Source organism: Erythranthe guttata, chromosome 9, assembly GCF_056151865.1.
Source record: "Erythranthe guttata isolate IM_541 chromosome 9, IM_541, whole genome shotgun sequence".
NCBI classification, from domain to species: domain Eukaryota; kingdom Viridiplantae; phylum Streptophyta; class Magnoliopsida; order Lamiales; family Phrymaceae; genus Erythranthe; species Erythranthe guttata.
The window spans coordinates 14,323,626-14,577,500 of NC_142541.1; the positions used below are offsets into that span (position 1 = coordinate 14,323,626).

Below are 253,875 nucleotides of genomic sequence, written 5' to 3' on the forward strand. Positions count from 1 at the left end.
AAACTCGACCTCCGCTCCAGTGGGATCAATAACTATTATCCCTGCCCCCGCTCCCGAGGTTGTAGAGGAGCCATCCACGTAAATTTTCCACTCTTTTTCGATGGGTATCCTGGTGGTTTCTCGGATGAAATCCGCTAGCGCTTGTCCTTTGACCGAGGTACGGGGTTGGTATTGGATCTCGTATTGTCCCAGCTCGATGGCCCATTTAACAATTCGCCCTGACGCGGTAGGCTGACCTAGTGTCTGCCGAAGGGGTAAGCTTGTGCGAATCACCATGGTATGCGACAGGAAATAAGGCCGGAGTCGTCGCGTAGTGAGGACCAGTGCGTACGCTATTTTCTCGACTTCGGAATATCGGCTTTCCGACGTAGTGAGGATCTTACTAGTATAGTAGATCGGCCTTTGTTGATTATTAACTTCCTTAAACAACACCGAACTGATGGACTCATCGCCCACTGACAAGTATACAAACAGGGTTTCGCCCTTTTCGGGGGTGCTAAGAATCGGTAGGCAAGTAAGGGATCGTTTTAATGCTTCGAATGCGAGCTGGCATTCGGTGGTCCATTCGAACTGAGCTGTTTTCCTTAGCACTTTGAAGAAAGGCAGGCTTTTATCAGCCATTCGAGATATAAACCGAGCCAGAGCTACAACTTTCCCCGCCAAGGATTGGACTTCCTTGATGGAACGAGGAGGTGTCATCTGAAGTACGGCCTCTACTTTATCTTGGTTTACCTTGATGCCTTCCCGATTAACGATGTATCCCAGGAACTTCCCAGCTTGTACTGCGAATGCACACTTAGCAGGGTTCAACTTCATTCCGTATAAACGAAGAGTTGCAAAGGTCTCAGCTAGGTCTGCGAGATGCGTAGAGCGTCTCTTGCTTTTGACTAACATGTCATCAACATAAACTTCAATGTTGCGTCCGAGTTGAGCCCGAAACATCCTATCCATTAATCGCTGATACGTGGCTCCGGCATTTTTCAGGCCGAAAGGCATTACCACGTAACAATAAGTCCCTGAGGCGGTGACAAAACTGACTGCGGGCTGGTCCTTTTTGTCTAGCGGAATTTGGTGGTATCCTTGCGAGGCATCCATCATACTAAGTAACTCGCATCCAGCAGTGGCATCTACGAGCTGATCTATGCGAGGCAAAGGATAATCGTCTTTCGGGCAGGCCTTATTTAAATCTCTGAAATCGATACACATTCGCCATTGGCCATTGGCTTTTTGTACTAACACCGCATTAGACAGCCATGTAGGGAACTGAATTTCCCGGATGTGTCCGATTTCCAGAAGCCGTTGAACTTCCTTCTGTATGATTTCGTCTTTCTCGGTACCGAAGTGTCGCCGTTTTTGTTTGACGGGCCTGCACTCGGGTCGTAAATTAAGCCTGTGTACAGCAGTTCGTGGCGATATACCGGTCAAATCGCTTGGTTGCCAAGCAAAAACATCCTCATTAGACCGCAATAAAGCTATCAACTCATCTCGGAGAGGTGGTTCTAAATCCTTACTTATCCGGGTTTGTTTCATCATCCCGGGGACGAGGTCAATTGTCATCAATTCGTCCATGGGTTGTACATGATTAACCTTATCCTCTGGATCAACTCGGGGACGCTTCTCGTCTCCCAAATCTTCTTTGGTAAGGGTCTCGCGTCGGCCTTTCTCTGCTACCTTAACCATTTCGACGTAACACGATCTCGATTGGGCTTGGTCGCCCCTGACCTCTCCCACCATTCCATCAATTGGAAACTTAAGCTTTTGATGAATGGTTGAAGGGACCGCCCGAAAGGTATGTAACATCGGTCGCCCTATCACGATATTATACGAGGTTGGCGACCCTTCGACAATGACGAAATTGACAGTTTGAGTGCGTGCCCGAGGTGGCGTTCCTATAGTGACAGGGATTTTAACTTGTCCAACCGGCGTCAAGGATCCCCCCGTGAACCCGAATATCGGAGTAGTGACAGGGAAGATTGGGAGGTCAAGCTCCATTTGCAGGAAACATTCGTAGGATATAACATCCACCGAACTTCCTGGATCAACGAAGGCGCGAGCGACATCATACCCCCCAACGTTAATCGTGATGAGGAGAGGGTCACAATGGAAATCCTCTAGGTCCGCTTCATCTTCCGGACCAAACGAGATAGTGGGATATTGACGATACTTCGGTGTCGAGATTTGGCAAACCTCATGATTATTTTTGAGGCTACCGAGGTGGCGTCTCCTAGCCCGGTGAGTATCTCCTCCCGTAGGACCCCCCGAAATCATCTGAATGTACCCTCTTTTCGGTGCTGGTGGTGGTGGCGGTGCTCGTGGCGGGTTCCCAAACTGGGCTTCACGCTTTTGTCCCCGAGGTGAATCTATCTTCACAAAATCCCCGATTTTGTTATCTCTAATGAGACGTTCCACTTCGTCCTTCAGATGTGCGCAATCGTCGGTCGTATGTCCATATTCATTATGAAAACGGCAAAAAGTACCCAACGTTGGATCTCGACGGGGGGCTCCGCGAGCAGTTCGAGGCCATCGTAGATCAGCCCTCTTCTCAATCGCGCACAACACCTGGGACAGAGGAGCCGTAAGGGGTTGATATGATTGAAAACGAGATCCCTTAGCATCCGGGACAATACTCCGACTAGGGGCATTGGCATCCCTGCGAGGTAACATGAGCTCCCTGCCTTTCTTTACTTCGCTGACTCGTGCGTTTGCGACTTGGTGAGATTCTTCCACTTTCTGTTGGCGGGCCTCTTCTAAATTGATGAACCTAGATGCCCTTTCTAATAGGTTATCGAAATCAGGGGACGGCTCCAGCGCCAAAGCTCGGAAAAACTCATCATCTCTCAGTCCTTGAGAAAGAGCTGCCATGAGTACCTCATCACTGGTGGTCGGGACTTCCAGGGTGGCCGAGGTGAACCGTTTGATGTAACTCCTGAGGCTTTCTTTCTCCTTTTGGCGAATGCTAAATAGTGACAGGGAGGTTTTTTTGCACTTCTTTGAGCTGGCGAACTGGTTCATGAAAGCCTTGGCAAATTGCTCGAAAGATTGTACGCTCCCGGAAGGCAGCAAACCGAACCAGGCCTGAGCAGATCCGGCTAGAGTGGTAGCGAAGGCACGACATCTCACCCCTTCTGTGAGCTGATGAAGCGATGCTGTATTGTTGAAACGGCTTAGGTGCTCGGCGGGATCCGATGTGCCATTGTACTCGAACGAAATGGGTCGGTAGCTAGCTGGTATGGGGTCATCATCAAGGTGTTTTGCGAAAGGGCTAGATCCCACGAGATCTCGCGCTGGCCTGTTCCGTAAGGCCTTTAATTCATTCATATCGCGTCTCAGGCTGTCTACCTCGGTCCTGACTCTATGACTATCACCTCTTCGATTTTCCGAATAACTGTCGCCTTCGTCATCAGCTCGTCCCTCGTTCGGGGAATGTCTGGGATCCCTCCTGAGTCGGTTATCGTGAGGTAAACTTTGGGTGTAGTTTCTGATGGCCGCGGTGATCATGGTTTCCACCTCGTCTCGGGTATACGTGCGCTCATTGGGAGCCTGAGCGGGGGTTGTGGCTGGCCTTCTCGAAGCAGCTTCGCCATCCTGGAACTCGAAAGAGGGGCTGCTTGGAGCGAAGGGGATCCGGCCCTCCTTTTCAGGTGTAAGGAAGCTACACCCCGATTTATCTTTCTGAACGGACGATGGGTCAACCGGTGCACCACGGGCTACCGCATCCAAATCCTTCTGCAAATTCCGGGTGACTGCGTCTTCTCCGTCCATTCTTTCTCCACGTTCTCAGCTCAGATCTGGACTTCCGGGGGTAGATCTGATTTTTCCCGGAAGCTGTTTTCTCCTGATTTTTAGGCCTTTCCCACAGACGGCGCCACTTGATTTAGTCCGTAGGTCTTCGTCTTCCTCAAGCCAGCTCCGTTCGTACTCCGGGTGAATAAACCTGCAACGCCGGGAGGGGTTCCCGGCGGGAAAGCTCCGACGATCAAGTCAGTGATCGGAAATAGAAAAATGTATATGCAATGTAATAGTGGTTAGTGTAAAAATCTCATCCCTTTGTGTGTGTGTTGATTCTCTTATTTATAGATGAGGAAAGCTTGGCCTCCAAGGCTTTCCTTTTTTAGGGTTTCTCTTTTCCCCCAAGTCATGTATCTTGGGCCTGTATTGTCCTGGGCTCGCCTTACCTCGTTTGGTATTGGGCTAGCGAGTTAAGGTACTCCCAAGTAGTTCCGGGGTTCGCGCCATACGACGACTTCGCTCACGGTACCGAGCTAAGACATCATGGGTTCTTCATTATGGGCCTATCGTATTGGGCTTACTCTAATGGGCTTATGTTTATTTATTAATTGTCAATCAAGCCCGTATCATGGGGCGAGGAATTTCGTCTTTTGCTGCAAGTTAATAATCTCTACTCTCAACTAATTAATTAGTAAATTGGACTAATAGTGACAATTGAAAAGTAACTAGCTAAATAATATACTAGAATTTAAAATAATATATATATACATATATATATATATATATATATATATATATATATATATATATATATATATAAAAGGGTAAATTACAAACACCCTCATGAGGTATGGTTAAATTACGAAAATTCCCCTCTTGTTTGGATAATTACAACAACCCCCTCAACTCCTCAAATTTAGTGGAATCTTCGAGATCATATGGAATACTATCACTTTTGTACCCGTATTATCCCACTCGAACTATACATTTTGAAGCAAGATGATCATAATAAGTGTTTTTTGACTTGTGTATATCAGATTGTGATGCATCAGAAACTATATTTCTACACAAAAAGAGAACAAACTAGAGTACATTCCACGAAATCTAGATTATTATGTTGAACTTAACACCATAAGATTGGAGGTGTAAGAAAAAAATCATAGTTGAGGGGTAGATGTAATTATCCAAACAAGAGGAGTTTTTCCGTAAATTGACCATACCTCAGGAGTGTTTGTAATTTACCCTATATATAATAATAAAAGTATTATGTTCTAACTTCTAATCAAAGTATCAAACTATATAGATCGATGCATGCATAGCACGTTAAAATCCAATATCCAATACTTGTATAAAATAAAAATTGGATGAGGGGAAAAATAAAACATGAATGGAGGACGAATGATGTAAATAACATAAGAATAGGCCCCACTAAGTAATTGAGTGAAATGTGAATAAAGTGAACACATTGCAATTTATCCATCCTCTATATTTGTGATTATTATCAAAAGCACGCGCAATCTTTCCTTTGTTCTATTTTTGTTTCACATATAAAATAATCAAATTAATAATTTATATATAAAAGACAAATTAGTAAATTATTTCGTGTTACTACGTAAATTTCAATTTTACTACGATTTTGGAACTTTTATTAGCCGTTTACATCTTTTGAAAAATGAATATAGAATTGAGTACACATTTCATACCGAATGAATAGACGACATATGTCGTATTGCTAACTTAAATTGTCTGTTGTATCGATTGACCAAAGTCTGAATTATCTTGTTAACGGTCGTTAAGCGAACATGTCACACGTGGTTAATTTATCGTAGTTTATGCCTCTTATATTATTTATAAACTATTATACGAGGGTGTACATATTTATCCAGTGCACCTATATAATTAGTTGTGGATTGAGTATAAAAATAAGTAGCTGCTTCAAAAATCCATGTGAGAAATGACCTAATCATAGGAGTGAATGAAGGGTAGTAATAAAATCTATGTCAACATGATAATTAATAAATTTTGTAGCAACATTGGATTTTGTGTAATCTATTATTGGAAATAACGGTCAAAGATTGCAGCCATAACCAAACAAAAATCCCATGACCAGGGGAGCTCATTATTCCTCACTCACACAAATATTTATTATTATTATTTTTTAAATCAGCTCGATAAATTTATAACATCGCTCAATTAATAATAGTTTCAGTGTCGATTTAAAAAATATACTAAATTATTAGTTCGATAATATACATTTCGCTAAATTAATAGAATTTTGCTAGTTCTGATTGTATTAATTTATAGAAGTTTTTAACTGCAGTCCCGACTTAGGTCCGTTACTGATTATTAATTCGATATATATATATATATATATATATATATATATATATATATATATATATATATATATATATATATATATATATATATATATATATATATATATATATATATATTATAATAAAGTGTAAGAGTCAAATTGGGGGCACATGGGCAGGTTTTTCCTTGTTTAGTAAAATTGTGAAATATCATATTTTGTTGTGAATTGTGATCACCACCCCCACATATGTATTGTCTTCAATTATCTTTATTCAATAATATAAATTATATAATTGTACACCCAAAAATCTCCATGTCTTCTACTGTTTTTATATATGTATATATATTTTATATACATATAAAAATTGTGAATCCATCCCCCCTTGTTAAGAATCCTTATTTTCCATAAATATACATTTCATCATCCACCTTACAACAAAGATTCATTTTTTTTAATTTTTATTTAAGTGTACATAAATCGAGTTGTTCGAGCTTATTTCGATTTCGATTGAACTTTCAAACTTATGTTTAAGTTATTATTGAAGATGAACCGAGTTTGAATCGAGTTTGAACTCCCTAGAGCTTCGTAACTCATTAAATAATAACATATGTTCAAATTAAACCTAGAAAATTAACACACGGTGCTCAAACGAGCTTCTAATGATCGATTTTACACTGCAAAATATGTAGCATTCGCATGACTATTGCGACAATATAAACAAATTATCATTAGATGATCAAATCATGTGGCAATTATATTTTATTTTATGCCATTATTTTTTTAATTTGTCATTATTATCTACTAATTTCTAACTATAATTTTCAGCAATTATCAAAATTGAAACTAAACCGTGAAGAATCCTACCCTAACTGTACATTTGTAATTATTTATTTTTAATATTTTTGTTTTCTACTAACTTTCTATATAGTGTATGTTTAAAGAGGATACTTATTTATATAGTGTACTTATAGTAAGTGATAATTTCCATAAAATGGAAATTGTTAACAAAAGATAAGTTATTTTAATGTTTATAAATATAGATTTGATTTTCGGAGTTTTTAAATAGGGGAAATTGGCTAGACACCCCTTATTCTGGACTTATTTAGGTAGAGATCCTAGTTGCTAGATGAATATAGGCATAGGTCCTTTATCACATAAAAATAATATAAATAAAATAAAACAATTAGTATATGGACATAAACACCCTCAATTAATAAGAAAACAAATCTCATACAATCTCTCTCTTCAATCTTACGTATATTTCTTCCTATATAATCTCTCATATTTCTCTTCCTCTCCATCTCGTGTCTCTGGCTTTTTTCTTCTGATTTTTTTTTTCTTTTCGATCAACACTTTTCGATTTTTTTTTCCGATCAACTTCTTTCTTTCTCTATACCCTTTCTCGATTACATCTGTTCGATTTTTTTTTTCCTTTGGAATTCAAATTCTTTTGGATTATGTTGTAGGGAAGGAAAAAAAAAATTGAAGCTTTACATTATTAGATGATTTTTCGGTGAAAGAGTTAAAAGCGGACAACAAACATAAATCGCCCATTGCTTGCACAAGGTGAGTTTTTTTTTTCTCGTTTTGTATTTATCTGTAGTGAGTTTATAATGTTTGTTTGTATTTCTAATTGATTTTGGTTCAATAAATAGCAAACAACAAAATAATGAAACAACAAAATCAAATTGTTGTTGCAAACTGCAAATTGCAATCGATAACAGTAGATTTTGTTGTAAACTGCAAATTGCTATTTTTGCATTGATAGAATATTTTTTTATAATTTTATTGTTATTTTTTGCATTTTTATGATATGTATGATATTTTTGTTCTGTATTTTTATTTTTATTATTTGCATTTAGATATTGCATATCATATTTTCATTTTATTGTTTGTAATTAGATGATGCTGATTTTTTTACTTGTTCGATTTATTGTTTGTATTTGGTGAATTCATAGGTAGTTTGTTGTTTTAAATTCAATAATGCAAGTTTTAATTATTAGTTTGCTATTTGCATTTTACAGAGACAAAGCGGGCGGTTGCGGCAGTGGCGCGGCGTTCGTAGCGGTGGTGCGTTTTTTACAACCTGAGTTGTTACCGAACAACAAACAATTTCTAAACAGCAAACGACACAAATGCAAATTGGGAAACAATAAATCGAACGAAGGAAAAGGGAATGAAGACAAACTGCAAACGACCTTGTAAATTGCAAACGCTCAGACACCCAAACCTATGGAAGGCTTCAAAATTTGTGGAGATTTTGGTTCTGAAAAAACAGGGAAGAATCGGTATCAAGAGATTTGCAGTCCTAATTTTCGAATTTGATGTATAATATATGGAGAAAATTAGGGGATTTGATTTTGAGGATTTATTTTACCATATATTGATAGGGGTATTTTTGACAAATTACAAATAATAAAATCTGCTGGAAATTAGAGTTTATTAGATGGATTTTAACACATATAATCTCTTAGAGGAGGACCTATAGCAAATTGCCCCTTTTAAATAATAAATATCATTTACGTTGGAAAGGAAAAGGAAAAATAAAATAATTAAATAAATAATGTGGGGCCCACTCTCATATACACTTTAAATTGGCAGATGAAGGCCGCAAAGTATGCTTACATAACATAACCACTCTCCTCACGCGCTCTGCTCTGCTTCTAACAATCCCTCCACCGCCACAATACATTGTCACATTTCTCTCTCAGACATTTTCACAAACACTTAAAAAGCATCCACCACCACCGCCGCCGCCGCCATGGCCAGACCGCAGCAACGCTACCGCGGCGTACGCCAGCGCCACTGGGGTTCATGGGTCTCCGAAATCCGCCACCCTTTGCTGTAAGCAAGCTCCTCCTCCATCTCCCTCATAATTCCGCCACCTTATGCCTGCAAAATTCGTATATATATATATGTATATGTAATAACTTGTATATATGTTTTCTTGCTTACAGAAAGACGAGAATATGGCTGGGCACATTCGAGACGGCGGAGGACGCGGCGACGGCGTACGACGAGGCCGCGAGGATCATGTGCGGGCCACGCGCCAGGACGAACTTCACCTACAACCCGCACGAGCCCCAGTCGCCGTCGGCGAGGCTTCTGTCGGCCACGCTCATGGCCAAGCTGCAGAAATGCCACGTGGCATCCCTGAAAATGGCGGCCGCCAAGAAACAACCCCCCGCCGCCTTCTCCTCCTCCAAGCCGCCGACGACGAACGGACAACAAGAACACGCCCCCCCGAGTTTCGATCAAACCGGCGCGAGCAACAATATTAACTACGAAGTCGTCATGATGAACACCGGCGATCATCGGAATAATATTAATTATTCCGCCGGAGAGAAGTACAACGGATCGGTCGAAGAAGACGACGAACACATTGAGCAGATGATCCAAGAGTTGCTCGATTATGGTTCCGTTGAGCTCTGTTCTTCTTTCATGGATAATAATTGATCATTTTTACCACTATCTACTGTTTTTTTTTTAAATTTAATTTTAATTCCACAAATTCTTCATGTTTCTGACGAATATTTGTTACGAACAACGTTGGTGCGCCGATGATTCTGTAAGTAGCTGGCCCGGCCCGAACAGAGTTGTGGGAGTTTAATTTGTCATCAATTAATTATTCCATGGTTTAATTCTGTTTTTTTAGTTCATTTAATTTGAAAGAATTATTGCACTTTAATTCATCTCTGTGTTCATTCTTCTTGACTCGAATTTTTATTTTTATTGTTTTATGTTAACAATTAAGGTAGTTAATTTTAAGAGGATCGGATGAGGAAAACGAACCCGATAAGAATTTTGCACAATTTTTTTTTTTTCTCGTGCATGTTTTCGTTCGGTACCAAGAAGAGACTAAAGCTTTGGTACATGCAGCAGTCGATAAAATAGAGGAGAATTTTACGTAAAATAAAATTATCGAAACACAAAGAATTTGGTTCAAAATGCAAATATATATACTCGTGCATTTTCTTCGTAAACCATAGAAACTTAATTTACTATATAAAAGAGACATTTAGTATAGTTATTAATGTTTTGCAACGAAACCCTTCTGTAGGTAAGTGAAATGCAGTGGGTACGTAAACCCCAAAACTCTCGTATAACAGTTCGCAAATCAAAAGATTAAACCACATTACGTCAACCGTGTGTGATATGCTCGACTTTGCAATTTGGACCAATTGTCATAATCTCACTTGCTCCAACCGTTTCTCGAAAATGGTAAAATGTGAATATGTTTAAGAAAAAAAAGGGGGCCATAATGAAAAAGGGGGTGAATTCATGGTCTAATATAGAGGAACAAGTCTTTTGTAAATTAGTAGCTTTATGTCAAAATTTTCACCAGAAAATTAAACAGCTGCTTCTCACTACTTACTTTTTTTTTTTTAAATTTAATTTTTAATTTTTAATTTTTAATTTTTATATTTGACCTTTTGACCAAATAGGGAGAGCAAATTTATGAATGAGAAAGGTTTGTGTTTTTCCTAAACGAGACAAAATATAATCTCTAGGTATGATACTGTCGATAAAGCCATTAAAAGTGGGCTAACGTTACCACGCGCATTCATTTGACTAATTGTCTAACTATACAATTTCAATCCAAAATTTAAAATAAATATATATTAAAGAAAATGTAACTATAGAAATCCAAAATAAAAAAAAAAAGGGAAGAAGAAGGAAAAATAGCGCGATTTCAGCTTTACAAGTTTTCGTCTGAACTTGCTAAATCTTTGCACGGTGACTTAAATTTGCCAATATTGTTCAAAAGCTCACCGTAATTTGAAGCACCAGTAAATTCACGTGAGTTTTGTTTGGTATGAATTTAAATTCAATTGAAATCTGACTCACTCCCATGTTCGATAAGTGGAAGTTATGAGTCAAATTTTGAATTGACGGTTTTACCTTAAACAAAACTCATGTGCGTCAGATTCCGACGATATATGGACATATGTATTTGGTGGCAAAATTAAGACACCGTGCAAACAAAAAACTGTGCTAGGGGGTAATGTGCAGAATGCACGATAGTTTTGGGGGGCAAAATACCATTATCCCTAAAAGATTTGAGCCCTCCTAAGTCATAAATATATTACTATATACAAATAAATATTTTATTTTTTGGACTTACTAATATGTGTAGTGGCCCATTGCTTAATCAACCTAGTATATCGGTTGACCCTATGCCTACACTTATTCCATCACGTTAATTGTCTTGCTTTTGCATGGTAATTTATAATTAATTGAAATATTATATATATGAAGACATTTTTATCTTTCAAAATGTAATTTACTTTAATCAAATAAGAGGTTTTATGGACAAACTTAATATAATATCATAATTTAACTGATTCAGTGCGAGAACTAATCTAACAAACCGAACATGTTATTAACTAATTCAAACTAACCCAACATAAGTAATCGAAAGCTACTAAGGAAAACATACCGCAGCACGAAAAAAATTGCATGCAAGTATATTACACAAAACATTCTAAATCGTTACCACTCAATTCCAAATTCCTAAATTAAAAAAAAATTACATTAAATTTATTAACAAATTAATGAATAAATGTGTGTAATAGTCACTTTCATTGGATCATGGTTGTGTTTATTTGAAGAAGTATGTGCCCATTTTGGCATGTTCATTTACTCCATAGGCATGTGGTAGTGTATATTTGAAGGGTACAAAACCATGTTACTCATAGACTTAGCCATTTTATTATGCACGTGCTATTTTCTTGTATTTATCCAAATGGGCCTCCATTTTGTGCACGATTGCAATCACATGGATCAAAAAAAGAAATTTAATTTATCTTACTTTTTTAATTTCAAATGTAATTATTAAAAAAAATACCTAGAGAGATAGGCACGAGGTGCAATCTCTAATTTTGTGTTTCTACTCAATTGGACATTCGGAATGTTTGTTCAACCAAATTATAATAGTAAATAAATATGGGCCATGCTCAAATATGTTTTTATTTTGATATGATAACAATGTAAGTTACTCAATGTTTAGTGAAGGGTAAAAATGGAATTTCAATTTTTTTTTTCTGGTGTTGTGTTCTAAATTTTTAATAATATTGGTGTTAAAAGGTTTTTAAAGTACCGTTGTCAAGACAAGGTAGCCCGTTGGTAAGCACCTTGCACCTATAACTATTTGGTCATGTGTTCGAGACATTAGAAGAGGAATCGAGGAACCTAGTGACTACTTTCCTTGATAAAAAAAAAAAAAAAACTTCGAGAACATAAGTGTGCGATCGACCAAAAAATAGGGTAAATTACAGCCAACCCCCGAGGTAAACTCAAATTATGAAAAAAAAACCCTCATGTTTGGATAATTACAACCACCCTCTCATCTATGTATTGTCTAAGGTTTTTGCATAATTTGAGCATAGCTCAGGGGTGACCGTAATTTGCCAAAAATTAAGGATTTAAAATTTAAAAATTATAAAAAAAAAAAAAAAAGAGAGAGAGAGATATATTTTTGCCATTCTCTTTAATACATTGACCAAAAGTCCAAAATATAAATGACAAATAATTATTGGGCCTTAAGAACCGATAAGAGTGGGTCAACATGACAGCATTATCTGCTTTAAAGCCCAAAAGCTCATACTTTGGCACCAAAAGCACTTATTTCTTAATTGCATATATGCAGAGCTGAATTTCTCCTTCAATCAACACATTAATTCCATGATTTGATTTAGGGTAAACTACGAAAACCCCCTGAACTTAGGATAAATAACGAAAAATACCTCAACTTATTCCTAATTACCAAAAAAACTCTTGAAGTTGGTTTCCATCTTACACCAACCCCTTACTGTGTGACTTTTCATGGATTTTTTTTGATTCCCGGGAATAGACTTGACACAATTTCAGATATGTTCTTTTATTTCTCACCTATTTAACAAAAGATATAATAGACTGTACACAATTTCTGTTAAAAAAAACTCGATCAAAAGTTAACTAGATGAGGATTTCGGTTATTATAGATAAGTTGGGATTTTTTCGTTATTTAGCCTAAGTTCAGGGGTTTTTTCATAATTTACCCTTTGATTTATCTAAAATAACTAAAATGATAAATTAGCTAAACAAAAATAGCAAAAAAATTACATATCAACCCCTTAGAAAAATTTATTCTTCTCTAATACTTTCCAAACCCGGTCGCCACTGATCACAAGAAGTAAGCGAAACTCTCGTCCCACCATTCTTCGTATCGTTATCATTTCGAACCAACCAACAATTTAAAGACTCCATTTTCTTGCGGTTCGAGTCGCCGTCATCTTTATTCCTAATCGTCTTTCGTCCGCGATCATAATTCGACTTGAGCTGGAGTTTCTTGATTGTACTAACGGGCACAACATAGTATTTCTGACCGAACGCAAGGGTTGTGGTGGGCGGAACGATGTCGTGGGGCCGGTCAAAAACAGTGGGGTGGGCCACACAACACTTGGGGTTCCGTTGGAGCACGTCGGCCGCTGTAATGGGCCGGTCGAATAGTTCGACACGACCGCCTTGATGAACTATCTTTACGAACAAGTTTTTGGCGTTGTTTGTGCAAATCCAGCTTGAAATGCTCTTCATTTTTATTTTTTTAAATAAATGAAATATGATGGACTAATTTTGGTGAATTTAAATAGCACCACATTTAAAAAAAAATAAAAAATATTATTATATATTTTTTGGGTAAATTACAAACACCCCCCTGAGGTATGGTTAAATTACAAAAAACCCCCTCTTGTTTGGATAATTACATCTACCCCCCTCAACTATAATTTTTTCTTACCTTTATGGTGCCAAATTCAACATAGTCATCTAGATTCCGTGAAATGTGCTCTAGTTTGTACTCTTTGTGTAAAAAATACAGTTTCCGATGCACCACAAACTGATATATACAAGCTAAAAATCACATATTATGGTCATCTTGCTTCATAATGTATAGTTTGAATTGGATAAAACGGGTACAAAAGTGATAATATTCCATATAATCTCGAAGATTCCACTAAATTTGATGAGTTGAGGGGGTGGTTGTAATTATCCAAACAAGAGGGGTGTTTTTGTAATTTGGTCATACCTCAGGGGGGTGTTTGTAATTTACCCTATATTTTTTTTATTGAAAACCTAAATGGCCTGCTGTGGATTTGGTGGTTATAATTTAGTACCGTTTAAAGATTCTCGTTTTGTTTTATGGGACTTTGGTAATTCCGAGACAACAACATTTGTTTCTTATATTTGGAGTGGGGGTTAAACATTTGAAGAGAGATACGACGTCGTTTTGGCTTTTGCCCCCTTATTCGGTGACCATAATCTTAATTAAGATTTAAGAGTCCACTTGGCTTGCAAGATTGAATATTTTTAGATGCTATACCTGGTAAAAAGTATTTCGTTTTTCAATATTCATTCAGACATTTATACGGGCATGCGTGTAAAATATATATGAATCGACAAGATATGATTTGGGCGAAATTCAGCAGGTGTTACGTGTATACTTAATTATCTCTCGGTGTAACATGAATAAAGGCATTGTTTTCGGACCAGAATCAGTGAAAAAATTCGGGCAAATTACGGTCATCCCATGAGGTATGAGCAAATTACGAAAACCCCCTCTTATTTGGGTAATTACAGCCACCCCCTTCTTTTAAATATTTTTACATAAAATTTATGTAATTCGGTTATTTACCGAACCAAATCGTAGATTCAGTTCAGTAAACGGTATAAAATGTTGGCGTACCGAATTTTCGTTTTGGTTTTACAGATTTAACATCCCTAAGTTTACCTCTGAAGGGATATTTTCATAAGATAATACATAATTGAGGGGTGGCTATAATTACCCAAACAAGAGGGGAAATTTCGTAATTTGACCATAACTCAAGGGGATGGCTGTAATTTGCCCAATAAATTATTTCGTACCAATTTTCAACCATAGTTTCTTAAATGTTGTCATTCTTGCATGTTTGTGTTAACATTTTAGACTACCTTAACATATTCCACATGATCTCACATGGTACACACACACACACACACACACATAGATATATAATCCCACATGGCAACTGAGATTTTACTTACTCTAATTCAGACAAAACAAATCTTGACAGAACCTTCAAATTTTTGCCAACATTCATATGATTGCATCTCCAAAAAACTTCAAATATTTTACTACAAAACAAACTCTTATACATATATATATACACACACACATATCAAAACGCCACCGACTACCGATTTCTTATACGGACAAGTTATCCTTTCGGAGAAAAAAAAAACGAACTTTCCTCCCGACACAAATCCTTAATCCGTGTTTCCTACCAAAAGGGATTTGATTAAGCAAATCGATTAAAAAAACGAGCCCCACCTCAAAAACCAGTTAATTAACGAACTTTCCGAAAAATCGAAGCCTATGCACAACGTTCAAAGAGCATAATCGGTTATACTCTTAACGATCCTCCAAGATCCACGGGCACGAGTGGGATAAAGGAGTGCAAAACATCTGTTATAAGTGGTCGATAACTCGGCTCCGGTTGTACACACAGCACAGCTATAGCCGCCACCTGTCAAACAAAAAAAAAAATCGTAAAATGTCCTAAAAGATTATTTTAAAAAAGAAGGGGCAAATTACGGCCACCCACTAGGTACCGTATGGCCAAATTACGAAAAAACCCCTCTTGTTTGGGTAATTACAACCACCCCCTCCTTTTAAATATTTTTACATAAAATTTATGTACATTCAGTTCGGTAAACGGTATGAAATGTTGGCGTACCAAAATTTCGGTTCGGTTTTACTGATTTAACATCCCTAAATTTACCTCTGTAAGATAATACATAGTTGAGGGTGGCTGTAATTACCCAAACAGGAGGGGGGTTTTCGTAATTTGACCATAACTCAGGGGGTGGCCGTAATTTGCCCTAAAACAAATAAAATTGATTGGTGTTTTGTAAGAAACTTACTTGATACAAATGCTTCAAGTCCATAGTATTTCTGATGGCGGGGTCCACAATATTCGGTAGCTTCGATCTGTCTGTAAGCTGAGGCATTGCCTGCTCGTTTCGAAGCAAGGTAAGAGGGCGTTTTCGGAATTACAAAGTTACGAGCTTTAAGAAATATTTAAATTTAATTTAATTACCCATGTAACTATAGATTGGCATTGAGTTTCGGCTACTCTCTCGACGGGCCTTCTTCCCATCAAAAGCTCCAAAAGAACCACACCGAACGCATACACGTCGCTTTTATCCGTAAGCTTGCCTGATATTATATATTCGTTTTTTTTTTTCAAAAAATCAAAATGCAATCTTGATTAAATTACTCAATAGTCCTTACCATCTAATAGATACTCTGGAGCTACATAGCCTAAAGTTCCCGAAAGTTTGATGCTCGTTTTGTTCGAGTTTCCTCCAGTAATCGCAAGGCCGAAATCCGAAAGCTGAAATTAAAAAAAAAAAAAAAAAAACGTAAAATTTGTCGGTGCATTCGTTCAAGCAAATTGACTGCAAGAATTTAAAGATTGTTTTTTTCGTCTTACCTTGGCATTGAAATTGGAATCGAGAAGAATATTAGAGCATTTGAGATCTCTATGGATTACGGCAGGGTTGCAGCGCTCGTGGAGATACTCCAATCCTCTGTTTCACAATCGAATTTATTTTTAGCAAAATAAATAATCGAAATACCGAATTTATTTTGCAAACATTAATCATGAATATTTGTTATACTACCTTGCAACATCCAGAGCAATTTTCATTCTCAAATGCCAAGTCAGCGTCGAGCGATGAGAATTTCCTGAGATAAATCAAGATTCCTTTTTTAATTTAAAAGATAGATATTTTAAAGTCGAAATACTCGGCAAAATAAATAAATAAATAAACATTTACCGTGCAAGTGAAATTCGAGGGATCCATTCTCCATCATTTCGTAAATCAAGAACCGCGATTCACCGTGTATACAGTACCCTAATAGAGACACTACATTTTGATGCTGAATTTTACTCAACGAGTCGACCTCATTCTGCAATTTTTTTTTCAAGACTACGAATAAGCAACAACGAACGATCCAATCATAATGAAATAAAAATAAATAAATAAATAACCTCGAATTGCCTTTGAGCTTCTTGCCCACCAGCGTATATTTTCTTAACAGCCGCATGAAAGTGATCGTTGAAATGAGCCTTATACACGCGCCCTAATCCACCTTCCCCGATAATTTTGGCTTCGTCGAAATTATTTGTCGCGGCCACCAACAATTGGTATTCAATCGAAGCAATTGATCCCTTTTTGCCACTGGTTTTCAAAGATGGGAATTTATCCAAAATCGGACCGAACGAGATAACAGCCTTTGCAGCATCTGTTCACGCGTAATCGAACAAATTCAAGAATGTATAAGAAGGGTAGATTCAAATCGTAAAATTCAAATAGTACTTGATCAAACTGAAATGGAAAATAAAATACCCGGATTTCCTTCGTTTTCGGCCTTGCATTTCTTCAATCGTTTAAGTCTGTAGATCGAAAAACACGATAGCAGCAGCAAAATCCCTCCGAGAAGAGATGAAGAGACAACAAGTGCAACTAGGATCTTCTTGTTTAAATCCTGGTGGTGAACTACCTTAACCTCTGCTACTTCTGATCCCATTAAATAAAAAAATTTAAAAAAAAAAAGAGATGAAAATAAAATTGATTAAATAGATAAGAATAAATAAAATTCAAAGTAAACCCATCATTGTAAACACCTTTCTTGAAAATCTGAGCAATGCAGGTGAAAAAGCAAAAAATAATAAAGTATCGATTTTTATTTCTAATCATTTATTAATTTATCAACAATGATAATTACAGATGCGCATATGATTTTTTTTCTCTGAAGCAAGGAAAAAACAACAAAACCTTAAAAAATATGAGAACCCATGATTTAAATTTACCTGGAGAGTGAGCTATAAGATCGGTTGAGTTCTTAAAAAACGGATCTTCTTCAGTGGGAAGAACCGGGTCGGCGGCGGGCGGGTCGGGTTTAACATCAAGTGGGGCGGAAGACGAAAACGAAGGGAGACTGAATAATACCCAAATGGGTATTAGAATCAGAAACCAAATGGGTTTCATTCTTTTCTTTCTTTCTTTCAAGAAAACAGGAAAATAGGGTTCTCTCTCTCTCTCTCTCTCTCTCTCTCTCTAACTCTCTGTGATATTTAAGGGAATTCAAATTTGAAAATGGGTTTTAAGGTGGGACTGACTGAATGTGTATTGTGTATCTGAGTTATTTGATTTTGTTGTGGGTGAAATTGTTTTTTTTTTTTTTTTTTAATGAGAGAGAATAGAGACAAAGGACTGAAACAGGCAAAAAAGCAAAGAGGTTGCCTTTTTTTGCTATCCAGAAAAAGTAAAAGGACTGGCAATTGCACCACAATCATGTGGCAGTTATTAATCCTCAATCTCTCTCCTCTCTCTCTCTCTCTCTCTCTCTCTCTCTCTCCTGAGTTAAAGAAGGTCACGTTCTGGGTAATGGAGTAGAAAGAGAGGAGAGAGAAAGAGAGAGGGGTTTAATGGTAATTTACTGAAATTTTGAAGTATTTTTTCCCCCTCACTCTGTGCAAATTAATTTTTAATCTTTTTTTCAGATCAAGAAAATCAATTTTAAAAGTATTTTTCTATAATTTTAAAATAATTCAAATACATAGTTTTTTTATAGGGACTCCCTCTAACATTATTTTAATAAGGATGGATCTAGCTCATTTTCCTTTATTAGTGAGAGACCCATCATTTTTTTATTCTCAAATTTACCCTCCAACTATTCTCTACCCATTATCCGCTAGTCTGATGTATTTTTTTTATAATTTTATTTTAATTTTAATTTTCGATTTTTTTATTTATTTCTTCTTTAAAAAATAATAATAAAAATTAAATTTTCTTTTTTATTTTTTTAATATTTTTATTTAAATATTCTTTTACTATATATTTTTTTTTGTTTTTCAGTTAACCAACTATATTTCAATAAAACAACTATTATTAAAAACAACTGTTATTAAAACAATTGGTATTAAAACAACTATACATTCCAACAACTATTTGTTAAAGTAACTATTTATTCAAAACAACTAAAAGGTAATGAAAAACAACAATATTGTTTTGCGAAAACAACTATATTACTATACGAAAACAACTATATTGAATCAACTAGAAATAATTAAAACAACTATACATTCCAACAACTATTTGTTAAAGTAACTATTTATTCAAAACAACTAAAAAGTAATGAAAACAACAATATTGTTTTGCGAAAACAACTATATTACTATACGAAAACAACTATATTGAATCAACTAGAAATTATTAAAATCAACTAAAACAAAAGCAAAAAAAACACACTAGAACTCCAACAAAAACGACTATTATCGATACCAACTACAACCGTAACGAAAACAACTATATCTTCTTGACTAACATGAAAACAGTTTCAACAAAGTAACATACATTCTACAATTAATTGAACGATAATCAGCCTCCCAAACAATACCAAACATAACGGACGAAGCAGATCCGCTTATGTTAACGGCATTCGAGGTTACGGTTGAGCGTCGGCGGTTGCGATTCTCACATGAAAATGCAGCCCAAGTTTTCGTCGTCCTCCTCGAGTTTGATCGATTCCATTACAACGGTGGTGGAATGGTCTTCCGACGAGGATTGCAAGAATGCTTCCAAAAATTGAAGAAAAAAATAAATACCAGATATGTTCATCCTTCGGAAGGGAAAGGGGAGGGACCGAAAAAGGCATCTGACCCGTCCTCGTTTTAACGGCGGCGCCTTGTCGTTGTCGAGATATGGTGCCGCCTTTGTCCTCTCCTTCGCCCTCGCTTCCGCCGTGCCATCGGAATCCAATTCGAGAAAGAAGAGAAGGGGCTGGGATCTTCCTCGTCGTTGTTGCGATGTGATGTCGCCTTCGTCACCTTCACCGCCGCCGCTGATACTACCGATCGATTCCAGAAAAGAAGAGAAAAGATGAGGGGAGAGAAAAGATGAGGGGATTAGAGAACGGCGGTTTGTGATAAACGATGTGGCTAGGGTTTGTAAATATAAGATTTGGTAATTAGGGATAATATAGGTATAATATTTAATAATTGTAATAATATTAATTTAATTAAATAATTAAGGGGGTTCTCACTAATATTGTAAAAGGGTATAGATCCACCTTAATATAACCTAATTAGTTGGGGGGTTTTCACTAATAATCCCTTTTTTATAAATTAAATTAAATTAGGGAATCTGGAATATGCTTGCTTGTGATGAGTTTATAGGAGAATCAAACTACAATGGACGAAATTCATTAGCATTTTAAATAAATATTCTTCTTACTACTAATCCACAATATTTAATTGAAACTATTTTCTAAAATGATAGATTAAAATTAAATAAAAGTATAATAATATTTCAAATTCAATTAAGCAAACGCCCGTGCATCGCACGGGCAAAAATGCTAGTATCGTTAAGTTTAGGGTTATTTTGAGTGTTTAATATATAATATCAGTTTATTATATTATTAATTATAGATAATAAGTATAGCAATATTTGCTTATTTATATGGGACAAAATTTCATCTTATATATAAAAGAAAGAAACGCTAGGGCAACCCTAAGAAACCCTAATGTCATATTTGTAATTTTTTGTTTCAATTTTTATCAAACTTTTATCTCCTTAATATTATTTTAAATATTATTTTCGAATCTTATCATATTTGTATCCCCTAAATATTATTTTAAATATTATTTTTTAGTTTTATCAGATTTTTGTTTCCTAAATATTATTTTTTTATTTTTATCAAATTTTTATCTCCTACTTATTATTATAAGTAATATTTTTTAATTCTATCAAATTTATATCTCCTAAATATAATTTTAAATATAATTTTCAACTTTTAGCAGATTTTTATCTCCTACATATTATTTTCGAATTTTATCAAATTTATATCTCCTAAATAATATTATAAATATTTTTTCGAGTTTTATCATGTTTTTATTAGTTTTTTATCTCCTCAATATTATTTTCAATTTTTATCTGATTTTTGTCTCCTAAATATTAATTTCGATTTTTATCTCCTAAATATTATTTTAAATAATAATTTTGATTTTAATCATGAATTATCTCCTAAATATTATTCTAATTATTATTTTCGTATTTTATCAACTTTAATCTCATTAACACTATTTTAAATATATTTTTGATTTTTATCAAATTTTTATCTCCTAACTATCATTTTAAATTTTATTTTCGATTTTTATCAAATTTTTATCTACAAAATATTATTTTTCGATTTTTATCAAATTTTTATCTCCTAAATATTTATTTAAATAATATTTTTGATTTTAATCATATTTTATCTCCTAAATATTATTCTAATTATTATTTTCGTATTTTATCAACTTTTATCTCATTAACATTATTTGAAATATTATTTTCGATTTTTATCAAATTTTTATCTCCTAACTATCATTTTAAATTTTATTTTCGATTTTTATCATATTTTTATCACCAAAATATTATTTTTTGATTGTTTATCAAATTTTTATCTCCTAAATATTATTTTAAATACTATTATCGATTTTCATCAAATTTTTATCTCCTAGATATTATTTATAATAATCTGATTTTCGATTTTTACAGAAAAGGGTAAATAAATCTGATTTTCATACCTAGCGGATTTTGTGACATCGTTTTACAGAATGTCTGCAACATTTGAATTTTATTTCTTCCCTATATAAGGCTTCTTTTTTTGGTAACCCAACTTAAGATTTTGTTTCTTATCTTCTTCTTCATCCTATTGACTGTGTGATAATTAGTTTACATCTTTTTCCATCATGGCTTATAGGTAATTTCATTTTGTTAAATTATGTGTTTCATTAATTTATACCAAAGATTTCAAATTTTATGTATAACAATTATTTCATTTTATATGTTATTGGACATGTTATTGAAAGAGATGATTTGAGAGAATTAACCAAAATGGGCGGAGCCACAAGCTATTGGAAGTCGACATTCAAGACTTATTGTTTGTATGCGATATTTAATTTACAGTTTATATTTATTTTTGTTTCTTAAATTTCCAATTGTTAATTCCAGTGGCAAAACAGCCTTAAAATGAGGCAGTGGAGAAGGGCTTAGTTCCGATGCAAGATGTATAGATGGACTTTTACGATGGTATGTTGTCGATAGTTTAGTTTTGATTATGTTAACTAAGTTATTGAATCTAATTACTTTTAAGTTCAACATGAAAGACATAGTTGATGATTTTTTTCCTGGTTCAAATTTTCAATCTACTGGCATTAGTTGATTCAATTCATTTGGAAAATTATTCAACAGCAAAGTTATTATTTTTTTTTGTGTGTGTAGTATACTTAATAATGTTCCGCTGATGAATTATTAATGAATGATTATAAAAGAATTTTGATCATACGATACATCAAACGTTTGTTTATATTCTTACAACATCAAAACAATGCAATTTGTTGTCCCGTGCATCGCACGGGTACAATTACTAGTTGATTCTAAAAGTATATAGTTATGCATTATCCTAATTCCTCAATTATTTTAATTGGCCAAAAAAAAAATTCCTATTACTTTCTCAATAAGTGGCAATAATTAGTAGCATAAAGTGGCTTTTATTTATTTATTTATTTATTATTTTTCAGTAAAGTGCAATCATTTGCTTTCTATATAATTATGATTTCCATCCCTATTGCCAAATTTGAAATCTTTGGTCACTAATTAATCAATCGAAATTATTTTATTACAAAGATAAGATCATTGATTTGTGACAGTCAGGTGTACAATTTGTGTAGCAGTGTCACAAAATTGTCAATTAACTGCACCGACAGCATTTATTTAATTCTGCAGAATTATTATTTTTTGAACATACTAGAATAATTATATTTAACCAGTTTCACCCATGAATTTTTTGCTGTTTTTAATAATGTCATAACTTTGGCTTGGCAATAAGCATGCTCCCATTAAAGAAGTCTGCTTATTTCTGCAATTTTTTTAAATTCAATGCTTCAATAAGAAAAAATAAAAAATAAATAAAAATCACACAATTCAAGCACCATCTTTTAAGATAGCTAAAACACATTAATGTAATCCACTTATATATATATACATACATATATATACACACACACACACACACACACACACACTAGGTTCTACTATTAGAGTAGAGATATGATGTTCTTATCTTGCCCTTCCTCAATTTATAACATGATTTGAATTTTTTTTAACACTAAAATAATGTAGGAAATTGACAAAATGTCAAAAACACTATTATACCTTAATAGAATTTAATTGCTTCTTTTACATCTAACACGTTTTACATAAAACATATCAAATATTTTAGGCATTAAATAATATTTATTTATTAATATATGATGAAATAATAATCATGACGATTTTCAGAAATTTTGATACCAAATGAATATAGGGGAAGAGATTAAGGGCCCGTTTGGCTAAATTTATTTTAAATAGTTGATGAATTCTTATGTGCTCTTTGAAACATTTGATAAACTTTTTTAACAGCTTATAAGCTTAGCCAAACACCCTCTAAATGCAATAATAATAATAGATAAAAACACGAACGTAAATAAACGCGACCCCAATAATTATTACAAACAAATCTTACAAATCTTTGATGTGTCATTTTATTACAGATACTTCCAATCTACAAGAAAAGCAATAAGGTACGATGAATTTGTTCATTATATTTATATGTATGTATACAAGGTAGGTTTCTTAATCAATAAAGTCAAGTAGTTGAAACTATTGACTCATATTATAAGAATTAAGACAGTTCAACAATTTTAATTTTCTAGATTGGCATTGCACATGATCAATCATTATCAGTCGGTTGTTTAATTTTCTGATGAATTCATTCATACATTATTTATTTTATTTTTCCAATTAAGATTTCATATTTTCATTGTCCAATTTCCTTCAAAATTTGTATTAAATGTATGTCAGTTTTTAGAAACAACTTCTGACCTTTTTTTTTTTTTTTCACAATCTGTTTGTAAGTTTTTTTTAAGTGTTTTTAAAATTAACCGCGGTTTCAACGTTTGGTGTGTTTTTTATACTCGTTGCGTTACTAAATAATTGTCGTTTTTCAGCTATGCACAAGTATTAAGAATGTGAATAAACATGTCTTGATGTTAGAGAAAATACATTAAAAGAACTAAAATAACTTTGATTATTTAATAATGTAATAAGAGAGTGTTAATGGTTAGAGATAAATTAATAAGATTAAAACAGGAAAAAAAATACATTAATATAATATTAAAAATTTTAAAGGGTAAATTACAAACAACCCCCTGAGGTATGGTCAAATTACAAAAACACCCCTCTTGTTTGGATAATTACAACCACCCCCTCAGCTCCTCAAATTTAGTGGAATCTTCGAGATTATATGAAATATTATCACTTATGTACCCGTTTTATACCATTCAAACTCTACATTATGAAGCAAGATGATCATAATATGTGATTTTTAGCTTGTGTATATCAGTTTGTGGTGCAACGGAAACTGTATTTTTACACAAAACGAGTACAAACTAGAGCACATTCCACGGAATCTAGATGATTATGTTGAATTTGGCACAATAAGGGTGGAGGTGTAAGAAAAAATGATAGTTGAGGGAGGTAGATGTAATTATCCAAACAAGAGGGGGGTTTTTGTAATTTGACCATACCTCAGGGGGGTGTTTGTAATTTACCCAAATTTTAAATGAAGTGGAACAAAAATATTTTGGATCATTAACCAAAATAAGTAAGAAGCTAGTGTCTTCTATTAATTAAATAGAATTTAATAAGTCAAACTCTATATAGATTTGACTAAAATGTTGGACTTGCACACTATATATAAATATATATATTAATAAAAATTAATAAAATATTAACAACCACCACGTTGAAGGTGTTCAATGAAACCCCACGTTGAAGACCAAACCTAAGTGCATGTGTGAAAGTTAAGAAAATTGTCACAAACCAACAAAATAATTAAATAAAGGGGAAATTGGCTAGACACCCCTAATTTTGGACTTATATAGGTGGAAATCCAAATTGTTAGATGAATATAGGTGTAGGTCCTTTGGCCAATATAATTAATATTAATTAAATTAAAATATTATTATATAGACACAAATACCCTTAATTAATATTTATATGAAATACTATTTTTGAAAATTATGGAGCAAATCCCACATATCACTCTCCTCATTCTCTCCTCTCCCCCTCTTTCACTCTCCTCTCTCTCATCTCTCACGTCTATTTCTTTCTCTCTCTTTCCCAACTTTTTCATTTATCTTATTTTTTATTCTACTTTTTTATTTTCCTGCATTTTTCTAATTGACTTGGATCAATAAACATTTACATTTCTTATTTTTTATTCTACTTTTTAATATTTTTATGCATTTTTCTAATTGACTTGGATCAATAAACATAAATGTAAAATAACAAAAATAATTTCAAACACATATTTAATGTTACAAAATTATTGTAATATCGTATTCACTCGTTATATTTTTTAGTATGATTTTATTACATACAATTTGTAAACTGCAAACAAAACGAAGTCAAAGTGGGCAACAACAATTTGTAAACTGCAAACAAAACGAAGTAAAACTGCAAACGACAAACACCCAAAACGACCTGGTACCCAAAACGACCTGGTACCCAAAACGACCTGGTAAAACGACCAAGAACCCAAAAATTGAACAGCAAATTGAACAGCAAATCGAAAACTGCAAACGACCAAATCGAAAACTGCAAACGACCAAATCGAAAACTGCAAACGATCAAGAACCCAAAAATCGAAAACTGCAAACTGCAGCAAATCGAAAACTGCAAACGACCAAATTGAAAAATTGAACAGCAAATTGAACAGCAAATCGAAAACTGCAAACGACCAAATCGAAAACTGCAAACGATCAAGAACCCAAAAATCGAAAACTGCAAACTGCAGCAAATCGAAAACTGCAAACGACCAAATTGAAAAATTGAACAGCAAATTGAACAGCAAATCGAAAACTGCAAACGACCAAATCGAAAACTGCAAACGATCAAGAACCCAAACGACCAAATCGAAAACTGCAAACGATCAAGAACCCAAAAATCGAAAACTGCAAAATGCAGCAAATCGAAAACTGCAAACGATCAAGAACCCAAAAATCGAAAACTGCAAACTACAGCAAATCGAAAACTGCAAACAACCAAAACACCCAAAACTGCAAACGACCAAGAACCCAAAAATTGAACAGCAAATCGAAAACGAAGACAAAATGCAAACGACCTGATAAAACTGCAAACGACCAAACACCCAAAACCTCTTGAAGGATTCAAAATTCGTGGTGAGATTTTCGATTTGAAGAATAAGGGGAGAAATCGAATTCAAGATTTTTGCAATTGGAATTTCGGATTTGCAGTATAATAGGGAGAGAAATGGGGGATTTGATTTTGAAGATATATTTTACCGTATATTACTAGAGATATTGATAGGGGTACTTTTGACAAATTATAAATACAAAAAATTGCTGGAAATTAGAGTTTATTAGATGGATTTTAACACATATAATCTCTTATAGGAGGACCTATAGCAAATTGCCCCTTAAATAAAATCTAATGTTATTGAAAGACCAAAAAATAATTATTTATACGATCCACATAATTAGGTCAATAATTTGAGAGACAAAATTGTCACATTATTTAATGGTCCATTTAATTTTATTTCTTTAATATATGCATGCATTATTGTCCAACTGGGTTTTTGCACTAGACCACAAAAATGTTTTCCAAATTAAAGCATTAAAAAAATTTTGTTTAATCATTTTGATTATTCTATTTTTTTTTTCAAGCAAGTCCAGAATATTCAATTTTAAAATTGAAGTATATATGTGACAGTATGTAACAGTAGCTAATTAAAATAAAAATACCCAAAGGTGAAAAGTTCGATGAAAAGAAGAATGCAAACAAATTAATTATAATTACTTTACTGCAAAAGTTTTATTAAAAGAATATATGCATTTATGTCTAATTAAATATGTTTAGTAGTACTCCATAAAATACATAATTTTACTCCATAACTGCATAAATATTTGTCTTTTTGGGCTAATAATGCATACGAACACAAAAGTTAATAAATACTATAGGAAAATTGTATAATTGAGTAAATACACCCCCAATTAATTTTTCCACCATTAATCATCTTTTTTAAAAATTATTCGTATAATTTGATTTCATCATTTCAATTTTCCTATAATATTTATTAACTTTTGTGGAACATTGATATCAAATTATAAGATTATAAGGGTAAAAATGAAAAAAAAAAATCAAATTAGTGGAACATTGAAATCTAGAGTTTCGAATAATTTGAGACAAATTATTTGCTAATAATTTCAGATAAAAGATTGCAAGAGAAAAAAGAGAGGAATTATATATTGTCAATATTTTTATCACAATTAGTCAAAGGCACCAAAATTCATGAAAAATAAAATTAATAATTAGTTAATATGAAAAAAAAAAAAAAAAAAAAAGCCAAAACAGAGATCTTCTTCTTGTAAAGATGTGTGCGAAAAAGATTTGTGTTCCCCCAAGTTGTCAATAAGACAAGTCCTCCAAACATGGCTTTACCAATTTATATAATTTATAAATGATTAAAACAAAGACAAACAAGTGACTTTTTATTTTTATTTTTTTATAAATAAATTATTTTACAAATGAAATGAACACAGGTGTACTTATCTGAAGACGGCCCATTTCATAATTAATCTATTGGGCCTAATTTTCATGGCCCAAGATGAATATTCGCAATATTTAGATACAAAATATATAAATGTGTGTAAATAAAGGAAATGGATGCAAATTTTATTTAATTAAAATTAAAGGGTATTGATATGCCTATTGGCCCAGCCCAATAGACCCATATTTACTGGGCCACAGGCCCAACTTAATAGCTATTTATACGAAGGCCAAATCACACCCAAAGAAAGTTGGGCCTGACAAATTGATCTCGGCCCAATCAATAAAGTATAAATACAACTTAAATTCATTTAATAAAGGTACGTTATTATTATTCAATCAATTCTTCTTGAGGAATTCTCTCTACAATTACCAACTATCTTCACGTCTGACTTGAGCGTCGGAGGGGTTTCCGCCGGATCAACCCCCGGCTTAGATTACGTGTTTTCTGTTCGCAGGATCCTAGAGTAAATTAAAGTTCTCAGGACTATCTAGCTCGTGAGCACGTGACCTACTTTGCTCTCCCAGCTTCAACACACTAGGTGATTTATTTTTTACGTCATCATTTTGGCGCCGTCTGTGAGAATGCAGACCAGATCACGTAGCCAGCAAGATCCTCCTGAGTCCACTCGGAGAGAGAATGACACAGCTAACAACCTCCCAGTTCGAGGAGGCTCTGGCTTGCCACCTCCTCCACGTGCTCCGGATCCACCACGTGAGGTTCAGGTGATTCCCCCTCGGGATCCACCACTCGCCGATCCTCCACTACAGGCTCCACCTCTACCTGCTTCTCGAACGGTTCAAATAACCGAGGAGGCACTCCAACGAATGATAACAGAAGTTTCTACTCGCGCCGCCACTGATGCGGTGGCGCAATATATCGCCACGATGGCAGCAAATGCTCCCCCCGTGATCCCAGCTAATGCTCCACCCGCAATGCCACCCAGGGTACAGCAACCGGCCCAGAACAATGACGATCGGATAAGTGTATCCTCATCCACCTCAGATCCAAGATCCCGGATGCAGTTATCTACCAATCACAGGGAGCCACAACCTAGACAACAACGCCACCATTCGCTCCAACGGGGTGATGCGTCTCTACGAAGAGCTCATCTCTTTAATGAAGGGGAAGACGAGATAAATAGTAGAGTATCTCGCCAAAACCAGTTCCCCAGATTGAACAATCCAATTGACGGAAGAGCGCCAGTCCCAACAAGGCGCAGTCCTTTCACCCTAAACATCCTCAACGAGGTATTGCCTCAAGGAGTGAAAGTCTCGGGCTTACCTCAGTTCGAAGGAACTACCGACCCGCAGGAACACATAGAGAAGTTCCACGCTATGGCAGACCTATATGGCCCGACAGATGCAGCAATGTGCAAGATGTTTCGCACCACTCTATCCAAGAGAGCCATGAATTGGTTCAACGCTCTGCCCACAGGATCAATTGACACTTTCGCTCAGTTGTCATTGCGTTTCACCAACCAATTCGCCATCAATAAGCAATATGCTAAAACTCCAGCACATCTCTTCTCTATCGTACAGAGAGACAATGAAACACTCCGCAACTACATCAGGCGTTTTGTGGAGGCTGTTCATGAAGTTCCCAGTGTAGGACAAGATATGCTCTCAGGGATTATGCAGCAAAACCTGAAGTCGGGTAGGTTCAAAGAATCTATCGCAGGAAGACCTCCTGGCAACTTAGATGAGCTGTTGAATCGAGCTGAAAAATACATACGCATAGAGGAAGCTTCTGCCAATGCTCCTCCCAAGAGGAAGAGAGAAGATGAACGCCCGGATATTAGGAGACGAGATGATCGACGTCCTCCACCCCCGCCTCAAGGCCAATCATCTTCAACTTATAATCGATTCACTCCACTCAATACTCGTCTCACTGAAATACTTCATGTGATTGAACAAAAAGGTCTGGCAGAGCCTCCACGCCCAATGCAACCTAATGCAAAACGAGAAAAATCAGATCGCTATTGTCGATTCCACAAAGATAAAGGGCATACTACCGAGGAATGTGCGCAACCCAAATTGGCGATTGAGAGGTTGATCAAGCAAGGCCACTTAAGCGAATACATTGATAAGCCTCGAAATAAGCGTCGCGATGATCTTCCACGCCGAGATAACAATAGAGATCAACAGCAACGACGAGAGGAGGGGGGTCATCGGCGCGACCCAGATAACAATGATAACCAACCCACCCGAGGAATCATCTCTTTTATCTCCGGAGGACCGGCAGGTGGCGACTCACAAAATGCGAGACGCACCCTCGCTCGATCAGCACGTATGAATCAAGAACATGCTTCTCCATCCGCATCCGTCTATCAAATACGAAGACCTGATCATGGCATAGTCTTCAACTCCTCGGACCTTGAACGTCCAGATGAAGATCACGTCGATGCGTTAGTGATAACAGCAACGGTGGCCAACTTCATAGTTAAAAAGATATTAGTGGACGGTGGGAGCTCAGCCGACATTATGTATCTCCACACATTCAAGCAGCTAGGCATAGACAACGCACGGTTCAGTCCCATCACTACACCACTGAAAGGATTCACGGGAGAAGGTGTTTTATCCATGGGGGAAGTAGAGTTACCCATCTCCTTAGGAGAAGATCCTTGTCGAGTGACGAAAATGATAAAATTCCTTATCGTCGACAAACCATCCCCTTATAACATCATCGTGGGAAGGCCCGCGATCCATACATTCAAGTCTGTGCCTTCATCTTACCACCAAAAGTGGAAATTCCCCACTCCTTACGGGATGGGAGAGGTACTTGGAGATAGGCGTCTCGCTCGAGAATGTTATGCAAGAGCTCTACGTGAACCATCTAAGAGACCTATTCCTCTAGGGAAAGGAGACGACACCCCGAGACAAGATAAGCGAAAATGGGTAAACGCAGTCATCGAAGCTGATAAAGAAATCCTAATCAGCGTACCCGACGACACCGCCAAGCTAGCCGCGGTTGAAGAGCTCAAATCAGTAGAACTCATACCCGGAGATAATTCTAAGCTTCTCCGCATTGGCTCTGATCTAGATCAAGAAGTGGAGAATCAGCTAGTTAACTTCCTTAGGCAAAATGGAGACGTATTTGCTTGGAAAGCTCAAGATCTAACTGGAATTCCTCCGAAAGTAGCATTGCATCGACTAAACGTTGACAAAAGATTGAAACCGGTCAAGCAACGTAAAAGGACTTTCGGTCCTGAGCGCAACAAACATATCAAAGAGGAAGTGGCAAAACTCTTAGATGCAGGCCACATTAGATCGGTTCAGTATCCCGAGTGGTTATCCAATGTGGTATTAGTACCTAAACCCGGAGGCAAGTGGAGGCTATGTGTAGACTTCACCGACCTCAACAAGGCATGCCCGAAGGATCCATTTCCCTTACCAAGGATCGACCAGCTCATAGACTCAACCTCTGGGTGCGAACTTCTCAGCTTCCTTGATGCATATCAAGGATACAACCAAATATTGCTCGCCCCAGAAGATCAAGAGAGAGCTAGTGTCATTACTGACCAAGGCATCTATTGCTATCGAGTTATGCCGTTCGGTCTCAAGAATGCAGGAGCTACTTACCAACGCCTGGTGAACACGATGTTCGCGGACTTGATTGGTAAGAACATGGAAGTGTACATTGATGACATGCTTGTCAAGAGTATTAAAGTCGCGGATCACCTAACCGATTTAAGTCAATGCTTCTCCATCTTACGTAAATACAAGATGAAGCTTAATCCCCTAAAATGTTCTTTTGGAGTTCGAGGCGGAAAATTCTTAGGGTATATGATATCACAACGGGGAATTGAAGCCAACCCAGCAAAGATTGAAGCTATCACCTCCATGGCCCCTCCCACATCGATTAAGAAGGTCCAACAACTTAATGGTTGTTTGGTAGCCTTAAACCGATTTATATCCCGATCGGCTGATAAGGGTCTTCATTTCTTCAAGATACTAAGAGGTGGGAAAAAGTTTGAGTGGAATGAAGACTGTCAAAGAGCTTTCACAGAATTGAAAGCATATCTCACTTCCCCACCTCTACTAACGAAGCCCCAACCGGGAGATACTCTTTTCCTATACTTGGCCATTTCGGCTGATGCCATTAGCGCAGTGCTCATTCGGGATGGTGAAAAAGGTCACCAACCGATATATTACATAAGCCGAGCTCTCCAAGGCCCAGAGCACCGTTACACCAATATGGAGAAACTTGCTCTCGCGCTCATCAATGCAGCCAGAAAGTTACGTCCGTACTTTCAGTCGCACCAGGTGATAGTTCTCACCAACTATCCCCTTAAACAAATATTGAGAAGTCCCGAGACTTCCGGACGATTAGCTAAATGGGCTATAGAGCTAAGTGAATATGGGGTTGAGTTCAAACCACGCCCAGCCATCAAAGCTCAAATCCTAGCAGACTTTGTAGTAGAGATGACTACATCGGAAGAGAGCACATCCATACCCACTTGGGCCATCAATGTTGATGGATCATCTACCACTACAGGAGGAGGCGCGGGTATTGTACTAACAAGCCCAGATGGCGATGAATTCGAGTATGCTAAACGGTTTGATTTCAAAGCCTCCAATAACGAAGCCGAATATGAAGCTTTGATCGCTGGTATCCGCCTCGCTTTAGCAGCTGGAGCTCGCAAACTCATAGTACACAGCGACTCCCAGTTGGTGGTCAACCAAGTCCTTGGGAACTATGAAGCCAAAGAAGAATCCATGGCAAAGTACATTGCTCTTGCACTTACCCTCCTCTCAAAATTGGATAGCTACGAGATAAAGCAAGTACCACGAGCCAACAATATTGATGCAGACAAGTTGGCTAGACTTGGTAGTTCCATGGCAAGCATTGGAAGCCGGAAAATCACCCTTCTCACGGCTTCCCAACCAGAAATAGTCTCCACCGACGGAGTGAATTGCGCTGAAGAGAGCGAACCCTGTTGGATCACCCCCATTACAAACTATCTCAAAAGCGGGGAACTTCCGACTGATATCGCCCAAGCGAAGAAAATAAAGGTAAGGGCGGCCCGTTTCCTAATGATAGGTGAAGATCTCTACAAGCGAGGGTTCTCCTCCCCCTATCTTAAATGCCTTAACCCATCAGCAGCAGACTATGTGCTTCGGGAAGTACATGAAGGCATTTGTGGTAATCATTTAAGTGGAAGAAACTTAGCTCTCAAAATATTGAGACAAGGTTACTATTGGCCCACCATGCATGAAGATGCGAAAAAACTAGTGCAGAGATGCAAGCCTTGCCAAGAACACGCTAACATCCTTCATCTCCCCGCAGCATTGATGCAACCGATTGACAGTCCCATACCTTTCGCTCAATGGGGAGTCGACTTGGTCGGTCCTTTTCCACCAGCAACAGGAGGACGCAAGTTCCTCATTGTAGCTGTAGATTACTTCACCAAGTGGGTAGAAGCAGAACCTTTAGCTCGCATTCGAGAAGAAGACGTCATCCAATTCCTTTGGAAAAACATTGTGTGCCGCTTCGGCATTCCCCGTTCCATTATTTCGGACAATGGAACACAATTTTGTGGAGACAAAGTCAAGAGTTGGTGCCTTGGCTTATCTATTAAGCAATTCTTCACTTCGGTGGCAAACCCCCAAGCAAATGGTCAAACTGAAGTAACCAATCGCACGATACTTCAACATCTCAAGACAAGGCTTGGAAGTGCCAAGGGAAAGTGGGTTGAAGAATTACCCAATGCTCTGTGGGCATATCGAACAACCCCACGAACAGCAACAGGAGAATCTCCATTTAACCTAGCTTTTGGAACAGAGGCTGTAGCACCCGTAGAGATTGGCGAACCCTCTTGGAGAGTCATCAATTATTCACCAGAGGAGAATGAAGAAGCAATGAGGGCTAACCTCGATCTCGTCGACGAGCTAAGAGAGATTGCATCCATCAGACAGCAAATGTACAAGAGTCGCATGGCGAAAGTTTATAACTCCAAAGTCCGCCCTCGCTCTTTCCAAGTAGGAGATTTAGTTCTCCGCAAAGCCGAAGCCTCACGCCCAATCGGTAAACTCGACCTGAAGTGGGAAGGACCATATAAAATCACACAAGTGATTAACAATGGAGCATATCGTCTCGAGAACCTCGACGGACACCCTATACCCAGAACCTGGAATATAGGGAATCTCAAAAGGTTCTACGCTTGAGGTATACATCCATCTTAAATCAAATTTGTTTAAGTTTACGTCTACATCTTCCTCATACGAAAGTCGCCTTGCAGGCTTCACAACCTTCCACGTCTCTCTTCATGCAAAAATGTCTCTAAAGGCTCGAGAAGGGACTCCATAACGAGGTGTGTAAACATCCCTCCCAAACTGGGGGGCTAGTGATATTATCTACATCAACCTTCCATAACACGTCTCATCATCTTCTTACAGATTAAGAGCCAATTACGAGAGGATGCTTACCGACCACCATTCACCCAAAGAGAGAAGATACTCTGTACTATCTCACTAAGGGTAACACCACTTTTACTAAGTCATATCACAAGCACATTAGTGGGTCTCTATACTAAACAATAACGCCATCTCCTTTGACAGGCAGGGTCGCGCAGCAATCCACCGCAACTCATGAGTTGTTCTCATATCTCGGAATGCGAGGAACAGAAAAAGTCCCAATATTGAGTACGTGATCCCAAATACGCACCACTCCAACTTATGAAACTATTAAGTCTTCAATACAAGTACTTGAATTTTTTTTACCCCGATACTTTTCAGGCAAAGAGACACCCAAAGACAGTAGACATACTACCCTACACCAAGCACGGATGAGCACAAGGAAGACGTGGAAGAAGAATAAAATCTCTTATAGTCACATAGATTACTTTTCAATAGTTCAATTTATTTGTTTTTTTTACAAGTTATTTCCCTTCGCCTCACGGAAGCTTATGACAATTCGCATTTCTTATTAATGATTAAATCAAGTTTTTACTTTACTCTCAAAGTTATTGTTCATATACTACTTAACCGTTACGACGGGTTCATCTCACTTCAACCCTAAAAACACTTAGAGAAATTAAGATAGTCCATATAGCCTGGCCAGCTGGATTATCTGCGTCTCTCTATTTTGATTTTCAGGGTCCTCATGCTTAAAACGTGGCCATGGACTAAATAATACTCCGACCTACGAGGTCCAAAATAAAGGGCATGATCCCAAAAAATTATAAAAAAATCTTGAGAGACTGATCCCCTCATCAAGAATATCTCGAACAATGCTATATGCAAAACATTAGTGCGAAATCAATGAATAAAAAGAAGCAATAACTTTGATAGCAAAATCAACGTCTCAAGGTGCAAACAAATACCAAGTCATGAAGCATGCAAAAATACTAGTGGACATACCCACTTAATAAAAATAAAAATAAAAAACCAAGTCTTTTTCTAAGGAAAATAAAAACAACATCACACCAAACTACACTTTACGAGCAGAAGTAGCTTCGGTAGTTCGATCATCTGCTTCCGCATCCGAGGCAATTTCAGTACACTCGACATCAATATCCTCCCCATCATCAGGAATGTCCTCCTCCATACATCGAATAATCTTCTCGTCAATTCCTCCAACCTTGCGTAAGTACTGACGACACGTCCTAACCAAAGGAGCATAAACCCCAGCTATTGCTCGATCTTCGATCATAGCTCGACAGATATCACTCTTCTGAAAGCGACGTTCCCCTTCTAACATAACCGATTCCTTATAAGCTGCTCCAGCCGAAGAAGCCAAAAACCTCTTCCCCGTAAACTTCTCGGCATCATACTTCTCCTTCAGCTCGTCATAGCACCGATCTAATTTCATCAGTTCAATTTTACTCGCCTCGGTCTCGCTCCTACTAATCTCCAATTCATCGGTCCTCTGAATGAGCAGAGTCTCGGCCACCTCTAGTTTGGTTTCCGCAGCCTCCAATTGAGCCTTTAGCTCTTTCTCCCTTGCCTCCCAACCAGCACGCTCCTCATCATGGGTCTTCTCGACTTGCTCCTCCTGCTCCACTAGATACCTCCACGTAGCTATAAGCTATATCAAAATTCAAACAGAAAATATTAGATTATGGAGACTTATAATCTAAAACGAAAACATATTAAATTAAACAAATATTTACCCGACACATGTCTCCGCCAGCCAACGAAAGCATATGAGCACGACATTTACCCGACATCCGACTTCGGTCATACTCCCCAACGAAACCCTCAGTCTTCTTCAGCGCGATAGTATGATCGGTCGTATCCCAAAAAGAATCCTTCCCCTCTCGGTTCACCCCATACGTGAACAAGCATTTGCCTGCACCCCCTGGAGGCACATGAGAAACCTCAGGATCCACTCGAGGCCGTTTCGGTGCAGGCACATACTCGATCTCAACCATCTCATCCTTCCCATTATTAACCGTTCGATCCAGCTCATCCCCCTCAACCATATGATTACGATCATCTCCGCTCACATGCGAAGCCTCCACGCGGGTCACTTCGCGCGATTTGCTACTACTCGATTTCGCTTGCTTCAAAGGATCCCTCTTCGCTTGCTTTTTTGCACCTCCAGTAGCCTTCTTCCGAAGAGCCGCGAAATCAATACACCCATCTAAAAAAAAAAAAAAAAAAAACATTTACTCACGGATAAAATAGAATAGCAGAGACAACACAAAATAAGGCACATATGCATAAAACATGTAGACTACACGCAACGGTGTAGGCACCTGACCCTTTGGAATAAGACAACTCGGATCGAACTCCAAAGCACACAACCCCGACTCCTTAATACGTTTCTTCATATTCTTCATTATCTTAAAAGATTCGCATACCGGATTCCAAACAAGGGGAACATCGGACGTCGGAGCCCTTACATAAAAAAATAAAGTACTCCATTTATCCCACTTCAAGTTAATGCTCTTCAAAATTTTTAAAGGAACCCGAGGATGTGTGCAGAAGAAGGGTAAATCACTTGAACGGTGTAGAGTAAACAAGGCCTTGAACATCTCCACACTAATCGGTAATCCTACTTCGATCATTCTTTGTCGAAAAGCTTCAAAAGTGAGAATCACGTTCGGAGTTAATTGACTATATCCTGCCCGAAATTCCTCACATACCTTCAAAAGAGTGGAGTGAGGCACAATCTGCGAGGAACATGTCAAATATGCGACGTATTGGGTGTGGAACCCTACGGGGGGTGCATACAATCGTTCACCTTTTTTAGGTAAGAGCATCTCAATATTCCTCGGAGCCCCAACTAGCTGACGAAGAATACCGAATTGAGATTCGGTTAACGAAGTATCATAATCCACCAAACTCAAATTAAGTGGTTTTATTTTCTTCCCTCTATTTTTATCTATGATGACATCTTCTCGGGGAATATCATCACCATCTCCCACATCTCCATCCGGATTTACATCACTCTCGGATCCCTCGGATCCCTCGGACTCGTTCGCAGAATTCGACTTAAGAGATTCTTCACTATCACTCCCAAAGTCCACAAATTGAGACCGAATACGTCTCCTGCTAGTACCAACATCATCACCAACATTAGGAATACCAACATTTGATGCCAAAAAATCACCCGGAGAAGAAACAAGTTGACGCGCCTCAAAAACGGCCGAAAACGGGCCCTCCACGCGCCCGCACGCGCCCCCACGCGCGCCCCCACGCGCGGCGGACGCGCCGGACGCGCGTCCACGCGCGCCAGACCCCCCCCCATCCCGCGCGTCGCGCGGGTACCCCCCCCCCCGCGCGACGCGCCCCACCCTACCCCCTACCCCTTCCCTCCTCTCTCTCTCTCTCCTGCCTACCTACCCCCCTACCACTTCCTTCTCTCTCCTGCCTATCACCACCCCCCACGTGCACCACCCCTCCAGCCCCACCTACCCCTCCTTCACCCTCCTTCTCTCTCTCTTCTCTCTCCATCCCACTCCGGGCTCCGTGCCCGGCTTCACCCACAAACACCGATCGCGCGGCTCCACTTCGCGCGGAACCGAGCCGCGCGGCTCCTCTCACAACCTCGAGCCGCGCGGCTTCTTCTACTGGTTCCACAGCAATTTCTCCGGATAACCCTAATCGCGTGCAATCGGAACGCGCGATCTCTTTCTCCGGTGCAAGTTTTTTACCGGAACTCGACCCAATCACCTTCCCTATGGTTCCAAATGTCATCTCGGTCTCTACAATCGACTTTCGCAGGATTATTTTCAACTGTTTCGCCTTCCCCACTTGGGACATATAATTATTTTATCGGTTGATCTCCTCAGCCAGAGAATATATTCTTTTCTACAACGAAGTATATGGAGCAACATAAAAGAGATAGATATATAAAAGAATAAATTTGATTACTCACCCATATTTATTCGGCGTGGTTCTTGATACTCTCCTCTACTGATTTCACAAGGACTTACCTACTACTAAGCAAATTTTTATATTTATGCACTTTAAATATAAATCCGCCCACCACTCCGGCACACACAATAATAATAATAAATTATTATTATTCTCCCCCCGTCGACGACACAAACACGAAGAACGAAATACAATTCTACTCTCGACACGATCCGGCACTTCACACCATTTCTCTCCGACATCGACTCGAGAGTGGGGGGCTTAATGATATGCCTATTGGCCCAGCCCAATAGACCCATATTTACTGGGCCACAGGCCCAACTTAATAGCTATTTATACGAAGGCCAAATCACACCCAAAGAAAGTTGGGCCTGACAAATTGATCTCGGCCCAATCAATAAAGTATAAATACAACTTAAATTCATTTAATAAAGGTACGTTATTATTATTCAATCAATTCTTCTTGAGGAATTCTCTCTACAATTACCAACTATCTTCACGTCTGACTTGAGCGTCGGAGGGGTTTCCGCCGGATCAACCCCCGGCTTAGATTACGTGTTTTCTGTTCGCAGGATCCTAGAGTAAATTAAAGTTCTCAGGACTATCTAGCTCGTGAGCACGTGACCTACTTTGCTCTCCCAGCTTCAACACACTAGGTGATTTATTTTTTACGTCATCAGGTATTTTAGGTATTTATACTTCGGTCAACTTGAAATGTGGGTGTGTGAGGTACACGCACACAGTTGACTTTAACGGAGAAATTGAGAGTAGCATACCCACATAAAAACCATTTAGGGGTTAATGTGGTGAAATTCTAACTATAAAGGTGTCATGGGCAAAACAGTCAAAACTTAGGGGGGTTAAATTGTAATATTTACAAATTACAATTAATCATTTTAATTAGTCCCCCTCGCAATTGCTCTGGCTGGGAGCCGAACCATAACATTTGCTTTGATATCACTTATAGAACCTCAGGCGCTATCAGTTGTTCTAAAATCAATTAGTATCAGCAAAAGCGCAAACACTAGCCTTATAGTGCATTCGTCACACACACGCACCCACGACATTCGATTATAGGTCACCCATACCTGGGTCTCCCCACATGGACAATTGCTGTCAAACTCAGGCTAACAATAATAGTGAATACTGAATAAGATAACTAATATAATTTATTCTAACACGATTTATAACTTGCTATGGCCCAATGTATGGACTCTTGCACCCGTCGACTTTGGATATCGTAAACTGGAACCGGTCCAAATTTTCGTGTCCAATTCCGGGCTGAGTATAGTCAACGAGCCGAACCGGGCCGACCTGTGGCCGTGTCTAGTAACTACTCGAAATTTAAAGTGGAGTTAAGGAGTTGTTTGGATAGATGTGAAGAAATGAATGGCACATTGTACAAGGCAATTCAATTGCTTGATCAGATCATCTCCCAACTGCACCTTCAATTCACAACTCTTTACTATTGAAATTCGCACCCTTGCATTTATGTTTTTTAATTTATTTTCTTTTTAATTTACTGATTTATTGCATTCCAATGTTTATCAATTCAACTTCTTTTATATATAAACTAGGGGCTGTGAATTCATCCAAATTATTTCAACTCAAAATTAATTAAATATTACAAATAAATTAGAAAAAAATAAAATAAAATAAAAAAGAAAAATGAAAGCAAGTGGAGTTTTAGTGGTGCTTCTCTTTGCAATCTTACTTGTAATTACTTCTGAATCAAGAAGTACTACTCTTTCAAGCCACCGGCATAAAAGATCAAGGGCGGAGGAGGAGAAAAGAAGTGGCAGAAGTGGCGGCGGAAGAGCAGGTCGAAGAGGCGGCGGCGGCGGCGGAAGGAGATCATCCGGAGGTTCATCGCCGTCGAGTTGTGACCCTTTGTACTCATTCATATTTGGAAGTTGTGGTCAGTGGCCGTTTCAACGCACTTCTCCTACAAACCCTTTTCTGCCAAGATCGCCGCCGTCGCCCCGCCGTAGGCCGCCGCCGAGGGTTCCTTTGCCTCCACCGCTCGTCGCGACGCCTCCTCCACAGATTGTCTTCCCACCACCTTTAATACCTTCTTCACCTCCTCCAATAGTAACCCTCCCGCCGCCGCCAGTTGCTCCGTCGTCTCCGCCGCCTCTAGTATCTTCACCACCGCCGGCCTCCCCTCCTCCTCAAATCCCATCACCTTCGCCGCCATCTCCATCGCCTCCACCGCCGTTAGTCCCGTCTCCACCACCTCCCACGCCGCCGTCATCTCCGCCACCTGAAGTGATTCCCATAGTATACCCGCCACCGCTGGTTGCCTCACCGCCGCCGTCAGATGCAGCACCAGTCTTTCCATGGCTAACCCCACCCGACATGAACACAGAAACTCCACCACTAGTGATTTTCCCACCGCCGTATTCGCCGGACTTTATGCTCCCACCACCTTTCCCGCCGGCCATCTTTTCCCCGCCACCAGATTTTTTCCTCACACCACCGGCAGACGACGATGCTCAACCAGCAACCCCGATTTTTCCGGTGTTCACTCCGCCGGAAAACCCGCCTTTCACACCTGAAATTCCATTTACATTTTTACCCCCGCCCATATCAAACCCTCCGGAGATTGACTTCTTCGCACCGCCGTCGTTCACTAATACACCGGAGAATCCGGTGGTGCAGCCGATACCGTTCATTACTGCACCGCCGACAGATGAAGAGCAACTACCACTACCGCCGCCGCTTCCTTTCATGCCTCCGGTTAACAATTAAAATTAAATTGTAATAATATTTAATTTGTCTTTTTTTTTTTTTTTTTTCCTTTATGATTTTATCGTTGCTCCATGCATGCACATGTACGTGTTGAATCTTCTCTGTGGATATTAATCCTACAGTAATTTCTAGTTATTTTTATATAATTTCTAATTATTATGAATAATATTAAAATTATAATTATATTTTATCATTACACAGCCCGAATCTCACAAACAAAAAATGTATGCCATTTTATTAAACTCATATTTTTATCTTGGAATTAATTAGTTGCCTTGACTGTACATTGATAAAATTTAGGAGTAAAAGTCGGACCGAATGGATCGGAAATGATTTTTCGAAAGTAGAAAATGGGGTTCAATTTCCCTCCCAAAAAAATGATGAATTTCGGAAACTTCGAAAATTACATTAGTTTTTAATCTCATGTTCCGAATTAATTTTTATATTATTTTTTTTCAAAATTTTGCAGGAAAATGTAAGAAAATCTACAAGAGAGTTCGACAAAATATAATAAATAAAAACACATGTTGGAACAACAAATTAAAATATGAATTTTATTATAAGAAAAAATGCAACATAAAATTTATGATCCCAATTAATATTTTCCAAGATTTTAATTTACTAACCCTCTTATATTTATATTTTTCATATAAAATATAACATTTGTTATATTATGAAATTACAAAGTTTATCATGAATTTATCTTATATATTTCGTAAAATCATAAAAATATTTGGAACCAAAATCAGATTTGAAATTGGAATTTTCGATGATTTTATAAATCATTTCCAATTTCTTCCAAATAAATTCTGGAAAATTGGAATGAAAAATACGGTTCCATCTTTGGATATCTTTTTATTGGAATTGGCAGAATTCGAAAATTTCATTCCAATTCCTAGCCCTAATAAAATCTTAAAAAAATAAATTGTCACTGAAAGATTAGCAGACCATGTATAGTGATGAAAAATGTATATGAATACAATGGTCAGTCGATAAAACCGTATTGAATCGTACAGAAATAATTTATTAAAACGAAAACCAACATCACCTCATTATTTCATGAAGCAATCGTAAATCGAAATAATCAATTTATTAGATTAATAGCAAGTGCCGAAGCTCAAAACTAATATACATAACAATTTGGATCACAGAAAAAAATACAAATAGTTTTGGAGCTAAACATACTCCCATATGCTACGAGAAAAACGCACGAAACAAAACTGCCCCCTTTTTCCCTAAGCGTAGAATGCCCGTTAAACAAGTCGATAGAAACCACAGCAAAAATTAAACTTACTACAAGGATTAAACACCAACAAATATTCTATTACGAAAATAAAAATTACGGTAATTAACTAAGCCTTGATATCTGGATTGTCACGCAGACCAAGCTTAGAAAGAACAAGGCTGTAAGAATCCCAATCGGTTCTTCGTAGATATTTTAACAGCTTCTTCCTTCTCTGAACCATTAGCTGAAGGCCCCTCCGAGAATGTTTATCCTACAATTATAATTGCATTGAGAAAATTGTGTGAATACTAGGGCAAGAAGTAAACATCTAATCAGAAATTCGAAGTAAATACTTCGTTTCAGATTTCACGTGAAAACGATTTGCTAACCTTTTTCTGTAGAACAGTTGACAAATGCTTGATCTTTGTCGTCAGCTGTGCTACTGAAAAAACGAACCAAGATTGATTTAATTATTCGTCTATAATATATTAGAGCAAATATTGTTAGTTTGTAGACACACACACACACACACACACACACACACACTGACTCATTAACTAGCAGGGATCTTTATTTGAAACCGTAAAATCAGCTTAATATGACAAGGGTACAGAACTTAGTATAATATACCAAAACGCAAGTTCCCCATAATCAACGAAACTAAAAGCAAGAATATATTTTCACCAAATAAACAAGAACACGGTTAATATTTTCAAGAACTGTGCCAATTTAGCAGGTCAGTTTTTCAGTTACGCTAAATAGATATAAACCGAATCTTCTATTTTTACAGTATCTTAAAGGGGATTCAGTCAGGCAATCGTGCACAACAATTCAATTCAGGCAATCTTTAAGTCTTATTGATGCATGTGAAGTTAAAACTAGCGGTTCAAGAATAGAACTAGGAAGACCACATCGAACACCAATAGGAACCGGAGAAGCTCAATTACTAAATATGTACTTCAGTTGTGGTTATCGGTTCATGAAATTAAAATGCTTTGCAGCATCAAGTCAACATTAGCAAGGGCTGAAGACGCTTTACCTTGAACGCGAGCAGAGCCACAATCTGATTCCGACATTTTAAATTCATCCCTCACTTTTTTAAGCTCCAACTTTAGTTTATCAGCAGACGAAAGGTTGTCAGGATGAAAATACTGCAGAAAATAGAGAATGTCATTTTACAAAAACAGCATCAGATTAAAAAGTGTCCTAAATCGACATACTAAGTAGAACTGGAATATTAAGACATGTTGAATGACCACCTCATCTAAAAGCTCAAGCTATTAGTGAAATGAATCATTTGAATTGCATGCATTTCGTTTTTCCTGCTCATCAATCATTATTGAATGCGTGCATAGTGGATCACTCAAACAACGAATACATACAGCTGGAATGGTGAAAAAAAGTCAACACTTGCCTTCTCAACTAAGTGATCCTTTGGAGGTGACATCATGAAGGTTGGGGTTCCGCCGAGCTGGCTCAAAATATTATATTTCTGCTCTGTAACATATTATCGGTCAGCAATATATTAAATATATACGCAGGTTACATATAAATTTCCACTATCGCTTGCCAGAAATCCAGATAGGAAAAAATGAATCAGATGTATATATTTGAGAAAACTGGGAGTCTTCATCGGTATTGAGATGGAATAAGACAAGACAAAAATCGAGACAAAGTAGTGACTCAATAAACCACAAAAAGAGATTAATAAATCTAAGCAGGCCTTCTTACAGTTGGCTCCATTTACGCTTCTAGAGTTAAGTTCCTCACATTAATAAATCTTTCACAATTTTTCATGTTCTCATTGGACGAACTGCTATGTTTCATTACCGAAATTCAATGTTCATTCTTGCTTCATTGCAGCATGTTTTTATTCATTCTTTTGTAAGTCCAGAAATGGCAATGCAAGTGAATTTAACTGCACGAGCATCTCAAAATTGATAATTGACACTGCCACTATAAAAATATATCAATGTAAAAGAACATATATTTTGCTAGTTTAAGATGCTAAACAAAACTGTATAGTGCCAAAACTTACTATGCTTGATGCAAATTTAAAAACACAGAGGCATCACCTAACGAAATTGTAACTTATCATTGATTATTAGATGTCTCTATCCAATGCTTATTTTACGATTTCCCTAGTCTCTTGTGGTTAACTTTTTTTTTTCGTTGCGAAATAATACGTTTCTACAAGGACACACTAAAATTACGGTTATTTGTTGAAATCAACGAGTAAGTTCGACTACAACGTTAGAGAACCACAATTGTGAACCGGAAACAATAAACTTACTCAATCGCTTCTTCTCTTTCTCATCTGTGGATACACTGAGATTATATATACTGTCCCTCAAATCATCCAACAGCTGGCCACCCATACCCAACTGACTCTGCTGCTTCTTCTCCTCCTCAATCTGCCTCAGCTTTGCGAGCCTCTCATTCAGTTCAAGCAGCGAAAACCATTTCCCCTTCTTCCCTTCCGGCCTCAATTCCTTCAGCTTCGAACCCAATTCCGAATAATCGTACATCTTCAGAGACCCAGTCCTGAGTATTCCTCCTCCACCCCCAATCGTATTCTTCCCGTTGTTTATATAAGACGGTAAACCCAGACCCGTTCGCATCCGATTGCCACCGTCAACGGAGGCGTTGTTTGGTTGCTTCAGATTTAAGGTCTCCTTCCACCGCGAGAGCGACAGTGGATCGCTGGCCTTGCCGGAAGGGGAATCGGTGCGCAGCTGGTTTATACTGTTCCGTATGGCGTCTAGGGAAGGGCTCATGTTTGGCTTTCCGGTGGAATTGGACGGGGCGGCGGAGTCGTCGTTTTTGGGGGGAAGGTTTCTCTGGTAGAGGTCTTGGAGTGAGACGGAAGGGCCGGATGCGGCGGAGGAGGGATGAGGAGAAGAGGCGTATTGGCTGCGGAATCCGGTGAGCTTGCGGCGGATTTCATCCAGTTTGGGCGCCGCTCCGGACGGAGGAGGGGTTTGGGGAGGGGGTGTGAAGAGGGGTTTGCGGGGGGGCTGGAGGCGGTTGTGCGGCAGCGGTTCTCTCTGGAGAGAGGCTCTGACGGACTGCAGGTAAGAGGAGACCGAGGGTTTTGGCTGCGATTCGGATTCGGATTCCGGTCCGGATTTTGGCGGCGGAGCGTCGGAGGACGTGGAGAAGCGGTGGAGGGAGAATGTGTGTGTCCGCGGCGTAGGGCGGTGATGGAGGAGGCGTTGAGTGATCGCCGTCATGAGTAGCGGCGGTGGTGGTGGTGGACGGTGGTGGATGGTGGCGGTGGTGAAGGTTTTAGGGAATCGTGGTTGGGATTTAGGGATTTAGGGACCCAATTCGATTTTATCCATTTTACAAAAATAGCCGATATAAAGTATAATTTGCCATTTCCTAAGGCCCATTTTACAATTAATCATTCAAGGCCCGATCCATGTTTTAGAAAGGGAAAATTGCATTTAACTCCTGTGGTTTTAACTTTGTGCAAATGACCCCTTTGTAATTTAATATAAGCACATAACTCCATTGTACTTTAATATTAGCAACTCCCTTGTATTTTTTAAAATTCCTCTTTCAAATGGGTGTTATTATTTACCAAGTGGTATACTTGGGGGGTTTATGTACTATAGGAAAAATAAAAGAGGGTAGTGTGCTTATATTAAAAATACAAGGGGGTCATGTGCAAAAAGTTCAAACCATAAGGGAATAAAGTGTTGTTAACCCTTTTAGAAATCCATCTCTTCATTGTCACTATTAATTTTTTATTGGTTTTTCAGTAATGAATGAACCTGCAATCAACTATATTGGTACACTGGGTAAACCTACACTTTCGTTATAATAGTTTGTAAACTATACGAGAGACATAAACCACACTCTCAAATTGAGTTATAAAGTGTTTGGCTAAGCTTATTAATTGTTAAAAAGAGCTTATGATATACTTAAGAGCTTATAAGCTCTTCCAAAAGTGTTTTGGTAGTTTTGTTTAAAAAGGATCTTTACAATTCAAAAAATAAGCTGGTAGAGAGAATATAAGATTTTTTTAAAGACTACCTCTATGCTGTTGTTTTAAAAAATCTGATAATGAGTAAAACTAGCTTATATGATCATTATTCAAACACTTTAGAAATTATTTATAAAAATAAGACGTAACATATCATTAACTCTTAAAATAATATAAAATGTAAGAAATTATCAACTATTTAGAATAAATTTAGCCAAACGAGCCCTTAATTCAAACAACTTTAACGGGTTTATTTCCATGGAGTATAAATATATTCCTCAATATATAACATGATTTGAATTTGAAATAAATAAATTAAAAAAAACACACACACACACACAAACTTAGGAGCGGAGAAGTCACGCTTATTATTTACAAATTTTTACTTTAAACAAAGGTAGTAATAAAAAGGAATCTTCTTCATCATCAATCACATGCTACTTTTGAAATTGTACATAATGATTCTTGTAAAAATTGTTGCATTAATTACAATCATGCCAAAGGTAAAGATCGAGCTTTTACATTCAAGAAACATTATTCAATTACATGTTTCTAACATATTACAAAAAATAAAACATACTTAAAATAAACAATATCATTCAAAAAATAAACTTTAATAGATTTATATTAATGGTCCCATTTTTACTAATATAGTAATTTATAAATGCAATAAAAAAAAAATTCTCCTTTGAAAAAGTCAAAAAGCGTTCATCCTAATTCAATTGCTAGAATCTGCCAATATCTTTTTTTTATTTGTAAAATAACTAAAATTAAATTAAATTAAATTAAATCCTCGTTCTATTTAGACAAACTTATTGAATAATTAATGTTTTCTATTTTATGATTGTGAATTAATCAATATCGGGATTAACCTAAGATCTAATTTAAATTTCTCACGATAAGCTCAAATGTAAAATACCAAGGTACAAGTGTAGTTTAGTGGCATAGACCATAGTAGTAATAAAAACAGGCGGTCATGCGCCATCTTCATGTGGGCCCCATCTCCCATTTATTTTTTTCTTTGGTTAAATTACACCCACACCCCTAATGTATACTAAATTAATTTTAACGTCCATATAGTATCGATAATTACAATCACCCCCTGAAACATTATTAGAAACCCTAACAGAATAATGCACTGGACTAGTTATTCGATTAGGGTTATAACTGACTATCAAGTTCTAAGCACTGGTAGTGACGACATAGAACTAAGAGCATCTCCGACCGGTCTCACCATTTTTTCACCAAATCCCATTTATGGTGGTGAAAAAATGGGTTCATCTCCCACCGGTAACACGCCATTTTACTCTTCCACCATTTTTAGTGGAAAAATGGTAATTTTGGTCTCCAATGGGTTTCATCAAAATTTAGACCAAATATTAAAATAATAATATTTCACCATTTCACCACTTATAGGAAATGAGATTTGGTTTGGTCTCCCATGGCATTTCACAATATATGCCCCAAAAATGTAAATCTAATGTTAATCGTAATTTTATAATATTTTATTTTCTACATATTAATTATAGATTCAATGCTAAGTAATAAATTTTCTTAACCATGTAATTTAAAAATTATGTTATCATTCTATTAAATGTCTATAAATGTCCCGTCCTGTATTTCATCAATTAAAGTGTGTTTTGTTAATCATTTTATTGTTGCTTATTATATTTTATTAATAGCAATTAGCGTATTAGTTAAGTAAAGAAATGAACTAATAAACATTGATACCAACAAAGTATACAAATTAATTAAAAATAAGCATATTTATATTATTAGAATTAATGTTTTGTTAATAATAACAAATGTATTTATATTTTAAAAAATAATTAATACCAATGTATTTACGATAAATATCATAATAAGTTGGTATTCGGGTGCAATTAGTTAAAATCGTCATTTTATATGGTACTTAATAAAATGGTGTTAATTACGGCAAATCCTATTTTCACCTCTATATTTGGTAGGAAAAATAGGACTTGGTGGAAAAAATAGGAAAATGGTGGATCGGTGGAGATGAAAATTCATTCACCAAAAAATTTGGTGGAAAAATAGGATTTGAGTATTTGGTGATATGGGGGTTGACCTAGGAGGCTAAAACCAAATCTTCATAATTTTAGGTGTAATGGTGATATAGGAATTTCGGGTGGGAGGCTAAAAACACCTAAATTAGATGAAAAAATGCCGTTATGGCGTCCGGTCGGAGATGCCCTAAAGGGTGACAGTGGTTCTCCTAACATTTCTTACATCCATATTATTTTATATAAGATTCATAAATTTTCGCCTATGAAATTAAGCCCATTAATCTCACACTCGCCCTTTTTCCACTCGTGAATTTCCTTCAAAGTTTTAATGAAACTAATCGAGAAAATATTAAGTGAAATTTTCGTTTTTTATTATTCAGATTTAAATAGTATTTGATCAATTCAGACCCCAGGACATGAAATTTTGATTACGGTAGTTTTTTCATTAATCTCACACTCGCCTTTTTCCACTCGTAAATTTCCTTCAAAGTTTTAAAGAAACTAATTGAGAAAATATTAAGTGAAACTTTCGTTTTTTATTATTCAGAGTTAAATAGTATTTGATCAATTCAGACCCCAGGACATGAAATTTTGACTTCGGTAGTTTTTTCAAAGGTGTTGCTAGAATTATCTATACCACATAGATCTTAAATTTATTTTAGGATACTTCAGGGGTGAAAGTATAATATACAAATTTTCTTTTTATAGGAAACAAATTAAATTATTATTTAATATTTTAAAAAATCAAATTTCAATGTAATTTAAGAAAAGGGAAAGAGTGGGCCCATTTTCACCCCCCAACCCCCACCCCCTACCCCGCACAACACAAAGAGTTGTCAACAAGCATCTTCACCACAAAAGCACGCATATACACACACACATGTATATGTATCTCTCTCTCTCTCTATATATGTATTTACAAAAAAAAAAAAAAAAAAAAATAGACAGCCATGTCAAACCTCTCCTATTAATTAATTAAAAAATAAAATAAAAAACCTCTATTTATTATTATTATTACTATAAATAATACATAAAACTCATAACTCTCCCCTCAAAATTTCCTTTGCCACCACCATTACATTTACCCTTTTCCTATCTCCGCCACAAAACCCTCCTTTCTCTCTCTTCCTCTTTCTCTCTCTCTCTCTCTGGAAGCGAACAGCCAGCCATGAGTGGCGCCGACGATAAGTGGATTGAGGCCGCCATGAATGATGACGCGGTGGTCGCGGAGTTCCTGGTGCGGCTCCGTCACGCACCGCCTCCGCCGCCACCGCCACGGCCGAAGCCGGCCGCGTTGTTGCCGCTGCACTGGAGCGTCCGTCAACGCAGGTCAAAATCGATTTCGGTCAACCACAACGCGAAGAAACTCGCCCACAGGGGTAGCCCCACCACGCCGCTCTCGTGGAGCGGCGCCACCTCATTCAGCGGCGGCTCCGCCGGCGCCGTGGGAGGCGGCTCTGAAGAGTCCAGTCGGCTATTACCCCTCCAAATCTCCGACGCGTCGAGATCTAAGGTTTGTTCCCTGAGCACGTGAAATTTCTCACCTCATACGTACGTATATTTTATTTCTGAATTTTCCCGGAGGCCGGCGGTGGTTGGGCGGCGGCGTTATGTTAAATTTATACCATGTGTCCAGCGTTTCCTTTTATCCTTTCTAGAGTCCCGTGTCAGCTGTCATTCGATGAACTGAAATCTCCGAATTTACGAGAATATCCCTCGTGAATTTTGATATTTACTGCCACGCTTCCGCCAGGAATCAGATTCAGCCATTGGAGGCCCCTTTGTCCGCATCTTCTGCTCACCACTTTTTTTATTTATTATTTTAATCAATTTCCAAACTGACGATAATACCCTCCCTCCTCCGCATACCTGAAAATCCAATCCGAGGGCATTCCCGTCTTTTCACGGATCTGAATCCGGCACCGTTGGTTGACTTGACCGATATACCCTTCTCCCCTTCCATCTTTTAGACTTTTTAAATTATTATGATTTTTCCCTTTTTTTTTTTTCTTAAATTGAAAATAAATCTGACTTTGTTTCAACGCATATAGTCAAATTTGCCCTATTCTTGAAGGGCAATATCGTCATTTTTCTCCCCACTAATTTCTTCCAACTTTCTGTTGAGTTAAAATTAATTTTTCGGTTTTAATTTTATTGTTACTAATTTTGACCTAGTTATTATTAATTTATTATTACGAGTCAATTTTTTTTAGTGGAGGGGTAATTTGGTAAATTAAGGCACAGCCCCCCCCTGCTTAAGCGGTGGCGTGTTTTCGTGGCAAATAAATAGGTCTGCGTTTGGGTTTGGTGGAGCGTTGTTAGTGGTTTGTTGAAAAGAATAATTAATTGACAGTGGGGCGCAATCTAGTGTGGTGGGGGAGCAGGTTAAGCTTAACATGCAACCTCATTTATCCGCATCTTCTTGTCTCTATCTTCCAACCATCGCATGCCACCTGTCAATAATCAAAGCCTGCAAATTCCAAGGCGCACTTAACTTTACTATGTAGTTGGGCTGTCTTTTCTTATTATTAATTTTCTTTTTTCATCTTTTCTTGTATTTATTTACATATATATATATATATATATATATATATATATATATATATATATATATATATATATATATATATATATATATATATATATATATAGTAGGACAAAAAAATAGTTAAGGGCTAAAGAATGTGACAGCTTTGTTAGATAATGTACAAAAGTATGCATAGATATATATAACCGAATCAACTGTATTTTATTTTGATTTTCGAATTACATTTTTTTTAATTGAATATGCTGACTGATCGATCGTCTGTTGATTCTGATTTTCCGTTTGCAGGTTTTCGACGATAGTGAAAAGACAGCCTCGAAGAAGTCGAGAAAGAAGAAGGTAAGTAGAAATAAGTATTTCGTAATTATGATTTTTTTTGTTTTTGCATATTATGGAGAAATGAGTAAAATGATAATTTGCTCTGTTTTTGGTTATTTGCAGACGTTAACAGAACTCAAAGACGAAGAGAACTCGCTGTTGAAGGAGAGAAGAGAGCTGAAAAGGGTAATTTCGATATTTCCATTTTACGTCACCTATACGAGAATGTGATGGTTACGTAATAGTTATATTTGCTTATATTATTAAATTGCTAAATTAGATTCTTTAATTTCTTAGGAAATGGCCGCGTTGCGCGTGTGTTTGGACAGGGAAAAAGTTACGAACAACAACTTGAAGAAGATGAAGGTAACGATTAATTAATTCGACCAATTAGTATTGTGTTTAAAAGATAGACTTTCTTGAATTACGACAATCAATTGTGATTCTGCGCACAGATCGAATTGCAACCCCATTTCGATAGAGAGTCGACACATACAGCCGAGGCATCAACTTCCGGTCAAATTCAGCACGAGTCAACAGCCGGTCAACCGATTCAAATCGTCTCGGAAAACAATCTTACTCTACAATCTTGTACATCAGATGCGTCCGGTTCCAAATTTGTGTTACCTGATTTAAATATTCCGTTCGACGAGCCGAGCGGTGACGTCATCGTTTGCGGGATCAGGTAGGGCCTAATCGAACGATTGAATCTTTTTTATATTTACTCGGCTAAAAAAGACGGAAACAAGCATAACGAACGACGATTATACTAAATAAGGGGCTAACCCTTTTTTGTAGGACAAATTATTTTTTTAACTATATTACATAGCCAAATTACCTCCAAGATTTGTTTTAAGGATGTAATATTTTTTTTTTGTTTAGTACTTATTAATATTCTAGTTTCAGAGAGTTAGTTTAGATGCAGCCACATTTTTTTTGTTCAGTACTTTTGATAGGTAAGATGTAAACTCTCTTATTTAAGAGATGGATATATAGTCATCATATTCATATGTTGGTAGATTTTATATTTAATGTTTTATTTATTTATTTTATTTTGGGATCGATTCGACAAAACTAAAGCGCATGTGAAACACGATTTATTTGATGCAACACCCGGTGGAATATACTGGTGATTATTGATCGTTGATCTGCAGATAATCTCACACACACACCGTGTGTCTGTGTGGTTAATGGGAACTTACTTCACCAGATCAATAGTTGAAAATCACACGGTGCATTTCACGGGGAGTATTATCTCAATGACCAGTGAAATACACGGTTGTTGGGAAATGCGAAAAATACAATAGACAATGTAACTTAATTTGGGGGAAATACAGTTTTTGCCACTCAAGTTTGCGTTAATTTCACATTTGGTCCCCCACGTTCACAAAAAACACATTTGGTCCCCATATTTTAAAATTTCAACACTCTTAGTCATTTAATTCAAATTTTAACGGAATAAAACGTGTGTTCATCACTACCATAGCTGACAGACTGACAGTAAATTGATGAAAATGACAAAAAAAAAATGTCAAATTATTAAAACATGAGGAACAAAAATGTATTTTTTGTGAACATAGGGGACCAAATGTGTAATCATTTCAAACTTAAGGGGTGGAAACTGTAAATTTCCCAATTTAATTTCAACAGTAGTAATTTAATTGATTGGGCTCACTCGGTGTTGGGCCTAGTAATAATGCTTCACAATCTGTAGAAATTTGGGTTTAATTCCCATTTGTGAATGAGCATAACGAGTCTGATTTTTTCTGCAAATCCAAACTTTAATTTAGATTTACCTAAGGTAATTATTTATTTATTTGTTTTTTTGAAAAAAATGTTATACTTGATAGAAATCGTGTTTGGATTGATTGATATGAAATCTATGGATTTAAATTGATTTGGAATGAAGAAGAGCTAAAATCTTCACCCATTTGGAATTATTTCAAATATCATATGTTGCAACTGAACATGTGTCAATTGATTCAAGTTCGAATTCTCTTGTCAACGGGTATCAGGTGGAAACATCTCTTGTATGGTATCAAGCTATCATACGAGAGTGTAGTTAATTATGAGCGCACCTATACGGTTGGCTGCATAATTCTTTTGTTACCCAAAAAATGAAATAGGTGTATAAGTGTTTATATATATATATATATATATATATATATATATATATATATATATATATATATATATATACACACACGCATATTTAAGGTGATGTATTACTTTTTTAAATAAAATTTAATATGCATTAAATTAATTAAAAAATTTGGAGAAAATAAAATTAATTAATTAATTAAGAAGCTGTGATTGTGAGGTCAAAGAGCTAAGATGAGCAATGCAGGAGTATTAACTAAAAGACTGACACAATGAAAATTATCTTAGATTCAGCTTAGCTGCTGCATTTATTGCACACAAAGCTGTAAGTGAAAATATAAGTGATTACGTGAAAATAAGTTAAAGAGTAGTTGTAATTAATCAGCTTTTTTATTTATTATTTATTTTATTTATTTATGAATTAGTTTCCAGTTACTTATTATGACTGTAATGATCAGTAAATATAGTACTGTACTGTTTACATATTTAGTCAGAAAAAATATCAGTACCAATAAATCCGGGGGATTCTTTTTTTCCCATACTCAAAAGCTGCCACGTCAGTTTTGTTTTTCCTTTTCTATTTTTGAATATTTTTAAATTCGAAGAAAAAATTAATTTTTTAATCTAAATAACATTTTAAAAATAACAAAAAAAATCTTGAAATCTTTAATTTATATTCTGGATGAAGATTTAATTAATTAATTAATTAATTAATTCGATTTGAATCTAATAAAACTGTGACTGACGATTGCCTACGCACGTGGGATTTGATTAATCTTGACGCGCCGTCACCTCTCGCCTGAAAATGCTGTAAGAAGATGTACGGTGGCCGGGGGCCCCTACTCACCGGTGGCACAATTTTTTTTATCCATAAAAAAAGGAATTATTAAAAATTAAAATATTATATAATAAACAATTAATTTAGTTCACATTAATTCTATATTATGGCTAGAAAAAAAAAACATTCAGATTATATTAAACATACAAGCCAAGTCAAAAGTTTTTTACATGCATCAAAAATTCATTACAGCATTAAGAAACCCTAATTAAAGAAACATAAAACATACTTAATATTAATAATTAATTAAGTATTACAGTGATGAAATTAGGGTTTTGCAATTCTGTCGGTAAAACTCCGACCAAGATTCAGACGAAGCTCCAAACTAACACCCGGCGGCGGCGGCCTTTCACTTTCGCTGTCGGGAATTGGGCCAAATAGATGCGCTGCTGAAGTTACTACCGAACACTTCTTGCTAACGTTCACCATTTTTCCTTTTCCATTATTACCCCTTCTCTTCTTTGATGAATTATTATTATTATTATTATTAGACGAGTTTGAAGACGAGGGGACCACCGCCGGCAAAACAGACGGAATATGAAAGTTGGTCCTCGCCTTGGACCCCCTCAGCCGCCTCGCCGCCGCGTCATAGGCACGCGCCGCCTCCTCAGCCGTGTCGAACGTGCCTAGCCAGTGGCGGCACCGACCTATGCGGTCGCGTATCTCCGCCGACCACCTCCCCCACGGCCTCTTCCGCACCCCCCGGTAGCTTTTCTTCACCCCGACGACAGCATCACCACCACCACCACCACCAACAACAACGTTGTTATTTTTGGCCGCGGCGGCGGCGGCGCCTCCGAAGAGGACGTGCTCTCCGACAACGGCGGCGATCCCTTCAAGAACTACACGAGGGTTTTGTTGGTGGTGATGATGATGATCATGGGCGGCGGCGGAGGCGGCTGCGCTTTCGTCGCCGCCGCCTGAAAAAGCGGTGGATGGAAGAACACGACGAGTTTGGGCCAGAAAATCACTTTGGAAAAAGAAGAAGTGATTGTTATCATGAGGCCATTGATTAAGCATCTGATCAGCTTGTTCGTGAAGTTCCAGTTTGGGAAATAAATTTGCTAACATTTTGGAAAATCTTTTTAAGCTGATTTTTGCAGAACACTTGGTAGTGATTTTTTTAATGATGTAAGAGAAAGACAAAATCTTTTATGAAAGAAAAAAAAAACAAATTAAACTACACTCCAAGTTCCCACTATTTATAGTCAGTGGGGGAAATGATTTGTTTATTATATTGTTAATTAATTTAACGTTGGAATAGTTTATTTTACAAAAATATATAATTTTAGACGAAAATGCCCCTTGTCCTCTAATTCATTCACATAATTGAAATAATTCCAATATAACTCATGATTAACTAAATAGTTGGACTTAATTTGATGTTTGATATCCTCAATAAATTGTTGGGTCGACCCACCAAAATCTTATAATCATGATTTATCTTGTCTTATATTGCCTTTTAATGAGTTTTTTAGTTCGACGTTGCAAGATCCGATAAATTAATTGGGTTTTATTAAATTATTTAATGTAATGATCTTGACAACCAAACGACCAGTAAAATAATTTTTTTCTTCCTTGAGATAACTATTGTTTTTCAAGTCAATAAATGATTTGATTAGTGTTAATTGAGTGATGCTTAGTCAACTAATTTATTTACATTTAATTTGATCGAATTATTTGTCTTAAGCTACCTACCTTCTTTAAGTTAATTATGTTGAGAATCAAGCTCAATTCAGCACTAATTATAAATTTGGCCTCAATCGAAGAATGTACTCACATAGAATAAGATAAACAAAAAACTCTTTAACTATACATGGACTATAGCATGAGAAAACTGAATCTGAAAATAGAATGATTCAGCTGTAATTAATCAAACACAATTAATGGAGGGAACAAAATCTTTATTTCACTACTAATCAGGAAAAGTTTACAACTTTCAATCGAAACAATTAGAAGATCAAAACTTCAGAGTTTTTTCTATTGTAAGACTCGATTTGTTCATTCTCTGATAACTTCTCTCTCTCCGTCTCAATTACAGCGTGTTGTTTCTGTCTCTTAGTCTAAGAATACAAATCCTCCCCCTCTTTATACCCTTCCCACAAGCTAGCTTCTCTTCCAAGCCTTCAGCTCGATCGCGCGCATCGATGTCTTTCAGCCAATCCACGAGCTTCACCTCATCAACGTAATTAATTTATTATTCTCGCGTGATCAATCTAATTACTCTCGCGTGATCAATCTTCCATTGCTCAGCAATTAGTTGCTTACGTGGCACTCCTAAAAAATTCATATTACATGACAACCATTCATCTTGACTAGTTGATCACTATCAATTCCAACAGATTTCCATATAATGATTTAATTTATTCATTTGGGTGGATTCAATTGGACCAATTAATTATTATTTGGGATCTATATAATAATTTTAAAAAATAAAAAAGATAGTTTTAAAACAAAAAATCCAATATGCAGATTCCTGTCAATTGTTGACAAGACCATAACCCCTTTTTGGCATTTTACCTTACACATAATTCTTCCATTTGCTTGACAGATGGCAGATACGCATTTATTACAGCATCACCCATTTGCAAATTGCAACCAATACATTATTATTCTCTATCATATTTTCGGTGAAGGAATTTAAAAATAAAAATTGCAAAAATTTAATTAAAAAAATCATAATTAAAAGAACTTACAGTAACTGTTTTTTTTTTTTTTTTTTTTTTTTTTTTTTTTTTTTTTTTTTGGTTTTTAACAACTGGTGTTCAAAAATACATTTTCTCATATAGAGTAGAACTTCGATAAATTGGATAATCGATAAATTTTTTAACACCGTTTAATTAATATTTTTTCGATTATAACTTGAGGACAGCATGTTAAAACCTATATCATCAAATTAATGTTCGGTAAAGTAATATAAATTAACCTGTCCCGACTGTATTTATTTTTAGAAGTTCAACTTTACTTAATTTTTAGGCTTCGATTATTTTCTGTACCTTGATATTATATTTTATTTAGTAAAATCAATTTCTAAATAACTAATAAAAGTATTTTCAAAAAGAAATTTACTGTATAATAAAATATAGGGTTAAATACAGTTTGCACCCCTAAAGTATACCTTCTGTAACACTTACCTCCTTAAAGTATCATTTGTAACACTTACCCCCTTCAATCACACTTTAATTTGTATTTTAAATTTTAATACCTTAAAAAAATATTTTATTGAAAGGAATAATTAAAAAGATAATTAAATTATACAACTAAAAATATCTGTTGAAAAATACAATATTTTAAAATTTAAAAATATTATCTTGCGTTGGATATTTATTCAATAAATAACATCTAATTGTTGTTGGACCAATTAATCAAAGATACTCTATCGATAAATTTTAAGAAATCAATAAATAACTAATAGAAATCTTAAGTATTTAAATTTATTTTAGTTCATTAATTTTTTTAGATATATTTTCATTCATTGTTACCCAATATAGAATACTTTTTAAAAAAAATTCAATAATTAATTTTAGTTACTTTTCAATTTTCTATGAACCGTTAATTATTAGATTGTTATGTTTATTATTTTTAAAATTTTAAAATATAAAATAATTGATGTTGAGGGGGGTAAGTGTTACAAATGATAGTTTAAGGGGGTAAGTGTTACATGAGCTATACTTCAGGGGTGCAAAGTGTATTTAGCCCTAAAATATATAATAGTATATCTGTTAGATACTTAGATCTTAGCCGTTGGATTACGTGAACTGTAATATTGCAATCGTCACCGTTACATCACTAATGCACGTATGAGACCATAATTACCAAGAGAGAGAGATTTCAATAGGGTAGTGTCAGGTGCACCGTTGTAACCGTGTGCCGCCACTCGAAATCCGCAATGTAAAAGGCGGATATGTATCCTGTGATTAAAAATGAACGGCTCTGATTAATACATTTTCTACGTTAATGGTTTAATAGCAGATTAGTGTTATTCTACTGTGGGAAAGGGGGGTAAAAAAAAAAAAAAATCAGGGGTTTAACAGTGTTGATCAAGACTGTAAATCTTTTGGGGTGTAGTGAAAGGGACCTTTTGATTGTCACCTTTGCTTGTAGTTGTAGTTATTGGGAACACAAATTTTAATTTTTTTTTACTCATATATATATTATTTTGATTGATTTATATTATTCAATCAAATCACTCCATTGTTTTAGTACATATATAATTAAATTGTTTAGTGCCTCTTTAATTTATATATTATTACTAATTAAGTGGGTCATTTAATATATATATATATATATATATATATATATATATATATATATATATATATATATATATATATATATATATATATATATATATATATATATATATATATATATATGCTGCTCAAATTCAACTAATAACTTATTTATTCACCAAATATTCAAATCACTTGCTCAACATATATTTTTTCTAATAATTAGTCAAAATTTTTAAAAAGTAATTAATACGAGGCCAACCTAAAAACCCTAATGGCATGTTCGTAATTTTTTTAATTTTGTTTATCACTTATTTTTTATTATCGAATCAAATTTGCAAATCCACAAGCAAAATCTTAATCAACTTGAATAGTTTTTTGTTTTTTCTTAAATCTCCAATTTTCCAGTTGCCAAGTGAACTTTTTTTTTTAAAACCAGAATTACAAGTTAGCTCAATTGTTATTAAATGTTGGGTTGTTTTTGGAGCATATTATATTCCAAATATGGTAATAAAAAATGAATGTTCCTAAGTTTGAATAAATTGAGAATAATTAGCAAGGAACAAAATGGAATGTCTGTCTACTTTCACTATCCATACTAGTCTTTGAGAATTGTAGTAAAGGGCCTCTCCTAAAAAACAGACAGAAAAATAAAAATAAAAATAAAATAAACTAAAGTAATAATAATTCCAAAAAATAATAATAATAATAATAAAAAATCAGTTTACCAAGAAAACATGCTTTCTACTGAGGGACCATATGGTGAAAATGGGGGGTTTATGTGAATCTTGGATTTTGGATAAATACACAGAGAAAGTGTGTTACTATTAGATTGAAATTTAGTGGGGGGAAAAATACAATTTTCACCCCTCAAGTTTTGCACTGATTTCATATTTGGTTCCTTATTTTTACAGAAAACACTTTTGGGTCCACCGTGTTTCAAATATTCAACAGTTGTAGTCATTTTCGTCGATTTTTCGTTAGTACTAACGGAATCAAATTTTTGCCCATCACTGGCTTAGCCGACGGACTTTAGGTAAATTGACAAAAATGACAAAAAATGTTAAATTATTGAAACATTAGAGATCGACTAAATGCAATTTTCATGAATATTTGGGGACCAAATGTGAAATCGATGCAAACTTAAATGATGAAAACTGTAATTTTTCCAATTTAGTGTTATCGTTTCTTGCAAGTTTTTGCAAGAACTTCCAGGAATAGCTTATTTATATTACACACGCATATACAAATTTCTGCAGATACACATTAACACATAATACAGATAAACACTACACCAAATTCACTACCAAATTATAAAAAAAAAAAAAAAAAAAAAAAAAAAAACACTAAATATCCTAATGAAACACAATCACAAATCCTTACAATAAAACACTAATACATCCAAGATAAGTCCTGTCTGAAAGTGACAGAATCAGCAGCTCCTTGAACCCCCCTCTCGGATATCTGTGGACAATCATCGACCGTTAAAACCTTCAACTTGTGTGACCCGACAAACGGCCTCAATCCGTCGTTGCTCACTCCCAAACACTTACTAAGCTTCAACACACGAATCCTAGGATACAGTCCTAAAATCCCCAACCCTCCATCACTAATCTCTTGGCATCTACTCAGCTCCAGCACTTCAAGAAACTCCGCCGAACAAAGCGCTTCCATTCCCAAATCATTAAACGAATAAACATGATCGAGTGCGAGTTCCTTAATCGGACACTTTAGTACTAAATTAACAATCCCGTTTACCGTGAATGAAGAAAACGACGGAAACTCACCATCGGAAAAGGACAATCGAACCGATTCGAGTTTCGAGCAGTTTCGAGCCAATGCCTCTAAACATTCATCGGTTAGACGAATCGGGTTGTTCGTCAGAAGAGGGAGCGAGAAATCCGACGGCACTCGTAATGAAATCGATTTAAGATTGCTCGATTTTCGAGCCAATCCTACAATGTCCGAATCTTTCAACCCCACACACATGTCTAGGTGAATCTTCTCCAAGTTCTTGCACTGCACTAACACACAAGCAAGCCCTCTAGCAGGGCTAATGATGCTGTTGACCAACTTAAGTTCGATCATGCTATCGCACGGGACCCACTGCTTTTGCCATTGGTCTACTGATAAACGGTCGTACATTTTCATATATCGGTAATTAGCATCCACCTCGAATTGGAGTTTGTTTAATTTATTCCAAGTGGGCCCGAGTTTGATTAAATCGCCTTCTCCGATCGCGCGGCAGTTCTTGATGCAGAGATCTTCAAGGGTTTCGAGCTTGCCTAGATATTCGAGCCACTCTGTGGTGGCAATATTCAGACATCGAATAAGGTGGAGCGTGCTAAGATTCTTGCACCCCACTACAACTGATAATACCCCAAAACCGCTGATTCTTGGAGTGAAGATCAGCTTTAAAGAAGAGAGGCGGGAGCACGAGGCTAAGTGAGTTAAACCGGAATCGGTTATAAATGTGCAGTAGCTTAGGGTGAGATGTGTTAGAAGGGGACAGGTGGCGGAGAGATTGTGGAGGCCTTTGTCGTTTAATTGCTGACCCAATTTGGACATCCAACCGGAGTAGGAGATCTCGATTTTCTCGAGGTTCCGGAATCTGGTGCAGAGGGAAATTAGGGCTTCGTTTGCGGGGTTTAAGCCGCATCCTATTCGGATGGATTTTCTCTGCTCGTTGTCTAATTTGTGGAGACGCTTACAGGACAGAGAAACTCCAGTTTTTATCGGATGTTGTCTTGACTCTGTTCAATATTTCCCAAGCTACTTGCTCCGGCAAATCGTCCATCGGGTGTCGAACTGGCTAGGTTATCGTAAAAAAGGAGAATAATTAAATACTTCAGAATCGAGCTGATTTCAAGAGAATATACATACATGTAATTAGATAAAATAAGCAAATAATCACTTCACTGCGACCTTTTCACAAACACCTTTGTGACACCAGTAGAAGATAATCAAACTAGCACAGAACGAAACCAAAAGTACTCAATTTGTTCTCATCAAAACCCATATTTGCGTATTTAAGCGGGAAAATCCGAATTTGTTTTTCAATAATATAAGAAAAAAACATATCGTAATTCAACCGATTAATTCTTGAAAACCCACCAAACATCATCATTATCAACAATAACAAATCAAGGAAAAAAATTACGCTCGCAAAAAAATCATGTAATTCGGAAGTAGAATTTCAATCTACTAAAAATGTATTGACAATGAGAAATTTAAAGCGAGAAAAATTACCTGAAATGGATTATATTTTATAGGAGAGAATTTTGAGGGATGATCGCTAAATGAAGGAGAGAGAACCCAGGCAGAAACAATTGAGGAAATTTCAGATATTTATATAGGTCCTTTTTGTAATATAGATAATCATGTGGTCTGTTTTTCGGAAATAAATGTTTTTGATTTTTTGCTGACTAGAAAACAAAAAGAAAATGTTTGATTTCGATCCCCCATTCTTTCTTAATTAATCTTGACCGTTTATCCAGTTATTTAAAATGTTATCTCAATCATAATCTTTGTCGCACTTTCAGTAGTACCTTTGACACCCATTGGTCTTTTTCCCGGTGACACTTTACGGTCTTTGATGTACAACGAGAGTCGTTGACTCTGGAGCACATTCAATACTACATACCTTTGCTTTAAAGAGAGATAAGTGCATGTATTGGCGAGTCAATTCAGTGATCAGTGAAGGTAGATCTAGAATTTTTTGAGTTTGAGTGAGTACTTCGTGCTTGAAACTTGTTGATGTTGTTTCCATTTGGATATTCTCAACAAACGGACTCGACTGTGTGAACGGACCAAACCATTAAAAGATATTAACAACTCCACGTGTTGCAGTTAACTCTCTTGTATCTTCTTCCTCTGAACTCGTCCCGTCTTTTTGTATTTCTACTATTAAAGTGAGTACCCGACAAATCTCACCCCCGAACTTGTGAAAAACTAATGACGAGTCAAGAATCAATAAGCAAAAACATGTCCGGTTTCGATATAATATAAATAGAAGTCGACATTGTAAACGAGGGTGTTCTAGTCATGATGATCCGCCTAAAAAAAAAAGATGAAAAAAAAAAGAGGAACAAGTGATTTCCCTTTGTACTATCACTCATTCTCTTACAGTACTCGAGTTCTTGAGATTGGCGATTTTTGTGGTCACGCAGAGGCGAAGACTTTGCAATTAATCGACTTCAACACCTCTTCGCCCATCTCCTTGCACCCCACTAGTTTCTGCACAAGAAAAAAAAACAACGATTTGAATTACAAAATGATTAAAAAAAAAAAATTCAATCAACGAGGCGTTGTATAGGAAATAGTCTTACAAGTCCAGACGAATAAATATCACCGGTTCGATAACCTCTGTCGAGAGTATCCAACACTGCAGCCTCAATTCTTCGGGCTGCCTTCTCCTCTCCCAGCCCATACTTCAAAAGCATTGCTGCACTAAGCACCGTCGCCAATGGATTTGCTTTGTCCTGATTTTTTTTTTTGCATTTCAACCACATTTTATTATAAATTGTCGAAACACTCCTCGTGTTATAAATAATAGCAAAATACCCCCCTACGATTCAATTTTATTAGCAAACAACCCCTAAAAACGCCTATTTAGGGGGCTATGTGCTAAATAAAAGGCATCGTAGGGGGCTTTTTGCTATTATTTATAATGCGAGGAATTTAGGGTACTAAATGCAATAAACTCTAAACTCTCTTATCTTTCAAAAAATAAGAATTTTTTTTTTTAAATTTATTTATTTATTATTTTTTATAAATATATATACCAACCTGTCCAGCAATATCAGGAGCAGAACCATGTATTGGTTCGAATAATCCAGGTCCCTACATAACCGGTTTCCGAAACATCAGAAGTATATTATCTAGAATTTTTATTTATTTTTTTAATAAAAAAAAATTCATTACTATGAACAAGATGCTCGTACCGATTCACCAAGACTTGCAGATGGAAGCATCCCTATACTTCCGGTAATCATCGACGCTTCATCGGATAGAATATCACCGAATATATTATTCGTAACAATCGTATCAAACTGCATTCACAATTAACGCATATTTTTTTAAGATTCATTCACGTTTCTTGAAAAAAAAAATAATAATAAATAATAAATAAATTAAACCTGCTTTGGGTTTCGAACAAGTTGCATGGCGGCATTATCGACGTACATGTGTGAAAGTTCAACGTCAGGGTATTCCGAGGCTATACTTGTAACTATTTTCCTCCATAGCATCGAAGCCTGCCGATTGTCAAATCATAGCCAAAAAAAAAAGTAAATATATTGTATTAATTACTAAAGCAAAAACCAAAGAACAATGTCGAAAATAAACTGTTTCTTCTTAAAGAGCATGAATATTTTATAAGTGTCTATAAATTACCTCCAAGACATTAGCTTTGTCGACTGAGCAAAGCTTTCCACGGCGTTTTCGAGCCGTTTCAAATGCAACCCTAGCAATGCGATCGATCTAAGGACGAACAAATTTAATCAGTAACAAATAATTTCAGAACTAATTATTACCAAGAAGACCAACGCGAAAGAAAATTTCACAAAAATAAAAATAAAATTAAAAGTGAGTCTTTACCTCATGAGCTGCATAAACTTCAGTGTTGAATCCGATTTCTTCACCATTTTCATTTGTGCCAAAACCCCTTGGCTTGCCAAAATAAATGCCTAACGTAATCGAGTTTGCACGAAAAAAAAAAAACCATACGATTTTTAATGTATCGAAGAAAATATTACTAAATTGAGGGTAAAGATGTCATTTTTTTTAAATGGAGTGCAATGCTAACCTCCGGTGAGTTCCCTAACCACCATCAAGTCGACACCCTCGGCTACTTCTTTCTTCAAAGTCGAAGCGTCCACTAACTGATAACACAATAGCAGAACCGTCAAATTTAAGGATACATGTTCTATCATAAACAATTCTTTCGATTAAGTAATAGAGTCGATTAAAAATAGGGGTGGCAATTTCGCAACTTGGACCGGATCCGATCCGGATCCATGTGGATCGGATACAAATGGAACCGGATCCAAAACCAACCTATATGAATGGATTAATGTGGATCGAACTTAGACCGATCCGGATTGGATCCACATGGACTCATTCCATTTTTAATTCAACTTATGAGGTTGAATATCTCAACTTTTAGGATTTAATATCTCAATTTATGTGGTTTAATATCTCAAGTTTCAAACTTACACATATTCACAGACACACACACACGCACACACTCACATACACACACAGTTTTTACACACACACACACACACTGTTTTAACACACGCACACACACTCACATCCACATACACACTTTTTACACACACTTTTCATACACTCTCACACACACACACACGCACACACTCACATACACAAATATATCTAATGTATGTCAGTACCACACACACACACACACACATCCACACACAGTTTTACACACATGCACGCACACGCACTAACATCCACACACACTTTTCATACACTCTCACACACACACTCACATACACAAACAGTTTCTACACACACACTCACATACACACACAGTTTCTACACACACACACACACTGTTTTACACACACACACACTCACATCCACATACACACTTTTTACACACACTCAACTCTAAGAACGTCTTGAGAATTTTTGAGCGGTTAAAATTACAATTAAAATAATATTTGACTTTATTTTTTTGAGAAAATTGTTTTAGTATTTAATTGGGTTATGATTGGGTCCAACATGGCCCACTTCATTTTTAGTTGAACTTTCAATGGATCTAAAGTGGATCCACATGGATTCAGTTTAAAAAAAAATTCAACTTGATCCGATCCGGTTTGTTCCAACCAGATTTAATCTAAACTGGATCCATGTGGACCGATCCGGATCTAATCAAATCCATGGAACCGGATCCAAATTGCCATCCCTAATTAAAAATACTCGTATAGCCGCTTGTAACTGCACTAGTAAATAGACTCGATTGATACACGCCTATTGACAGACGAACTACCCCGTTTTTTTTTTTCATAATCCATTACTTAGGGTACGCAAAGTAAAACCGAAACAAGGATAAACTATACTAATTACATTTCACGTAACATCGCCAATCTAGTACAACTAACAGACAATACATCAAGAAATAAAATATAAACGTAATCGAATTTGTAAGCACAATAAATAAAACCAATCAGCATCAGATAAAAATCTTTTCTTTTTTTACCTGGGGTAAAACGGTAGCAGGTCTCAAGTTTGCGAACACCTTAAGACCGGCCCGAAGTTGAAGGAGCCCCGTTTCGGGCTTCAAATGTTTCTCATTGTTATCCCATTTATACCTTCATATCAATTTTTTATTTTTTTAAATTAGATTAATAAAAAAAAAAAGTTTTTTAAAACAAGAAAAATCGAAACTTGAAAATGTTGTTCAAACACTAACCCTCCAATAGCTCCAAGGAGAACAGCATGAGAATCCTTGGCGGCGGAAAGGGTTTCTTCCGGCAAGGGCACTCCGGTCAAATCCAAGGCGGCGCCGCCCATCGGCATTTCCTTGAACTCAAATTCAATCCCTGTAATTACACACCCACTTACTTAAATTCAAATCCCTGTAATTATTTCTTAATAAATTCGATTTTCGTTGATTAATTACCTTCGATGGAACCGACTTGCTGTAGGGCGTTCTTAGCGACGGAGATGACTTCGGGGCCGATTCCATCGCCGGGGAGGAGAGTGAGGGTGTAGCTTTTCGACGGCGTTGCGGCGGCGCAGCGGATGGTGGAGAATTTGGGGGAGGGTTTCGATGGAGAATTAGGGTTGAGTAATTGGGGTTTAAAGGGTTTGAAGTTTAGTTGCAGAGAAGCCGCCATGGTTAGTGACTGGATTGAGAGTGAGAGTGAGACTGCTCTACGAAAACAATTAACACTCCCCAAGCAGCAAAATGGTATTTTCTAATTAATTAATGTGCTAAAATGTAATTTGCATATATATTGTGGGGCAAAATGTAATTTATCATTTATTTGGGGTGGAAAGTGTAAATAACAAAAACCTCACTTTTGAAGACGAGTTGCAGACATTTTTTCGAAAGAATTACATTTATGGTCCCTCATATTTGGTCAGATGCTATTTTTGGTCTCCATTGTTCTGAGGTTCAGTTTTAAACATTCTCGGTACCCGTAACCAAAAACACTATTTTTGGGGCTAAAATTGAAATTTAAAATTTAATTATAAGTAGTATAATTCTAATAATATTAAGGGGTGTTTGCAAATGCTTTTATAAAATCATAAGTTGTAATTTTGAGTTATAAGCTCTAAAACATCACTTATTTGTAAAAATTGTGGGTGTTTGCAAAAGATCTATAAAATCAACTTTAAACAGTCAATTTAAAAGTCGCAGCGTTTACAAACATATTTAGAATTTCAACTTATTATATTTATAAAATGTCCTAATTGCCTATAAATACATAAATTATTTAATTTATAAATACACAAAGAAATATATAAATTATTTATTTAATTTATAATCAATGTTTTGTTACTTTTTCAACGGAAGAATATATAGTATACATCATGCATTCAACAAGTTCTTATTTTAGACTTTCTATACGGCCATGGATTACTTACAAATAGTTTATAATTATTGGAGAATACTTTAATTTTTATATTCAAATATAATAGTCTTTTTGAAAGAGTGTGGAAGTGTTTGATGTGACATAGTTTTGATGTGAATATTGGGTAATGCTAAAGTTCATGATGAATTAAATTAAGTGTTAGATAAAAAAACAACCATGTACTATTAGATTTTGTATCATATATTATTTGTAGTATGCATAAATACAAAAACTCCCTACTATTATATTTTTTTTATAATTTGACGAAAATATCCATGCTAAGTCTATAAATATAAGAGTTTGTTTAAGTCTTTTTCACTATATTTTTTAATATTTTTGGTCAATTTTACTTAGGAAATTTTGATATTTTTATTTTTTTGTCCAAAATATTTAATTACTTAGATTTTTTTGCTAATTTTATGAATAAAACTTTTTATTTTTTTTCATTTTGAATTTCTTCATTTTTTTCTTGAATGTCTTAGGATTATAAAAATGTTTGTAATCTTAGGATGTTTGAACTACCGGAAGACATTTAAGAAAAAAAAATGAAGAAACTCAAAATGACAAAAATAAAAGGTTTTATTCTGAAAATTAAAAAAAATCTAAGCAATTAGATATTTTGGAGAAAAAAAATATAAATACCAAAATTTCCCACGCAAAATTGACTGAAAATGATAAAATATATAACGGAAAATGACTCAAACAAACCCTTTTATATATAGGGGTATTTTCATCATATTATGAAAAAAAAAATGTAATATGAGGGGGTTTTTATATTTATGTGTAATACATGGGTGTATATGATACAAAATTCATAATAAAAGGGGTGTTTGTATTTAACCATTAAATTAATTATAAGGGTAAAAATGAATTAAAATATTTAATACAACTTATTTTTATCTACAGAAATGCCATCATCGAAAAAGTTGGGTCAAACATACTTTTGAGATTATAGCTTAAAATAATTTATTTTTAGAGTAGCAAAAATATAAGTTGTAGTAACAACCATTAAAAAAATGGGCGAATGGCAAAAAGGCCCATCACATGGGACTTAAATGCATTTTGGTCTACAAAAAAAACAGTCTCTCAATTAAACCCATCCCCATGTTTTTAGTCTAAAATAGCCTCAATAATATAATTCTTATCAATTCCACCCATTATGCTCTAATTTCCTTAATATTACACATTGACCCCGGATTTAAACAAATATATCACATTAACCCCCAAAACTTTTTTTTTCAGAAAATAAATTTTTTTCTGAAATATTTTTTTCCGGCCAGTTTCCGGCGTTGACCTTTTTTTTTTTTTTTTTTTTTTTAGAAAAAAAATATTTTAATTAATATTACTGTTTTTGCTACTAAATTACTGTCTCAGACAGTAATATTACTGTTTGTGACAGTAATATTATGAATACTATTTTCCCGAACAGTAATATTATTAATATTATTGTCTAAGACAGTTAAATTACTGTTGGAGACAGTAATTTAGCATTCAAGGCAGTAATATTATTTAAAATATTTTTTTTAACAAAAAAAAAAAGAAGTCAGTTAACAGTTAAATTACTGTCTCCGACAGTTAAATAACTGCTGGAGACAGTAATTTAGCAACGAATACAGTAATATTAATTAAAAATATTTTTTTTAAGAATAAAAAAGTCAATTAACAGGTAAATAACCGTTGGAGACAGTAATTTAGCAACGAATACAGTAATATTAATTAAAATATTTTTGAAGAAAAAAAAAAGTCAATTAACAGTTAAACTACTGTCTCCGACAGTTAAATAACTGCCGGAGACAGTAATTTAGCAGCCAAGACAGTAATATTAATTAAAATATTTTTTTAAGAAAAAACAAAATTATAATAAAAAAAAAAGTCAACGCCGGAGACCCGGCGGTCAACGGCAGTTGACCGGCCGGAAAAAAATTTCAGGAAAAAAAAAGTAAAAAAAAAAAAAAAGTCAACGCCGGCGACCGGCGGTCTCCAGTGGTGGCGGGTCAAAATTGGGGTTAAAATTGAAATTAAGGTTAAAATTGGTTAATTGATGAAATTGAGCTAAATTGGGGTGTAAATCATGAAATTGGAGTTGAATTGGGTTTCAATGAATTGGGGGTAATTTTGGTATATATAAAAAGATTTTCCTTATTTGCAAATAAATTTGAATGTGTTGGATTTATTTGAAAGATAAAAAAGTTGGATGTCCCTCTTTTAATTAAGTGCCCTTGTCGTGGGCCTGCCATTGCCCCTAAAAAAAATAGATTATGTGGCAAGAAAAGTTCATATGCTGTTTGCAAAAGCGTTTCCAAACACCCCAAATATAATTAAACATAATATTTAGTTAATTTATTTTTTTATTATTAAAAAATTAATTATGAGTAATATATTTTAAAATTCTGATTATTTTACTATCCCAAAAGAATTTGAAATTTCAATTTTGTTCCCAAAATAGTGTACTTGCTAACGGTCATGTAACGACAAGGACCGAAAATATTTACAATTGAACCCTAGAGGTGAACTTTGTTCACTTTGGAACAACGGGGACCAAAAGTGTAATTGGGCCAACCATGAGGGGGAAAATATTAATTTCTCATTTATTAAGGTGAAAAGTGTAAATAACAAAAACCTCGCTTTTGAAGACGAGTTGCAGACATTTTTTCGAAAGTGAAATCCCTAAATCATGCTTTCTTCAATCAACTCCAAAATCCACCATTTCCGCTTACGTCACTCTCTTCTTCTCTCGCACCTCCAATTTCTCCTTTATTACCACACTGCCCCTCGCAGAAACCCTCCAAAATCCACGTCACCTCCCATTCAAACCCAGTCAAAACCCGACCTTTTCACCGCTCCGGCTCCGGCTCCGGCTCCGACCCATTTCAGCTGTTCGGATTTTCAGCCCGACACAGTTCTCGAAACCCTAAATTGTTACGCCAACGACTGGAAGCTTGCGCTGGAGTTTTTCAATTGGGCAGAAACCCAGACCGGTTATCAACACACAACTCAAACACTGAACCGGATAATCGACATTCTCGGTAAATTTTTCGAATTCGATGCTGCCTGGAAATTAATTGAGAGGATGAGTAGGAACCCTTGTTCTTCACCCGATCACACAACATTTCGGATTTTATTCAAGCGTTATGTATCAGCTCATCTTGTTGAAGAAGCAATCGAAATTTTCGATAGATTAGACGAGTACAATTTGCGTGACGAAACGTCTTTATCGAACCTAATCGACGCTCTGTGCGAGTACAAACACGTCGTCGAAGCCGAAGAGCTCTGCTTCAAGAGCAAGAATGGGGATGGTGTAGATTGTGGCAATGTGTTCGGTTTTAGTGTCGAGAGTACGAAGATTCACAACATGATTCTGCGCGGTTGGTTCAAGATGAAGTGGTGGAGCAAGTGCAGGGAGTTTTGGGAGGCGATGGACAAACGGGGCGTGACCAAGGACCTGTTCTCGTACTCGATATACATGGACATCCAATGCAAGAGCGGGAAGCCGTGGAAGGCGGTGAAGCTCTACAAGGAGATGAAGACGAAAGGCGTTCGGTTGGATGTCGTGGCGTACAACACGGTTATCCGCGCGATCGGGATCTCCGAGGGCGCTGACGTGGCGGTCAGCCTCTACAAAGAGATGATCGAGCTGGGGTGCGAGCCGAACGTGGTCACGTTCAACACGATCTTGAAGCTGCTGTGCCAGAACGGGAGGTATCGAGAGGCACACCAACTGCTCGATCTAATGCCTAAGAAAGGCTGCGAGCCCGATGTAATAACTTACCACAGCTTCTTCACTTGCTTAGAGAAGCCGAAAGAGATTCTGAAGATGTTCGATAGGATGGTGGAAAGTGGGGTCCAACCGAGAATGGACACGTATGTAATGCTTATGAGGAAGTTCGGGAGATGGGGTTTTCTTCGGCCGGTTATTGATGTGTGGAAAAAGATGGAAGAACACGGATTGAGCCCCGACGAGTCTGCGTATAATGCTTTGATTGATGCTTTGTTGCAAAAGGGTTTGGTCGATATTGCGAGAAGATACGATGAAGAGATGTTATCGAAAGGACTTTCTGCTAAGCCGAGAGCTGAGTTGCAGAAAAAAACGGATGATGAAGTATCGCAAAATGTGTAAGTTTTTCGTATCTCGGGTTTTTGTATAGCTAAGCATGCCAATTTTCGATTGATCAATCAAGATATATCTAATAGTATTATTATCGGGGAAATTACAGTTTTCATCCCTCAAGTTTGCATCAATTTCACATTTGGTCCTCCATGTTCACAAAAAACACATTTGGTCCCTCATCTTCCAATAATTTAACACTTTTGGTCATTTCCGTCAATTTACCGTTAGTCCGTTGGTTAAGGTAGTCATGGAACATGCTTGATTCCGTTAGTTTTAACGGAAAATTGACAATTGACGGAAAGGATTAAAAGTGTTGAATTTTTGAAACATAAGGGACCAAATGTGTTTTTTTTTTTAACATGGGGGACCAAATGTGAAATCGGTGCAATCATGAGGGACGAAAACTGTATTTTTCCCTATTATTATCATTAGCCACACTGATGACGACAATGACAAATTTAGATTATCGTATCATTCTATAAATTAAAAAAAAAAAATCAAGGTAAATTTTATTACACGAATTACCGTGCAAATGCCATCCTCGAAAAGTAACTACTATGCATTAAGTTTTCTAAATCTTGTTCTACGACTAACATCTTATTGTCATTCATTCAAATCTTGGCTGTTTTTCGTTTGTTTATTAACACCTTTTTTTTTATATAATTTTTTAATTTACAGTTTGTTGTTGTTTGAATTACCAGGCACAGTTATACAGGCGCACGCAGTCGATGACGATGAGACGAAATTTAATGACTCATTACTTTGAGCATTATTTTATCCACAACCATACGCAGATTGGTAATGTCGGTGTGACAAAGTAAGTTGCTATATTTGTGGGATTTTTTTTATTTGTTATTATTTTGTTTATCGGGATTCGTCTACACTAATGACTCAAATCTTCGACTTGTCAAGTGTTTGCAAATTATTTCTATATATGTATATGTGTATATGTATATATCTTGATCCTCTGTAAATTTTATTTCAGCAGAACAGAATGGGAAAAATGGCTCGCCGATTCAGCTGTGTGCCGTTACTCGTTAAACGAAAAGGGCAAAATGGTCATCTCCTGCTAATGTTATATCATCATCACCATAACAAAGGTCTTGACTGGCTATCCCATCTTATTGTAATGGATTATTTTGTCTTACTGAAAGATTGTGACTGTACAAATAGCTGTAGAATTTATAATTTTAAATTTTGAATTTTTTGTTAGTTTATGTATTTTAAATTTTTAATATGTGTGTGTCATTAATGATTATGTTAGCCAATTTTAAAAGTTTGATCCTATCCTTCTGTCGATAAATTAGTGTTATAAAATATGTTAGGGTAAATTACACTTACACCCCTAAAGTATGTTAAAATAACTTTGAGGTTTCTCTAGTATCGGTAATTACAATCACTCCCTGAAACATTGTTAGAAACGCTAGTAATGGAATAATGCATTGGATAAGTTATTCCGTTAGGGTTCTAACGGATTATTAGTTTCAGTCAGTGTTGGAGACAACATAGAGAACTAGGGTGTGACACGACTCTTCTAACATTTTTTTAATCCTTATTATTTTATATAAAATTTAAAATTTTATGTCTATGATAGCATTAACAGCCCCGCGGGGAAACAATATATAGTGCATATCGGTCCCCTGACACGAAATCTTGGCTCCGGTAATTTTTTTAGGGGTGTGGCTGTAATTACCAATACTACATGGACCTTCAAGTTATTTTAGCGTGCCGCAGGGGTGTAGGTGTAATTTACCCAATATGTTATTGCAATCATGTTTCTGTTACAAGTGAGCAAGCTAAATGATGCTGGACTGTATTAATTTATACTTACCCATGTGAGCTCAGCTGTTTGAAGAATTATAATAAAAATGGAATTTTGTGAACTATTCGTATATATATTTATATTAAAAAAAAAAATTCAGGATATTTGGACCCAATGACAACGAAGAACCACCGAATAAATTAAAGCAGGGGAAAAAAACCCATCATTGATTACACTTTGCTGCCATTGTTAACTCTTCAATAATAACATTATGCCAAACACATGGTATTTTCTATTCAATAAGTTGGCTCTTTCATTTGTATATTAATTACACTTCTTCTAGCATTCTTACATAGTTTTATTTTTTTACACCCAAAAAGAAAAGAAAAAATAAAAATGTCCTTCTTCGAACTCAACATGCTAACGAGATTAAGCTCGAACTTCGACGAAAAAGAATGGATCAACCACATTCGCAAAACGCTAGACGAAGAGCTCGAAGAAGAGACCGAAACCCCCGTCACAATCTTCGGGGTTCCGAAAGCTCTAATGGCGTACGATCCAAATTCCTACATCCCGCAACAAGTGGCCATCGGCCCGTACCACCATCTAAAGCCCGAAGTCTACGACATGGAGAGGTACAAAGTTGCGGCTGCGAAAAGGAACCAAAGAGATCTCCAAAAATCCAGGTTCCAAGATTTCATCGACCATCTCATGAAATTCGAGCTCCGAATTCGGGCCAGCTATCACAGGCCATTGGGCTTCGGTTGCGAGGCCCTGGCCTGGATGATGGCCGTCGACGTATCTTTCTTGTTCGAGTTTTTTCAGGTTTGTGGTGTTAAGGAGGGAGTTTACAATAAGGTGTTGACGAAAACGCCCTCGAGACTGGCGCGCCTGGTGGACCTGTCGGGGAACAAAACCGCCCATGGTGCTATTCTGCGGGATATTGTTATGATGGAGAATCAAATCCCGTTGTTCGTGATGAGGATGTTGTTGGAGTTTCAGTTTTCGTCTCTGGATTTAGCAGACGAGACCCTCCTCGCCATGTTGAACGGGGTCGGCAGAGAGTTGTCCCCATTCAAAATGGCGGGTGAGGGCCCGCAAAAAGTCGCAGTAAATGAGTATGCTCATTTACTGGACTTTATGTACCATTTCATTGTGCCCTTTAAAGAAAATTTGTCGTCCGAAATAATTGAAATCCACGGCGAAGAAGAAGAGGTAGAAGAAGACGAGAAGGGGGATACAATCAAAGGCGGTTCGTTTTCGAAGCCGAGTCACATGAGGCAACTTCTCAATGAGCTATGGAGGATTCTTTCGACCTTAAAACAAGGGCCGGTTCAATGGATCAAACGCATCATCTTCTCGAAACCTCTCAAATTCGTTGTGAAATTGCCATGGACAATTCTCACCAAAATCCCTATCATAAAGATGATGAAAGAGCCTATTGAGCACATGTTTGCGATTTTCAACAAGGACGACGATAAGAAAAACGAGGACAAACTTGAATCGAGCTTGACCAGCAGCATACTGCACAAACCCCCGTTGTTGGAGGAGATCACTATCCCATCGGTGACGCAACTATCCAAAGTCGGAGTCCAATTCTTGCCCACGAACGAAGGCATCGCAAGCATCAGCTTCGACGAGAAGACGCTTACTTTCTACTTCCCCGTCATCAAACTAGACGTGAACTCCGAGGTTGTCCTGAGGAACCTGGTCGCGTACGAGGCTTCCAGTGTGCGGGGCCCGTTGATACTGACGCGGTACACGGAGCTAATGAACGGGATCATCGACACGGACCTGGACGCGAGATTTCTCTGCGAGAGAGGGATCATTGTGAACCACTTGAAGAGCGAAAAGGAGGTGGCGGATCTGTGGAACGGGATGAGCAAGTCGGTTAGATTGACGAAAGTGCCCTCGTTGGATAAGGTAATTAGGGATGTGAACAAGTATTACAACGGGAGGTGGAAGGTGAAGTTCGGGAAGTTCATGAAGGATTACGTGTTTGCTTCTTGGAGGATTCTAACGTTTCTTGCCGCGATTATGTTGTTGGCTCTCATGAGTTTGCAAGCGTTTTGCCAAGTTTATAGCTGTCGGAGAATTCTGGCGATCAAAGCTCTCGAACCCCAACAATGAAACGAGTATAAGCGATATATAAGTTGTATTCGTGTTACCATCTGGCTCCGACTGCTAGGCCACTCTTTGCGGGACATTTGATTTTTTATGTTTTTCCCCCTTTTTTTTTGTGTCCTGTTTTTTGGGTGTTCATGTGTGCTAGCTAGCCTTAATTTGTAATAAAGTTATGATTTTTGTGTGTTTGTATCCGATTTCAGTTATTTAAATAAGATCGATATGTCAAAATTTGTTGAAATATGTTTTCCCCCGTCTAGATCGAGATTTGTAGTGTTTTTGTGCGACTCTCTTGAATTTGAAAGAGCTATTTGTATCTTGGAATTATTGTCAAAACTCGTGACCATTCATACATCATATATTTGAAGGGAAAAAAAATATAATTATTAGCTTCATTAATTTTTATATCTCGAACGCAATGATTATATACAATCATACACATGTGTGTATATAGGGAGTTAAATACTATACCTGGTTATTTACACTTAGTGAATTTGAATCGTATATAACTAAGTGTAACATTTAATTTCAATGTGTATACACCAACATATAATTTCCTTTTGCAAGTAAGTAAGATATTTAGGAGTTTATCATAATTATTGCCACAAAACATTTTCACAAAGAAAAGGAGGATTTTTAATTGAGGGTCTTGAAATAGGTAAGAATATTTTAAAGACTCAATCGATTAATTCTGGTTTCCAAACCATGTAAGTAGCCATGGCTCGCCTAGGGGTGGAAATTGGATCCCAAATTTCGAATTCTATCGATCCCGATTGCATAATTTTCAATTTCGAAATAACATTTTTCATTTGAAATGATTTAAATTACAACCACCTCTTGAGGTATGGTCAAATTACGGAAAACCCTCTCATGTTTGGGTAATTACAACATTTTCTTACATGTGCACTCTTATGGTGTCGTATTCAACATAATCTTCTAGTTTCTGGCGAATGTTATCTAGTTTGTACTCATTTTGTGCAAAAATACAGTTTTGATGCACTACAATCTAATATTTACAAGCCAAAAATTACATCTTATGATCATCTTGCTTCAAAATGTGGAACTCGAATGAGGTAAAACGGGTACAAAATTGATAACATTACCATACAATCTAGAAAATTCCACTAAATTTGACATCGCAATGATGAACGTGTACGAAAATCCATAGTTGAGAGGTGGTTATAATTATTCAAATAAGATGGGTTTTTTCGTAATTTGTTCGTACATAAAAAGAGCGGGCGTCTAAAGAGGAAATATCTTATAGACATAAGATTCACATTTGGACCCAAAGACAACAATGGACCAACGCCATTAACAAAGAAAAGAGGCAAACACTATCATACTTTGACATCATTGTCAATCACTCAATAATAACATATGTCAATTATCAAAAAATAATAACATATGTTGAAACACATGTTTTTCATTACTAATTCAGATATTTTATTGTGTGAACAAGAATAACATTTCACACTTTACTTCCATATTATTTAAATCTCCCCAAAAAACCAGGAAACAATTACTTACACACTTTCATACACACACTAACACACACACACACACAAAAAACATGTCCTTGTTCGAACAGAACATGCTGACAAGCTTAAGCTCAAACTTCGACGAAAAAGAATGGATCAACCAGATCCGCAAAACCCTAGACGAAGAGCTCGAACAAGAAACCGAAACCCCCGTCACAATCTTCGGTGTTCCCAAAGCTCTAATGGCGACCGACCCTAATTCTTACATCCCACAGCAAGTCGCCGTCGGCCCCTACCACCACCTCCGCCCCGAGGTTTACGATATGGAGCGGTACAAAATCGCCGCCGCCAAAAGAAACCAACTCGATCTCCAGAAGGCCAAGTTCCAAGATTTCGTCGACCATCTCATGAAAATCGAGCTCAGAATTCGCGCCGCCTACCACCGGCCGTTGGCCTTCGGCTGCGAAGCTCTGGCTTGGATCATGGCCGTCGACGTGTCTTTCCTGTTCGAGTTTTTCCAGGTCTGCGGTGTCCGGCAAGGTGTTTGTAAAAATGTCTTAATGAAAACTCCGTCGCGGCTCGCCCGCCTCACCGCCCTGTCGGCGAATAAAACCGCCCACAGCGCGATCCTCCGGGACGTAATCATGCTCGAGAATCAGATCCCGCTGTTCGTGCTGAGGGCGTTGCTGGAGATGCAGTACTCGTCTCTCGATTCGGCTGACGAAGCTCTGCTCGCCATGCTGAACGGGCTCAGCATAGAGATGTCCCCATTCAGAACGGCTGCGCGGGCCGCCGCCGCCCCCGCCGGCCCGCGGAAAGTTCCAGTGAAGGACTATGCTCACTTACTGGACTTCCTGTACCATTTCATCGTACCATTTGAGGAAGATTCGCCGTCTGAAGAAATAATTGTAATCGAAGATGGCGAAGAAGAAGATGGTGATCAAATCGATGGTGTGGAGAAGAGTAGCTCGTTTTCGAAGCCGAGCCATTTGAGACAGCTACTTGACGAGCTATGGCGGATTCTTTCGACCTTAGCGGATGGTCCCGTAAGATGGGTGAAGGGCGTCATCTTCTCGAAACCGCTCAAATTTGTAGTGAAATTGCCATGGACAATTCTCACCAAAATCCCAATCATCAAGATGATGAAAGAGCCGATCGAACACATGTTTGCCGTTTTCCACAAGGACGACGACGAAAACGACAAGAAAAAAGACGACGAACGCGAATCGAGCTCCAGCACCAGAGCACTCCAGCAGCCACCGTTGCTGGAGGAGATCACGATCCCGTCCGTCACTCAACTATCGGGAGTCGGCGTCCAATTCCAACCGACCGACGAGGGCATCACAAGCATCAGCTTCGACGAGAAGACGCTAACTTTCTACTTCCCCGTCGTCGAACTAGACGTGAACTCCGAGGTTGTCCTGAGGAACCTAGTCGCGTACGAGGCCTGCAGTGCGCGGGGCCCGTTGATACTAACGCGGTACACGGAGCTAATGAATGGGATCATCGACACGGACGCGGACGCGAGGTTTCTGTGCGAGAAGGGGATCATAGTGAACCACTTGAAGAGCGAGAAGGAGGTGGCGGAGATGTGGAACGGGATGAGCAAGTCAGTGAAATTGACGAAAGTGCCCTCGTTGGATAAGGTGATTGGAGATGTGAACAAGTATTACAATGGGAGGTGGAAGGTTAAGTTTGGGAAGTTTATGAAAGATTATGTGTTTGATTCTTGGAGAATACTAACTTTTCTTGCAGCGATTATGTTGTTGGCTCTCATGAGTTTGCAGGCATTTTGCCAGGTTTATAGCTGCCGGAGAATTCTGCCCATCAAAGCTCTTGAGCCCCAACAATAATATATATATATATATATATATATATATATATATATATATATATATATATATATATATATATATATGTATGTATGTGTGTGTGTGTGTTTCCCCTGTTTTTATCTTATTTTGGGCATATCCGTAATAACCAAAATTTCCATCGGATTAACTGTTGATCGAGTTTGTTAACGGAAGATGTGTACAGTCTACTATACATTCCGGTAAATAGGTGAGAAATAAAAGAAAATATCTGAAATTGTGTAAAATCTAGTCCCTTAAATAAATAAAAAAGTCCGTAAAAAGTCACACCGGAAGGGTTGGCTTGAGACGGAAATAAACCTTAGGGGTTTTTTGGTTATTACGATTAGGTGGGGGTATTTGTTGTTATTTAACCCAAGTTAAGGGGGGTTTTGTAATTTACCCTTTATTTTATTATATAGTTCGTGATTTATAGCGTTTTCATGTTATTATGTGGATTTGTGGGAAATATTTTCTTATTTTCTTTTGTGAGTGAGGAGATGTGTAATTTATGATTGTAATTGGGGATGTAAATTTATATTCATATATCTCTCTCTCTTTATTGTTGTACGTATTTAAATATTAAAATAAAATTCAATAATACTATGATGATATTGTCTGTAGTATATTAGATCATGTTGTGTTGAAAGAAGAAAAAACCGGACCCAAATCAATACCGGGCCATACTTTTTGGATTCAATGACTTTTTATGGGCCGCAGCTATTTGCAATTTACAATTGTGGCCTTTATTTTATTCCGAGCCTTATTTGTGGCCTCGAAATTGGTATCACATTAGGCCGAATTTTAAGGTTAAATTATGTCCATTCTTGAAGTAAGGTTCAATTATGAAGAAAAAAAATTATGTTTGGTTAATTACAATTATGTACTCAACAATAAATTTTCTTACACGTCTATAGTTTGTGGTGTCAAATTTTGTGGAATCTTTTAAATTGTGTGGAATACTCTCCATTTTGTACACGTTTTACCCATTCGAGCTCCACATTTTGAAACAAGATGATCGTAAGATAAGATGTGTCTATTGGCTTGTGAATATCATACTGTGATGCATCAGAAACTGTATTTTTGCCAAAACAAGTACAAATTAGAGAACATTCCACATAATCTAAAAGATTTTGTTGAATTTGTCATTATAAAGGTGGACGTGTAAAAAGATTCATAGTTGAGGGGTGATTGTAACTACCAAAACAAGAAGAATTTTTTCGATATTTGACCTTGCCTCGTGGGGTGGCCATAATTTTCATTTTATTTTGGCAAAGATATATTTTGCAATTTTTTTGTCCAGTAAGAATGTAATGTTAATTTTTATTTTGAAAATATAAATATTTTATTGTCGAAGTCAAATCATGTTTAAAGTGTTTTTTTATGCATAATTCGAAAAGCAACTTTAATTGGGGATGTTTTCTTTTATACTATAACGGTCAAACTATATTTGAAAAAAACTTATAAGTTTCATTAGTGTTTTGGAAATCCTTTTGAAAAGTTCAACAAATATAGTTTCATTTTAAGGAATAATTGGAAGAATATAAAAAACATTAGCAAACATTATTAGAAATTGAACATTATTTTGTCTACATGAATACTTCACCATTGCATTAATGACAATAACTCGAACAACTCAATAGTCAAAATTTGTTCAAATAGTAACAACTAACAACTTATTAGCCCTAAAAAAAACTTAAATCTTAATTAAGGGACTCCTAGTCACCTTTTGCCATGTTTTATTGAATTCGGGCCCCCCCTAATCATGATTTGCTATAGGTTTCTTTCCTTTGCTATATATACATAATTGACATGGTCAAACTCAAATCAATGCATATGGTTACATATTTAGTTATTTTCAAGTACTAAATTATATGTTGTAGATTGAGGTTGGACGATTATGTATTGTCTATTTGACTAAGCTTATTCTAAATAGTTGATACACTCTTATGTTTTTTATAAGTTGTTTTAAGAGCTGATGAACTGTTACGTTTTATTTTTTTAATTAATTTTTAAAGTGTTTGGATAATAAACCCATAAACTATTGTTAACGTGGTCTTAAATACTTTCAATCAGCTTTTTTTTTTTTTTGAAATTTTAAGATCTTTATACAAAAATCACGAAACACTTTCAAAGAGCTTATGAGCTCTAAAATATGCATAATCTCTTTTTAGCATCTTATAAGCTTAATCAATCACAAACTTATAGTCGACTTTGGAGCTCGAGTGCAGTGATCCATCGCATTTCAGATAAATTTCTCGATTTTGAGCGTTGCGAATTTTGAGTCCCATGTTATATATATAAATGTAATTAATCTATGGATTGATTATGATAGAGTGATGCCAATTTATTTTCATAAAACATACTTAACACTAATTTTAGTCAAATGGCAATTTGGAGTTTGATAATGTGAAGGAAAACGTCCGAAGGCAAATTTAACGCCGTTCTGCCATTAGTACATATTCTATTGTATAGACAGCTAGCTAGCCGTTACTTGTAACACCAATTCAAAGCTCATGACGTGAAATATTCAATTTAATTCATTTAAATAATGCTATAAGTAATAATTAAATGAAATACAACTCTAATAATTTAATCAAAAATAATTCATAGCAAACATTTCAAAAAAAATATATATAAAAATTAAAAAACTATTTTTTCTATTATTAACTTCAAATCCCGCAAATTGGAATAATAAAATTTGATTTAAATAATAAAAATAGATTTCCTTTTTTAATTGTTTCCTTATTTAATTTAGGGTGAAATACAAAAACACCCCTGTACTATGGAGTTTGTATCAAATACCCCCATGTACTACACATAAATACAAAACCCCCCTCACATTACATTTTTTTCAAAATATGATGAAAATACCCCTGCTTAGCCTATAAATTAAATGGTTTGTTTGAGTCATTTTCCACTATATTTTTAATATTTTCGGTCAATTTTACTTGGGAAATTTTGATATTTGTATTTTTTTTTCTACAAAACATTAAATTACTTAGTTTTTTTTTCTCAATAAAACCTTTTATTTTCTTCCGGCAGTTCAAATTCTCAACAATCATAGGATTGTAAAGATGTTTGTAATCTTATGATGTTTGAACCACCGGAAGACATTTAAGAAAAAAAATGAAGAAACTCAAAATGACAAAAATAAAAGGTTTTTATCATAAAATTAAAAAAATATAAGCAATTAGATGTTTTGGAGAAAAAAATATAAATACCAAAATTTTCCACGTAAAATTGACTGAAAATGGCTCAAACATACCCTTATATATATATAAATGCTTGAGTAGGGGTATTTTCGTCATATTTTGAAAAAAATGTAATGTGGGGGGGTTTTTTGTATTTATGTGTAGTACAGGGGGGGTATTTGATACAAACTCCATAGTACAGGGGTGTTTTTGTATTTAACCCTTTAATTTATTGGGTAAATTACAACCACCCCCAAGGTATTGTCAATTTACAAAAAAACCCTATTGTTTGGATAATTACATCTACTTCCCCTCAGCTATGATTTTTTTCCTTACACCCCACCGTTATGGTGTCAAATCCAACATAATCATCTAGATTTCGTGAAATGTGCTCTTGTTTGTACTCGTTTTGTGTGAAAATACAGAGTTTCTGATGCACCACAATCTGATATATACAAGCTTAAAAACACTTATAATGATCATCTTGCTTCAAAATGTGTAGTTCGAATCGGATAAAACGGGTACAAAAGTGATAATAATCCATATAATCTCGAATTAAAATTCGACGAAATTTGAAACCGCAAAGGTGGACGTGTAAAAAGATTTATAGTTGAAGGGTGATTGGGGTGGTTTTTGTAATTTACCCTAATTTGTTTGACGCTTAACACAAAAGTTAAGTGGGGCCATAGAATCCAAAACGCGGCATCGACACCGAGGTTTTCACCCCCACCACCCCCACGTCTTTTTCACTCTTTTGCACTACACACACATTTTACACATATATATATATAATTAAAAAATATCTCTCTATATGTGTATATATATATATACATACAGAAATGTTTGTATCTATATCATCCTCCATTGACGCTTAAAAGTTAAAACCACCCTCCGTCGTCTACCCAACCCGAAAGAGAGCTTCCAACAGGTCGAATATACACACACACCTATAGATACATATATTTATATCTATCTATATATATTTATATATGTATTTCAGCCTCTGTAAATTGAATTAGTACGCATTTCAGGGGCGACGAGTTTGAGAAGAGAAGAAGATGATGTTTCGCGTGAAGACCAAACCCTCATTTTCTTCTTCGTTGATTCTGGCAATCTTAATTGTCGTGCTTCTCTCATATTTTCCGGCGCCCGGTAAAAATCAATTTCGCCGATAATTTCAATAGGGTTTACTTTTTTTCGAATTTTAATTTGATTTTGTTTTAATTCGCAGGAGCGGCGGATGGGGTTGAACAAAACGGCGTCGTATCGTGGCCAGCTCGGAGGTCTGTTTTGGACGGCGGAAATACGACGTCGTTAGTATTGGCTAAGGAGAGAACGCGTCGAAAAGACCCACTTAACGATAACCGTTACTACACCGGCGGGTGGAATATTAGCAGTGAGAATTATTTTGCTGTAAGTTTTTCTTTTTTAATTTGTTCCGATTTTGCCCCTTTAATGGTTTCCTGCATAATTTGGGGATGTTTCTTAAATGTTGCCTTAAATTTTGATTTAATTTCTTGGCTTTCCTCTTAGCTTTGACTTGAATTAATATTTACAGAACAAGAATTTTTAAGAGCTGTGATAAAATATATTAAATTGGTAATTTTTTTTTTAAATTCTTTTTTGAATCAAATGAAATTATCTATAATTGATGGTTGTGTGGTCCTTTCAAAAAATGAGGTATGTTGGTAGAATTAGTCGGAGTTGACTTCGTGCCACTCTGTCATCTCCTTCAACTGTTTTTCTTTTTTTCGATTTCTTGAGACTTTCGAGAATATGCTCTTCTGTTTTCTGCTGTTTGATGCCTTCGACAAACGTGTTAAATGATTTTACGGATCGAATTTTATTATTAAAATACAATGGAATTTTTCGAATTGTTGCGACTTTCGAGAATATACTTGTGCAGAAAATGCTCGATTAATTGAAGTTTTTTTCACAGTTGTTTCATGGGAACTTTGTGTAATAATTTAAAACCAATTGAAAATCAAATAATAAGAATTTTCATTTTGTATATTTAAAAAATTGCAGTCTGTGGTTTATACTGGATCCACTCTCTTCTTTATCGCTGCAATCTGGTTCGTTGGATTCGGGATTTTCTTGCTGGTCGTTAGTATGTACGTTTGCTGCTGCAGAAGTCGCCCTTACGGATATTCTCGATTCGCCTATGCACTGTCTCTAATATTGCTCATGTTATTTACGATTTCTGCCATGTAAGCCTTGCCTTTTTTTTCGTTTTTATTTTCCGGTTATTTCAAATCCCATCTCTGATTTTTTCCTTTTTCGTGCATTAGGATTGGTTCTGCTGTTCTATTTACCGGACAAGCCAAGTTCCACGACAGTGTAAAAACTACATTGGACTACGTTCTTGGACAAGCCGATTCCACTGTGGGTGGTCTGAAAAACGTGTCGAATTATCTTAGTGCTGCTAAGAAAGTTGGAGTTGACCAAGTTTTTCTCCCTCAAGACGTGCAGAACAATATCGACAAAGTCAACACCTTGATTACCTCCTCTGCAAACACGCTCGATAGTGCGACGAAGAATAATAAAGATGATATATTCCGCTATTTGGATGCTGTGTAAGTATTTTTAAAAACTCAAGCAATTATCATTGCATATGAATATGCAAAAATGAATTTAACGAGCGTTCTTTAAAATACTTACGCAGGGGGTTAATTCTCATTATAGTAGCGGCTGTAATGCTTGGGCTGGCTTTACTCGGTTTCTGTAAGTCTATGCCGATTCTTTCACCCGTGATACTTAAAAATCAAAATTACATTTTGATAAATTTATCAATTGTTTTTTTCTTCTTAATTTATTGCAGTGTTATCTATTACGGGCCTGCAGTGTCTCGTGTACATGTGAGTAGGACATTATCTTTTGTGGGTATTTTATTTATTTATTTATTATTGTAAATTCTTACGTGAATTGTTTGCAGATTGGTCGTCCTTGGTTGGATTCTCGTTGCAATCACTTTCATCTTATGCGGCGTTTTTCTTGTTCTGCACAAGTAAGTTTCTACTATGTGAAGAAACACTTCTTGCGTAATTTTTTTTATATTTTTTTTTCTCTATTTCTCTTGAAAATAATTCTCTTCAGCCATATTTATATTTATTTTTATTTTTAATTTTGAAGTGTGATGGGAGATACGTGCGTGGCGATGGGCGACTGGGTAAATAATCCGACAGCTCATACAGCACTGGACGATATTATCCCCTGCGTTGACCCAAACACTGCTCAAGAAGTACTGTCGTCGAGCAAAGAGGTCACCTCTCAAATGGTTCTGCTTGTGAACGGGATAATTGCGAATGTATCTAACCGTGATAATATCCCACCTGGCGCTGGTGCGTTGTACTACAATCAATCTGGTCCGTTGGTTCCTCTCCTATGCAATCCCTACAATTCGGACAGGTCAAATCGGGGAATATGCGCAACTGGTGAAGTTGGCTTAAACAACGCAACACAGGTAAGTAAAATGGCTTTTAAATTACGAGTTTATTGCATTCAGTGCATCTCTGTTATATCGAACTGTTAAAAAACATCTACGTGTTATAAATATTTGCAAAAAGAACCCTAAGTTGCGTTGTTTTAGCCGACGACTCCCTAAATGATGCGTTTTTAGGTGTAGTTTGCTAATAAAATTGAATAGTTGGGGTTCTTTTTTCTAATTAGAGTAAAAACCGGGGTGCTTAATGCAATTAAATCCTTTAAACTGCTCTATTTATAAAACACTATATAGTATTCAGACAACGACTAAGGCCTTGTTTGGTTCCTAAGATAAGATTAAATAATCTTATGAAAACACTACTGTGTTAAATATAATATTACTATTAGCTAAGATTAGAGCCATTTTTTCAACAATTGCGGATCAGCCCGAAATATTTATTGAGCTAACCGAACATCCTATACTATCCAATTATTTAATTAATCATAGCTAACCTTACCAACCAAACGAGGCCTAAGGGTTAAATTGCCTAATCAAAATCCGGGATCCTCTTTTTTTCTTTTTTTTTTAATCATGGGCTCAAAACATAAACCACAAATGTTTGACAGACATTGATTATATTGTCTATAAAGTCCGATCCTAGTTCCCAAACAAAGCCTAATGATACGTGCAATTATGTTGTGGTGATTGTAGGTCTGGAGGAATTACGAGTGCCGAGTTTCAGACCAGAACATCTGCACGACAGTGGGGCGTTTGACACCTGGCCTGTACGATCAAATGAGTGGGGCCGTCAATGTGAGTTACGGGCTTGATCAATACGGCCCGTTTCTGACAAACCTAGTTGACTGCTCGTTTCTTCGAGAGGCTTTCAGTACAATACACAAAGACAATTGCCCCAATCTAAGGCTTTATAGCCGTTGGGTTTACATCGGTCTTGCTATGGTTTCGTCTGCCGTTATGCTCTCTCTCATTCTTTGGGTGCTTTATGCGAGGGAGAGAAGGCACCGGAAATATACGAAGCTCGTCGATGCCACGTCAGCACCATGAGCAATTCTTGATTTTTTTTTTTAATGAAGTGATGTTTGTCTAGTCTTGGAGACAGTTGGTTGGTGGTTTTTGGAATATGATTGTGTATATAATTTGTTTACACGGTTGTTTAGGTTTCTTTTGAGATTCTTTTTAGCTTGATGCTTATTTTATTTTATTTTGTTTTTTTAAGTAGTTTGATTGTAATTAGAGATTTACAATCACCGATTTATATTTAAAAATTACTATTATATTTATAATTATAAAAGTAAATAGGATTCAAACATTTATTGCAATTTGCCAATTGCAATAATTGGTAAAAGTGGATGGATTCAAAATCAAGAACAAAGATCAAGCCCTCATATACTTCAAACTATTTTCGTGAAATTAATTTGGTTACAATTTTATCATTTGTTCAAATTGGATGGTTTGAATTGATTGTAATTTACTTCATCTTTTTTTTTTAGGTGACCTTTATCAAGAAAAAATCATTTTATATTTAGTGTTATTTCTATAAATTTAATGTAGGAGAAATTTGTAAAGACATATTACTCAAGTAAGAATTCCCTTAAATGATAGAAGATATTACACTCCAATCAATTTCATTAAATTACGCGCCATCTACGTTAAAACCATGTTTGGTTTATGGATTTCGAAATTAGTAAAAATGAAATCGAAGAATTAATAAATTTCTGGTATATTCAGTTCCTAAGTTTATTTCTTTTCCAAATATGATTTGACTGGTACAATACAAAAAATAAAAAGTTAACTATTACAGTAAAAATGTATTTTTCTTGTTTTAATCACATTTTTTTTCTTCCCAGATCATTCTACTTAATATTAATTTTACCTAATTTTCTCATCTTTTCATATAACAATATTCAAATAAAGTCCAAACGTCACTTATACCTAAAAAAATAAAAATAAAAACTAATAGAGTTAAAAAAAAAAAAATAGAAATAGCCAAAAGAAAGCATTGCTGGATTAGCAACGAATGCATGCTTGACAACACCCAAATCTGCCAAAAGTAAAAAAACCTCACTATGTGTTGCTTTCTCACACGTTACTCCACCCCCACCCACATACCCCCCACCCCGCACCACCCCCCCGCCCCCCCCCCCCCCCCCACTCCTTATCCCCTCGATTTTGTGACCCATATTTTGTCTCTTTTCTTTGACTCCCAACCGCTTCAAATATTATTATTATTATTATTTAATAAGGAGCAATTTACTAATTATCTCTTAATTCAATTGTATCCTTATTAAATTTTAATTAGCTCAATTTAATTCTAGATATACAATTACAATCCAATTCATTAAACTCAATATCGGGTGCACTAATTAATTACCCAAAATTCAAATTATATAAAAAAATAATAATAAAAATTTGTGACACTAAATTTGTTATGTTCATAAATATTTAATTACATTTAAAGAAAAAAAAAATCAGATTGAAAAAGAATCCGAATCGGTACTACTATATAATCCCCACCGTTAAGTCTTCCCACTTTATTCACCAAACAAAACACACACATATTATATATATACACACACACAATCACACACACACACACACACACACACACACTAATTAATGGGTTCAAGAAATTGTGAATCTCCGACTACTCCGCGTGCATGTCTATGCTCGCCGACGTCCCACCCGGGTTCGTTCCGGTGCAGCCTCCACCGGAGCTCCGGCAGCCCGGCCCGTGTACCCGACCCGAAAACCCAGAAGAAGCGGGTCTTGGATCCGTTAAGGAAAGTGGGGATTGTGAAAGCGTTTCTCATGCAGTTGATAAAGCCTTCGAAGCATCATCTTCAGAGGAGGAGGAATTTTCAGCCAAAACCCACCAGATTTTGTAATAATTCCGTTGTTGTTTCTTGATTTTCAATTTTAATTCCATTTTTTTTCAAGGTTTATTCTGTAAATATTTTTTTTTTTCTATTTGGAAATTTCGAACAATAAAATATTGGGAACGAAATAAAATCATTGTGATTTGTGATGCTCTGATAGTCTGATATTGGATTTTTTTTTCTTTTGATTTGTTACTGCGAAATGAATGCCGAAAAAGATTGAAGAAAAAATGACCTAATTATTTTCTCTCTCTCTCTATATATATATATATTACAACCTCCATAAATTAATAATCTTGCTTAAATAATAATTTTTTCTGGATCCGATTCGGTGTAAACATACTGAATTATTAGTTCGATAATTTAATATTTTGTTAAATTAATAGGACGTTGTTAGTCCCGAATTTATTAATTTATAGGAATTTAACTGCATTTGGTATTCGGTAAAAACCGAATTACCGGTTCGAGATCCAGTACATGTCAAATAGAATTATACGAAGAAGTTTATAATAAAATCTTGAATCTTGTGATAAAATAAATCCAATCTAAATATGTTCAAGACTATATATAGTTATTAAACTAGCAACATCGATATTGGGAACTTATGAATAAGAAGAAAAAAAATGAAAAAAAGGAATTATATAAATATAGAATTAAAGAAGTGAAATGATTTAAAGCATAACTTTAATCCTAAACAAGTAAGATTAATTCTTGCATTGTAGATGACGAAGATGTGGTGTAAGAACACGGTTTTCGACCCAAGCGGTCACCGATGTGTAACCGGCGACACAAGGCGGCAACAACGAAGTTGTGCCCTTATCTTCCAAGTCAAACATATAGAGAGATCTCTTATATAAGTCCGTATAATATATCGAATTAGCCTTTACTTTGTCCGAAGAGAGACAACAAAACCCACCACCGTCGTGACTTAGAAAAATTGCTCGTTCGTCTATAGAATCCAGTTCCACGCACTTCATCTGACGCAAATCTATTTGGAAAACTCTAAAGTCCAACCTATCGTCGGTATATTTGCACGAGTATAATTTTTGAACTAGAAGGAGTTCGACATTACTGCCACTGTCGCCTCCGCATAATTTTGGTGACTCAATCATCCATATGATGTTATAATATGGTGTTGAAAAGTCAACCGCTAACTCTGGAATGCGCCAAGGCTCATCCACCGTCATTATTGGCCTGAACTCGAGAGTTTTGCCCACAAAATGTATAGTTACAAACAGATTACAAGGGATCAACAAATCCGTAAATCTTACCTTGAAATGACCCTACCACCCTCAGTTTGCTCACTTTGCCATTGTCTTCTACTTTATATTCGTGGGAATACTCTTCGTCTCCAACTCGACAAAAGGATTGCTCCAACGTAGAAGCGGAATTGAACAAGACGTGGCAATCAAGTTCGGTGGGTGGCAGGGTTATAACTTGAGCCACTCCCAATCCCCGAGCGACCATAGGAGTCGATCTCAATGGACTTCATTAGTGCCTTGCCGACATCCGAGGGATCCGGATCTATCATGGTGGTGATAGATCGCTTTTCAAAATACGGGACGTTCATAGCTTACCCGAGGGATTGCACTGCGGAGGAGGCAGCCCGGTTCTTTTTCAAGAACGTCGTCAAGTATTGGGGATTACCGAGGAGCATTATAAGTGATCGAGACCCCCGCTTCACGGGACGACTATGGACGGAGCTTTTCAAACTTTTGGGGTCCGAACTTTGCTTCTCGACGAGTTTCCATCCCCAAACCGACGGGCAAATGGAGAGGTGAACGCCCTACTTGAGTGCTACTTACGACACTTCATTGGAGCCAATCAAAAGGATTGGGCGAAGCTCCTCGACGTGGCTCAATTTTCTTACAACTTGCAACGGAGTGAAGCCACGGGGAGGAGTCCATTCGAGCTTGCAACGGGACAACAACCGCATACGCCGCACACTTTGGCTACGACAACCGATGGAAGAAGTCCCGGAGCATTGAAGATGGCTAAGTCGTGGGAGGAACAAGCCGACTTAGCCCGGGCGTGCCTTGAGAAGGCTAGGCGACGAATGAAGAAATGGGCGGACGACAAACGGCGACCACGGGAATTCGACATTGGGGCCCAAGTGATGGTGAAACTATTGCCCCAACAATTCAAGGCATTGCGGAGCATGCACAAGGAACTTGTGTGGAGGTACGAATGACCATTCCCGGTGATCGCCAAAGTCGGCAAAGTTTCGTATCGCCTAGAACTTCCAAGTTCTTTGAAAATCCACCCAGTCTTCCATGTGAGTATGTTGAAGCCATATTACGAGGACAAGGAAGATCCGAGCCGAGGAGAGTCACACCGAGCATCACCAATCATGACTAAGTCATATGATAAGGAGATCGAGGAAGTGCTCGGCCGACAACTAAAGCGACGTAGGGGTGTTCTACCGAGTATCCAATATCTCATCAAATGGAAGGGACTACCCGAGTCCGAGGCAACGTGGGAGACTAAGGAAGACTTGTGGCAATTTCAAGATCGTCTCCACTTGTTCGAGGCAACGAGGACGTCGCCGGATTAGGCGGGGGAAGATGTCACGACCCGCTAGTTTTGGCCCAACCTCTTGCCAGTTTCCCTTGGGTTGGGAGGTTAGGAAGCCCAAGATTTAGCCCAAATAGGGTTAGGCCCAAGAGTGGCCCAAATGTATAGAGAAGTAGAGATTCTTGGAGGATTCTAGAACCCTCTCTTGTAGATATTTTTGTATGAATTCTTTGGAGCGTTCTAGTGAACCACTCCCAACCGTTAGATCAAATAGATCTCGACCGTCCATTAAGGAGGTGGTCTAGTATAAATAGAGGTAGGGTCCTCATTTGTAACCATCAACAAGAATCCAAGAAATCCAACAAGCACTTAAGCAATAAAAGTACTTTCCTACAAACTCTTTTATCTTCTTAAGTTCTTCTTTCGTTTTCCATCACTTAACATTCGCAACACTTTCGGGAGAGGCTGACTTAGCTATCGCGAGGGGCGAGAAGGAGCTAAGGCCGCACGGTTCATTGTTAAGGGAGAGACTGACTTTCGCAACACTTTCGGGAGAGGCTGACTTAGCTATCGCGAGGGGCGAGAAGGAGCTAAGGCCGCACGGTTCATTGTTAAGCGAGAGGCTGACTTAGCTATCGCGAGGGGCGAGAAGGAGCTAAGGCCGCACGGTTCATTGTTAAGGAAACAAGTCCGTGACAGGCAGCTGCTTTCTTGGCACCTGCGTCTCTCCGTGATTTGGTTAGCCACTGGATACGGTTCGAGTCCACTTCCTCAATGTTCTCGTTTACCACTCGAACCGCCGCTGCATTGTTGTCGATTCCACCGCACTTTTTAGAATGACAATCGATGAAGCTTTCGTCTCCGTAAATACTCCTCTCGCAGAAGACGCACTGCGAAGGCACCATCTTGCCTAGGTGGTACAGGCTTTGGTAAATAGGTTGTTTCTCCCTCTTCACCATCCTGAAATTCATATTAATTTGAGTTATCAGATTTTTTTTCTTTTTCTTTTTTTTTTTATACAGATTTATACCTGTAAATCTAAAATCCATATAATCTAATATCTAAAATAAATATTAAAAAATCTGGAATTTGGTCCTCTCTTAGTTGAAAAGACCAAATTACCCCAGGAAACAAAGCAAAAGACCAGAATCCCAATTTTGATTATACCAATTTAAATATTATTCATCTTTTTGGGTTTTAAAGTATATTCTTTAATTCAGTTCAGCATATCATTTTTATCTTAACATATTCTGTACGCATACCTGGAAATCTAAAATTTACAGATTTATCTTCTTCTTCTTTTTCCCTAATTTATTTGATGAATGTACTTATTTACGAATTTGTATCTGTAAATCTGAAATTCATATAATCCAAGATCTAAAATAAATAAATGAATAATCTGGAATTTTAAAATCAACAATGCAAGGGGAAGAATATGTTCTCACTTTGCAGTTTCTGGAGTTGCGTGATCTTGAAGAAACCTGCAACACAGAATTTTTTGAATTAGGTTAAATTTATAATTAGAAATCGAAATGAAAATTGGAATTAGGGAATCTGAAACAGATAATTGATTGTATTAATGAAATCTGAAACAGAGAATTGTGTGTATTAATTAGATTAAACAAGTAATTAAAATATCTTGAAGAGAAATTGAATTTGAAATGAAGAAAGGGTTCTGCTTACTTGATAATTCTTTGATCGCAGAGTGCGCAGTGGGATTTTGTGTCAGGGTTTAACGAAAGTGGGTGTGGGAGATGAATATACTGTTATGAGTTAAAATAATTGCTCAGACCCCCCTTTGAATTGTGTAATTGTTGGAAAAGACTCTATGTTAAACAAATTGGCATTTGCACCCCAATGTTGTGTTTTATAGGGCTCATTGGCCCTTAATGGGATGAACATTTGAACCATTCTCAACCAAACGTAGAAATTCCATGCCCGTGGTTGACCCGTTTATCGTTCCCTTATGTGATACGGGGAAACGAGCACAGGAAAACGGTATATCTCAAACATATGGATACAAGAGCTTGGGGAAATGTGTAAATACGAAAATTATAGGGGTATATTTATAAATATGCTATATAAATATATACATATAAGTTTTTCATACGAATTATTTTTATATATTTTCTTAAAAAAAATATTCGAATTTTTTTTTTTTTATTATCAACTATCAATTTACAATTAATCAGTATATCGTGTAAATAATTAGTGAAGCAATAAAAATATTTAAAAATTTGCTATTCAAACATGTTTCTAAATCGTTAGAAATTGCAAAATGACCTATCCGACTGGTCGTGTCCTCAAGTGTCCGAAACGCGGAAATGTTAAGAAGTTGAAGTTTTCGTGCTACATAGGTGGCTAGCCATCGAACATGTTTTATTTGTATAAATGAATTCGAGTTTATCATACATTTATTTATATATATCAACTCTTAGACTAAAATCGTATTATATATATATATATATATATATATATATATATATATATATATATATATATATATATATATATATATATATATATATATATATATATATATATATGTGTGTGTGTGTGTGTGTGTAATTTTATTATTTGAAAATCAATAGTACTTTTGAATTTATAGAGCAGATGTAAATTGTATTGATACAAATTAATTTATTGATTAATGCAAATTCCCAATTATTTATTGTGCTCGATAAATCAATATTTTTTTTTAAAAAGAGTCCAAAATATATTTAACAAAATAATAATTAAAAAAAAAAGTGTTATTATATCTTATTGAGTGATGACTCATCCTACGTAGTACATGTGAATTTCTTTCAAAAGAACATGTCATGTGGGCTCACGGCCCAATTTAGCATCAATGTTTTTGGTGCCACGTACGTATGTTGCCATATTTTGTGGATTAACAAATTTTATTACTTTTATTTTCTTTTGGGTTATTAATTAAAAAAATAAATTAAAAAAAATTAAACAAATTGTAAAAAGAGGAGATAAAGGTCGAAAATTCATAGCTAGATGTGCTAGGAGGATATAATTCATTTGTTGGTTTAGTAGTGGATCAAATTATATGCTAGATTTACTATGAATAATAGGCAACCGAAAAATGGAAGATAAAAAAAGAATATTAAAAAATTACAAAAACGCCATTAGAATTTCTTAAATCGGGTTTTCCTAGTGTTTATTACTTTTAGATGTAAGATACTCTCATATTGTTAAATCAGTTTATTTTACCGCTACACGAACATTGTTTTCATTCTACAAATATTTCGTTATAATTCTTCATTTTCAAATAATTAAAAAAATAATAAAAATAAATACATAGAAATCGTTCTTATATAATTTCTTGAAATTTGAAAATCGCAATTATGTAAAATAATTAGATCTACCTTATTTTTTTTGGTACTTAAATGTCATTTTCGTAATAATGTATAGGAAATCATAGTGGATGTCATGTCATGATGATGATGACTTGCCAAATACTCACCAATTATCGTGATGCAACAATACACTAAAATAGATTGAAATTCAAGAATCAAAAGATAGGTCCCAAAAGGTGAATATAAATTTAGCTAATATAATTTATTGGATATATATTTATTATAGTTCTATGATTTTATATTTTAAAAATATTTAACTAAATATATATACATAGCTAATATTTAGATTTTCGAGTTGGAGTGGAAATCTCGCGAAAAAATGGTACCACATGCACCGAACATAATGTTAGAGTAAATTACAACCACCCTCCCCAGGTAAAGTGTAATTAACGAAACCCCTTATTTTGTAAAAAATATACCAGCCCCCTGTAGTTTGAAAATTTCTTACAACCACCCTCTACAAAAGGGTGTTAATATAAGATATCAACAAATTGCAGGAAGTAGATTTAAATATATAAAAATGAAGGGTTTTTTGTATATAAAATCTCGTGAAAATGATACCACGTGCATTGTGAATAATGTTAGGGTAAATTACAATCACCTCCCTGGGGTAAAATATAATTAAAGAAACCTCTTATTTAAAAAAAAAAATTACATCCAGCCTCCTGCAATTTGAATTTTTTTTACCTCCAACCCCCTTTAAAAGGGTGTTAATATAAAAAATCTACAGATTAAAGGGGTGAGTTTAAATATATAAAAATGAGGGTTTTTTTAGTAGATAGACCCTAACTAAGGGGGTGATTTTAATTTACCCAATGATGTATGATAGTGTTACATGGTGGTCCATTACAAGTTGCAACCCCCACACAACCCTACAAGAAACAATGACACATTAAAACATTGAATAAATCACAAAATTAATGAGGAAGTCAATTTGATATAAATATATAATACATTAATTCTTGTCGGTTTGAAAATGTTCAATATTGTTAATGTAATATTTGAACCATGTTTGACCTTCTTTAGGGAATATTTTTATAATATTATTTAATTTTAAATAATTAAAAGGAAAAAAATTAAATTATTTGCAACAGATGTGAGCGTGACTGTGCAGTAAATTACTTTCTTAAAATAAAAATAAATTAATTATTTTCTTTTCTTGTTTTTTTTTTTTTCTTTTTTTGCAGATAATTAGGGCAACCGAACATCATAGTACGTGTCAGATTATTAAAGTTGGACGCCAAAAACCCAAAATCTAGTATAGTGACATATGGCGCCAAATTCGGCGCCCAAGGAATTTCACCTCACACATAAACCCACCCTCTGTCCTGTACGTGAACCTCACGCGGAATATCTGAAAAAAAAATATTTGGGTAAATTACATCCACCTCCCTGAGGTAAAGTGTAATTACGAATAAACTCCTTATATTTTGATAAATTACATTCAACCTCCTATAGTTTGTAAATTTCTTACTTCCACCCCTTACAAAAGGGTGTTAGTGTAATAAATCTACAAATTACAAGGAGGTGGATGTAATTATGGAAAAGTAAGGGGTTTTTTCATTAATAGACCTTACCTCAAGGGTGCTATTGTAACTTACCCTAAATATTAACTTCATCTTACTTTTGATAAGCCACCAAACTTTTTAACTGACACATCACTATTGGAACGAACTTTTTGAATTTCATCGATTTAATTGTATTTTTTTTTTTTTGTTTGATTGAACAATAATTTTCATTTTGAATTCTAAAAATCCCTTTCCATATTGAAATGCATACAAGATTTGATTTTTAATCCAATTTTAGTTTTCAAAAAAATCAATTTTGTTTCAAAAAATTTCGCTTACAATATCAATTTGATTTATATTTACATTACATGTAAATACGAAATTGGATTTTGATTTCTAATGATTTCAATCATGAAAATTCCTTTTCTGCAGTGATTTTTTCTCACAAAATACTTCAATGTATTGTATTGATTTTTTTAGATTTTCAAATTTAGAATAAGTTTTAACTTTCGAAAATAATATTCTTTTGTCACCTACTCGGACGTAGTAATTAGGTATCACTAAATTGGTAAAATAAATCATAAATTGATTAAATAGGTAAACTTTATACGATATTTAGGTTGTTAAACAATACTCCCCAATTCCTTTATAATTATCGTTTTTAGCTTGTGTACAAGGATTAAGAATCTCAATAAATGTTGCTTAATTTTAGAAAAATGTATGTTCTTATACTAAAATGCCCTTACCAATAATTAATGTGAGAGAGTGTTGGAGATAGTTAATAAGGGTAAAATTGATAATTACACAATTAATGCAGTGTTGGAAATGTAAAGTGACAGATAATATGAAATAAAAATAATTTTAAAAATAGATAGTTATTGTGGAACAAATGGAGTATTTATTTATTTTTTAGAAAATTTATATTTTTTTATTAGACATTCGTTAATTCAATCATACAATTAACTTATTAAAAAAATATATAATCTTATACGGAATAATCTTAATATAAAAACCAAATAAGGCCTTGTATATTGATAATAAATTAGGAGCGTAACAGCGACGCGGCACAAAAATCGCGTGATAAGTACGCTCTCTAGAGCCCATTGCTTTCACGAGTTTTACCCATAGAATAATAAAAACCCTAACCCACCTCCTCCTTATCTCAACCAACGGCCGGTTCACCACTTTTCCGGGTTACACCCTAAACAGTCCCTGTTATTTACGTAACTGCCACCGCCACCTCCACCTATATAAGCGTTTCTTCAGTTGTGAATAGGTTTGCCGAAATCAATAGCCAAACGCAACTCCTGAAAATCCACTTTTTTCCTTTTTCAAATTTTTTTTTTTATTTTAATTTAAAAAAAATGAAGGTACAACCAATGGAAGCGTCTTCGAGAAACAGATCGTCACAAGGTACAACATTCCACAGCCACTTGCAACGCTCCCTCTCTCCGTCGGGTAGATTCTGCTCCTCCTCCATCTCCACCTCATCTACCACCACCACCGCCTTCGCCGCCCGATCCGATTCCAGACCCGACCCGATTCTCACCCGCTCCACCAGCCCTACCCGCGTCACCCTCGGCAGATCCGTTTCCCCTTCATCGTCGATTCGATTCTCCGCCTACAGGAGCCACCCGATCGCCGCCGCCGCCGCGCACCACCACCACCACCAGAAGCAGAGCCACCGCTCGTTGAAGTCAGGACCGAAGAGGACGTGCATGTGTTCCCCTACGACGCACCCAGGGTCCTTCCGGTGCAGCCTCCACAAGAGCAGCGCCGCCGCCGCCGCCGGGAGCGGCAATCATCCGTCGTCGTATCGGTCGAGTCATCAATTGAATATGAGGCGATCGGCGATGACGAATTCCTTGGTCCGAATCGGAACGGTGGAGGGGGATTTGGTGAGGAGAGCTCTGGCGGCGTTGATTCGGCCGTCGTCACACAACTTGCGCCGCCGATTCGATTTCCAGCCGCGGCCGAGCCGGCTCTCAGTGATGTCGAAAGCCGACGGTTTATAGCGTAAAAAACACTTTTTGACCCTTTGTGTTCGTGTACAGAGTCGACTCGCTGAGTTGATACACTGAGTTGGACTCGGGTGGTTTAGCCGATTTTTGTGGCTGTGGAAATCCCCTCATTTATGAGTTCTATCGTAGTACAAGAACTCGAATGATTCTTCTTTTTCCTTTTTTATTTTTTATTTTTTATTTTTTATTTTTTATTTTTTATTTTTTATTTACTATATGATGATAATACACTGTTGTGTTAAATTTGGAAATTATTTGAATTAAATATAAATTTAATTACATATCATTTCTGGTTAATTTCTCCTCTTTTACCACATGCTTTAAAAGCATGGTTTAAAATTTTAAAAAATATTAGGCATTAAAGTATTCATAGAAAAATTGCAAAAATTTAATACAATAACCACATCAACTCGAAATGTAATGAATAAACTGTACAATAACTCGTAAACGCTATGTAAACCGTATTAAGTATTAAAAAAAATAATTCGAATCAAATAGCAATGTTTCCTGCATCGACTCGGTAAAAATAATTTTAATATTTCGCAAAATTTGTTAAATTTCGTTAATTTTTATAATACTAAGTCATAGAAATTTAACTGTAATAATCAGCAGAATATAAGACCGTGTTTGGGCAAAATATGTTCCGAAAACTGGAAACAAATGGGATAAAAATATAGAAAGCTAAAATGAGAGTGGTCTAACGTTATTTACAATTTTACATACAGAACAAATGTAACTAAATTAGTAAATAATAATACTGTGTGACTCATCAGTTATGCTTTTATTTTATTTTATTTTATAGCAATTTGAAAAAAAATGCAATTAAAATAGTAACCATAATATGAAAATAATTGAATCGAGTTGAGGTGGCAACAGCTGCAGGTAATGAATGAGAGAATTTGAATCAAGAATTGGGTGGGAGCATGTGAGGTGGAGGCCCATGTTTGATGGGAAGGGTACAATATTTTTAAATAAATAAATAAATAGATAAACATATATATATATATATATATATATATATATATATATATATATATATATATATACTTATTAATTTATCATCATGGGAGGGTAAAATAATTGATGTGGCGCAGTCATCAGACGACCCATTATCAAACAAATTTTTACGGGTGTTCACTTGGTCGACAAACCGATTGATTCGAATCAAAATCGCAAATTTGGTATGTGTGAAATATCGAATCAAAAATCCAGTTCGATAATTGGTACGGTATACGGTATTGAGGTCCGCTATACCGAACCATATCGAATACCGAAATATTTAATCAATATTTATATTTTGTTCTTTCTATTTTAAATTCTTGAAGGTTATAACAAATTGTAAAATACTTTTAGATCGATAAATTTTTTTAATTATTTACAAAGTAACCTCTATTGATGATCACTTTTCGTTATCAGGGCCGATAGAATTAATTTATTTAAAGATAAATCTTTACATTTTTAAACTATTAAAATTAATTTCAGCTTGCCCGGTACTAACAAGGAAACTTACGAACTGAATAGTTCGGTACGGTAAATGATACAAATTTTTGAAGTATCTAAATTTCGATTTACCGAAATCCCGCTAAGGTTCGATGCGATATCACTGAATGAGCACTCCTACACATTGCTCGATTATGTTGCGGTGCGACAATAAACCATAGATCTGTAATATACTAGCGAATTAAAATTTGGGCAATAATTTATTGGTGGCCTAATCAAAGATGGGTTAAATGATTGAATAGCAAATCAAAATGAAATTGATGAGTGAAAATAGGGTATTGTTTAGTCGAAGTTTATACAAAATAGTATTTTAATTGTGAGCAGAATCTAACAACAACTTGGAACATCGTGTCACGCGAATATTGAAATCAATTATTGCCATAAATGGCTTTTTGTTACAAATCAAATATTTTAACGTATGTATTCACCATTATGTGTACAAACTGATAGATTCCAAAAAAAAAAAAAAATCAAAATTAAAATAATAAGTCTTAAAATAGACGTAAACAATAATAAGTGGCATTTACAATGCATGTGTTTTTTTTTTTTTTTTTTTTGTAATTGATACTAATGGACCTATGTTTAGACAACCCAATGGGTTAAATTGGATGGGCTAAATGTGACAGAAGCCCAATTGATATCTATATCGAATTAATTTGCATTAGATGAGATTGGATTAATTTTTAATTGACTAATAATTGTTTAATTAATAAATAAATATTGGATTATTTAGATTATAATTATTTAAATCTGTTAACTATAATATTTTATACGATTCGCATATAAAACATTTTATTTAACAAAATTAATATTAAATCTCAATGATAAAATAATATATTCTTAATGTAGTCACCTATTTAAAACCAATGATGATACAACTTATTTAATAAAATAATAGAATTTAATTGCAAACTATACTATCGAAAATTGGTAAAGGGTTATGTGGACTGTGACTTTGGCTCCACACTCAGTCGATGCAGTGCAACATAAAATTGGCCGACATTTTATTACGATTTTGTAGATGCTACATCTGATAAAATAATACATCGAGTAATCTTGATTCTTGAACATTGATCTATATGTAATAACGCACATACATGTATGTGTGCTTAGGTGGTGTTTGCAAAAACTTAAGCAAAAGTTAGTAAGGTTGGAATTAAATGCTTATAACTAAAAGTTGGGGGTGTTTGCAAATTAGCTGGAAAATCAACTACAAAAGAAAAAACAGATACATATGTGCTTTTAAAATTATAGTTTAAAACAATTTATTTTAAGAGAAGTAAAAGCAAAGGTTTGTTTTGCAAAAGCCTAAAAATAGATTATGTTTAGAAAAAAATCATAATCTATTTCTAAGGTGGTGTTTGCAAATGCTTTTTGAAAGTGATTATGCGATTTTTTTTGCTCATAATCTGTTTTTAGGTGTTTGCAAAATCAACTTTTGCTTTTGCTTCTCTTAAAATAATCTGCTTTAAGCTATATTTTTAAAAGGAGTTAAATGCAAAAACCCCCCCTGTGTTAATCCTAAAGACCGAAAACCCCCCTGGGATAAAAAAAGTGACAAAAACCCCCCCGATAAGTGTTCAAACAAGCATACTCGACCCATTTTTATTTTATTTGTTGACCGATCGTGAAAAGACGAGTAAACCCTCGGATAAATCTGTCCAACCTCTAAAATTTTATGACCCAAATGAAGTTTTTAAAATTTTCAATTCAGTCCCTAATACTTTCAATTAAGCCCTCTTCCCAAAACAAAAAAACACACAGACACACATTACACACACTGTGATTTTAATTCTCTGGGCACATCACCTCACCCCACCCCTCCCCACCAGTGCCGTCGCCGGCTCCGTTCGTGGACTGAAACCCCTCTCTGGCAATTGCTTCTCAACCCCTATCAACAACGAATTTCCTCTCAAATCAAAATTTCTTACAAAATTATTCCAAGAAAAAAAAAATCCAAAGTCATGATCCACAATTTCGACACCATTACATGTCGACCGGCAACAATAAACCTTCTTCTCTCCTCAACAAAACAATTACTACATTCCAGATTTTTCAACCCATTTTCTCGGGGCCACCCATTTCTTCGATTTTCCCAAAAATGAAGTATATATGCATTCCAATTTTGCCATTTTCGTTGTTGTGGTACTAAATTTTTTGAGGTTTCCAGCGAACCGGCGGCCTTGGCAGGAGGTGGTGGGGGTGGGGCATATTGGAGGAAGAAGATGATGAGGATCCGTGGGAGTGGGGCATTTTGGAGGAAGAAGATGATGAGGTGGTTTTTTATGCCATTTCTTTTTTCTTTTCTTTTTTAATTTGTTTAAATATAATTTATATTTTTTCATTTTATTTTTTTAAATTTAAATATTATTAAAAAAATCATGAGTAGTTTAATTGTTTAATGAGTGTTGATTCAGAAGGGCAATTTTGTCCTTTCACGCACAAAATATACAAAAATCACACAAGTAATCGCACACACAGCGAGTGAATGACACGCACAAAGGATAGGGGGGTGTATGGCTTTGACTATTGATTACAGGGGGGTTTGTGCCACTTTTTTTATCCCAGGGGGTTTTTTGGTCTTTAGGATTAACACAGGGGGTGTTTTTGCATTTAACTCTTTTTAAAAGCACCCATAACCCTGCTTTTTCAATTTTAGTTCATTTTCCGAAATATTTGCAAACACCCCCAACTTTTAGAAATAAGCACTTAAAACTAACTTAAATCACAATCACTAACTTCTGCTTTTAAATAATCATTTGCAAACACCGCCTAAAAGCAATTTGCAAAACATCACCTTAGTGTGTAATTATTTATATAAATCTATACTTGAAAACTACGCTATATATTACACGAGGGTGCAACATCTAATATGGGTCACACATTACCTAACTTTAGTGGTGACATCAGCAAATTACGATTATAAACTAAATTAAGCTGATGATGACGCAGATACAAATATTATTTGAAAAAAATATCCTTTTTTTTTTTTTTCTTTTTTTTTTTGTTATTATTGTTAATAAAGTAAGCATAAACGAATTAAGAAATACAAACACGAGCCAAAAGGAAACATCCGTGCAATAAAAATGCGCATATTTAGGATCCTCCAATGTCAAGAAGAATTTCATGTCCTAAAACCCAATTTCAACACGTCTCTCTCTCTCCTTTCTCTCTCTAGAAAATCTCCACTCCATACACAGTCCAATTGATTCTCCAGACAAAAAAAATCCGGAGAAAGAGAATCTAATCTAATGGTAGTCCTGAAAGCAGGGAGCAGGCCGCCGTGGGTGGGGTTAGGTGCCGCCGTTTGGGTGCAAATCGCCGCCGGAAACGCCTACACTTTCCCTCTATACTCTCCGTCGCTGAAATCAGTTCTCGGCTTCAATCAGCAGCAGCTCACCATCCTCGGAGTGGCCAATGATATCGGAGAGAATGTCGGAATTCTTCCCGGAATCGCCTGTAATAAGTTCCCTCCTTGGGCTGTTCTCCTCGTCGGCGTTTGTGCTTCTTTCTTCGGTTACGGCGTTCTTTGGCTCGCCGTTAGCCAGTCCGTTCAATCAATTCCATATTGGCTCGTAAGTAATTTACTGTTCAATTTTTTTATTTTTTCTTCTTAATTAAATCTAAGTTCTAATTTAGCCCTTTTTTGTATTTGGATCTTAATTTTGGGTTTTTGTACTTTATTGGAATTAACATCAATTCCGTTTCTAGCATGGATCTGTTAACATCGTACAGTAAAAAAAAACATAGTAATTGAGAAACCTCGTACTTGTCTTTTGACTTCATTTTCATGAAGCTGTTGTTTGATTTGTGTGTGTGTGGTGAAGTTTGAATTTTGCCCAAATTTGGAAACCCTAAGATTAATCTGTCTCTAATTCTTCATTGTTATTAAAGAATTATGTTACTAAAACCCGATTTTATCTCCGTTTAACTTTTAGAATTTCGACGATGCATTAATTACTATTTTTTCCAATTCCGCCCCGTATCACTCTTAATTAAGTTGACGTAGAATTAATGAAAATAAAATTAGCGATAGGGGTATTTTGGTCTTTTCGTCACACCATATATTTCTCCCTAAACCACGTATATTTATTAGTTTTCTTAATATGTGCACCGCAGTTATGGTTAGCACTATGCATCGGCACAAACAGCAGCGCATGGCTCGGTACAGCTGTCCTCGTCACAAACATGAAGAACTTTCCGGTCAGCCGAGGGACAGTCGCCGGAATACTCAAAGGCTACGTCGGCTTGAGCGCCGCCGTTTTCACGGAGGTCTACACGATGGTCCTTAGCGGCTCAGCCTCGAAGCACCTCCTCCTCCTAACCCTAGGAATCCCGATTATAGGCCTTGTAATGATGTACTTTGTCCGCCCGTGTACGCCAGCTTCCGGTGAAGACTCGACGGAAAACGGCCACTTTCTCTTCATCCAAATCGCCAGCCTCACGCTCGCGGTCTATCTCCTCGTGACGACTATATTAAAAGACTATTTTGCCCTCGGAGACAATATCTCGTACGTGTTTATTGCGGTTATGGTTGTTCTCTTGATGGCTCCGTTAGTTATCCCGTTGAAGATGACTTTGTTCCCCGCGAATATCAAGAAGCTTCCGGAAGGTTCGGATGAAATGGAGCCACTTATGACACCGTCTTCGTCGTTGACTAATCTCGGGAGCTACTACGAATCCGAGGATGTTTCGGAGGTGGATTTGCTGCTTGCTGTCGGAGAAGGGGCGGTAGGGGAGGTGAAGAAGAAGAGGAAACCGAGGAGAGGGGAGGATTTTAAGTTTCGTGAGGCGGTTGTGAAAGCCGATTTTTGGCTTTTGTGGTTCGTTTATTTTCTTGGAGTTGGTTCGGGTGTGACGGTGCTTAATAATTTGGCTCAGATTGGTGTTTCGCTCGGTGTGGACGACACCACGATTTTGTTGAGCTTGTTCAGCTTTTGCAATTTCTTGGGCAGGCTCGGCGCCGGAGCTGTTTCCGAACACTTAGTGAGGTCAAAAAGATTCATTTTTTTTTTTAAATTTCCATCGATGAAGCCTCGTATAAATAAAACTTGTACGAGAAAATGTCTTTTACGTCTTTCGGTTCTTACCACCGGCTAACGTGTCTCTAATTTATTTTCATTTGCAGGTCGACAAAAACCATCCCTCGAACATTTTTAATGTCCGTAACACAGCTAATAATGATCCTAATATTTCTCCTATACGCCTCCGCCCTAAGCAGCGTCACGCTCTACGCCGCAACGGGGTTGCTCGGAGTTTGCTACGGCGTACAGTTCGCCGTAATGATTCCAACGGCCTCCGAGCTCTTCGGGTTAAGACACTTTGGCATAATCTTCAACTTCATGCAATTAGGAAACCCCGTCGGCGCCCTTCTCTTCTCCGCCCTGCTGGCAGGCCAGGTGTACGACTCCGAGGCTGCCAAGCAGACGGGCCCCAACTGCATGGGCCCGAATTGCTTCCGGGCCACGTTTCTTGTCTTGGCGGGTGTTTGTGGGCTGGGAAGTTTGTTGAGCGTGGTTCTTACGATAAGGATAAGGCCAGTTTATCAGATGCTTTATGCAGGTGGATCTTTTCGTTTGCCTCAAAGCTCTTCCGGTCATTGATTATTCCGGAAGTTTCTTTTGTGGGTCGCGGTTTTTTATAATTATTATTGAGGTAAAAGGCTTAATTTTTTCTAATATGCCTAATGCCGATTGTTGTATGAGAAATAAATGTGTTTTAGATAATCTAATAATTGATTTTACTGTTTAAATCGTTGTGTAATGGTATGCAACTTAAAAGATCGTTCGACTGTATGATCCGATCGAGCGAGAATTCGAATAAATTATCAAATATAATTCGGCAGAGACCTTTGTTTTCTATTGCAAGTGTTGTTTTTTTTCTTCTCTGTAACAATTAATTAATTGATTTTTTAGCTTGTTGTCTTGGAGCCGAGACCTGAAAATAGATATTTAATCGAGATTATTAATTTATCGAGAAGTACACGAAATTCTATAAAAGAAATAAGGCCCAAATTAATCAAACAACTTTAATTATGACACAAAAGAAGTCATCACTCTTGCAAGAAAGCAAGGGAGACAAATTCATTACTCCTACATAGTAAAGATCCTCAACTGGATTTTCACTATTCACCACAAACCCTTTTGTGGGGCCCACTAATTAGTGGAGAAATTAAAAAGAAAACAAAAAATATTAAATAAAATTTTAAAAATATTAAAGAAAAAAAAAATAAAATCTCCAAGCCATGGTGGAAGAGCCTAAAAAACAATCTCCCACGCCATTCAAATTCACTAATTAATCAATTAATTAAAAAAAAAAGAAAAAAAAAACATTAATTAAAATTAGAAATGTATTTTTTTTTTCAAGTGGGTTTCAAGTTCTGAAACATGGTATCCCATCTGATCTCCTCCACGGCGGAGGACCAGTACTCATCGGCATCTCCGCCGTCGTCCATTTTCCGATCACCGTCGCCGCCGTCTCTATCTTCGAGCTGATCACGGCTCAGAGGGCTCGAGAAACTGTTGATTCTCGAGCCGCCGTGGAACAGCATCCGCGGGCTCCCATTCGTGAGCAGAAGAGGCGGCTGCCGCCGCCGCTGCTTCTCGTTCGCCACCGCGAACCTCTTGCTCCTCTTCACAATAGAATTCCGGTGGGGGACGACGACGGCGAGAGCAGACGACGGTTCCTCGCGGCGGCGGCGGCGGAGCAAGGGCTGGACGTACTTGGAGAAGCACCTCTTGGTTCGGGCGACGGCGGCGATCAAGATTCTGGACATGTGGTGGTGGGGCGGGATGGCGGCGGCGCCCTTCTTTTCTTTTGCGGCGAGTTTGAGGATTTCTAGGCGGTGCTTGGCTATGAAGATGCCCATGCTCTGGAGGAACTCGTGGTTGAAGTAAACGACGTCGTCTCGTTCGAGCTCGTTCTGTGCGAATGTGAGGCCGTACTCGTAGACTAGGGTTGGGTCTAGCTCTGTTTTTGATAGCCATGAGAACCAGTCCATGTGTGTAATTTTGTGCGTGTAATTGTGTGTGTGTGTGTGTGTGTGAGAGAGAGAGTGTGAAATGAGTGTGTTGGAAACAATGGTGTGTGGAAGTGCTTGTAGACGACACATATATGAAGGTGTGTATATATATATATATATATATGTATGTATCACTAAAGTGAAAATTGACTTGCTTTTTATTCTTTATTTTGATTTTGATTATTTTTAATTTATTTTGATGATCTTATTTAGATTTTCTCTTTAATGGGGTGGGGGTGGGGGTGGGGGTGGGGGTGGTTGAAACTTGAGAATGACTAAAATAGAAAGAATTTGGGAATGGAGGGGCTACTTTTATTTATTTACTTTATTATTATTTATAATTTCAGGATGGACTAATTAGGGGAAATTGGATGCTCTAAGTAATCTCTCACTCATGTTTATGTATGTTTAGTGGATGGTTATTTGATTTAATGTACGGATCAAATTCATTCACTATAAATAACTAGGTGTATCACCTAACTTCCCCCGACTATTTGGTGGAATAAGAGAAGCGCATTATTTAACTATTCGAGTTTTATTCTTTTTGCCAACATTTTTAGGTTAAGATCGTTGCAAAGGATTTGCATAGAGCAGTTTAAAGTTTAAACTTCCTGTATAATTTGTGGACTATTGAACGAGAGCAGGATTATATATGAATATATATTTTTTTTCGGGCAAATGTCACTTTTTCCCATTATACTTTGGTTCGGTATCACTTTACCTCATTTTATTCTCGATTGCATCGATTTGTCCCCCATATATTTGAAAATTTGTCTCAATGTGGCCCTTGCTGTTTAGTTGTCAGACATTTTACTGCAATACAGTTTTGTCTAATCTCTGAAATTACAAAAACGCCACACTTCCCAATTTAAATAATTATTAAAAAATAAAAAATAAAATAAAAAATAAAATAAAAAATTTCAATACAACGAGAAAGTAGAATCCACAACGACAACCACAATTTTATTTTTTTTATAATCATTTAAATTGGGAGTGGTTTTTCGTAATTTTCAGACCTTAGACCAAACGGTGTTAAGGTCAAAGGTCTGAAAACTAACGTCGATGGCCGAGACAATTTTCAAGTGCAGGGATAAATCGATGCAATCGAGAGAAGAATGGGGTAAAGTGATATTAAACCAAAGTACAAGAGGGGAAGTAAAATTTACCCATTTTTTTCTTTTTGATGAGGGTAGTTCTGTAAAATTGATGTGTGGGATTTTATGCATTTTGCATCACAATTCATAAATGTTTTGTTAAATAAATATTCTAAAACATAAATTATTGTTAATTATAATGGCCTTATTTAATAGTTTATATATAATATTTAATTTCATAGTATGTTGCATCATTAAATACATTTATTTTATTAAATATATATTCTTCTGGGCCTCTGGCGTTCATGTAAATCTATATAATTTGAAATTCAAACCGCGTCGATTGGAAAAAAAGAAATAAATAAAGTATAGGAGTGCTAAAAAATCAGGTATAATGTGAATCACAATTCACAACTTTAATGCAAGAGTGAGAATTAAGAAATCTTGGAGGTGTATTGCCATCAATCACGCCCTCAATAAAGGCCACTCCCATGGGGGTCAAAACCCCCACCCCCAAGAGGGGCCTAGGTGCCACCTTTACACTTCTTTTCTTTTTCCTTTTCATCTTTTTATATATATATATATATATATATATATATATATATATATATATATATATATATATATATATATATATATATATATATATCTCGTTAAATTATCAACATTTTCTTCTAATCGCAGCAAAGTTATGCTTCGGCAATTAGGTAATGCACCTCTGCCGGTTCAAAATAACCGTCGTTTGAGGTTTCGCCACAAGTATTAAGAAAATTAAAATATTAAACTATAGTATCATAGATTACAACTTGTTGCTTCTACATTGGGTGTCGGTAATTAGGTCGAGTCTAACCGAAACCCGATGGTTCAGTCCGATTATATTTGAGCCAACGTTATAAAGTATGTAATTTACAAATGACTCACAGGCCCAGCAAAAGCCCGATATGAACCAAAATCCTGAATAAATACATGAGCCGAGTTTAAACTATAACTATGAAGACCATGGTGTATCAGCTTGAACATATACTAACGAAGTCCGTTGTTATTGACTTTGAGCCAACCCAAGCTCGACTAACATGACCCGACAGACATCGTTACATTCACGCCAATATTTGTGACTTAATCGGAAAAGTTGCTCGAAATATTGACTAGGAAATCTACTTTTTCATAAGCAATGAAAGTGGGGAGTCCATAATAAAATACATAATTAATTAATATAAGTAGTAGCTAACAATCGTGTTTTAAATTTGAATTAGGTAATTCTCGTCTAACTAATATTAGATTATGAAATTGTATGAGATAATCAGATTATTAGGAAATTGGTCTAACATAAGTTGAATTATACTTTGACCAACACTAGGTGCATTAGTCTATCATTGTTGTCTCCCATGTGAAAAGGATATTGTTATGAGTAGTCTATCATTTGGAGTTTTTGGTACAAACAAAATATTTTTGTTCTTTTTTGCAATTCTACATGTATACTTATCTTTTGCATGTTTCTATGGAGATTCATACAAGCCCATGCGGCCATATGCCCAATTGTGTAGAAATTTATTTCTTTTCATAATTATATATACTAATGTATTGCAATTTAATATTATATTTATATTAAAAAGATTGATTAATTTTGATGCATTTAAAAGTCATACAGTCATACTTTATACTTGGGCCTCTTTGGTTGGAGGGCTTCGAAATATAGAGAGGGATGGGATGGTTAATATTGAGATAGAAGTGTTGACAAGTTATACTTACTACGACATTTGGTTCGTGATATTGTCTCGGTACTAATATTCCCAGACTAACAATACGCCGTTTTGTGTACTTGATTCTTGTAGACATAATTGGTAATTTCCGTAAAAGCCCTTCACATATAATAATATATCATGTTTTCATAAAGCCCCAATCAACTGCAATTTTTAACCACAATTTCGAACCCTAAATTGGAAATCGGTGAAAAATAAAATCTGCCATTCAATCGAGTTAAATCGTTGAATTCGTTACATCACCATGAGTTCTGGTAGTAGTAGCTCCCATCGGAGAACGGGCAGCAACAATTTTAGCGGAGTGAAGATAAATCGGGAAATGCCAAGATATTGCGATTGCGGGTACATGGTCGCCGTACAAACTTCATGGACGGCTACAAACCCAGGACGACGGTTCGTAGCTTGCCCTGAACGGGGGGTAAGTTGTTTCCCCACTAAATCAAAATTGATGGATTTATTTTAACTAATTAGGTTTATGTATTACTGAACCTTAATGGCCGCGATTTTGATGTTGGGCAACTGTTCGGTTATAAGTTAAAACCAGAGAACGGCTATTGCAATTGTTTGTTAGTGTTATTCAGTGGTTCTTCAATATTGGAACACTTATTTTAAGATTTTGGTTTATGCAATGAATTATCTTGTGTCGTATTAAATGCCTTGTTCTTAATTATGACAACTGAAAATTTCAACGCTGCTAATCTGGTGTCGTAATGTAATGAATAATTTTAACATTAGTTCGTAATGTACTGACTTATTTTAATTTCTAGTTCATATTCGTACAATATGTTTGATGCTACCGAATTGAACATACAATTTCAGGTTAGTGGTTGTCGTTTTTTCAATTGGTGTGATCCTGAAATGTGTGATAGATCGAAGCAAATTATACCAGGCTTGCTCAAAAGAATCAACTATTTGGAGGCGCAAGTTCCATTGGAAGTCTCCGCGTTGGTTAAGAAGATATCGGATTTGGAATCCCAATTGCAGCAGCAGAGTGATGGGAATGGGGGGAAACGGGGATCTTGGTTTTTGTCGGCCCGTTTAGTTTTGTGGGCGGCTTCGGTATCAGTTGCTTGTGTACTCTTTTATTATGTGGTTGTGTTGTAATATGTTCTGCTGTACATATCGGATTTGAATGTACTCATGCATAAAATTGAATAGAGTACTTTTTGTATTGGCAAAACCAATGACAGTATCAACATTTGTATTACGTAATATATATGATACTCACATTTCAGCTTTCAAATATTAGGACTACGTCGTTATATTTATTTCATTGTGTTTTAAATGACTTTTGCAAAAGGGAGAATAATACGAACACACAACCATATGGATAATAAATATAACCATCCGACTTAATATACGCAAAATAGTTCTTCCAACAAGGTGACGTACTACCCCAAAATTCGGAATCTTACTTCCGCGCTTTTAACACATACTTAAAACAATAAAATAAACAAACATACTTCGATCAGACTACCAGATAAAAAAAAAACAACAAATTAAAATAAGTGTTCTTAACAACGAAACAGAAATATCCAAATTCAGATTATACATAGCCTTAAATATAAAACGTTATCGTTACGGGGAGCGAAATTCGGGTACTTCAACCTGATCCACGTCACCTCCGAATGGAACGAGTGCATGATTTTCCGGAGGAACCTGTTGAGGATCAACAATCTCGCCATCATCCCCTCCGTGAATGATGATTGGATTATCGCGATGGTATCCGGTGAAACCTCGAAAGTTGGCTACGGGAGCTTCTTTGTCTTCGAACACGTATTTGCATTGTTCGTAGAACTGAAATCCATTCACCCTAAACGCCCTCTCCTCTTCCGTCTCCTACAAATGGAATGCATATTGTTTCGTTATTATCACTGATTAACAATATATTAAACGAAGCACAAAAAAAGAAAAAAAATACAAATCTTACACGACGGTCCAAATGCCAAAAACTTCTATCCAATGTCACCTTCCTCTTCGAGCGGATGAACGTCACACCATCCTGCGCGATGTATCCCTTGAATGCTAAGTAACGTTTTCGAAACCATTCCAATCTCCATTTGATGTCAACCTCCGCAAAGTTTCTTGAGAAATGATAGTTCATTGTCATGATAACTTCGAATAGGAGGTCTTCGTACGCCTCTTCGTTTTGCAACGTATCCACGGAGCGTGAAAATCTGGCAGCGGCATTCATTAGGGACTCATCGTACGCAACGGGCCACGATTCATTGTTCATCCTTGCCAAGTGAACCTGATTGCGGGTTCTTGGTCTCGACATTACGCCTAAACAATGGAAGATGAATTAATCTGATGAACATACCACACCGAAACAAGATTAACAAATATATGATTAAACGGACGTCAAAATAAAACTGCCAAAATTATGCAAACCTTACAAAGTTGATGAACGCAACAAGTGCAATTTCGGATTTAGCAAATGTGAACGCAAACTCCACAAGTTGTACCCGAAATAAATGGAGCCCTAAAGGAATTTAATGTAAAAAAGTAGAGGCATTGATTGGTTGCACCAATCGGTCATATTCGCCGGTTGATGTACACGTCAATACAATGTATTTGTATTGTGTGTTTAATGCATGATAATAAATTTAGGCTGCAAAGAAATGATTAATCACTGTTCACGAGAGCTCTTAATGCACACCTAACCATTGTCTATTCGAATTCTTCTCCATTTTCTTCAAGAACAATTAAAGTTCTTCCGACTTGTCATCTGCAATAAGTAGTTGTAATCCTGCAAATTCCATTAAACCACCCCTTTTTTTCAATTAAAAACGTCAAAAAATGACAATTGAAAGACAATGATGGGATAGAATGACATGGTAAATAATACCAAATCTGCACTTGACCTCTACAAAATTTTGTGTTAATACTTTAAATTCATATTACTGCTACCGAAATAAATTGTATACATTAAGATGCTTATCTAACTCCTTAAAGACCTATTTGATTTACTTATATATGCGGAGTGTTTGTATAACAAGTTCAAACAAATGTAAGTACTTAATCCCATATGCATGGTTAGCATGGCTCCAAAAAAGAAACCAATTTGTAGGCAAGAAGATTTTCTATACGAGTTAGAGTGGACTTAAGCAATCGATGACTATTTTGTGGAGTTACTGACGTGGGAATCTAGTCTGCGCAATTTCGACCGTAATGGGGCAAATACTCTTGCCCTATTGAGTTGTCAAGAGTTGATTCAGCACAAATTCGACAAGTGGTTCTCATACAAGCATTTGAATAAGAAGATGATGTTATTAAAAAAGAGGTTTGTTACGTTTCATTGGATATTGTCACAGGAAGGGGTAGCATATAATGCAACCACTAACATCATCTCTGTATCCAAAGATGTGTGGAATCATATATTAAAGGTTTGTACGTAAGCAAAGTTTAATTAGTATTATTTTCCTAACAAACGTTAAGTACTTAAATATAAATTATTTTTATTTTTCAGACAAGTCATTATGCCGGAGCTTATAACCCCGTTGGCGAAATACGGTATGACGAGTTGAAGTGTATCTTTGGAAGTGACCCCGTGGATAACCCAAATGACGGTGAGGAGATTATCATTCTGTCTTCCGATGAGGATGAGCCAAAAAAGAATGAGGAACTGAATGTAGGTGGTGTAGCAAATCCAATTGGAGCGGACCGATTTGGAGTCAATGCCCATGCATTTGACCTAATGGCCCAACAAGAGTTTGCCAATGTTGTCCCTAATGATGCCAAGAGGGTCATCAACATTTCTTCGGGTGTATGGGGCGATGGTGATTTAGATATGATGCCTCACCAAAACTACGTATCCGATTCCGAGGGTTCAAGGGACACCGAAGTAAGCACGGCTAACTCACGTTTTGTGGATCAACCTTCCGCCAAGGGTAGTTCTATGTTGAGATCGAGGGCTGATTGTGCAAACAAATTCATGCCTATCGGAACTCCAAAGAGCTCGACCGCTTCAAACAAACCACCGTTGGGTGCATTTTATACCCCCGAAAACAATGGAATGTGAATGTTTGCGTGATTGGGCTTTAAATGATATGTTTGTTTTGTGCATGTGCCATAGGTTACGTGTTTGTGTTCTAGAATAGTACGTAACATATTTGCATGAAGTATTTGTTTGCCTTTTGATAGTAGGTAGGCAAACTGATATCCTAATTGGTATTAGTGCTATGTTTTTCAATTCGATCTTTATAAGCTTTGTTTTGTCAATTAAAAACACATTACCGTATACAATGATACCAAAATATAGCAAGGTATTGGGGTAATTATAATACCATATAATCAAGAGTCGGGTCAAACATAAAGTCGTACATAGATAAAGTTCACAAGAAGCAGCAAAATGCAAATGTATCATTACATTAATGTTCATATTAAAATCCAAATAACCATTTAATACCGCCCTTCTAAGATCAAATCCACCATATTTGCTTTGTGGTCCTCACTCAAACAGAAAAAGATGTCTAGGTCTTTGCTATTGTCACAGATTCTGGAAGTGACTTTGAGCCTTTCCTCGAAAGTGAGATGTTGCAAGTTTTCGAGGGCATCAAACACTTGTTTCCGTGCAGTAGACACATCTTTCTCGAAGCCCATACGGCTTACAAGTTCGTTCATTTGGGACTCCATTTTCTCAAAAAACTTAGACGTCATCTCAATATACCCACTTTCAATCGCGTCAACGCGTGGCCGCTTCTTCGATTTGGATTTAGATTTTGCAGAAGTTGCTTCATCAGCTCGGCTGAATGTTTGGTATTGTGAGTAGTTATCGGATCGTGAAGGATCCACTTGTGGGACGTATTCGTCGTCGTTGGAACAAGGTTCTTTACCTTTCGAGTTGGTGACCAAATCGTTGATGGCTTCGACAAACGTTTCAGCATGTTCACCTGTGGCACGGTCCTTTCCAAAGACCGTAGTCCAGTCTTTGTAAAATGGCCATGACTTGTACCTCATGGAACGGGCATTAGCATCCGTCTAGGTAAACATGGCAAACAAATTAATACTTAAAAATGCGTATTATAAAATCAGTGCATTGAACCCCATGAATTATGAAAAAGGATTTAGTAGTTTGATCTACCTTTACGTACTCTTGCCAAACTTGTTCGTCAATGACTTCAATGGTATTGTTTGTTTCATTCCAGCCGAATCCCGACCTCGATAACATTGTGCTTAGCGATGCATAATGTTTTTTTCACACGTGTATCTTAGAATGGATATGTGGGGTTGCTTTGAGGTCGGTACCGGGGAATTTTTGTACCATATATTGTTCAAGAGTTCCTAGAAACCCAGTTTTAAATCCATTTTCACATTTCCATCCCCTCGAGACAATATCTTTCAACCCTAATACTAAAGTCTGCTCTTCAACAACTGTCCAACTACGTCTGTTATTGATGACACCATTCTTATTGTTTGTACCTTTTTTCGAACCAGCATTAGATTCCATGATGCCTGAATTTTTTGACGTCAATGTATTAACAAAAACGAAGTCTTACAAACAAACATGCAATTAAACAATCTGATTTTCCAAATGTAACGTCTCTTACAACACAAATACATTTTGTAATCAATGAAATGAAATAAAGTAAAGTAAACAAGAAAACTAAGCAACAACCAACACATCCGAAATATTGTTTAACGCGAAGCAAGCCACTCATTGTACATGTTCATTGCAATTGTATCCCGCCAATTGGTCCATTCTTCTGAACTTTCTACTGTATTAATATAGTCTTCTCCACTAATTATTCCTGGATTTTTACGGAAAAAATCATCTAATGTTTCTTCTTCGGGGTCAAAGTCATTGGTTGTTCGTATGAAATTATGTAACAGGCAACAAGCCATTATGATCCTATTTTGAACTTTAATGGGATAATAAGAGGAACTTCGTAGAATGGCCCAACGTGACTTCAAAAGACCAAATGCCCTCTCGATGATGTTTCTTGCCTTTGCATGTTTCATGTTAAAAAATTCTCTAAAATTTCTCGGGGCATTTGGACCTTGGCCGTAAGCATCAAGATGGTACCTAGTACCTCTGTAAGGTGCTAAAAACCCTTCACCATTCGTGTAACCGTTATCAACCAAATAGTAATTACCTGTGGAATAGTGCACAAGTTTACTACAACTAAAAGTGGCTAATTGGGTGAAGAATGAAGCGAATTGTAATTAAATATTGTCGTTGAGTACCCTATACATATACAAACATACCCGTGGGGACCCGTAGACCATTGTCTCTAGTGACTGCATCCCGCAGAATTCTACTATCGGCTGCCGATCCTTCCCACCCGGTTAGTAAGTAAATAAAATTCATATTGTCATCGCAAACGGCTAACACATTAACAGACACATTGCCCTTGCGATTCCTATATCTTGGTTTATCAAGACAAGGTACACGACAATCTATATACGTTCCATCTAGGGCACCAAGACAACCCTAAATAGTTTATTCATGACGAGGATAGTGATTTAGAACAATTTTTACAAGTAGTTGTAATATGAAAGTAATTGCAGTCAATATACATTTAGTACCTTAAAGTATGAAAACCGCTCGTTTTCTGAATTTTCGCCAACCGGCTTAGGGGTTATTAAAAGCATTTCGTGTAACTTCAACAAGGCTACAAGTACCTGATTAAAATGCTTGCTAACAGTGTACCCTGATCTATTGAAATGGCTTTTAACAACAACATTTTTGGTGTGATGAGCCAAAATTTGAAGAAACATTGCAACTTGCTCGGGTACGGTGACATTTCTATTCGGTTTAAGACCACCAACATTTTCTAAAACATAACATAAACGATAGAATGTTTGAATATTCATTCTAAGATTATCACGACAGGCAACATCGTTCAACCCAACTATAGAACGCAAATATTCGAGTTGTGAAGGTGTTCTTCCTATCATACTATAAGTTTGATTATAGCTATCCGTAGACCTCAAACAACGACGCTTAAATGTGGGAATAATATGCATCGACACTAAGAAGAAAATCCTCAAGCTAAAAATTAGTTGATGCAAGACAACTATTATTTCTTCTTCTCGGTTTGACAAAGCCATCCTAAGCCAAGAAGTTCCTACAAAATATATTCACAAATCTGTTTAACCAAAAAAGCCCAATCGTGATTCCTGCCACACGTTTACAGAATTGGGACGTGCGCAGTACAGAGAACATCGAACTCTCAAATACAATGTGAAAATAACAGATAAATGAACGCAAACAAATTGAAACAAATTTCGCAATCGTACGATACACATTTGTAAATGTAAATTAACACAGAGCACTAGCAGATAATTAATATACGGATGGCCCAAATGATACATATATAGCAGTCGATTTAGTACCTGTATCCTCCTCTCGAAATCCGTTTACGAGAATGGCGGGATGTACAATAAAGCGAAACCTTGATGGACTTTCTTGAAGAACAAAACCCTAAATCAGTATAATGGCAACGGAAAATTACCTAAATGAAAACAATCTGCAATTTCATATATACTGAATGATTTCAACGAGAATTTTAAAAAATGCAACGACCCTGCAATTTGATATTACCTTTCCACAAATGTTGGGTGTGGCTGAACAGGAAGCTTCAATTTCAGTCTGCTCTTCAGGTGTGGCTGGGTAAAATTAGGGCAGCAAAGTCACGGGGAATTTGACAAAAAAGTTCGTTTATATATGTAGTATATTTGTAATTTTTTCATTTCTTGAGGGCAACTTAGACATTACACACGCCACCCAGATGTATGGATTATCACGTGTTAATTAGTCAAGGCAAATTCGGCTTGACAAATAATAAATCATATGCGTGATAAATCAAGTGGGACTACATATCCCGAGCCATTGTGACAGCCGAACCAAACACCGTATACGGAGGGACTTTTCGTCCCATCAAGCGTAATAACGCGTACCAAAGGAGCCCTTGGAGTATGTTATAACATGATTTTAATTTCTTAAAACACTCAACGTTTAGTCCCCGCAAGCTCAATGGAAATGTTACCGTGTATTAAGGTGTAGCGTATAATTTCCTGTCGTCCACATGACATGAAATAAATTGAATCCGATTACATTAAAAAATCTGACCATTCGTTTTGAATGTAAACTCTTCCTATATAGACATCTAGGGTTTTTTTTTTCTTTTTTTTAAATCTTATTCTTTGTGTAGGACTCTAATTCCATATTTACAAAATGTATTTTAGGGATTTTCAAGATTTGGCATTCGATGAATAAATAAACCATATCTAGGGTTATCAAATTGAATTGGGTCTAGGCCCATGGTAAAAAGCAGCTCGGCCCATGATGCTCAGCCCGAGATGCCAAACCAAACCCCATCTAGGGATGGCAATGGGTACGGGTTTGGCGGGTCTTGGACCCGAAATCGACCCGTTTGGGGCGGGTTTGGGTCAGCTAAATGGTTCTGGGGCGGGTAATGAGTTTAAGTTTCTAGAACCGGATGGTTCTGGTTCGGGTTACGGGTCTTATTGGAACCGACCTGGAACCGACCCGTATATATATATATATATATAATTTCGAGTTTCATTTATCAAACTATCAATTTCCATCTTGTCTATTCTCATTTACCTATTTTCACTGTTTTATTTTTCGATTCTCATTTCTCGTGAGTAATATTTATGACTTGTCGACCACCGCTAATTGTCTTCCATTTTGAATTTTACTTATTATCGAAGTTAAATATAATTAATTGTAATTTTATTGTTCATGTTATGACACTTGAAGAGATTTTTTAAAATATTGTATTTTAGTATTGAGATTATTTCGTAAAAATATACAAGCAAAATATTATGAAAGTTAAAAAATATTAAACTTTTTGTATGTTAATGGGTCTAACGGGTCTGGCGGGTCGGAACCGTTTAGTTTGGGTTTGGTTTGGGGCGAGTCTGGGTCTAAGCTTAAGCGGGTAGGGGCGAGTCTTGGATTTATATATTTTTCGTGGGTCGGGTATTGGGTTTAGACAAACCCGGCCCAGAACCGACCCGTTGCCATCCCTGTCCCTGTCGTCAGGCTAGAACATAAAAAGTGTTGTCTAGAGGAATCGAACTCGGAACTTTAGATGTCTCGCTCTTCTTACTCCGCCAATTATTGTTAGTCATTTGGGTTATACTATTCTACCCACTAGTTTCGTTATATTTTGATCGTTGACTAGTGAATTTTAATCTCGATCGTTGATCTCCACCGGTTAAACAATCACAACTGTAGATTTCTTTTTACGGAAAAAATATAGCAAATCGGCAATTACCTTCGGTTACCCGCAGTTGATTACAGGTGTGTAATATATAAGGACCCTTAATTGGTCCTTTAAATAAGTTTCGGGTTTTGGATTGGGGACGCATTGACATCGACCTCGAAATTGTGTACGTGTTTACTTTGGATTTATTTGTATAGCAAATTGTGAAAATAAACTAAAATAATATCTAAAGTGACAGCAAGCGAGTGGAGTTCACGTTTATGAGCTCGAGTAGAGGCTCTGGTCCATAAAGCGCGTGGAAGTAGACTCCTGCAAATCGCGTGTGGCCAATAAACAAACTGTCCCGCAACTAAATATAAGCTCGTATCGTTACCTACTGAACAGTGTGATATTTCGCTTCACACACAGAAACGTCTCTTCTCTTTGCTAAGCAACGATTAATTGCAATTGCCGATATCTCATGTTGGGGAATAAGAGAAATTGTAGCTGTTTGTGGGGCCCAGAGCCGACTGACGTGACTGTCACCCACCTCTATTTGTCTTTTTTACCCCAACTTGGTCCTCATTTTGAGTTAATATCAAATCTACCCCTGAATTATCACTATTTGCCTCACCTAGTCCTTACTGTGTGTGTGGTAGGGGTGTAAACGAGCCGAGCCGACTCGTGAGCTCGAAGAGCCGGCTCGTAAAAAGCTCGAACTCGGACTCGAGATTTTCGAGCTCGAGCTCGAGCTCGCGAGCTCGAGCTTTCTGACGAGCCGAGCTCGAGCCGGTTTTCAGTTGTTCATGAGCTCGCGAGCCGGATTTATTATTATTTTTTTATTTTTATTTTTATTTTTTATATGTTATTTTTATTTAAATAATGTATAATAATGTAAAATATTATACAAATAAATACAAATATTAAAAATATATATAATTACAATTTTGTTTTTATTTTTTTAAATAATTTTTAATAATAAAATAATAATTAAAAAAATATTTAAAAAAAAAAAAAAAAAAAAAAAAGGGCTCGAGCTCGAGCTCGAGCTCGACAAAATTGACACGAGCTCGAGCTCGAGCCAAAAACAGAGGAGCTCGCGAGCTCGAGCTCGAGCTCGAGCTCGACAAAATAAACTCGAGCTCGAGCTCGAGCCAGCCAAAAGAGGCGAGCTCGGCTCGAGCTCGGCTCGTTTACACCCCTAGTGTGTGGCTACCTTTGCCTTTTCAAGCATGGCTTTTGCTTTTAACTTTGTTTTTTTCATCAAACCACCACTACTAAAATCTTTTTTTTCTTTTTATAAATATAATTAATTAATAAATTGTTTTATATTAATAAAATAAAATAGTTGAAATTTAGTGCAAAATGACAAGCCCTCGTCAAAGTCCCATGATTAGCAATAAATAAATGTTATGGAATTTGTTAATCCCATGATTAACAAATCAAATCCATGCCTCTTTAAAAGAACCAATAATTATTGATACATTATTATTATCATAGTGTAGGTTTTTTTTTATTGATTAATTATGAGATTTAATTAATTGTCTGATGTATTTGCTTACAAATCAACTTACTGACACGTAATCTTATTAAAGGTTAACTAATATAAAATATTTCAATTTAACGACAACTAAAGTGTAAAGCAATGAATTACATGATAAGAGCACAAGAAGGGCGACCTGAAACTAGAAGCCCAGTTAAAAAATATATGAAACTTTAATAAAGAGAAGTTTGCATCACTGATCCACCAACCGGGTGAAGAAATGATAATTTGGAGTGCTCCATGCCCTTTTTCGCAATGGGACATCGACCTATAGGTCATTTTTCTCTCCTATGACGGGACGAAAAAAAATCTAATAGTTGTTGTAGACTATTTCACAATATGGATGGAAGTTGAGGCCCTATCTCATATCACGGAAGACAAAGTAATGCACTTTAATTTATCTAGTAGAATATGAGTTGCCACTGCGGCATACGTACCCCGAAACATTGTGTCTGACAACGGTGCAAGAAAATGAAGATCACTCAACGATTTGCAATTGTCGCGCTGGCCAACGATCAGGTCGAAGTGACGAACCGAATTATCACGTTGGGTCTAGAAAGGATGCTGAATGAAATAGGTGGAAGGTGGGTGGACGAACTACCTTTAGTCATGTGGCCCTTCCGGACCTCGCCCACAAAATTCACGGAAAAAACACCTATGTACCTGACATATGGAACCGAAACAGTCATACCTACCGAAATAGGAATGGAGATACTTCGCATCCAAAACTTTAATGAGGGAACAATCGAAGCATCCTTAAGGCAAGCTCTAGACGAGCTCTACGACCGTCGAGAACGAGCTTACGTAAGGATGAAAATAAGCAAACACCACACTAAAACAAAGTATGACAGAGGAGTGAGGACAAGACATTTCCAAGTCGGGATCTTACTAAGACAAGCGGATGCTCTCAAAGGTATTGGCAAACGAGATGTCAATTGGGAAGAACCATACAAGATGTTCGAATATTTCGAGGACATGGCAGGTAAAACATTACCTCGGACCTGAAACATCTGCCACTCAAGAACGTACAATAATTAATAACTCTAAAATTAAAAAAAAAATACATTTAGCGTATTATTAAAATTTTAAAATGACAGGTAATATAAAAAAAAATATCAAAATTCTTTAAAACAATATACCATTTACGTGTAACACATGACCTTTAGTCATGTGGGATGAATTGTTCATTGTTGGACCCTTTGAGGAAAAAGTTAGCCCGAGTATCGCTTTCACATTAAATCAAAGGGCACTCCCAATTTTTCCTCTATATTATCATGATATTGATGGGAAGAAACGATATATGGGTATTTCAAATTATCTCATTTATTTACAATATCTCGTGATATTTTACATTGTCGTATTATTCAATATTTTATGATGGAGATTGGAATATTGTTTTAGGTATTTAATTTGTGAGATTATTATGATTCCTTATTTGAAAGTTATTTCAATAATTTGAGTGGATGTGGATGGACTCATGCATTTATTTGTCGATCAATTTTGGTTGGTGGACAAGAGGAATTGAAGCAATTTTAAGATACGATATATAGTTTTTCGTCCCAATAATTCAAATTTGTATATCGTTTTTTTATTGTTGCGTACAAATTAAAAAAATTAATAAATGTTCATAGATATAGGAAATTATTAAAATATCCTGATAATTGATTAATTTTCAATTAATTAATTAAGAGGGATAAATGAGAAAATTGAAAATAGCTCAATTAATGTTTTATTGATATTGTAAATTGACAGATAATTTGGGGGAAAAACTCTTTAAAGAGACAAATATGGGACACGAGCAGTATAAAATACCGTATAAACAATTATTTTATATTCTTTTTTTCTGGTTGCTTGATTTGTTTTCGTAACGAATGAATCCACAGTCAACCTATATGTGCACTGAGTAAATCTATATTCTCCTATTATAGTTTACAAACATACAAAAGACTAAATCACAATAGGCTAACAATATATGACAAAACTCGACTTAGCTAGCGAGCGGATTCGAATATGGATCAATTGATTACTTGATTTGTGCTACTTCTACGGATTATTATGTATTAAAAAATAAAAAATCTGGATTATTGAAAAAAAAATTGACCACGCAAAGTCCAATAAACTCCTGATATTTTATTATTTTATATATTTGTAATATTCTGAATAATCTACGATAAGTACGAAAAATAACAAGCCTCGGCGCAAGAAAGGGACAAAGCCCGAGCCGAGCCGAGCCGAGCCAAGGTAGGTTGTGAGTCGGCAGCCGCTCCCAGTCTTTTACTTAATACTCTTTCTTGAAGGTGTGGGGGCCACTGTCACATTCACTGATGAAATTATATCTACTTTTCTTGTTCAGTGTCTTTTCGTATTAAATGAATTATTATCATTATTTTATCTATTTTTTTCCTTTTTGTTCAATTACTCGGGAAATGTCTCGAGCATCTCGTACTTATTTATCGCCAATATTATCGTATCTCGTACGATAAAAGTAATTATTCGAGTTTCGAAATAGTGACGATATCATGAGACAGAAAAAGTAGACGTGGGAGCAAGTGGTTGGTTGCATACATGTGATTTTGAACAGAACAAAGCCAGGGCCCCACTTATAGAGAGAAGATTTCTTCTTTCTTTTCTCTTTTATTTATTTATTTAAATTCTTTATTTATTTATTTTATTTTTTTACTTTATTTTATTTATATTTATGCAGAAAATAAATTAAGTATTTCTATTCTGGAAGATAGGGATCAATTGATGTGGAAGGGAGCAAATTTAGCTACTTGTTCAATTCTCAATGCTGTCCACTTCTAATTATTATACAATGATATTTCGTTTCTATTTTTTTATATACATATATAATTTTTATTAATATATTTTAATGAATAACACAAGCGTCGACACTCGTCACACAAATTACAATAAAGTTTCTTAACTCAGATTTAAAATATCTTTATAATTTTTGTCCATATTAACTAGACAAGACTCAAACAAATATAGGTAAAGTCGTCGAGTTATGGGTAGACCCGACTCAATTGGTAGTCTTAATAGTTAGATATATTTCTTTCTTTTCTGAAGTGAAATATATATGATTTTTTTTTTTTTAAATCCAAAATATTTATGAAATGATATTTTCAAATATTGGAACGTACATCAAACTATAATTGGGGAGTTATGCGCTATATTGGGTGATTATTAATTGTAGATGAGTTAAATAACTAATCACTAAGAACATATAGACATGGGTATATATGTGACTATGTGTATGATTATGTGTTGATCTACGGTTAACAATCACCCGATATAAATACAAATTTCGGGTATTTTATGTATATTTTTAAAATATTTTAAAAGCTCTCCAGTAATATAATTTTGGAGTTTTAAGATCTTTCTTGGAAAAATAACCAAACATTCTAAATGAGCTTAGAAGTTTTAATTTTGGAGTTTTAAGATCTTTCTTAGAAAAATAACCAAACATTCTAAAGGAGCGTAGAAGTTTTTAAATACTCCATCCGTTCCCTATTAAGTGACGTTTTTGGCTTTGCAGAAGGATTAAGAAGCTCAATAAATATTTTTTGATTTTAGGTAAAATATATTAGAAAGACTAAAATAACCTTGATTATTTAATGATGTGTGATAAGAGAGAGTTAATACTTATAGTTGAATTAATAAGGTTAAAACAAGAAAAAATGCATTTAATGCAGTATTGGAAATCTAAAGTGACAGATAATATGGAACAAAAATATTTTTAAAAAGAGACAGTTATTGTGGAACAGAGGGAGTATCTTATAAGCTGCATTTAAGAGCTTATAAGCTGAGCCAAACACCCTATAAATTACATCCAATAAATTTTACTGGTAGAATAAACTATTCCATGGAAGAGAAAAAACCGACAAAAAAAATGGTTTAATTTAGTACAATAGTTTTTCTTTTTTTTGCTACACTATGGAATAAGACAAACTAGACAAGGTTAATAAGAAAAATACAACACTCTTAAAACGTAGGTTTCAATGCCAACGATTCATCTACCTATTAAACGTGCATTATTGTAATAACTATTGTACAATTTCAAATTTGACAGATTGTAAATAGTAGCAATTATTTGGTGAAGGATTGAGACTCGATCAATGAGAGTCTAAACGATTTCATATCTGATTAAGAGTGTAAACGAGTTGAGCTCTGGATATGAGTTTCAAAGTTTAGATCAATAAATCCGAGTTTGAGCTCGATTATTTTGATGAATTGAATTTGAGCTCAATTTTCACTATTTGAAATCTCATGAGTCGAATTTTGTTAATTTTTATTATAGAATAGAGTGATGAAATACAATAAAAAAAAGGACAGAGACCGCTTTGGAGTGATGTGAATTATTTAAGAGGACACATGCATGTGAGATAAATATATAAATGCATATTTATTTATCTCATGCATTTATTTATTTATTCTAGTTGAATTTATTATTTTAGCCTATTATATGTACCTAATTTCTAATTATGTCCTACATTATACAAAAAGGAAAAAAAAAGATAAAAGGTGTTAATATTTTTTTGGGGTGTCATCTCCAAACAGCTACGTTTATCGTGTAACAAATTACTGGACTCGTCACTGCTCGTATATGTTATGTACCCAATACGAGCATAAGATTTAATATATACCCGTTTGATAACGAATGGCCTAGTATTATTCGACACATTTATCTTGCATGTTGGATTGAAATTACCATCCCATATTTATTAGATATAGTGGTATTGTCCACCACATCTTAATTTCATATATACACATTTAGATTGAAAAAGTAGGACCCCATTATTTCTGGTCTTCAAAGTAAGGCTTGAATAATTTGATCTTTTATGTCTAGGGTGGAAATTGAACGGTACAGAACTAAAATAAAAAATGAATTCTTATTCCAATTCATAAAAAATCCGAATCTAAAAATATGTTCCAAATTCAGAAGGCTTCGGAATTTTAGGGTTTCTCGTCTTTTTGAAAATCCTATCACATCAATAAATTTGGAGTGCTGCAATAATTTTAAGGAAAAGTGGAAACTCAAAGTAATTTATGTCCAATACAATATTTTTTTAGTATTTTTTATGAGTCGAGTCGAGTCTTGAGTTTCCGTTAAAAGAATTCAACCAATTGAGACACGAGCCTTTGCTATTGACAATTCAAAAGTGAGGAAAATAATAATTTAAAAATATGCCATTAAAAATGGGCATATGTGAAGAGAAAAAGTTATCTATAATAATTAAAAAGATTTCCTTAGAATTGCTTAACGTTTTCGTAGAGAAAAACAAATAACTACAGAAAATGTCATTAACGAAAAATTAAAAGAAATAACAAAGAAAGTCAAAAAGAGTTCCATTGAAGTAAGAGGTGAAACTTCCATAAAAAAAAAAAAAAGAAGTAAGAGGTGAAAGAAAAAATAATAATTACATGTATATCATTAGGGATGTTTTAGGGTTACTAATTATGCTAGAATTAGATCACCTTAAATAATTGAAGTATGGTGAGATGGAAGAGCAAAGTGGATCACTGGCTCACGAGCTTGATGACCTTCGAGATACATGCGATCAGAGGAACGCGTAAACTAAGTTGGGGGTGATCCGGCGGAAACTCATTTGACGCTCAAGTCAGGTGTGTGGATAATAAAAGTCGTAGATAGAATACGAGTCGTTGTATTATTTGAATATTGAACGTACCTTAAGAAATGAGTTAAAAACTTTATTTATACCTCATTGATTGGGCTAAAGTTCAATTAGTTGAGATTGTCGGGCCCAAACCTTATTTGAAGGTGATTGGGCCTCGGTGGTAATTATCTTCAATATTGGGCTCGCGGCCCAGTAGTTAAAGAAATCATAAGCTCATTGAGTTGGCCCAAATAGGTATATTTGTTACCTATCGTTAATTCCTTTCATATATACGACTCCATTATATTAGGGAAAAAAATGTATGGGTGGACTAATTGATGAAACTAGATAGCAAATAGTTATTTGGCCCGAGTTCAAAATTCGTTTTCCAGGTCAATTTTATCACCAAGTACCTACGTTTTACGTATAGTATGGTTTGTACACTATCGAATATTTACGCAATACACCTATACTGGTCGTGAGTTCATTTTGTTAATAAAATATTAATAATAAAATAGTTTAAATTTGGCGCGTGACCTGCAGTTTGCTTCTTTGATAGAGTCAAGGGGTAACATGGGATTAGGGCGGGGACCACACAATAGTCACATATTAATGGCGTAATTGCACTTTCCCCTAAATACTCCATTTCCATTTTCTCTTTCTCTTCTTTCCTAATTGAAAACGCTAAACCTGACACTGACAACTTATTGCTTGTCTCCTGAGAAAATGAAGCCCAAAAACTCGTCTCCCGATATATCTCGCGGTTTTTTGCTGTCCTTTTCCTTTTTCTATACTTGTGCCAGAATCAACGCACTTGGTTGAAACTTTCAAAAAGATAATTTTCATCTAAATAAAGTTTAATTATATATACTTTCCGATGATTAGTCTTCAACCATTCATTGATCCTATAATTAATATTTATTTATTTATTTATTATTACATTTGTTCAAAATATATAATAAAAAAAAAAAAACATAAATGGATCCATGTTATATTCTCGTGCTAGTGTAAACCCATAGTCATTTATTTGGTACACTCAATTCGTATCGTTTAGCCTCCCACTCGATGTTGAAGTCGAGTTATTATGCGATAATTGTTCCGATTCTTTTCATTTTAAATTGAATAAATTTAAAAAGTAAAATAGAAGTTGTGAAATATTGACTCTGCAACAGTATATATAGTTTTGTTTGGCATATACTGCATTTTCTTCTTCACAACTATTTCTACCAAATAAATTGATGTATAACTATTATTTGAATTTGCACAATATTTTTTTAAAAATCTCACCATTTTTTTTTTATATTTTACGGGGTAATTAATATGATAGAAAAACACACATATATATATATATATATATATATATATATATATATATATATATATATATATATATATATATATATATATATATATATATATATATATATATATATATATATATATATATATATATATATATATATATATATATATATATATATTAGGGGTGTGCACGGGTCGGTACGGCTCGGTTTTTCCAATAAACCAAATACGTACCGATAATATCGGTTTCTCATATTTTAAAAACCGAATATGTCGGTTTTTTTCGGTTCGGTGTGAATCGGTTTTTCGATTTTCGGTAAACGGTTTCGGTATCAATTCGGTTTATTTTCGGTTTCGATTTCGTCTATTTGTTCGAACCGGTTCGGCATAAAACTCATATATTTGGACTTTCATTATATTTATTTGAGAAAATTAACAAATAACAACCGAAAATTAACTAATAAAAAACACGTCACAACCAAAATTAATTAATAGAAAAAGACGTCACATGGAGGCGCTCGAAAGATAGAGGCACGCTAGGATAAGTATTTATAATATATATCAAAAATACATCATTTTGTATAAATCGGTTCGGTTCGGGAAATCGGTTCGGTAATTTTTAAATTCTCCGTACACAAACCGATATTTTCGGTTTTTCAAAAAAAAATTACCGTATATGCGGTTTTAAGTCGGGACGGTACATATCGGCTCGGTTTTTTCGGTTTTCGGTTCGGTTTTTCGGTTTTTCGGTTTTTTTGCTCACCCCTAATATATATATATATATATATATATATATATATATATATATTTGTTATGCCAAATTTATATAACATAAAAAAAATTATAAATAATTATTATTAAAAAATAAAAAGAATGTCACCATCAATAATGGAGCAACAATTTCTACAAAAAAGAGCTCTCAATAAAGGAAAAATAGGAATTTGACTTAGAAAAAGAAATGTCTATCACGAATAACTTTTCATAGAATGAAAGTGATGATATAATTCTATAAATTTTCAATTTTATTTTATTTTCTCAAAGTTTCCATATTCAACTATCTTTGCAAAAATACGGGGGAAAAAAGTGTTATGCCGTTTTTATATCGCATCAAGCTGGTTTGTATCATAAACCATTCATACACATATACACACACATTGGTGTATGTAGATCTAAGAGTAAAAATCTACACACAATCTTCACTGGGTGTAAATTGTAATATAGAAGAAATAAGCAGATATTAATTTATAATGGTAACATATTTAATTATGATTTGGTCCACTCCTCGAATCTTCACTATATGCAATTAAGACAAACCTAAACAAACATGAAAACGACACTAAGATAACGTGTTACTTAAATCATACAATTTTCTATAAAAATGCCTTATCATTATGTATTCTAAATAGCACTTTATTTCATATTTTAGGTTTATTACAAGTTTAATTTATGTTAGAGATCTCTATTTAGTTAGTCAATATTAGGCTAACTGTATGTGACAAACTCGATCTGACGATCGTGGGCAAGGGGATTCGAATCTAGTGTGGGGTGGTGGTTTTTTCTTGATTAGTTTCAAATTACTTATTTATTTATTATTGAGAGTGTTAATTAAATTAATATTTACATCATCGATCAAGTTATGATGAAGGGGTATAATTGGAAAATCAATAGCAGTATGGACGGTAATAAATATGCATAGACAAATTTGAGTGTGTGATGTAATGAATCTCATATATAGACATGTCAATTTGAGCCACAAAATACTTGCCATGTGTGGGTCACCAAATAAATAACTTTCCAACTGTCTATAATATATATATATATATATATATATATATATATATATATATCTAATTTCAGAAAAAAGGAAAAAGACATTTATACAATATTTAATTTTAGAAAATGAAAAAGAAATTTCGAAGTTGCTGACTATTGGTTCATTTTTTTGTTGAAATTGAATTAACTTGTGAATTTCAATTGATACGGGCTTAATTGTCTTAGAAGCCCAAATAATAAGGATCCTAAAATAAAGTTCAAAGGCATTTAAGGCCTAGTTTAAATTTGCTCACTAACACTCCATAAAACCGGTCACTAGTCCCACGTGGGTAAATAAACGATTGATGTGACTACATCCGGCTGTGTCAGAGAAAGTCGAAAAGCCGACAAAATGACATTGACCGGGAAGCTGCCCACTACCAAAAGCGACCACGTCAACAAACTCGTCCCATTGAACTGTTCTAGACCGTAAGAAACAAGATTACTTCGCCCTCAATAGACGAGTACATCACGAACTGATCACATCACCTCCACGTGTGATCTAATCAAAGACATAACGTGGTACCCACCATCCTATCCCTGCGTCAATCCTCTCTATGGTATTCCACATGCACACTCGATCTCCACGATTCCGATTCATTTGAACGTCGTAGTGCTAAGTCCGAGAAAGTCCTTCCCCTACACTTTTTTTTGCAGGTTTCTTGTAAAGCGTGGGCCTCCTCTCATTTGAGCTTTTGCTAATTCTAGGCCTATACCATTCTTATTTCATTATATTATTTCGTGATTGAGCCATTTAAATTTCATCACCTTATAACAGTGAGTATAAAGTACAATAAAAGATAATCATGCTAATCAAATAGTTATTGTTGGCACCAAATTTCCGTTAGTGAAATTCGCCATATGTGGAAATTAAAGATTGGCAAAGATTTGTTTTCCATGTTTATTTTGGAATTAATTAGAGTCCTATTCTTGTAATATTTTTATTAGGACTTAGATTTATTTCCATGTATTGTATTCTAGTTAGGTATCTTTTGTATTTATCTAGAATAGAAGTAGAAATCGACTAGGATTCTATTACCTAGTTAATCGATTTCTTAGGGCTCAAGTTAGGTTTAGGGTGGTGGATTTCGTGCCTATATAAGGCCCTCAACCTTATATGAGTCCGATGGAGCTTTACAAAGAAAAATCCCAGCATAAAGGCTTTGAAGGGTGCAGCCCGTGCTGCAGCCCTGTCTGCACGACAGGTGTGGCAACAGAACAGGTTTCTTCTACCAGGCCATAAAGAAGATCGGCGTTTCGGGAGAAGTGCTTAAAAGATCTCGGGAGAGGTCGATCCGCCGTTTGAAGGAAGTTCAACATTGGAGGAAGTCCAAGAGTGCGGAGGAGGAATTGCTTTGATTATCAACAAGTTCGAGTCGTGTGCAAGAACGGCGTATCACATAAAGAGGGAGTCTTTAGTGTTTTATTAAGTCCTATTAATGTACGCATAAATCTGAACTAGTTTTGCATGTCCTCGTGGATGTAGGGTACATTTGTATCCGAACCATATTAAATTGTTGTGTTCTTTATTCTGCTTTTCGTAGATTTATTACTGTGACAACACAACAATTCTGTTACGTCACCTAATGTCGTAACATGTAGTCTGTCTCAACGGATGAGTGGACTTTGATAGGCATTCAAATTCAACAGTTATGGAAAAATGAGAAGACTAACTCTCTAAAAGAGTATAAAAAAATTGAGTTGAGTTGAACAGAATATTTTGTTAGCATATTTAAGAATATAATTGTACGTTCATCTAAAAAGATTAAAAAGTCAAAATAGACATAATTTGTAAAGTCAACCGCTCCTTAAACTTCGAGTGGGTTAATATCTTTTTTTTTTTTAAATACTTATAATCAAGTTGATTAAAAGCGAGTTTGAAACGTGTTAAACAAAGTCTTAAGAGTATATTAGATTGTTCTAACAATTGTTCTAACACTTGAGCTTGAAAAATTCATTTTTAATTAATTATATTATTTAAAATATTCCCTTAACTTTTGCAATCTCTATTTCTAGTAGTAGGGTTGTTGATTCGGTAAAACTCACTCAAATCGTTTTGATGTACCGTTCTATTTATGCCAAAATTATATACTTAATATGGTCTTCTCTTACTTTTTGGTTTATACAATGGGTATCGATAAGTATAACAACCCTATTAGAACGACATCTTTTCGAGGAGACAAAAATCATATTTTCTCGAAAATTAAAATTGGATTGTAAATTGTATTACAATATGCATGTATTCTAATTCTGTTTAGAAAAAATGAAAAATCAAACTTTAGAATTCTGAATTTTTTGGAATAAAAAATGAAAAATATTGTTCAAAAATCAATAAATATTTCGTTCCGATTTTCACCCTTACGGATAGAGTTGTCAATAAGTATTTTTTTTATCGATAAGTACTTATTACTTGTATATTTATATATAAACATTTATAGTAATAAAATATTAAATTTGAATAGTTTGTGAACCTTTTTTTAATTACAATTTAAATTAAGCTTGAACTCAGTTTTGAAAAATATATATATATATATATATATCTATTTTAGAAACCCTAAGCTGACTGGACCAAATATGTAGTACCCTAATCAAGAGAATTTTATTGAAGCTTTAACAACCGTTAGATCGTCCACCTCGAGATCCACTCCAAACAATAATAACTCGGCCACCAAGTACGTACTACATTTGACAACGACTATTTTCCCTTCTGACCCACCCCCACCCCACACCCCCCCAACCCCCCACCCACCCAAAAAAAATTAAAAATAATAATAATAAAATAAAATACATAAATAATAGCCTTTCAATCAGGTTTCACAAAAGTGTGTGCAACGCGCAACTCCAATAATTCCTCCGATCCACCTCATTTTCTCGCAAACATACCACGAAAAGAAACTTTTTTTTATCATATCGCGATAAATTGAAAACGCCAGTGGCAGTCACTCGTAATTTCTGTCTAAAAACAGTCCCGAAAGTTTGAGAGGCAACTCCGAGAAAAAAGCTTGTCGTTTTAAATATGGGGGCTCTACTCGAGTACATCTGATGTAAAAGTCTCTTATGTACAACCGATTTAAAAACCCCACAATCCAGCCGTGCGATCACCTCCATCCATCCACAGCCGTCAGATCACACTTGGTCTAGTGCGGGACCCACCTCGCCAAACCCTAATTACACCCTCGGCTGACGAAGCAAGGAAACCGAGCCGAAGACCAGCTGTCGGCTGAAGATTCCGAGCCGATCATCCCAGGACAAGAACGTAGCCGGCTTTTCGGGGCCCACGTTGACTGTACATAAACGATAACCTATCACTAACCTCTGATCACCTCAGCTACCTATCATAACTTTCGAAATGATAAGCAGTTCCGCTTATCTCCATCTCTGAGTTGCCCCTTCCTAAAAAAATCACTTAAATTTCCTGCAAGTAATGTCGTAGTTTATATATTTTATATATATTTCCTTTTTTATTTTTATTTTTTTTCCCTTTCTCCAACGATAGAGTAGAGAGAGAAAGTCTAGAGAGAGAAACCACCCCCCACATGTCGCTAGTATATATACATGTACTCACAATCTCCCACCTTCATAGATAGATAGGTATCAAAGTGAAGAGAGAGAAACCAAAACCTCATTTTCTCTCTCTACTCCGACCTCCCTCGTCTCTCTCTCTCTCCAGCGATCGATCTCTCTCTCTCTCAAGTAAACCCTTCTCTCTCTCTCTCTGTCGATATATATATATATATATATATATAGAAATAGCGGATGTGTTTACATATATTCTGGAATATTTACTTTCGAAGAACTGTTTTTTAATTTAATTTAATTTTTTTTATTTTATTTTTCTGCTTTCTTTTTAGCTCTACTTTTCTTCACTGAGTATTCAACACACACATAATAATCTCCACTTTGCTTTTTCTATTTTTCTTTTCTGCTTCCCCTTTTATTTGCATCTAGGATTCCATTTAAAGCTGCTTTGATTTATTTGATCTCTCTAATTAGCCCTTATTTTGTCGGTGCATGCTCAAACCCTTGTGTTAATTTCCTCCCATTTCTGTTGATTCAAGATCAGTATAATCGTTCAGGTTTTTTTTTTTTTTTGCTTTAATTTTAGGTAATAATAATTCATTGTTCAATTTCAGTATTATGTTTTTTATTTATTTATTTATATATATAAAATGAGTTTTGAAGCTTGTGTCAAGCAATAATTAAATTGAGGCTTTAGTTCGACAATTAAATAAGGCTAGTGGTAGCTGACCCTTTTTCATTTATTGTTTTTTTTTTTTTTTTTGCTCTTGGGATTTTTATTTAATTATTTTCTTTGTGGGTTTCTTCACAGATCTGCTGCTATATTTGCTTTTGAATTATTCCCTTTGTGGGTTTGAAAGGAGAGGAGTTCTTCGGAATGTCTTCTCTCAGTAGAGAACTCGTGTTCTTGATCTTACAGTTCCTCGATGAAGAGAAGTTCAAAGAGACCGTTCACAAGTAGGTTTTAATTCATGTCTCTGTATTATGTCCGAACTTAATTTTTTTTTTTGTCTTGTTGTGGTGGTGACTATGCAGTAATGATGGGCGCTTTGCTTTGAATTTAATGTAATTAATGTATCGTTGCTAATGATAGGCTCGAGCAAGAATCTGGATTCTTCTTCAATATGAAGTATTTCGAAGATGAAGTGCACAATGGGAACTGGGAGGAGGTAGAAAAGTACCTCTCGGGTTTCACTAAAGTGGACGACAATCGCTACTCGATGAAGATCTTTTTTGAAATTCGGAAGCAAAAGTACCTCGAAGCATTGGACAAGTGAGATTAGATTATAAATTGGTTCTTGAAAACAAAAATTTAATTTTCAATTTTCGTTTCTTACATTAGAAGTATCTTGTTATGTATAGGCACGACCGGTCGAAAGCGGTCGACATCCTAGTAAAGGATCTTAAAGTGTTTGCGTCTTTTAACGAAGACCTTTTTAAGGAGATAACTCAGCTCTTGACATTAGAGAATTTCAGGTATTTTAATGGCAAATTGCTATTAATTGGTGGGGGAGTAGTATACTGTTTTTCTAAGCTGAGTTATTTTCTTGATTAGGGAAAACGAGCAGCTATCGAAATACGGAGATACGAAATCCGCACGAGCCATTATGCTTGTGGAACTAAAGAAGCTAATTGAGGCAAACCCTTTATTTCGGGACAAGTTACAGTTCCCAAATCTCAAGAATTCGAGGCTGCGTACACTCATCAATCAAAGGTAGACACTCTTCAATGTTGATGTAAAAAGGGAAACTATTTTCTTGAATTGGCTTTTAATAAGACTTTATATTGGGTCTATTTTATGCATATGCAGCTTAAACTGGCAGCACCAACTATGTAAAAATCCGAGGCCAAATCCAGATATTAAAACCCTTTTCGTGGATCATTCGTGCGGCCAACAAAACGGTGCACGTGCACCCTCTCCGGCGAATAATCCCTTGCTTGGAGGTCCAGTGCAAAAGCCAGGTGGCTTCCCTCCATTGGGTGCACATGTATGTGTCTTTTTCTAGTTATTTAGCTTCTCTTGTGAGTTGTCTTTTAGCACTAACTTAATGTGACGTTTTTGTTACACCGACAGCCATTTCAGCCTGCTCCAGCACCTGTACCAGCACCGCTAGCTGGTTGGATGTCCAATCCACCGACCGCCACTCATCCGGCGGTTTCCGGTGCACCGTTAGGTCTTGGTGGACCTGCAATGCCTGGTCGAGAATTCAATATATGTATGTGGAGATCTACCGCATTTTATTTTTGGAAATAAAATTAGTGCTGTCAATTGAAATACTTATTTCTTTTTCTTGTTGGGATTTTTGTAGCTGCTCTTAAGCATCCGAGGACTCCACCGACCAATGCTTCTGTTGATTTTCCGTCCGGTGATTCTGAACATGCGAGTAAAAGAACTAGGCCTTTGGGGCTTACCGACGAGGTATAAATATACATATATATATATGGAAGATAATAATGTTTAAAAGATTGCTTTTTTTATTCTGATCTTTAATCTATTATATGAAGGTGAATCTACCTGTGAATATTATGCCGGTATCTTTTCCCGCGCATGCACATAGCCAGAGTTTTAATGCACCGGATGATTTGCCTAAGACAGTTGGAAGGGTTTTGAACCAAGGGTCTTCGCCCATGAGCATGGATTTTCATCCTATTCAACAGACTCTTCTTCTCGGTTGGTTATTGTTTTACGAATAAATGATATAACTTCTATAAAAAAAAATTGTTCATTGACGTTTTCTTGAATGATATAAATTTTGTTAAAAATAACTCAGTTGGCACGAATGTTGGAGATATTGGACTGTGGGAAGTCGGTTCGAGAGAAAGACTTGTTCAGAGGAACTTCAAAGTCTGGGATTTGAGCGCGTGTACTATGCCTTTACAGGTGCGCCCACATTTATTTTTTGTTACTCGATTCTGTTTAAAATGAAATACATTTTCAATCTGATATTCAGACTATATCTTGAAAAGTTTTTTATCTACTGAATACAGGCTGGTCTGGTGAAAGATCCTGGTGTTTCTGTTAATCGCGTCATTTGGAGCCCCGATGGATCTTTGTTTGGTAATTAGGCCTTAATTAAATATCTCGACAATTAATTAAATGCAAAAATTACTAAAGAACTTTTCTAATACCACTCGTTTTTTTCCTTCTGAACAGGTGTTGCATATTCAAGACACCTCATACAGATTTATTCATATCATGGTAACGACGATGTTCGTCAGCACTTGGAGGTATATTTCAATTATTATATATCTTAGCTTCACCGGTTTTTGGTCGGAATATATTTCATAATTTGCTAATGATTAATATTTATTTTAGATTGATGCTCATGTTGGAGGAGTAAACGATCTTGCATTCTCCCACCCCAATAAGCAGCTCTCTGTGATTACCTGTGGAGATGACAAGCTTATCAAGGTAAATTTTTTAAATACATAATTCTTTTCTTTTCTTTTTTTTTTTTTAATTATTATTATTATTATTTTATTTTTGCACCGAGCTTTTATATGTAGGTGAAAAGTACAAATTTTACTTACGCTTATCTGTGCAATTTTCTAGGTTTGGGATGCCACAACCGGTACCAAACAATACACTTTCGAAGGTCACGAGGCCCCTGTTTACTCAGTCTGCCCTCATCACAAAGAGAATATTCAGGTGAGGATTAATTGCATTTCCGGAAATTATAATTATAAGATGGACCAAAATATTGACATTGGTTTTTTTTTTTTTTTTTTTTTTTTTTTTTTTCAGTTTATATTTTCAACAGCATTAGACGGAAAGATTAAGGCATGGCTGTACGACAATTTAGGGTCTCGAGTTGACTATGATGCCCCTGGTCGATGGTGCACTACCATGGCCTACAGTGCCGATGGAACACGGTAATAAAAATATCCAAATTTTTATTTGATTTTTTTTTTCTTGACCATGTAATAATATTTTTTTCTTGGTGCAGGCTTTTCTCTTGTGGGACAAGTAAAGACGGAGAGTCGCACATTGTTGAGTGGAACGAAAGTGAAGGAGCGGTGAAGAGAACTTATCAAGGGTTTAGAAAAAGATCTTTAGGTGTTGTCCAATTCGATACGACTAAGAATAGGTTTTTGGCAGCTGGCGATGATTTTTCGATTAAATTCTGGGATATGGACAACACTCAGCTTTTGACCAGTAGTGAGGCTGATGGTGGTCTTCCTGTGAGTATTATTATATTTTATTTTTAGATTTTAAAAACTACACGTGTTTTAAACATGCGTTGGAAAAATTGTATGTCTAAAGTGTTCGTTTTTTTTTTTTTTTTTTTTTTTTTTTATTTGTGTGAATTGAAGGCGAGCCCACGTATTCGGTTCAATAAAGATGGAAGCCTATTGGCTATTTCCGCTAATGAGAATGGAATCAAAGTTTTGGCGAACAACGATGGTCTTAGGTTACTTCGCACGTTTGAGAATATTGCTTTCGATGCTTCGAGAACATCTGAGGCTGCAAAGGTAGCATCTTTACAGCGAAAAAATAAAAATTCCTTTTTTTTTTTTTTTTTTTTTTTTTTTTTTTTTTTCGGGTTTTAATTTTTGTGACCAATCACCTTGCAGCCTACTGTAAACCCAATATCTGCCAGTGTAGCAAGTAGTGCAGGACTTACAGACAGGGTGCCGTCTTCTGTTGGAATCTCTGCTATGGTTTGTGTTACTTGTTATTATTATTATTATTATTTTTTTTTTTGTCATTCATCAATTGAGTGAGTAATGTGTTTGATTTTTGCAGAACGGAGATACAAGAAATCTTGGAGATGTAAAACCAAGAATAATAGAAGAAACTAATGATAAATCGAAGATTTGGAAGCTCAGTGAAATTAACGAACCATCTCAGTGCCGGTCCTTGAAGCTCCCGGAGAATCTAAGAGTAACAAAGGTATATTCTCTTTTTATTCTCTTCATTTCATTCATCCGGAAGATGTACTTCTTGTCTGTGCCAATTTGCCTATATGCTTGCATTTTTCTAACAAGTTTCTTTCTTACGTTTATTCTATCAGATATCGAGACTGATATATACAAACTCAGGCAATGCTATACTCGCATTAGCTTCAAACGCAGTCCATTTACTCTGGAAATGGCAACGAAGCGACCGTAACTCAAACGGGAAGGTAAGAAATAAAATATTAATTTAATTACAAATAAAGAAATGAATATATATATATATATATATACACACATTATAAAACCAATGGAATTTAAAAAAAATTATCATTTCTGTAGGCAACCGCTACTGTTTCGCCTCAACTGTGGCAACCGTCGAGCGGCATTTTGATGACAAATGACGTAGCCGACACAAGTCCCGAGGAAGCTGTCCCTTGCTTTGCTTTGTCCAAAAACGACTCGTACGTGATGTCAGCATCCGGAGGAAAGATCTCTCTCTTCAATATGATGACATTCAAGGTATAATAATGAATCGATGGGAGGAATAAATAAATTAATAAAAAATTCATTCCCTTTATAGCTCTTATTTCTTCTCACGCATTTAATTTAATAATTTAATCCCGATGAATATGTGCAGACAATGACGACTTTCATGCCTCCTCCACCGGCGGCAACGTTCTTAGCCTTCCACCCTCAAGATAATAATATAATCGCAATCGGAATGGATGATTCCACTATTCAAATATATAACGTTCGAGTAGATGAGGTAACTCTAAATTACTTAATTATCATTCAAAATATAGTTCAAGGCACATTATTCATTCTACTCGATTCTTTATCGTGCAGGTAAAAAGCAAGCTTAAAGGGCACTCTAAAAGAATAACGGGCCTTGCTTTCTCACATGTGTTGAATGTGCTCGTTTCGTCGGGAGCTGATGCTCAGGTATTAAACTTATTTCAGCATTTTTTTATCCAAGACAATGTAAAATGAAAAATCTTCTGATTTCCATTTATTTGAATTTATTTTTTCTCTCTCTCGCCAGCTTTGTGTATGGAATTCGGATGGGTGGGAGAAGCAGAAATCGAGATTCTTGCAACTACCTTCCGGAAGGTCGCCAGGGGCACAATCGGAAACTCGAGTACAGTTCCATCAGGACCAGCTTCACTTTTTGGTCGTACACGAGACACAACTTGCTATATACGAAACAACAAAGTTAGAATGTGTAAAGCAGGTAATTTTGTCGCAGCAAAGCCTTTTTAGACTTGATATATATGTTGAATGTCGATATCTTATATATTATTGTTTTTGTTTTTCCAGTGGGCCCCACGAGAATCTACTGCTCCGATATCCCACGCGACATTCTCGTGTGATAGCCAGCTGGTTTATGCTAGTTTCTTAGATTCGACTGTGTGTGTATTCACAGCTGCGCAGCTTCGTTTGCGGTGCCGTATCAATCCTTCAGCTTATCTCTCACCGAATATCAGGCAAGTCTCTCTCATAATATAATAATGATAATAATAAAGTTGCGATTCTTTTTTATGTTTTTGAATCCCTCCGTAATGCCGTTTGGGCTCTGTTTGGATCAAGGAAAATGCTAAATAAGTGAAATGATGAAAGAAATAGGTAAAATAGATTTTCCTATTTGGTTGGGAGGTAAAATACCAGATAAATAGTTTTCTTTGGATAATTACATTTTTACCCCTAAGAAAGATATGTCACCGTCTAAACATTTCCCCACTTTACGGCACCATCAAATAACATAAATCTTTATTTCCCAAGAATATTAGTCTCGGGTGTGATTGTAATTATTTATTTATTGTGAAACAGTTCAAATGTGCACCCGCTCGTAATTGCTGCACACCCGCAAGAACCAAATCAATTTGCATTGGGTTTATCAGACGGTTCGGTTCATGTTTTCGAACCGCTGGAATCCGAAGGCAAATGGGGCCTAACGCCACCTGTAGAAAACGGGTCGTCGAGCAATGCTCCGTCATCCGCTCCAGCTGGTGGCGGGTCGGGTTCGGATCAGCCTCAAAGATGATCTCAACCATTTGATAATATCTAACGTTTTCATTAATTTAATTCTATGCTGGTTCGATATAAAAGACGAAACGAAATAGCTGCTCTCGAGGAAAATATATTAGAGTCTCTCTTCCTCCCCGAATTTATGAAAGGAAAACTTGTGTCGAAAACACGTGTAAATTATTATGACTGGCATTTTGTTCCCCACATATTCTTATTTGTATCTGTCTTTGGATATGTAATTAACTCAGGCTAAGTTCACTGGCAGTTTGGGTGATGTAAGATGAAATGCTTGTAGGAGTTTTTATTTATTTATTTATTAGACGATTAATTCATTTTACTTTGGGCTTATTGCAAGTACTCGTAAATTAAATATTTAGTGATTATTGTTACATGGTAATATTTGTCATGATGATTACTGTTGCATGGTAACAAGGGCAATTTTCACCCCTTAGAATAATTATCAAATTACAGAAAGACCCCTATTGTTTGGGTAATTATAAACACTACACTTAAATTAACTATGTGTTGTCTTAAAAAAAAGGGTAAATTACAACCACCCCTGGGGTATGATCAAATTACGAAAATCCCCCTCCTGTTACAATCACCCATCAACTATAAATCTTCTTGCACGTCCACCCTTAAGGTTTTAAATTTAGTGAAATCTTCGAGATTATATGGGATATTATCACTTTTGTACCCGTTTTATCCCATTTGAGTTCCACAACTTGAAGCAAGATGATCATAAGATGTGTTTTTTGGCTTATATATATATATCAAATTGTAGTGCATCAGAAACTATATTTTTACACAAAACGAGTAGAAACTAGAGCACATTCCACGAAATCTAAATGATTATGTTGGATTTGACACCATAAGGGTAGATGTGTAAGAAAAATTCATAATTGAGTGGGTATATATAATTATACAAAGAAGAGAGATTTTTTCGTAAATTGACCATGTAATTTACCCTAAAAAATGTAATTCCTCAGTAGGTAAATTTGACACCGTAAAGATGGTCGTATAAAACAACACATAATTGAAGGGGAGCATGTAATTACCAAAACAAACGGGGTTTTTCTGTAATTTGCATTTTTCTGTAATTTGACATTACCTCAGGGAGTGGTCGTAATTTGCCCAGCAAATAACGATGCACAATCAAACAAAGAGTACAAGACCATATACATATAAACAAGACGATAAAAAATCCAACGCAGGACTCGTTTATACTTTATACACATAGCAATCACCGCCAATCCAACATTTATTAATATACATATATGTTCTTGACTCGACCATGTTTCTCTCAAACTCCACAAGAAAAGAAACTTAATTCGAAACCAACGCCAAAGGAAGTCGTTATATACATTTTCTCTCCTATAAGAGATAGGAAAGAAAGACTTCGCATGTGGCACGTAAATAAAAGACGAGTAGCAAACTTTCTTGTTCCCAATATGTACACTTTGGTAGATAGACGATATATATATACATGCATGCATGCATTGACCCCCCGACTCGGGCCCCACCCTAGTAATTTCTATTCGGGCCTAAAACTGACAAGATTAGGGAGATGAGTCGATTGAAACTTCTTCATATCATCAGCATTCAACTTACAAGATTCCAATGTGAGCGATTTCAGATTCTTGAGTGATTTCAGATGCTGCAAACCATTATTCGTGACACGAGAGTTCGACACGTTTAGAGATACCAATTGCGTGAGTCCTGCAAAAAAAAATCATGTGTCTGATTTAACCGATAAACAATGAAATCTATACTATAAAATATTAAATTAACAAATTAAGTACCGGAAATTAATTCCAAACTCTTGTCGGTCAAGTGGTTGTTCTGGGATAGATTCAGCAGTGTTAATGATGTGAGATCTTTAATGTTCTTTACACCTTCATCGGTTAATCCGCCGCCGCAGATTTCCAAGGAAAGCAGTTTCTTGAAAGCTAATAAAACAAAATGAGGATGATGAATTAAAATTAATAATTAATAATAATTAAAAAAAAGAAAGATTAATTGAAGTTGTTAGCGTACATCGCAAACAGTTGGTTCCAGAATCGGTAATTCGTGCTCCGAAGAGATCAAGATGCATCAATCCAGTCAAGTCTGCAAAATTAAATAAATATAGATAATTAAATGCTTGTGTGATTGAATTATAAAAGATCAAATTAAATAAATCGAAGAAGTTTACTCGTAAGAGCAGCAAGTCCAGCGTCTGTAATTTGACGAGCATCCAAATTGAGGGATTTTAGAGATGATAATCCAGACAACTTCTTCAATCCACCGTCAGTAACTATGGTGAACGAAAGATTCAAACTTTCAAGATTCAATAAACCTGCAATTTAATATTAAAAAAAACAGTTATTCTTTTGAGAAATTGAATAAATATTTATATTATTCTTGTAAAAATCGGAATAGTTGCAAAAGGGTTCGTTGTCTAACCAGATAGATGACGTAAACCACTGCTTCCAACTTCTGTATCAGACAACTCCAAGTATTTCAGACAAGATAGACCTGTAATACAAAATTGTGAAAACACGTTTTATATAATACCAAGAAAAAGAAAAAAGACGAAAATGAAACCTGCAAGATGAACCATCCCTTCATCGTTGATCTTGCAAGAATCGAGGTTCAAGCTCTCCAATTTGGTGAGACCTGTGACACGAAAAAATAATATCAAATTTAGTACGAAATTAAAATTTCGTACACAATTTGGGATTAATGGGGTAATTAATTCATAATTACCGGACAAAATTTTACCTTTAAGGTGAACTAGTATAGCACTTGATATCTCGTTGAATCCCAAATTCAGTACTTTCAAAGACAGCAGCTCTGTGAAAAAAATTAGAATAAATGCCAACATTTATTAAGAACAAAATGCAAATACGTATATCTTCTATCGACCGAGATTCCAACGTCAAATATATCTTACTTGAAAAATTTTCACATTTATCGTCCGTCAAATTACATCTGCTCAGATTCAAGTACAACAGTGCATCGAGAGCTGCAATAAACACATAACTTCTGAATATCAGAAAGCCGAGACAAAATATAGAAAAAGAAAATGATTATTAAAAGAAAAAAACGAACCTGAAAGTGACTCGAGACATGCAGCAGTGACAGGGCAACCCTCCATATTTAAAAGAGCAAGCTTGCTCAAACCTGCAATATTAAATTATCGGGAAATTAGAAATTTTATTTGGGAAAAATAATTCACAGAGATTGAGGAAATACCTCTTAGAAAGGTGACACCGTTATCGGTAACCTTACTTGATGCAATCTGTAACGACTTCAAATTTGTAAGCCCTGCAACACGAAATAAATGGTTAGACCGAAATAAGAACACGACAAACATTTTAAACATGTGAAGAAATTAGTGAACGGAAAACGAGGTAAGCTAACCTGAGAGAGCTTTCATATCAGCATCAGTTATGCAATTACAACAGTTCAAATTCAGCGACTCGAGCTTCTCAAGTCCTGCGAAAGAAATAATTCAGAAATATTTCGGAAAATTACGTCACTAATCACGAGAGAGAACTAACACGAACCTTTAAGATGAACGAGCCCTCCTTGAATCTTCGGACATCTCTCCAAATCCAACTTTATCAAGTTAATTAAACCAGATAGGAAACTCAATCCTTGTGCGGTGATCGCATTATTTCGTTTAAAACTCAGCGTATTCAGATTCGACAGACCTACAAAATAAAGTTAACCTTTTTAACTTTCAAGAACATGTATTCTTGATTCTTGAAATTATTAAAGGAAAAAGATTTTCTTACCACTGATCTGTTCCAGCCCTTTGTCCGAAATCAGGTCGCAATAATTAAAATTCAAAGATTGAATATTTTTGCATTCTTTGAGATAAATTAGCCCAGAATCCGTAACTTCGGAACCCGAAAGATCTACAGAAAGTAAAGACGAGCCCTGTGAAGAAACAATATCCATCCAGCTGTCGTCGAATCCCGGATACTCCCCCAAATTGAGATCCTGCAAGAAAGACAACCCACTGCCTCATGACACTATTTTCCCATTAAATAAAAATAAATAAATAAAAACGAAGCAATTTACGGTACCTGAAGAGCACAATCCCTAAAAGCTTCGAGTACAGAATCAGTTAAGCAATGGGAATAGACCAAATCGTCGAAAATTTGCTGACTTATATCCCTCGGCAGCATCGAGAATGTGCTATATTTGTTAATGTCCTTCAAAAAACAAAATTAAATCATTCGTCACTAAACTTTTAAATTATTTTTGCCTTTTTTTCTATTAAAAAAAACGAAACATACTTCGCGAATTTTGTATATGCACAAATTGATAAGAGACGGGCGATTTCTCTTGCCCTGCATAGCGTCCATATAAGCTCTAGAAAACGAGGTTCCGAGCCATTTCGAGCTACTGCTTTTAGTGTATCTTCCGGAAGGTCCTCCTCTGTTCGAAGTGTCCTCGTTGGCCAGTGGGTCCCGCTTTCTGGAACAAGCTCCCCCCATTTTGTTCTGCTATATCATAATTTAATCACACACAAGGAAGGTGCAGTTGTTCAAGGGTACAAATGCAGCATCACCCTGTAAAAAATTAGAGAACGTAACGAATATCAATTCGAGGTTTCGTTTAGAGTACAACAAGTAGACCAATTTTTCTCGAACCGATTTCGGTGAAGCCCTTCGATTTAATTCATCAAACCATATAGAGATATTAATTGTAGCAACAGAGTCAACTCACCCAGTGCATAAATTGAATATTAAAAACCCACATGATCAGTAACAAAATAATTACACTCTGCGCAAAATTGAATCATATTTCACAGTGAAAAAATAAATAAATAAACACAGAAGTGAAAGATTAGGACTAAAAACTTCACTGCAACAGAAAAATTTCTGATCGACAAATAACAAAACCCTAAACTTTTCTGATCACGGGTTGTAAGATCACCCACTACAGTATAAACTCTAATCCACGAACGATTGATCATTTTCATCGAGTAAAACTCATGATTCTACTCCTAAATATTAAAATCACCATCGATTTTCCCGATATAAACATTTTTCCTTGAAGAAAAAATCCATCAAAAATAATTAAAAAAAAAAAAAAAAAACCCAAAAGAGAACAAGTTTTCAGCTTTTCGAAAAGCAGAGTACGGGAAATTAAGAGAAAAAAAAAAAACAAACCTTGTTTTTCCCATAATTGCGATTATACACTTACACAAGCGTGTGCGTGGTTTAGAGAGAGAAAGAAGAGAGAGAGAGAGAGAGAGAGAGAGAGAGAGTGGAAAGTGGAAGGGTTGCAGAAGGAGCAAGTAGAAATGATAAACTCTCCAAAACTGAAACTCGAGATGAAATACAAGGCGTACACGGGAGTGGGGGAACGAAGCTGACTCCCCAGCCTGACTCCGAACCTAGCGATGGCCGCCACGTGGTGGTGAGACATGTTGAGATTTCTGCTTCGGATGAAAACAAATAGCTAATATATGATAGGCTTAATTCCACTTTGCACTCTTGAAATATACCATTTTGGCACTTTGCACCCTCGAAACAAATTAATAGCACTTTGCACCCTCGAAATACAATAAATCATGCATAATGCACCCCAAATGAATTTTTAAAGCTAAAAAATGTAATTTAATATTTTTAGTGGTATTTTTTTTAGGATGCCAAATCTCAAATATTTTTTTTATTCATCAATCATTTTGAAACTATAAAGTTCAAAAATAAAAATAAATTTTATATATATATTAATTTTTTTTATAACAAAAATCAAATATTTTACGAAAAAAAAATCATTCAACTATTTCGTTATCAAGTTATCTGAAAATCATATTTTCTTCCAAGTATTTTCACCTAATATTTTCAAACAGTTACATAAAAGCTCCATCAATCGAATAATTTAGTGATAAAAGCTTATTTTTTATTTTTTATTTTGTAAGAAAATGTAGGCTTTTTAAATAATCCGTGTAGTTTTTATTTTTTCGCACTTTGTCCGCTCGAAATTAGGTTGGGGGTTCAAGAAAATAACAATTTATTTTTTTTATTTTGCACCCCGAAAAAAAAAACACCAATGAAAAATAAAATTGCCTTTACTATTCAATTCAGGGTGCATTGTGAATGATTTATTGTGTTTCGAGGGTGCAAAGTGCTATTAATTTGTTTCGAGGGTGCAAAGTGCCAAAATGGCATATTTCAAGGGTGCAAAGTGGAATTAAGCCTATATGATACGATAAGAAAAGACGAAAGCGGGTGGGTTAAATATTACTGTGGGTCCCACCTTTTTAGATATTGTAATTATTTTTATTAAAAAAAGGGATATTGCTAATTTTAAATAATTGGTATAATTGGGCTTGCTTTTATGCGTATTGGGGGGCAGGGTGGGGCCCACTTCAGTTGGAAGATTTCGTACGCAATGCCATTCATTATCCACGACGACTGCACATTTCTTAAATTGTTAATTATTCGGGGCTTAAGTGGGCTTATTCTCGGTACTAATCATCATTACATTTAATACTAACATTGATTTCATTCATTGGTTAACACTGATTTCATCTCATTGGTTAAACTTACTTTAAACAGCTCATAAATTCTTATGATAATTATTTCAAGAGTTGATAAGTTGTTATGTCATATTTTTAGAATTTTTAAAGTGTTCGAATAATGAACTTATAACTTAATTTTAATCATTATAAAAAATTTAAATTAAAAAGTGGGGTTTAAGAGAAAAAAAAAAAATATATATAAAGATTTTAAAAGTTCTCCAATAACTTATTTTTACTAAAGTTAAGATATTTCTTAAAAATTGTCAAATACTTCGAAGCTTAGGCCTTAGCATTATCCATTGATATACTACTACAACTTATCGACTGGTATGCTATTACAAGTGATTATCTACGACAATTTTCAGCACCTACTTTTTTTTTAATTACAATTTAATTTTGTTAGGAATGAAAAAATAGGAATGAAAATTGACAATATAATGGAAAATGAAATCAAAGAAATACCATATGTTTCTTTTCTTTTTTTTTTTTTTTTTCTTTTTTTGTAAAAACATAACTCGCAGTCAACCATGTAGATGCATTGGGTATACCTATATAAACACGGCCATGGGCCGGTTCGGGCCAGTTCCGGGCCGTTTCATACCGGTTCACGGTTCACATTTTTCAGAACCGGAACCGGCCCATAATATGCACGGTTCGGCGGGCCGGGTCGGCCCGCCGGTTCAATCCGGTTCCGAGTCGGCCCAGAAAATTATATTTATATATATATTTAAAAAAAAAATTACTTAATGGATAAATAAATTAAAATAAATACTTTTAAATAGGAAGAAAACAAAAGGAAATAAATAAAAGGACTTTAACTTAATTTTATAGGAAAAAATGGGGTGTGAGGGTATTTATAAGAAAAAATGGTGGAAAAAATTCAAAAAAATAGCAAATAACGGCCGGTTCACCGGCCGTTATTTGTTTTTTTTTATGTTTTTTTTAAATCCGGGTGAATCGCCGGGCCGGCCCGGCTTTTCACGGTTCACCAATTCATAGAACCGGGCCCGTCCCGGGAACGATAGGCCGGTTCACCGGTCAACGGTTCGGGCCGGTTTGTCAACGAGCCGGTTCCGGGCCCAAAACCGGCTCATGGCCGTGTCTATATCTACACTCTCGTATAATAGCTTACAAATTATACGAAAGACGTAAACTACATTAGGTTAACCATGTACGACAAGCTCGACCTAGCGACCGTTGTCAAGGGATTCGAAAAAGGCATTGTAACACGTGACTTGATTTTCCATTATATTGTCGATTTATGGTCAATATAATTGAAATACAACTTTTAGCATGTAAATTTTTTTGTTATATAAATATTCAAATCTTATTAGCCCTAAAGAAGGTTGATTTAGTAATTTTAGCATATTGGTGGTTATGGTTGAACCAACTAATTAAGCATTCTGGCTCCATGAGTCAATTGTTTTTTCTTTTCTTTCATATTATTATTATTCTTTTTAATTCTAAAAAAGTGCTCTATAGTGGATACTCCACAATAGTTAACTACTAGTAAAAGGCTTAAATTATTTCTCAAAAGAAAAAAAAAAGAAAAATAAAGGCTTAAAATTAGTTATCTTTATGATTAATTATGATAATGATTTATGAATAATAATAAAAACTGCATATTTATATTAACAAATTATTCTCTCGAGCTTATGGTTTATTTCCTAAATTTTGAGAATTAAGTTAATATAAATAAGGGTAAATTACAACCACCTCCTTGAGGTAAAGTTAATTTACGAATAAAATCCTTATTTGTTATAAATTACATAAATACCCCTAAAGTTTGGAAATTTCTTACATCCACCCCATACAAAAGGGTGTTAATGTAATAAATTTACAAATTTCAAGGGATAGACGTAATTATGAAAACATAAGGGGGTTGTTTCGTAAATATACCTTACCTCAGGGGCGGTTAATTTACCATATAAATAAACATAAATACGAAAATTTCAGATTCTCCGTGACCTAATTTTTTCAATCGGGTGACCTAAAAATTTGAATCCGATTTCAATTCTGTTCAGAATACCCCAATTTAGGAACCGGATAATCTGTTGCCGCATTGATTCACGAAGCCTGTGTAGATGGAGATGAACAAGCATAAAACCGACCCAGATACACAAAGCCATGGAAAACGAAAGAGGAAACAGGCGGTAAATAATTTAAATTTTTAATTTTTTTTTTTTTTTTAATTTTGCTTTTTTGTGTGTGGTGATATATACTTGGATCGAGTACTAATATTTACGATTATGCACAGGGAATCGATACTCTCGGTATGGATACTAATGCGATTGATAAATTGCCTGAGGATTTACTTATTGCGATTGTCTCTTGTATGAGCATTAAGGATGCTGGTAGGACAAAGCGTTCTGTCTCGTAGATGGAGGTATTTGTGGATGTTTACACATGGGGTACTGGAATTCGATGATAGGGATATTAGTTCTAATAAAAAGGTACTGGAATTTGATGATAGGGATATTAGTTCTAATAAAACGGTACTGGGATTCGATGATAGTTATATTAGTTATAATAAAACTAAAATGAAAACGTACAAGTTTAATAGCTTGGTGAATCATGTTCTCGATCTGCATCAGGGTACGAGTGTTGATAGTCTGATAGTTCGTTTTTGTAATAAAATTAAAGCTGGATATCCATCTTTCATTAGTGAATGGGTTCTTTTTGCTGTGCATAAGAAAGTAAAGAGGTTTGATTTGGATTTGTCGGTTCCCGGTGCCTCTCCTTGCAACTATAAATTTCCCGACCTTGTTGAGCTGCTAACAAAATTTCCCTTAAACGAGTTCTTGCCACTTTATGAGAAGTCCATGTCTTTTGTTTGGTGCTTAAGATCCCTTAATGTTTTTCTCTCTCTAAGATCCGTTAGATTGGTTAGTGTTGATATCGAGGACGAGGTGGTTCGTTATTTTCTAGACTCTTGCCCTTACATTGAGAAGCTATGCATAAGGGGCTCCGCTGCTACAAAAGATGTCAAATTTGTTGACCCTTTGCCGTATCTCAAAGTATTGGAAATATCCGAGTGTTGCAACATTCAGAGTCTGGTTATATCTGTTAAGAATCTTGTGTCATGTACGTATGAAGGAAACGAGCTCGGTAGTTTTCCATTCAAGAATGTTCCTAATCTCTCCGAGCTAACTCTTGGTGGGGTGTTTTCTGAGTCATTCGTTTACGAACCCAACAAACACTCGAGCTATTTAGCTCAACTTGTGAAGCTTGTGTTGAATCTTCATACTGCGGTAGGGTGTGCATTAATTTTCTGTCGTATAACGAATAACTAATCTTAGCAATTACCGTCGTTTTCATCTCCCCGTTCTTTTCTTTTTGTTCAGAGTGTTGGTAGACAAAATTTTCCTTGTGATTTTGCCTCAGTTACACGCTCTCAAGCGGCTGGAATTGAGCATCGTGTCGCAAGTTGGCCGAAGCCTTCTCTTTTTGTCGTCATTGATCAAGGCATCTCCTCAATTGCACGAGTTTAAAATCAAGGTGAATAGCATATAACCCCGTCTAGTGTTGTTTTAATTGTTTTGCACATAGCTCCCTTATAGTTACAATTTTGAGCACATAACCCCTATATGGGTTAAAATATAAGTAGTAGCTACAGTGAAATCCACTAGTAGAATAAAGTAATTACTATTATACCCCCTCGCACGTTCACACATAAACTCTACAGTGATGGCGATTACAAAGTTTCTTGCCTGAATTTCTTTTTATTAGATAAACTGACTAATGATATATATCTTTCATACTGTCACAGATAAACTACTTAGTGCCTTGGTCACCGTTTATCTATTTGTCGGTACTTTTTCAAACATATCCTTTCTTTTTTTTTTTTTTTTTTTTTTTTTTTTTTTTTTTTTAAATATCCTTTAGTGAGAACTCCGTGACAGAGTTTGATTCATTTTTTATCTGGCTGAGCCCGAGCAGGATATAGATGCACATATGGATTCGCAGGAGGACGAGTAGATCTAGGACTATGTTTTCAGCGGAAGTATCAGTTCCTGGTGCCTGATTTTCCATCCGATGACGATGACGATGACGGTCCGACTTCGCCTCCGCCTCCTGTTTTTACAATGGCTGGTACTTCGGGTGGTTCTACTCCTATCCCAAACCCGAGGTCCCGCCCCGCTCCGAAAAAAAGCTTCATTCTCGACCGTGGAAGTTGACTGGTGAGACACCCGGTGGACCAAAATACCCTCATTTGATTCCGAGTTTTAGAGCACATATTGCCTACGACATCTTGGACCAAAATACCCTCATTTGATTCCGCATTTTTTGAGCACATATCGCCTACCACATCTGGGAGGAAAAGGCTTATTAATTTTAATAAATTTTGTTTAAGATGTTTATACTTGATTGTGCTATTCTTAAATATGAATATATCTTCAATATGGCCGACATATGCTGAAGTTGCGGTCGCACGCGAAGTCTACTTGGTCGGGCCCCGACGGCTCCCTCATCATAATAACCCAGTGATAGAGGTTTTTATCGAAAGGTGGCAGCCAGACACCAACAATATCCTCTTTTTCTTTTTTTTTTTTTTTTTTTTTTTATAATTAGTGAATTAAACCATTCATGAATATCAGATTTTATGTGGAAGTTTTATGTTTCAATTGTATGATTATAATTTTGAAAATATTAAATGGTGCTACTTGGGGATCGAAGTGGAATTTTTAAATTCCGCCAGTTCTGATCCGAAAATATCCGAATATTCAAATTTATTTGAAATGAAATCGGAATTGTATATAAAATTACTGAAAATTCCAATTTGCGATCCTATTTTGGTTCCGAATATTTGATTGTTTTTATAAATATACAATATAATTTTATGATAGATTTTGTAATTCAATCAAATAATTTTATGTTATATTTTATACGAAAAATATAACATAAAATTCTCTCTTTTTTTAGCTTTTTTTTATTTTCCCTGCAAAATTTTGAAAAATATTGTGAAATTTTTTATTATAACCGAATTTTAAACAATAGATTATAATCTAATGTAAACTTTTGCATTTCAATTTTTTTTGAACCCTACTTTTACTTCCATACTAATATGATTTTTTTCTTCCAAAAAAGTCATTTTTGATCTATTCCCTCAGATTTGCACCCCTAATTTTAAAATCTACCAAATTATCACATTTTTTTTTCTAAGAAAAAATTAAAATAATAAATGTGCATTTTGTGCACGTAGCTACATTTGGATGTCTGTCTGACACTCATCAGACCGTATAATCTGACTATCTACATTGTTTTCTCCTTCGGGAAAAATAAAATAAAAATAAAATAAAATAAACATTTCTAATTAAAACCCAATCCCCCGTCTTCTTCATTTACACACACAGTACACGCACTAAAAAATCTCAAAACCCTCAACAGAGCCCTAAAATGGCGTCCATAACCTCACTCTCCGTGGAAATGGCCGCTTCATTTCTCGGTTTCGCCAAAATCCAATCTTCACCGATTTCATCTATTCATTCCTCCCTTTTCTTATACAGAACTAGACCTAATTTTTTTGCTCAAAGCCGCAAGTTTTTTACCAGTACCAGCTATGGTGGTTCGAGGATTGTATATTCGGAGCGGCCGAGTAAGCGTTTCTCCCGCCGGTTCGCTGTCTCAGCTGCGGCCACGTCAGCACCGGAGGCTGAGAGTTCTGATTCTGTGACTAAAATTCCTCCGGATAATAGAATCCCGGCCACCATTATAACTGGTTTTTTGGGCTCTGGAAAGGTTTTTTTTCCTCTAATTTTATCCTCTCTTTTTTTTTTTTTTTTTTTTTTTTTTTTTTTTTCTGTTTAATTGCAAATTAGAAGATGGGATTTATGGATTTTGTTCAATTTTGCAGTATATGATAAACTGAATATATGATAAATAATGGTGATATTGAATTTAAGATTTTCCCAGATGTTAATTGTTGGGAAAATAAAAATAAAAATCTAATCTTGTTCTTTATGTTGATTTCTGTTAAATTTGTGTCTTACAGCACTGAATTTTGATTCTTGACTAATATACCCTCTCACTTGTGTTTTAATTGCTTGACAGACAACTTTGTTAAACCACATATTGACCGCCGATCATGGGAAACGTATTGCTGTCATCGAGAACGAGGTATAATGCCGTCTGTGTAATCTGCTCGACTAATTGGAAATGTCTAGATTCTTGATGGGATTAAAAGATTAAAAAAAAAAAACTTATTTGGAGTCGATTTAGAGTGTGGTTGTAATAACTTTCTATTGCCTTGTTCGTTTTTTTTTCCTTTCAGTTTGGTGAAGTTGACATTGATGGCTCACTAGTTGCCGCAAAAGCTGCTGGAACTGAGGACATTATTATGCTCAACAACGGGTGTCTCTGTTGCACCGTGAGGGGCGATCTTGTCAGAATGATTGGAGAATTAGTTAGTCGAAAGAAAGGAAAATTCGATCATATTGTTATCGAGACAACAGGTAATTAATATTGATTTAATTATTAAAAATTGATCAGTTTTGCTACGAGTATCTTTTCCCACTCGTTTTGATTGTATAATTGTGATATCGAATTTGATGTATTTATTCTACCTCGTCGTTTCAGGATTAGCAAATCCAGCCCCGATTATTCAGACATTTTACGCCGAGGATCAGATTTTTAACGATGTGAAACTCGATGGAGTGGTCACACTTGTTGATGCTAAGCATGTTCGTTTTCACCTTGATGAAATTAAACCCGAAGGTGTCGTCAATGAGGCGATTGAACAAATTGCATATGCCGATCGCATCATAATTAACAAGGTAAATTTCTCTCGAGCAAATTTTTGTATCACTGCATTCGTGTTGCTTCGGAATGACTAATTACATGAAATTTTGATAACAGACTGATCTTGTTCCCGAACCGGCAGTCGGTCCTCTTATCGAAAGGATAAGGGTAGGTTAGCTCATCATTGCCATTTAACTATCATCCTCCTCCCTTCTCCCTTTCTTTTTTTTTTTACGGGAGATCGCTACTAAAGAACTTTTTTTCCCTTTGACGTAGAGCATAAATGGTATGGCTCAACTAAAGAGAACTCAATACGGAAAAGTTGATTTGGATTACGTTCTTGGTATTGGAGGCTTTGACTTGGAAAGGTGCACCACCATTTTTGAATTTCACGATGCCTTCGGTTTTGCATGATACTATACCCCAAATTTGTTTCTTTTTGCACGTGGATTTGCAACTACGTTTAGATATAATACAATTCCGTTTTTTACACTTGTCTCAACTTAATTAGATATGTGCAGAATTGATAGTGCTATCGAAGCTGACCACTCGAAGGAAGTTCATGACAGTCACAGTCATGATCATGACCATAACTGTCATGACCATAATTGTCATAATCCCGAGCATGACCATCACCATCATGACCACAAGCATGATGACCATAAACATGGTAACTTCAATTTTAATCCTTAACCGTAACATATTCTATATATATATATATATGCACACACACACACATAAAATTACTAATCCAATATACGAGAATACTAATTTATTGGACACTGATGCAGAAAATCACGATCACCATACCCATGACCATACTCATGACCCTGGTGTTTCTTCAGTCAGCATAGTCTGTGACGGGACTTTGGATCTTGAAAAAGTTAGTTGCACAGTCTTCTTATTCTCGAGTTTTTTTATTTTTTTATATTTTTATTTTTTTATATTTTTATTTTTTAACTTTTGATTTTTTGTTTTCTTCAGGCAAACATGTGGCTAGGTACCCTTTTGATAGAAAGAAGCGAGGATATATATCGAATGAAAGGCCTTCTATCTGTTGATGGCATGAACGAACGATTTGTTTTTCAGGTCAGTTGATTCTCTGCTGAGTGACAAATATCTACATTATATGTAATTCCACATTTTTCTCGTTTCTCTGAGTGGAAATATTAATTTTTTCTCGTCTAATACACAATGTCCCAATATACAAACAAAAGGGCTCAATTCTTTTCATTCATGTAGGTTGACTCGAAAAATTATTGGACTAACCAGACCTCAAATAATGATATAATTGTTAATGATGGATTATCTAACCAATCAAACGAGACGTTGTTGTTATTAATATTAAAGGGGAAAATGTATTATAGACCTAGAAATGTTTCCACCAAATTAAAAATATGGTTCTTGAAATTATTTTTTGAGCTATAATATCCAATTCATTTTCACACTTTACAGGGAGTGCACGATATATTTCAAGGTTCACCCGATAGATTGTGGGGTCCAGAAGAACCGAGAGTAAACAAGATTGTATTCATCGGAAAGAACCTCGACCGAGAGGAAATAGAGAAGGGCTTTAAGGCATGTTTGTTATAGTTTCTCACAATTTTTCATACAATAATTCAACATCGAGGGGGGCGATGCCCCCTCTCCCTCCCTCATTGAGAAAATAATTGTTAGTAAAACATTCTTAAATCTTGATTTTGGTCAACGTTAAATTATCTGTGTCCGTAAACTATTTTGTAATCGATAAATAATGTTGGAGGTATGTCAGCAAACTAATATAGATTTTAATTAGTATTAATAAAATAAAAATAAAAAAAGTTTCTTGTTCTTTATTCTCTATAATGTGTTTTGTACATGAAAGTTGTTTTTGCTTAATACTATTAAGAGGTATGTTATAGAGATTAATTTGAGATTATTGCATGCATGGATCCTTCCAAATTTGTACTTGTTTCTAGAAGCTTCTAAGATCTATTTTTTTCTTTAGGTGGGCATAGATCTTGGGGGAATATAGTTTTCATCTATTAAGTTCGCACTGATTTCACATTTAATTCGGAATTAATCATGTGCATTTTATCTTAACTGACGGACTAACAGACTAACAGTAAATTGACGGAAAAGATAAAAAAATGTTAAATTATTGAAACATGAGATGTGTTTTCTCGTGAACAGGGGGGCCAAATATGAAATTGGTGCAAAATTGAGGGATAAAAAGTGTAATTTTCCGAATCTTTGGGTGTTGACTGTTGACGAACCCTTGTGACTTTTCTTTTTCACCTAATTAGTTGGCTAATTATGAGCTGTTTTCTCACAATGGAAAAAAAAATACACAGGCAAGAATCATGGGTTATGTCATTCACAAAGCATGAAATCGAAAAACTCGTATTTCATTGCTGCATATAAATAAGCGAAAGTTTTTAATAGCTTTCCGATCGACCGTGGTAAAAGTACTGTTGATGACGTCACTCCGGCTCTGTGTGGAAATTGCAGTCGTAATTTTGTTGGTGGTGGCGAAGATGGCTTTACTGGTGGTGTTGGTGAGTCCAGGAGGGCCACCATGCACCACCATGCCGCCGCCTAACGAACCACCACGATTTCTTGAATTCCAAGTTGAGGTGGTGGAAAAGGTGCATGCACCTCTTATCATAGTACTGCTTTAGTTCTTAAACTCTTACTAACAATGGATGGATTTGAATCCTGAAATAGAACCTGCAATAAACCAGCTCTTCTCTTCTGCATAACATTTAATCGAAAAACACTTTAGCCAAAAAAACAAAAAAAAGATGCATAAACTGCTAGGGCACATACATACATACATACCTTTACGTCACGCTTTTGTATAGAGTTGAAATACTCGTATATCTCGCTCATTAGCTTAGCTCTTTCCTCCACACTCTCCGAGAGAGCTTCTTTTAACATTTCGGATTCTTCTTCAAGAACCCTCAATCTTCTCTCCAGTCGTTTCAGTTCCTCCGTAAATAGATTTGAAGAAGCTTTTACGGTTACGTGAGTTGAAGTCGATGAACCCGCCGTTTCAAGAACATACGATTGATCACGAGACATTGTTTTTAAGTGAGCAAGTATTCTACGTCTAATTTTCATCAACTTTCTAGGGTTTTGTTGTGTGTGTGTGTGTGTGTGTGTGTGTGTGAGAGAGAGAGAGAGAGAGAGAGAGAGAGAGAGAGAGAGATTATAATAGGATGTTGGTGCTGCAAGAATTGTCCCATTACATTCAGCAGACAACAATTTCGGCTCTAAAATTAGCATTAGTTTCCTCTTTCAGAAGGGCAGACAAACTTTGGCTGCATCTCAGCACAAGTATTTATCTCCTCCATTTTTTATTTTATTTATTTATTTTTATTACTACTATAATATTACTACAACTGTGCATATTATACAGATGATATTTATATCCTCCGAGCCATCGACCGGAAGCGAAAATGAGCAAGCTTTAGCTAATCAACCGGGATTTCCACCTCCATTCTCAGACCTCGATTTTCCAATATCTGTATTAATAAAAGCAAGATTACACTTTATTTTATTTTTTTCACAGCAAAAAAGTTACAAATCAAAGTCAAAATTTGTTTTGTAATATGAATCTGTAATTAACTTTGAAATAGATTTAAGACAGACGAACCTTAAAGAAATCGTCCAGTAGAAGCGAAGATTTTTTCGTGTAACCAGCTTCATGCAAGAGCTCACTTAGAACTACCTGCATAACACAAGAGAAAAAAGCAGGTTACAAGTCGTATAACTTCATATATGTTCACTCGGATCATTACAAATAAATATATATATATATATATATATATATATATATATATATATATATATATATATATATATATATATATATATATATATATATATATATATATACCTCTCGTTGCTTATCTGACATAAACGAGCCAGTCAGATCATGAAGCACTTGTATTAGGTCATTGAAAGTCACCTTTCCTTTGCAATCAGAGTCGTATACTTTGAAGATGACTGAAATTCACGAAAACAATTAAAAAAAAAACTAAAATAGTTCAAAATAATAATAATAATAACAACGCAACAAATTCGATGAATTTCAGTCTGATATTTTCAAATTTCGCACCATCAAAATTGATGATAAACTCACATTTGTTGAAAACGAGCAAGTGGAAGAAGCTACTAGACATATTCTCCAATTAAACATTATCGGGATATTCGACCATTAGGCTAAAATCATTTTAATTGAGAAAGCTCTGTTTTCACCGACACGAAGTGAAATTTTTTCGAACATTGAATATAAATTGTCGATTGTTAGGAAAATCAACACTGATTAGAAATCAACTAACAAAATATAAAATTTAGCCGAAGTGTGAGGATTTAAAGAATGTATACTCTCGATTTTCTGCGGTAAAGTTGCTTTAGTACTGAACGCGGACAAAAACGCAACGAAGTCCTTGAAATTCAACCCGTCTACCATCTTTATCAATCTCTGCAAATACCATATCAGCAGAAAAAAAATGATCGAATGTGGTAATTCGAAACCAACGAAAATGGCAACCGAATTATCTCTAAAGAATAAATAATCAACCTGAGAAATTGGATTCATTGCAAACTCTGGTACAGATAAGAACTCATCTGCAGATATGAAACCCTTTGCATTTCTATCTAATTGGCAAAATCTGTTGTACAGGCACACTATTTCTTGCTGACCAACTGGCATCAATCCATCATCAAATACCCAAAAATAAATTAATTCTTGAAAATAAAAAGTGGGTCCCACAAAAAAAAAAAAAAAAAAAAAAAAGAGAGACTTACATAGATAATTACAGTGTTCTTGAACTAACTCAATATCATACTGAGTCAACATTGATGAAGCACTACCCATTGTTGAGTATCAACCTGCAAGAACCCACTTATCAAAATCGAATATTTAGCGCCAAAAAATCATTTTTTTTATGTGCGGAAAGTGAAAATTCGAAATTGGGACTCAAGAAAAAAAAAAAAAAAAAAAAAAAAGGAGGGGAAAAAATGACCTAATTTTCCAATTCTGAATGAAGAAGATATGCTGATACAGGATAAGACTCGATCATGCGATAAAAATGGTGTAAGGCGTGTGAGAATTTATAATTGAGAATGCTTAGTCATAATCGCAGCGGAGATGAGCAAATTTGTTCGTTCTTGTTTAAATTGGGGGTGGCGAGGATTTTTATGATTATCGTTAAGGGCTTGTTTGGATCATACAAAGATTAGAAAAGTGTTTGCAATCAAAATTTGGGGTGATTGCAGGGTTGGTTAACAAATTTTAAACCTCAATTTATTTTGTGGGGTAATTTAAATATTTTAGGGTACAACCACCTCTGATGTATGCTTAAATTATAAAACAAAACTCTCTTGTTTGGGTAATTACATCCACCACTTTAACTATAAATCTTTTTACACGTTTATCCTTGCAGTTTCAAATTTAGTGGAATTTTCAAGATTATATGGAATATTATCACTTTTGTACCCATTTTATCCCATTCAAACTCCACATTTTGAAGCAAAATGATCATAATATGTGTTTTTTGGCTTGTATATATCAGATTGTGGTGCATCAGAAACTGTGTTTTTACACAAAACGAGTACAAACTAGAGCACATTCCACGAAATCTAGATGATTATGTTGAATTTGACACTATAAGGGTAGAGGTGTAAGAAAAAATCATAGTTGAGGGGTAGATGTATAAAGTAAATTTAGATTAAAACAAATATTAACTATTAAGGCATTTTTTATCTAGACTGAACCTATTGTTAATTTAACAATAGATTAATTAAAAATCTCGTTTAAATAATATTTTTGATTGGTCCGACTCAAGAGCACTATGATAGATTTAATTCTGCAAATTTATAAGATAATTCATTTTACAAATGATTACGTAACCACATTTATATACCGGGTAAATTACGAAAAATCACTTGAATTTAGGCTAAGTTATGAAAAACACATCTCACATATTCGTAATTATCAACATCTTCGACATTTGTTTCCATCTTATATCGACTCGCTTATAGTGTCATTTTCATAAAATATTTTTGATTCCATGGAATATTTCCCGAAAATACCAATTCTACGGTATACCTTCTACAACAACTTTATTTTCATCAAAACATCTCATTGCAACGTCACTACACTTCTTGTTGATAGTACGAACCATCATAGCATATACATAGACAATTTTTTTTAACATTTGTGCATGGCTACCTTCAATATGTTCTACGTTTATAGGGGTAGAATTGGCATTTTTTAGAAAATATTCTCTGAAATAAAAAAGATTACATGAAAAATCATACCATAAGGGGGTCGATATTAGACGAAAACAAACATCAAGGGGATTTTAATAATTAGGGATATGTGGGGGTGTTTTTCGTAATTTGACCTAAGTTCAAATGTTTTTTTGTAATTTACCATAAAATATATATAAAGTTCATAACTTTTAAATGCATAGTATCATGTTCAATTTCAGGAGATACAAATGATATTCTCAATTATTTGATCATCAAGCAACATCTCACCATTGCTGTTAAGTTCGACGACAATGAAAAAAATATTCGACTTTTATTCATTACAACGGTTCAACTATACGATTAAGCGGCGCGCCTGAGTTCCGAATTCCGATCACTCCCGCCTTGAATTGATGTTCGCCTTAAAGTTTATGTACAACTCCGATATGATTTATATTTTTCTAGAAAATATCTATTTTCTCGGAATTAAAAATAAATAATAATTTGGACCCCATTCCAATATATTCTAATACAAAATAGAATATATTCCCCGGCAACGGCGCCAAAAACTTGTTGGGTGCTAAATACCTAACACGCAAGTGCACGTATCGCAAACAAGTAGTAAAAGTGGACTCGTGAGAGTCGGATGTCGATCCCACAGGGAATACTCAAATTATCTAATCCTAAGTACCAAATTCTAACAATTATGATTTTTATTCAGCCTACGCAAAGTTGTTAAATAAATCAATAAAACAATTAAACTAATTATGAAAGCAAATAAACACGGGAAAATATCAATAAAAACGGACCTAGGATTTTATCTTCCCCCTATGCAAGAATTGCTCACCCAAAACCCCTCAATTATGAAATACATGATTCATGATTATTAACCCGAGACACTAATTTACTCATAACCCGCTGTCGCGTGTATTATGAGTCTATTATTCATAAACGATTCACTATATGTCTATGCAAACCAATTATAAATAAAGCATTAACTAACAAGTCTCGTAAATGGCTACCTAAGGTGATATCTGTATGTCTACGACACCACATGCAATTGACACACTCATCCGGTGAAAACTACTCGAAGGCTCTTCTACCTACCGTCTAATTATCAAAATAGCTCTGTCGAGTCAATCCCAATAATCACAGATAAAGCACATAAATTGATCAGGCTCATGCACTAACAATCATAACAGGGAGAAGAAATAATCATAAAATCATAATTGCATAATCTCAAGAAAACGGGTTCACCATCCCCACATAGGGTTCCGACAAAATCCTAGATTAAAAACTTAGCTACTCGTAATTCTTATGATAAGCAAAATAGAATAAATAAAATAAATAAGAAAAACTATGCTTGAGTTTTCGTTGATCTTTGTTCTTCGCGTTTTGTGGTGTAAAATTTCCTCCTTATGGTGTAGAGACATGTTGCTTTTATAGGCTTTTCTTGATAAGGAAGTAGTAGAAACCTAATAGGAATCAATTTCCGCCACTTTCCCCCATCAGGACTTGTTCTTCGATTTTCGCCATGTTGGAGTCCGAATTTTGGAATATTGTGTAAATAAGAATTGTAGCCCTTGAAATTAGCTTTCCAATGCCGCCAAAATCACCTAATTCGGAGTTCGTATGAGAGAGATATCCTCGAAATCGTGGACACTGTCAAAGCTGTGGCGAGATTCCTTCTTCCAATTTGATTTGTTTCCTTATTTGCAACTTTTTCCTTTCTTTTTGATCTTTTTTCCTTCATGGACACCTAATTCTCGTTTTTCACCTATAAAACACAAAATCAATCAATTAAAGCACAAATATAATTAAATCTAAACAAAAAATCCACGTAAAGTTAACGTATTGAGTGTAATATCTACACTCAACAATGTACAACTCCGATATGATTTATATTTTTCTAGAAAATATCTATTTTCTCGGAATTAAAAATAAATAATAATTTGGACCCCATTCCAATATATTCTAATACAAAATAGAATATCTTGGTGCTGATTGTCTCTTCCTACCCCAATCTTATAGCTGTTACAATCTTGATTCTCTCTCTCCTCTCTCTCTCTCCCTCTCTCTCTCTCTCACACACACAGAAAATTAAAAACATGGCTGGAGTTTCCATTAATACATCTGTTGAGGTTTTGCTGTCAAAAAGAGTTCAAGAAATGGTCCTATCCGGCAATGATGATCCGTCGGGACCGTACATTTGCAAAAAAGACCGCGACTACGGTGAAGATGAAGAAGAAGAATCAACCGAGAACAATTCCCCGATTCCATTTATCGATATCGGAAAATTGTGTGCTAAAGAAAATGATCAAGAATTGAAGAAACTCAAGTTAGCTCTCTCCACATGGGGTTGTTTTCAGGTTCTTTATTAGATCAGAATTAATTTGGACTATTCTTTTAGATAGCCGTACACATTTAATATACATATGTTCGATTTTTCCAACATAACCGATTTTTTTGCTTGTTTTAGGCAATAGATCATGGAATACCAAATTCTTTCCTAGACAAAGTACGAGGAGTTGGAAGAGAATTCTTCGGACAATCGATGGAAGAGAAGAACAAGTGTGCAAAAAAAGTGGCGGAATTCCAAGGCTATGGAGCCGATCCGGTTCCAGAAGACGGCCAATCGCTCGATTGGTCGGACCGTATCTTCCTCGCTTTAGCCCCCAAAGATCAAAGAAACTACACATTTTGGCCTCAAAATCCCATCTCTTTCAAGTATGAAAAAAAATTCAAGAATGCACCATCCATATATATTATATTCAACTCTTGATTTTAATCAATGTTCGTTTTTCTTCGTAAACTTGTTTGTTGTTGCAGAGAAGTTCTAGAAGAGTACACGGAGAATATGAAGAGGTTTACAGAAATAGTGTCGAAATCGATGGCGAAATCGGTTAATCTCGAAGAAGGCTGTTTTTTAAAACAGTTTGGCGAAAGATCGCAGCTCCACGGTAGATTCAACTACTACTCCCCATGCAAGAGGCCCGATTTAGTCCTCGGCATGAAAGCTCATTCCGATGGATCGGGTTACACCGTTTTGCTCCAAGATGAAACGGGCCTACAGATACTCAAGCAAGGCAAATGGTATACGGTTCCTAATGACGCTAATGCCCTTCTTGTAATCATGGGTGATCAGATGGAGGTAAGTTTCTACTTCAAACAAATTTGCTCTTATCTTTGGCATATTCTAGAATCGTTAAATAATTGAGTTCCAAAGCCTTGGTTGGTTAGTAGATAAGCCATGATTAATAAATAATCGGATCTTACTGAATGTTTGGGTCCGTACAGTAACTTTTCAGGCCGGCCCGCAACTTTGAACAAAAGAAACGGCTCTAATCTTGGCTAATTGAGAGATTATTTTTTGCACTTCCCATGATTCAACAATATAATCAAGTTTTCATAAGATTGTTTAATCTATCTCGAGAACCAAACAAGGCCTAATAAGATTGCATAAACCTTATCTTGGCTGATCTTATCGTGGCAGCTAAAATAAGCCTCGGGTGTTTGCTCGTCCGATTCTTGATACCTATTTTCTTTAATTTGGAAAAAAATGTGTAGATTATGAGCAACGGGATTTTCACAAGTCCGGTGCACAGGGTCGTTAGCGACTCGAGAAGGGATAGGATTTCCGTGGCGGTGTTTTACACGCCGGAAGTGGGAAAAGAGATCGGGCCGGAAGAAGGGTTAATCGATTCGGAGAAGCCGAGACTTTTTAAGATGGTGAAAGATTATGCCGATATTCACTATGGATATTATCAGAGGGGAATGAGATCACTCCACACTATTCAACTGCAAGTTTAGTATCTGACATGTTATCCTATCCTTAAAATAAAAAGTGTGTTGCTCATTCTAAGTTGTAATAACTTAGAATATGCTGTCTATTGGTTTCTTTGTTCTCTGTCAGATGTATTATAATTTGGGTAAATAGCACTTAAACCCTCGTGATTTGAACTTTGTGCACATGAGCCCCTCTTACTTTCAATATAGCACATGACCCCCTTACATTTTAATATAATCAGATAACTTCCTTGTACTTTCAAAAAATTTACTTTTCCTAATGAGCAAGATTATTTATCAAGTGGAATACCGTAGGGGATTATGTGCTTATATTAAAAGTACAAGGAGGTCATGTGCACAAAATTCAAACTACAGGGAGTCATGTGCTAATATTGAAAGTACAAGGGGGTCATGTGCACAAACCTCAAACCACAGGGGGTTAAGTGCTATTTAATTTCATGCAGGTGTTTTTGCTTCAGCATTGGCTAATGTAATTGCCAATTAAAAAAGTGTTCTTATAACAAAACCATTACAAAGAAAAGTAAGAAAAATGGGACTTTTTAAGACAAAAAACTAATACTTGTGATGGATGCAGATTTTTTTTATCATCATTCAATTTAACCAGCAGAATTATCATCATCATCAATTCAACAAAATTTAAAATCTCGCTAGCTACGACCTAACTTAAAAAAAAAAAAAACAGAGAAAATTCCCGTACTTGAGAAAATTGGACACGAAAAAACAGAGCGAAAGATGCTTCTTACATTGGGAAAAGTAGGAGAGAAAATGAGAGACGAAGAGCATGTTTGATGATTGATCAGAAGAGTTTAAAGAGAAGACCACCGTGAGTGGCAAAGAAAGGAGCAAAAACGAGGGACTCGACTGCCATTAGCTTGATGAGGATGTTTAGTGAAGGGCCTGAAGTGTCCTTTAGTGGGTCCCCTATCGTGTCACCTATGACAGCAGCCTTGTGCGGTTCCGATCCTTTTGGCCCGAGTGTTCTTGCATGCTCCGATGCACCCGCCTATATAATATAATATAATATTTAAAAACTTCCATGAATAAATAAAAATAAATAATAATTGGTTTTTATACGAGATGTTTACCTCGATGTATTTCTTGGCGTTGTCCCATGCACCACCAGTGTTCGATGCAGATATCGCAACCTGTAATTAGCGCACCAAGAACAAAGTCCATTAAATCGAATTCAAATACTAATATAGTGTGTGGAAATTGGAACGGAATTTCCGAATTCCGACGTTTCTAATCTGACAATTTCCGATTTTGGAACTTATCTTTTTATTCCAACTTCCGAATGTTCCGATTTTTTCGAATTAATTTTTAGTGAAATTGGAGTACATATTAGATTCCAATTTTCTTTCCGAAAACTCCAATTAATGTCCGAAAATTACACTTAATATATCAATTTTATTATGTATTTTATAGCCTATAGGTGACCTGAAAAATGGAAGTTCTGAATTTTGCCGATTTCGATTGACAATTTCAGATTTTGGAACAAGTTTCTCATTCCAATTCCCGAAATTCCAAATTATTTTTAACGGGATTCGAATTAGTTTTTCACTTCCGGGGAAATTGGAATTAGTTTTTAACTTCCGAAAAAAATGGAATTTTCCAAAAGTGCCAATTCCGATCCAATCCGTCTGATTTCCACCCCTAAATATATCCTAAAGCCTCGTTCGGTTCAGAAGATAAGTCATGATTAGATTAAATTAAATTAAAATATACCTGAACGCCAGAAACGAGGGCACCGGCGAGAACCCCAGCGAGTGTCTCAACCCCAAAGAAGGTTCCGACAATCAAAGGCGTAAGCATGACTAGGCAGCCAGGTGGAATCATCTCCTTAATCGAAGCATCGGTCGATATCTTCACACACCTGGCGTAATCCGGTTTGGCGGTACCTTCCATAATACCAGGAATAGTGTTGAACTGCCTCCTCACTTCCTCCACCATCTTCAAGGCGGCACTGCCCACACTCTTCATCGTCATGGCTGAGAACCAGTACGGCAGCATCGCTCCGACAATTAATCCGATGAAGACTTTCGGAGTCAACACGTCAACTGTCTTGATTTCCGCTCTGCTAACAAACGCTCCGAACAGTGCCAATGAAACGAGTGCAGCTGATCCAATTGCAAAACCCTAAAAATAAAAAACGGAATCAGCATTAATTATATGGTAATATGTGCGTGCGTGTGTGTGTGTGTGTGTGTGTGTGTGTGTGTGTGTGTGTGTGTGTGTGTGTTGAAGTAGCTGCACAATCGATGAATGAAACACCTTTCCGATGGCGGCAGTGGTGTTTCCGGCAGCATCAAGAGCGTCGGTTCTCTCGCGAATGCGGTGGCTCATACCGGCCATCTCAGCTATACCGCCAGCGTTATCGCTGATCGGACCATAAGCATCGATAGCTAAGCCGGTAGCAATTGTGCTCAGCATACCCAGAGCAGCTACAGCAATACCGTACATGGCGGCAAACGTGAAACTAACGAATATGCTAACTGCGATTGCGAAAATCGGAATTATGACTGATTTGTAACCCAACGCAAGACCGAATATAACATTGGTCGCAGCACCGGTTCTGCATGAATCAGCAACATCCTGCACGGGGCTGCATAAAAAAAAGATTGGATTTTTATTTTTTATTTTATTTTTTAAATGACAAAAACTTCGATGGGGTAAGTAAAATAAAAGAATTATTCGTACCTGTAAGCATTGCTTGTGTAATATTCAGTGACGAACCCGATAATGAGTCCAGCCCAAAGACCGACGCAAACGCATAGGAATAGTTCCCTGTAACGGCAATATTACGTTATGAAAACAATTTCGATTTTTGAGCGGTGGCGTATATACGAGTTGTACTTACCAATTCTTGACGACTTTTTGAGCGCCGAAATTAAAGATTGTGAAGGAAGAAGGCAGGCAAGTCCACGTGACGATTGCAACTCCGACAGTCATAAGAACAGTGGAGATGATTAGCTGCTTCTTCAATGCCGGTTCGATTTCTTTTACAGCCTTGATCTCAAAAAAGTCGGTAGCGAAAAGAGTGGTTATCAAACAAACCAAGATTCCCATTGAGCTGATAAGCAACGGGTAGCACATTGCGGTGAAATCGTGAGTCAACCCAAAAGACGAAATCGAGGCCACAACAAGAGCCGCGCACGATGACTCGGCGTACGAACCGAAAAGATCGGACCCCATTCCAGCAATATCTCCCACATTGTCACCAACATTATCCGCAATCACCTGCAAAATTATAAGGCTATATTATAAGGCGAACTTTTATAAAATTATAAATAAATAAATAAAAAATTCAAGAAAACGGTAGCTTACGGCAGGGTTTCTGGGGTCATCTTCCGGAATGTTCCGCTCGACCTTACCGACGAGGTCAGCACCAACATCGGCGGCCTTCGTGTAAATCCCACCACCGACTCTTCCAAACAAAGCCATGGAGGACCCGCCGAGACCGTATCCGGTAATAGCTTCGAAAAGCCCTTCCCAGTCGTCACCGTAGTAAATCTTGAATAAATTTATGGTGATGTAGAGAACCAAAAGCCCGTTTGCCGCTAGGAGAAAACCCATTACAGCGCCGGATCGGAACGCAACTATGAAGGCCTTTCCGACACCTTTTCGGGCTTCGAGGGTCGTTCGTGCGTTCGCATAGGTGGCGATTTTCATGCCTAGGAAACCGGATATGACTGAGGTGACTGCACCGAGCAAGAAGGAGGCGGTGCTGAAAATGGCGGTGGCGAGGGCTGGTTTGCAGAGGGTTTCTTTGTTGTACGTGCATGGCTGGTTCTTTGTGCTGAAACCCTCGACTGAACCGAGGAAGAGGAAGATGAGGATCGCGAAAGCTATCATGAAGATTCCCACGTATTGGTATTCGGTGTAGAGGAATGATGTTGCTCCTGAAAAATCGAGAAACGGGCTTTTTTTGTGTCAGCTAAGAAGCTAAGGCAATATTCGGTTCGGTAAGACTAGGAGTGAAAATTGGAACGGAAATTCTGAATTCCGATTTTTTTGGGAACCGAACTGGAATACAATTTCCGATCCAGTTTTACTTTCCGAAAATTCCGATCTTTTCCGAAAATTACTGTCATAAAATCAGTATTATTATGTGTGTTGTATTATAGGTGACCAAAATTTGAAATTTCAGAATTCCACCGATTCCAATCCAAAAAAAATCGATTTTACAGTAAGTTTTTTTCGTTACAATTTCCGATTTCCGTTCCAAATTCCGATCCGATTGTTCGATTTCCACCCCTAGGTAAGACGTATTCGGTTCGTTATGAAAACAGATTTTTACTTCGATTAAAAAAAAAGAATATATGTTGAAAAAATCGAGTTACTTGAGATTAATTCTTGATTCAACCCCTTTAAAGTTCATTCACTCTCGGTTTAAAATTACAATTAAATCAAGCTCAAATACAACTTTTAAAACTCAAAATCAAAATTATGAGCATCAAACAATAAAAAAATCAGACCGGGCCGGGCCGGTAACAGTTTCTAAATAAAATTGATATCGGAAAGCAGTATCAATTGATAAGGGACTTGCTATTTACGGTTTGAAAATTGCTATTTGCGATTTATAACAAAAAACACTTTATCTCTCTAAAACCCCAAAACTTCCCAAAAAAATCCAAAAACCCCCCAAAAGGCATAAAAGCCCAACTTGGGCGCCCATTCATGCAGTGCACGCCCAAGTTGGGTGTGCAAGCTGCATTTGGGCGCCCGAGTTGGGCGTCCAGTGCAAATTTTTCTTTTTTAATTGAACGCCCAAGATGGACGCCCAAGGCGTGTACTTATTTGCATTTGGGCGCCCATCTTGGGCGTTCCAACATGTTTTTGCGAAAAAAAAAAAAAAAAACCCTACAAATCGATTTGTAGGGCTTTTTAACATGAAATTGGTTCCGTAATCGACCTACCCAATGCATATTACACATAAAAGAGTCGAAATTACATCAAAAAATCGAAGCCCAACCCTTCTTCAAGCATGATTTCGAATTTTCGAATTTTTTTTTTTTTTTTTGCTATTTACAGTTTGGGGGGTTTTTGGATTTTTTTGAGATAAAAGTATTTTTTTTTATAAACCGCAAATAGCAATTTTCTAACCGTAAATAGCATTTCATATTGATAAACTATGACCCTTAACATAAACCATAGTCAATAAAATACTAAAAAATACTCTGCCCCAGATCTAGACAACATTAATAAAATTGAATTAAATAATGAAACAAAATCAGATCTGTCAGCATTTGTCGGTGCCAACATAAAACCCTAAACCCCTTCCCTACTCGCCGCCAAGAAAATCCAACAATCTTTGTTTTACCAAATTATAAAAATATTTCAGAATATCCAAAAATAATATTAATAATAATAAAATTTTCAGTTCCGTGCATGTAGGAATTCAGAAAGAATTTAGATATCAACTCTCCTGAAAATTACACGTTTTAATCTAACTTCCAACACTTGGCAAAAATAAGCTTTTCTTACAGCAAGAAAAAGATTCCATTCTGGAATCTCGTACTGGAAAAATAATATTAATTTAATTAAATGTTAGTTCAAAAGTTATTACTCCAGCTCAAATTTTCAATACTGGATAAGATCAAACATAAAAATTGCATCCTTTTTTTTACACTCTTGCTTCACCTCAGTTCACTAATACACACACACAAACAAACAAACAAACGCGCGCAAGCGCGCGTACGAATCACGCGCGCGAATATGAATACACATCAGGTAAGTATGAAAAAAATAATCAGATCTGGAAAGAAATTCTAACCCTCGGAGATAGCATTCTGGATCTCGGCGCACTTAGCGACGACGTTTTGGTCGTCGATTCCGTCCTCCTCCTCAATCAGGTAGTCGTTGTAGCCGCCGTTCTTCCCGTTGTTTGCAGCCGGCGCGGCGGCGGCGGCGCTTCTCTCCGGCGAGACCTTGACTTTGGACACGATGTACCACTGCACAAGCGAGAAGATGATGCCGACGACGGCGCACACCGGAATCACGATCTCCGTCCCCTGTTCTGACAGCAACGCCATTCTCACCGGAAACCTAACTACTCTCCCCACCGGAGTAAACACAAATATATAAACAGGAAGAAAAGGATAAAATGGGAAGAAAAAAACTGGGAGCAGATTAGCAAGGAAAACAGAGGGCCGGGAAAATGAGGAGGTTGTAGAAGGGGAGTGTGGGAGTATACTTATAGCAACAAAATTCGGACAAGGATAAAAGGGGGGAATTATTGCATGCGAGGATGTCCACTGTAACTAGGGTGTGGACCTTTGGATTTTTCAGTATGCTCTTTTGTTTGCTGAGGTGTCAATTTTTAATTATTTCTTTTATTCCCAATTTAATATGGAACGACTTATAATATGGAACGGATGGAGTATTTGATACCGAACGAAGTTCGTTTGTTAATAGCTCGTTTGTCAATACAAGAATCGAACGTCAGTATATATTTTTGTTCGATAAACTGTGAAATTCAGCTAGAAACAAAAAATTGCAAAAATATGAATAAAATAGGAAAAGGGTATAAAGTGAAAATGAATTAGGCATTTATTCCATACTTTTCACGATCATGGAAAAAAGTTACACGCAAGCTGGTGATAAGATTGAATAACTATAAATCAATCCTTTCCTTTTTAATGCTATCAATGTTTTAACTTTCAATTATTGTGAATTTTGTTTTTGAATTCTTTTTTGTTTATTGTAATTTCATTTCATTGTATCACTTTATTCTCTTTCATGCAAAATCCAAACCAAAATGCATCTTATCCAAAATTAAAAGTAAAAAAAAAAAAAAAATCCTCATTTTTTGTTAATTACAACCATCACTCGACTATAAATCTTCTTACACGTCCATTCTTGTGGTGTCAAATTTAGTGGAATCTTCTAGATTACGTGGAATATTCTCCAAGTTTATACCCGTTTTACCTCATTCGAGTTCCTCATTTTGAAACAAGATGGTCATAAGATGTATCTCTTGGCTTGTAGATATCAGATTGTGTTGGATCAAAAACTGCATTTTTGCACAAAACGAGTACAAATAGAGAGCATTTCACGAAATATAGAAAATTATGCTGAATGTGACACCATAAAAATGAACATGTAAGAAAATTTATAGTTAAATGATGATTGTAATTACCAGAACATGAGGGATTTTTTTCCTAATTTGTCCTTACGATTATAATTTACCCTTATTCTAACGCATGCTTAATTAATTATTTTATGTTCAATTCATCAATATTCAACAACAAAGAATTTATTATTGTTGAATTCTCACTTTGTATACCTTAACTCCCGTTTTAAACATGCAAGTCTAAAGTATCTCATTTTATCTATCTTTAAAGTGCTTAATTATAGTTCACAGTTTGCTTTCTAACACTTAGGTGGTGTTTGCAAATGCTTTTTGAAAGTGATTATGCGGTTTTTTTTTGCTCATAATCTGTTTTTAGGTGTTTGCAAAATTAACTTTTGCTTTTGCTTCTCTTAAAATAATCTGCTTTAAGCTATTTTTTTAAAAGCAGCCCTAACCCTGTTTTTTCAATTTTAGTTCATTTTCCGAAATATTTGCAAACACCCCCAACTTTTAGAAATAAGCACTTAAAACTAACTTAAACCACAATCACTAACTTCTGCTTTTAAATAATCATTTGCAAACACCACCTTACTATTTGATTAGGCTGACACGACTTATCAACTTTGTATAATTACCGACCGACATGTTTATCACTATTTAATGTTGACAACTTGCCAAAAATTGAAAATTACTCCATTGGCGGGAAATATTGATTAGCTGTGTCAACTAACATAATATTTTTATTTTTTTAAATTCAAATTATATTATAAATTAGGAAAGTGGCCATCTAAAATTGGACTATAATCAACTCCATATTTTAACCCTAAACTTCTATTCTATTAGTAGAGATTATGTTATGATGGTCAACAAAATAATGTTAGGACGTCGAGCTTGGTTCCGGCGAAAATCTTCTGATGATTAATTGAGACAAACATATGGAGAAAATGTAAGCAAAATATTATGTAGTAAAATGATAATTAAAAAGGGTAAATTACAAACACCCCCCTGAGGTATGGTCAAATTACAAAAACGCCCATTTTGTTTGGATAATTACAACCACCCATCAACTCCTCAAATTTAATGGAATCTTCGAGATTATATAGAATATTTTCACTTTTATACCCGTTTTATCCCATTCAAACTCTACATTATGAAGCAAGATGATCATAATATGTGATTTTTAGCTTGTATATATCAGTTTGTAGTGCATCGGAAACTGTATTTTTACACAAAACGAGTACAAACTAGATCACATTTCACGGAATCTAGATGATTATGTTGAATTTGGCACCATAAAGGTGGATGTGTAAGAAAAAATCATAGTTGAGGGGGGTAGATATAATTATCTAAACAAGAGGGGGGTTTTTGTAATTTGACCATACCTCAGGGGGGTGATTGTAATTTACCCTAATTAAAAATTGAATCACATGTAATAATAATTAAACTATTTATATGTTATTATTTAACTATGGGCCTTAAATATTAAATTGGGCTTTAGTTAATAGGTGAGGCCAGGAGATGAGGGTGCACTGCACCAGATGGACTAGGACGCATCAGATAATTGCTCGGCGGTGGCTTTTGGTCTGGCAGGCGTACGAGTAGTTACTGACGTTTGCTTTGCATAGATTAGCGTGAACCTCTTTTGCACCGGATAATCCTTTTTATTTATTTTGTCTTGCCTATAATTTCCACGTCAGCATTAAATTCATAACTATTTCATATTCTATCTCCAATAAAACTATATCTACATTATAAATTCACACAATATTGAAGGAAACAAAAATGTAATAAATACGTTATTTAGTTTAGATTATATGAAATTGTATTAATTTTCTACATTAATTAATTATTTACTAGTTTCTAAAACATTTGATTTACCTGATTAAAATTCCTAAGCTTTGGTATTATATGTCATTTGTCGGTAAAACCTTTTATTTGATATAATTAACATGTAGTTTGAGCTTTGAAGGATGAAATATTATTTTACTTGTTTAGTCACACTTATTAAATTAATTTTGGTGGAGAGGTACGCTGTTAATTTAACATAATATTGGCATTTAATAGCGAATTTTTATAAAAATATAAACATTGACAATCGAACGTGTTACGAGCTCCCATAATTCGGTTAGTAGAACATCATAGTGGAATCTAAACGGCCGTAAACTAACAAGAATAGTAGAATTAGGGCCAAAAATGATTTTTTTTTCAAATAATTATAATTTTTTTCAAACAAAAATAAAACTTTATTTTTGCAGAAGATTTGCAGCAATAATGAGCAGCAGACAAATGTATCGAATTATGTGTTCATTATTATCCACATATAATTAATTACTGCAAATTTAAAGTGCCACTTGCGAAAACAGCACCCTACTAAAATAAGTGCAAGATAATGTTATATAGCTCAATTATAAAATATTTAATTATGTGACAACTATGAAGCCCTATTCATAAATAATTAAAGATTTTTACTGATTCGGACCAAAACCAGACCAAGAGACCCCAAACAGAAGGCCCATTAACAAAGGCCCAAACATGGTATAGATAGCCTGATTGGGGGAGGGCGGCCCAGAAAAAAAAGACCCGGCTCTTAAACCCGCACCCACCTCGAGTAAACGACAAAAGAGGAGAATGAGGTCCCGTGGGTACTAGCGTCGCGAGGGGACAAAGCGAGCACGGGAAGAAGGGTATAAATGCATTGACAGCGCCCCAGCGGCGCATTAAATACTCTGACAGTGGTATTTAATGCCCGAATGACAAGATGCGATCGGAAAACCGAGAAAAGCCGGAGAGGGGCTGCCAAGCACATCTAGGCCTGGTCATGAGAGAGGCCATCATGATCCGGGCCGCCCGCTCTAAAGCAAGGAAAGTGCATCGCATGGCTGCTCGACCGGAATTTAAGGCCCTGGCCGGGGAAATGGGCCAAACGAACACTATAAAGGGATGTGTGTGCCCACCCAAAAGGCCAGGTTTTTTACATACTTTTCAAATACACATATCTAAAAGAGAACCTTCGAAGCTTCACGTAATTCGTTACTGACTTGATCGTCGGAGTGCTAACTCTGGCGTTAGTCCGACTCCCTTTTTTGCAGGTCATACCTGCCTCTGCAAAGGAGACCAAGGGATCGTGTTTCTTTCGAACGGATCATTTACTAACAACTTAATTTAGTACTCCAAAATTAATTATGCAACCCCATCAACTTATAAATCGACTGCTTAAAATTGATTTTCGATAATAATATATTTGAAATTTTAATCAAAAATTATATTAACGAAAAAATTACAAAATAAACAATGAACTGTAATATTATAACATTTTATATTTATTGTATATTATTTAAATAAAAAATAATATATAAAAAATAAAAAAATGTACTTGTTTTATTTAAATTAAAAAAAAATATTCTTAGCCTTGAAGAAAATAAAAAGTCTAGTTTTGTTTAGGCTTTACTTTGATGGGATAAATGTACTGTCTTTTTTCCTTCCTGGGCTTTCTGGACAAATAAAAGAAAATGATTTTGAATTTGTTTGACGCCCAGCCCATATAGCAAGGACCAAAAAGCAAAAGTATTAATTGGAGGGTCCCTTTTGCAAAACAAAGTAGCTGACGGACCAACCATAAATAAATGATAATTGTAGTTGGAGGGAATGCACAAGAAGTCCGCGAGCGAGGTCAACGGTCAAACTTTGATGCATTGCATTAAATTCACCGATAAGGTTGGCCAGTATTTCAGGATCAAATTACAAATATTCAAAGTGTTCATATCAATAATATTATTTTTAATTATTGGGCGACAAAATATTAGAAAAATATCTAATAAAAATTAAAAAAAATACCCCCATATATATGGTGATCTCATATTTTAGAAAAAGACAATCCATGGATTTTAGGATTTTCTTTTTCGAGCCGGCAGAAAAAAGTCCACGGCCCTCGCGTGGTCTCGTGTAAAGTAGGCAACTAAAAATTAAAAACTTACCACACCGTAAATACCACAATTGTCCTTAGTGTTAGGTTTTAGTTCAAAATATCTTCCTTTTATATATAGGGGTTATATGAGATAACCCCCTCATACAAATTCCTTAGAGGCCTAAATCCATATTTTAATTTACTATTAGGGATAACCCCTCATTAAGGTTAATACCTCATTTACCCTTATTATATTTATAAAATATAATTAAAATAAATGGTTAAAGTAACTCCCCTAAAATAACTCCCCCTAAATCTCTCACCAACTCCCCCAAATCTCTCATTAATGCAAGTCACGACATTTCATTTTTCTTTTGATTCTTTTTACAATCTTTTTCGAATTTTGATTTAAAAAATATATTTATTTTTTTTCAATTTTAATTTTTCTAATTGGTTTTTTTTATCCAAGTTTAACAACAAAATTGAAATCCACTAACATACTCATTGAACACCACTATCTATTCATCTATTACAATCTTTTTGTAATTTCGATTTAAAAAATATATATTTTTATTTTCAATTTTCATTTATTTTAATTGGTTTTTTTTACCGCAAGTTTAACAAAAAATTGAAATCCACTATATACTTATTGAAAACCACTATAAATTCATCGAAAACCACTATTCGATTAAAGTAGAAATCAGTATGAAAATATCATAATCAACTTTAATATTAGTATAATGCACCACAAACGTATCGAAATCAAATAAAAATTTACATAATCCACTACGAATTAACGTAATCCATTACACTTATTAAAATCAATACATTAACGTAATATATGGATTGAAATCCACTACATACTCATTGAAAACCACTATAAATTCATTGAAAAACACTATTCGATTAACGTAGAAATCGGTATGAAATTATACGTAATCAACTTTAATATTAATATAATGCACTACAAATGCATCGAAATCGAATAAAAATTTACATAATCCACTATGAATTATCGTAATTCATTACAAAATTAAAAAAATCCACTACAAAGTTATCAAAATCCACTTTATAGGTTAAAGTAATCCACTACAAAATTAACATAATATATGGATTGAAATCCACTACATACTCATTGAAAACCACTATAAATTCATCAAAAGCCACTATTCGATTAAAGTTGAAATTAGTATAAAATTATCGTAAAATCAACTTTCATATTAATATAGTGCACTACAAACGTATCGAGATCGAATAAAAATTTACATAATCCACTACGAATTAACGTAATCCATTACAAAATTATCAAAATCCACTACAAAGTTATCAAAATCCACTTTATAGGTTAAAGTAATCCACTACAAAATTAACATAATATATGGATTGAAATCCACTACATACTCATTGAAAACCACTATAAATTCATCGAAAACCACTATTCGATTAACGTAGAAATCAGTATAAAATTATCGTAAAATCAACTTTCATATTAATATAGTGGACTACAAATTAAACGTATCGAGATCGAATAAGAATTTACATAATCCACTACGAATTAACGTAATCCATTACAAAATTATCAAAATCCACTACAAAGTTATCAAAATCCACTTTATAGGTTAAAGTAATCCACTACAAAATTAACATAATATATGGATTGAAATCCACTACATACTCATTGAAAACCACTATAAATTCATCAAAAGCCACTATTCGATTAAAGTTGAAATTAGTATAAAATTATCGTAAAATCAACTTTCATATTAATATAGTGCACTACAAACGTATCGAGATCGAATAAAAATTTACATAATCCACTACGAATTAACGTAATCCATTACAAAATTATCAAAATCCACTACAAAGTTATCAAAATCCACTTTATAGGTTAAAGTAATCCACTACAAAATTAACATAATATATGGATTGAAATCCACTACATACTCATTGAAAACCACTATAAATTCATCGAAAACCACTATTCGATTAACGTAGAAATCAGTATAAAATTATCGTAAAATCAACTTTCATATTAATATAGTGGACTACAAATTAAACGTATCGAGATCGAATAAGAATTTACATAATCCACTACGAATTAACGTAATCCATTACAAAATTATCAAAATCCACTACAAAGTTATCAAAATCCACTTTATAGGTTAAAGTAATCCACTACAAAATTAACATAATATATGGATTGAAATCCACTACATACTCATTGAAAACCACTATAAATTCATCAAAAGCCACTATTCGATTAAAGTTGAAATTAGTATAAAATTATCGTAAAATCAACTTTCATATTAATATAGTGCACTACAAACGTATCGAGATCGAATAAAAATTTACATAATCCACTACGAATTAACGTAATCCATTACAAAATTATCAAAATCCACTACAAAGTTATCAAAATCCACTTTATAGGTTAAAGTAATCCACTACAAAATTAACATAATATATGGATTGAAATCCACTACATACTCATTGAAAACCACTATAAATTCATCGAAAACCACTATTCGATTAACGTAGAAATCAGTATAAAATTATCGTAAAATCAACTTTCATATTAATATAGTGGACTACAAATTAAACGTATCGAGATCGAATAAGAATTTACATAATCCACTACGAATTAACGTAATCCATTACAAAATTATCAAAATCCACTACAAAGTTATCAAAATCCACTTTATAGGTTAAAGTAATCCACTACAAAATTAACATAATATATGGATTGAAATCCACTACATACTCATTGAAAACCACTATAAATTCATCAAAAGCCACTATTCGATTAAAGTTGAAATTAGTATAAAATTATCGTAAAATCAACTTTCATATTAATATAGTGCACTACAAACGTATCGAGATCGAATAAAAATTTACATAATCCACTACGAATTAACGTAATCCATTACAAAATTATCAAAATCCACTACAAAGTTATCAAAATCCACTTTATAGGTTAAAGTAATCCACTACAAAATTAACATAATATATGGATTGAAATCCACTACATACTCATTGAAAACCACTATAAATTCATCGAAAACCACTATTCGATTAACGTAGAAATCAGTATAAAATTATCGTAAAATCAACTTTCATATTAATATAGTGGACTACAAATTAAACGTATCGAGATCGAATAAGAATTTACATAATCCACTACGAATTAACGTAATCCATTACAAAATTATCAAAATCCACTACAAAGTTATCAAAATCCACTTTATAGGTTAAAGTAATCCACTACAAAATTAACATAATATATGGATTGAAATCCACTACATACTCATTGAAAACCACTATAAATTCATCAAAAGCCACTATTCGATTAAAGTTGAAATTAGTATAAAATTATCGTAAAATCAACTTTCATATTAATATAGTGCACTACAAACGTATCGAGATCGAATAAAAATTTACATAATCCACTACGAATTAACGTAATCCATTACAAAATTATCAAAATCCACTACAAAGTTATCAAAATCCACTTTATAGGTTAAAGTAATCCACTACAAAATTAACGTAATATATGTTTAATGCACTAAAAACTTATCGCAGAAAAACACTTATGCATCAACAACAAACCTATCAAAATCCACTACAAGCTTCCGAATTTATGATAGTGTTGCTCGTGGTTTTCATTGGGTTAGAGTAACCCGGTGATAAACACTACAAACTTATCATCACTCAACATCGTCCCACTTGCTCCCATCACCCGCTTGTGCAAGAACCTAAATCAAAGAAAAATAAGACAACAACGTGTCAATTTAATTCATTCACTAAAAATCGGTCTCCAAAGCAAGAATTTAAAATCCACTATAATCTCGTCAAAACCCATACAAAAATTATCGAAATCCACTAGAATATGAACATAAGCCACTACGAAATAAGTTAATCCACTAAAAAATTACAACAAAAGTGTAATAACAAATACTCAAATAGTGACCGAAAACATGAAGGAGCCTCAAAAGTATATTGAAAATCTCATATATATATAATACCTCATTCAACAATTCGACTAGTTGTCACTTCTATTTTGTTAACCATCATATAGAATTTATTTATGGATATAGAGAAAAAATGACAGCAACAAAAACAGCAGCAAACCAACATCTTAAACAGCTGCAAATTAAAACTTGTGAAGAGAATTAACTGGAGAAATTAAAATTAAAACGATGGTCGATTCTTATGAAGAGAATTAACTGGATAGTGTATACACATAAAAAGTGGTTTAATTTTACTTTTAATGCTACCAATCATCAACAATCAAAATCCAGTACAACACTGTAATTCAAACAACTACAATCGGAATCGAAATATAATTATCAAACACGACAAATTAAAAAAGTAATTTCAAAAATCATTTGAATTTACCTAGTGTTATTTTGGGAATCAATTAAAAATATTATTTCCTCGGCCAGATACAAGAGCCGCTGAACCTCAGCAAGCTGGGCCGGAGACTTCTTCTCCTGGCCGCCGGATTTAGTCGCCGCGCACCGGAAAGCACCAAAACCGGTGACCGGCGCCAGATTGGTCCGGAATAATCGGAGGGGTATTTGGGGATGAAGTGTGGGTCGGAATATCGAGCGAGCGAGCATCATTGTACTACCTGTGAACTTCATAGCTGGCCATTACCGAATCTTCGATTAATTTACAAATATGAAAAATGAATTTCTAAAGAAATGTTATCCACGAACAGAAGTAATGATTTTTTATTTTGTTTTTCTTTTTCCCCCAAGCATTAATAAAATTCCCCACAAATACGTACCTGATTGGAACATCAATATCACCAAGCAATGTTCTGCACAAAAATCCCTCACAAAGATCTGCTTGTCGATTCCAAATCCTATGGATTAAGCCTTGTCATCATCGATTTTTTTCTGGTTATGTCTTCTCTTCTATTTTATGTCATTCCGGCCGCCAAGAGAAGAAAATCGGAAGAAAGAGTGGGTGGATGGGGAAGATGGACATATCGAATTCCGCCCGTCGAGAGAAGAAAAACGGAAAAAAGAGAGGGTGGATGAGGAAGATGGAAATATGGATCGAGATAACGTGGCTAGGGTTAAACGGCGTGAGATTTGGACGGGTTTGGTGGAGGGTATAATTGTACTATATATTTTAAAATTAAATTATGGATTTATCTCAAAAAGGTGAAAAAAAAAATGGACCCCCTCTAATAGGAAATGTAGTATGAGGGGGTTTTGTCAAATAATCCCTTATATATAAGATTAATTAATACTAACTAGTATTTTTTCTGGTGGGATATGTACCTATAATATTTAAATATAAAAAAATATTAACTTTAATACATGACTATAATAATTAAAAATAAATATATTACACTGGTAAAGTAATTTTTTTGAAAAGATCAATAATCATAGAAATTTGATAATACAAACTCACTCGAAGAAAATATATAAACTTAATTATCATATTATGGAGTTGATTGTTATATAAATGAACAATTAATGAAACTAGCAAAAATTAATAAAAAAAATCTACTTCCATATATATGGTGAAAAAAAATGTCTCGCAACTCGCAAGGAATAACTTAATAGCTGGAGCAAGTGAATTTGTTTTAGCTGACCCAAGGCGGAATCACCAATCAATAGGGTCGAGTTTGTCACCCATAGTATTAATTGCATCTATTTTCAATTTTACTAATCAATTAACTTAAAAACAGCTAATCACAAGGATAATTTAGTAATTTACTATATACCTCTACAAATAATTACCAAAAAAGAAAAAGGAAAATGTGATTGGATAATTCAGATCGACATTCCCAAGAAACTCATTTTTCCAGTTAAAAATAGCACTCACTCCCACGCTCCCAATATAAATCATATTTGCTCTGTTTTCCTCTGTTTAGAAGAACGAGAGAGAGTAGAGAGAGAGAGAGTGTAGAGAGAGAGAGAGAGAAGAAGCAAAAATGTCAGGCGAAGAAGTATTCGTTGGGTCCATAGATCAAGGCACAACCAGCACCAGATTCATCATCTACGACCGCTCTGCCAAACCCGTCGGATCTCACCAAGTCGAATTCACTCAATTCTATCCTCAATCAGGGTAATTTTTTTTAATTTTTTTTTTCCGAATAATTTTTAGGTTTTCCACTTCGCGATCACTTGTTTCTGTGTGTGATATAATATTCGATCTCGTTTTGTATTCATCCGTGTTCGTCTTAATCCGATCACCCACCCGTTTTGTTGATTTGGTTTGTGTGGGGCAGATGGGTGGAGCACGACCCGACGGAAATTCTCGAGAGTGTGAGGCTCTGTATTGCGAAGGCCGTTGATAAGGCCACCGCCGCCGGTCACAATGTCGACAGCGGGTTGAAAGCCATCGGTCTGACCAATCAGAGAGAGACAACTGTCATTTGGAGCAAATCCACCGGCTCCCCTCTTTACAACGCCATTGTTTGGATGGATGTACGCACCAGTCCTATTTGCAGGTATTCATTCATTCACCAGATCGATTTTTTTTTCATTACCGATATATGATTTGATTTGATTTGTTATTTGATTGATTAATTACCAACGAAATTGCAATTCAATGTATACTTCTCACTTTATTGATTATTATTCTTGATTTGATTTGGTATTTTATTTTCTAATGTAAGTTGATATTCTCTCCTCCTTTTCAAGAAAACTGGAGAAAGAGTTACCAGGGGGAAGAACACATTTCACCGAGGCATGTGGTTTGCCAATAAGCACTTATTTCAGTGCACTCAAAGTGCTGTGGCTGTTAGAAAATGTCGAAGCAGTGAAAAAAGCCGTTGAGAAAGGAGACGCACTCTTCGGCACAATCGACACGTGGCTGATCTGGAATCTGACAGGTGGCAAGGGGAAAGGCCTCCATGTCACTGACGTGTCCAATGCTTCTAGAACAATGCTGATGAACCTCAAGAACCTCGATTGGGACAAAACCATTCTCGAAACCCTAGGTATCCCCTCCGAAATCCTCCCCAAAATAGTGAGCAACTCCGAAGTCATTGGAACCATCGGCAAAGGGTGGCCGGTGACCGGAATCCCGATCTCCGGCTGCCTCGGCGACCAGCACGCTGCCATGGTGGGCCAGGCCTGTCGGAAGGGCGAAGCCAAGAGCACCTACGGCACGGGTGCTTTCATACTTTTGAACACCGGTGAAGAAATTATCCAATCGAATCACGGGCTTTTGTCCACCCTGGCATACAAGCTGGGCCCCAATGCTCCGACGAACTACGCTCTGGAGGGGTCGATCGCGATCGCCGGAGCGGCGGTGCAGTGGCTGAGGGACAGTCTCGGAATCATCAAAACCGCGGGGGAGATTGAGGAGCTAGCATTGCAGGTGGATTCTTCGGGTGGGGTCTACTTTGTGCCGGCTTTTAATGGGCTTTTTGCACCGTGGTGGAGGGATGATGCGCGTGGGGTTTGTATCGGAATTACGAGGTTTACGAATAAGTCCCATATTGCTAGGGCGGTCCTCGAGAGCATGTGTTTTCAGGTTAAGGATGTCTTGGATTCGATGAACAAGGATGCGGGAGAAAAGGGGGAGGCGAAGAATGACAAGGGGGAGTTTGTGCTTAGGGTTGATGGCGGTGCTACTGTCAATAACCTACTCATGCAAATTCAGGTCTCGATTTCTTTTTTCTTTTGCTTGCATTAACACGAACATGATATCAAGATTGTGCATTGGCTTATCTGCTATGTTACTAGAATGATCATAAAGAATTATATTAAATTTATATTTGGATTGGCAGGCGGACTTGTTAGGTAGCCCGGTGGTGAGACCAGCTGATATAGAGACAACTGCGCTCGGAGCAGCTTATGCCGCCGGATTAGCTGTCGGAGTTTGGACGGAAAACGAGATATTTTCTTCGGTGGAGAAGCAAGAAAAGCCCACCGTTTTCCGACCAGTACTCGGTGAAGAAGTGAGGAAGAAGAAGGTTGAGTCATGGTGCAAGGCTGTGTCCAGAACTTTTGACTTGGCTGATCTCTCTCTGTAATTAAATATTTTATATATATATATATGCACTTTCCAGTTTTCCACTGCTTTTGCTTCTTTGCTTAAATTAATAAACTTTTTTTTTTTTTTGCTTTGTTTAAACTGATGCATCTGCTGTAATAACATTGTTTTGTAATAACAGCAAGAATGTATTTTCCTGTTTTGAGTTGATTATTCACTTCTTGATCCATTTTACTACAATAAGCCCTGTGACGATGTGCTCGGGTTTTAGGGCTGAGGTCTCGATGATTATGGTGTAATCCCATAAGCTTGATTTCCGATCGGAGGAGTTTATGGTAGAATACCCGAAATAATATCCGATACGAGTTTGAGCCTACAACTATAAAACCAGATGGTATACAAGTTTGAGATTATAAAGCCCGATTGTATTTGAATTTGAGCGAACTAAAGCTCGGCTCACATGGCACGATTGTTTTCCCTGGAAGTTATTAATATTTTTTTTAATAAAACTGAAGGATAAACAATTGCAAAAGAAATCAAGAAAACATTAATGAATTTAAATTCAAATTGAGGGTTGTATTGTATGTATTTATGATCATTTGCATGAGCCGTAGCATATAGGTAACTGAACTCTGATTTCTGCAAAATTTTATATCTCCGCAGAAGATAATATTAAATGAAGATGCATCAACTATTGCTGAAATTTCAAACTCTATAACTTCAATGAAGATGCATATTTAATAGGATTGATTCATATACAGTTAAACGTCTATAAATAAATACAGTCGACACTAGTAAAATTCTATTAATTTAGCGAAATATTAAATTATTGTACTAATAATTTAATACGTTTTTATCGAGATGAGACCAAAATAAATTATTAATTAAGCGCATTATTAATTTATCGAGATTCTATTCTAGTAAAAAAAAAGTCATGATGAATTGCCGAAATGAAATAAAATTTCCGCCTAATAGAAAAAAGTGACAATAATAGTGTCGTCCACACACAGAAAAAAAATTAAAAAAAATATCATAAAATAAAATAAAAATTGAAATGATTGAGTGTTCCCTTGGCATCTCCCAAGATTTTCAAAGAGTTGTAATTTCTTCAATATATGACGTCATCATATGATTTACTTTTGACTACAAGAAAATTAGGATGTAGAATTTTTTATTGAAGAACTTAATTATGACGTCAATTTAAGGACTTAAATATCAATTCGGTTATGGTTTCAGAAGTATGTCAACATTCTTGAAATTTAAGAAAAAAAAAAAAAAAAACCATCACTTATGAAAAATGGGTAAGCATAGTAAATTCACGTGTTACAAAAAAATATGAACCAAATTTAAAATGAACAATGCTTATGCTTGTACTATTATAATTTTTTTTCTCCGCAAATTGCATTTCGATGAAATGATTAATTTGATCAAAGAATTTTAATTTCGTAACAATAAATTCACGTTTGGAAATACATATTTCAAATAGTTCGATTTTATTTAAAGTCGTTTCAAATTATTCTTTCGAAATGTAAACCCTTATTGGCAATGTGACACCATTGACTATTAGACAAAACCCTAGCCACTTGATGAGAAAACTCAAATTGCACCAAATTGGCTTACTCACTTTTGTTATGATTTGATGACCATTGTTTTGATTTGCTAAATTTGGAATGGGGCACAATAAAAATTTTCTAGGGTTCAATGATGAGTAATTATATTGAAGATTTTTGTCAAGGGTCCCTTTGAGATTTCACATGTGACTTATGGAGTTGTGTAAAAACTTTGTTATTTATATGATAACAATATTTGAAAATTGATTTAATTCGTGTTTGTTTAGTTTAATGACGTCCCAAGATACCGACGAGGTTCGAATTTGTACGAGACGGATTTCTATTGATCAAATATTGTGCGAGTTTGTTTTGAGCGTTACTATGTTGGCTCTCTCTTAATTAAAACCATGTCGAGCCAGAATAAAAAATTATGTTGGTTGCACTATAAAACTAGGGTAAATTACGGTCACTCTTTGAGTTATGGTTAAATTACGAAACCCCCCATCCTGTTTGGGTAATTACAACCACCCCCTCAACTATCTATTATCTTACGGAAAGACTCCTCTAGAGGTAAATTTAGGAATGTTAATTCGGTATAACCGAAACGAAATTTTGGTACGCCAACATTTCATACCGTTTATCGAACTAAATATACCATTTGTTTCAATAAATAACTGAATTATATAAATTTTATGTAAAATTATTTAAAAAGAGAGGTAACTGTAATTACCCAAACAAGAGGGATTTTTTCGTAATTTGGCCATACTTCAGGGGTGGCCGTAATTTGAGTTCCTACACGTTTGTAGTAGTAATCTTTCCTCACACACACAAACTTCATATATATATATATATATATATATATATATATAGACACACACTACAATTATTTATGTAGATTGAATGGAAGAAGGTGCTACACAAAATTATTGGTGGGAAAGAGAGAAAAAATGGGAGGAAGAAACAAATGAGTGAAATGAAAGGTCACAAAAACAAACAAAAAAATAAAAAAATAAAAACTGAAAAAGGCAAAAAGAAAAACATAAAAGCCAAGAAAAATGTAACTGAAACAAAAGCAAAGCCAGCCTGCTACGTCCTTTTTTTTTTCCTGATGTCCCAACTCATTTTCCCTCACGCAAACAAATTTATTTATTTATTTAATTCAATTAAATAAGAAATAAAAATCTTTTAAAAAAGGGCAAATTACGGCCACCCCAAGGTATGGCCAAATTACGAAAAGACACCTCTTGTTTGGGTAATTACAGCCACCACCCTCCTTTTAAATATTTGTACATAAAATTTATGTAATTCGATTATTACCGAACCAAATCGTATATTTAGTTCGGTAAACGGTATGAAATGTTGGCGTACTGAAATTTCGATTCGGTTTTACCGAATAAACATCCCTAAATTTACCTCTGGAGGGGTCTTTTCGTAAGATAATACATAGCTGAGGGGGTGGCTGTAATTACCCAAACAGGAGGGGGGTTTTCGTAATTTGACAATAACTCAGGGGGTTGGCCGTAATTTGCCCTTAAAAAAATTCGATAGAATCTAAAACGACGCCGTTTATTGACTAGTTTATATTCCTAAATGAATAAATAATTTATAAAACTGCACGCAAATTTAGGATGGGGTGGGAATTTCTGATTGGGGGGAAACGATTTACACTGTTTTTTTCCCTACTGGAGTAAAAAAATAAAAATAATAATAATAAATAAATGGGTTTACAAACACCCATGAGTCATGGTATGGTTAATTTATGAAAAAACCCTTCTTGTTTGGATAATTACATCTACCTCCTCAACTATGATTTTTTCTTACATATCCACCCTTATGGCGTCAAATTCAACACAATCATCTAGATTTTGTGGAATGTGCTCTAGTTTGTGTAAAAATACAGCTTTTGATGCACCACAATCTGATATATACAAGCCAAAAAACATATATTATGATCATCTTGCTTCAAAATGCGGAGTTCAAATATGATAAAACGGGTATAAAAGTGATAATATTCCATATAATCTCGAAAATTCCACTAAATTTGAAACCGCAAGGGTAGACGTGTAAGAAGATTTATAGTTGAGGGGTGGTTGCAATTACCCAAATAAGAGGGGAATTTTTGTAATTTAACTATACCTCAGGGCTGGTTGTAATTTACCTTAAATAAAAAATATAAAAAAAGAAAAAAGAAAGGAAAAGAAACAGTTGTGAGTAGTGACGGGGGCCATTGATGAAACTCTGTAAGAAGTCTACTCCTCGTTTCCCGTTTCAATGCCCCTCATATGACTCATCATTCATCCTCACTTTTTTTTTTTAATTATTAATTTTTATTTCTTACATTTATTTCTCACATTATATTCAAATTTCAAAACTTATTTTTCCATTCTATTTTGCTATTTCCAATTCTTTTGGGACCATTTTGTGTTTGAGCAAATTACAAAAACCCCTTTAGATAAGATTTAATTACAAAAATCATCTCCATGTTTGTATAATTGTGAAAAATACCCTCTAATTTGAGTTTCGAGGTATATTCTAACAGAACTTGTGTTTTCTCTATTTTAGCCTTTAAGTAATCTGAACTAAACCAAAATTTTTACAACGGAACTCCTTATGAATGTTGAGTATTACAATTAACTCCTTGAAATAGTAACAATAAATGCTATGATTATAGTTGTGAGACGGGAAGAAGATGAAACATAGTTTGCAGTTTTTTTTAATGATTTGTTTATATTTAATATATATCTTTTGCAAATCGATTTCATTGTATAAGAAATTAAAAAAAAATAAACGATGAAAAATTACACTCAAATATAAATTATTAATGATACAATATACATATATATATATATGTATATCTTTTAGTTTTAATAATTATGAAATGAAGAATACATATAATATATAAAACTAAAAACAACTATGTTACAAAATTTCGTAAAATGTTGATTTTTTTTTTAAAAAGACATTACAATTTACATTCTAGGTAAATAATATGCTTACAATGACAACCCCCGAGCATAATTTGGTTCGTAAATAGTAGTATTGGAAGAATATTCCATATAATCAAAAACACCGTTAAGATTAACACCGCCAACATATCTCATGGGGCTTTTCGTAATTACACAAATGTATTTGATAGAGGCTTTAGCCAAAAACAAGAGTGGAGATAGTAAAAAACACTGCATTAAACCGAAACTATTCTCCTCCCACAGCATCTGACATTTTTTCACAATCTCCTCATCCATAAATACCACGTCATAATTTATTTTTATTTTTTTTACCAAGAAAATCAAAAAAATATTAAAAAAAATTAATAATAATAAAAAAAAAAACAGCATAAAAGCAAACCCCATTTTGTGGCTTTCTTCCCGCTTCCATTCTTTCTTGATAACTTTTCACAGAGCAATCAAATCAATCTCCCATGGCTTCTTCTTCTTCCAACAACAACCCTAACCCTAACCCACCCACATTCCAAAACGGGTTCGACCCGAATTCCATCCCCAACACCACCTTCGTTCAAGCCGACCCGTCAACTTTCCGTAGCGTCGTTCAACGCCTCACCGGAGCTGACCCAGCCAAGATCTCCGCCGGAAAGCCAAACTCCGGCGAGATGGGTCCCCGCAGACCCGCCTTCAAGCTCCACGAGCGAAGGCCTACAGCCAGAAAGCTGGAGATCAAGCTCGGCGGCGGCGGCGGCGCCGCCGCCGCCGCGCTGCATTCTCCCTCGTGTTCGTCTTCTGCTCCAAGAAACTACCAGAGGAGCTACGGCGGAGAGAGCATGGTTATGGTTTCGCCAGTTTCGCCGTTGGAGTACCTGGCGGCGGCGGCGGCGCGTGGGAGCCCCGGAACTCCGAGATCGCCGGTGGAGGAAGAAGAGAGAGCGATTGCTGATAAGGGTTTCTATTTGCACCCGAGCCCGTTAAGCACTCCGAGAGGATCCGACCCGCCTGAGCTCTTGCCCCTGTTTCCACTTCATTCACCAAGAGATAACTTTAGATCATCATCTTAATTAATTAATTAATTAATTAATTAATTAATTATATTCTTCTACTTATTTATTATTTATTAGTAGTATATGTGATTATTTATTTTTCTTGGATTAATTATGGAGGGAGTAATTAGTACATCATTATGTTATATGTGGGTGAAATATTCTTAGTCTTTAAATGTATTAGAAATTTAGAAATTATTTTAAAATACTAGTAATCTTCTATCTTGCAAGTATTAATTGATCCTTTTGTATTAGTAGTTTAATGTGAATTTTAAGTGCTACTTAATTATTTTAATTAATGTGTATTTTATACGAGAGTGTTTACACAATCTACATATATGGCTGGCTGTAGTTTCTTTTATTGATTTTTTTTTTTTTAAATAATACAAACTCAAGTTACCACTAACAAGACGAGCTTAACAAGCTTTAATTTGAGGGGCTAATTTTATTTTATTTTATTTTTTTCCGAAGGGGCTAATATTATTTATATTAATTAGTTTAATATTTGTACATTTAAATATCTAAGGCTGAAAACTCATTTGGTTTGTTTACTTCCATTTTAGGAGTGATTCACACATGCAATTTAAAAGGTTAGTTTTTATTTAATTTAATTTTTTTTTGTTATCAAATTATGTCAATTGATTTTCTTTATTATGTACATACTGCAGCATTTTCTGTTTTTATTTGATTGAAACTTCAAACTAGTTTAACCTAATATTAGGTTGGAAACTTGTCTTTTTCAAATTTCAAACTGCCAAAATAGATGCTTGAAATATATATATATATATATATATATATATATATATATATATATATATATATATATATATATATAAATGTATAATAAGTTTTTTCTTCTTAACACTTTTAATATACGATCTCATATAAGAGAACATATATCTTACTAATTATATAATTATTTAGTTAGTAGAGAACTAGTGTATATAATTAAATATTATTCAAAATAGCTCGAAACTTTTTGATGGTATGGCATCGTGCTATGTCGTTATGGACTAGTGCGCATGTATTAAAAAAAGAAGTAAAAATATGCATGGTTCTAGGGTAAAAAAGAACACATAAAGTGACTAAAATACCCCTCTAATTAATTGTTTCACTGTTAATCATTTGTAACAAATTAAGATTAATAAGCACAAAATTGAGAAAAATGCAATTCATTGGCCATTGAAAACCAAAAATATCAAATTAGTTGAAAATAAAATTCCCAAATGACAAATAATTTGAAACGAAGAGGCCTAATTTATATACAATGTAACGTTTCTCGGTAGCTTCAAATTAACAAAAGCGATTGTGATTAAATCTTCATCAACTAATATCATAATTTTGCATTTATTGTAGTTAAACATTAAAAAATAGTAAAATTACGAGTGAATAAATTGTTCCATCAGAATTCACAGGTGAATGAGAAAAGCAGCAGTCTGGCATTCACATGAGAAATTAATACACCTTTTTTTTTTTTTTGAGATGGAGAAATTAAATACTTTCAAGCAAGTGCAAAATGAGTAAATGCTCTCTTTGTCAGATCAACGGCTAGGATTCATCCTGCTAATGAGTCCGTTTTTCGTAATTATTATGGTCACTCCACTTTTCATTGGGGGATCAGAATTTTTAAATTTCAAAATAATTTGAAAAAAAAATTCCGGCCAAATTCAATTCCAGCAATAAATAATTTGCTACGGGATAAGATTTATTTAATTTTTCAAACTTCTAAAAGATTGGAAATTAACACTGTAAAACGAAATTAATTCCAGCAATAAACTATAATTTTGCTTAGTAATGTGTTTACTTATGATTGCAACTTTCAACTTTTCACAGCTATGGTCTCACCTCGTGTCGTCGTACGACGTAAGGCGCGAATGGCATTTTCTCCTTGTTTGGGTTTCTATGCTTCTTTAACTCGACTGAGCTTCTAGTTTTGGGTTGTCCTTCTTTGGCTTTTACGTGCAATTCACTTTTCCTGTACGAAAAATTAACGAGAAGAAGTAAAGCTTAGACAAGATTCAGAGGTCAAATTCGTTTCCTTTATTTACTCATGAAATCAAATACTAAAGGGAAAAAGTACTGTTCAACATAATATTTATTTCATACTACAGAAAAAAGAATATGCATTTCTGATGAATCTTTCATCAAGTTAGGTAAAGCTGGAAAGCTTCAAAAAGGACTAAAATCCGAACTTCAAAAGGCGGAAAAAAACAATCAAGGAATCGGTAAATCATCCGACAAAAATCTTTTCTACCGAGTAAACTCTCTCTGGCATGCATGCAATTTCATCGATTACGAGGATTGCGTATAATTGAGCCCATATGAGGTGGCATAGACTTGATTCTTGAACATTTTTATACCCTCTTTGAAATATCTTCATGAATGAGAAGCGTAGAAGATGCGCTCTCTCTTTCTCTGTCTTCAACGTACTGAAGCGCAGATTGATTGCTGTTGGCTGTACAGTCCGTTCACGCCGTTTGTGAATTGCTGCTTGTTTCTTCTCCGTTTCGTGACGAGCACAAATCCTTCCCCATCTCGATTCTTGTTTTTATTTGAATCCACCGTTTTCTGGCTATTGGTCTCGGAATTTGACGCTGTCTTCTCATCATTCCCGTAAAAAATCTTGATTATTGCACTGTCGTTTGCAATTGCTTCGGCGGAGTTGCTCGAAGATTCGTACTTCTTTTCATTAACCGGCACTGCATTTGGAGAATCCGAAGTATTCTGCACCGATTTCACTATGAAACTCAGTAGTATTTGCCTCGCCAGCTCGGCTTTCTCTGCGTCGGTACTGGTGGTTCTCTTGGATCTCTCCCCTCGAACATCACTCGTAATTTTCCTATTACGTTTCTCACCTCCAGAACTAATAGGAACCACAGAATCAGAATCTGTAGAAGAATCAGATTCATTAGCAGGTTTTGAATCTTCGGCAACTGCATTCACTTGCCATGCTTTTCTCGGAACATATTCTGGTGCATGAGGATTCATGGTTTTTGGAGAGACAAAACCATTTCCACTTCTTTCCGAAACGGGAATTTGGTAATTCAGGAACGCAGGTCTCATTCGGAAAGTATGGCTCGTTCGATAATACATAGGCGATCTAGGACCACAAGGGACTCGTGCAGTAACTGATGGGAATTGAACCGGTTCGGTTAGTGTGCCTTGGCTGGCTATCACATCATACACAACTGCAACTGGACTGAATGGCTGTGCAGCGGCTGAGAGTTTGCTTCCGTTTGTTTCTAGAAGCTTCTCTTCGTTACTCGAATTTGAAATTTCCGAGTGAGAACGAGGCAACTCAGATCCAGTGTCGTGAATATCACCTTCACTGTCTCCTCCTTTTGCAACATGGTCTTGCTGAGCTGTCGCTTTGGGACTGTTGGATATCGGGTTATCATCTTTTTCGTCACTTAATTCTTCGGCTTTCTCCAGTAAGGGCTTGAGAACTGTACCAGGTGCAGCCACTGCTACTTCTTTGTACGACAGTGATTTCGAAGCTAATGCATTGAGAGAAACTTTGGACACTGTAATCTTCGCAGGCACTTTTGCTGAATCGTCGGTGTTAGCTAAGCTTAGAGTACCAGGTTGTTTCACAAGAGTCACTTCGGCTGAGACCGTCTTTGATGTGGGCTTATGTTGTTGTCCCTGAGAAACAGCCTCCTTTCTGTAACTGCTGTCCTTATAGTGCGAGTGTGTGGCGTTTATATTTAATTTGGCAAGATTTGGACGCTTTCTGTTGGACTTTCTAGAAGCTCCATTTCCGGACCGCCCTTTAGAAGTTGCTTCTTGCCACCCTTCTTCTGACTTTACTTCTTGGATGATTTCTTCGGAAGTTGGACTCTTATATCGGGATTCAGTGTCCTTGGATACTTCGCCATATGATTTAGTATCTACTTTATCCTCTTTGCTGCTAGTTTCCTCCACTGTAGCACTGATTTCTGTACCTCCAGTGTTAATGGGAATCCCACTCTTTTCTTCGGGCAGTTCTGCAGGGGATTTATCACCAACTGGAGAAACCTAAGAGATCATAAGGCAAACGGAGGTTAATTCGTCGAATAGAATAGAACAGAGTCTTTCTCTGTCCGACGAACAAGTGAAGAACTATTAAAATGAACACACCTTTTTTTTTGGTCAGGTTGAGTGAAACATGGGCTCAGTTAGAATGAAGATTAATTAAGAGCAAACATGACGACAAAGATACACAGAGCCATTCATTCATTTAAAATGTTCTCCTATAATATAAATTCCAGGGGTATAAATGGGGTGGACCTAAAAATGGTATATGATAGTGTAAATTTAGAAACCCGAACTTTTTTTTTTTTTGGCAAACACGGAAAAACAATACCTTTGAACGGCGCTTCCTCTGAGCGTCTGCAGCCTTCGACTCCTGATCTGGACTTATAAAATCGAGGAGATCTGACACACTGAATAACAAGTTTAAGAGTCAATGGTTTGTCAGTGTATGAAAAAGAAGGTTAAAAAACTAAAGTAATATGGAAGTACCGTATCAATACCTCAGGTGACCTTTGCTGGCAATGGTTGCATCTGGTCTTGGAGTTCCGTTACGTGCTGCTTCTTGCTGTTCTAAGGCTTTCGACTCAAAATATTCAAGCCATGCAGCAGCATCCTGGAGGTACTAGGTTTATTAAAGACCATACTTATATAATCTCTTAAAAACAGTTGTCGTGTGATATGCATCTGATAAGTTGCAGATACTATAGTGTATCTCATATTTGAAGGTGATTATTTCCTTTTCTTTTCAAAACAGTGAAAATTGATGTCATATGAAACCGAAAAAGTTCCTATTTCAAATTACTAGAAAAAACAGTATTCATGTATGAATTTAAATTGTGTGAACCTGAGTACGAAGATCCTCTGCTCCCAGTTTAGCCTGAAGAATTTGCAATGTAGTTTGTTCATGTTGCACGCTGAGGGTATACGCTTCCATCAATGAAAGAGCTATAGCGATGGCGTGGTAGCTAGCAGCAGTCTGTGGGGCCCAGCAAATTTCACATTATGAATATTCAGAAACATGTGCAAAACTGTCTCGTGCATGTAAATAGCTCTTTGTTTCACAAGAAATGTTCGTGTATGTTAGAAAACATGATGTCTTATTTAGAGATGTCGAAAGGATTGAAACAAAACCTGTATGTGATCTGCTCCTAATAGCCTTTGGTTGCACTTAAGGGCTTCGTGCAGATATCTGAGAGCAACATGAACATTTCCCATGCCCTCTTCCATCATAGCTACATTTATGTACGTAGCTGCTGTGTTCGGGTGAGAAAGCCCACATGTGAAATAAAGAAGGTACAAGGCACGGTTGACATACCTGCCCAAGGTCATGAAAATTATGTGATATCGGATCATAAGCGATAAACAAGAAGAGAGAGAAAATCTTCAATAATACAGAGGAGAGGGAGACTCGTGAATAACAAGATTGATTGAGAAAATTGATATTATTCAAAAAGGAATGTACATAAAAGCAGAAAAAACGAGATCATACGATAGCAGCAGGATTATAACAACCTTCAGTTATATGATTTAAAAGTAAGATATATTCAGGAAGAAAATACGGCTCTATCACGAAATTCTAAACGACTTTCAGTTTAGAAACTGAATTTAAAACATGTTTTTGTATAGAATTATGATTAAAAAGGAAAACATAAGGACTTTCGTAAATCAAAGAATAATATGCAACTCACTTGAGAGCTAATTCAATATGCTGAAGACGGTAGTAGAACACTGAAAGATCCCCGTAGCTCTTCATTGTATCTGGATGGTCAAGGCCCAGCTCCCTCTCATTGATATCTAATGCCTTCTGCTGATATATAGTCGCCTGCATTAAGAATGTTTCAGAGAAATGAATTCGGCAAGTCACAAAATGATGCAATGGAGTACACACACACAGTCCTGACTTCAATACACCATGACACCTGCTTTCTAGGGAATCGAAAACATTGCACAACTTTTAAAGCTGCAATGCTCTTAATAAACCTGCTCTGTGGCATTCCAGAAAAAAATATCTTCAAGTTACCTGATTAAAGTCGCCAGTGTGATACAGAACAACAGCAAGAAGACTGTAAGCACTTGCAGTTGTACGATGATAAGGACCACAAACAGCTATCATCTTCGCCAGAGCCTTCAGTTTCAAGTCAAACTTAATTACAACACTGGTCCATGAAAACAGTATGTAAACGAACAGTATAAAACATTATAACTATGTTACCTTTGTCCCATAATTGACAGCGTCTTCTAACTTCCCTTTGTCAAGTGCAATCTTGGATGACTCTAGTAGAGTTCGACCATCCGCAGAAGAGCACCCCACATGCTGTAAATTATAAAATAAAAAAGAGATGTTACTCAGAAGCCATCAATTTATATAAAAATAAAAAAAAAAAAAAAAAAAAAAAAGAGCTCAATTCATTTTTTTAATTTTTTTCTAATTTTTCCGCCTACCTTGCAAATTGGCACTATGCTGACGATATCAGACTTCGTAAAAGGAGTAGAGCTTTCCATATCGTAGTCCTTAGGGACTATCTCTAATCCGACCTAAAAAAGAGAAACTTAATAAATACTTTCAGATCACAAGGATTTTCAAGAAATTGGTTTAAGCAGTACCTTGTGACAAAGTCCCCTGAGAATTGATAACTTTCTTAAGTGTTGTGACTCATCTTTCAGTTTCCAACCAAATCTTTTCTCCAAAAAAGCCCGCAGCCAGTGCAATTTAAGAATTTGATCGCTTGGGTCATTGCTTTTGACATTGCAAGACCCGAGCAAGAAATTTAATGTTGTGGCTATAGCAGTGGCCATGTTATCCATGCTCCCAACAGAAGCAATGACAGCTCGAAGGACATGCTTAAAAGCTCGTGTAACCATTTCATGAATACAAAGAGACTGTATATGAGGAAGCTTATCCGCAAGTTCAACCTGGTTCATACAATTATATTAATTTTCAACTTCAAAACAGAAATGGGAAATTCAGAGGAATGCATGCTCGCAGAGAGAAAGAGAATCAGAGAATATTAACCCACCACACGGCCTAATGAACACATCTTCAACCCTCTAAGATGCATGAAGTCAGTCAGCGTACGACCATCAACTGGAGAAAGTTCAAGTGAAGCAAAGTCCGTGACCTGAAAAAAAAACCGTAGAAGTTAAAGTACCGTTTTACTCGATAGTTCAAAACAGTTTTAGCTAATAGTAAATTATACCAGCTTAGGTAAAGCAACATCATTGTAATACTCGTGTGCCATCTTGACCAGTTCGTCGGCCGACTGCACATTGAATCGGTGAATAGTAAGTATATATGCTACTGAATTACATTTGAAAATGAAAATATCCAGACTAGAAGTGCTTTCAGAATTACGTTAAACAAATTAAAACTAAAAGTACTTGTTGAATCTACTTTCGATGTGATCAAAACCACAACAGCATATTAGTCCAGGCCCCTCAACATGGTAAATATAAAGTTTCTTGATATACTGAAAAAGACATTACCTTTGTATGAAGGCCAATCCCAGTTTCTTTTAAGCGTAAGAAGGCGTCACCGGGAACATATTTCAGCAACTCACTGTTAGACTCGCAGATATTTATCTCCGCCATGTTGTTTTCCATGTTTAGGCACTCCTCGTCTTTCTCACTGGCACTCGCTAATTTGTTTTCCCTTTTCTTTAGCAGTTTAAATTGTTTGCCAAGTCCTTTAACCACAGGCTCAACCTTATTATCATCTTTACGGCTACCAGAATTATTATCTGCTGGTGTTTCCTGCTTTTGAAGATGCTGTACCCAACAAGATCCGAGTTCCCATCTGAAACAACTTTCTGCTATAGCTGGACTACTATCAAGAATTGACAGACTATCTTTTATTACTTTCTGGACCAGATCCTTCGTATCAGTTTGACCTCTGACCGATGATTCAGCACTTGGCTCATGAAGCAGCATTCGTAAACTGTAAAAAATCCCTGATTAGTTCATTTCACATATGACTGGTTGACCGACAGAAATATATCAAATTTCAGATCTCATAATTAGGACTCGGACCATATAATGTGATATATCATCGAATAAAACGCCTGCTTAGGCATTTCTGTTTGCTTTAAATTCTCTTTTTTTCAACAGAAACTACAAAACAGGTATAATATAATAACACAAACGGGTCATTCCTCAGCCACATAAAGATTCTACTGTAGCAACCTAACATCTACTGGTGTCAGAAATGCAAAAAATTAAGGAATAAAAAGGAACCCCGTATACATCAATCTATTGTGATTTTTCAACAACATACGTTTAATATCAGCATTGGCGATAAGCAAAGGTAATTTTTTAAAACCTGTTAATATTAAGTGCATTGGCCCCCCCATCTGGTTGGTCATCAATATCAATATCTTGCAGAAGGCACCTTCCCTTTTTTACATCTCCAACAACCTTCACCGTTGCAGTGTAGCCACAATGTCTTACAACTACAACTCCCAAAGAAGAAGTATCCTGCAAATGGTGGCAGACTGTTTCAATCTCACAGATAACGAAATCACTCTAGCTAAAAAAGAGATATTAAATACTGCAGATTGACTTAAATTGCAGCATTTGTGATCCAATAATATCTAGATTTAGAAGGGATAGCACCTAACATGCTAAGCTAACACCGGATTCCTCATTTGTAAGATTTAAAAAAAAAAATAACCCCAGATATACTGGACGGTAATATTTTAGGTTTTTTCACACATAAGTCGGCCACCTACCTTGTTTAGTTTTTGGTACTGTGCTACGATACCACATCCAAGAATAACTTCTGGATAAACATAGGATCATGCTTTAAAATGTATGACATTGAAATATACCTTTCTTCATGTACAACCAAGTTGTAGCTTCAAAGAACTCATTGCAAACGAGAGGGAATTAATAGCTAAAATTTGTGCAGTGAAAAAAGCTACTCACATGTACAACTACACTTTCATCAGCTGTTACTCCTTTCAGCAGATTTCTCTGAGAAACTTCCTTGGCAGATTCTTTCAAGCCTTTGCTGCCAATAATCTTCAGTTCCCTTTTCAAGCTTGCATCTGCGTCGTCTCTTTTGACAGTAATAGAAAGGTCTCCAATTTGACTCTCGTGCACAACGGATCCCAGAGGAAACTCTGACGTAGCCTTAGCAGCAGAATCTATGACTTTCTGAATGGATGAAACAGCTTTAAAAATGGAAACATCCAGAAAAAGATTATGAACCAAAAACGCCTTTCTATCACGGACAACTCTCTCTTCTTCAGTTTTGCAAGGTAAGCTTGCCAATATTGCAAAGTCTGTTGCCCATGGTCTACGATCATACTGTCCTAATCTTCCTTGGCCCCCACCACTTCCCCCCCAGTTCTCATCCTCTGTAGGGAGCGGCACGTTTTGTGATGCTGACTCAGCAATCGAAGGAGGGATAAGCCAGGTATTGGCACGGAAACCGTATGGTAGGTTACCAAACTGAAAAGAGCATAACGGTAATTAATTTCTCCTCTCGGTATCTAAAAATTGTTGCATAAGCTAATAAACGGAAGCTCACCTTGTTGTGTTCAACAAACGCTTTCATCAAAGACGCATATGCCTGCACACAGATATCAGATTTATTATGCCTGCACATATCGTCTGAACAAATTCTTACGATCTTAACTGCCAGCTACTCATATATGTTCTAATCTTTAGAATTCTGAAAGCTGATATGATAAATATTGGATTTTGCAGTACGAAAATAATATCGAAACCACTCACATTGGCAAAAGCTTGACTTTGCTGTTGCAGAAGATCCACCAGAGAATGGCTCCGTAAAAACTGTTTACCTAAACTGTAGAACCCTTTCTCTGATGCCATCACTTGTATTAACTTTCCATTGCATATCTTTATCTGCAATCGTCATTCGAGAAATGAATTCGTAAAAAATGATTACCCAAACAAGATGAATTGACATATTATTATGAACTTCAAACGCTCGACTGCAAATAAATTCGTAACAAATGGATTTCAAATCCACCATCATCACTCAAAACCTAGTTCAAATATGGACTCTAAATCCTTCTAGTCGAATGCAATACTTTATATGCAGCAAAATTAAACTGAGTAAGAATTTAGAATAAACACCTGCATTTCGAAAAAATCACCATCCCGCTGCGTTTCCCCAACTTTACTTTCTACTCTTTTCAAATCTGAAAGTTTCAAAATTAAAAAGTTACTGACTGAAAAATTCAACTGCAAAATCAACACTCACGGAAAATAAACGTACGTAGTATGGGTGGAGAGAGGTGAGAGAAAGAGAAGAACTCGTAGAAATCCGATAGCTTCGGGATCGGGTGGATCGCCACCATATCGTAACTCCCTGATATCGCCGGCGGCGGAGTCTCCGGCGACTGCAACAATCCATCCGGAGACACCGCCGCTGCAGCGACCTGTTGAGTTTTACTATTTTTTTTGGGACGAGTTTCCGTCCCGCCGCCGCCGCCGGCGGCCTTGGGTTTGGAGAAGCGCGTCGTGCACGCGACGATGTCGAGGAGCCTCCGCACGTGGGACGCCGCACGTGACTCATCCGTGTAGTCCTCTGTAATCAACAATGGCAATTTAGTAAAAAAATGGGAATTATCTGGGCAATTAATGTGGGGTGGGTGCACAAGTTGTGATGACAAACGTGGCTAACGGAATATCCTATTGGTCAAATCTCAGTTCCGTTATTGACATCGGAACTTGTCACAAATATAAAAATAGAATAAACTATTAAATCAAAAACCACGTGCTCTATAAGATTTTTTTTTTTTTTTACTACCTTAAAAATTAAAAATATGTAATAAAAAATTCCTTAATTTTTTAAATAAAAATAAATAATTTCCATTGTAACAAATTTAAAGATATTAATTTCCAAGCAATAAATAAATCAATAATGTCAGCAGGCTAGCTGGAACTAACTAATTCAGCCAACCCCCGTGGTACAATACTATATATTCTTCCCTATTAGCTATTAATTAAATCCCAATTCAATTCTAAAAATTAAGAATCGTTATTTAAATTTAGAAATTCAACAACACAAAATGTAATAAATTCATATATAAGACTGAAATCCATGAGTTTTATTTATAATAATAAAGTTCAAGAAATGACAAACGGTTAAATGTGATTAAAAATTAAAATTAAATTTAAAAAGAAAATTGTCCCACGTCTACTAAAAATCGTCATGCATTTATCGTTCTATTTTCGGAAAACATTGATAGATACTTTACAAGAATTAAATTTAGTACCCCACCACACAATCCAAAAAAAAATAAAAAAAAAATCAAGTGGAGTTGTACCCATCGTTGAGAAATTTGTACCTACCTTCAACCATTCTCAGTAGGCATGGCTTCAGATTAACAACCTCCAATTTGTCACTCAATTTCGTTCCTCTAACCTGTCAATTTTAATTTAATTAATTAATTTTAGCTAGCACATTAAATTCCAATCAATAGTCCAAACAAGATTCCAAACACACACACACGTGTGTGTGTGTGTGTGGAAAAGCTGGTTTTGATTTTATTACATCTTTTAGTTGTTGTAATAAAATAAAAATAAAAATAATAATTAATAACCTCGTGAGAGAGAGAAAAGTTAGTGAGGTGGCATGTTTCGGTATTAACAGCCAGCAGCTTCTTCACATCCAGTATCTTATCAGTGGAGATGCTCTTCATTTTTCATATCGAATGGCCAATAAAAAAAAAAAACAATTAAAAATAAATAAAATAATTAATAATTAATTAATTAATAAAAAATGTTATAAGCTTTGAGTATGTATTAGTGGTTGGGTTGTACCTTGAGAACGAGTTGAGTTTCGTAAGGGGTGATGACGGTTATATCAAGAACACTAGGTACAACTGCAAGAACCAAGAACCGATTTTTATTTCTATTTTTTTCTAAACAAATAAATAAAAATAGAAATATATATATATATATATATATATATAAATATATAGAAAAAAAGGTTTAGTTGTAAATAATAATTACCTTTCTCTTCTTTCTTCTTCTTGTCATTCTTGGATTTGTTTCCCTTTCCCTTACTCGACTTCGGCGCCATTTTTTTTTTTTTTTGTGTGTGTAACTGTGTGTGTGTGTGTGTGTGTGTTTTTGGTGTGTTTTTTGGAGAAAAAGAAAGGAAGGAAGCTTAAGAAATATTGGTAGCCATGCAAATGGAAATGGAATTGGAAATGGTGGAGTGTAATTGAGTTTTTGAGGTGAAGTATTGAAGATAGGATAAGGGGGGGGCGGGGGGGCGAGGGGGCGGGGGGTGGGTTTTTTGTACTGCGGGTGAGGATTTTGTTTAAGCAAATCCTGGCCTCTCCTTCTCTACTTGATTATCTATCTATCTTATATCCTCTCCCACCACAAAACACACACTAAATACACACACTTGACACACTCTCTCTCTCTCTCTCTCTCTCTCTCTCTCTCCTCTCTCTCTCTCTGTGTATCTCTCTCTCTTGTTTCTCTCACTACACGATACACGTGATGTCCTTTTTTTAAGAGCAAAGACTAGGCCATGCTTTAGGACACAAACAAAAGAATTGGTGGGCTTGACGAGGTGACCGTTGATTACCCGACACGTGGCGGGTGGCGATGAGGGGGTGGTGGGGGTGAATTTTGTAATTTTAATTGTTTATTATTTAACATCCAGCCGGGTTTTTCTTGTTTGTTCAAGTGTTGGCTTCTCTATTTTGTTTCTTGGTCATCCATTGGTGGTTTATTTTCAGAATTTCCATTTCTTTTTATTTATTATTATTATTTTTTTTTTTAATTTTGAGAATTAGGGACTTGAATTTTGGACCCGTTCAACTTTATTAGGGTTGGTAAATGGTTCCAGTTTTGTCACCTGATTTACAAGTGTTCAAATGTAGGGGGTCAAACTAGAGAAGGCAAACAATGAGCAATTAATTGATGGGAAAAATACAGTTTTCATTCTTCAAGTTTGCACCGATTTTCACATTTGGTCCTCCATGTTCACAAAAGAAATACTTTTGGTCCTTCATGTTCCAATAATTTAACATTTTTTGTCATTTTTGTAAATTTATTATTAGTCCGTTAGTTACGGCAGTGATGGATTGGGCACACACTTGATTAGGTTAGTTTTAACGAGAAATTGACGAAAATGACTAAAAATGTTGAATTTTTGAAACATAAGGGACCAAATGTGATTTTTTGGTAATATGAGGGACCAAATTTGAAATTGGTGCAAACTTGAGGGATGAATACTGTATTTTTTTTCCCATTAATTAATATATTTAAAAATAACAATCTTATATATAAAATTAAATCACCATAGTGCAAGTCTGATGACATTTTTGTAATATATTTTTTTCATTGATTATTTTTATTTATAAAAGTAACTCTAATGACTAATGGCATTTTACATTTATGTAAGATAATTTTATCTTTTTTTTTCTTTTATTGGGCAATTATTTTGTTAACACACGTTTTAATTTTTCGATTCATGCAACATATTACTCCGATAAAAGTAGTAAATGATTTATTTTGTACAGAGACAAATAAAATCGCATGTCACATATAGAGCTCATCGATAAAAGTAAAGACTTTAGACGCTCTAATTAAATTCCGGTATGCATTTAAATTTCGACTTGATAACGCGACACGTAGAACATCTTTTCGGATCCTCCAATGTAGGAACGAAAACATATTTATTTATTAATTATTTTGCTCTGATTTCTCAATGAATATCTTGGCCATAGGCTAAAGACATAAACTTGGGACAACTATAGAGTTGTCCCCAAGCTATATATGTGCTGTAATAACAGCCGCTAATTAGTACTCCATGATAATACAAATTAACACGACTAATTAATTATAAATAATTGTTTTTTTGTACTACTTTGCCTGAAAATGTCAAAGTATAGACTACAGATTTAACAAGTAATTAATTTCAGTATTTTGATTATTTGATATATATATATATTATGAATGATATTATATTATAATTCATTTATATTTTTATAATTATAGAAGTATAAACATATAATTCATTTATATAGGTCACAGAGTAATTTCAATATTTATTAATTGTTCGGATTTCAAAACGGTAGTTTATCTTACACTCTTTCAACAAAAAAATAACCTGACATTAATTTTCGACTAATACAATAACAAACTTGAGGCAAATTTTATGATTATTATACGATTCTTGAATTATTTATATCTAGGAAAAAAATAAACTATACTACTTCCACGTCGTCCAAAATGAAACCTAATTTTCAGTCTTTTTTTTTTTTTTAATTTCGTGTTGTTTAGCATGGAATCTGGAATCAATATAGGGTTCCCGTGTTGACCAATACAAAATAACTATAAAGAAAATAAAAAAAATTAAAAAATTACCTGAAAATCGAGATAATCATCGTCTACCTGGTTTAAATTAGTTATGTGTTGATAAAATCAAAAAACGTAACAATTTACGAGATTGAAAGTGAAAGAACTTGTTAAACGGTAAGAGTTTTCGGAATTATAATCATATACTATGCAACCTATCAAAAGTCCTTCTGCGTCCATCAGGCCCATGAATAATTGATAATAAATATATTGGTTTTTTTTTTGTTTTTTTTTTTTTTTTTCTATCGACCCTTAAATCAAATTATTTATATATATAATATATATAAATATATACATTCCTCGTGTAAAATATTTTAGTTATGTCAGTGATATTTGAATTATTTCATTTAATTCGAATATAGATTGGTCCCTCTTCGATGAAAGGATCTTGTTCTCAAATTGAAAAAATCGAACGAGTCTGCATTCAAGTTGAACATGACTGTTCTCAAACTACTCTAAACACACATGTGCAGCTGCAATATTAATCAAATTGATTTTATATTATAGTGTTGTAATTCCACAATAATTAATTTTGACTTTATGCCTTCAATTATTGTTGAATATACATTAACTTGAGTAAATTGTATTTTATGGCATAACAAAATTCATGACGTTACTAGTACATATGGAGTATTATTTTTAAACGTAACGCTTAGTTGACTAGTAATTTAGTATTGCACTATAGATTATTGCTTGAAATAAACACAATCTCCATAAATTTATTAATTGATTATATTTTATTGATATATAATATAACTAAATAAAAGATTTTTACTGCACGAGGTGATTATATTTATATAGAGTGTAGATGCAGTTAAATTCCCATACATTAATACAGTCGGAAATAACAAAATTTTATTAATTTTTAAATTATTGAATATTTTAATACATTTTTACCGAGTCGGGACCGATAAAAATATTATTTGAGTAAGATTATTAATTTATCGAAATTCTACTGTACATTATAAATCTATAATTGATTCATATTTAGGCCTAACGAGTCTCAAATTTAATCAAACATGCGTGCCTCTTGACCAAATTACGAATTGCCATCCCACAAAAACTACATATTTACAAAAATAAGTTTCGTAGCTACATTTATATGTAATAACATATGGTCACATTAAATATTTGTTTGGAATGTAGAAGAAAAATGATGGTCCGTTTTTTAATTTAGTGAGGTGAAGATAGAGGTATAAATGAGGCGAGTTCAACAGATTTCTCAAATTTTGTATATCTTTTAAATTTTATATCATTATACATTTTTTTACTAATATATATTATTTATAAATATAATAAAAAAAGGGAATAAAAAGTTCGAGTTCGAGTTCGAGTTCGATCCAATTCAATTCATGTAGAGAAGAAAATGCCAAAAATTATTGGATTGTTTCATTTTAGCATATTTCATGACCATACGGTACAAACAAACTAATTAAGATTCCAAGTCAAACGATTTCATTAAAAAATAAGTAATTAGCACTAAGCTTAGTTTAACAGTTCAATAATGACTGTTATTCGAGAATATTAACTCCAATTATTTGGTGATATATTAACAATAGGACAACTCAATTTATGCTGTTAATCCATGGAATCTATTCTTGGCATCTTGATAGATTCTCTATATAGCTTGAAGGAATCAGTTTGTCGAATCTTTTACGGTAATGATTTTTTTTCGATAACATAAAGAACAACTAATCATATATGTGTATTAGGTAAATATTCATTTAGATTTTCCGTTTATTAATTTGCAGAGGATATGAGAGATGTAGACAAATTCAATACTTGTACAAATAACATGACTAAAATATTCATAAATTTTGTTTGCATTAATTCAGTCTTTTAAATCAATAAAGAGTGAGTTAAATCAATTAAAATTGAAAAAAAATCTTAAAAGTAAAAAATAATTGAACAAATTATGGCCACATCTGACTTATGGTCAAATTATGAAACTTAACCCCTGTTGGGTAATTATAACCATCCCTTAAATATGTATTATCTTACGAAAAATTCATCCAGAGGTAAATTTAGGAATATTAAATCGGTAAAATCGAATCGAAATTTCGGTACGCCAACATTTCATACCGTTTACCGAATTGAATATACGATTTTGGTTCGGTAAATAACCGAATCACATAAATTTTATGTAAAAATATTTGAAAGGAGGGGTGGCTGTAATTACTCAAACAAAAGATGTTTTTTTTCGTAATTTGGTCATACCTAAGGGATGGCTGTAATTAGCCAAACAAGAATGATTTTTTCGTAATTTGACCATACCTCAGGGTATGGCCGTAATTTGCCAAAATAATATCATATCAACACAAAAAAAGAAAATGCCATGTGGCAAAGAATATAAAAAACAATTGATTTGGAATTTAAATTTTACAAGATTGCCCCTCCCTAGACAAAGCAAAACAGCGCGCGAAAACCCAGAAGAACCCTCCTATCACACTTGGCCATTCTCCATTCTTCGACGGTAGAGTACAGTAGCGCTGCTGCAATTGAACAATGCCGGAGCTGCCGGAGGTGGAGGCCGCGCGCCGGGCGTTAGAGGAACACTGCGTGGGGAAGAAGATCAAGAGATCGGCGGTCGCCGATGATTCAAAAGTCATTGACGGCGTCTCTCCGAAGGATTTCGAGGCGGCGCTCGTCGGTAAAACTATTGTCGCCGCTCACCGCAAGGGAAAGAACATGTGGCTTCAGCTTGATTCCCCTCCTTTTCCCTCTTTCCAATTCGGTACTGCTGTGTTTGTTTTGAGATTTAAGGGAAAAAAAAACCCTAAGCTGCATCCATTACCGTCCTTATCAGTGTTGAGATATTAATCGTGCAATTTAATTATTTTTTTGTTTACATAGTTTTTATTCTTAATACTGTTTTTACTATGGAGTTTATCGAGAATTTTACCCGTGACGCTTTGGGCATTCAGTGAGGTAGCAGCCTAGAAGGTCAAATCAGTAAAGCCATAGAATATACTCTTAAGCGTAATTGATTAGATTGGAACTTTGTTATTTGATCATTGTAATGTTTGCTAGGGTTGGTTTTATTGTTTTAACATAGAATAAGTGTTTGAAACTCCGAATTAGTTAGGAGGTGTGGCCGTACTCGTAGGGAGTCTAGTATTCATGTTTTTGGCTTTAGAGAATGGTAATGTTGTTGAATATACATTGGTTGTTCGGAGTTTGGTTGATTTGAAAAAAAACACATTGAATTGATTTAGTTTTCCCCTGACAATACTTTTCCTTTTTCGGCATGATTGGATTTTGTGTCTTAACTTTTCAAGCACGAATTATGACTTCGACGTAGTTTTGGGTTCCATCTTCTTGGCAAGAATGTCTACTTTGCAGAAAAGTGAGCGAGGACAATTTGGAAATAAGCATATTATAAGATACATACTTGCCATATTTCTTTCGTAAAATGGTGAGAGGATATTGTTGCTGGATCTTCATAAGACAGTGCCTTTTTTTTTTTAAATGATGATTATCATGTCTGCCTTTTCTTTCGTTGTCTGTATTTAATAGACTCAATGGTCTTTCTCTTAAAGTTTATTTTCATTTGTTTCTTACAGGAATGGCTGGAGCTGTTTATATCAAGGGGGTTGCAGTCACTAAATATAAGCGGTAAGTTGCATGCGGCTTATCAGGATACCACCGTGCGTTTTTTGAAAACTCAGCCATCTGCATTATTTTTGTTACAGACACATGTGATTTAGCAATTCGTACTAGGATTTGAATTGCCGAGTCTGTGTCCGAAGTTGTCATGTATAAGAAATTATTATTGCAATCTTCTGATTCATTACCGAACTAGATCACATTTGAAGTACAATTAACCTACACATTATCCCCCATTAACATTTTCATATCAGCATGGACCTAACTTTCGTCTTTCAACCACCATCTAGAGTTAAGAAGATTAAAAACATGACTACACTTGAGAGAAAAAGGGGAAAAAAGCTCAAATTGACTGAAATGTTGTGAAGCAGTGGGATAATCTGTTGCTAAAAACAGAAGATTATGGTCAAAGGGCAAATTGTTTAGCTTCTTATGTCATTTATTAAATTCTTTATACTAGTGGCTGTGATTGAATATGCTAGTATTGACAGGTCTGCCGTTAAGGATACAGATGAGTGGCCTTCCAAGTATTCCAAGTTATTCGTTGAAGTAAGAATCCCATTACTATATTTAATGGGATTGAAACTACTTATTCTTGAAAAATGAACTACAAAATTATGTGCACTATGGTACTTGAGAAATTCACACCACTTGGCTCCAATGTATGCATTCTGCACTAAAATGGAAAAGAAGTTTACATGGCATGTACATATACACATGCACATGTGTCTATAATATGTATATATGTATATTGTTATCTAGTCAGGATTTGCAGAATTTCTACTTTCTTTGTCGGTGGGGGGTGGGGGTGGGGGGTGTATTAAGGCTCTGATGTTTCTTTTTGCTGGAGCTATCAGTATTTCTTCTTTTCTTTTCCTCTGAAGCATACTTGGCATAAACAAAAAAGTTGCTTACATAGTTCTTAGTTTGCAATCTAGATACATAATATAATTGTTTTTTAAATTTCTGACAATGATACTTCCTTGTGGCTCAGCTAGATGATGGTTTGGAGTTCTCTTTTACTGACAAGAGGCGGTTTGCTAAAGTTCGTTTGCTTGACAATGTAATGTGAAACTATTCATTCATATGCTCGTTTCTTTTTTCCTTAATCAAACTGAAATTTTGAAGATGATGACACACTGACTCTTTAACAGCCTGTTTCTGTGCCCCCAATCTCTGAGCTTGGTCCTGATGCATTGAAGGAGCCTATGACAGTAGATGGGTTGAACAGTTCATTGAGCAAGAAGAAGATTGGAATTAAGGCTCTTTTACTTGACCAGGTTTTTTTTTATGGTTTTACTATTTAAATGTGTGCGGATTTAAAGGGTTGCCTCTAGCGTATAGCCATAACCTTTGCGAAGGGATACTTCACTGTTGCTTCACAAATCACCTTAACTAACACTTATCTATCTGATAACCGAACCGAACCCGAACCCGAACCCGAACCCAAAACCCGAAAAAAAGGAAAAATCGAAACCAAAAGTCCGAAAACCCAACCGAAACCCAAAATAAAAAATCCGAAACCCGAAAACCCAACCCAAATCCGAAAACCTAAAACCCGAACCCCGAAAACCCAACCGAAATCCGAAACCGAAACCCGAAAATCCCAAACCCAAATGCCCAAAACCCGAAACCCAAAAACCCAAAACCGAACCCCAAAACTCAAGAGCTTGTTTGATTGTAATTTGTAACTCAAGAATTCTCGTTTTTCACATTGTGCATCTTTATAGCATCGTTGATTAATGTTCAGTCTATTATCTCATGGAGATGAAATGTGTTCCTGACTGACTGGATATCTATGACAGTGCTCGGTAGTCAATAAAAAAAAAGCTTTAGCTGAAAGAGTTAATTGAGCATGGTTTCTTAGTATGAAATTTTATATAGACACATTTGATGCAATGATGAAATCTACTTAAAATGTTTGTTTTCTTTAGACTGTTTTCAGGCGTTATATGTATGTTATTTTGTACAGAGTTTTATCTCGGGCATTGGTAATTGGATGGCTGATGAAGTGCTATATCAAGTCAGTAAGCTTTATTCTCCATCACGTTTCTGTTTTGCATGCAAAAAAAAAAAAAGTGCTATGGTGCTGCTACAGTATTTTCTTTATTTTCATCAGATTTAGTAACTGAGTTCCTCTTTTAGTGTTTGAACTTAGGAGTTAGGACTGTTCTTTCTGAGCAAGTTTAAGTCAGTATCCATAACAAAAGCAAAACTCTTATCCCGGGTTTTACATTTGTTTCTGAAATGAGAAAGTATGAACAGGCATAAGTTATCAATTTCTTCAATTTGAAACATCTATTCTTGGCCAACTTGTTACAGATTCAAGTTCAACACTATTATTACCTTAGTTTGTCCGTGATGAAGAACAGACAAGATTATACAATTCGATTTAATAGATTGTTGTGATTTAACAGGCAAAAATCCATCCACAGCAAGCTGCTTCAAGCTTGTCCAAAGAAAACTGTGCAACCTTGCTCAAGTGCATTAACGAGGTGACAATTATGTATTAATATTAGCTCCATGTCTTTATCTTCAAAATGCTTGCACTCTATATGGCTGTTCTGTTACTGGAGACTGTACTTTTAGGTTACAAATTTTGCTGTTGAAGTTGATGCTGACAGCCTCCGCTTCCCTGTTGAATGGCTGTTTCATTTTCGCTGGGGCAAAAAGCCCGGAAAAGTTGATGGTGAGATGTTTTTAACATATCTATTAATTTGACATTCAATGATTTAATTTTACAGGTGACTGAAAAGGCTATGGAAGTTGGGGCCGATAGTAGTCAGTTCCCTAGTAATTGGATTTTCCATTCCCGGGATAAGAAGCCTGGCAAGGCTTTTGTTGATGGTCTGGTTCTTGACCCGTGCCATACTCTTTATTGTGTTGCAGTTAATTTTTACAGTCATGTAATGTTCAATTAAGAGCTTTTGCTGATGCCACCCTAAGCAGCATTTCTATATAGTCTTTCTCTTAATCCCGATTCTTCTGGTTTGTTTTCACTTTATAGACTTACTAATACTGCTATATTCACGGTCATAGTCGTGCATAATTTTGTGAAAAGACGACTTTTGAACTATTAAATTCCTTGGTGAGGTTCCACAGGATTATGCAGCTGAAGTTGTATCATCTAATGTATCTATTATTTAATTCTTATGGAGTGATTTCTCGCTCGCAGGTTATAGATACATCGATTTCTTTACGTGAGATAACTAATGAATTACTCTCTCTGACAGGTAAGGAAATTGAATTCATCAATGCTGGCGGCAGGGTATGTTTTTTTTTTCTTCTTGCAATTCGATGTAAGCATTTATGACGACGTTATTTTGCGGGAGACTCAATTTACATCTATTGCAGACTACAGCATATGTCCCGGAGTTGCAAAAGCTAACCGGCAATCAAGCTGTAAAAGAAGCATCCAAGAAAACTACTGCTGACAAAAGCCACAGTATTGACCAGTTGGAAAACGAAGAAGACGAGCCTAAGAAAGCTAAAGTAGTGAAAGGAACGAAGACGATTAATAGAGTAGCCACAAAGCCTTCCTCGAAGAACAAGTCCGATGCAAGTGTTGAAGATTCTGACAATGATGATGACAGCAATGGTGTTGATGATGTAATATCTTCAAAGAGAACAAGAGGGGCTAAGAACCCTCCTGCAAAAAGCAAAAATGTGGAGGGGCAAAAGAGTCAAACGAGAAGGAAAGTTGCTCCTGCAAAGAGAAAGATCGAGGAAAGTGATGGTGATGACCTCAGCAATTCGAGTGGCAGTAGCGATAATGATAACGATAATGGAAAACGGGCGAAGGCTTCAGTAGCAGCGTCGAAGAAAAAGGTTGCATCCAGTCGGAATGCAAAGCCAAAGAAAAAGGTGAAATAATTACCTATGCAGCCACTACTCTTACATTTTATTGACAGCAATCGGTACTGCTTTTTTGTCTTTTTGAGTAATTAAAAATGATATGCGATGACAAATCGTACTACTTTTATGCTTCTAGTTCTTAGACAGACTCCAAATGCCCTGTAGTAATATTTTGTATCCGAAATTGGGTGATTTGCGAAATGGTTCCACCTCTAAAGTATGTACATGTGGCTTTTCTGTGACTTCAATATGCAATGCCAATGACAATGCAGAGATAGTGTGCATACTAGGGGTGGGAACGAGCCGAGCTCGAGCCGAGCTCGGCTCTTTTGGCCAGCTCGAGCTCGAGCTCGAGTCCATGTTCCCGAGCTCGAGCTCGAGCTCATCGAGCCAATTTTTTTTGGCTCGAGCTCGAGCTCGAGCCAATTTTGGCGAGCTCGAGCTCGAGCTCGAGCTCAGGCTTAAATAATTTTTTTTTTTTTTTTTGTTTTTTTTTTTATTATTATTATTTAATTTTTTTATTAAAATTATTTTTTTTATTAGAAATTATTCATAGGAAAATAAAAAAAAATTATAAAATAAATAATGAACTCTAGTTATATATATTTTTTATTTTTTCTATTATTATTATTATTATTATTATTATTATTATAATATTTTATATAATTATGAATTATTTAAGTAATATAGATTTGTTTCTATTTAAATACTAGATATATTTATTATTATAGACTATTTACTATTTAGTTAATAATAATAATAATAATAATAATAATAAGAATAAGAATAATATATATATATATATATATATATATATATATATATATATATATATATATATATATATATATATATATATATATATATATATATATATATATGTAAAAAGAAAAAAGAAAAAAAAAAAAAAAAAAAAAAAAAAAAAAAAAAAATAGAAGGCAGCTCGCGAGCTGTCGAACAACTAATTTTGGGCTCGAGCTCGAGCTCGTCCGAAGCTCGAGCTCGTGAGCTCGAGCTCGAGCTCGAAAATCCCGAGCTCGAGTTCGAGCTTTTTTCGAGCCGGCTCGTCGAGTTCGCGAGCCGGCTCGGCTCGTTTACCACCCCTAGTGCATACATTGTGAATTAATTGGTCGTCTTATCGAATGCCGCTTTTAGGGTTTATACGAGGAAAACTTGTATAAATGTGGGGCAGGTTGACTTGATATAAAACGGAAACCGTTCAGAAAAATCTAGTCCCCTTTCGAATCAGTGGCATGGCATGTTCAAGAAGATTTATATTTTGTCACAAGTTCTTATAAGTGCATTTATCGACGGATTTTATGCAACGAGTCCAAATGGGAATGATTTGAAAGTGACCATAAATTCCGGATCAAATAACTCAATTCAAACAAATTCAATTGATTATTATGATGAATCTGAAATGCCTCCTTCGAATCCTCCCATCAAGATACAACGTTTATTATAAGCCGTAATTTTCCGTCACCCATTTCCTTCTATAACCAAAAGGAAGTACGTGAAATTGTATTAATATTTAAAACCTAAGCTTTTTTTTTTTTTTTTTTTTTTTTTTTTTTTTTTTTTTTGTGTGTGGTTCGAGACGTATGTACTTGCCAACTTGTTTCAGAGCCAAGTTTTCAATATTTACTTACATTCTCTGTCTCTGTATTACAATAAAATACACTGCCTTTGCAACATATGAAACAAATATACATTGGTAGTGGAAGCAATTATCTACCTTCAAAAGATAAGCTCCTCCGCAGTTGAGATGTCTGCGCGCGAGACGCATTTTGTTCATCGCAAAAATACATTCAATGCCTCGATAACTTTCTCCGGCCTGCAGGAAAAAAAAAAAAGTCTTTGATGTGAGCTAGAAAACGCAATATATTTGTACATGAACAAGTTCCGGGAGTTTTATTACCAGTCCTCCTGTGGCATGTGGCCTGCACCTTCAATCAACTTAAGCTTTATTACATTAGGATTCCCTTTCTGAAATTCTTCTGCCTCTGATTGAGGAAGATACTTGTCTGCTATTCCCCATGCAACCAATATTGGCTTGTCCCAGCTGAAGAACCATATTGGGCAAGTTTCCATCATTTTGGAAGAGAAAATTATACGGTATCAATGGCGGGCATCAAGGACAATTTTTTTTCGAAAAATTCAATTTGAAGATTTTTAATATTCCGAATATTATTGTAATTAACTAAAAACATGATGCAATGTTCTTTAAAAATAGGATTGAATGCATCTAAAAAGCACAAATATAATCTCAAAAAAAGATATGCTCCAGGACATTTTCCGAAAATTTCTGATCGTATTGTACCTTCCAGCTGCAAATCCAGCTGACACTTGGCTGTTTGTATCCTTGAAATTAGCTTTTTTTGTCGCCTCAAGCAGAGCTGAAAACACCAAGAGATGTAGAATCACTCGATGTGTTCATATCACATGATTATGAAAATTTGGAGCATTTCATATATGCACATCAAATTGCCTCTAACCCATACTATACGATAACTTCACACATGGCATTATTAGTTACAATAGTTTTAGCTTATAATCCATTTGGCAGTCACAAATGACGGTAAATGACTTGGGAGATACTAAAGTCTTGTTGAAAAACTAAACCACGGAGAGAAATGTAATATAGCTAACGTTAAGGGAACAAGTTTTTCCTACTCAGACTTAATGATTTGCAAGTAAAAGTAGGACTCGCGGCACTAATGATATATACTTTTAAGAAAAACAGTACTGAAAATTAGCTGGAAGCTTGACACGACAAAACATTAATAGTAATTGTCTGCAGAAGATTCAATTCCAGGATTCGACAGGATTACTAACCAAATCCAGGTCCGCTGCTGGACAAATACGGTAACCGATACACATCTGCCTTATCCAGCTTCAACACGTAGCTGCCATGAACATTACTTTATTTAGTGAGCGAAACACGCATGAAATAAGTGTAAATCACAAATGGGAATTACTAATAATGCCACTCAACAGTGATTTTAATCAGCTAATTCTCCATGCACTTATATAAAACTAAAATCATCTTCAACAAATAACAATACGTATTCAGATAAATGCATGCAATATCTGAACAGTCTATCCATTAATACTAGTTAGAGCAAAAGCGTAAATCTCAAATAAATGGTTAGGCACTTCTAAAAGAAAGTAAATTTTTCTTAAGATGGAAGTAAATTTATTGATACGTACGCGCTACCTGCTTCAATAAAGCGCTCAGCCATAACTGCATTCTGGCAAGTGAATTCACCAAGAAACGGAATCCTGGTCATAGGCAAACGAGGATAACATCTATTGTCATATAAAACAAATAACAAAAATGATAGTAAAATACGAAAAAATGACATGTCACTTTAATAGAAACAACATGCATTACTAATTGGAGGTCGAAATAAAACCTTAGTTGTTGAAATAGTCCAGGAAGTGCGGATGAGATTGTCAATGGGGTGTTCATGATTGCAAGCTTTGATATTCTGCTTTGATGTTTCAAAGCCCATGTCAATCCGTACGACCCCACCAAAAATCCCTACAAAAGGAAAAATAGATGCAAGAGTTTATTTACAATTAAAGTACGATGGTTTAAAATTTGCATGCATTTTGATTTGAGAAAAGCAAGAATAATATTTGGAAACGAACATATTTTCTGGTTAGGATATGTACTGCTTAGTCATCATCAATACATGAAAAGTTCAAACCTGAACCACTAGATAAAATGGTGACGTAATTCCAAGAGTATCCAGTAATTTGTCAAATACATCATGGAATTCTTTCTCTGTCAATAAAATGTTACGAATTCAGATATCCACAGAAAACTTCGTGCTACGATCACATTTTAAAATAATTGATCAAAAAGTCACAAACCTGTATAGTCAAAACCATATCCAGCTTGAGGCTTGTCACTAAAACCAAATCCTATCCAGTCAGGAGCAAAGCAGTGGAATCCATAACCAGCCATCTACGAAAGAAAGAAATACATATATAAAGCCGATAAATACAAAAATATTTTATCGAACGAAAAAAAACACGGTCAGAGGAGAAAACGTAACTAGAAACACAGTACTGGAGCCAACTCAAATTATTAACTAATAAGATCGCCAAAAAATACCTCAGACATAACAACTCGATAGCTGTAGGACTGCGTCGGAGCTCCGTGGAGAAACACGATGGTCCCACGGCGGCTCTCAGGCGATCCTGCAGAAGAAAGAAAATTAAGTTTTAATTTGAAATAAAGAACAAATTGTAATGCAATGAATTTTTACCTGTTTCTCTCACAAACCATTTGAACTTTCCAGATCTAATGTAAGAGCCATACTCCTTTCCCTTGTCTTCTGTTCTCTTCAATAAAACATAGCGACAGAGAAATTAGCTTATTGATTATAAATAAAACCTAATTAATTAATTAAGAGGCTAAAAAACAAATTGAATTGATAAACACAATTTAGAAAACAGATGGCTGTTCTTACGTAGAGCACTTGACCAACGTTTCCGTCCTCGGCGGGGGATTCCGGGAGCTGAATGGCGCCGCGGCTCGACGGATTATCGGTGACGAAGCCGAACGGATTGAAAGCTGGTTTATCGCCGTCGTCTTCAGAAGATTTGGCAATTGTGCGGAGGAATCGTTTCGGAATGGAGAATCTGCTTGGAGCAATCGAAGAAACGGCGGGGGAGAAGAAATGCGGCGGAGAAGGAGGAGAAATGAGAGAGAAAGGCATGCTGCGGTGGTGAAGTGGCGGCGCTGTTGATTGATGGTGGTGGTGGTGGTGGTGGTGTGAGAGCAAGTGGAGGGGAATTCGAATTTTACGACCACCACTAACTACTGATACTGAAAATCTCTGCTTTTATATGACTATAATGCCCCTCGTTTTGCTTCGTTAAATGACTATAATGCCCTTCATAAGTTTACAGATTCGAATTGAATTTTCAATTTGATTAATTGCAAATACGTGAAAGTATAGGGGCCGAGTAGTAAAAAACGTAGGAATTGGATAGGGTAAAAATTTGCTACCCTCTCAGGCTTTGACTCAACCCCGCGTCAACCTCTCTCCTAGTAAATGGCCGACGATGCCGTCTTTTCTCCCGCCGGCGAGGGTTTATCGCCGAATTCCGGCATCGAAATCTCTGTAAGTCATTATCGGCTGTTTATTTTGTCGCCGTTAACTGCAATTTGTTCACCAGCAGATGAGTATATCATCACTCTATTTAAAAAAAAAAAAGCCGAATTTTTATAATAATCCACTGGAAAAATTGGGGGAAATCTATCTACTGGATTCAGATAATTTATGAATCATTGTTTTCTTGTAGTAATTTCGTAATTTTTCCAGCTTGAGGTATCCTGAATTATTTTTTCAATAATTGGCCTATTTTTTTAATTTTTAATTTTTAATTTTTTTAATTTTTTTGTGCTGTCTTTACATGTTCACTGTTATTGGAAAATCATAATGCGGTATGAAGTTAATTAGCAAAATATTGATTCTTAATCGCCTTTGTAAGGGTTGCAGTATCCATGTTGGATAAAAATTATTTCGATTACGTTTGAAGCTATAATAATGTCTTTTTGGTTTCTTCGTAGATGGAAGAAGAAGGTTCCGGAAACAGCGAAGAGCTGCTCGATGATGAGGGGGAAGAAGATTTCGAAATCGAAACCAACGCCCTTACGAATGAAGACAACCAAATACTCGAAGTCAAGAGTGACAATCTCGAAAGCGCCATTCATCAAGCACTCATAGTTCAAAGAACTGATCTTGAAAACGAATGCGAGCATGTGCTTGATATTTATGCCAATAATAACGGGAATATAGCAGATGCTCAAACCGACCACATCGAAGGAAAATCTTATCTCCCGCCTGTAGTTGGAATGGAGTTTGAATCGTACGAAGATGCATACAACTATTACAACTGCTACGCAAAGGAGCTTGGTTTCGGTATTAGGGTCAAATCCTCGTGGACAAAGCGTAACAGCAAAGAGAAGCGTGGGGCAGTGCTCTGCTGCAACTGCGAGGGTTTTAAGACAACGAAAGAAGCGAGCACTCAGAGGAAGGAAACTAGGACAGGGTGTCAGGCCATGATTAGGTTAAGGTTGGTTGAGTCTAGTAATAGATGGAGATTGGATGAAGTTAAAATCGAGCACAACCATTTATTCGATCATGAAAAGGCTCAAAATTCGAGGTCCCACAAGAAGACGGAAGCAGGTACTAAAAGGAAGTTGGAATCTGCTGTCGAAGTAGAGATACAAACGATTAAGTTATTTCGAACTCCAGTGAGTTATGGAAGCTCGAGCGAAAGAGAACCCAATAACAATTTAGATCCGATGAAAAGAATGAAATTCGGAAACGGTGATATATTAGCTCTTTACGATTATTTTCGCCGTTCGCAGCTTACTGATCCAAACTTCTTTTATATCATGGATTTAAGTGACGAAGGTTATTTGAGGAATGTATTTTGGATTGATTCTCGGTCGAGAGCTGCCTATAGTTATTTTGGGGATGTGGTGGTAGTTGATACAACCTGTGTGTCGAATAAGTACGATCTTCCTCTTTTGTCATTTAGTGGGCTGAATCACCACGGTGAATCTTTATTACTTGGATGTTGTTTGCTAGTGGATGAAACCCTCGAAACATATATTTGGCTGATGAGAGCGTGGCTTACGTGTTTATCCGGGCGGGCCCCACAAACTATAATCACGGACCGGTGCAAGTTCTTGCAGGGTGCGATATACGAGGTTCTTCCTAGGTCCAATCATCGTCTTTGTCTACCACATGTTATGCGTAGCATCCAAGAAAATTTGGAAGTTAGGGAATCGGAAATGTTCGGGAAGGTTCTAGATAGAACAGTGTACGCCTCGATGAAAGTCGAAGAATTCGAAACGAGGTGGGAGGAGATGGTTCAACGTTTTGCTGTCAAGGACCATGACTGGCTTCGGAATTTGTACGAAGATCGAGAAAAATGGGTCCCGGTTTATTCGAAAAACACTCCCGGTGGAATCTTTACAGGGGAATACATAAACCCGTTTTTCCACGGGTACTTACACGAACGCATGACTTGGAGTGAATTTTTCAACGTACACGAATTGCTTTTACAGAAAAAGATACACAAGGAAGCTTTAGACGATTTCGAGTCGAGAGAGTTTATGCCCGTTTTGCAAACGAGGTGCAATTACGAACTGCAGGCTTCCCAACTGTACAGTAAAGGAATATTCTCGAAGTTTCTAGAAGAAATAGTGCTGATGTGTAACTGTTTCGGCGTAGCTCAAATTCACACAAACGGGGCAATCGTCACGTATGTGGTCAAAGAACGAGATGCTGACGTGGCAGAAGTAAAGAATTTCGAAGTGGTGTACGATAAAGTCGGGGCGGAAGTTCGGTGTGTATGTGGTTGCTTTAATTTCAGAGGGTATTTATGCCGCCATGCATTGAGTGTGCTCAGCTGCAACGGGGTTGAAGAAATACCGAGCCAGTATATATTGACACGGTGGAGGAAGGATGTAAAGCGTATTTACAGTCACGATTTTGATTCTAACGGGATTGATGTTAGTAACCCCGTTCAACGGTATGATCATTTGTATAGACGGGCGATGCAAGTTGTTGCGGAGGGAATGAGGTCGAGAGAGCATCATATGGTTGCGTGGCAAGCGTTCAAGGAGTCGCTTAATAAGGTTCGTCTTGCGGCCGAGAAACCTGTATAAATCGGCGCCATTTTTATTTTTAATTTTATACAAAAGTATTGAATCTTGTTTTTGCCTTCTCATACAAAAGTTTGAGATACTTTACTGTATAGTGAGAAATTATTCCCAAAGTGTATATATATTGTTCGTTGTCTACCTTCTTGTAAAATATACACAATTGTTTTTTTCATTTTCTTTTTTTTCCGCTGATGTTGTTAAGTTATTACTCTATTTTTGGGTTGTTGAATCATAAATCTAAATTCTTTCAAAAATAATATAGATAATAACAATATATAAATATTATAAATAAATTATACAATTATGTAAATATCGATAAAATAAATATACAGTGTAATAACAAAAATTTATGTATGTCTGTTAGAGCTTATGAAGGTTATAATATCTATATCAATTCACATACTCGAATTTTAAAAATCTCCACGTTTCACAAATATATAAAAAATAAATTTTATTTAATTAAATATAAATATACGTAATTTATAGTTAACGTCTCAATATATTCTCAGTTAATTTTCATTGAAAATATAGTAAACTTAAATTTTCTTAATTCGTTGTAAATAGTAAGATTTAATCAATTTTTTGGAACAACTTTTTTTTTTTTATTAAATCTTACTATTTACGATTTAATCAATACCGTGGACCTTTTTGTAGGGGATAACTAATTCCCAAATTTCATAATCAACGACAAAATCTCTAACAAAAAAACCCCTCGACTACAGTGAGGTACAACATTGTTCCCGCCGGAGCACCGCCAGTAGCTTTCTCCGGTGCCGGATATCCGCCTACTTTGTCGCTATTGAAGGTAAGCTGTGTAATTTCTATTTTATTTCTCTTAAATTATGTCAATTATATGCAAACTCAAAGTTGAGGAAAAAATGCATATTGCAGAAAATCTCACTCAGTTGATTATGACTCTACAAGAACTGAAACATTGTAGCTTTTCATGAACTTCTGGTGTTGAATGCACAGATTATCGTAAAGTTGTATTTGTTAGACTGGTGTTTCTGTTTTCTCGATTAGGGCTAATTTTTTTATAAGTTTGGGTGAATTACAGTAATCCCCTAGGTAAAATCAAATTACGAAAAACTCCTCCTGTTTGGGTAATTACAACTGCCCCTCAACTATGAATTTTCATACTAGTCCACTTACGGTGTCGATTCAACAGGATCTTCTACATTCCGTGGAATGTTCTCTAGTTTGTACTCGTTTTGAAATTCTGATAATTTATGCAGGGAAGGGCATGCATTAGTATAATCGCTTTCGAACCACTTGAATGTGCATTTAGCATATCGAATGCTCGATTAGCTATGCATCAGTAACTGACAAAATATTGATTTGTGCTTGAAGAGAATAAACTATGATAGTTTTGCATTTTTACGAGGAATTGAGAAATTATCTGCTTTTGCTGCTTTGAACTTGTGAACAGAAGGAAATAGTTTAGATATTTTTTTTTTTCAATTCTGTGTTTTTTCGGGCTTATATATGTTCAGACTGAGAGATTGTATGGAAGAAACTCTCGACACCGAGCAAACAACAGACGTAGTACTATCATCCTCTGCGGGTCCCCCACAAACCGACGGTCAAAATGTCATTCTCGAAGTCGACACTTCCGAAGCAAGTAAAAAAGAATTCGTCGCTCCAGCTGCGGGAATGGAATTCGAGTCCTACGAAGACGCGTACAACTACTACAACTGTTACGCCACAGAATCAGGCTTCAGCGTGAGGGTGAAAAATTCGTGGTTCAAACGCAACAGCAGAGAGAAATACGGCGCCGTACTGTGCTGCAGTAGCCAGGGTTTCAAAAGAGTTAAAGATGTGAACCGCCTGAGGAAGGAAACTCGAACCGGCTGCCCTGCTATGATGAGGATGAGGTTGGCCGATTCTAAGAGGTGGCGTGTACTTGAAGCAACCCTCGAGCACAACCACACATTAGGAGCGCTGAAGAAGATAGGCAGTGGGCCCCACAGAAAGATGCTGTTTAAATCCGAACCCGAAACACCGCCCGTAAAATTATACCGTGCTCTTGTCGTAGATGGTGGGACCCCCTCCGATTTCAATCAAACGCTGGCTAAAAGTTCGTCGGAAACTCTGAATCAATTGAACTTGAAAAAGGGGGATACGCAGGCGATGTACAATTATTTGTGCCGTATGCAGCTTACGAACCCTAATTTCGTGTACTTGATGGATTTAAATGAGGAGGGGCGTTTAAGGAATGTGTACTGGGTGGATGCGAGGGCTAGGGCTGCGAATGCCTACTTCGGCGACGTTATTTTCCTCGACACTGTGTGCCTTTCGAATAAGTACGAGGTGCCGCTCATTTCATTCGTGGGCATAAATCACCACGGTCATTTGATTTTACTCGGTTGTGGCTTGCTCGCGTGCGAGTCAATACAGTCGTACGTTTGGCTTTTCAAAGCGTGGCTTTCTTGTAAATCCGGAAATCGGAATCCCCCACAAACTATTGTCACCGATAGATGCAAGATTTTGCAGGCTGCAATTTCGGACGTGTTCCCAAAGTCAAATCATCGGTTTTCCTTGTCGCACATAATGAAAAAAGTTCCGGAAAAATTGGGTGGATTGAGAAACTATGATGGTATAAGGAAAGCAATTGTGAAAGGAGTATACGAGGCTGTAAAGCCGTTCGATTTCGAAGCAGCGTGGGCGTTTATGATCCAGCAGTTTGGCATTGCTGATAACGAGTGGCTGAGATCGTTGTACGAGGATCGTGCAAAGTGGGCCCCGGTTTACCTTAAGGACACCTTCTTCTTCGGAATGGCTGCTGCACGGCCAGGCGAGACACTGAACCCGTTTTTCGAAAAGTACCTGCACAAGCAAACCCCACTGAAAGAATTTCTCGACAAGTACGAATTAGCCCTGCAGAAAAAGCACAATGAGGAGGCGAATTCGGACATGGAATCGAGAAGCTCGAGCATCGATTTAAAGACGAGATGCTCGTTCGAAGTACAGCTGTCGAAAGTGTACACTAGAGGAATATTTAAAAGATTCCAATTGGAGGTGGAGGAGATGTACTCGTGTTTCGGCACAATGCAGGTACACGTAGATGGGGCGATCACGATATTCTTGGTGAAGGAAAGGGTTCTCTGCGAAGGGAATAGGAGAGAGATAAGGGATTTCGAAGTTCTTTATAATCGAGGTGCTGGCGAGGTTCGTTGCATATGCAGCTGCTTCAACTTCTACGGGTATTTGTGCAGGCACGCATTGTGCGTGCTGAATTTTAACGGAGTGGAGGAGATTCCTTCCAAGTATATTCTGTCGAGGTGGACGAAAGATTATAAGCGGTTGTGTGTCGAGGAAAATGGGAGTGGTGGTGGTGGTGGTGGTGGTGGTGGCGGCGGTGGCGGCGGTGATATTACGGAACGGGGGCGGTGGTTCGAGCAGTTGTACAGAAGTGCATTGCAGGTGGTGGAGGAGGGGGTGGTTTCATTGGACCATTATAAGGTTGCTTTGCAAATGTTTGATGAGTCATTGGATAGAGTTCACAATATTGAACAAAAAAATGTGCCTACTCATCTTTTGTAATATGATCTCTCTCTTTTTCTTACAGTTTTGTATATTATGTGTTTCCTTAAAAGCATTTGCCTAAAAAAAATTTAAACAAATTTTTTGAATTTTTTTGACTTATTAAGTTAAGGGTAAATTATGGACACACTCCTGATGTAAGGTTAAATTACGAAAAATTCCTCATATTTGGGTAATTACAATCATTCCATCAATTCTTACGCGTCCACCTTTATGGTGACCAATTCAATAGAAACTTCTAGATTTTGTGGAATGTTTTCTAATTTGTACTCGTTTTGTGCAAAATTGCAGTTTCTAATACACCACAATATGATATTTACAAAACAAGAAACACATCTTATGATCATCTTATTTTAAAATGTGGAGATCGAATGGGATAAAACGGATATAAACTGGAGAATATTCCACATAATCTAGAATATTCTACTAAATTTGATACCGCAAGGGTGGATGAGTAAGAAATTCTTAATTGAGAGAGGTGGTTGTAATTACCCAAACATGAGGAATTTTTTCATAATTTGATTATACCTCAGGGGTGGCCGTAGTAAATTAAGTGCTTCAGATTTCTCTAATTTAGGAGGTTTAAGGGGTCAATTTGCAATATTGCCAACAAATTCGGTCCAAAAGTGCAAATACTCTAAAAAGTTGTCCAAACTAAAAACTTAACAAGGGTACATTTGAGAATTCACAACCAAGCTGATGACGACGATGTGTAATTTGTTAACGATACCCTAGAGGCACCGCTGTGTCTGTACAACCACTCAACATTTGGGGGACTGCTCCTCCGCCGCCGCACCGCCGCAATTGCCAGGCCACGCCGCCGGATTTACATCAACATTATCAATTGTAAGCATACTTCCAGTTATCTCCGTGCTCTTGTATAAATCACGAGGGTGATGAATGTCTGGGTGAAACTGCTTTACTATGTCTGATTACAATGGATTAATTTGATTTTGGTTTTTCTGTTTCTCTGCGGAATTAGGAATGATGAAATCTCTTAATTTAATTCCGAATTCACAGCACATAATTACATTCAGCGGAGCATTAATCTGTATAGATATGTATGTATATATATGAATTCAAGTTAATCAATCATAATTCATGAATCAATCTTTACACTAAGCTACTTGGAAGCTGCAATTGTTTCTTTCTTTCTGCTAGTATAGTTTAGTGAGAGAGTATTTCTCGATTTTAATCGACTTCAGTTACCACATTATATGATATATTAATCGAATTTGTTCTTATTTCGTTTTCCCCTTCTTCGCTAGATGGATGAATTTTCTCTAAATACCGAACCTGCGTGTGATGACGAGGCTGAAGAATTTGAAATCGATGGAGAATGTGCGATGACGGAATACGTCGGTCAAACCGGTAATATTCTGCGAGGTGAAAATCCTCTGCCTCCAGCTGTAGGAATGGAGTTCGATTCGTACGATGATGTTTATTACTTCTACAACTGTTACGCGAAACAACAAGGATTCGGAGTAAGAGTGAGCAATACTTGGTACAGAAAGAGCAAAGAAAGATACAGAGCAAAATTCAGCTGTAGCAGTGCAGGTTTCAAGAAGAAAACCGAAGCCAATCGGCCGAGGCCCGAAACTCGAACGGGCTGTCCTGCAATGATTAAATTTAGGTTAATGGATAATCATCGCTGGAGAATTATAGAAATGGAACTCGAGCATAATCACTTAACTGGTCCAGCTGGCGGTAGCTTCTGTAAATCTCGTAGGATAACGGATCTTGGAAGTAAGAGGCCTTTGTCGATAGACGGCTCCGAGGAAGTTTGTAAAATCAAATTGTTTAGAACGTTGGTAATTGATGAAGAAGACGACGGAGGCGAAACTAGGATTAATATTGATGGGGGCGACGATAAATTGAAGCTTAAACAAGGTGATGCGCGAGAAATGCTGGATTTTTTCACGAGAATGCAGTTGACTAGTCCTGGTTTCTTTTATGTTATGGATTTTAATGAGAAAGGGTGTTTGAGGAATGTATTTTGGGCAGAAACGAGGTGTAGGGCAGCCTATGGTTACTTTGGAGATGTTGTGTTTTTCGATACTAAATCTTTGACTGAAAATTACGAGGTTCCGTTGGTTGTATTTGCTTGCATCAATCACCACATGCAGATGGTGTCATTAGGGTGTGGTTTGGTTTCGAGCCAGAGTGTCGAGTCGTTTATATGGCTGTTCAGAGCGTGGCTCACGTATATGGTGGGGCGGGCCCCACAAACTATCATTACTGGGCCCTGTAAAGCCTTGCAAAGTGCTGTTTCCGATGTTTTTCCGAGGGCTTTTCATTGCCTTTCCTTGACAAATATTAAGGAAAAGATTGCTAGCGAATTCGATCCAGCATTTACTAGAGTCGTTTATGGTTCTTTGAGAGTGGACGAGTTTGAATTGGCTTGGGAGGACATGGTGAAGACACATGGACTTGAAAATCACAAGTGGCTCCAAACCTTGTACGAAGATCGGAAGCGGTGGGTCCCGCTCTATTTGAAGGAAGTTTTCTTGGCGGGACTTTTTCCCGTTAAGGAAAACGAGAGATTGTCTTCGCCTTTCGAGGAATACTTGAGCCCACAAACTTCTCTCAAGGAGTTTCTGTGCACTTACGAACGAGCTCTTCTTGAAATCGAACAAAGAGAAACACTATCCGATATGGAATCTACAAACAACTCGAGTTGTGCACTAAAGTCGAGATTCTCCTTCGAGCTGCAGCTCTCGAAACTGTACACGAACGAAATATTCAAGAAATTTCAAGACGAGATCGAAGGTATGCACTCTTGTTTCAGTGTGAGAGAAATAAGCACCGATAGCTCATCCTTGACTTATTACATAGTGAAAGAAGACATCCTAGTTGAGCAAAACCGTAGACTAACAAGGGAGTTTGAGGTGATGTACAATACTTGCGATTCCGAGATTCTTTGCGCGTGTGGGCTCTTCAATTTCAGGGGCTATTTGTGCAGACACGCATTGAGTGTAATAAACGAGATCGGTCTGGAGGAGACTCCACCTCGGTACATCCTTGCCAGATGGAGGAAGGACATTGGTCGAGACTATATTTTCAATCATGGGTGTAATAATAACAATCATAATGGCGATGATATCGATATAAATAACCCTGTGCATAGATATGATAGCTTGTACAAATGTGTAGTGAAGGTTGTGGATGAAGGGAGGAGATCGCACGATCGATACAAGTTTGCTTCGCGGTCGTTGGATGAGATATTGAACAAAGTTCATGTCCAAGAGAATTGTCCAGCTACTAGCTCCATGTAGGATTTGTTCAGACACACTCTTCTATTTATGGTAAGAAAATTGGCATAAATCAATTAATCATGCTTTGGCATAGCTTTTGTTAACATTGTAACAGCAGTTGTGTAAATATGTGAAAATATTAGAATTATTATTTGGTAAAATTACAAAAAAAAAAATGATTGATCGAGAATCACTAGTGTCAATTTGAGCCGGGATCGAGTACTGGCAGCCTACAGTGGAGGCTAATGGATTTATCCGTTTGCCTTGTGCCCGGAACGAAGAACTGAAAGATCACGATCAAGCAACCACCTTGCGGTGCGATACCGTAGAAAGCGCAGTCGGGTTTCGCTAAACTGCACTGCAGACACTTGAAGAAATGCTTCACGCTAACTTGCACCGTCGTGGCCTCCTCTCTCTGCAAACCGCCGCCGCCTTCGGCCCTCGCCCCCAGGACCACCAGGTTCTTAAACTCGGCCCCCAAGGTGATCAGAGAAGTCGAGATCTGCAAGTGGAGGTCGCCGCGTTTGGTGATGGAAACCCCCATGACGTCACCCACGTGCTTCATCCGGTCGGCGAAGTTCTGGAGGAGGTTCAGATCGGGGGCCTTGATGAGAGTGGGCGGAATCTCCTGGCCGCTCTCGAGCGCGTGCTGGAGCTCGTCAACGTCGGCGCGTGAGAGGGGTTTGGAGATGGGGACGTCCTGCACGACGGCGGATTTGTGGCCCTTGGCCTCGAAGGTGAGGAACGGCGTGGGCAGGGTGGAGTGCGGCGGCAGCTTCTTAACCAGTTTGATGTGGAGGCCGTCGGAGGGGTGGGAGTGGGCGGAGACGGCGAGGATGGAGCGGAGGGCGCGGTGGAGGAGGGAGAGGTCGACGGAGAAGGCGATCCGATCGTCGTTCTGGCTGGAGATGCGGTAGTCGGAGAAGAGGGAGGAGATTTTAAACTGGGCGATGGATTGGGGGCCGTCGGAGTTGAGGAGGTTGTGGAGGAAGAAGGCGTGGTCCCGGGTCAAGTACAGGTGGCAGATTTTGCCCATTTTGTCAAGTGCGGGTAGGATCCTCTTCTCCAGTAGGTTGATTCCGTTGTCTGTCATCAATGCTTTGAACTTCATTGTTGATTTTTTTTTTTTCTGTGAAAAATTAGGGTTTTTGCTCTGAACCTCTCTCTCTCTCTGTGTGGGGAAGACGAAGAGGAGAAAGGAGGGTTTCTGAATTTTTGGGGGGAAATCGCGAATTGTTTTGGCCCCTTTTTTTTCACTTTTGAAAATATAAAATAAAATTGGAATTGGCAAACTAAACTCGAATTCCTTTCCCAAAATTAGAAGTGAAATTTCGGAAATTGGGACGAAAAAAACTTGTTTTGAAATTGAAAATTTCGGGTGGTAATCGGTGGAATTCAGAATCTGTAATACTTATAGGGAACATTACAGTTCTCATCCCTAAAGTTTATATCTATATCACATTTGACTCATTATGTTCACAACATTTGGTTCCTCATGTTTCAATAATTTAATATTTTGGTCATCTTCATCAATTTACTGATAGTCCGTCGGTTAAGTTAGTGGTGGGAATATGCATGATTCCGTTAGTTTTTAACACAAATTTGACGGAAAAGACTAAAAGAAAATTCTACCATGGGGAAATGAATATATTTTCTGTGAATATCGGGGACCAGATGTGAATTTAGAATCTGTATTTTTTAGTCACTTGTGATATAAAACATATAATAATACTTATAGGAAAAATTTACAGTTCTCATTCCTTAAGTTTGCATCTATTTCACATTTGGCCCATCATGTTCATAACATTTGGTCCCTCGTATTTTAATAATTTAACATTTTGGTCCTCTCCATCAATTTACCGTTACTCAGTCGGTTAAGGTAGTGGTTGGAACATGCTTGATTCCGATAATTTTTAACAGAAATTTGACGGAAAAGACTAAAGATGTTGAATTTTTCAAACATGGGGGACCGAAAATATTTTTAAGTGAATATCGGGGGTCAAATATGAAATCGGTGCAAACTTGAGGATGAAAATTGTATTTCTCCGAATACTCGGTACTATAAAAGTGTGATTACAACTTATAAGAATAAAATCGATATCTTCAGAAATTAAAATTGGATATATGTTTTCCAATTCCGTCCAAAAACAATTCGCAAAAAATGGAACTTTCGAAATGTGGAATGGGAACACTATTGTGCCAGCAAAACATATTTGGATCTGAATCGACGGAATTCGTAATTTTCAACCTTATGTAAACCATATGGGGGGATGTATGCAAACCAGAAGCATGTTTTTTTATATTTCAATAGGCTATCAAATGGATTTCGTTATTACGACAATTTAATTGTTCAGAAGCTCAAGCTCGCTCTTTACTTACTTATTTTTAATATAAATAATGTACATAATAAATATAATAAAAAAACCGGAAAAAAAAAAAACAAAATTTAGTGTGTGTGTGTGTGTGTGAGTGAGAGAGAGAGAGAGAGAGAGAGAGAGAGAGAGAGAGAGAGAGAGAGAGAGAGATGATGCAAGAAAAAGGTAGTAGCTAGGTGTAGAAGTAGGTAGGTTTGTGAAAGTTAATGAGGAGAGATCCGTGGAAGACGGGCATGGATACGAGAAATCAGAAATCAGTGGCCTTTGCCCCTCTCTCTCTCTCTCTCTCTCTCTCTCTCTCTCTCTCTCTCTCTCTCTCTCTCTCTTACATCAACTGGATATTTACATCAAACGCCACCACTCCAAATTAAAAACTATGTTACCTATTTTTGTGTAACACACCAAAAACTCCTGATATGACATGCATGCACTAATTCCTCTCTACTTTTCCTGTCAAAAATAAACTCAACTTTTAAATTTTGCTCCCCTTGTTAATAATTAATTATCACTTATTATTATTTTAAAAAAACATCTATTAATTCACTCGGTAATTAATCAATGTTAGTTACAGTGGTGTTTAGTGTTAAGGTCATTAGGACAGCATTTTACCCAAACTTCCGATCCGTCCACCAGAACCGTGGTGGACTCCTATTTCGGGATATGCGCTCAAACCGTTTTTCGGACTGTCTTTTGAGGCCGATTTCGATGGGGAGGATCGGTGTTTTGACGGGAGATCTAGGCACAATTCGGCGTGTCTTTTTACCGAACTCTTTATAAGGAATTTGGCCATCAAATTAAAATTTGGGTTCATAATTCTAAGGCATTAATATACTCCTAAAGTGTTGCATATATATTCAAGATTATACGAAAATATAATTGCCAAGCGTTTGAAAAGTTCGAAAGTCGCTAACTTACGAATTAAGAATCGAGCTTTTTTTATAAATGCTTAAATTAGTGCTTATAATATATAACCTGAGATTATAATTTATAAAAAAATCAGAGCAAAGGAAATGTAATCACAGAATTAAATATATAGATGTAAAGTAAAGGACATGCATGCATGACATATTTCAGATTGTATATACTACTTTTGAAGAATTGATTAAATCACCTTGAAAATTAATATACATAATTAATCCTAAATTATGCAAACACTGTATTAAGGAAGCACTTACCAGAAGCAAAATTAAGACTAATAAATAAAGATTTAAGTCATGTAATTAAGAATCATGTAGAAGCTCAAAGAAAATTAATGGAGCTACAAATTAAACAAAATTCTTACATATACTAATTATGTTGAAAAAACAGTTCATCTTAATTATAAAAATATATATAATGCAGTACTCATTTTCTACAGATGAAAAAACAAAAAAGTTAATTAATTGTGGCAAAATAAAAATACATGACAAATTAAACAAATGTGATTAATTAAAATAATGCAATTAATGAATTAAACAGTAAATATAATCAGAATTATTACCATGTGCGTACAGATCTTGTAGACCATATTATTAACCATGGTTAGTAGTGCACCGGAGATTCATCTTCTTCATCCCCACCAGAGTTACAATTTAACTACCACCGATGAATTCTGCAAATATCAACACCCTGAAAAAAATCAAAAAATCACCAAAAAACAAATAAATAAATAAATAAATAATAAAAAATCCAGACTTTGCCATGTCTTCCCACAGCATTCTTGAACTTCTGTATGTACAGATAGATATATATTCTTAATTGAAAAAAATACCAACACAAGAAGTTCAAGAAAGCTGTGGAAAAGCATGACAGGATTCCACTGTGTGTGTGTGTTTTTTTTTTCTTTGAGTAATATTTTCATTGTTTAAAAAAAAAAAAAAAAAAAAAAAAAACAAGAAAACCCTTGTGTGTGTGTGTGGTGTTTGTGTGTAAATGAGAGGCCATAACATGGTATTTATAAAAACCAGAAAGATAGACAGATCATAAATAAATTTGATATATATGATTATTCAAATAAATAAATAAAATAATTTGTATGCATATTTAAATAAATAAAAATAAAATGGTAGGAAAAAAAAAAAAGAAAAAAGGAAGGAGGACCACTCTATATAATTCAGCAAACAATGTGTTTAGAAAATACAGCTTTAGCAGAGCGTGGGGAGAAAGGTAGGGTTACCCTTCACGTTCTAGGTATAATACTTACAAATAAGTTAGTGCGCAGGTGGGGTACCTACTACTAAATCACATTTTTATTTATATATCATAAATTTATTTATTTTTATTATTTTTTATATTTTATTTTATTTGATTTAAAAAAAAATAGACAGGAATTAAAAAACAAAAATATAGTGATAATTGACATCCCATCACATGTCAACACATTTGATCTTTGTACCCGGGAATATAATATGTCACTGTTATTCTCTCTTTAATTATTGCCTCCTTATTTTTTTTAATATAATTATAATTAAAAACATTTAAGTATTAATACATGATAATTTTAATTATTATGACAAGAAAGTATTAATTAATATTTAATACTATTCATCAACATATATTTTATTTATACATGTAGGCTTGTAGCTACTAATTTACATATATATATATATATATATATATATATATATATATATATATATATATATATATATATATATATATATATATATATATACATGGGATTTATTACTATGGTCTATTTGATCCTACACTCGATGAAATACATTGGATGATTATTAATCATTGTCCAGCGCACAATCACACACATACACACACATGTGTATGTATGTTTAATGAGAAGTTATTTTATCACATCAACGATTAATAATCACCGAGTATAGCATCTCAATAACCATTTATACGGTTGATGATGCTAAAGATAGATCACCTGATATAGTTGAAATATGATGAGCTGGAAGAGCAAACTGGATCACTGGCTCACGAGCTTGATGACCTTGAGATACATGCGATCAGAGAAGACGTAAACTAAGCCGGAGGTTGATCCAGCTGAAACCTCTCCGGCGCTCAAGCCAGGTGTGTGGATAGCAAAAGTCGTAGGTCGAATACGAGCAGTTGTATAGTTCGAATATTGAACGTACCTTAACAAATGAATTGTAATTTTTATTTATACCGAGTTGGTTGGGCTGAAGTTACTTGATTGTAATTGTCGGGCCCAAACCTTATTTGAAGGTGATTGAACATCAGTTGCAGTTTGTCTTCAATATTGGGCTCGTGACCCAGTAGATAAAGAAATTATAGGCTCATTGGATTGATCCAATTAGGCACATCAACGGCCTTTTCGATAAATATAGGATTTTTCACCTTTTGTTTATATATATATATATATATATATATATATATATATATATATATATATATATATATATATATATATATATATATATATAACAGGGTGGAAAAAAGAAACACAAAAAAGAGTGAGGACAAAGGCAAATTTTGAGAGTGATTCATTGCACGATAGAAAGGTAAAACCAGCGCATACCGAAATAAAAGGAAAGAACAAATATTAATTTTGGATCCATTGCCCTAATTAATTTGATATTTTATTTTTTATTATTATAAATTTATAAGCATATTTATTAGGATAAAATACACGTTGCACCCTTAAAACATATGATTTTTTTATTTTAATGACATGGTATTTTTTCTTGTAATGCCCTTATATATAAAAATGAATATGTAGTACTATTTTTTTCAAAAATTCAATTTTATTATAAAAAAAACTAATTTCATGGATTTTTATTCCAATATTTATTATTGTATCTTCATTAAAGTTAATACAATAAATTTGGAATCATACATACATCAAATTATAGATTTTCACCATCAAATTATAGATTTTCACAAGTGAGATGTATTGATTGTAAAAACAATTCAGAGAATATGTATATTATGGTTGCAACGAACATAACAAGTACTCTACGTGCAACAATGAATTGGGAAAGTAAAAAAAATAAAATTGAAATTAAACTAAAATTTAGAATTTTTTTTTCTTCTTTTAACTTAGAATTTTGAAATTACAAAATTGATTTTAAAGATGTAAATCATACGAGAGATGTAAACCACATAAACTATACGAGAGATGTAAACACATTAAGCTGGCCACGTGTAACAAACTCCACCTAACGATCAATTGAACAAGTTCACCTGCTCCGACCGTTAGATCATCCCTTGCGGGACAAAGTTCTATTTAATTTGGGTAAATTACAACCACCCCTGAGGTAAGGTCAAATTACGAAAAAAATATCATGTTTAGGTAATTAATTACAATCACCCCCTCAACTATGACTTTTCTTACACGTCCACCCCACTGATGTCAAATTGAGTGGAATCTTTTAAATTATATGGAATATTCTCAAGTTTGTACCCGTTTTATCCCATTCGAGCTCAACATTTCGAAGCAAGATGATCACAAGATGTGTTTTTTGGCTTGCATATATACCAGAGTGTTGTGTATAAGAAACTGTATTTTTTGCAAAAAAACGAGCATAAACTAGAGAACTTTCACGGAATCTAGAAGATTATGTTGAATTTGACAGTCCATAAGGGTGGACTAATAAGAAGATGCATAGTTGAGAGTTAGTTGTAATTATCCAAACATGAGGGGTTCTTTCGTAATTTGACCTTACCTCACGGAGGTGGTTGTAATTTAACCATTTAATTTATTAATTGAAAGGGAAAGTGTTAAATTTGATATTTTCTTTAAGGGTGTATTTAACTCTACTTATTATTAACTGAAAATGGGAGATTAAATATGCAATTTTCAAAGGGCAATACAATCTATTACCCAATGATGACAAAAACATATTATTAAATAAAAATAAAATGTAAATAATGTTATAAAATTGGAAAAAGAAAAAAAGATGAAATGTGTGATCACGCAACCACACAATGGGGGTGTCAGAAAATGCATAGCCATTTTGGAGTGACTGCGTAAGACATTGCATATGCGAATGTAATGTACAACGTTACTTCTTTGCCTATCATTCATTATTCACCTGTGGGGGCACCTCACCCAACCAAGCGTGCACCTGCACGGACTTCAGATCATTTCCATTTTTTTTTTTTTTTTTATATTTTTTTTTTTACTGTGATGAATTATAATTCAGTTAATTATAATAAGTGTAAATTCCACTTTCTCTCCTCATGCTTTGGTTAGATATTACTTTACTTCCTTTTACTCTCGATTGCATCGATTTGTCCCCATTGTATTTGATTTATTTCTTAATGTGGATCTTGTTGTTAGTTGTCAGACATTTAACCTTAACATCGTTTGGTCTAAACTTTGAAATTACGAAAGCAAAAAGAAATAAAAAACAAAAATAAATAATTAAAAAATCAAGAAAACGAGAAAACATAGTCCCACGATGGCTGCCACAATTTATTTTTTTTTTTTTTAATTTTTTTTTTAAATAAATAATTATTTAAACTGTTAGGGGTGGTTTTTTTGTAATTTTCAGACTTAGATCAAACGGTGTTAAGGTTAAATTTTTAAAAACTAACGGCGATGGCTATATTGAGACAATTTTTCAAGTACATGCGGTCAAATCGATGCAATTGAAAGTAGAAGGGGTAAAGTGATATCGAGCCAAAGTACAAGGGGAGAAAGTGAAATTTACCCTTATAATAATTATATATAAAAAAAAAAAGGATTATGACATGAATGTTTGCATTAGTGGAGTCACGATTTTATAAGATGTAGTGTTATAAGTCGTATTAGAGTCCATTTAACACGAGAAGTCCGAAATATTGTATACGTCGATTTTGAGCCTAATAACTACAAAACCCGATAGTATATGGGTTTGATCTTCTAATCTTAAGTCCCGACGATATTTGAGTTTGAGCTTAACTAAGCTCGGCTCATGTGACCCGATTGCTGCCCTTAGCCACTGAAGTCATGTATATATATATACATATAAAGCAGTAAAAATGTATTATATAATTAAAAAAGAAAAAAAGAAAAAAGAAAAAGAAGAGTAAAGAGGGAAAAATGTCACCTGACTTTAAGGAGTGGCAGTAGAGAAGAAGATGTATTATATGTTTGTACTTTGGTAAAAGTACAACTCGGGACAGTAAAATAGCGTACATGTTAACTCACCTACAAACAAAGAGATTCTTGTAAGCCCACCACACAATTAATTAATTATTAATTCCAATTTCTTCAATTTAATACATTATTATTGATTATTGTATAAGTATCTCACAAATGTTTTAGCCATGATTTTTTGTATTCTTGTTATCGATTTATTTATTTTGTTTGGATGATTCTTTTCCCGATTAGGTCGATTTTGAGCCGTGGTCGTTTGTTCGACATTATATTTGAGCTCATGAACCGATTGGAGGTTGTTTGGAAAATAATAAAAGTAAAATAACGAGAAATAACTTCCCCCTTCGATTACCCGAGATAAATAAGCGTAGAGCTCGAATTCTTACTTTATAATTTGTATTTGATTTTTTATTTGTATGTTATTTATTTTAACAACACAAGCTTTTTGAAACGGGCATGATAAATTGAATAATTATGACGTAAACATTTCACTTAAGATTAGTGATGAAAGTTGGAATATAATTTCCAATTTTCGCCGGTTTCGATACCGAAACGTTCCGATTTTGAAACAATTTTTTTCATTACGATTTCTAAAATTTCGATTTTCGATATTCTCCGACTTTTTTGCATTGTAATTGCAATCATATAAAAATTGTTTAAAACTTCAGATTTCCGAACCAATTTATTTTCCCAAATTAATTCCGAACATTTTAATTTTTTCCAAAAATAAATTAAGTGTTTACATATTTTTACTTTATGGGCCAGGGCCATTTTAATTTTATTTTACCTTTAAGATATAAATATTTAGTTCACCATAAAAAAAAAAAAAAAAAAAAAAAAAAAAAAAAAAAAAAGTTTTAACATCCATTTGCTTCAATTCATAATTATAATGAGCACTATAACAAGCATAAGGCGCACAATGGTGAATTTACCTACGGGGGCAAAAATCTCGGTGTAATTAACGCCCTCTTTTTGAGTAAAATCCTTAGCTACAAACCTAACTTTATATCTAATTGAATCCACTTAATTTTCGACCTTAAACAACCATTTGTAATCAACCAAAGAACAATTAACATAATAGTATAGTGTCGTTTCACCTTGGAACCAAGGGATTAGAGATGGTCCATCAAGTAACCCCAAGTTGAAGGGGCCAGTTAGGCCAAGAATAGAGATTGATAGAGCATTCTAGAAAATCTTCTAGAATTCTCCCACTAATGTAGAGATCCTTAGAATATCGTCATTTGTATATATTTTGTAGCAGATCGTAGCATTTAGATCAAGATGATCATCACCATCCATCGAGGAGGTGAAGTTGTATAAATAGGGATAGGCTCATTCATTTATAATCATCCAATAATCCAATAATTTAAAGCTTGAGAGGAATAAAACATTCTTTGACATTCTCCGGTACTTATGTTCTTTTATAATCACTTTCGAGTAAAGCTGACTTAGCTTATTTCGAGTAAAGCTGGCTTATCTTATTTGCGATGGGCGAAGATCGATTTAGCGTAAAGAGTGCTATTTCTCAGCTTATTTGTGATGGATGAAGTTGCTATTTCTCAGCTTATTTGTGATGAGCGAAGTTCAAATTCGAATTAGCGTAAGGGACCTATTTCTCTTTGCACCACCAGACCGATGAAGTTGAGATTTCTCAGCTTATTTGCAATGGGCGAAGTTCGAATTCGAATTAGCAAAGGTCAATTTCTTGGATGAGATCCAGTCTTCTGTTACCAGCCATGTGCCTTTCAAGTTCATCAGGGAGTGGCCCGATATGTGGCTTTCAAGTTCATCGCATTCTTCAGTGTCAGTGGTTCGATATGCTAGGGGTTACCAAGATCGACAAATTCATGTCCATTTCCAAGCATTCAAAGTAAACTCCTCCATGTGCCTTTCAACATTCTTCAATGGCAGTGGTCCGGTAAACTAGGGGTTTTCCAGACATATTTTTTTGTCATATTGATAACCCAAGAACATAGGTAGTGGGTCACTTTCTTTTATATAAAAAGTGAATTAGAGTTCAGTTTGCGAAACAATTTGTAATTGGAGGGTACATTATACTATTTTTCTAATTGAAGGGTGCAAATTGCCAATAACATCTATTTTGAGCGTGCAAAATGCCAATTACCCAAATATTTAAATGCTTTGTTTGTAATAAAATAAATTATACAGTTAGTTTTGTTATTATCTTAACTAGCGGGGTTCCCATTGTAATTATCAATCGAACATAGTGCGTCGTCGTCAACTGAAGAAAATTACGCAAAAAAAAGAAAAAAGAAAAAAGAGAAAATCTCTCAGAAACAATTCATCAAACAGGTTTCAGTCATGAATCTGTACGGGCTCGATTACTCACTCCTCGACGTGGGCTTCGACGATCCCACTCTCATCGAATCAATTTCAAGCTCCCATCGAATGTACAGAGACACAAGGCACAGAGAAATCGACGAGGAGGAGAAGAATTTAATCAAACTTTCCAGTTCAATTTTGAGAGAAATCAAGTCCGATAGCACTCCGCCGAAGCGTCGGCACGACGGACTTTCGCCGCTGCCACTTGGAATGGACTGGAGCCCTCCTCCTCGTAGCTGGGTATCTATCACCTTTTCTCCTTCGATTTTTCGATTTTAATTAGGAAATTAGCCATTTATCAGTTCTTAGGGTATGTTTCGTTAAGTTTAATTTATGCCAATCAGCAATCATGAATCATTCGTATTTTACTCTTGTAGTTGTATTTATGTTATTTTTTTCCCATGGCCGAATGATATTATTTGTGCACTCAATTTGTTCATGAACTCTTTTAGAACTAAATCGACTGTCTGGATTACCTAATTATGATTTTTTTCTCACAATTAATAAATTATTAGCATCATTTATCATCAAATTTAACCAGAAATGCTATTTGAATTTACCAGGTTTTTCCGGCACCGATTTTTTTTTTGTCCCATGTTTTGTTCTGGAGTATTATTTTGTGGCTGAATATGCAAGAGTATACCGTGCATTGTGTATTTTAACAATCTCCCGTTTGTGTTGTAGAACGGGCCGAGCACAATCTGGCCTCACGATTTCCAAACAGGATGGAGTTATTGTGTCACAGTTCCTTCTTGTAGCATCTTTTCCGAATCGGGAGGTTCGGAACCCGTAACGGTATAGAATCTATTATTCGTCTCAATTTACTTTTTTTTATGAATCGTATCTGTTTTGACTTTCCCATATCACAGTTTTACAGGGTTCAAGTCGGTTTGCAGTCACCATTAGGAGTTACCGCGACACGGGAAGTGTTGAGAAGATTTAGTGATTTCTTGAAGCTGTCATCTGATGTGAGTTTGCCTTTTTCCAAAGAACCCGTACAACACAATCGACCAGTATCTTGTACATAGACTAGGAAACTTCACCTTGTCTAGTAATTGACACTTTCTCTAACGAAAACGACATTGTTTGTGCCTTTGCAGCTAAACCGGTCTTTTCCCAAGAAAAAATTGCCCCCTGCTCCTCCGAAGGGGCTTTTGAGAATAAAAAGCAGAGCAGTTTTGGAGGAAGTATGTAACTCCTTTATTTTGGTTCTTGATGAATGTCTCGTAAATTACTTCTTTTTATCCTCAAAAGTTTCAAGATAATGCCGACTGGACACTGGTGGTGTCTTCTCATTGAAATTAATTCCGCTTTTAAGCAAAACATCACTATATATTCTACTTCTTGGATTATTGGATAGCATATAGTAAGTGAAAGACATAAATCCTTCTTTTAAGCGGGATTTAATGTTAGACTTTACGTCGTACAATATAAAATTTTAATAGAGTTATTATGATCTGATAAGTTGTGTGGTTGTTCGTATACATCAATTTGATTTTATTACATTACCATCCTAAATTAGCAAAATTCGTCGCAGCGTAGGTGTGCTTTGGAGGATTGGATGACAAAGGTACTTTCTGATATGGATTTCTCAAGAAGTGCTCCCGTGGCATGCTTTCTTGAATTAGAAGCGGCTGCAAGGTCATGTATGTATCTATTTTTTCGGTTGCCCGCAACTTGGTTAAAAATTTAGATTTTCATATTTAAGCTCATTACTTATTTTCTCACATTTCAGCATTCAGTGAGTCGAGTCACCAGGTGCCGAATGTAAATTTATGCAACGGTGACAGCTCATCAGATCCACTTTCAAGCCACACTGATGGTTCTCCGAGTGAAGCCTTTCACGATAAAAATACTACGGAGGTTCATCAAGATTGCGGCGGTTCGTCTAAATCTTGTGAAAGTGTCGAAGCTTCGGACGACGCACTTGCCAGCTCAGATTTGCAATTCCCGAATGATGCTTTGGTGTTTCTTCCAATGAAGGAGCAGCAGAAGATAAAGAGGGTTTTCACTACCATGCAAGAACGATTTGTGACGTCAAAGATGGATATCGAAGATCTAATAGCAAGACTAGATCAAGAGCTTGCTGCCAGACAGTATCTCACTGCAAAGGTATATTTGCCCTCGTCAAATGTTAAGTGAATACTTCCTTACAGCTCGTCTCTAACATGTTTCCTGCCATAAAGTTCTCATTCGCATTACTCAACAGGTATCAAAACCACTATGCAGCTAAAGCTATGTGTATAGCTGATTCTATTTGTAAAAATTGTGCTTTAATCACTGCATTGTTTAGTGATTAACAAGATTTATGTTGCAGATGAACTATTTATTGTTGGTGTTGTTTTTTGCAGGTCAAAGATTTGGAAAGCAAACTTGAATCTACAAAGACGAGTGGGGAAGAAAGTCTGAAGCAGGCGATTTTCTTGGAAACGGAAAGATTTACTAACTTGCAACGGGACATGGAGGAACTCGGACGAAAGTATGGAGAGATGGAGGTCAGATTGAAAACCAAACTTTTTTCTGAATTTGTTTTCTTGTGAACTTTGTTCCGTTCTGCATTTCCTGGAAATACTTAATATCTGTAATAACTCAGGACGATAAAACTTCGCTCGTTAAAGAGAATGAAGCACTGCGGCAAGAATCCGATTCTGCGAAAGAGCAGCTTAAAAACTTGCAGAAATTCCATGAAGAGTCGGACTTGAAATCCAAGTCAGTTATTAAATTTCTTTCTGGGAAAGTTAAATCACTCCGAATTTCTCAATCCGCATTGCAGCAGGAGCTTGACAGGGTGACAAAAGAAAGAACATTATCGGAGGTAATTCAGATTCATGCGACAATATTAAAATACATATTGCGTTTTGAGAGAACCTTATTTTCATTTAAAAAATCATGGTACTAAACAGGAGCAGCTTTTTACACGGGTCACTACAACTCATAACGGAAGTGACAACGTGACTAAGATAACAGATGATGAATGGAGGAAGATGGTAAGAGATGCTGTCATTAGCAATGCAATTCCGAGGAAACGAGGGAATTCTCGTATGCGGTATGATCTTAATACAACTGATGATGATAGTCCTGACAGCTCTGGAACAGTTGAAGACGATTGTATTTCTTCGAGGAAAAAACTGTAACTGGCAAACTACTTCGGTTGGATAATGTAATTAAGATGATATTTTGTCTTTATAAGAATACCGTATGTATGTATTTACGTTCACAGTTCACCGTAAAAGCAGATATGACTTGAAATTGCAGTTTACTGTTTCTGTTTACTCTAGTATCTGAACAAGGTGGTTGTAATTATTATCCAAATAAGAGGGGTTTTCTCGTGACTCAATTTGATTTTTGCAGTTATCGTTTATGTTAATACAGCAGTATTATTTTTCTACTTTCACTACAGTATTATATTAAAAACACACATCCCACATATAATCCTAAATGCCACTTACAAAAATCTCTTTCATGTCATTTCCACAATTAAAGTTTACCGTATCCAAACGTATCCGTGAACATACAGTAACAGGAACAATGGTAACGTCGAAGTTTTTCACGAAAATTAAAAATAAAAAAAAGTTGTACAGTGTAATAACTTGACCAAATTTAAGGCAAACTGTGCCAAAAACTTCTGTTGAAGTGCAAAAACCTTAATCAACTCGACTCGACTCGTTCTTTTTCTTTTTTTTTTTGGGCACCGCACTAATCTACTTATCTCCACCGCCAAACATACCCATCATATCCTTAGAAGAGCCCATTTGCTTCATCAAGCTTTGCAAGCCGCCCATTCCACCAATCTGCTTCAGCATCTGAGGTGGAAGTACCTTACTCATGTGTTGAGCGTTCATATTTCTCGATAAAGCACTCATTTCTCCCTTCTTTGGAATCTTCAAACCCTTCATCTTGCTCCAAATCTTCGCCAGCCGTTTGTACTCTTCCAACATTTCCATTACATCCCTTACTGGACGACCACATCCTCTCGCTATCCGCATTACTCGAGATTCATTCATCAGCTTCGGATTCGAACTGTCCAACTCTGCAATATTAACATATTATTTACAACGAAATAAAGTTTGGACATTGAAAAGAATGACTTCATGTGGTAAGAGAAAAAAATTGCCTTCATTAGTCATCGAGTCCATCATTGTCATATATCTTTTAATCTTGGCCTGGCTTTCCTTTTCACGGCCTTTGGGCATCAACTCTTGGCTAAATCCTGGAAGCATGGAGAACACCTATACAAAAAAAACGGAGTGAGTTTTAGTTATTCGAATCTGATCAAGATATGTCTATTCAAAAGAGAACTTGCACAAAAAAATTATTTCCATAGTGTATATATTGTTAAGATGATGGTTGCAAAATAATCTGACGTCTGTGATCTGTATCAAGCAAGAAGCATATCATTCTGCAGTAGTAGCTCGGTCCACATTAAAACACGATTGACAATTCTTTTAGAAAGTAATTATTTTCAAGGCATTCTTGTTAGTGACATCAGTATATTCTGGAAAACAGAACCACTAATTAAAACCCCATAGAGATAGGTACATAAGCAACTGACAGACCTGACCGATAGGACCCATTTTAAGTATATTCTGAAATTGCTCGTACATAATCCTCAAAGTAAAGTTGCCTTCTGAAAGCTTCTGGAGAAGCTCGGGCTGTTGATCCATAGGAACAACTTCTTGAATTTTGTCCATGAACCCAGACAAATCACCGAAACCTATAAAAATTGCAATACAATGTTACTTACTTGAAAAAGATTAGCAACAACATAAAAAAAAGAATTGTAATTACGATTAAGGATGCCAACCTAAAAGACGTTTAACAAATGGTTTGACATCAAATACTTCAAACTCATCCATATGTTCACCCGTCCCGATAAATATGATTGGACTTTTTGTCGCTGCAACCCTGCAAAGGGAGTAGGGGGATCAATACATATTTTCAATGATATAACATATTGTGTTAATTCATGTTCATAGGTGTCGGATAGTTTAAAATCTATACATGAAATAACGAGCCTAAAACTTGAAAGATACTTCAAAACTTCAGTGACATCACCACATAAAATATGCAACTTACTATTGAGAATGGCTGATTAAAGCTATTAGCTGTTTACTAGGTAATTAATGTTCATTAAAATGTTGGAAGACATCCCACAATTCATATTTACTCCGGATAATTGAGAGCAGCACCAATCAAGCAAACGCCTTGTCAGTTGTCACATATTTTGCTAAAATGTTTGACTTTGATTTCTATAAGAGTACATCTCATTATATATTATATAAATCAAGGGCAGTTTTCAATCATTGGAGTCTCACTCTGAAACGGAACATATTTCTTGGAATTAACTAATCAAATGTGCTGCCAAACACAATCCATACATCTTATAGCTGAAAAGAGAAACACTTTACCCAAAACGGGACCCAGGCACTCACAATAATATAAATCCTTCCCAACTATTAAACTCTACTTTCCCTGTTATATAACCAATGTATTTATTCATAGTTTAAAGTTTTCAACCAGTTCTACTATGGTTGAATGTATATTATATAACTATATCTCTCTCCACTGGCCATGATATAATCATAAAATTTAATTACCGAATGTAACAAACTTATGTCCGTAACCATCTTCCCCAAACTTGTCATCAATATTTACTAGTACTATACTACAGTTTCCTACACCCTGAAACTAGGAACAGAGCCAAAGTCGAGTGAACTTCTCTATCCATTCGGCGAAAGAAGCTAGAGCACATGCATATCAGGAAGGGATGTGTCCGTCACTCCCATGTCTTTGTAGCTATTCCCCCATTTAAATTAAAAAATTCGATAACCTGTTATTAAAACTTACGCACTAAGAGCACCACCTCCCTTAGCATGTCCATCCATCTTAGTGATAATCACAGCTCCAACTGCAACACTTTGCTTGAATGCCTGAGCTTGATCAAAGGCAGCTTGACCAATACTGCTGTCCATGACAAATATCACAAGATCTGGTTTCTGGAATTTTCAAATAATAATATTATTATTACAAAGTCGAGAGTACAAAAAAAAAAGGAGCATCACAGAAAAGCATACCGTTGCTTCAGAAACTTGACGCATCTCTTCAAAAAGAGCTGCTTCCTGCTTGTGACGTCCACTAGTATCAACAATTATGAGATCACAATTTTCCTGCTTAAATCTTTCAACCCCTTCAACTGCAATTCTCACTGGATCGGACTCTGTGTAGCTGTAAACAAACAAATAATCAGTTGTAGAATCCCCAAGATTGAGGATGGCAGCAACTTGATGCATTTGGATCAAAACGATCTCTTTGAAGAGAAAATTGACTGGATGAAGTAACAAGTCTTGTATCTAAAAGGGAAAAGGTGAAGATGCGGGAAAAGAGTTTCCCACAAAATATGCATAATTAACACACTACACATCGTAAAGCTAATACCGGAAACACCAATTCTCCCACTTTGCTCATAATCCCCACATAAATAATTTCATATTATTACTGGTTGAGGAAAACCAATCTTACGTATTCAACAATAATGAACCTTTTATACTTGAATGCCTTGATTATGAACGAGTAGAAACTTCATTAGAATACTTTGTTTCTCATGAAATTGGATCAATATAACAGATACTGAAAGTGAAGTCTATTCATTAGAATGTAATTGGTTCTGTATTTTTTTTCCATGGACACATACATACTGACAGCATATTCTGAACACACATTAAGAAAATAGTCCACCAAATAATAGAGAGAACGATACCTTCCGTAGAAAGGAATTTTAGCTTTAGTGGCGTTCTGCTTCAACTGATCAAATGCACCAGCTCTGAATGTATCTGCGCAAACCAGGGCAGGTTTCCATCCCTTCTTCTGGTGATGGTATGCATATTTTGTACAGGTAGTAGTTTTCCCCGACCCTAGAATCAAGTATGTGTGCATAATTAAATACTTCTGAATATGTCATCACAGTCAATTAAACATGTAATTGCATAACCCAAGTGCGAGTCGACAATTTACGGACTTTCAGCCCGGAGTGACACTCTATACAACACACATCAATGACTAACATCAATGCCATGATAACAGCATACCTTGCAGACCAACGAACATAACAATACTAGTTTTCCCTTTTTTTAGAGCAAACGAAGGTTTCCCGGGATCCAATATCTTGCATAGCTCGTTATAAATAGCCTGCAAAAAGAGGGGAATAAAAAATAAGAGAAACTTGCAAGAGTAGAAAAGGGTGAAAAGAGAAACCAAGACACTGTTATTTTGAATCCATTCACAGTTGGTTCAGTAATTGGGAATACGATCACACGTGAAGAAAATAAAAACCAGAGCATGCATGTATGATGTATCATCCAGATTCTGACCCCCTCCAAAAAAAAAACCATCCAGATTATTATATTAAAATTGGCTTCAAACCAGCCAATTTAGCTTCTGAAAACGAGCAAGCACATGCAACACAAAAACACTGTAACACAAAAACGAGCAAGTACATGCAACAAAAAATCATGCTGCAACTCCATTTTCCAAATTAATAACCACGCCCCAAAGAAGAAGTGCAAAGAAAAAATATTAATAAATGATAAACTATCTAAAGAATATCCTCACATTCGTAGCCAAAAAAATAGGGGAAAAAAATCAGTTACTAAATCACAGGACAAAGCATAACATTTTCATTTAATTTTCAATTTTCGCCTTCCCAGATCAAATCCCACATCTAAAATCATCGAATATCCAAAACCCTCAATTAGGATCCAGGACTGAAAATCACACCCTCAATTTATAAATAATTTCAAGTACAAAAATAAACCGATAACTCTATTTTTTCAACCATTGCGGGATAAAAGAAAAAAAAAAAAGTAAAAATGGGTATGCACCTCTTGGATAATTCTGCGTTTATTATGGCCGGCGGCTAGCTCTTCGAGATTGACGATTTTCTTGATATTGTTCTTCATATCGCGAACGAGCATGAACTGAACATCAGCTTGAAGGAGAGCGCGCGTAATCTCATTGAGGCAATCATTTAAAACCTTCTCATCAATGATCGTCGCATTGCTCATCTGCTGAAGAGCACGCGAAATGCTTCCACCTAATTCCGCGAGCACCATCTTTACTGATTCTAACTGATCGGACACAAATTCCGATTAGGGTTTGGGGTTGGGGGAAAGAGGGGAGACGAATTGGGATATTCGAACTGCGTTTTGCTGAGGGAGAGTGGTAATTGAGATAATACAACTATAGAAAGTATTATTGTGTCCGGTTCAGACCGGATTTGCCTAAACTGTACATCCAGCTCGACTAATTTGTGTTGGATTGGATTAAAATAATTTTCTATTGACTAAATTAATTAGTCATTTAATAAATAAAATAATCGATTTCTTTTGTTATATCATATATGAATGTATTTTTTTTTTTTTTTTTGTATTAGATGTGATTTTTCAATAGTATTAATAATTTAATAACAAATCCGGGGAGGTACTTTGCTAAGCTTATAAGATGTTAACATGAGTTTATAAGCTCTTACAAAGTGTTTGGAATTTTTTTATAAAAAAAATCCTAATTTTTTTTTAAAATAAGCTGTTGGAGAGCAAATAAGATTTTTTTTTTTTTAAATACATATACCCCACCTTTTTATTTAAGATCTTATTACGAGTAAAAATAGGAAATAAGTTTATTATCCAAACACTCTAAAATTAAGGGCTAATATAATATGCTAGAAGTCCCTCATACGAAACCTAATTTGAAGTAAATGGCAAGTCTAAATCTATTTTTTTAATTAAATCCTTAGATTGAAATAATATATGACTCACATCCTTAATTTTTTTCCAATCCCTATCTTGACCTTACACCCTGAATCTTATAACCCACATATTCACGTTTCTTCTCAGATCTTCTCAGATCTATTTTTCCTCTTTATTCTTCTTCTTTCTCTCGTTCTTTCTGTCTCGCTCTCTCAATTTATTTCTCTCAATCTCAAGATATCTCTCTCGCCACACTCCATCTCATGATTGAGAGGGGGGGGTGGCTGTGACGAAGGAATCGACTATGATGTTGGCGGCGGCGGCGGTCAGCGGCGTTGGTCATAAGGTCGGCGGCGCTCGGGGGCTGGGGGATGGTGTCGGTGGTGCTCGACATTGTGGGGGGATCTAGCAGCGTGGGTGGGGTTTTGTGGCATCTTTAGCGGGTGGCGATGTTGGCGTCACAGATCTAGGGTTTGGTGGAGGAGATCTACGGTTTGGTGGGGGCAGATCTAAGATTTTTCGACTTTATGTCTATAGATGTCTATGAGTAGCTATGGGTGTCTATAGTGTTTGACGGCTAGGGTTCAAAGGAGGAATTAGGGTTTTGAGAATACGTGACTATGGATTACTACAGTTTCCTACAAGTGTCTATACATGACTACGGACTACTATGGTTTTCTACGGGTTTATATAGAAGATTACGGCTGCAAAAAAATTAAAAAAATCACAATTTTCAATATTATGTAGAAAAAAAGGAAAAAATACGAAAATGCAAAATAAAAATATTTGTTCTACGAAAAAAAATAATAACAAAAATGCTAGATGAGAAAATAAAAATGTTAAATGCAGAATGAAAAAAATTATAAATGCATTTTAAATATTACTTGGTGCATATTTCATTTTTTTTTATGTGGGGGCATTTTTGAAATGAAATTTATAAAGGAGGTGAAGCAAATGTTTAGTTAGACTTGTCATTTAGTTCTAATAAGTTTTGTCACTAGGGACCTATATTTTAAAGCCCAAAAAATTTAATCATAAAAATAAGAGGTAACAACTTATCAGCTCTTAAAACGTCTTATCAGACATAGGAACTTATCAGTTGTTTAAAATAATCTTAGCCAAACACCCTCTTAATTTGTAGTATTTTAGATCAAACCATTTTTCACCATTTTTTTCCCTCTCGTATGATTTGCAAACTATTATACGAGAGTGTAAGTTTACCCAATGCACCTACATGATTGTTGCGGGTTCCTTCATTAAAAAAAAAATGAACATAAATATTGGCTAAGTGGAATAACACGAGGGTATTATGTGCTTATATTAAAGTACAAGGGGGTAATTTGCTTATATTGAAAGTATAAGGGGGCCATATCACAAAGTTCAAACCACAGGGGTTTAAGTGCTATTTACCCAAAAAAAAAAAGCAAGAACACTAAAAGAAAACTTGGTTCTCAACTTTTGACATTAATAAGAATAAATTGATTTAAACCCAATGCAAGAACAATATATAGCTTCTGTAAGCAGTTCATTATACAGCCTATAGAAAAAGCACATGTAGTACATCTTTTCTTTTTCTTTTTTTTCACACGAACACATAAATAGTAAACGACTTCTCCATCTTTTCATTAGAACACATCGGGATGAAATCGACCAGGAATGGAGCTGCTCTGCTGAGCCTGGCTTAAATGCAATGTCAACGCATAGTTGTTCACCTGCACAAACATACATAGTTAATGGAAAAACTTATCATAAAATACACAAAAATATCATTAAATAAAAACATTTAAATATAAAATAAAAAATAAAACGCACTAACTAACCTCGAGAGTTCTCACACGCTCTTGGTACTGAGCCACTATCTGCTTCAATTGCTGCACCTCTTGGCTCCTTTCGTCATTCTCCTTTTGCCGTTCGTACTGTATCGCTACAGCTCGTTTAAGGATTGCATTATCTCGTACAAGCGCCTCCATTTGTTCCTTCAGCATCACACTTTCCTAAATAATAATCGAAATATTATGAGTTGCAAGAACCTTCATTCGAATTGGGTCGATCAGATCATAATAAACATCTACAGACTCCCATCTAGAATATTGTTGATTGGTTTAAAAGTTATATAGATATGCGAGACGAGATTTGGATATTTCACCTTGTGGAAACTTTGAGCTGAGTCAGCACTAGCTCGAGAATTAATGGATTTCTCCAAACTTTCCAATATTCTTGCTGCGCGGGATCTTGCATCGTCAATGCTAGTGGCACTCATCATCTCAGTCACAAATAAGTCAACCCATTCGGTACCATTTACCGGCAGGTTGCTTTGGACTTGAGGCTCCTGTAAATTAACTGTATCCCCACTAGTTGGTGTTGCACCTGTGAATTATAAATTTGAAGTCTAAGATGTCGATAATTAATTACAAGAACAACAAATTCATTGAAACATACACGTAAAAAAACGCCAAAAATTATAATGCTCGAATTATACATCCGAACTTCTCCCCAACATAACTAATTTTCGGTAAGGAATCAAACAATGGCAGATTTAATCACCGTAAAATGACAGGTCACAAAGGTTTCGTCAGTCCATCTTTCATATGCATATGCATCTATCGGCAAAAATCTGTGTCTTGGTTCTTAATATGCAGATTAAGAAGGCTAAGCTAATTCGATAAAACACTCCACACGGATTAATCTCAAGTAAAAATTAAAGAAGTCCAATTTCAGACCTTGTTCGATAATGTTATTTTCTTCAGAAGCAGAGCCTGAGTTGCCCTTGGAATATCCATCGTAAAGTTCATGAATGCTTTTAATAGCCAAGTCCAAATCGTTGCCAGAATCTTCTAGAGCCTTCTCGAGAAACTGAAAGTAGTTAAAGAAACGGTAAGATTGAACAGAATAACAAGAGTGAACGATGGTACGTGCACTATAAAAGGCCGAATAACCAGTCATATTTTTAAGCATTTGTAAGCAGCTGCTAAATTATATTCCAATTCACCATTTTCCCAAACAATACAATTCAGCCGAATTTAATTATACATAAATTCATTTAAAATGAACAAACAAGGTTGGATTGGATTTAAGAGACTGCTCAAGATATCGTATTGCTCAAGAAACAAATATATAACGAACAATTCGTATCTATCTACCAAACCCTAGGAACAACAGAGATAATGAAACCTAAGCGTAACGCTCACCTGAATTTCAGTATCGGGAAACAAAGCCTTGAGCTGATCAACTAGGCTTGTTTGAACCGGCGGCGAATAAGTAAACGGCACCGGAGACGCCGACGAAGAGCACCGGAACTTCTTGTACGCCGGCTGCGGTGCGGACTCCGGCGACGAGTCCATGTCATCGAAGAACGATCTCTTGCCATAGACCATTGCAGACATTATTCTTGTATTTTTGAATTAATTTAGTTCGAGAATAATTTATCGCCTCGATTGCTCAATAGACATTTATTCCCAAATTCAAATTGGAAAAGGAACAAATTGAATGAAAAATTAGGGTTTGTGATTCCACGCTTGGCTTCGGGATAGAGAAGTACTTTTCTTTGTGTTCACGTTTTCTGGAGAAAAGCGTTTTTGCGGTGTTGGACGTGGGTATTTATAGTCGTGGATATTTATGTAAAAAGGGAAAATTAGAAAAATCCCTTAATTTTATTTGGGTAACTTACGGCCACACCCCTAATATAAGATCAAATTAAAAAAAACACCCTTATGTTTGGGTAATTACAACCATCTCATCAACTATGAATCTTCATACATGGTCATAGGGGTGGATTTTTTTAACCAAATTGTCCTACCAACCCGTTGCCCTACCGAGCCCCACCGATCCTCTACCGAAATATTTCTACCGAATTATTACCGTACCCTACCGAAATATTTTAGTAGGGCAACAGCACTCAATATTATTAAAATGGTATTGCCCTACCGTACCGAAATATTATTAATAAATAAAATTTTATTTTAATAATTAATTTATTATATATAAAAAGTGAACATAATATCCTAACTAACTACTATTAGTTAAAATTAATTATACTCTTTAGGTATGTCAAAAATATTTTAAGTTGCTTTCATTAATAATGATGTAGTTGATGTTAAAAGTTTTTATGTTATAATTTTGTTTACAAAATATTTCATATTAGGTAAATTAAGAACATATATTTAGAATACTTATATCATAAATACTAGTTTTGAACATTTCACACATGTATATTCCTTGAATTGCTTTGAAAAAATGATTTTCAATTTAGATTTGAATAGTAGATAACATAGATTGCTAATTACCGTTACCATACCCTACCGTACCGAAATTTTGGTATGCCGAAATCGGTATGCCAAAGTTCTTGGTAGGGGTAATGGTAATGGATTTCATAATACCGAAAATTCGGTAATGGTAGTAATTTGAGGGGTTTGGTACGGTTGCCCTACCAAACCCACCCCTACATGGTCATCCTTACGGTGTCAAATTTAGTGGAATCTTCTAGATTATATGAAATATTCTCCAGTTTGTACCCGTTTTACCCCATTCGAGCTCCACATTTTAAAACAAGATAATCATAACTTTTGTTTATAAATATCAGATTGTGGTGCATCATAAACTGCATTATTGCACGAAACGTGTACAGATTACAGAACATTCCACGAAATCTAGAATATTTTATTGTATTTGATACCATAAAAGTATACATATAGAAAATTCATAATTGAGGGGTAATTGTAATTTATAGGAGTTTTTTTGTAATTTGACATAACATTAGAAGGTCACCGTAATTTATCCAATTAATTTCCAATTTCCATTAATGTAAAGACACGTTATTTTTTTTAGTTTTTCATTTTTTATTTTGGGCCCGTTTGACAAAGTTTATTTTAACCAATTACCCTCTTACCTTCAAAACAAGAATTTTAAGTCCTCTGTTTATTATATTAACCTGTCCTTTTTCATTGGGTTAACTCAAGTAATTTGTAAACTGAATTATTATAATTGGTTGCTTCTGTATAAACATTTTATCAAATATTTGACAAAATTAAAAATACTCACATAAATCCCATAAAATTCATTGAATTATTAACCAACCTTAAAACAGTGTAATGGTGACATACAAATTGAATACAAGAAGGTTAAAAAATTCATATAAAAAGAACATAAAAAGGGACCCAATAAATTATTTTCACATCAAGTAGTTTCGCCGGAGTAGCTGCAAACAGCACCGGTCGGAGATGGTCAACGGTGAAAGCGTTGACCCCGTTGAAACAATCATCGAATGTTCCGTGTAACAACTCTTCCCCCTTCAGCTGTGACCTAATTGCGACGAGATTATAAATTAATAATCTCGAAAAAATAGAAGCTTCAATTCTTGAAATCAAATGTGGATAATTAATAAATACAAATTAAAACAAGTGCAGGGGGGATAACTCGAGTACCGGAAATTTGAAATTTCTATTGACGAGGCTCCACCAAGACGTACAACGGCTTTCCATCCAACATTCGTCGTTCCTGGACCAAATTTCCGAAATTAATTTCACTTTACAGGTAAACCTCTATAAATTAATACACTCGGTCTAGCAAATTTCTATTAATTTAGCGAAATATTAAACTCTCGAACTCATAGTTTACTAGGTTTTTACCCAATCGGGTCCTTACTATACTATTATTAAACAAGATTATTAATTTATCGAATATTTATTTATCTAGGTTCTACTATATGCGTAATTACACAGATCGGCAGATAGTATATAAAATCTCAAAATGTTCGAAAATTTAGTCGAATAAAAATAACGATATGCAGAACTTTTTCAAGATGCGAAAGTGAGTTAAAGTAAAAATTACCTTAATCCCTGGCACACCAATAACGCATGCACATTCGACAACCTCGGCGCCACCTCGTTCTACGTAATTTTTAAAAAAAAAATTATGATTACTATTAGTGTGATTTTGAAGTAACATATAATTGCAATAAAATTTGGAAGCTCACCCAAAAGGCGAATGGCGGCAGAGAGGGTCCCACCGGTAGCAACCAAATCGTCGATAACTAAAGCGCGCTCTCCCTTTTCAACAGCACACTTATGCATTTCCAAACAATCGTTACCGTATTCGAGTTCGTAAGCTTCAGAAATAACTTCACCTGGGGCAATAATACAAAAAATCATTTATAATTTCAAAGTATTACATTCGATTTAATCGTCTCTAGAGTAAAGTATTCGCCCCACGAAATAATTATTTTATCACACGAATCGTCCACATCATGTAGAATTAGCAAGAATCTTGATTTTTGTTTTTCAAAAAATCAAGATTGAAATTTTATTACCTGGAAGTTTGCCCGGTTTACGCAACGGAACGAATTTGGCACCGATTGCCAATGCAATTGGAGGAGCAAATATAAACCCTCTTGCTTCAACTCCTATATATGTAACAAAATTAAACCATCACAATTTCAGACAGGTAACTAACTAATTATAATCCTTAAATAAAATCAATATAATTGAAGTGTAATATTGCACTGCACTTTCAAACATCTACAGTTGATCGAATTTCGTACAAAGTTCCTAAATCTTTTCCGGTTAATTATAAAGATTAATCAAATTTAAAAAGAAAAATGCATGCATTTATTAGCATAACTCAACAACCCAACATAAATTCATCATCCCCATTTTCATAATTCAATAAAAAAAATTAAATAAAAAAAAATAAGCAGAAAAAACCTTGAAAAGGTGAGAAAAAACACATTACCAGCAACAATAGAGATACCCATGTCTCTGTATCTATCAACAAATATATCAACAGTGTGCTTGAAGGCCTTGTGATTGGAGACAAGGGTTGTTATATCTTGAAACATAATTCCTGTAAAGAAAAAAATGAAAAAATAATTAATTAATTTCAATAAAAAAAACAGAACTTTTTTCCATGGAATTTTCTTCCCACTACAATTATATTTATAAAAAATAAAAAAATAAAAAAGAAAAAAAAGATTGAATTTTGAAGTGGCCCAATTAGGGATATTCATTGAGGTGGAAAAGAAAGACCTGGTTTAGGGAAATTGGGAACAACACTAATTGCATCAGAAATGGCCTTCAATCTTGGGTCACCCCTTAAACCATTTTCTGCTGCAAACATCTTTGGGGGTAAAATTTCTTGTGCCTGTTTCTCTCTCTCTCCTCTCCTCTCTCTCTAGACAATGAAAAACAGAGTTGTGGGAGGAAGTGAGAGAAAGTGAGAAACTAAGTAAGTATTAAAGACTGTATCTTTGAGTTGGTGGACAAAAGCTCCACTGAGGAAGATCCAATTGCTCAGTGGTGCTATTATTTATATACACCAACCTTTTTTTATTTTTTTATTTTTTGTTTATATGAATAATTTTCTGGTGGATATATATAGAAATTGAATTGTTTGTATTTCAGCAGGAGAGAGAGAGAAAGGCTGGCTGGTATCCAATGCTTTTGATGGGTACTTGAATGCTGTGTGTCCTTTTTTTTTTTCTTTTTCAACTAACAATTTTAATTTTTAGACAGTGAGGTCTTGTCCACTCACTAATATCACAATACCCTTATTATATATATATATATATATATATATATATATATATATATATATATATATATATATATATATATATATATATATATATATATATATATATATATATATATATATATATATAATTTCTCTTTTTTTTTTGCTAATTATTTTTAACAATTTACCATCTTGAAATCGAGGAGTTTAACGGCAATGAATTTCTTCAAGCCGAAATCCTTTGTTTTGTGTTTCTTCTCGAGGAATTCCCGTAACTCTCTAGTGATCTTTATGTTACAATACAATGTATCAGTTTTTAGGGCATGTTTGGATGATAAAATGTGCTCGACTATATATAATCCAAATTTATCACGTGTTTGATTTTCTTAACCATGTCTTCGAATAGATAAGATTGTCCGATATGTAATCATCAAGTCAACTAATTATTTGTCCGCACAAATCGGTTGGGACTAGGGCTGGCAATTTTGTCATGTGAGTCTGCTTGTGGTCGACTCAAAGCTCGCGTACCATCAGATTTTGTTAGTATAAGCTCAAGTTCGGCTCGTGTATTTTTTTTGAATTTTGAATTTATATTGGGCTTCATTATTATAGGCTCAAAGCTTATATTCATTTCTTTTTAAGAAACTCGTCTGACCCCCTACAGTTTACAAATTTCTTGTATTCACCTCCCTACAAAGGATGTTAATGTAAGAAATCTGAAAATTGAAGGTGAGAAAGTAGTTATGAAAAATAATGTGGGGTTTTTCATAATTAGAGGATGAAAATTTAGCGATATTAATTACAAGGCACGTGGCTGATTTAGGAGCTGAGCAATAAGATACGCAACCGCAGAGAATTACGGCTCCTGAATCCTGATTGGCAGAAAATCACGTGGCAGGGTCAGGAGATTCGGGATGGTCCCCCTTTATCTACCTAGACTTGGTGACGTGGCAGGAGTCTTATCAGGTGACCTCAACCCCATCCCAGATCTATCCACGTGGCACTTCCTCTAAATGTGTGGTCACGATTTCCTGTCAGGTCTAGAATGGGGCCTTCTGATTGCGTGAAAGGAAATGCCTATCACTTTTGGAATTTTTGGATCTCGTGTACATGCATCACACACTGTAATTTCTTTTTTTTTTTTAATATAATATTTTTATATATTTTTTAATTATATATTTCCTCCCGCCAAATTCATATTTTGAAAATTTTTACTAGATGAAATTCTAGCTATTTCTGTGCAACATTCGATGAAAATTACACTGTGTGTGTTTCTACCGTTAATTTACACACATCATGTGGATGTCTATTTGTGTCTATATGACTAATAAAGGTCCGATGTATTTCACGCGATGTAGCATAGTGTAAAACGTGATTGCATGATACAATTTTGTATTCCCAAATTCGTAGCAATAATTTTTGTTCAACTTATTTCAGTGAGCAATGTTCATGGTAAATTTTCGAGTCTTTAATATTGATGGGTTTTAAATCCATCTTACTTGAATTTAATTTGAAATTTTGTTGCACTATTTTTACATATTATGTCGGTTTATTCCGATTTAATACGGAAGTGGAGATGAAAAATGTAAAAGAATGTCAGATGTTACTTTGGTTTAACTTGTAAGTTGTAATTATTTCAGTGTTTTGCACGGGCTAGCATTTCAAAAGAGAATAAAATAATTATTTAATTATATAAAAATAAATTTTGTAACTCTTGAAATATTTATTTTTTGAAAAATTTTATTTTTTAAATTTAAACTATATTACTAGCATTAACATTGATACAACTATGATGATGAATTTTTTTTTACGAAGATGCCATTAAGATTGTTTAGAGCTAACCTAGAGTTTCTTTCTTTTATATATAAATGTTTAAAGTTTCAATTAACGAAAGGTACTTTGAAATGAAATTGTTGCTTGAAACTTTCGCGTTGAAAAATGATTATTTGATGAGTTTAAATCCATTTTTTAGTGAAGTTAAATTTTAAGGGAGGTTTCTGTTATATTTCTAAATATAATGGATCTATGCATAATTATACCTAATTTAGGGGAAGACCATGTAATTTAGGTAATTTCCGATTAAGGACCATAACAAAATCTAAAGAAGTCAACGGTTAGATGAGTTAACTATTACCTAATATAAAATCTCAAGGGGGCCATACGTAATTTATTTAAATAAAAAGTGCCTAAATTTAATTAAATTAATAATAGAAAATGTAAGTGTAATTTGCCTTTTTATATCTTTACATCGATCAATTTTTTTTTTAAATTACTATTTAACCAAAATTATTAATTTATCGAGATTTCACTCCACTTATTAACAAAAAAAATCGCCAAAATCAAGTTCTAAATAAAAAGGACTCATTGATTGGATAATTGGAAAGTGTAGTGTGGAGCCGCATCGTAGAGTACAATCTTTTAAATTAATTTTGATTTTTCGCCTCATGTCAAGGGACCCACAAAGAGAAGGTACAACACTGTTTAAGCGCACGCGTGGTGTACTGTCAAGCATGATCACCTGATTATTAACTCAACAGTGGGACCCACCCACTCCCCTCTTCTTATTTTATCCTACTTTTTTTTTTTTTATGTAAATCCAATTATCCACTCTAAACTATTCTACTTGCCTCCTCTAATGATTAATCTCATTAATAAATAATTTCATATAAATTGTGACATCACCAAATAACATTAAATGATAGCAAAAAATAGTAATGTATATAAAATATGATGATATAAAAGAAATGTGAATACGTAGGACAGGTAATCGTGTCATGTGGCCCGAATTTGGGTTGACTCAAACTCATATATCATCGGGGCTCATTTCTATAGGCTCAATTTTATATCGCGTTGATAACGAGCAGGTCCACTAATCCGATTACACAATTCAAAAGAGCTCACGCAAATAAAAAACAAAATCACGAAATAATGGTTTACAGGCATACCAGACGACCTAAAAATTACTCGAAAAATAAATTATTTTGAGGGTTTGTTGTAAGATTAATAATTTTCGATATACTCGAAACGCAACAAGAATAATATTTACATAATATTCTAAAAGATTGGGATTAGACTAAACAAGGAAAATATATCAATGGTGCTTTGGCTAAGATTTTTGTCCTAACATCCTTTTGTAACTTGATGTAAGCACCATAGAATGAGTTTGATGAAAGATTTTATTGAAGATTTGGGATCTTAGCCTTTTCCTTTGAGTCAATTCTTATATGGATCATGATGTATAATTTTTTTTTTTTTCAACTTTATCTTTTGCCCACAATGATTGGTTAGTGAGTTTTTAACTTGAGTTATGTCAAGGCTAATCATAGGATCCACATCACATAGTATACATCATTTAATAAATATATATTGAAATAAATTTAAATAAGTAGGTACCTACTTCATGTTCAAAATTAGGGATGAAAATCAGATAACTCGTATTTAAATCTACATTTTTTGAAAAAAAATCTGGAATTTAGCCCATATACGAGAAAACTGAGGCCAAACTTATAAATTATAAATATTATCGTGGCGTTTGATTATCGTGAGATGTTAAATATCATTTTTTTTTACTAATACTATTTTGACTTCGAACGTAATTTTGACATTTTTCTAAATAGATATTTTGCAAACTTTGAAACGTGAAAAATGTAGTTCTTTGAGTTAGCTTTCTAATACAGTTTAAATCGGTTAGATTGAATGTTAGGTGACAAAGTTATGCATGAATGATTTACATTTTGGTTTTAGATTTTTCAAAATATCAAAGTCGTTCGCACTGACTATTAATTCATGTATATCTTTTTCACCCAAAACACAATCTTGGTGATTCAATTCGATTAGAAAGCTAGCTCAAAAAGCAACAAATTCACACTCGAAAATAATCAGAATCACGTTTGAAGTCGAAACATTATTTCTAAAACTGAAACGACGGCATTTATAATACCTCAAGGATTTGCAGTTTTTTTTTAAATAGCTAGAATTTTTAATAATTGAATTGAAATTTGAAATGATATTCTTGAAAGAAAAAAAAAAAAACTAGACAAGAAATCCAAGGAAATCAATTTCAAGACGATTTGTTGAATAATGATTTGATATGAATTTTGGTATAAAGCACATGGTATTCGTGCTAAGTGAATTGAAAAGTAGCATCCATCCCATGTGACAAACTTGAAGAACAAACAAATCGAAATAAATCGAAATATGACATGTCCAATTCAATTCTTTAATAATAGAAGAACATAAGTAATTTTTTTTTAAAATTCAATTATTTACCACTCACAAAAATATTTAATACATTGGGTAAATAGCGACCACCCATATACTTAAATCAAATTACGAAAAACCCATGATGTTTGGATAAAAACAACCAACCCCTCAACTACGAATCTCTTTACACGTCCACCCTTATGACGTTAAATTCAACAGAATCTTCTAGATTATGTGGAATGTTCTCTAATCTGTATTCGTTTTATGCAAAAATACAGTTTCAAATGCGCCACAAT

The 253,875-nt window shown here is 35.5% G+C and overlaps 38 protein-coding genes, 1 long non-coding RNA gene and 2 pseudogenes across 47 annotated transcripts; 23 read left to right on the forward strand and 18 right to left on the reverse strand.

Annotated features, from left to right (window-relative positions):
* The first annotated feature begins 8,225 nt into the window (after nucleotides 1–8,225).
* On the forward strand, nucleotides 8,226–9,690 carry LOC105975508 (ethylene-responsive transcription factor ERF003). Its single transcript, XM_088822794.1, is given in 4 exon segments — nucleotides 8,226–8,337; nucleotides 8,651–8,811; nucleotides 8,814–8,893; nucleotides 9,007–9,690. Coding segments are annotated over 4 exon segments (852 nt in total). The 3' UTR covers nucleotides 9,506–9,690.
* Nucleotides 9,691–15,148: 5,458 nt separating this feature from the next.
* LOC105976026 (Protein kinase superfamily protein) lies at nucleotides 15,149–18,519 on the reverse strand. The gene is made up of 10 exons (XM_088823027.1): nucleotides 17,944–18,519; nucleotides 17,480–17,650; nucleotides 17,122–17,375; nucleotides 16,907–17,039; nucleotides 16,751–16,814; nucleotides 16,561–16,657; nucleotides 16,359–16,461; nucleotides 16,165–16,283; nucleotides 15,989–16,078; nucleotides 15,149–15,591 (listed from the first exon to the last, which is right to left on the reverse strand). Exons 1-10 carry the CDS (start codon nucleotides 18,119–18,121, stop codon nucleotides 15,469–15,471), a joined length of 1,332 nt encoding a protein of 443 aa, XP_088679153.1. The 5' UTR covers nucleotides 18,122–18,519; the 3' UTR covers nucleotides 15,149–15,468.
* A 16,578-nt stretch (nucleotides 18,520–35,097) lies between these two features.
* On the reverse strand, nucleotides 35,098–36,461 carry LOC148768177 (uncharacterized). The gene is made up of 2 exons (XM_088823029.1): nucleotides 35,902–36,461; nucleotides 35,098–35,816 (listed from the first exon to the last, which is right to left on the reverse strand). The coding sequence occupies exons 1-2, from the start codon at nucleotides 36,397–36,399 to the stop codon at nucleotides 35,220–35,222; spliced, it is 1,095 nt and encodes a 364-aa protein (XP_088679155.1). The 5' UTR covers nucleotides 36,400–36,461; the 3' UTR covers nucleotides 35,098–35,219.
* A 3,243-nt stretch (nucleotides 36,462–39,704) lies between these two features.
* On the forward strand, nucleotides 39,705–40,959 carry LOC148768178 (uncharacterized). Its single transcript, XM_088823030.1, has one exon. It carries the CDS (start codon nucleotides 39,782–39,784, stop codon nucleotides 40,862–40,864), a length of 1,083 nt encoding a protein of 360 aa, XP_088679156.1. The 5' UTR covers nucleotides 39,705–39,781; the 3' UTR covers nucleotides 40,865–40,959.
* A 976-nt stretch (nucleotides 40,960–41,935) lies between these two features.
* Nucleotides 41,936–45,489, reverse strand: LOC105975910 (S15/NS1, RNA-binding protein). The gene is made up of 5 exons (XM_013001154.2): nucleotides 44,383–45,489; nucleotides 43,504–43,586; nucleotides 43,129–43,240; nucleotides 42,479–42,531; nucleotides 41,936–42,360 (listed from the first exon to the last, which is right to left on the reverse strand). The coding sequence occupies exons 1-5, from the start codon at nucleotides 45,320–45,322 to the stop codon at nucleotides 42,217–42,219; spliced, it is 1,332 nt and encodes a 443-aa protein (XP_012856608.2). The 5' UTR covers nucleotides 45,323–45,489; the 3' UTR covers nucleotides 41,936–42,216.
* Nucleotides 45,490–48,972: 3,483 nt separating this feature from the next.
* Nucleotides 48,973–52,019, forward strand: LOC105976118 (uncharacterized). The gene is made up of 5 exons (XM_013001411.2): nucleotides 48,973–49,617; nucleotides 50,938–50,988; nucleotides 51,091–51,153; nucleotides 51,265–51,333; nucleotides 51,423–52,019. Exons 1-5 carry the CDS (start codon nucleotides 49,273–49,275, stop codon nucleotides 51,654–51,656), a joined length of 762 nt encoding a protein of 253 aa, XP_012856865.2. The 5' UTR covers nucleotides 48,973–49,272; the 3' UTR covers nucleotides 51,657–52,019.
* Nucleotides 52,020–54,172: 2,153 nt separating this feature from the next.
* Nucleotides 54,173–54,976, reverse strand: LOC105975501 (uncharacterized). The gene has a single exon (XM_013000698.2). The coding sequence runs from the start codon at nucleotides 54,974–54,976 to the stop codon at nucleotides 54,173–54,175; it is 804 nt and encodes a 267-aa protein (XP_012856152.2).
* A 4,370-nt stretch (nucleotides 54,977–59,346) lies between these two features.
* Nucleotides 59,347–60,948, reverse strand: LOC105976122 (RNI-like superfamily protein). The gene is given in 2 exon segments (XM_013001415.2): nucleotides 59,347–60,864; nucleotides 60,866–60,948. Coding segments are annotated over 2 exon segments (1,404 nt in total). The 5' UTR covers nucleotides 60,935–60,948; the 3' UTR covers nucleotides 59,347–59,529.
* A 1,162-nt stretch (nucleotides 60,949–62,110) lies between these two features.
* On the reverse strand, nucleotides 62,111–66,087 carry IMD2 (isopropylmalate dehydrogenase 2). The gene is made up of 11 exons (XM_088823028.1): nucleotides 65,789–66,087; nucleotides 65,579–65,708; nucleotides 65,366–65,477; nucleotides 63,944–64,019; nucleotides 63,736–63,824; nucleotides 63,532–63,618; nucleotides 63,276–63,392; nucleotides 63,081–63,188; nucleotides 62,926–62,979; nucleotides 62,466–62,618; nucleotides 62,111–62,373 (listed from the first exon to the last, which is right to left on the reverse strand). The coding sequence occupies exons 1-11, from the start codon at nucleotides 66,003–66,005 to the stop codon at nucleotides 62,299–62,301; spliced, it is 1,218 nt and encodes a 405-aa protein (XP_088679154.1). The 5' UTR covers nucleotides 66,006–66,087; the 3' UTR covers nucleotides 62,111–62,298.
* A 3,276-nt stretch (nucleotides 66,088–69,363) lies between these two features.
* LOC105975742 (Pentatricopeptide repeat (PPR) superfamily protein) lies at nucleotides 69,364–72,130 on the forward strand. 2 transcript variants are annotated; one of them, XM_088823026.1, is made up of 3 exons: nucleotides 69,364–70,859; nucleotides 71,556–71,671; nucleotides 71,843–72,130. In XM_088823026.1, exons 1-2 carry the CDS (start codon nucleotides 69,421–69,423, stop codon nucleotides 71,584–71,586), a joined length of 1,470 nt encoding a protein of 489 aa, XP_088679152.1. In that variant the 5' UTR covers nucleotides 69,364–69,420; the 3' UTR covers nucleotides 71,587–71,671; nucleotides 71,843–72,130. The 2 variants fall into 2 exon arrangements, with proteins under 2 accessions (XP_088679152.1, XP_088679151.1); XM_088823025.1 differs by having other exon boundaries at nucleotides 69,365–70,859; nucleotides 71,840–72,130.
* A 720-nt stretch (nucleotides 72,131–72,850) lies between these two features.
* On the forward strand, nucleotides 72,851–74,981 carry LOC105975741 (putative UPF0481 protein At3g02645 pseudogene; annotated as a pseudogene). Its single transcript, XR_016033482.1, has one exon. The product of XR_016033482.1 is annotated as a putative UPF0481 protein At3g02645 pseudogene (transcript).
* A 1,233-nt stretch (nucleotides 74,982–76,214) lies between these two features.
* LOC105975499 (putative UPF0481 protein At3g02645) lies at nucleotides 76,215–78,084 on the forward strand. The gene has a single exon (XM_013000697.2). It carries the CDS (start codon nucleotides 76,311–76,313, stop codon nucleotides 78,069–78,071), a length of 1,761 nt encoding a protein of 586 aa, XP_012856151.2. The 5' UTR covers nucleotides 76,215–76,310; the 3' UTR covers nucleotides 78,072–78,084.
* A 3,980-nt stretch (nucleotides 78,085–82,064) lies between these two features.
* On the forward strand, nucleotides 82,065–85,979 carry LOC105975498 (uncharacterized). Its single transcript, XM_088823032.1, has 10 exons — nucleotides 82,065–82,190; nucleotides 82,294–82,414; nucleotides 82,494–82,675; nucleotides 83,291–83,472; nucleotides 83,554–83,838; nucleotides 83,928–83,986; nucleotides 84,084–84,120; nucleotides 84,198–84,269; nucleotides 84,395–84,725; nucleotides 85,398–85,979. The coding sequence occupies exons 2-10, from the start codon at nucleotides 82,321–82,323 to the stop codon at nucleotides 85,749–85,751; spliced, it is 1,596 nt and encodes a 531-aa protein (XP_088679158.1). The 5' UTR covers nucleotides 82,065–82,190; nucleotides 82,294–82,320; the 3' UTR covers nucleotides 85,752–85,979.
* A 2,116-nt stretch (nucleotides 85,980–88,095) lies between these two features.
* Nucleotides 88,096–91,840, reverse strand: LOC105976137 (uncharacterized). The gene is made up of 3 exons (XM_013001432.2): nucleotides 91,781–91,840; nucleotides 91,543–91,578; nucleotides 88,096–91,057 (listed from the first exon to the last, which is right to left on the reverse strand). The coding sequence occupies exon 3, from the start codon at nucleotides 91,054–91,056 to the stop codon at nucleotides 90,730–90,732; it is 327 nt and encodes a 108-aa protein (XP_012856886.1). The 5' UTR covers nucleotide 91,057; nucleotides 91,543–91,578; nucleotides 91,781–91,840; the 3' UTR covers nucleotides 88,096–90,729.
* A 4,301-nt stretch (nucleotides 91,841–96,141) lies between these two features.
* Nucleotides 96,142–97,288, forward strand: LOC105975497 (uncharacterized). Its single transcript, XM_013000696.2, has one exon. It carries the CDS (start codon nucleotides 96,335–96,337, stop codon nucleotides 96,983–96,985), a length of 651 nt encoding a protein of 216 aa, XP_012856150.2. The 5' UTR covers nucleotides 96,142–96,334; the 3' UTR covers nucleotides 96,986–97,288.
* Nucleotides 97,289–101,532: 4,244 nt separating this feature from the next.
* Nucleotides 101,533–104,352, forward strand: LOC105975931 (Major facilitator superfamily protein). Its single transcript, XM_013001181.2, has 3 exons — nucleotides 101,533–102,066; nucleotides 102,611–103,482; nucleotides 103,620–104,352. Exons 1-3 carry the CDS (start codon nucleotides 101,743–101,745, stop codon nucleotides 104,092–104,094), a joined length of 1,671 nt encoding a protein of 556 aa, XP_012856635.2. The 5' UTR covers nucleotides 101,533–101,742; the 3' UTR covers nucleotides 104,095–104,352.
* Nucleotides 104,353–104,435: 83 nt separating this feature from the next.
* Nucleotides 104,436–105,602, reverse strand: LOC105975579 (uncharacterized). Its single transcript, XM_013000780.2, has one exon. The coding sequence runs from the start codon at nucleotides 105,600–105,602 to the stop codon at nucleotides 104,853–104,855; it is 750 nt and encodes a 249-aa protein (XP_012856234.2). The 3' UTR covers nucleotides 104,436–104,852.
* A 3,008-nt stretch (nucleotides 105,603–108,610) lies between these two features.
* Nucleotides 108,611–109,470, forward strand: LOC105968187 (uncharacterized). The gene is made up of 2 exons (XM_012992810.2): nucleotides 108,611–108,784; nucleotides 109,186–109,470. The coding sequence occupies exons 1-2, from the start codon at nucleotides 108,611–108,613 to the stop codon at nucleotides 109,468–109,470; spliced, it is 459 nt and encodes a 152-aa protein (XP_012848264.2).
* Nucleotides 109,471–112,642: 3,172 nt separating this feature from the next.
* LOC148768179 (uncharacterized) lies at nucleotides 112,643–113,829 on the reverse strand (annotated as a pseudogene). Its single transcript, XR_016033483.1, has 2 exons — nucleotides 113,450–113,829; nucleotides 112,643–113,346 (listed from the first exon to the last, which is right to left on the reverse strand). The product of XR_016033483.1 is annotated as an uncharacterized LOC148768179 (transcript).
* A 5,727-nt stretch (nucleotides 113,830–119,556) lies between these two features.
* LOC148768180 (uncharacterized) lies at nucleotides 119,557–121,890 on the forward strand. Its single transcript, XM_088822795.1, has 2 exons — nucleotides 119,557–120,067; nucleotides 121,790–121,890. Exons 1-2 carry the CDS (start codon nucleotides 119,557–119,559, stop codon nucleotides 121,888–121,890), a joined length of 612 nt encoding a protein of 203 aa, XP_088678921.1.
* A 9,275-nt stretch (nucleotides 121,891–131,165) lies between these two features.
* LOC105975754 (protein TOPLESS) lies at nucleotides 131,166–138,597 on the forward strand. Of its 2 annotated transcripts, none has more exons than XM_013000982.2 (26): nucleotides 131,166–131,510; nucleotides 132,148–132,293; nucleotides 132,430–132,609; nucleotides 132,699–132,812; nucleotides 132,892–133,050; nucleotides 133,147–133,324; nucleotides 133,411–133,552; nucleotides 133,646–133,755; nucleotides 133,842–134,007; nucleotides 134,108–134,217; nucleotides 134,325–134,394; nucleotides 134,491–134,564; nucleotides 134,653–134,748; nucleotides 134,890–134,985; nucleotides 135,082–135,209; nucleotides 135,284–135,518; nucleotides 135,651–135,809; nucleotides 135,912–135,998; nucleotides 136,084–136,230; nucleotides 136,352–136,462; nucleotides 136,575–136,754; nucleotides 136,873–137,001; nucleotides 137,082–137,177; nucleotides 137,278–137,466; nucleotides 137,553–137,719; nucleotides 138,063–138,597. In XM_013000982.2, exons 2-26 carry the CDS (start codon nucleotides 132,214–132,216, stop codon nucleotides 138,274–138,276), a joined length of 3,417 nt encoding a protein of 1,138 aa, XP_012856436.2. In that variant the 5' UTR covers nucleotides 131,166–131,510; nucleotides 132,148–132,213; the 3' UTR covers nucleotides 138,277–138,597. The 2 variants fall into 2 exon arrangements, with proteins under 2 accessions (XP_012856436.2, XP_088679159.1); XM_088823033.1 differs by lacking the exon at nucleotides 131,166–131,510 and adding an exon at nucleotides 131,565–131,893.
* Nucleotides 138,598–139,457: 860 nt separating this feature from the next.
* Nucleotides 139,458–143,626, reverse strand: LOC105975961 (Leucine-rich repeat family protein). Its single transcript, XM_013001224.2, has 16 exons — nucleotides 143,429–143,626; nucleotides 142,550–142,825; nucleotides 142,337–142,465; nucleotides 142,043–142,250; nucleotides 141,812–141,958; nucleotides 141,666–141,740; nucleotides 141,498–141,569; nucleotides 141,354–141,425; nucleotides 141,196–141,267; nucleotides 141,024–141,095; nucleotides 140,847–140,918; nucleotides 140,706–140,777; nucleotides 140,455–140,598; nucleotides 140,298–140,369; nucleotides 140,063–140,209; nucleotides 139,458–139,979 (listed from the first exon to the last, which is right to left on the reverse strand). The coding sequence occupies exons 2-16, from the start codon at nucleotides 142,748–142,750 to the stop codon at nucleotides 139,795–139,797; spliced, it is 1,740 nt and encodes a 579-aa protein (XP_012856678.2). The 5' UTR covers nucleotides 142,751–142,825; nucleotides 143,429–143,626; the 3' UTR covers nucleotides 139,458–139,794.
* A 3,171-nt stretch (nucleotides 143,627–146,797) lies between these two features.
* On the forward strand, nucleotides 146,798–148,666 carry LOC105975496 (uncharacterized). Its single transcript, XM_088823035.1, has 4 exons — nucleotides 146,798–146,939; nucleotides 147,044–148,037; nucleotides 148,131–148,284; nucleotides 148,556–148,666. Exons 2-3 carry the CDS (start codon nucleotides 147,135–147,137, stop codon nucleotides 148,275–148,277), a joined length of 1,050 nt encoding a protein of 349 aa, XP_088679161.1. The 5' UTR covers nucleotides 146,798–146,939; nucleotides 147,044–147,134; the 3' UTR covers nucleotides 148,278–148,284; nucleotides 148,556–148,666.
* A 1,306-nt stretch (nucleotides 148,667–149,972) lies between these two features.
* Nucleotides 149,973–153,359, forward strand: PTAC17 (plastid transcriptionally active 17). Its single transcript, XM_013001231.2, has 10 exons — nucleotides 149,973–150,525; nucleotides 150,838–150,903; nucleotides 151,058–151,238; nucleotides 151,363–151,559; nucleotides 151,642–151,692; nucleotides 151,801–151,892; nucleotides 152,046–152,194; nucleotides 152,316–152,407; nucleotides 152,509–152,613; nucleotides 152,980–153,359. Exons 1-10 carry the CDS (start codon nucleotides 150,184–150,186, stop codon nucleotides 153,115–153,117), a joined length of 1,413 nt encoding a protein of 470 aa, XP_012856685.2. The 5' UTR covers nucleotides 149,973–150,183; the 3' UTR covers nucleotides 153,118–153,359.
* Nucleotides 153,360–154,639: 1,280 nt separating this feature from the next.
* LOC105975595 (uncharacterized) lies at nucleotides 154,640–156,769 on the reverse strand. Of its 2 annotated transcripts, none has more exons than XM_088823036.1 (7): nucleotides 156,537–156,769; nucleotides 156,319–156,402; nucleotides 156,092–156,216; nucleotides 155,896–155,992; nucleotides 155,405–155,514; nucleotides 155,162–155,236; nucleotides 154,640–155,030 (listed from the first exon to the last, which is right to left on the reverse strand). In XM_088823036.1, exons 2-7 carry the CDS (start codon nucleotides 156,386–156,388, stop codon nucleotides 154,980–154,982), a joined length of 528 nt encoding a protein of 175 aa, XP_088679162.1. In that variant the 5' UTR covers nucleotides 156,389–156,402; nucleotides 156,537–156,769; the 3' UTR covers nucleotides 154,640–154,979. The 2 variants fall into 2 exon arrangements, with proteins under 2 accessions (XP_088679162.1, XP_088679163.1); XM_088823037.1 differs by having other exon boundaries at nucleotides 154,712–155,030; nucleotides 155,896–155,980; nucleotides 156,537–156,677.
* On the forward strand, nucleotides 154,707–155,152 carry LOC148768181 (uncharacterized). Its single transcript, XR_016033484.1, has 2 exons — nucleotides 154,707–154,842; nucleotides 154,925–155,152. It is a non-coding gene; the product is annotated as an uncharacterized LOC148768181 (long non-coding RNA).
* Nucleotides 156,770–159,838: 3,069 nt separating the features above from the next.
* LOC105975783 (protein SRG1) lies at nucleotides 159,839–161,791 on the forward strand. Its single transcript, XM_013001013.2, has 4 exons — nucleotides 159,839–160,133; nucleotides 160,244–160,491; nucleotides 160,594–160,915; nucleotides 161,332–161,791. Exons 1-4 carry the CDS (start codon nucleotides 159,873–159,875, stop codon nucleotides 161,572–161,574), a joined length of 1,074 nt encoding a protein of 357 aa, XP_012856467.2. The 5' UTR covers nucleotides 159,839–159,872; the 3' UTR covers nucleotides 161,575–161,791.
* A 316-nt stretch (nucleotides 161,792–162,107) lies between these two features.
* Nucleotides 162,108–167,840, reverse strand: LOC105975782 (pyrophosphate-energized vacuolar membrane proton pump 1). The gene is made up of 8 exons (XM_013001012.2): nucleotides 167,345–167,840; nucleotides 164,896–165,470; nucleotides 164,429–164,808; nucleotides 164,269–164,355; nucleotides 163,843–164,173; nucleotides 163,297–163,707; nucleotides 162,657–162,716; nucleotides 162,108–162,574 (listed from the first exon to the last, which is right to left on the reverse strand). Exons 1-8 carry the CDS (start codon nucleotides 167,601–167,603, stop codon nucleotides 162,368–162,370), a joined length of 2,310 nt encoding a protein of 769 aa, XP_012856466.2. The 5' UTR covers nucleotides 167,604–167,840; the 3' UTR covers nucleotides 162,108–162,367.
* A 10,472-nt stretch (nucleotides 167,841–178,312) lies between these two features.
* On the forward strand, nucleotides 178,313–180,714 carry NHO1 (Actin-like ATPase superfamily protein). Its single transcript, XM_013001161.2, has 4 exons — nucleotides 178,313–178,631; nucleotides 178,795–179,016; nucleotides 179,210–180,176; nucleotides 180,304–180,714. The coding sequence occupies exons 1-4, from the start codon at nucleotides 178,498–178,500 to the stop codon at nucleotides 180,547–180,549; spliced, it is 1,569 nt and encodes a 522-aa protein (XP_012856615.2). The 5' UTR covers nucleotides 178,313–178,497; the 3' UTR covers nucleotides 180,550–180,714.
* A 4,653-nt stretch (nucleotides 180,715–185,367) lies between these two features.
* On the forward strand, nucleotides 185,368–186,198 carry LOC105975600 (VQ motif-containing protein). Its single transcript, XM_013000797.2, has one exon. The coding sequence runs from the start codon at nucleotides 185,478–185,480 to the stop codon at nucleotides 186,063–186,065; it is 588 nt and encodes a 195-aa protein (XP_012856251.2). The 5' UTR covers nucleotides 185,368–185,477; the 3' UTR covers nucleotides 186,066–186,198.
* A 1,866-nt stretch (nucleotides 186,199–188,064) lies between these two features.
* On the reverse strand, nucleotides 188,065–198,564 carry LOC105975676 (Tetratricopeptide repeat (TPR)-like superfamily protein). Its single transcript, XM_013000879.2, has 23 exons — nucleotides 198,045–198,564; nucleotides 197,853–197,914; nucleotides 197,633–197,725; nucleotides 197,382–197,454; nucleotides 196,303–196,614; nucleotides 196,161–196,225; nucleotides 195,795–195,926; nucleotides 195,589–195,630; nucleotides 194,982–195,509; nucleotides 194,377–194,531; nucleotides 193,545–193,995; nucleotides 193,259–193,321; nucleotides 193,079–193,180; nucleotides 192,666–192,974; nucleotides 192,504–192,596; nucleotides 192,274–192,375; nucleotides 192,082–192,186; nucleotides 191,750–191,883; nucleotides 191,193–191,376; nucleotides 190,906–191,037; nucleotides 190,562–190,674; nucleotides 190,393–190,471; nucleotides 188,065–190,064 (listed from the first exon to the last, which is right to left on the reverse strand). The coding sequence occupies exons 1-23, from the start codon at nucleotides 198,112–198,114 to the stop codon at nucleotides 188,469–188,471; spliced, it is 4,995 nt and encodes a 1,664-aa protein (XP_012856333.2). The 5' UTR covers nucleotides 198,115–198,564; the 3' UTR covers nucleotides 188,065–188,468.
* Nucleotides 198,565–202,809: 4,245 nt separating this feature from the next.
* Nucleotides 202,810–208,109, forward strand: MMH-1 (MUTM homolog-1). Of its 2 annotated transcripts, none has more exons than XM_013001235.2 (10): nucleotides 202,810–203,145; nucleotides 203,975–204,026; nucleotides 204,509–204,566; nucleotides 205,012–205,080; nucleotides 205,172–205,297; nucleotides 205,990–206,040; nucleotides 206,435–206,512; nucleotides 206,607–206,706; nucleotides 207,251–207,285; nucleotides 207,372–208,109. In XM_013001235.2, the coding sequence occupies exons 1-10, from the start codon at nucleotides 202,917–202,919 to the stop codon at nucleotides 207,888–207,890; spliced, it is 1,317 nt and encodes a 438-aa protein (XP_012856689.2). In that variant the 5' UTR covers nucleotides 202,810–202,916; the 3' UTR covers nucleotides 207,891–208,109. The 2 variants fall into 2 exon arrangements, with proteins under 2 accessions (XP_012856689.2, XP_012856688.2); XM_013001234.2 differs by lacking the exon at nucleotides 206,607–206,706 and adding an exon at nucleotides 206,762–206,864 and having other exon boundaries at nucleotides 202,812–203,145.
* Nucleotides 208,110–209,476: 1,367 nt separating this feature from the next.
* Nucleotides 209,477–212,718, reverse strand: LOC105975815 (alpha/beta-Hydrolases superfamily protein). The gene is made up of 11 exons (XM_013001047.2): nucleotides 212,354–212,718; nucleotides 212,150–212,225; nucleotides 211,996–212,081; nucleotides 211,752–211,845; nucleotides 211,586–211,662; nucleotides 211,289–211,416; nucleotides 211,083–211,154; nucleotides 210,708–210,778; nucleotides 210,193–210,268; nucleotides 209,791–209,934; nucleotides 209,477–209,706 (listed from the first exon to the last, which is right to left on the reverse strand). The coding sequence occupies exons 1-11, from the start codon at nucleotides 212,600–212,602 to the stop codon at nucleotides 209,664–209,666; spliced, it is 1,116 nt and encodes a 371-aa protein (XP_012856501.2). The 5' UTR covers nucleotides 212,603–212,718; the 3' UTR covers nucleotides 209,477–209,663.
* A 76-nt stretch (nucleotides 212,719–212,794) lies between these two features.
* LOC105975813 (protein FAR1-RELATED SEQUENCE 8) lies at nucleotides 212,795–215,740 on the forward strand. Of its 2 annotated transcripts, none has more exons than XM_013001046.2 (2): nucleotides 212,795–213,010; nucleotides 213,460–215,740. In XM_013001046.2, exons 1-2 carry the CDS (start codon nucleotides 212,942–212,944, stop codon nucleotides 215,569–215,571), a joined length of 2,181 nt encoding a protein of 726 aa, XP_012856500.2. In that variant the 5' UTR covers nucleotides 212,795–212,941; the 3' UTR covers nucleotides 215,572–215,740. The 2 variants fall into 2 exon arrangements, with proteins under 2 accessions (XP_012856500.2, XP_088679164.1); XM_088823038.1 differs by lacking the exon at nucleotides 212,795–213,010 and adding an exon at nucleotides 213,106–213,217.
* A 462-nt stretch (nucleotides 215,741–216,202) lies between these two features.
* Nucleotides 216,203–219,200, forward strand: LOC105976003 (protein FAR1-RELATED SEQUENCE 6). Its single transcript, XM_013001275.2, has 2 exons — nucleotides 216,203–216,373; nucleotides 217,062–219,200. The coding sequence occupies exon 2, from the start codon at nucleotides 217,075–217,077 to the stop codon at nucleotides 219,109–219,111; it is 2,037 nt and encodes a 678-aa protein (XP_012856729.2). The 5' UTR covers nucleotides 216,203–216,373; nucleotides 217,062–217,074; the 3' UTR covers nucleotides 219,112–219,200.
* A 444-nt stretch (nucleotides 219,201–219,644) lies between these two features.
* LOC105975959 (protein FAR1-RELATED SEQUENCE 6) lies at nucleotides 219,645–222,513 on the forward strand. Its single transcript, XM_013001221.2, has 2 exons — nucleotides 219,645–219,957; nucleotides 220,380–222,513. Exon 2 carries the CDS (start codon nucleotides 220,380–220,382, stop codon nucleotides 222,384–222,386), a length of 2,007 nt encoding a protein of 668 aa, XP_012856675.2. The 5' UTR covers nucleotides 219,645–219,957; the 3' UTR covers nucleotides 222,387–222,513.
* LOC105975960 (Hus1-like protein) lies at nucleotides 222,389–223,476 on the reverse strand. Its single transcript, XM_013001222.2, has one exon. The coding sequence runs from the start codon at nucleotides 223,474–223,476 to the stop codon at nucleotides 222,565–222,567; it is 912 nt and encodes a 303-aa protein (XP_012856676.2). The 3' UTR covers nucleotides 222,389–222,564.
* A 9,522-nt stretch (nucleotides 223,477–232,998) lies between these two features.
* LOC105975802 (PX domain-containing protein EREL2) lies at nucleotides 232,999–236,461 on the forward strand. The gene is made up of 9 exons (XM_013001036.2): nucleotides 232,999–233,369; nucleotides 233,814–233,924; nucleotides 233,999–234,097; nucleotides 234,230–234,316; nucleotides 234,667–234,775; nucleotides 234,865–235,241; nucleotides 235,481–235,624; nucleotides 235,723–235,944; nucleotides 236,033–236,461. Exons 1-9 carry the CDS (start codon nucleotides 233,109–233,111, stop codon nucleotides 236,261–236,263), a joined length of 1,641 nt encoding a protein of 546 aa, XP_012856490.2. The 5' UTR covers nucleotides 232,999–233,108; the 3' UTR covers nucleotides 236,264–236,461.
* A 113-nt stretch (nucleotides 236,462–236,574) lies between these two features.
* Nucleotides 236,575–241,507, reverse strand: LOC105975804 (signal recognition particle subunit SRP54 2). The gene is made up of 9 exons (XM_013001039.2): nucleotides 241,007–241,507; nucleotides 240,215–240,314; nucleotides 239,887–240,040; nucleotides 239,204–239,354; nucleotides 238,977–239,125; nucleotides 237,934–238,034; nucleotides 237,686–237,843; nucleotides 237,244–237,358; nucleotides 236,575–237,159 (listed from the first exon to the last, which is right to left on the reverse strand). Exons 1-9 carry the CDS (start codon nucleotides 241,235–241,237, stop codon nucleotides 236,831–236,833), a joined length of 1,488 nt encoding a protein of 495 aa, XP_012856493.1. The 5' UTR covers nucleotides 241,238–241,507; the 3' UTR covers nucleotides 236,575–236,830.
* A 1,796-nt stretch (nucleotides 241,508–243,303) lies between these two features.
* LOC105976095 (hypothetical protein) lies at nucleotides 243,304–245,453 on the reverse strand. The gene is made up of 5 exons (XM_013001385.2): nucleotides 245,059–245,453; nucleotides 244,591–244,723; nucleotides 244,017–244,237; nucleotides 243,691–243,864; nucleotides 243,304–243,582 (listed from the first exon to the last, which is right to left on the reverse strand). Exons 1-5 carry the CDS (start codon nucleotides 245,251–245,253, stop codon nucleotides 243,496–243,498), a joined length of 810 nt encoding a protein of 269 aa, XP_012856839.2. The 5' UTR covers nucleotides 245,254–245,453; the 3' UTR covers nucleotides 243,304–243,495.
* Nucleotides 245,454–246,912: 1,459 nt separating this feature from the next.
* On the reverse strand, nucleotides 246,913–249,312 carry LOC105975921 (adenine phosphoribosyltransferase 5). 2 transcript variants are annotated; one of them, XM_013001170.2, is made up of 7 exons: nucleotides 248,890–249,312; nucleotides 248,597–248,707; nucleotides 248,175–248,267; nucleotides 247,842–247,991; nucleotides 247,697–247,755; nucleotides 247,291–247,363; nucleotides 246,913–247,168 (listed from the first exon to the last, which is right to left on the reverse strand). In XM_013001170.2, exons 1-6 carry the CDS (start codon nucleotides 248,978–248,980, stop codon nucleotides 247,307–247,309), a joined length of 561 nt encoding a protein of 186 aa, XP_012856624.2. In that variant the 5' UTR covers nucleotides 248,981–249,312; the 3' UTR covers nucleotides 246,913–247,168; nucleotides 247,291–247,306. The 2 variants fall into 2 exon arrangements, with proteins under 2 accessions (XP_012856624.2, XP_088679168.1); XM_088823042.1 differs by having other exon boundaries at nucleotides 246,995–247,198; nucleotides 248,890–249,210.
* Between the last annotated feature and the right edge of the window lie 4,563 nt (nucleotides 249,313–253,875).

What these genes read in the sequence shown, in the direction of transcription:
- LOC105976026 (XM_088823027.1), bottom strand. Translation starts at nt 18,121, where the DNA reads ATGAAACCCATTTGGTTTCTGATTCTAATACCCATTTGGGTATTATTC. An exon ending in TCTTATAGCTCACTCTCCAG is followed by an intron (nt 17,651 to 17,943) that starts GTAAATTTAAAT and finishes TAATGGGATCAG; the next exon opens with AAGTAGCAGAGGTTAAGGTA. An exon ending in ACTTGAAGCATTTGTATCAA is followed by an intron (nt 15,592 to 15,988) that starts GTAAGTTTCTTA and finishes TTTGTTTGACAG; the next exon opens with GTGGCGGCTATAGCTGTGCT.
- LOC148768177 (XM_088823029.1), bottom strand. Translation starts at nt 36,399, where the DNA reads ATGTTTTTTTTTTTTTTTTTTTTAGATGGGTGTATTGATTTCGCGGCT. An exon ending in CTGGCGGAGACATGTGTCGG is followed by an intron (nt 35,817 to 35,901) that starts GTAAATATTTGT and finishes ATTTTGATATAG; the next exon opens with CTTATAGCTACGTGGAGGTA.
- LOC148768178 (XM_088823030.1), top strand. Translation starts at nt 39,782, where the DNA reads ATGAAAGCAAGTGGAGTTTTAGTGGTGCTTCTCTTTGCAATCTTACTT.
- LOC105975910 (XM_013001154.2), bottom strand. Translation starts at nt 45,322, where the DNA reads ATGACGGCGATCACTCAACGCCTCCTCCATCACCGCCCTACGCCGCGG. An exon ending in GAAAGAGAAGAAGCGATTGA is followed by an intron (nt 43,587 to 44,382) that starts GTAAGTTTATTG and finishes AATATGTTACAG; the next exon opens with AGCAGAAATATAATATTTTG. An exon ending in AGGATCACTTAGTTGAGAAG is followed by an intron (nt 43,241 to 43,503) that starts GCAAGTGTTGAC and finishes TATTTTCTGCAG; the next exon opens with TATTTTCATCCTGACAACCT.
- LOC105976118 (XM_013001411.2), top strand. Translation starts at nt 49,273, where the DNA reads ATGAGTGGCGCCGACGATAAGTGGATTGAGGCCGCCATGAATGATGAC. An exon ending in AGAAGTCGAGAAAGAAGAAG is followed by an intron (nt 50,989 to 51,090) that starts GTAAGTAGAAAT and finishes GGTTATTTGCAG; the next exon opens with ACGTTAACAGAACTCAAAGA. An exon ending in AGAGAAGAGAGCTGAAAAGG is followed by an intron (nt 51,154 to 51,264) that starts GTAATTTCGATA and finishes TTAATTTCTTAG; the next exon opens with GAAATGGCCGCGTTGCGCGT.
- LOC105975501 (XM_013000698.2), bottom strand. Translation starts at nt 54,976, where the DNA reads ATGTTAGCAAATTTATTTCCCAAACTGGAACTTCACGAACAAGCTGAT.
- IMD2 (XM_088823028.1), bottom strand. Translation starts at nt 66,005, where the DNA reads ATGGCGGCTTCTCTGCAACTAAACTTCAAACCCTTTAAACCCCAATTA. An exon ending in GCAAGTCGGTTCCATCGAAG is followed by an intron (nt 65,709 to 65,788) that starts GTAATTAATCAA and finishes GTGTAATTACAG; the next exon opens with GGATTGAATTTGAGTTCAAG. An exon ending in CTCCTTGGAGCTATTGGAGG is followed by an intron (nt 65,478 to 65,578) that starts GTTAGTGTTTGA and finishes ATTGATATGAAG; the next exon opens with GTATAAATGGGATAACAATG.
- LOC105975742 (XM_088823026.1), top strand. Translation starts at nt 69,421, where the DNA reads ATGCTTTCTTCAATCAACTCCAAAATCCACCATTTCCGCTTACGTCAC. An exon ending in GATGAAGTATCGCAAAATGT is followed by an intron (nt 70,860 to 71,555) that starts GTAAGTTTTTCG and finishes TTGAATTACCAG; the next exon opens with GCACAGTTATACAGGCGCAC.
- LOC105975499 (XM_013000697.2), top strand. Translation starts at nt 76,311, where the DNA reads ATGTCCTTGTTCGAACAGAACATGCTGACAAGCTTAAGCTCAAACTTC.
- LOC105975498 (XM_088823032.1), top strand. Translation starts at nt 82,321, where the DNA reads ATGATGTTTCGCGTGAAGACCAAACCCTCATTTTCTTCTTCGTTGATT. An exon ending in GCAGTGAGAATTATTTTGCT is followed by an intron (nt 82,676 to 83,290) that starts GTAAGTTTTTCT and finishes AAAAAATTGCAG; the next exon opens with TCTGTGGTTTATACTGGATC. An exon ending in TTCCGCTATTTGGATGCTGT is followed by an intron (nt 83,839 to 83,927) that starts GTAAGTATTTTT and finishes ATACTTACGCAG; the next exon opens with GGGGTTAATTCTCATTATAG.
- LOC105976137 (XM_013001432.2), bottom strand. Translation starts at nt 91,056, where the DNA reads ATGGTGAAGAGGGAGAAACAACCTATTTACCAAAGCCTGTACCACCTA.
- LOC105975497 (XM_013000696.2), top strand. Translation starts at nt 96,335, where the DNA reads ATGAAGGTACAACCAATGGAAGCGTCTTCGAGAAACAGATCGTCACAA.
- LOC105975931 (XM_013001181.2), top strand. Translation starts at nt 101,743, where the DNA reads ATGGTAGTCCTGAAAGCAGGGAGCAGGCCGCCGTGGGTGGGGTTAGGT. An exon ending in AATCAATTCCATATTGGCTC is followed by an intron (nt 102,067 to 102,610) that starts GTAAGTAATTTA and finishes TGTGCACCGCAG; the next exon opens with TTATGGTTAGCACTATGCAT. An exon ending in GTTTCCGAACACTTAGTGAG is followed by an intron (nt 103,483 to 103,619) that starts GTCAAAAAGATT and finishes TTTCATTTGCAG; the next exon opens with GTCGACAAAAACCATCCCTC.
- LOC105975579 (XM_013000780.2), bottom strand. Translation starts at nt 105,602, where the DNA reads ATGTGTCGTCTACAAGCACTTCCACACACCATTGTTTCCAACACACTC.
- LOC105968187 (XM_012992810.2), top strand. Translation starts at nt 108,611, where the DNA reads ATGAGTTCTGGTAGTAGTAGCTCCCATCGGAGAACGGGCAGCAACAAT. An exon ending in TAGCTTGCCCTGAACGGGGG is followed by an intron (nt 108,785 to 109,185) that starts GTAAGTTGTTTC and finishes ATACAATTTCAG; the next exon opens with GTTAGTGGTTGTCGTTTTTT.
- LOC148768180 (XM_088822795.1), top strand. Translation starts at nt 119,557, where the DNA reads ATGAAGATCACTCAACGATTTGCAATTGTCGCGCTGGCCAACGATCAG. An exon ending in ATATTTCGAGGACATGGCAG is followed by an intron (nt 120,068 to 121,789) that starts GTAAAACATTAC and finishes ATATTTATGCAG; the next exon opens with AAAATAAATTAAGTATTTCT.
- LOC105975754 (XM_013000982.2), top strand. Translation starts at nt 132,214, where the DNA reads ATGTCTTCTCTCAGTAGAGAACTCGTGTTCTTGATCTTACAGTTCCTC. An exon ending in GAGATGACAAGCTTATCAAG is followed by an intron (nt 134,749 to 134,889) that starts GTAAATTTTTTA and finishes GCAATTTTCTAG; the next exon opens with GTTTGGGATGCCACAACCGG. An exon ending in ACCGTAACTCAAACGGGAAG is followed by an intron (nt 136,463 to 136,574) that starts GTAAGAAATAAA and finishes TCATTTCTGTAG; the next exon opens with GCAACCGCTACTGTTTCGCC.
- LOC105975961 (XM_013001224.2), bottom strand. Translation starts at nt 142,750, where the DNA reads ATGGGGGGAGCTTGTTCCAGAAAGCGGGACCCACTGGCCAACGAGGAC. An exon ending in GCATATACAAAATTCGCGAA is followed by an intron (nt 142,466 to 142,549) that starts GTATGTTTCGTT and finishes TGTTTTTTGAAG; the next exon opens with GACATTAACAAATATAGCAC. An exon ending in TATACTAGTTCACCTTAAAG is followed by an intron (nt 140,919 to 141,023) that starts GTAAAATTTTGT and finishes TTCGTGTCACAG; the next exon opens with GTCTCACCAAATTGGAGAGC.
- LOC105975496 (XM_088823035.1), top strand. Translation starts at nt 147,135, where the DNA reads ATGCTGGTAGGACAAAGCGTTCTGTCTCGTAGATGGAGGTATTTGTGG. An exon ending in TGTTGAATCTTCATACTGCG is followed by an intron (nt 148,038 to 148,130) that starts GTAGGGTGTGCA and finishes CTTTTTGTTCAG; the next exon opens with AGTGTTGGTAGACAAAATTT.
- PTAC17 (XM_013001231.2), top strand. Translation starts at nt 150,184, where the DNA reads ATGGCGTCCATAACCTCACTCTCCGTGGAAATGGCCGCTTCATTTCTC. An exon ending in GCATGATGACCATAAACATG is followed by an intron (nt 152,195 to 152,315) that starts GTAACTTCAATT and finishes ACACTGATGCAG; the next exon opens with AAAATCACGATCACCATACC. An exon ending in GGACTTTGGATCTTGAAAAA is followed by an intron (nt 152,408 to 152,508) that starts GTTAGTTGCACA and finishes TGTTTTCTTCAG; the next exon opens with GCAAACATGTGGCTAGGTAC.
- LOC105975595 (XM_088823036.1), bottom strand. Translation starts at nt 156,388, where the DNA reads ATGGGTAGTGCTTCATCAATGTTGACTCAGTATGATATTGAGTTAGTT. An exon ending in TGTCAGATAAGCAACGAGAG is followed by an intron (nt 155,237 to 155,404) that starts GTATATATATAT and finishes TGTGTTATGCAG; the next exon opens with GTAGTTCTAAGTGAGCTCTT. An exon ending in TACTGGACGATTTCTTTAAG is followed by an intron (nt 155,031 to 155,161) that starts GTTCGTCTGTCT and finishes TTATTAATACAG; the next exon opens with ATATTGGAAAATCGAGGTCT.
- LOC105975783 (XM_013001013.2), top strand. Translation starts at nt 159,873, where the DNA reads ATGGCTGGAGTTTCCATTAATACATCTGTTGAGGTTTTGCTGTCAAAA. An exon ending in CCACATGGGGTTGTTTTCAG is followed by an intron (nt 160,134 to 160,243) that starts GTTCTTTATTAG and finishes TGCTTGTTTTAG; the next exon opens with GCAATAGATCATGGAATACC. An exon ending in TCATGGGTGATCAGATGGAG is followed by an intron (nt 160,916 to 161,331) that starts GTAAGTTTCTAC and finishes AAAAATGTGTAG; the next exon opens with ATTATGAGCAACGGGATTTT.
- LOC105975782 (XM_013001012.2), bottom strand. Translation starts at nt 167,603, where the DNA reads ATGGCGTTGCTGTCAGAACAGGGGACGGAGATCGTGATTCCGGTGTGC. An exon ending in ATGACCCCAGAAACCCTGCC is followed by an intron (nt 164,809 to 164,895) that starts GTAAGCTACCGT and finishes ATAATTTTGCAG; the next exon opens with GTGATTGCGGATAATGTTGG. An exon ending in CCCTCGTTTCTGGCGTTCAG is followed by an intron (nt 162,717 to 163,296) that starts GTATATTTTAAT and finishes CGCTAATTACAG; the next exon opens with GTTGCGATATCTGCATCGAA.
- NHO1 (XM_013001161.2), top strand. Translation starts at nt 178,498, where the DNA reads ATGTCAGGCGAAGAAGTATTCGTTGGGTCCATAGATCAAGGCACAACC. An exon ending in CGCACCAGTCCTATTTGCAG is followed by an intron (nt 179,017 to 179,209) that starts GTATTCATTCAT and finishes CTCCTTTTCAAG; the next exon opens with AAAACTGGAGAAAGAGTTAC. An exon ending in ACCTACTCATGCAAATTCAG is followed by an intron (nt 180,177 to 180,303) that starts GTCTCGATTTCT and finishes TTGGATTGGCAG; the next exon opens with GCGGACTTGTTAGGTAGCCC.
- LOC105975600 (XM_013000797.2), top strand. Translation starts at nt 185,478, where the DNA reads ATGGCTTCTTCTTCTTCCAACAACAACCCTAACCCTAACCCACCCACA.
- LOC105975676 (XM_013000879.2), bottom strand. Translation starts at nt 198,114, where the DNA reads ATGGCGCCGAAGTCGAGTAAGGGAAAGGGAAACAAATCCAAGAATGAC. An exon ending in ATGTTGCTTTACCTAAGCTG is followed by an intron (nt 193,181 to 193,258) that starts GTATAATTTACT and finishes TTTTTTTTTCAG; the next exon opens with GTCACGGACTTTGCTTCACT. An exon ending in CAGAGGATCTTCGTACTCAG is followed by an intron (nt 190,675 to 190,905) that starts GTTCACACAATT and finishes TAGTACCTCCAG; the next exon opens with GATGCTGCTGCATGGCTTGA.
- MMH-1 (XM_013001234.2), top strand. Translation starts at nt 202,917, where the DNA reads ATGCCGGAGCTGCCGGAGGTGGAGGCCGCGCGCCGGGCGTTAGAGGAA. An exon ending in GCAGTCACTAAATATAAGCG is followed by an intron (nt 204,027 to 204,508) that starts GTAAGTTGCATG and finishes TAGTATTGACAG; the next exon opens with GTCTGCCGTTAAGGATACAG. An exon ending in TGCTCAAGTGCATTAACGAG is followed by an intron (nt 206,513 to 206,761) that starts GTGACAATTATG and finishes TTAATTTTACAG; the next exon opens with GTGACTGAAAAGGCTATGGA.
- LOC105975815 (XM_013001047.2), bottom strand. Translation starts at nt 212,602, where the DNA reads ATGCCTTTCTCTCTCATTTCTCCTCCTTCTCCGCCGCATTTCTTCTCC. An exon ending in ACGTTGGTCAAGTGCTCTAC is followed by an intron (nt 212,226 to 212,353) that starts GTAAGAACAGCC and finishes GTTTTATTGAAG; the next exon opens with AGAACAGAAGACAAGGGAAA. An exon ending in CACATGCCACAGGAGGACTG is followed by an intron (nt 209,707 to 209,790) that starts GTAATAAAACTC and finishes TTTTTCCTGCAG; the next exon opens with GCCGGAGAAAGTTATCGAGG.
- LOC105975813 (XM_013001046.2), top strand. Translation starts at nt 212,942, where the DNA reads ATGGCCGACGATGCCGTCTTTTCTCCCGCCGGCGAGGGTTTATCGCCG. An exon ending in ATTCCGGCATCGAAATCTCT is followed by an intron (nt 213,011 to 213,459) that starts GTAAGTCATTAT and finishes GTTTCTTCGTAG; the next exon opens with ATGGAAGAAGAAGGTTCCGG.
- LOC105976003 (XM_013001275.2), top strand. Translation starts at nt 217,075, where the DNA reads ATGGAAGAAACTCTCGACACCGAGCAAACAACAGACGTAGTACTATCA.
- LOC105975959 (XM_013001221.2), top strand. Translation starts at nt 220,380, where the DNA reads ATGGATGAATTTTCTCTAAATACCGAACCTGCGTGTGATGACGAGGCT.
- LOC105975960 (XM_013001222.2), bottom strand. Translation starts at nt 223,476, where the DNA reads ATGAAGTTCAAAGCATTGATGACAGACAACGGAATCAACCTACTGGAG.
- LOC105975802 (XM_013001036.2), top strand. Translation starts at nt 233,109, where the DNA reads ATGAATCTGTACGGGCTCGATTACTCACTCCTCGACGTGGGCTTCGAC. An exon ending in AGAAGCGGCTGCAAGGTCAT is followed by an intron (nt 234,776 to 234,864) that starts GTATGTATCTAT and finishes CTCACATTTCAG; the next exon opens with CATTCAGTGAGTCGAGTCAC. An exon ending in GAAAGTATGGAGAGATGGAG is followed by an intron (nt 235,625 to 235,722) that starts GTCAGATTGAAA and finishes GTAATAACTCAG; the next exon opens with GACGATAAAACTTCGCTCGT.
- LOC105975804 (XM_013001039.2), bottom strand. Translation starts at nt 241,237, where the DNA reads ATGGTGCTCGCGGAATTAGGTGGAAGCATTTCGCGTGCTCTTCAGCAG. An exon ending in TATGTTCGTTGGTCTGCAAG is followed by an intron (nt 240,041 to 240,214) that starts GTATGCTGTTAT and finishes ACTTGATTCTAG; the next exon opens with GGTCGGGGAAAACTACTACC. An exon ending in AAAATTCCTTTCTACGGAAG is followed by an intron (nt 239,355 to 239,886) that starts GTATCGTTCTCT and finishes GTTTGTTTACAG; the next exon opens with CTACACAGAGTCCGATCCAG.
- LOC105976095 (XM_013001385.2), bottom strand. Translation starts at nt 245,253, where the DNA reads ATGTCTGCAATGGTCTATGGCAAGAGATCGTTCTTCGATGACATGGAC. An exon ending in AAATAACATTATCGAACAAG is followed by an intron (nt 244,238 to 244,590) that starts GTCTGAAATTGG and finishes TATAATTCACAG; the next exon opens with GTGCAACACCAACTAGTGGG. An exon ending in AGCGTGTGAGAACTCTCGAG is followed by an intron (nt 243,583 to 243,690) that starts GTTAGTTAGTGC and finishes ATGTTTGTGCAG; the next exon opens with GTGAACAACTATGCGTTGAC.
- LOC105975921 (XM_013001170.2), bottom strand. Translation starts at nt 248,980, where the DNA reads ATGTTTGCAGCAGAAAATGGTTTAAGGGGTGACCCAAGATTGAAGGCC. An exon ending in GGGTATCTCTATTGTTGCTG is followed by an intron (nt 248,268 to 248,596) that starts GTAATGTGTTTT and finishes TTACATATATAG; the next exon opens with GAGTTGAAGCAAGAGGGTTT. An exon ending in TAAACCGGGCAAACTTCCAG is followed by an intron (nt 247,992 to 248,174) that starts GTAATAAAATTT and finishes TTATTGCCCCAG; the next exon opens with GTGAAGTTATTTCTGAAGCT.